This window comes from Macaca nemestrina, chromosome 14, assembly GCF_043159975.1.
Source record: "Macaca nemestrina isolate mMacNem1 chromosome 14, mMacNem.hap1, whole genome shotgun sequence".
NCBI lineage: Eukaryota > Metazoa > Chordata > Mammalia > Primates > Cercopithecidae > Macaca > Macaca nemestrina.
The window spans coordinates 109,726,578-110,003,356 of NC_092138.1; the positions used below are offsets into that span (position 1 = coordinate 109,726,578).

Below are 276,779 nucleotides of genomic sequence, written 5' to 3' on the forward strand. Positions count from 1 at the left end.
TAGCTATCGGATGCTGCCTGAAGGTAAGTCTCGTGCTATTTCCAGTATCTCGGCGCCTTGGTTTTTACATCGGAAAATGGAGATTAAAAATAATGCCCATAGGTATGAGCTAAGAGGAATATAAACAAAACAAAACAAAAAGCAATGCCCAATGATTGGAGGATTTGATGAGATGATGCCCGTGAGGTGCTTGGCACGGAGTTTGACACAAGAACTCAGTGTTGGTGGATGCACGGATGCAGGTGCCCAGCGAGAGGGAGGTATTGTGGGTGGATTAATCCTGGCTTCGCTGCGGCTGGGAGTGGGCGCTGCTAGTAAGAGATCTCGCCTCCAAGCTCTTTCCGTGGGCAGGGAAAAAACGGAAGCTCCAAGAAAGAGGAAAGACAGGACCCGAGCGGGGTTTCAGGCAGATGGAGCGCGTCGGTAGCCTGTGGCCAGGGATCGCAGCAAGGAGGGGAAAGAGGAGGCCTGGGTACCCCGCGCCCCGAGCGCGCGCGGCGCGTGAGGTGAGGGGGAGGGCGCGGCTCCGCACCAGCCAGCCGCCGCCTCGCGCCCAGCCGCATCTCGGGGGGCGGGGCTGAGTCCCCGGGCCGCAGTGCGATTGGCGGAGGCGAGTGGGTGACGCCGACGGCCGGAGCGAGGCCCCGCCCCCGGCTTGCCCCGCCCCCGCGCGCGCCGGCGGCCGGGCAGCCTCGCTCTGGCTCGCGCCGCGCCCCCGCGCCCAGTCCGCGCGTCAGTCGGTCCCTAGCGCGGCTGCGGGGTGGAGAGCTGCGACCGGCCCAGCGCGCCCACCTGAGGAGGCGGCGGGGTCCGCAGGCGTCGCGGGAGGAGGAGATCGGAGCCGGGAGACTCGCGCAGCGCCATGGCCCCCATTGGCCTCAAAGCTGTGGTTGGAGAGAGTAAGTGGAGCCGGGGTCCTTCCAGCAGGCGGGGACTGCGGCTCTCGAGGAGCCCCGCGCGGCCCCTGCCCGCAGCGCCCAGGCCTCCAAGCGGGCTGCCCGCCCTGCGCCCCCGACCCGAGGCTCCTGGCCCGCGGGGTCCCGTTATTCAGGCGCCGCCCGCGCTAGAGGAAGGCTTCCCCCGCTCTCCCCTCCCTCACTTCACATTTCACCCAAACCCTCCCCCTGCAGCCCGCCCTCCTCCCTTCCCATCCTCCTTCCTCGCCGTCCCTGTCTTCCCTTTTCCCTGCATCCTCCTTCCCCTCCATCCCTCCCTCCCGCTCTTCCCTTCACCCTCATTTCTCTACCCTCGCCCCATCCTTCCCCCTTCCCCCACCCCTACCCTACCTAACCCCACCTCTCTCCATCCCGCCTCTCCCCATCCCACCCCCTTCCCCCTCTGTCACCCCCAACACGCGTCCCTCTCCTTCATCTCGCCTCTACCCCCTGCAGCCCGTCATCCTGCCCCGCACCCCCATCTTCACCCCCGTTACCTTCCCCTCAGTCCCCTCTCCCCTTCCTCGTCTTTATTCCCTGAGCGCCCAGACTCCGCTCCCGTTTCCTGCAGTCCCTCCTCCTCCCCACCCTCCTGGGTGAGTCGTGACGGGCGAGATCCCGGCCTGCGTCCTCCTCCCCCGCCCCGGGCCGCGCCGCGGTCCCTGCCTGCGGGACCCACCTGGGAGACTGGGCCGTCCCCGGCCTGGGGAGGAGACGCCTGTTTTCCGGAGGCTGAGAGCTCTGCTGGGCCGGGGCCACCTCACTCCTCCCCTTCCCGGGGCTTGGCTTCCAGGGTGGGGACTTATCAGGGTCCTGAAACCCTGAAACCACTCGGGAGATGAGGAGAGCTTCGGTGTCCGCCGCCCAGCGCCGCAGTCTGCAATCTCCCTGCTTGCGGGGCTCGGCCCTGCAGTAGCCGAACGTTTCAGGAGCTCAGACCACGGTGGCAGGGAGGAAATGGTTGTTTATGGGTTTGGATGAAAGGCACCACATGAATGGATTTTTTAAAATGGGTGGCGGCGAATGGTGGCCGCAGCGGAGCGAGGGCTGATGGTGGGTGACATTTACAAAACGGCGTCCTCAGTAGTAAATCAGATTGGTGATATGTGTGGAAAAACAGTCCCTTGTCAATAATTTGTCCATTTCTTTATAGCAAAAAAATGTGTAAGGATTGCTGTGGCTTTTGCTGTCTCTTTGGGGATTAAGTGAAGATTAAAACTGGGCTTTTCTCTGTAGGAGAGGATAAGAAAGGAAAAAGAATAAAATGGTGGAAATTTAGTTTCCTTTCCAATGATTCTCTCCTATCATAGCGCTCGCTGTCTGTGGAATGCTTTTGGCCATGTAGTGTTCTTGTTGAGCACCATAGCTGTTTTATCTCCCCTCCCCATTCTTTTCATTGATATATAGAAAATACTCCTACTGAGAAATCTCGTTGTAAAACCTTACCTCACCTATTACATCAGAAGAAAATTGTTATAAAAACTGAGCCCCAAATAAAACGAAATTTTTAAAGGTGCTCATCATAACACCTGCGTTGTACCCATGCAGTACAGATTCTGATACTTGTTCTCAGGTGTTTAGGGCTACGAGGACCCATAGGGATCCTCTAATGTCAACATCTCCTTTTACCCATGAGTAAGAAATGGAGACTTGGAGCAGTTAAGTGACTTGACACAATCAGTGTTAATTTTGTAAAACTTGGTGGGCATTTCCTTGTAACATTAGTAAAAAATAACTTAATTATTCTGTATATATATTTTCTTTCCAATATCCTTTTAAAGGGTAGTGAAATATGGAATAGAATCTTACAGGTTGTATTCTTTAAAATGTTATATTTGTACTTTGGGAGGCTGAAATGAGAGGATTGCTTAAGCCCAGGAATTCAAGATCAGCCTGGGTAACATAGTGAGACCCCATCTCTGTAAATATAAACGTAAAATAAAATGGTATATTTGAACGCTACACATTGAAGATAAAATCCCCAAGTGTTATAGAAATCAAGTTTTTGCATCATTTTGCCGGAACCCTTGTTTATGCAAGTGGCTCCATAATTCCCCTCCCCCACCTTTAATTAGAAGCAAGCATAAAGGTAAAAAAAAATTAATATGCAGCATGGTCAGAATTTACTTTCCAAAATAAAGCAAACCCATTGTACACAAAGATAACAAAGCAATTTTACATGAAATTGGTGAATATGGCTAGGCGCAGTGGCTCATGCCTGGATCTCAGGACTTTGGGAGCCTGAGGTGTGCAGGTCACCTGAGGTCAGGAGTTCGAGACCAGCCTGACCAACACAGTGAAACCCTGTCTCTACTAAAAATAAAAAATTAACTGGGTGTGGTGGCAGGTGCCTGTAATTCCAGCTACTCAGGAGGCTGAACCCTCGCTTGAACCTGGGAGGCAGAGGTTGCAGTGAGTCGAGATCGTGCCATTGTATGCCAGCATGGTGACAGAGCAAGACTCCATCTCAAAAAAAAAAAAAAGAAAAAAGAAAATAATTGGGGATTATGTTAATAGAGTTCTATTCCTATAACAATTAGGTATAAATTTTGGGGAAAAAAAAGTTGAAATCCTTTGTCAGTGATGCAGGTTAATTCTGGCTTCTAATTTTGGATGGGGTTTCTAGACTTGCCCTTTTCTCTAAAAGAGGCTGAGGCAGGAGAATTGCTTGAACCGGGAGGCAGAGGTTGCAGTGAGCTGAGATTGCGCCACTGCACTCCAGTCTGGGCTACAAGAGCCAAACTCTGTGTCAAAAAAAAAAAAAGGAACCTATTATACAATAAAAAAAAAAATTGACGATCAAGTAGAGCTTGTTTCAGAAACACAATAGTTCAATCTTAGAATGACATTAAGAAATGAAAATTTTAAAACTATATAATCTTTTCAGTAGCAACTGAAAAACAAGTTAATCTGCTTTTAAAAACAAAGCAAAAACTCTTAGTAATCCAGAAGTAAAAGGAGTAGTTTAAATGTCCCTGTAGAGAAACCTCTCACCTCCCCAATCCCATCAGGCCTCCCTGTACTCACCGTTTTCTGGACCATTCATTTGTAATTCCTATCACAATTGAAATTAATAAATGATTTGTACTAATTGTAAGACCATAAGTTCGCTGGGGGCAAGAACTAGTATCTAGCACAGTGCTGTCACAACAAACTCTAGCAATAAGTCTGATAGGAAATTAGCAAGACCTTCATAAATGGAGAAGAATGCTATGTTGCTTTATGGAAGAATATTAAAAAAATCAGTTGTTGCTAAATTAACCTATACATTTAATAAAATTCCTACAGAAGTCCTAACATTCATCTGGAATGGTAAAAGCTAAGCTAAGAGAAGCTAAGAAATTTTTGAAAAAAAAGAAAATGGGAATTTTCACCTACCAGATTCAAAACATACTGTGAAGCTACGGTTACCAAAACATTGTAGCACTTCCAAATGAAGGGGGAAAATGAAAAGATCAATGACATAGAACAAGAAGTCTAGAGTAGGTCGGGACGAGAATCCCGTATATGGCAAAGGTGGCATTTTAAGTCAGTGAGCAAAGGAAAGAAAACTCAACATATGATATTCAGGCAGTTGGCTACATTTTGGTGGGGAAAATAAATTTACTTCTATATTTCACATGTTCACAAAAATAAGTCCCATAGGGATTAAATAAATAAAATGATAAAGGTAGTAGACCATAACAGATGTACGTTTCCTTATATTATTGTGCAGTAGCTTTCTAAACATTATTAGAAAACATTAAGGAAAAGACTGACAGATATGACTACACTTCTATTCAGTAAAAACACCAAAAAGCAATATAAAAGACCAATAAGCTTGAAAAGCATCTACAGCATATAACAAAGGACCAATATCTATTTATCTATCTATCTGTAAAGAGCTTTCTTAAATGTTAAAAAAAAAAAAAAAAAAACTAAATAAAAATAGACAAAAGACATCAGTTAGTTATCTATTGCTGCATAACAAATTATACCAAAACTTAGCAGCTTAAAACAATGGTCATTTATTGTCTCAGACATCCCTGAGGGTCAGGATCTGGGAGGAGAGCAACCTGGCTGGGAGGTTGTGGCTCAGGGCCCCTCCGGAGGTTAAATCAATGGGCTGTAGCTATCTCAAGACCAGACCAGCACTGAAGAATCCACCTCCAATGGCACTCCTGTTGTTGGCAGGCCTCAGTTATCCAGCAGGCTGTTGGCCGGATACCTCAGTTATTTGCCACAGGGGCTTCGCCTGGGGCAGCTCACAGCATGGCCAGCTGGCTTCCTCCAGAGCCAGCCACCCAAAAGAGATGGAGACCTGGAGACCGCAGTTGCTATAACCTAATTTAGAAGGGCCATCATCACTTTTACCATACCCTATCCACACAGACCAACCCTGGCACAAGGTGGGAGGGGACTATACAAGCGCATGAATACCAGGAACCAGGGACCACTGGAGGCCATCCTGGGGGCTCTCTTACCCCAGAATGAAAACGAGCTTCAGAACTGGGCTAGGACACAGTAGGAAAGCGGGGAGGAGAGCAAGACCAGCAACCAGATGCCTTCACTTTACACACTTCTGTATTATTTGATTTTCTTCTCTAAAATTTATAGTGTGTTCTAGTTTTATAATGTAAAAATTAAAGGTTTTAAAAATATTTTTTATTAACAGGAAAGCAGAGAATGCATCTCTGGTTCTGGCTCAGTACCACCAAGTTCCCCAGCTTGTGCCAGGCTCTAGTCATGACAAGAATGACTACCTACTGAGAACCTATGATGTGCCAGGCACTGTCCTAGTCACTTAAGTATACTATTCCTTTTTTTTTTTTTTTTTTTTGTGAGACAGAGTCTCACTCTGTTGCCCAGGCTGGAGTACAGTGGTGCGATCTTGGCTTGTTGCAACCTCCGCCTACCGGGTTCAAACAATTCTCCTGCCTCAGCCTCATGAGTAGCTGTGACTATAGGCGCACACTGCCACTCTCGGCTAATTTTTTGTATTTTAGTAGGGGCGGGGTTTCATCTTGTTGCCCAGACTGGTCTTGAACTCCTGAGCTCAGTCAGTCTGCCTGCCTCGGCCTCCCAAAGTGCTGGGATTACAGGCGTGAGCCACCGCGCCCGGCCAAATATACTATTCTTAATGCTAAATGTCCTAAGTTGGCCGGGTGCGGTGGCTCAAGCCTGTAATCCCAGCACTTTGGGAGGCCGAGATGGGCGGATCACGAGGTCAGGAGCTCGAGACCATCCTGGCTAACAGATGAAACCCCGTATCTACTAAAAAAATACAAAAAGCTAGCCTGGCGAGGTGGCGGGCGCCTGTAGTCCCAGCTACTCGGAAGGCTGAGGCAGGAGAATTGTGTAAACCCAGGAGGCGGAGCTTGCAGTCAGCTGAGATCCGGCCACTGCACTCCAGCCTGGGCGACAGAGCGAGACTCCGTCTCAAAAAAAAAAAAAAAAAAAAAAGTCCTAAGTAGATATAAACTATCCCCATTTTAGAGATGAGGAAATTGAGGTACAGATAAAGTCACATAACAGTGCACACAAGTGGTAAGGCTGGAATTCAAACTCAGGCTTCTCTGGCTCCAAAAGGCTGAGCTCTTCATTAGACCAGTCCACTTTGCCCCTCGATGCCCCTTGTAACCCACTAGAAGGGTGGGTAGGAGGAAGGCCATCAATCCTGGAGCACCAGGGAGACACACAAAAGGCCCAGACTCTGGGACTGAAGAATTGCAGCTGACAAAAATAGCTATAAACGTTCCTGTCCATTTGGGTTCATTATGGGTTAGTATTAGAACAAGGGGGACATCCTAATGTTCCAGGCAAGCAGAAACTCTCTGCTTCAGACCATGTACTTTCTAATAATGTAACTAGCCAAAGCTAGTCATAAAAATTCTGAATCACGGGTCAAGAAACACATTTTCTCATCATCCCCTCTATAGCCACCCCTCCAACATTTTCCCCGATGATTGAATTCTAAGGTTCCCTTGCCCCTGCTTTTCTCTGCCAGGGGATGAAGTGAGTAGAAGGGGCCTTTGTCTAAGGACTGCGGCTCCTCCTATCCTCTCACCGTACTCAGCAGCCCAAGAAGTGAGTTCAGTCATCATCCACCTAGCTCTTTTAGGGCCAAATTGTAAGTGGAAAGCAGGAGAGATCAGAGGTGTCAGACCCAGCCTATGAAAGACAGATATTCCTCTTTCCTCAATGTCCCTCACTAATCCCCAGCCCCCCCCCCCAAATAAATACACGGGCAAAGAAATCTTTGAAAGTTGCACTTTCCAAGTCAATTCAGTCTCTCTTATGAAGTGGCTTCAGTATTTATCAGGTTATAGATTATGATCAATTGGTCTGAACTTTGAATCTAAATCTAAAAATTACTGCTTTGCTTAGAATAAAAACTGTAATAAAAACTAAATCTATTGATCACTTATTAGGTGCCAGACACTGTCCTAGGCACATCGTATGTTGTCATTTAATCCTCCCAATGATCCCATGAGTTACACTCATTAGTCTTCTTCTACTCTGAGAAAACGGAGGCTAGAGAGTTTAGGATGATTCCCCAGGGTTATCAGTTTGTTGTTATAATGTTTGTATGTATGCATTTATTTATTTTGAGACAGAGTATCGCTCTGTCTCCCAGGCTGGAGTGCAGTGGCGCCATCTCGGCTCACTGCAACAACCTCTGCCTCCCGGGTTCAAGTGATTTTCCTGCCTCTGCCTGCTGAGTAGCTGGGATTACAGGTGTGTACCACCATGCCTGGCTAATTTTTGTGTATATATATATATGTATATATATATATTTTAGAGGGGGTTTCGCCATGTTGGCGAGGCTAGTCTTGACCTCCTGACATCAAATGATCCACCCACCTTGGCCTCCCAAGGTGCTGGAATTACAGACGTGAGCCACCACTCCAGCCCTGTTATAATGTTTTAATAAGTAGCATTTATTTCGCATCAACAAGTGCCAAATACCAAACTAAGTGCTTTGTGTATGCTAACTCATTGAATGTCTATAGTTACCCTGTGAGGGAGGTGTATTTCTTGCACTTTGTGGATGAGAACATTGAAGTCAGAGGTGAAGAATGTGCTCTAAGTCCCACAGATGAGAAGAGGCAGATGCAGGATTTGGACCCTGGTGGTTTGGCTGGAGCATCAGTCTTAACCTTGACACCTGTCTTCTCACATTTGTGTTCTGGTTCACAGGCTGCAGAGCCTGTACTTTTTTTTTTTTTTTTTCCAGAGATAGGTCTCTGTCGCCCAGGCTGGAGCACAGTGGTGCAATCATAGCTCACTGCAACTTCAACCTCCTGGGCTCAAGCGATCCTCTTGTCTCAGCATCCCAAGTAGCTGGGACTACAGGCACGCACCATCATGCTTAGTTAATTAAAAACAAATTTTTTTTTTTTTTTTAAGATGGAATATTGCTCTGTCACCAGGCTAGAGTGCGTGGTGCGATCTTGGCAACCTCCGCCTCCCGGGTTCAAGTGATCCCCCTGCCTCAGCCTCCTGAGTAAATGGGACTACAGGCGTGTGCCACCACACCCAGCTAATTTTTTGTATATTTAGTAGAGACAGGGTTTCACCATGTTGGCCAGGCTGGTCTCGATCTCTTGACCTCGTGATCCACCTGTCTTGGCCTCCAAAAGTGCTGGGATTACAGTCATGAGCCACCGCACCTGGCTAATTTTTTAAAAAATTTTTAGTAGGAATGAGGACTCACTATGTTGCCCAGGCTTGTCTCGAACTCCTGAGCTCAAGTGACCCTCCCACTTCACCCTCCCAAAGTGCTAAGATTACATAAAGCCTGTATTCTTAACCTCTGTTCCTTGATTTTTGATACTTGAAAATGTTTTTTTCCCTAAATTTTTCCAAAAATGTACAGGATCTAAGTGGCAGTCAGGTCCTCTGGATTCTGTTCCGAGTTCTGCCCCTGACTCATGGGTGACACTGGGTAAGTCACAGCTCTGCCAACAAGACACTGAAACTTGCACTTTCCCTCTACTAATGATTTAATGTACTGCAAATCCTGCTTGACCTTAAGTACTAGAGAAATTTGACTTGTAAAAAGAGATAACTTAGGCCAGGCTCACGCCTATAATTCCAGCATTTTGGGAGGCCAAGGCGGGAGGTTCACTTGAGCCCAGGAGTTCAAAACCAGCCTGGGCAAAATAGTGAGACCTCGTCTATACAAAAAATTTAGAAATTAGCCTGCCAGGCGCGGTGGCTCATGCCTGTAATCCCAGCACTTTGGGAGGCCGTGGTGGGTGGATCACCTGAGGTCAGGAGTTCGAGACCAGCCTAGCTGATGTGGTGAAACCCCGTCTCTACTAATAATACAAAAATTAGCGGGGTGTGGTGGCACACATCTGTAATCCCAGCTACTTGGGAGGCTGAGGCAGGAGGATTGCTTGAACCCAGGAGGCAGAGGTTGCAGTGAACCGAGATAGTACCACTGCACTCCAGCCTGGGCAACAGAATGAGACTCTTGTCTCAAAAAAAAAAAAAAAAAAATTAGCCAGGCATAGCGTCCCCCATCTGTAGTCCCAGCTACTCAGGAGGATTGCTTGAGCCCAGGAAGTCAAGGCTGCAGTGAGCCAAGATCGCCCTATTGCACTCTAGCCTGGGAGACGGAGTGAGACCCCGTTTTTTTGTTTTTTGTTTTTTAAAGTGGTAACGTTAGGCTGGGCGCAGTGGCTCATGTCTGTAATCCCAACACTTTGGGAGGCCGAGGCAGGTGGATCACCTTAGGTCAGGAGTTCAAGACCAACCTGGCCGACATGGTGACTCTACTAATAATACAAAAATTAGCTGGCCGTAGTGGCACACACCTGTAATCCCAGCTACTCGGGAGGTTGAGGCAGGAGAATTGCTTCAACCCAGGATGGGGAGATGGCAGTGAGCCGAGATCGTACCATTGCACTCCATCCTGGGTGACAAGAGAGAAACTCCATCTAAAAATAAAAGTAAAAAAAATGTTAACTAGTTTGGCAGTGCCTCAAAAATTACACATAGAGGGCCAGGCACGGTGGCCCATGCCTGTAATCCCAGCACTTTGGGAGACTGAGGCAGGCAAATCACCTGAGGTCAGGAGTTCGAGACCAGCCTGACCAACATGGAGAAACCCCATCTCTACTAAAAATACAAAATATTAGCCGGGTGCGGTGGTGCATGCCTGTAATCCCAGTTACCCGGGAGGCTGAGGCAGGAGAATCGCTTGAACCCGGGAGTTGGAGGTTGCATTGAGCCAAGGTTGTGCGATTGCACTCCAGCCTGGGTGACAAGAGCAAAACTCCATCTCAAAAAAAAAAAGGAAAGAAAACATGACGCTAAGTGAAAGAAGCCAGGTACAAAGGCCACGTACTGGATGCTCCCATTTATATGAAGTGTTCAGAGTTGGCAAACCCAGAGACAGAAGGTAGGTTAGTGGTTGCCAGGGGCTGGGGGAGGGCAGAATGGGTCCCATTTATATGAAGTATTCAGAGTTGGCAAACCCACAGACAGAAGGTAGATTAGTGGTTGCCAGGGGCTGGGGGAGGGCAGAATGGGTAGTGATCGCTAATAGGTACGGGGCTTCTTGTTGGGTGATGAAAGTATTCTGACCAGCTACAGGGAGCCAAGATCATGCCACTGCACTCCATCCTGAATGACAGAGCAAGACCCTGTCTCAAAAAAGTAAGTTACATAAAATGGCAAAGCGTATGTGAATTACATCTGAATAGTAAGTTTTTAGATGTTTTTAAAAAAGAGAGCAAGCTAACTTGAAAGGTAAGCTATTAGCCCAGTTGACACCTTTGTCCTGAACTTTCCCTGGAGTATCGCTTAAATGTACATCATCAAGGAAGTCCTTTTAAAAGAGGGTCAGTTTAAAACATTTACATTGAGAAAGAGAACTTCAATATTTAATTGCACAGCCTGGGTCTCCAGGGAGGAGGGTGCTTAAATATGAGCATTTGTTTTACTTCAAAGTTAAATACAATTCTGTGGGTGACCTGTCCATGTCACAGTTTCTCCATGCAACTGTGAGACAGTTTAGGGGAAAAAAAAATCATCACTATCTGATAACAGATTTACTAGGAATTTTTTTTTTTTTTTTTCCCGATACAGAGTCTCACTCTTTCACCTAGACTGGAGTACAGTGGCAAAATCATGGTTCACTGCAGCCTCGACCTCCTGGGCTCAGGTGATCCTCCCATTTCAGCCTCTCAAGCAGCTGGGACTATAGGCGCACACCATCACACCTAGCTAATTTTTGTATTTTTTTAAGAGATGGGGTCTTGCTGTGTTGCCCAGACTAGTTCAAACTCCTGGGCTCAAGGGATCCTCCTGCCTCAGCCTCCCGAAGTGCTGGGATTACAGGTGTGAGACACCATGCCTGGCCTGTTATCTTAGGAAAATATCCTAGATGTGGTTTTGGAAGAAAAAAAAAACCAATTTTCCTAGGAACTATATAGGAAGGTAGAATAGGTATAAAAGCAAAGGTGAGACTGACTGAGTGCAGTGGCTCACACCTGTAATCCCAGCACTTTGGGAGGCTGAGACAGGTGGATCATCTGAGGTTGGGAGATCGAGACCATCCTGGCCAACATGGTGAAACCCTGTCTCTACTAAAAATACAAAAATTAGCTGGGTGTGGTGGTGCGTGCCTGTAGCCCCAGCTACTCAGGAGGCTTAGGTAGAGAATCACTTGAACCCGGGAGGTGGATGTTGCATGGAGTCAAGACTGCAGCACTGCAGTCCAGCCTGGGTGACAGAGCAAGACTCTGTCTCAAAAAAAAGCAAAAACAAAAACAAACAAACAAACAAAAACTAAAAGCAAAAGTGATTTTAAAATACAAAATACTCGTCCAAACAGATGTTGCTGTTACACAGGAGTAAAACCTTGGTGACTTGGGTTGTGCCAGCATTGCTTTCTTGGCTGCTGAGTTATGGGAATATCCAGTGGGTCCCAGGAAAAAGAACCCCGCAGCAGGGAGATGAGGGGCTTAAGGCAGCGACTACATACCAACAAGTATGGAAGACTTTCACTATTTTAGTATCAGCCAAGCTGGTGTGTACCACCAGGATATCAGCTTTGGGTTCAAAAACACATAATGTTGAGAAATTTGGGAAAGACCTGTAACGGTCTGGGACCTGAGAAGATGTTATACGTGTGCAATTTAATTCCACAGCTATTTGTTGCCTGCCTGCCATCTGTAATAAACTAGTCTAGGCACCATGAGGAATGGCAAAAGGAACCAGACATAATCCCTGCCTTCAAGGAACTTATGACTTATAATTTAACAAGGAAGCAAAACTTTTGACCAGGTATGGTAGCTCACGCCTGTAATCCCAGCACTTTGGGAGGCCAAGGTGGGCAGACTGTTTGAGTCCAGGAGTTTGGAACCAGCCTGGGCAACATGGCAAAACCCCGTCTTTGCAAAAAAAAAAAAAAAAAAAAAAAATTAGCCAGGCGTGGTGGTGCACACCAGCGGTCCCAGCTACTCGGGAGGCTGAGGTGGGAGAATTGCTTGAGCCTGGGAGGTGGAGGTTGCAGTGAGCCTAGGATGTACCACTGTACAGCCTGGGTGACAAGAGCAAGACTCTGTGTCACACACACACACACACACACACACACACACAAAACCAAAAAAAAAAAACCTTTTAACAAATAACTATAACAGGCCAGGCATGGTGGCTCACGCTTGTAATCCCAGCACTTTGGAAGGCCAAGGCGAGTGGATCACTTGAGGTCAGGAGTTCAAGACCAGCCTGACCAACATGGTGAAACCCCATCTCTACTAAAAATACAAAAATTAGCAGGGCGTGGTGGCACATGCCTGTAATCCCAGCTACTCCTGTGGCTGAGACATGGGAATTGCTTGAACCCAGGAGGCAGAGGTTGCAGTGAGCTGAGATGGCACCACTGCATTCCAGCCTGGGCAACAGAACGAGACTTTGTCTCAAAAAAATAAAAATAAAAAACAAAAAAAGACCTATAACCAAATGCAGAATGCAGAAAGTACCTTAATAAATAACTGAATGGTGTTAAAAGAGTTAAAGGATACATGTATTTTATTTTTTTTGAGACAGTCTTGTTCTGTCGCCCAGGCTGGAGTGCAGTGGCATGATCTTGGCTCACTGCAGTCTCTGCCTCCCATGTTCGAGCAATTCTGCCTCAGCCTCCTGAGTAGCTGGGACTACAGGCGCCCGCCACCACACCCAGCTAATTTTTTGTATTTTTAGTAGAGACGGGGTTTCACCATGTTAGCCAGGATGGTCTCAATCTCCTGACCTCATGATCTGCCCTCCTTGGCCTCCCAGAGTGCTGGGATTACAGACATTAGCCACCATGCCCCGTCAAAATCAGTTTCTTCTATATTGTGTGTAGTTATTCTAATTTCTTGAATAAAATGCTGGAATAATTTATTAATTTTGTTTTGTTTTCTACTAAAAGCATCTGAGGATATGAATTTTCATCTGAATACAGCTTTGGTTGAATCCCATAGATTTTTTCCCCTGCTCCATAGTTTTTGTTTTTATTTTTGTTTATTTATTTTTCAGACGAAGTCTCTTTCTGTCGCCCAGGCCAGAGTGCAGTGGCGTGATCTCAGCTTACTGCAACTCCACCTTCTGGGTTCAAGTGATTCTCCTGCTTCAGCCTCCCAAGTAGCTGGGTTCAAGCGATTCTCCTGCCTCAGCTTCCTGAGTAGCTGGGGTTACAGGCATGCACCACCATGCCCGGCTAATTTTTGTATTTTTAGTAGAGACGGGGTTTCACCGTGTCGGTCAGGCTAGTCTCGAACTCCTAACATCAAGTGATCCACCCGCCTCCACTTCCCAAAGTGCTAGGATTATAGGTGTGAGCCACTGTGCCCAGCCCTGCTTCATAATTTTTAATATCTAATATTAAAAATAACAAATTAGGAAAAAAAGAAATGGCAAGATTATTGGATTTTATTATTTTAGAGACAAGGTCTCAGTCTGTCACCCAGGCTGGAGTACAGTGGCATGATCCATAGTTCACTGCAACCTTGGCCTTCTGGGCTCAAGCCCCCTGAGTAGCTGGGACTATATTTGTGTGCCACTGTGCCTGGCTATTGCCATTTACTTTGTGGATGTCACTCTTATAACCGGTGACAAGTAGTTTAAATTGGGGCAAAATTTCCCTAAGAGGTGGTTTGGGACTCAGGTATCATCATCAAATGTAAGAGAGCACATATCTGCCTCTAGTATCCAAAAAGGGCTTACTGAACGTGCAGTGAAAGCTTTTCCCCCTGGCTTTTTTGGCACACAGCATCTCTGAGACAAACAGGTGCTTGACAGCTAATGAAATATCTTTAGTGGAGTGATCAGGCCAAATTTTATAGTTATCACTGGCAATGTAACAGCCATAAATCTTGAGCCCTAGTCCTGTGCTTGCCTATACAGGAAGTGCTTTGGGAATCCCTAGTATGATCCTCTTTAATTGCCTCAATTAGTTGCTTCTCTGTGAGGCTTATTGCAAGAGCTAAAGTTAGAGTGAGGTGACTGAGACTGTTTTCCTTTCAGCAGGTATGAGGTTTACTTACCTTTTTCCATGTCTTTTTTCTTTTCTTTTCTTTTTTTGGGGGGTGGGGGGTGTTGGTGGGAGATAAGGTCTGGCTCTATCTCCCAGGCTGGAGTGCAGTGGCAAAATCACAGCTCACTGCAGCTTTGATCTCCTGGGCTCAAGTGATTCTAGCTGGGACTACAGGTGTGTGCAACCACACCTGGCTGATTTTTGTATTTCCTGTAGAGAAAATACATTTTGCCCAGGCTAATTTTGGACTCTTGGGCTCGAGCAATCCGCCCACCTCGGCCTCCCAAAGTGCTGAGATCACAGGCATGAGAGCCACCATGCCTGACCTTTTTTTTTTTTTTTTTTTTTTTTGATGTGGAGTCTCACTCTGTCACTCAGGCTGGAGTACAGTAGCATAACCTTGGCTCACTGCAGCCTCAACCTCCCAGGCTCAAGCCATCCTCCAACCTCAGCCTCCCAAGTAGTTGGGACTACAGGCATGCATCACCATGCCTGGTTGATTTTTTTTTTTAATTTTTATATTTTTTGTAGAGTTGGGGTTTCACCATTTCACCCAGGATGGTCTTGAACTTCCAAGCTCAAGCAGCATGCCCGCCTCCGCCTCTCAAAGTGCTGGGATTATAGGCATGCGCCACAGCACCCGCCTTGATCTTTAAACTTTTTTCTTTTCAACATCCACCCATCTCTTTCACTTTGTTTTATTTATTTATTTTGAGATAGAGTCTCGCTCTGTCACCCAGGCTGTAGTGCAGTGAAGCGATCTCAGCTCACTGTAACCTCCACCTCTGGGGTTCAAGTGATTTTCCTGCCTCAGCCTTCTGAGTAGCTGGGATTACAGGCGCCCACCACCTACTATCCAAAAAGAGCGCATTGAATGTGCAGCAAAACACCTCGCTGATTTTTGTATTTTCAGTAGGGACGGTGTTTCGCCATGTTGGCCAGACTGGTCTCAAACTCCTGATCTCAAATGATCCTCCTGCCTTGGTCTCCCAAAGTGCTGGGATTATAGGTGTTAGCCACCACGCCCAGCCTCTACCTTTCGCTAATGTCTACTAATTATTTAGTCTAAGAGCAAACCTTATTGGAAGTGAATGAGATATTAAGTATTTATTACAGTAGGAAAACCTGTTTTATTCTTGGAAAGAAAAAAATTTAGAAGGAGATAAGGAAAAGTGGAGAAAAACAAACAAAATTAAAAAAAAAAAATCTTTGGAGCCGGGCTGTGTGAATTCAAATTCATACAGATTTGAATCTGAGTCTCCAGTAGCGACCCCTTATTTGGTGCTCTTCTGAGATGTTCAAGAACTCCAGGACCGTAAATTATAGTCTGTTTTCATTTCAGCATGGCTCAGTAGGGTCTGGGATCAACTGTTTTCATTCATCCAACCAATATTTGTGCCGTCTCTCTGTGTGCCAGAAGCTGTGCTACACAGGCGGCAGATATAGTCGTGTTTAAGTAGACCGGGTCCTTGTGGGATTTAGACAGGCAGTGGTGATGCAGCAGGAATGTGCCCTGACAGGGCAATATAGGTGATGCTGAGCATGTGGGAAGCACCCAGCAAGACCTGGGCATGAGCAGGGCAGAGTGAGACCTGCAGGATGATGAGTTAGCCAGGCAGGAGATGGAGTCCGTGGGGCCTTCGGGAGAGGAAGGTCTAAGTTTGGCAAGAAAATGAGACAGACTCTGGCGGCCTGGAGCTGTGGGGAGTGTGTGGAGAGCAGTCGGGGAGGTGCCAGGGCGTGCTTAGCCTTGGTAAGGTCGTTTATCTTTATTCCAGCAGCTGTGGGAAGCTACTGAAGGTTTTGAGTCCGGGAGAGGCATGGTTAGAAGTGAGTTCAGAATGCTGTCTGGTTGCTGTGTACAGAGTGGGCGGGAGACAGTGAGAGGGAGGAGGCTGTGGTGCTGGTCCTGGGTGGGGATGTAATGGCGAGGATGGTGATTTATGCCAGGGAGAGAGCAGCAGGGTGGGGAGGGGGACCCCAACTTGAAGGCATCTTTGGGTGCTGAAGGGTCAGGTCATGGTGATGGCTGTGCCGGAAGAGGAGAGGAGGAGTCAGAAATGAGTCCCTTTTTCTGGCTTGGGCGGCTGGTTGGAAGGTCATGCTGTGCACTGAGATGAGAGGCTGAGAAACAGGTTTGTGGGGGAAGATAAGGTTTTGTAGGCACAGGCTGCAGGTCCTGTGGACCACTTAGGGGGGATGCTAACAGGCAGCAGGCAGACATGCTTGACGTTGGCAGTCACCCAGTGCCAGAGTGTGGGCAGGTCAGATGTACAGGAGAGTGAGAGAAGGGGGCAGAGGTCCCACCCCGCGGGACACTGGCATTTACAGAACAGGTACAGGAAAAGCAGCCAGCAGGCCCGAGAGTCTGAGGGGGAAGGCGAGGCTCACAGCAATGTCTATGATTTTGTGACTCGTGGGACCCAACCTCAAATTGAGCAAGTGCAAGCTGAGCCAGCCACCAGGAGGCTCCAGTTTAGGAACAGCCCCCACTCTCTAGGCTGGGAGGCTTGGCCGCTGGAAACTTCTCCGGAGTTTTCCTGTCTGTGGTGTTGCCCCTGTGTTTTAGACAACACTTGCCTGTGTTAACTTCATTGCTCAGGATTGTTTTGAGGAGGAAATGAGGAAATGGTTATAGTTAGTCAACGTGCAAAACTCTGAGCATTTGGACTTTATGCTGTGGTAAAATGGCATCAGATTGACTGAGTGTGGTGGCTCATGCCTGTAATCCCAGTACTTTGGGAGGCCGAGGTGGGTGGATCGCTTGAGCCCAGGAGTTCAAGACCAGCCTGAGCAATGTGGCGAGACCCTGTCTCTACCAAAAAATAAAAATAAATAAAAATTAAAAAGTACAAAAACTAGCCAGGCATGGTGGCACATGCCTATAGTCCCAGCTACTCAGGAGGCTGAGGTGGGAGGATCACTTGAGCCAAGGAGGTCAAGGTTGCAGTGAGCCATGACACACCACTGCACTCCATCTTGGGGGACAGAGCAAGACCCTGTCTGCTATGGTTTTGTTCTGTGTCCCCACCCAAATCACACCTTGAATTGTAATTCCCCTAATCCCCACATGTCAAGGACAAGACCAGGTAGAGGTAATTGAATCATGGAGGCAGTTTCCCTCACACTAATCTCAGGTAATGAGTGAGTCCAAAGGTTTTATAAGCGTCTTGCATTTTTCCTGCTGGCACTCATTCTGTCTCCTGCTGCCCTGTGAAGAGGTGCCTTCTGCCATGATTGTAAGTTTCCTGAGGCCTCACTAGCCATGCGGAACTATGAGTCAATGAAACCTCTTTTCTTTATCAATTACCCAGTCTCAGGTATTTCTTTTTTTTTTTTTTTTTTTTGAGACGGAGTCTCGCGCTGTCACCCAGGCTGGAGTGCAGTGGCCGGATCTCAGCTCACTGCAAGCTCCGCCTCCCGGGTTCACGCCATTCTCCTGCCTCCACCTCCCGAGTAGCTGGGACTACAGGCGTCCGCCACCTCGGCCGGCTAGTTTTTTGTATTTTTTAGTAGAGACGGGGTTTCACCGTGTTAACCAGGATGGTCTCGATCTCCTGACCTCGTGATCCGCCCGTCTCGGCCTCCCAAAGTGCTGGGATTACAGGCTTGAGCCACCGCGCCCGGCCCAGTCTCAGGTATTTCTTAATAGCAGCGTAAGAATAGACTAATATACCATTTCAAAAATAATAATAATAAAAAGATGGCATCAAATTGTAGAATCTTGGTTCTGGAAAGGATCTTAGAAGCATCTAGTCCAGACCATGACCCAGAGTAGGAAATCAGATTGCACTAGTCTATTAGCTTGATCACATTGGCCAATTTTTTTCTTCTCTGTAGCTGTTGGGGATACAGTATTACCTTCATGTTCCACACCAGTGTAGAGTCGCAATGGCAAGTATAAGCCATGAGGAGTGTGTGGAGGCAGAAAGGCTACTTACTCTATGCTTAGATGTGGCTCAGGACTCTAGTTGGTTCTAATCCAGTCGCAGATGAGCCTCATGAGCCTCCTTTATGGCAGTAGAAGCCTTCATTCTGGCAGCCAAGGGAGGAGAAAGGAAGAACATTTAGGCTTAAATGGTTTTTGGAACCCCCATACTGGGTATGACAAGGTGAACCAAACTCCCTGATCTCTTCTGTCAGTTTCTTCTGAGCATTGGTGTGGCCAGGATAGCATTGGAGAGGAGGCCCCCTGCCCAGTCTCTGGACACATTGGTATTGATGGTTCCAGTTGCTAAGGACTTGAGGAAAACAAAACACTGGTGGTGAGCAAGAGTCACCCTCAGCTCTGGGAGGATTTCACACTATAGGCTTTAAACAATAGACTCCAGTGAGGCAGAGCCCTTAAAAATCACTTAATCTGCAGACCTCCTTGTATTGTGGGTCAAAGTGCTGCTTCAGGATTTTAGGATGAGGCTATCGTGTGGCTACTGAGAATGTTTTCCAGTTTGCTTTCCCTTAGATAATCTTAGGGTGGATTACCTGGGGGGCGACACTGGCTCATTCCTCTATAATCACTAATTGACTAGCAAGAAGATCCCTTAAAAAAAGTCACGAGGCCAGGTGCTCACACCTGTAATCCCAGTGCTTTGGGAGGCCAAAGTGGGCAGATCACCTGAGGCCAGGAGTTCAAGACCAGCCTGGCCAACATGTTGAAATCCTGTCACTAGTAAAAATACAAAAAATTAGCCAGGTGTGATGGTGGGCACCTGTAATCCCAGCTACTCAGGAGGCTGAGGCACGGGAATAGCTTGAACCCAGGAGGCGGAGGTTGCAGTGAGCTGAGACTGCAACACTACACTCCAGCCTGGGCGACAGACTGAGACCCTGTCTCAATACAGAAACAAAAACAAACTGATTGGGAGCTCTCACCTTGTGGATGGGCCTGATCTGGATGGGCTGTTTGTTGGGGAACCCCCAGTGTCAGCATGTTTAGATTTTTCTTCCTGGTCTCTGATTCCCCAGAGAGGTCTCCTTTTGTCTGCTGTCTGGGAGATAAAGGTCTGGCTACCAGAATTCTGGGAACTGACTGGATGAGGTGGGCTGACAGTGGCTTCTCAACAAGCGTTATGCCCCTCCCATTCTTTTAAGTTCCAGAGGCACCTGGAACTGGTGCTGCCAGTTCCTGAAACTTCTGAGGATTCTGCTGTGTACATTTGGTTGGTTTTCACTGCTCCCTATTGCTGAATTAGGAGTCCTCTTTCATGGACCTGCTAAGTCAGTTACCACACATCTATTGTAGAAAATAAGACAACAGACTCAGAATGTAAAAACACAACTTTATCTTTTGTAAGAACTGCATTCCAGGAAGGAAGGAGGGGAGTAGCCACCAGCCAGAGACTGGGGACCACCACACCCCAGTTTCTTTCTTTCTTTTTTTGAGACGGAGTTTCGCTCTTGTTGCCCAGGCTGGAGTGCAATGGCACGATCTTGGCTCACTGCAACCTCTGCCTCCCAGGTTCAAGCGATTCTCCTGCCTCAGACTCGCAAGTAGCTGGAATTACAGGCATGCGTCACCATGCATGGCTAATATTTGTAATTTTAATAGAGACGGGGTTTCTCCATGTTGGTCAGGCTAGCCTCGAACTCTCGGCCTCAGGTGATTTTCCTGCCTCGGCCTCCCAAAGTGCTGGGATTATAGGCATGAGCCACTGTGCCCAGCCCCAAGTTTCTTAACATAGCAGAGCCTCTGGCTCTTTTGGCCACTTCTTTTTCTTTCTCACTGAGACGAAGTAGAGTCTCCTAAGAGAAAGAGTTTTGGAACGCCACAAATCCAGGAATTTAATGCTGAACTAGCCTTCAGCTCACTTTGAAGCAGGAACTATAGATGAGGCCTAAGGTCATGCCTTCAGACTGGATACACCCTCCCGGAGCCGGGAGGCATCCCGACCCTCACGGACCCAGGAGACATCCTCACCGGAGCAACCTTTGGTACAGAACTTTTAACTAAATTACACAGTGTAGAGAGACAAGCTTCGGTCATTTCTCCACCACCCACTCAGCCCCTGGCAGAAGGCAGGCAGCACAGACCTTCATCCCGACACACAAGGGGAATATTCAAATCTTGCCTTAGGGGCACAGGGAAGGGAGTCAGAGACTGCCCTGCCTGTGATTTTGATACAAGTAGATAGATGATCTGAGAGAACAGCCTCTGGTCTAGATGATTTCAGTGGAAAGGAAGAAGAAAGATCATGTGGAAACTTTGTAAATGTTCTACGAGAAGAAAAGACAAGTGTAGCATATCGGTAAAGAAGACCAGCACAGACAAAACCATTCATCATTCTAACATAAAATGATCAACCAAGAGCTCAAATGTGATGTAATGTGAGATAACAGAATGAGGTGGAAAATGGGCTAGCAGGGGAATTCAAAAACAGCAAATCATGGCATTGCAGAATGAATAAACCAATTTTATACCGTAAGAAGCAGAATCTTCACTATAAAATATGGAAATTGCTTGAGAAATCGCACAGCCTGCATATTCATGAGCATTAGCGCACCCTGTGTTTCTTTTGGATTTTTCGCGGCTTCTCTTCCTGGAGCTCCACCTCCTTCCTGTGCTCGATCTTTGGCCCCAACCCCAAAAGGATGTTTTCTTTTCCTGGTATCTCACTGTAGCCAGTTCCACAGGTTGGGGAAAGGAAGCAGCCCTCCTAACACTGGCCCTTTGTGTGTGTGGATGGGTGGGTGGGGCATTTCCTGCCTTCTGGAAGCTTCCCTGGGGCTTTTGTCTTACATGGGTTTGACATCTATAGCACGGCTGAACTGAGGGTTCCAGAGGGAGTGTGAGCTTATGGCCTTGTCATGTTGCGCGGGACTAAACATTTCCTAATATCTCAGATCTGTAGACCTGAAGCAGGCTCAATCTTAGAGCAGAACAGATTGGGCTGGTCAGAATCTGGGACTTGAAAATAAGACAGAGCTGAACATGGTGACACGTACCTGTAGTCCCAGCTACTCAGGAGGCTGAAGCAGGGGGATTGCTTGAGCCTAGGAATTTGAGGCCAGCCTGGGCAACATGGTGAGACTCATTTCAAAAAAGAAAAGAATAAGATGATTGTCACCACCATTGTCATGGATAAATCATGTGATCTCTCCTGGATTCGGTTTCTTTATCAGATAGGCTGCATCCGAATTTCTCAGTCTTGGCACTGTTGACATTTTGGGCCAGATGAGCTTGTGCCTTGTGGGATGTTTAGCAACATTACTCACCTCTAGTTGTAGATTCCCATAGCATCCCCTAGTTATGACAATAAAAAATGTATCCAGACAATGCTGACTTTCCCCCTGGGGGGGCAAAATCACTCCCTGTTGAGAACCACTGGACTAGGTGATTTTTTTTTTCTTTTTTTTTTTGAGATGGGGTTCTGCTCTTGTTGCCCAGGCAGGCTGGAGTGCAATGGCGTGACCTCGGCTCATTGCAACCTCCACGTCCCTGATTCAAGTGATTCTCCTGCCTTAGCCTCCTGAGTAGCTGGGATTACAGGCACATACCACTATGCCCGGCTAATTTTTTGTATTTTTAGTAGAGACAGGGTTTCACCATGTTGGCCAGGCTGGTCTCGAACTCCTGACCTCAGGTGATCCACCCACCTCAGCCTCCCAAAGTGCTGGGATTACAGGTGTGAGCCACTGTACTGGGCCCCACTGGACTAGGTGATCTTATGTCTCCCGTCTGCTGCTGGGTTTCTGGGATTGTATGAAACACTCCGTTCTTTTCCTCTCTCTCTAGTTTTAGACTCATCTTTAAGTCCTTAGGGAAACTCCCATTCAAGCCAAGAGATGTGATTTGGAGCCATTAAATGCTGCATCTACCAATTTAAGATGCTGGCCACATCTTGGGTTCCTGCCAAGATCAAGATACATATTCTGGGTTTCTGCAGTTGAAGGAGGAATTCCTGCGGCCATCGTAGAGTCTGTAGTAGGAGCATAAGCTTTTTTCAGAGACACAGATGTGGCGGGGCGCAGTGGCTCACGCCTGTAATCCCAGCACTTTGGGAGGCTGAGGCGGGTGGATCATCTGAGGTCAGGAGTTCAAGACCAGCATGACCAATATGGAGAAACCCCATCTCTACTAAAAATAGAAAAATTAGCTGGGCTTGGTGGCAGATGCCTGTAATCCCAGTTACTTGGGAGGGTGAGACAGGAGAATTGCTTGAACCTGGGAGGCGGAGGTTGCAGTGAGCCGAGATGGTGCCACTGCACTCCAGCCTGGGCAACAGAGTGAGACTCTGTCTCAAACAAACAAACAAAAAAACAGGGACAGATGCAGGTTGACAGGCCAAGTGGGCATTAAGAGATGGGGTCTGCTGCTGTTGGTAATGTATAAGGGCAATGTCTTTTCTTTCTTTTGTGTTTCTTGTTTTTCCCTGGTCAGCTGTAGTCATGTATCTTTTTTTTTGAAATGAAGCCTCACTCTGTTGCCCAGGCTGGAGTGTAATGGCACAATCTCGGCTCGCTGCAACCTCCGCCTCCTGGGTTAAAGTGATTCTCCTGTCTCAGCCTCCTGAGTAGCTAGGACTACAGGCGTGCACCACCATACCCAGCTAATTTTTTGTATTTTTAGTAGAGATGGGGTTTCACCATGTTGGCCAGGCTGGTCTTGAACTCTTGACCTCAAGTGATCCGCCCGCCTCGGCTTCCCAAAGTCCTGGGATTACAGATGTGAGCCATAGTGCCTGGCCCAGGCTTCCCAAATAACTGAATGCTAGTATCACTGTGGTATATAAAAATGGTCCTCATTTTCCAGTCCTTTCTTTTAAAGGTGTCCTTACATAGCAGAGCTTTATATGGTGACAGTAGTGTTTGCTTCCCTGGAAGGTTACTGTTTCACAATTTTTGTCTTTCTTTGGTCTTTTTGGTTCAAAATATCAACATAACTCAATAGTATTGATGATAATAAGCTGTTGATTTTAAGAAGATATGAATTATTTGGTTTCCATTTTTGATTGATTTTTCCATTTGTGTGTATTTTGTAACTTCACAGCTCCTTTTATCCAAAGGAACATTGTGTCAGGCAACATAAGGAAGAAATAATTTCCCTTTAGAACTGAGGGGAGGTGACTGCTGCCTCTAACATATACCTAGGAACTCCTATTTCTCATCTCCACTAGCCCCTGTTTGAGATTTTTTTTTTTTTTTTTTTTTTTTGGAGATGGAGTTTCACTCTTGTTGCCGAGGCTGGAGTACAGTGGCACGATCTCAGCTCACTGCAACCTCCGCCTCCCAGGTTCAGGTGATTCTTCTGCCTCAGCCTTCCAAGTAGCTGGGATTACAGGCACGAGCTACCATGCCCGGCTAATTTTGTATTTTTTTAGTAGAAATGGGGTTTTACCATGCTGGTCAGGCTGGTCTCAAACTCCTGACCTCAGGTGATCTATCTGCCTCGGCCTCCTAAAGTGCTGGGATTACAGGCGTGAGCCACTGCGCCTGGCTGAGGTTTTTTTTTTTTTTAATTGAGACAGAGTTTCACTCTTGTTACCCAGGCTGGAGTGCAATGGCATGATCTCAGCTCACCACAACTTTCACCTCCCGGGTTCAAGTGATTCTCCTGCCTCAGCCTCCTGAGTAGCTGGGATTACAGGCATGTGCCACCACGCTCGGCTAATTTTTTGTATTTTTAGTAGAGACAGGGTTTCTCCATGTTGATGAGACTGGTCTTGAACCCCCGACCTTAGGTAATCCACCCACCTCTGCCTCCCAAAGTGCTGGGATTACAGGCATGAGCTACTACTCCTGGCTGTGGCTGAGATTTTTGTTTTTTACTAATCACTTCAAAGGTTCATGACGCTTTGCTTAGAGATTTTCTTTTTTTTTTTTTTTTTTTTTGAGACGGAGTCTCGCTCTGTCGCCCAGGCTGGAGTGCAGTGGCCGGATCTCAGCTCACTGCAAGCTCCACCTCCCGGGTTCACGCCATTCTCCTGCCTCAGCCTCCCGAGTAGCTGGGACTACAGGCGCCCACAACCGCGCCCGGCTAATTTTTTGTATTTTTAGTAGAGACGGGGTTTCACCGTGGTCTCGATCTCCTGACCTTGTGATCCGCCCGCCTCGGCCTCCCAAAGTGCTGGGATTACAGGCGTGAGCCACCGCGCCCGGCCTGCTTAGAGATTTTCTAGCTCCTTCACTTTTTGGCTCCAAACCTTATGAAACAGGGATATAAGATAAAAAATGAGACTCTCCCTTAAAAGAGAAAGTAAACAGTCATTTCTGTAACCCTACCCAGTATCTTTATGGGTCCGAGGTTAGGATTTGGTTTCTCGGATACTAGGCATTTATCATCAGGCACTCTCCCGGATATTGGCAGTAAACTAGGTTTTGTATGTTACAGCGTTGGACATTTGAGTCTTATGCAATCTTTGGGTGTGCTCAGTAGGCCGATGTAATCAAATCATTGTTAACCCGTCTCTACACGTTTTAAAGCTTGTGACAACTCCAAACAATTAGCCCTTACCCTTTTTTCTCACTACCCATTATCCAAAAATCAAACCTAAATAGGAATGTTCTCAGACTATAACCAGGCTAATTAGTTGTCATTCAACAGGGAGTGATACCCAGTGCTTGCCCTAAGGCTGACAATTTGAGATCTCTATTTTGGTCTCTCCCACTTCCCACAAATACAATTTAGATATAAAATTATAGTAAATTATTCTAGATAACAAACTGTTGATAGAGTTACTGTCTTCAAATGAAGGCGCTATGGAACAATTTTATATTAAGCATAACTGCATTTGTTTTGTTTTTGTTTTTGTTTTTAAAAAAATTTTTTTAGAGACAGGGTCTTGCTTTGTTGCCCAGACTCGTCTCTAACTCCTGGCTTCAAGCGATCCTCCCACTTTGGCTTCCTAAAGTGTTGGGATTACAACCATTGTGCCCAGCCAGTTTTTTGAGTTTGAATTTTAAATTTTTATCTAAAACTCTCTAATGATTTTAGAAACAGCTTTATTGATATAATTCACATACCATACCATTCACCCATTTAAAGTGTACAATTCAATGGCTTTTAGTCTATTAATAGAACAGTGTGTCCATCATTACAATCAATTTTAGAACATTTTCAATTACCCCAGAAGGAAACTCCATATTCCTTATATGTCACCCCTAAACCCCCATTTCTCCTGCCTAGGCAACTACTAATCTCCTTTCAATTTCTATGGCTGTGCCTGTTCTGGACATTGCATCTAAATGGCGTTACACAATATGTGGTCCTTTATGACTGCCTTCTTTTTTTTTTTTTTTTTTTTTTGAGTCAGGAGTCTCGCTCTGTCACCCAGGCTGGAGTGCAGTGGTGCAGTCTCGGTTCACTGCAAGCTCCGCCTTCCGGATTCATGCCATTCTCCTGCCTCAGCCTCCCGAGTAGCTGGGACTATAGGTTCCCGCCACCATGCCTGGCTACTTTTTGTATTTTTAGTAGAGACAGGGTTTCACCATGTTAGTCAGGATGGTCTCGATCTCCTGACCTCATGATCTGCCTGCCTCGGCCTCCCAAAGTGCTGGGATTACAGGCGTGAGCCATCGCGCCCGACCATTACTGTCTTCTTTTACTTAGTGTGTTTTAAAGGTTCTTTGGTCTGACGACATTTATTGTACTTCACTCCTTTTTATGACTGAATAATATTCCATTGTATACTGTACTTATCCATTCACCCGTCAGTGGGCGTTTGAGTTGTTTCCACTTTTTGGTTATTATGAATAATGCTGCTAGGAACATTCATAAACAAGTCTTTGTGTAGACATAAGTTATTTATTTATTTGTTTTTTTGAAACGGAGTCTCGCTCTGTCACCCGGGCTGGAGTGCAGTGGTGCAATCTTGGCTAACTGCAAGCTCCGCCTCCCAGGTTCTCGCCATTCTCCTGCCTCAGTCTCCCGAGTAGCTGGGACTACAGACGCCTGCCATCACGCCTGGCTAATTTTTTTGTATTTTTAGTAGAGATGGGGTTTCACTGTGTTAGCCAGGATGGTCTGTATCTCCTGACCTCATGATCTGCCCGTCTCAGCCTCCCAAAGTGCTGGGAATACAAGCATGAGCCACTCCGCCTAGCCTATTTATTTATTTTTAACATTTATTTATTATTATTTTTTGAGGCAGGGTCTCACTCTGTTGCCCAGGCTGGAGTGCAGTGGTACTATCTCGGCTCATTGCAACCTCTGCCCTCCGGGTTCAAGCAATTCTCTTACCTCAGTGCCCCGAGTAGCTCAGATTACAGGTGCATGCCACCACACTTGGCTAATTTTTTTATTTTAAGTAGAGACAGGGTTTCACCATGTTGGCCAGGCCGGTCTTGAACTCTTGATCTTAGGTGACCTACCTGCCTCAGCCTCCCAAAGTGATGGGATTACAAGCATGAGCCACCACACCCAGCCAACATACGTTTTAATGTCCTTAGGATATGTATCTAGGAATAGAATTGCTGGATCTCTATGTTTGGTTATTTGAGGAACTGCCAGCCTGTTTTCCACAGGAGCTGTACCATTTTATATTCTCACCAGCAGTGCATGAGGGTCCAGTAACATTTTATCTTACTGTGCTGAAGGTGTAATGCCTTCTTTCTCAGACTGGACTGTAAATTCTTTAAGGTAAAGACATTAATTTATATATTGTTTGTATCCTCTATAGGCTGCAAGTGGTTAGTGCATTTTATTGTGCAATTGCTAGATACTTTATTTCTCTGAGCCTCAGTGTTTTACTTTGTAAAATGAAGGTGATATAATTCTTAACCTCTGAGGACTGCTGGGAGCTTTAAATGAGATGATATATGTAAAACACATAAGGAACTATCTCCCATATAGTCAACCTTCAATACATTTCAGATATTGCTATTATTATGGGCATTTTTTTTTTTTTTTTTTTGGTTATTGAGAGTAAATTAATGATTGAGTTTTTTCTTTATTTTGAGAAGGAGTCTTGCTTTGTTGCCCAGATTGGAGTGCAGTGGTGCAATCTTGGCTTGCTGCAACTTCCGCCTCCCAGGTTCAAGCAATTTTCCTGCCTCAGCCTCCCTAGTAGCTGGGATTACAGGCACCTGCCACCAAACCTGGCTAATTTTTGTATTTTTAGTAGATACGGGGTTTTACCATGTTGGCCAGGCTGGTCTTGAGCTCCTGGCCTCAAGTGACCTGCCCGCCTCAGCCTCCCAAAGTACTGGGATTACAGGCGTGAGCCACTGTGCCCAGCTGAGTTTTTTCTTTTTCTTTTCTTATTTTTTTTTAATTGAGACGGAGTCTCACTCTGTCATCCAGGCTGGAGTACAATGGCATGATCTAGGCTCACTGCAACCTCCACCTCCCGGGTTCAAGTGATTCTCTTGCCTCAGCCTCCCTAGTAGCTGGGACTACAGGCATGCACCACCATGCCTAGCTAATTTTTGTATTTTTAGTAGAGACAGGTTTTCACCATGCTGGCCAGGCTGGTCTCGAACTCCTGACCTTGTGATCCGCCTGCCTCGGCCTCTCAAAGTGCTGGGATTACAGGTGTGAGCCACTGCGCCCGGCCAGGTTTTTTCTTTAATAAGAGCTTTGAAAAATATTTTGGCTAAGGTTGTAATAAATATCTCAATCAGACACTGGTTAAAAAATTAGCAATAGGGGAATTATCAGATGGTGGACCTTCTTCCAAGCCCCCAGCAAGTTCATTAAACTGTCAAATTTCCTTTGAGCACTCTCTGAGGCGATGATGTTTATTTCTTCGTGTTTATAGGCTGTCTCTCCCTTCCACACCAGAGTGTAGGCATTTTGTTTAGCTTGCTCATCATGGTCTTTCTGATGCCTAGAAGGATGTCTGCCACATAGCAGGTGTTCAATAAATATTGTGGAATAGATGTGAAAAATGTATGCAGAGAAAAAATAGGAAGACAGGAAACATATTACAAACCCCATGGAGGAACAATAAATCACTAGATTCTTCCTTACTGGGAAGGTAGAAATATTATTTAAAATAGGTGATAATGGGGCCAGTGATAACCAACAGGGTTAAGTACTGTTGTAAACACTGAGCTAAATGCTGTACAGGCAGTCACTTATTTAATCCTCATGATACCCCTATGAGACATTAGTGGTCCTTCCCATTTTACAGATGGAGAAACTGACATACAGAGATTTAATAACTTGCCCAATGGCACAGCTAATGAGTGGAGAAGCAGGGATTTGAACTTTAACCATCTGGCTCCAAAACCCATTTGAATCCCTTTGCTTTACTCTATCAAGGTGATCATAGCAATATGGCACAGCAAAGGACAGCTGGGTTCAGTGTCAGAGTCTAGCCCATGCTAGCGCCAAAGAGACGACATGTGCAGTGGGAAGAACATGCGGATGGGGTCCAGAGAATAGTTTCTGCTCATGCTAGAGTGACCAGTTAGTGGCTTACCCACTGCAGATGGCTGGCTTCTGCAGGGAGCATCTCAGTCCCCAAATTGGGACCTGGGACCTGGGACCTGGGACGTGGCCTTAGCTGATCTCTAAGGTTCTTTCCAACATTAAAGTTTTCAAGCCCCAAAGAAGAATCGTTGAAAATTACTTCGCCGGCCAGGCGCGGTGGCTCAAGCCTGTAATCCCAGCACTTTGGGAGGCCGAGACGGGCGGATCATGAGGTCAGGAGATCGAGACCATCCTGGCTAACAAGGTGAAACCCCATCTCTACTAAAAATACAAAAAATTAGCCGGGTGTGGTGGCAGGCGCCTGTAGTCCCAGCTACTCGGGAGGCTGAGGCAGGAGAATGGCGTGAACCCGGGAGCTGGAGCTTGCAGTGAGCTGAGATCGCGCCACTGCACTCCAGCCTGGGCCACAGAGCCAGACTCGGTCTCAAAAAGAAAAAAAAAAAAAAAAAAAGAAAGAAAATTACTTCGCCTCCCCAGGCCACAAGGTGACATAGATAAAAAAATTTTACTCACCTCCTGTGTTAGTGTTTATGTTTACAATAAAGTCCTCACTAATTTGATTGGAATAAGTCATTAGGCCTCCAAGTAGAGACTGTCTTATGAATACATTTAAGGAGATTTGTGCAAATTATTGTATGTTCATACTATGGAATGCTATCTAGTTTAAAAGCATGTGGTAGGTCTGTGTGAAATGATACAAGAGAAAGTCTATAATATATTGAGTAGAAAATATAATTGCAGAACAATTTATGTATGTGTAATATCCCAAAGAGCTGTGTACATGTGCATACCTCCCTACACCTGGGTGTATGTGCCTAGGAAAGGATCTAGCACACCTGAAACCGTTAGTGGTTGTTTTCCTTGCAAGAGTAGGGGTAGGGAGGGAAATTTCACCGTGTATTTATATATCGTTTGATTTTTTTTTTTTTTTACAAGAATGTGCTACTTTCATATTATTAAGAACTACATAGGCTGGGGGCGGTGGCTCATACCTGTAATCCCAGCACTTTGGGAGGCTGAGGTGGGCAGATCACCTGAGGTCGGGAGTTTGAGACCAGCCTGAGCATCATGGAGAAACCCCTTCTCTACTAAAAATACAAAATTAGCTGGGTATGGTGGCACATGCCTGTAATCCCAGCTACTCAGGAGGCTGAGGCAGGAGAATCACTTGAACCTGGGAGGTGGAGGTTGCAGTGAGTGCCATTGCATTCCAGCCTGGGCAGTGAAACTCCATCTCAAAAAAAAAAAAAAAAAAAGGAACTACGTAAAGGCAAAAGGTTAAAGTGGTTTATAATTAGGTTACCAATAGTGTTTGTATAAATGATATTTCCAAGAAAGGAATCTTGAGAGTACTTGGAAGGCTTGTTCTCAAGTATTTGCGCCATTTCCTGCAATCTTGTTGAACATTAACTTATTCCACCTGGGAAGATGCAGTTGTTTATCAAGGAGACCCTTCAGCCCCGCACAAGGCATTCAAAAAAACTTGGTTGCTGTCTTTGCTGTCAGGAAAGAGGAACAGACTACCCAGATGTGTTGTTCCAGAGCAGAATTTCTAGCAGCAGAGTGAACCTTTGGGGGCTGAGTCCCAGCCCAGTGTAAACTGGTGAAGAGTGAGCCCTCTTCCTATAATCTGGTTATTGCTGCTGTTTGAAAAGTCCTCTTGACTTTTATGTATGTATGTATGTATGTATGTATTTATTTATTTGAGATGGAGTTTCGCTCTTATTGCCCAGGCTGGAGTGCAATGGCGCGATCTCCGCTCACCGCAACCTCCACCTCCCAGGTTCAAGCAATTCTCCTGCCTCAGCCTCCCGAGTAGCTGGGATTACAGGCATGCACCACCACGCCTGGCTAATTTTGTATTTTTAGTAGAGACGGGGTTTCTCCATTTTGAGGCTGGTCTCGAACCCCTGACCTCAGGTGATCCGCCCGCCTTGGCCTCCCAAAGTGCTGAGATTACAGACATGAGCCACCGCGCCCAGCCATGTATTTATTTTTTATCTGCTGCCTTACTAAATATTGTAATGTTGCTAATCATTTTGATTTCTGCAGATATTTATCAATATTACCAATGTTGTAACTCATTTTATTTGCTCATCTGACTGAATTTTTGGATACATGTTAAATAATAACAATTTTAAAACACAGACCTGCATGCCCTGTTGTGACTAAAACGCCTTTGGCTTTCTGTGGGCCTCTGCTTGTGCTTGAGCATTAACTCACAGATAGCCAGGGGCCACTCTCTGCCCTCTCAGAAGGGAACAGAGGTCCTTATGTTCAACTTTATATTTTCTTTCTTTCTTTCTTTTTCCTTTCTTTCCTTTCTTTCCTTTCTTTCCCTCCCTTCCTCCCTCCCTTCCTCCCTCCCTTCCTCCTTTCCTGCCTTCCTGCCTTCCTGCTTTCCTGCCTTCCTGCCTTCCTGCCTTCCTGCCTTCCGTCCTTCCTATTTGAGACAGGGTCTCACTCTGTTGCCCAGGCTGGAGTGGTACAGCAGCATGATCTTGGCTTGCTATAGTCTCTGCCTTTCAGGCTCAAAGGGACCCTCCCACCTCAGCCTCCTGAGTATTTGGGACTACAGGCGTGAGCTACCATACCCAGATAATTTTTGTATTTTTTCTAGAGATGGGGTTTTGCCATGTTGCCCGGGCCAAACTTTATATTTTCATTTAGGATTTGTATACGTTGGTGTGATAGTGCCAGTATTCCAAAAATGTTTTCACATGTTTATTGCAGATCAGAGAAGTTTTGAAATTTTTGGTGAAATATCCATGTAGTTTGCTATCTGAATATCTTTATGCTTATTTAAAAACTATTTTAAACATTTGTTTCCTTTTTTTTTTTTTTTTGTCTTGAGACGGAGTCTCACTCTGTTGCCCAGTCTGGAGTGCAGTGCCTTGATCTCAGCTCACTGCAAACTCCACCTCCCAAGTTCAAGCGATTCTCCTGCCTCAGCCTTCTGAGTAGCTGGGGTTACAGTCACCCACTACCACGCCTGGCTAATTTTTGTATTTTTAGTAAAGACGAGGTTTCACCATGTTGGCCAGGCTGGTCTCAAACTTCTGACCTCAAGTGATCTGCCCACCTCAGCCTCCCAAAGTGCTGGGATTACAGGCATGAGCCACTGTGCCCGGCCACAGTTGTTTTCTTAAGGATTTTTACATTATGTTAAAAATCTTGATTGGTGGAAGTTATATTTCATAATTTTCTTCTTTCTCTGTATGAATAATATGCTTTTATAGTGATGTCACAAGAGGTGCTTTTTGCAGAGTGCCTCATATGTGGCACTGGACTAAGTAAGCATTTTATCTCAATCTTCACAACAGGCTACTAGAGTATTATAATTTTAATTTTGCAGATGAGAAAACTGAAACTTAAAATGTTTTAAACTTGGCAAGGTGTGGTAGCTCAGTAACTCAAGCCTGTAATCCCAGCACTTTGGGAGGCTGAGGCAGGTGGATCACCTGAGGTCAGGAGTTTGAAGGCAGCCCTGCCAGCATGGCGAAAACCCATCTCTACAAAAAACACAAAAATTAGTTGGGTGTGGTGGTGCGTGCCTGTAGTCCCAGCTACTAGGGAGGCTGTGGCAGGAGAATCACTTGAACCCGGGAGGCAGAGGTTGCAGTGAGCCGAGATCTTGCCATTGCACTCCAGCCTGGATGATAGAGGGAGACCTCTTCTCAAAAACAAAAGTGCCAAGGTCACACAGCCAGCAAATGCCTGAACCTGGATGTCAGCCCTGGTCTAACTTTAGCGCTTCCTTGGGCATTTTTGGGGTGACTTCTGCTTGAGCAGCCAGCATTACCCCCTCAGACCCCAGGAGTTCAGTCAAGAAGATGCCTTTTAGAAGAACGTCTACTGTTGAGCCAGAATAACTCCGGAAATTCCCTGTACTCTGGACTGGTAAAAAGAGGTGGGGAGTTGTGGGCTGAGGTTGGACTCTCTTAGTGGCGTCAGCAGCATGAAGGCAACTTCTCCCAACCTGGGGAAAGTAGATCCCAGTGCCTCTGTCCTGGGCAGTGTGGTGCTCTGGGGCTACTGTGTGGAATCTTGGAATCACCTGTGGTGTTGAGGACTTTGGCTTCTCTTCTCCTAAGCTTCTGACTCGTCTAATATTAGTCATGCTACTTCAGGTGTTTGCATGTGCCCTGGGCTCAGGGCATCGGGCATCTGGCATGTGTCACTTGGAGGGCAGTTGTGAGTCCCTCCTAGGCTGTGAGGGTGGGGCTTCATAGGGAGCTGCAAGCCTTGCGCAGTCCTTTTAGCGATCCCTGGAGCCTGTATTTTGGGACTCCAATTGAAATATTGGGTGCATTTGAAGATGTCCCAGATCATCTTAGACCACCGGTCATTTTTCTCAGGACATGGCAGAGATTTGTCAAGGTCGGGAGTCACCCAGGACCTAGAGGATGTGGTTGAGAAGGAACCTGCTTTCTTACTCATTTGGTCATGAGGGAAGCAGAGTCCACTAGGGTCTTCAGTATTATGGAGAAATTGAAGCTGCCCCAGTCTTTTGAACACATCTCTGTAGACTAGATGGGTGGTGGAGCAGGCATTTGGCTATAGATACACGTGGTTTGGTATGCGGAAGTAAGACCTCCTGGCTGGACCCACTTCAGAAGACTTCATTGTTTCTCTCCACATGAAGAGGACTTAGGAAGGAGATGAAATGCGATTGCCCGGGATTGTGAGGAGGTAGCCCAAGCTACTTGATTCTTAATGCTAAACCGAGCTCTAATCCTTGTTTCCTTTTCGGTATTGGATTAGAAAAATGTAGGGCAGGATTAGAATCAGCTGTTAACAATACCCAGGACAAATATATGCCCTGAGAACTTTGGAAAGGAAATAATTTCCTAGGAACGGTGGCAGCTGCAGCGGTAATTTATGTGTGTCTTCTAACACTTGTAGTACTTGGTTTTAGTTTTTGATTGTATCTCTGCCTTTCCCTATCAAAAGGTGACTTAATTTTTTTCAGTGAATTTATATTAATTTTTAGTGGCAAGAAAATACATTCATCCTCAATAATATAATACATTCAAATAGAGAGTGAAATATACTGTTTTCTGCTGTCATTGTGGCAAAGATTAATATAAGTAAACCTCAAGATATTTTATCAGTTAGTATGTTAATTTGGAGAGCCACATAGTACTGGTGAGGGTGGGAGATATACTTTTGGAAAGTAATTCAGCAGAATTTATCAGGAGGCCAGAACATGTAGATGTTTTACCAATTTATTCCATACTCAGAAAGCTACCCTAATGGAATAATTTGTGCTAAGAAAAGCCCTGGCCACAAAGATGTTCACTGACACATTATTTTGAGAGCATTTTTCTTATGCAGAAAGCTTGGGACAACATTGGAAGGCACAAATTGGCAAGTAAAGATTAATTATAACTTTATTGCACAAAAATAAGCTTTTGGTATGAGTTTTTCTAATTTTCCTATGCATATCTGCTTTAAAAATAGTTGTAGCATGCTTTTTCCCCCTTAGCCATATATTTTGAGCATTTTCTTCCTCTTTTGTACTCATATATGAAAACTCTAACCTTAGTTGAAACTGGCCTTTCTTGCACCTGGACAGCCGAACATTATTGGGAAAAACCATTATTAAGCTGCCTGGTTTAACTTTAAATTCACGGTCATGACTGTCAAATTAGTCCTTAGTACTGTCTGTAAATGCTAAAACATTTCCATAGTAAATTGGCTTTCCCAGTCTCTGGGAAGATATGTGATACCTTCTTTCTTCAAAGCTTCCATATATAACACCCCTTCCCCACTCAGCCAATGACTTCATCTCCAACAAGGAAACCCCTCACCTCTGCCACCGTGTCTTCAAGCCCATCTGCGGCTTTCCTCTCCTTCACACAGGATGCCTCCTGTCCCAGGTCAGGCTTTCCTCTTGTGTCTCAGCTCCAACTCCTTCCTCTTCTTCAGAGACTTCAGTCTTCCATTGCTCCATCCTCTCTCCTGCATCGTCAGTCTCCCCTTCCCTTTTGACTTATTGCCAGCATCACTAAAAATGCTATAATCTTTCGCATCTTTAAAAACAAACAAATCTTACCCTTGCATCCAAGTGTTTGTCTACCCTGTTAGTTTTCATGCCTTTTCTCTGCTACCTTTTAAAGCAAAATTTCTTTTTTTTTTTTTTTTTGGTCACCCAGGCTGGAGTGCAGTGGTGTGATCTCAGCTCACTGCAACCTCCACCTCCCAGGTTCAGGCGATTCTCCTGCCTCAGCCTCCTTAGTAGCTGGGACTACAGGCACGCGGCACCACACCTGGCTAATTTTTTTTTTTTTTTTTTTTTGAGACAAAGTCTTGCTCTGTCACCAGGCTAGAGTGCAATGGCAAGAATTGGCTCACTGCAACCTCTGCCTCCCAGGTTCAAGTGATTCTGCTGCCTCTGCCTCCCAAGTAGCTGGGACTACAGGCCTACTACCTAAGTTTTGTATTTTTGGTAGAGACAGGGTCTCACCATGTTGGTCAGGCTGGTCTCGAACTCCTGACCTCGTGATCCACCTGCCTTGGCCTCCCAAAGTGCTGGGATTATAGGTATGAGCCACCACGCCCAGCCAAAGCAAAACTTCTTAAGAGTTGTTGTCTGTCTTGTCTTCATCCTCTCCCATTTTAGTCTGGCTTCATTCTTACCATTTCTCTGAAATGCTTGTCAAGGTCCACAAAGACCGTGTCTGTCCATCTCACTGCTCCTGTCAGAGTCATTTTCTGCAGCCTTCCCTCCTGCCTCTATTTGATAAGTCCCCAGTGTTTCACTGCAGCTGAGGCTGTGCTTCCAAGCCAAAGAGCTAACTCTAGCTACCTATTTAGCATCTTCCCTTGAATGTGTCTAGACATCTCAATCTTAAAACAACTAAAATAGAACTCCTGATGTTCTCCTACAGACCAGTTCTCCTCCCTCTAAAACTCTCTGAATGTCTCTACATCACTTTCTTGTCTTAAACCAAAAATCTGGGCGTTAGCTGTGTTTCTTTTCTTTTCTGCCACATCCAGTGTATCAGCTAGCCTTGTTGGTTTTACCTCCACAGTGTATATCCAATCTACCCACTTCTCACCATCTCCTCTGCCACTGTCATGCCTGGACTGTTGGATAGGCCTCCTGACTCCACTCCCTGCTTCCGTTCTTGCCCGCTGCTGCTTATCTCTCTGTAGCACATTAGGTCACATCCTTACCTTCCATGACTTTCCAATGCCTTTCATATAAAATCATACTCCTTACCAAAGACTATGAGACTCTGTATGATCTGGCCTCCAACCTCAGTGTATATCATCTTCAGTTCCCAGAAAATGTCAATCTCATTTTCCTTTTTCCACAAGATTTTGTGCTGTTCCTTCTCCTTTTCCTAGTTCTTGACTGATGTCTTTCTTGTCAGGTCCAACTTGCTTAGAGTGGCCTTGCCTGACCCCCTATTTAAGTAGGCTGCCCACACCCTTTTTAAAAATCATAGCACCTTATTGGCCGGGCGCGGTGGCTCTCGCCTGTAATCCCAGCACTTTGGGAGGCCCAGGCGGGCAGATCACGAGGTCAGGAGATCGAGACCATCCTGGCTAACACGGTGAAACCCTGTCTCTACTAAAAATACAAAAAATTAGCTGGGCGTGGTGGGAGGTGCCTGTAGTCCCAGCTACTTGGGAGGCTGGGGCAGGAGAATGGCGTGAACCCAGGCGGCGTAGCTTGCGGTGAGCAGAGATTGCACTACTGCACTCCACCCTGGGCGACAGAGCGAGACTCCGTCTCAAAAAAAAAAAAAAATCATAGCACCTTATTTATTTACTTTGGAGCACTTATGAGAAGATGCAATTGCTCTTTTCAGTTAGTGACTGCCTCCTTCCCTAGAGCAGCAGCTCCACAGGAGCTGAGCAGCATAGTATCTTGTTCATTCCCAGGGCTTAGCACAATGGCTGGCAAGTAGCGGTTACTCAACAAAGGCCTATTGAGTGAAAGTCTGAATGAATGAGTACGTATTTTTTTCCCATATTATTACTTCCAATGGGTTCATGGTATTCCATTGTACAAATGTAACCTAATTAACTTAACCACTGCCCTATTATGGATATATTGGTTTCCAGTTTTTCACTACGCTGAAACATGTGAAGTAGTCTAAATGGCTATTGGGAATATTGTTGACCATGGACAGATTATGCAGGCATTAAAATCCTAGTAAGCATTTTTATTAAAATGGGTGAAATGAGTACATTAAGTGAAAAAAGCATAATATAAAATTATATATATATATATATATATATATATATATATATATATCTACAGCATTTTTTTTTTTGAGTCAGAGTCTCTGTCACCTAGACTGGAGTGCAGTGGGGTGATCTTGGGTTACTGCAACTTTGCCTCTAGCTCAAGCAGTCCCACTGCCTCAGCCTCCTGAGTAGCTAGGACTACAGGTGTACGCCACCATGACTGGCTAAATTTTGTACTTTTTGTAGAGATGGGATTTCACCATGTTGTCCAACCTGGTCTTGGACTCCTGGGCTCAAGTGATTTGCCTGCCTTGGCCTCCCAAAGTGCTGGGATTACAAGCATAAGCCACCACACCTGGCCAACATGATCTTAACTATGTAAAAGTGCATAGAAAAAACTAGTATGAAATAAACTAAAATGTTAATTATGCATTTCAAGTTGACATGATTACAGATAATTCTTCTTTTCGATTTTTTTTTTTTTTTTTTTGAGACGAAGTCTCACTCTGTCATCCATGCTGGAGTGCAGTGGCTGGATCTCGGCTCACTGCAACCTCCGCCTCCTGGGTACAAGCGATTCTCGTGCCTCAGCCTGCTGAGTATCTGGGATTACAGGTGCGCACCACCACGTCTGGCTAATTTTTTTGTATTTTTAGTTGAGACAGGGTTTCACCATGTTGGCCAGGCTGGTCTTGAACTCCTGACCTTAGGTGATACTCCCCCATCAGCCTCCCAAAGTGCTGGGATTACATGCGTGAGCCACCGCACCCTGCCTGATTGTTTTTTTTTTTTTCTCCTAATCTGTTTTATTTTAAGATGGAATCTCGCTCTGTCACCAGGTTGGAGTGCAGTGGCATGATCTTGGCTCATTGCAACCTCTGACTCCCTAGTTCAAGTGACTCTCCTGCCTCAGCCTCCCAAGTAGCTGGGATTACAGGCCTACACCACCAGGCACAGCTAATTTTTGTGTTTTTAGTAGAGACGAGGTTTCACCATATTGGTCAGGCTGGTCTCGAACTCCTGACCTCAGGTGATCCACCCACCTCGGCCTCCCACCATGCTGGGATTACAGGTGTGAGCCACTGTACCTGGCTGGAATTTTTTCTTTATGCTTTTCTGTGTTTTCCAAGTTTATTGCTCTGTGTGTGTGTGTGTGTGTGTGTGTGTGTGTGTGTGTGTGTTTACTATGATTCAGTGATTACTGAAGATAGTCAAAAGCAGATTTAGGAACCATTAAGCCCTAGATAATTGTCTAACTGTTTGAAGCATACGTGCTGACAACAGCTCTTGCCCTTCAGGTTGCTCTGGGCGTGTGTTACTCGGGTTTACAGAGTAGCAAGAGTGGACTTTCCTATAGAGCCTCCACAGCTGGTCGGGGTGTGTGTGGGGAGGGGGTGTGTGTGTGTGTGTGGTGTTCTAGGTAATGGGGCTTATCAAAATGGTGATTTGGGAATGAGAGTGCTCTGGAGATGTGCTCAGGGTTGGGAAGGCTTCACAACTGCTCCTCACATCTGTTTTTAGAGCTTGAGGGGGGCTCATGCGGCCTGAGGCATTGTCACCGCCTTTTACCCACTTAACTTTAGGTAGCGGTTCTCAAATCCGAGCCCTTTTGGGGGTTCATGAGGTCAAAACTATCTTCATACTAAGACCAAGATGTGGTTTACCTTTTCATTTTCGTTCTCTCACGGGGCACGGCGAAGTTTCCCAGATGTTATACATTTCAGGACATACTGGCTGCAGAAGCAGATAGGAGAATCCAGAAGTAGACAGGAGAATGTCTGTGAGGCCAGACATTAAGAAGGGTTGCAGAAATGTAAAACAATGCCAGCCGTCTCCCTAAAAATGTTTTATTATGACAAATATATTTATTTTTCATTAAAATGCTATTTATGTTAACATACAAGTTTATTATCATCTTAAATGAATTAATATTGTTAAAAATTTCTCAGTTTAATTTCCGATACGATAATTAAGAGTATAAAGAAGTTATGAGACCAAAAAGTTTGAAAACCACTGAATTAAGGAGACTGGAAGATAACTTTTTTTTTTTTTTTTTTAAATTTTTGAGACGGAGTCTTGCTTTGTCGCCCAGGCTGGAGTGCAATGGTGCGATCTCGGCTCACTGCAACCTCTGCCTCCCAGGCACAAGCCATTCTCCTGCCTCAGCCTCCCGAGTAGCTGGGATTACAGGCATATGCCACCACGCCTGGCTAATTTTTGTATTTTTAGTAGCGACAGGATTTCCCCCATGTTGGCCAGGCTGGTCTCGAACTCCTGACCTCGGGTGATCCGAAGTGCTGTCTTGTTCATCACTGAATCCCTAGCACCAATTACAGGTGTGAGCCACCGTGCCCAGCTGAGAACTATTTTTATGGTGGGTTGATTATGGCTCAGTAAACCAGTTGGTGAATTGCATGATTCAGAAACACAAAGCCTAAGGTGTGTAGAAGTCTTTGATATTACATTAATTCCCTCTCTCTCTTTTTCTCTTTCTCTTTTTTTAGAGATTATGCACGATGTGATAAAGAAGGTTAAGAAGAAGGGGGAATGGAAGGTGAGTAGAAAGTACAGTTAATGGGCTTAAGGTGAGTTCACATGGAAAAATCAGAAGGTGATGGAGTTGGAGGAAAGTTGTAGGCAGGAATGAAGGCTTTTGCTGTCCAGAGAGTACAGAATGCTCCTGGATTGGAGAAAGGTGATCTGCTCTGCCTCACATTTCATATGGTCTTGGTTAAGAGGTCTGTGTGTCATAGAGCTTATCTTAAAGGCCACCTTGTCAGGCAGTTAGCAGTGCCTGACTCTTTTGTTCAAACAAAACATTACCTGGAACCCATTAGGTAAAGCAGAAGAAGGTATAATTCTGCTGGCTCTGGGAGAGGAAGAAGAGGCCTTCTTGCCCCTTTGTGGCCCTAAAGCATCTCCATGGAGTCCATGCACAGTTTGGGCTCAAAGCCCTCGTCTGGTCTATCCTCATTGAACTGTAACTGCATAAGACAAAAATAGTAAGCTCGTTTATTCATATAACATTGAGAGCAGTGCTGGAAACTATAGTGTACTTGAAAGAAGTATTTAAACCAATCAAACTGAGAGTGGGCCGGGTTCCTGGAGTGGGTGGTACAGGAGTGGCACCTGCTGCCCCCTATGCATGAAGTCAGCATTTTAAGGACTACTTGGTTGTCTGAGGTTGAGAATTATACTGGCCAGAAGAGTGTGCAGTTTTACTTGATTTTTTTGCATGTTGCTGAAGGATTTATACCAACCAAGAAAGCCCTTAAGTTTTCCTGCAGTCAAAAGCCCATGCAGTTTCAAGTGCATTGGGCCTAGGAACAACAGAGCTGATTAGTATGGGAGGATTTTGAAGTCTCACCAGGGGCCTTTGTTTTAACCATCACATCTGTCCTCACCACCCACAAGGGGAGGCCATCCGATGGGAACTCTTTTTTTTTTTTTTTTGAGACGGAGTCCCGCTCTGTCGCCCAGGCTGGAGTGCAGTGGCCAGATCTCCACTCACTGCAAGCTGCGCCTCCCGGGTTCACGCCATTCTCCTGCCTCAGCCTCCCGTGTAGCTGGGACTATAGGTGCCCGCCACCGCGCCCAGCTAATTTTTGTATTTTTAGTAGAGATGGCGTTTCACTCTGTTAGCCAGGATGGTCTCGATCTCCTGACCTCGTGATCCGCCCATCTCGGCCTCCCAAAGTGCTGGGATTACAGGCGTGAGCCACCGCGCCAGGCCCGATGGGAACTCTTTAGCATTCCTTTCTCTCTTACCCTTCCCATCAGTGACGGGCTTGTAGACATGTGAATTTTAAACCAATCTTGAGGAAGCTGCCTTGTATAATAAAAACTAATTGGCCCTTGTACTGCAGCAGAAAGCTTTCTCATCCACACTATCTGCCCTGATGTGTCTACCTCCTATTGCCTCCTTCTCAGTTTATAGCATTACAAAAAGGGAGGAGAAATAGCCTTGTTTTAACTGCCAGCTTCTTCTCCACTGTGGGCTGAATGAAGATAAGAAAAGTTAGCTGAAGAGTTGCAGGTCTGAAGCTTTTGGGCCAGGACTGGAGCATTCTTGTTCTTCTAGCCTAGGCTGAGGTACACTCTGTCCCAGCTGACATGTGTGTTAGTGGCACAGTTCTGATGATGCCTTTCATTAAGTCCCCACGTGCCAGACCCCATGTGCAGGCGGTAGTGTTCACTCTCCCCTTAAACACAAGTGTATGCCCTGAAAAAGTACTCACTAATATGATTATCCCTGAATGTTGGAGCTGTAGATGATATTTTCCTTTATTTGTTTATTTATTTTTGAGACAGAGTCTTGCTGTTGCCCAGGCTGGAGTGCAATGGCGTGATCTCGGCTCCCTGCAACCTCCGCTTCCTGGGTTCAAACGATTCCCCTGCCTCAGCCTCTCAAGTAGCTGGGATTACAGGTGTGAGACACCACACCTGGCTAATGTTTGTATTTTTGTAGAGACGGGGTTTCACCATCCTGGCCAGGCTGGTCTCGAACTCCTGACCTCAAGTGATCCACTCACCTCGGCCTCCCAAAATGTTGGGATTACAGACATGAGCCACCATGCCCGACTGATTTTTTTTCCTTTTTAAAATGGGTATTTACTTTATTATGGGAAATAGAAACTTTTTTTTTAAGTTTATAAATTAGGTCAGTGAGAGGAAACTCTAACTCCAACAGTTAGGGTATGGGAGGTACAAGCGAGCATGTATCCCCTTGGGCTTCTGGTCCATAGGAAATAGGGTTTCTTCTGTACTCTGCACTTCTGGAGCCCCTTTTGGAGTCTAACGCGGTAAGCTGAGCGAGAACCACAGCAGATGCCATGCAGCCAATATGCCGTTCTCTTTCCTTGCAGGTGCTGGTGGTGGATCAGTTAAGCATGAGGATGCTGTCCTCCTGCTGCAAGATGACAGACATCATGACCGAGGGCATAACAAGTGAGCATGCTCTCTGTGCTTGAGCAGTACTGGAGCCTTCTCTCTGTGGCAGGCTTAGCTCTTTCCTATTCATTATTATCTCCTTTGATTTTAGATTCTTCCAGCAACCTGTGTGCTAAGACCAGAAGCTCCTGAGAGGCCCAAGGCTATCTTGTTCATTACTGAATCCCTAGCACCAAACCCAGGGCTAGATGCTCATTCAATGTCTGTTAAAGGAATGCCAAAAGAAAGGTTAAATCAAGAAAGAAAAGCCAACCCACCCAAAATAAAAAAGTTCCGAGCAGGCACTTAACAAAAGACGAAATCCAAATGGCCAATCAATCTATGAAAATTGTCCACCGTCATTGGTGGTCAGGGAAATGCAATTCAAACCAGAGTGTGAGATGCCGATATAGATTCAAAATATTAGAATATTTAATCTCTGAGAGTGCCAGGTGACGGTGGGGAGGTAGGAAAATGGAAACTCCTATGTGATGGAATGTCTGCCCCTTTGAAGAGCACTTGGCAGTGTCTAGTAAAGTTGAAGGTAGGTAGGCCGGGCACGGTGGCTCAAGCCTGTAATCCCAGCACTTTGGGAGGCCGAGACGGGCGGATCATGAGGTCAGGAGATCAAGACCATCCTGGCTAATACAGTGAAACCCCGTCTCTACTACAAAATACAAAAAAAAAAAACTAGCCGGGCAAGGTGGCGGGCGCCTGTAGTTCCAGCTACTCGGGAGGCTGAGGCAGGAGAATGGTGTAAACCCGGGAGGCGGAGCTTGCAGTGAGCTGAGATCCGGCCACTGCACTCCAGCCTGGGCGGCATAGCGAGACTTCGTCTCAAAAAAAAAAAAAAAAGTTGAAGGTAGGCATGTCCCGTGAGCCAGCAAGTCTGTGGTCAGGTGTGTGTCCTAGACAACCTCAGGTATGTGTGCCTAGGAAACATGTGCAGGAATACATGTGCAGTGTTGCTCATAGGTGCCCCAAGTGGAAAACAACCAAAACATACATCAAGTGTAGAATGGTTAAGTCAGTTGCGGTGCAATTACACAGCAGAACACTCTACAGGGATGAAAATGGGCGAGCCCCGAGCGCTCACAGTAACATGAATGCATCTGATAAACACAACGGTGAGCAAAGACAGCAAGACACGCAAGACCACTGATAGTGAGCCTTCATTCCACAGAGTTCAGACCGCAGAGCTCAGCTGTGTTGTTTTAAAATGCAGATGTAGGGGGTAAAACCTCAAGAGAAGAGTTCACCATTCAAAGGAGGATAATGATTCTGTTTGCAGGGAAGAGAGGAAATGGTGTTGACAGAGGGGAATGTGAGCTGGAGCCAGGGCACTTATGTGGTGCTGATTGGGTTGGGTTTTGTTTGTTAACTGGGGTGGTGCTTATTTAGACATTTGCCTTATAGTTATTTGTATGTTTATGTTTTGTTCACGCTTTGGAATGTGTGCTATAACTTTTGGTAAATAACAAGGAGTACGATTGCTGGATCACATGATGAGTGTGTTTAGATTTGTAAGATACTGTCAAACCAGTTTTCAAAGTGGCTGACCATTTTGCATTCCCAGCAATAGTGAATGAGAATTCCTGTTGCTCCACATCCTTACCAGCATTTGGAGTTGTCAGTGTTCTGGATTTTGAGCATTCTACTAGCTGTGTAGTGGTACAGTATCATTGTTTTAATTTGCATTTCCCTGATGACCTAGGATATGGAGCATCTTTTCACATGCTTATTTGCCATCTGTATATTGTTTTTTGGTGCAGTGTCTGTAAGGTCTTTGGCCCATTTTTTAATTGGGTTGTTTTCTTATTGTTGAATTTTAAAGGATCTTCGTATATTTTGGATAACAGTTCTTTATCAGATGTATCTTTTGGAAATATTTGCCCTCAGTCTGTGACTTGTCTTTTCATTCTCTTGATGGCATCTTTCACAGAGCAGTAATTTTTAATTTTAATGAAGTCCAGCTTATCAATTCTTTTTTTCATGGATTGTCACTTTGGTGTCATATCTAAAAAGTCATTGCAAAATCCAAGGCCACCTAGCTTTTCTTTTATGTAATCCTCTAGGAGTTTTATAATTTTGCATTTTACATTTAGGTCTGTGATCCATTTTGAGTCAACATTTCTAAAGGGCATAAGACATGTGTCTGTATTCATTTTGGTTGCACATGGATGTGATTCCTTCATTTTTAAACAACAGATCCAGTGTATGTATCAGCAGAAGCATAGTCCTGTAAATGGCATACACAGTTTTTTGTTTTGTTTTGTTTTGTTTTTTTGAGACCTAGTCTTGCTGTCTCCCAGGCTGGAGGGCAATGGTGCAGTCTTATCTCACCACAACCTCTGCCTCCTGGGTTCAAGCGATTCTCCTGCCTCAGCTTCCCAAGTAGCTGGGATTACAGGCACCTGCCACTGTGCCCAGCTAATTTTTGTATTTTTAGTAGAGACAGGGTTTCACCATTTTGGCAGGCTTGTCTCAAACTCCTGACCTTAAGTGATCCACCTGCTTTGGCCTCCCAAAGTGGTGGGATTACAGGTGTGAGCCACCGCACCTGGCACATATACACAATTTTTGATGTGACTTTTATGTCATTTAGTGATCTAAGTCAGTGTGTTTTTTGTTTGTTTTTGAGACAGAATCTCACTCTGTTGCCCAGGATGGAGTATAGTGGTGCAATCTTGGCTCACTGCAAACTCCGCCTCTGGGATCAGGCAATTCTCATGCCTGAGCCTCCTGAGTAGCTGGGATTACAAGCAGGCACCAGCACACCCAACTATATATATACACACATACATATATATATATATATATATATATATATATATATTTTTTTTTTTTTTTTTAGTAGAGACAGGGTTTCACCATGTTGGCCAAACTGGTCTTCAACTCCTGGCCTCAAGTTTTCTGCTCACCTTGGCCTCCCAAAGTGCTGGGATTACAGGTGTGAGCTACCGTGCCCTGCCCCAAGTCACTTTTAAGACTAGGCTTGCCCCTATTTTGAGCTTACGATGTTATTTTCTTCATTGAATTTTTGAAACTATTTTTTTCGTCTATCAAAGCAAAAACAAACAAAACAACCCACAAAAGTAAAGGGGAAAAACACCAAATGGAGCTAACAAGGATCTAAGAAAAGAGCAGTAACCCCCTGTCCTCCCATCTCCCATCCTCGGGGTCCATTATCCCAGAGACAGCCGCCTCGCTCTTCATTCTGGTCATCTTTTTGATTTTTCTACATAAATGTTTGTTCTATTATCTCTCGATTCATTAATTGACTTCCTGTGGGAGACGGGGATTCAGAGCGCTCCACTATACACAGACTCTCTCCTACCCCCAAAAGTGGTTTTTAAAAAATATCCTGCGGCCGGGCATGGTGGCTCAAGCCTGTAATCCCAGCACTTTGGGAGGCCGAGACAGGTGGATCACGAGGTCAGGAGATCGAGACCATCCTGGCTAACACGGTGAAACCCTGTCTCTACTAAAAAATACAAAAAACTAGCTGGGCGAGGTGGCGGGCGCCTGTAGTCCCAGCTAATCGGGAGGCTGAGGCCGGAGAATGGTGTGAACCCAGGAGGCGGAGCTTGCAGTGAGCTGAGATCTGGCCACTGCACTCCAGCCTGGGCGACAGAGTGAGACTCTGTCTCCAAAAAAAAAAAAAAATGTCCTTACGGCCGGGCGCAGTGGCTCACGCCTGTAATCCCAGCACTTTGGGAGGTGGAGGCAGGCGGCTCACAAGGTCAGGAATTTGAGACCAGCCTGTCCAACTTAGTGAAACCCCATCTCTACTAAAAATACAAAAATTAGCCAAGCGTGGTGGCATGTGCCTGTAGTCCCAGCTACTCAGGAAGCTGAGGCCAGAGAATCACTTGAACCTGGGAGGTGGAGGTTGCAGTGAGCTGAGATCGTGCCCCTGAACTCCAGCCTGGACAACAGAGCAAGACCGTCTCAAAAAGAAAAAAAGAAAAAAGTGTTCTTACTTAGCAAAATTTAAAAGTTAGCAACCCTATGTTGAAGCTCTGAAATATTTTGGGGGCAAGTATTAGTGGCCTAGTAAATTAAAAAATCTATAACCACTGGTAAAGTAGATGTTTGGGGATTTTGGTATTAATTTGAACATTATTTGGGGTGAAAGTCTTTAAATGTTCCAAGTCTTTATAAATGTTACAATCCTTTAAAGTGGTGCTTTTATCTACTTAAATCATCTGCACAGGAAGAATGGCACCTGTGTAATTGCCTTGCTCCCTCCATGCCAGAAGACAGTAGATAACACATTTTAAACCTTACCAGGTGATTGGTAAGATTCTCCCAAAAGCTCTTCTTTCCCGGTGAAGTCACTGACATAACTGTAGAGGAAACAAGCAAACCAAAGCCCATGGTTTGTTTTAACCAAATAGAATGTTTAATCTTTGCACTATTGAAGGAAGCAATCTTGTATAGAGGATGTGGTTGGAATGCCTTCATTTGATATGCAGAGGAGAGCAATGAAACTATCCAGCTGTTGGTAAATAAACCCAACATGGAAATTCTAAAGGAATTGGGATTATCTAGGGCAGACGAGACAAAGCGGAAGAAGAGGCAGAGGACCCATTCTTGACAGAATTAGATAGCATTTTCCATTTTCTCTCAGAACAGATCAATGAATTTACTTAAACTGAAATAGGAAGTGAGAACTATCTAGTGTGATACGATTTCAGATTTTCCTTTGTTGTTGTTTTTGTTTTTGAGATGGAGTCTCACTCTGTCACTCAGGCTGGAGTGCAGTGATCTTGGCTCACTGCAACCTCCACCTCCTATGTTCAAGCAATTCTCCCACCTCAGCCTCCTGAGTGATTGGAATTATAGGCACATTCCAACATGCCTGGCTAATTTTTGTAGTTTTTTAGTAGAGATGAGGTTTCACCATGTTGGCCAGGCTAGTCATGAACTCCAGACCTCAAGTGATATGCCCCCCTCAGCCTTCCAAAGTGCTGGGATTACAGGCATGAGCCACCATACCCAGCCTGGATTTCAGATTCTAACATCTTGGGCATGTTGAGACCATGGAATTCACTCCCAAGGAATGTGGTAACTTTAAGGAATGGGTGAATGATTGTTCCCCCCCCCCGCCACTGTAGATATTTATCTGCAACAGTCTGAAGGTAGCCTGTCTATATTGCTTCTGGTTTTATGGTCACCCATCATGTTTTCTTATTCACTGTGGGTTGTTTTGTTGTCTAGTTGTGGAAGATATCAACAAGCGCAGAGAGCCACTCCCCAGCCTGGAGGCTGTGTATCTCATCACTCCATCCGAGAAGGTAAACCTTCCACCAGAGGAGGACCCTGGCTAAGGTTAGATGGACTGGCTTGGGATTTATGTGGCACAGACTGTCTGACATTTCTAGGTTAAGCACGCATTTAACACACTGCTCTGTTTAAGCATGCAATCCACAGTGGGGTGGGGCGGAGGGTGGTGTTTATGCAGTGAGAAGTGATGTATTAAGCGTTCTTAAACACAGCAGCTGTGCAGAAAACCAGAGCCTGTGTTCCATGGCCCTGCATCATTCTAGTTTTCCCCCTGGCACTCCCTCTTCAGGTAGGACCCACTCTGTCTAATTAGCAGTCCATCTCCAGACTTTGGTATTTTATGCTTTCATTTTATTTTATCAATATCCAGTTACTGTTCAGATTTACCTGTCTTATAATTTTGGAGGTTACTTCAAATCACCTTCCAAACAAGGTCCAACTCCTTGCTTCTGGGTAATAGTTGTCTTAGGCAGATTTTGTTTTGTTTTGTCATTTTTGTTTTGTTTTTTGAGACGGAGTCTAACTCTGTTGCCCAGGCTGGAGTGCAGTGGCACAATCTCAGCTCACTGCAACTTCCACCTCCCGGGTTCAAGATTCTCCTGCTTCACCCTGCTGAGTAGCTGGGATTACAGGCGCCCCCCTGCCACACCCAGCTAATTTTTGTATTTTTAGTAGAGGCGGGGTTTCGCCATGTTGGCCAGGCTGGTCTCAAACTCCTGACCTCAAGTGATCCACCTGTCTCAGTCTCCCAAAGTGCTGGGATTACAAGCGTGAGCCACCACGCTCAGCCTTTTTTTTTTTTGAGCCAGGTCTCATCCATCACCCAGGCTGGAGTGCAGTGGTGTGGTCAGAGTTCACTACAGCCCCGACCTCTGGGGCTTAAGTGATCCTCCCACCTCAGCCTCCCAAATAGCTGGGACTGCAGGCACACGCCACCATGCCCAGCTAATTTTTGGTAGAGATGGGGGTCTTGCTGTGTTGCCCAGGCTAGTGGCAAACTCCTGAGCTCAAGCAATCCACCTGCCTTGGCCTCCCAAAGTGTTGGGATTACAGGCGTGAGCCACCACGCCAGCCTTAGGTGTTTTAGGCTATATAAATTTCCTCCAATTTCCACACTTTCTTTCCACTTTGAAAACTGGCCTACATATGAGTTTCTACAGATACAAGTAAATTGCCAAAAGGTCATCAATGTGAATCTCCTGGAAGGTTTCTGCCCAGTTTCCTTTTGTTGTGGGTGTCTTCCTAACAACTAATTACATGGCTCCAAAGAACTGATACAGTCATTCCAGAATGAGCTAAGAAGGCCTTTGTTCATCTAAACTCTGAAATAATACTAATTTTAAGTCCTCAGGACTTGGTTGTGGCCAAACATGAGTGTTAGAATTATGCATCAAAAATCTCCTGATTTTGTGCAAGTGTCTTGAAGCCATTGGATTTAACTCAGTTCAGATACAGGTCCCATTTGGCTCTAGAATTGGATTCAGGTCCCTCTTTTCTCCCCCTGTCCACAGTCCGTCCACTCTCTCATCAGTGACTTTAAGGACCCGCCGACTGCTAAATACCGGGCCGCACACGTCTTCTTCACTGACTGTGAGTACAACCGAGAGCTGTCCCCAGTCCCATCAGGCAGGTTAGCATTTCTGCACAGCTGGGCTGAGCCAAAACTAAGGCAGGTCAAGAGGGAAGAAATGGGTTGTTACCATGCTTGTCCCAATCTGCTAGTTTCTCTTCAGAAGATAAATTGCATAAGAGACAAAAATAAGTGCACCAAATACAAACCCACTAGATCATGCAGTCCTTCCTGCTGAAAAATAGCACACAAGCACCTCTTCTCAGGACTGACAGGCTTGGTGCTGAGAATGACCTTCCTGAGGCTTGGCATTTCATTATGTAGACTTCCAGTCAGCACTGTATGCTGTAGTAGGTTTCCATCAATTTTTCAATTACAAAGATATTCCAATCCAGTAGTCTTTGTATTAAATAGAACCTGCGTCATTACCGTGGAATTAGTTTTCTTATGTTGTGGGGATTTTATGCTCAGATTCTGGCAGAGATGCAGAGGGAGATGAATTGACCTGGATAGCTACAGAGTATAAAACAGTAAGAATTCACCCAGAGATCTTCTCTCTAGGGATAAACTCCCATGGCACTCACCACTGAGAAAGTGGAAAGGATATAGTAGAAGAATGATTTTAGCCAGGTGTGGTGGCTCACACCTGTAATCCCAGCACTTTGGGAGGCTGAGGTGGGTGGATCACCTGAGGTGAGGAGTTCAAGATCAGCCTGGCCAACATGGTGAAACCCTGTCTCTACAAAAATACAAAAATTAGCTGGACATGATGGCAGGTGCCTATAATCCCAACTACTCAGGAGGCTGAGGTGGGAGAATTGCTTGAACCCGGGAAGTAGAGGTTGCAGTGAGCAAGATCACGCCATTGCACTCCAGCCTGGGTGACAGAGTGAGACTCCATCTCAAAAAAAAAAAAAAAAAAAGGCCGGGCGCGGTGGCTCAAGCCTGTAATCCCAGCACTTTGGGAGGCCGAGATGGGCGGATCACGAGGTCAGGAGATCGAGACCATCCTGGCTAACACCGTGAAACCCCGTCTCTACTAAAAATACAAAAAACTAGCCGGGCGAGGTGGCGGGCGCCTGTAGTCCCAGCTACTCCGGAGGCTGCGGCAGGAGAATTGCCTAAACCCGGGAGGCGGAGCTTGCAGTGAGCTGAGATCCGGCCACTGCACTCCAGCCCGGGCTACAGAGCAAGACTCCGTCTCAAAAAAAAAAAAAAAATCCTGATAAAATGAAGAGCCCACTGTACGTGTGCAGCTATTAAATGAACCAGCAAATGGACAGGAAAGCCAACTAACTGTCTTTTGTCATGCTTGCAGCTTGTCCAGATGCCCTGTTTAATGAACTGGTAAAATCTCGAGCAGCCAAAGTCATCAAAACTCTGACGGAAATCAATATTGCATTTCTCCCATACGAATCCCAGGTGAGCCTGAGTAGGGGGTGGGAAGGAAATCTGCATCCTCTCTTATTCTGAGAGGGTGGGGTGGGACCTACTAAAGAGTGGGGGAGGGAAGGTACCATGCTCTGAATTGCCAAATAACAGGTTATAAGTGAATGTTTACTGAATGGAAATAGTATTCCATAGGGCCTGCCCCCTGCCCTCATCTTACTCTCCAGTTGTTTCTGACTTTGCATCAGCCTTGTGCCTTTCTTTGTGTGCATTTCATCCTTGCTCTCAGTGCTCACTCTTGTCGGCTGACTCCTTGAATAACCACAGAGTAGCCAATCAGAAACAAGCTTGGAAGGAGAGCGAGGGAGGGGAGCAGAAGCATCCCATCTGCTGCGAAGGAGACTGTTTTTTAGGTAGAGATAACCTCAGTTTGTCATGTGCTGAAAGAGCAGATGGCAGCCTTCGTCATTAGCCGTTAACACTTCAAGTGCCAAATGCCAAGCCCATAAAGTGCTCCCTTGGAAACAAACAAAATTATTAAACAAATAAAGGTGAAGCTGATTGTGAGAGAACAGACACAACTTGTCTTGGTATTTTAAGAGTTGTTAAAATGTCTTTTCTTACCAAACAAGGAAACAAAAACCACAGGACTTTGATGCATTTTATGGAGCTAAAAGATGATTGTGGCATATTGGATCTTTACAGATCAGCTTCGAGACACCAGAGAGTGACCTATTCTCAGAGAAAGAGAGATGCATAAGATGTAGTGTGAACATTTGAAAACAGGCTTCCTTCTCACTTGGCCTAAAGCCTGTCACCTGCTTGGGGAAAGGAATTTTTTTTTTCTTTTGTGTGTTCCGTCCCTATGTGGACAGAACAAAATCCAGCTTTAGCATATTCAACAATATTATATTTCAGAAATTTTGATAAAGTAATAAACTCTTTTTATATACCATTTTTAAAGGTTAAGGTAGTTTATATAAATGAGAATTTAAGAGAATACTGATAATGGAAGACTCAGTCATTTAAGAGAGAATCTTCAACTTCTAGCACACTCCAAAAAAAAAGAAATGGAAAAAGAAAAGACAAATATGGCCGGGCATGGTGGCTCACGCCTGTAATCCCAGCACTTTGGGAGGCCGAGATGGGTGGATCATGAGGTCAGGAGATCGAGACCATTCTGTCTAACACAGTGAAACTCTATCTCTACTAAAAATACAAAAAAATTAGCTGGGCGTGGTGGCGGATGCCTGTAGTCCCAGCTACTTGGGAGGCTGAGGCAGGAGAATGGTGTGAACCTGGGAAGCAGAGGTTGCAATGAGCTGAGATCAGGCCACTGTACTCTAGCCTGGGCAACAGAGCGAGACTCCATCTCAGAAAAAAAAGAAAGAAAGAAAGAAAGAAAAGACAAATACTCAGAACATACTACTGAAGATAAGGTATTATTAAATCCATAAATAGCTCCTTTATTTGCCCGCAGTCACACACAGTATCTGGCTTGTCTCTTATTTATTGAAACTAAGCTTACAATTTCCAGTGTAGTCTCACACTAACCCCTTCTGCTCTCCTCCTGGCCTTGTCACTGTTCTCCAGGCACCCGAGACACACACCTGCCCGAGGTCCTTGGCACTACCTGTTCCCTGCATGTGGAAGTCCCCTGCTGGTGATAAACATCCCACCTTCAAGCCCTTGCTCAGACGTCACCTTCTCAGCGAGTCCTGGTGTCCTCCCTGTCCAGCCCTCCTAGACATCCTCCCCTGCTCTGATATTTTCTCATATTCTTGCCAGTTTCTCAGGACCACACAATTCACTTTTCATTATGTTTATTGCCTGCTTTCTCCTACTAGATTGCAAACTCCTTGAGGACAGGGATATTTTGGCCACTAATAGTTCCCAAGTCTTTAGCACATGGGCACGTGGTAGGCACCCAGCACATATTTGTGGAAGAAACAGGAACATATTCTATAGACTCACTGCCAGGGTCGGAGAATACTCCGATAGTTCGCAATATGTATTAATACTTTTTCTCCTCCCCAGGTCTATTCCTTGGACTCTGCTGACTCTTTCCAAAGCTTCTATAGTCCCCACAAGGCTCAGATGAAGAATCCTATACTGGAGCGCCTGGCAGAGCAGATCGCGACCCTGTGTGCCACCCTGAAGGAGTACCCGGCTGTGCGGTATCGGGGGTAAGACAGCGCACCTTTCTGCCAGAGTGGCATCCTGTGTGTCCCCCAAGCGAGGAGCTGGCCTGGACTCCTCCTCCGGCCTTAAGGTTCCTCTGACAGTTGTCTCAAGAAGATCAGGATTTGAGCATCTCTCACTTAAAATTATTCTTCCAATGGTTTTGTTATCTTCTAAATGCTATAGCAAAATATAATAATACATGCAGAAAAAAGCACAAATCAACTATTGAATAACGAAAATGTGAACCTCTATGTAATTGCAACTCAGGCTGCCTACCATTTTTAATGTCTTTCTAATCTTTAAAGACAAATACTATCTTTACTAAAGATGTTTCAGAGTAAGATAAAACACAGAGTAATTCTCCAAAGGACATGTTCCTCAGATTTTATAAAGCCACGCATTCCTCACTTGCTTGCTGTGTGCTGAGTGCTGGGGCACCTGAAGCTGAAGACCCGGCCCATGATCAGGGAGAATGGGTGGGATTGCCTTCCAGCGCGGGTGTGTGTGAGAGATGCACCCCTGCAGGCTCGACCCTGCGAGACAGAACACACCAAGTGCTGGGGGCAACCACAGCAGGGAGAGGGCCCTTTGAGCCAAGGGTGAAGCCAGTCTGCAGACCACAGGTGACAATAGGCTCATGAGGAGAGAGGGGCCAGCATTTTGTGTGTACAGTTGGCTCTTGCATTTGGTATGAACAAAAACTTGGAGTTGGGAAAACGTGGGGCACATTTGGGGAAGACGGGTAGTCTAGCACAGTGTATGTGTAGGGCAGTGGCATGGGATGAAGCCAATTCTGGAGGTCTCAGATGTCAGGTTTGGGATTATGTCCTTCAGTGGTTATCACTGGAAACCTATAGGGGATTTGGACAGGGGGGTGACCACAGCACTCTGGGAAAGTGAAGGCTGGAATATGAGCAGGAGTCAGGGCAAGGAAAAACCAGAAGGGGTGGCTAAACAGGAGGCCACTGCAGAAGGAACAAAGGGCCTGGTCTTGGAGTGATGGGAATGGGGTGGACAGGTAAGGACAGAATCTGAGAGGGTGCAGAGGTAGACTCGTAACTGCCAGCGGGTTAGGAGTAGGGCAGGAAGGGCTTAGGCTGCCAAGGCATTGTGCTGGGTTAACCAAGAACTTGGTGTTGCCACGGATCATGGGTTCACCCATCCTGTGACCTCATTGTCTGCTGGAAGTTGTGGCCATAGAAAAACACCTCGTGGTTGGTGTCCCAGTGCCTGGCTTCCCTCCACTGTTAGTACTCATGACAAAGCCGGCTGGCAGTTAAGAAATGGGACCTAGGTGGCGTCTCCTGACTGACCAGCAGGAGCTCAGGCTGGTAGCAGGGCTGCTGCAGTGCTGACGCTGGCCAGGAGGCAGGCAGCCACCGGCCCAGCATCAGGTCAGGTGGGGGCCAGGGAGTGCCATCAGACCCAACCATGGGGAAAGGTTCAAAGGTTCTCACATTGTTCTGGCCATGCCAGCTGAAATGTCACTCTCCAACAAACAAAACAATACAAGACCCAAGAGAATGTGAACTGAGGGAAGTGAGAATCACGGGAGTCAGGCTGGGGGCCTGATCGTGGCAAAAGGTTGACTGACTGGTCAGGGCCCCCAGTGGAAGTGCGGTGGTTTATCTGAAGCTGCTTGGAAAGATGTACGTTTCCACTTAGATAATTCTGGAAAAAAAGCAATAAGAAAATCACTTATTTATGGTCCAGGCACTGAGCTAAGTGTTTTATTTTGCTTTTCCTTTCTAATTATACTCTCATTGTAAAAACAACAATACAGATGATGCTCACATCTCCCCTAACCCCCTGCACTGCTTGACTTCCTTTCCCGGGGGCGATGGTGCTGGGTGCTTCATGCTCTGTCACTCCTCCTTTGTCAGGGAATACAAGGACAATGCCCTGCTGGCTCAGCTAATCCAGGACAAGCTTGATGCCTATAAAGCTGATGACCCAACAATGGGGGAGGTAAGTCTGGCTTGGACCACATTGTTTTCTTACCAAGGACCGCAGTGTTTGTGTGGCAGTCCCAGAGACAGCTTGGTTCTGTTGCCACAGAGTGTATGTCAGTGCTGCTTTTCCCGGGGACTGGCCTCCAGCGAAATGCCCGAAGCCCCTGGGGCAGGGCGATCTACATGTGTTCAGCGTGGCCAGGGTGACCAACTTGTTCTGTTTGCCAGGGCTTTCCTGATTGCAGCTCTGAATGGCCCACGTCCTGGAAAACCCACAGAAGCACAATAGCAAACCAGAAAACCAACACTGACACGCTCTTCAGAGCTCATTCAGCATTCCCTCGTTTTTACACATGCTCTGTGTACAGTCTTGTGCAGTTTTACACATGGATAGATTCATGTAACCATCTTACAATCAAGATACAGAGCTGTTTCCTCACCACCTTGATTTTAAAACTGAAAGTCCCAGGTCCTGGGAACCCGCTCAGTCCCGGGCGCACTGGAGGGTGGTTGCCCCATTTGTAGTTGAACTTGGGCAGCACGCTCCTACAGAAACTCACTTCGGCTCCTAGCATTTCATATCTGCCTCTAAGTGCGCTTGCTATGAAATGGAAACACTGGAGTCTTTTAGGGTGTTTTTGGTGATCTTGTCCAGTGGTAGACTTCTGTGCTGCGTTAATAGCTTTGCACCTCAGAGTTTGCTTCCTGCTGCCCTCCTTTGCAAGAGGGGTTCACTAGGTGGAGAAGCCGGAGTTGGCTGAGTAGCTTGTGAAGCATCTCCCTGTTTTCCCCCAGGGCCCAGACAAGGCACGCTCCCAGCTTCTGATCCTGGATCGAGGCTTTGACCCCAGCTCCCCTGTGCTCCACGAACTGACTTTTCAGGCTATGAGTTATGATCTGCTGCCTATCGAAAATGATGTATACAAGTAAGTATAGTGTTACAGACCCCAGAGCTCTGCACATGAACCAAAAATATGTCTAGAAAAAGAACGGGGTTTTTTGTTTGTTTTGAGACGGAGTCTCGCTCTATCGCCCAGGCGGGAGTGCAGTGGTGTGATTTCGGCTCACTGCAACCTCTGCCTCCTGGGTTCATGCAATTCTCCTGCCTCAGCCTCCCAAGTAGCTGGGGTTACAGGTGTGTGTCACCATGCCCAGCTAATTTTTTGTATTTTTTTTAGTAGGGATGGGATTTCACTGTGCTGGTCAGGGTGGTCTTGAACTCCTGACCTCGTGATCAGCCTGCCTCAGCCTCCCAAAGTGCTGAGATTACAGGCATGAGCTACCACACCTGGCAGAAAAAGAGCGTTTTTTGTTTTTTTTTTTTTAAGACGAAGTCTTGCCCTGTCACCCAGGCTGGAGTACATTGGCACAATCTCAGCTCACTGCAACCTCTGCCTCCCAGGTTCAAGCAATTCTCCTGACTCAGCCTCCTAAGTAGCTGGGATTACAGGTGTGCGCCACCACGTCTGGCTAATTTTTTGTATCTTTAGTAGAGATGGGGTTTCACCATGTTGGCCAGCCTGGTCTCGAACTCCTGACTTCATGATCTGCCTGCCTCAGCTTCCCAAAGTGCTGGGATTACAGGTGTGAGCCACTGTGCCCAACAAAAGAGTGTTTTTAACCCTAGGAAAAATGGTTCATTGATACAGCCTTGCAAATTAGCCTGTAAGTTTTTCTCTGAGTTCCACAGATCCACATGGCATTTCTAGGCAGGAACTCATGACCTGTCCTCTTTTTGGGGAGGACAAGCACTTTAGGTCTTCGTTTCCCGGCTCACATCACCTAAGGTCATAGCCTACTTGGATATGTTAATATGTTGATTTTGTGTTTATGTGTGTATCTCATTCAGAGTTGAAATTTTTATTTTCTGTTGTACTGGTTCTGCCTCTCTGGAGGCAGAGTTGAAACTTCTTGTTTATAGATCCTGAAATATGGTGATGATGAAATATATCAACAGAAGTTTCGTACTGAACTTTCCTTACAGAGAAGCTGTTTTCTTCATTTATAAAAAACATTTTTCTTGGTAACAATCATCAGAAATTTAGTTTCTAAAAACCAGTTTTTCCTTTTATGGAACCACACTGCATGAGAAACAGACTGTATGAGAACAGACATTGTTCTCATGGCATTTAATAGCACCCATCATAAAGAGAGTGGTTTCAAAATGAAGATTCCAAAAATATGAGTGAATCTCGGTTCTCCCTGTTGGTAGCTATAATTTGTGCTTCCTCCAGCTGTTTGCGATTTCCCATGTGATGGGTGCCGAGGGCCCATTGCAGGCAGCTGCTGGAAGCTATTTAGGCACCACACATTGAGGATGACATCCCAGTGCCTTTCCAGAGGGACAGATACGATCTTTACCTTTCCCCTATAAATAACTAAACTCATGTATGACCTGACTTCATGCCCTGGACAGGCAGCTCAGGTGGAGCTTGTATCAGCTGACCCAGAAGATTTTAAGACAGAGTTTCAAGTTGGTTGACTTTGAATAGAGCTTTGAGTCTCTCCTACCCAAGGAATTGCAGCCCGGGTCAGTGCTGCCACAGCAGGCCTGACTGACACGTCCAATGTTCGGGACTTGCTGTGACGGCACTTGTGAACATCTGACAGCTGAGGGTGGCGAGCTGTAAGCTGAAGAGGGTTCGATGACTGTTGTGGAGACAGTGCGCTCCAGCTGAGTCCCGTCTCCATTCTAGGTACGAGACAAGCGGCATTGGGGAGGCACGGGTGAAGGAGGTGCTCCTGGACGAGGACGACGACCTGTGGATAGCACTGCGCCACAAGCACATCGCAGAGGTGTCCCAGTAAGAGCCCCCTACCCCCTTCTCCAGCGAGGCGCCTTTCCCCAGCTGCTGTTGATGATGTGCTCACTCTGGGCACCTCGTGGGGGCTCATCCTTGTGTGAATTCGTTTCCTTGGCAGAGTCATCAACATGCTAACCCATAATGATAAATCCCTTCTGTTCTCTGAGCTTGAGCTACTCCGACTTTGTGAAGTTAGAAAATCAATTTTGTATTAGGGCTGCTTTTAGGATTCTTGGAAAACATATGTAGCTCTCTCAGAAAAATGCATTACAAACATTAAAAATTTAAAGCTAGTTCATTCCGTTGAAAGACCCAAACACCACAGTATACAATTGGACTTTCTTTTTTATAGCTGCTATATTCAACCTTCCCTGTTTTACCTACAGTTCCTGAGCAATAGCTGATGTCTCCTTACTAAACTGTATCCAGCTCTGAAAATGTTTCAGAATGTTTCTAATATTTAAACATTGTTGTAAGACCTTTAAACCGTAGATAATGATTCTGCTTTTTCAGAAAGACACATTCTGCTACCCTGAGTTAGCGATATATTCAGGAAATTTCCCAGGAAGAGTGAGAAAATAATACAGCCTTGGATGGTTCTGTTGTTTAGAGAAGAGGTCTCTAAACTTTTTTGATCACTCAGCTTAAAAAGATATTAACCCATGGCCCGGCATGGTGGCTCACACCTGTAATCCCAGCACTTTGGGAGGCCGAGGCAGGTGGATCACCTGAGGTCAGGAATTCGAGACCAGCCTGGCCAACATGGTGAAACCCCATCTCTACTAAAAATACAAAAATTAGCTGAGTGTGGTGGCGTGTGCCTATAGTCCCAGCTACTTGGGAGGCTGAGGCAGGAGAATCACTTGAACCTGGGATGCAGAGGTTGCAATGAGCCAAGATTTCGCCATTGCACTCCAGCCTGGACAAAAGAGCAAAACTCCGACTCAAAAAATAAAAAAGATATTAATCCACATTTCAGTAAATTAAATGTATTTATGAATTTAAAGTATGCTTTATTGTACTAATGTGTGTATTTATAACATATATATATGTTTGTATATTTTTCAAACATGAATTATGTTTCACTATTTATATTCCAACATAAATTTGAAAAGAATGAGGTAAAATAAACACAGATATTCTAATATTTTCTTCTCTTTTCTCCTTGAATAATCTGGTACACCCCACTCTGGAGATCACTGGTTTCAAATATTAATTAGAAAAGCTACGTGTCTCTCTTCTCTCTTAGAAAATAACTTCTTTTCTTTTCTTTTTTTGTTCTTTTTTTTTAAGACCAAGCCTTGCTCTGTCACCCAGGCTGGAGTGCAGTGGCACAGTCTCAGCTCACTGCCACCTCTGCCTTCTGGGTTCAAGCAATTCTCATGCCTTAGCCTTCCAAGTAGCTGGGATTACAGAAGTGTGCCACATGGCCGGGTGCGGTGGGTCACGCTTGTAATCCCAGCACTTTGGGAGGCCAAGACGGGCGGATCACGAGGTCAGGAGATCGAGACCACCCTGGCTAACATGGTGAAACCCTGTCTCTACTAAAAATACAAAAATTAGCCAGGCGAGGTGGCGGGCGCCTGTAGTCCCAGCTACACGGGAGGCTGAGGCGGGAGAATGGCATGAACCCGGGAGGCGGAGCTTGTAGTGAGTGGAGATTGCGCCACTGCACTACTGCCTGGGCGACAGAGCTAGACGCCGTTTCAAAAAAAAAAAAAAAAAAAGTGTGCCATCATGCCCAGCTAATTTCTGTATTTTTAGTAGAGACAGAGTTTCACCATGTTGACCAGGCTGGTCTCGAACTCCCAACCTCAGGTGATCTGCCCGCGTTGGCCTCCCAAAGTGCTGGGATTACAGGTGTGAGCCACCACGCCTGGCAAAAAGTAACTTTAAATGCATACCTTACTGGCAGGAAAACCACTTTAGGATTACCACATACTCCTAAAGGAAAAAATTGCATGACTCCTATAGCATCCATAGCAAGGCCTATGGTGTTGCTGTGAAACTTAGCTGCCTCCTTTTATTTTCCAGGGAAGTCACCCGGTCTCTGAAAGATTTTTCTTCTAGCAAGAGAATGAATACTGGAGAGAAGGTAAACCCATGCCATCGCTCAAATGCCCAGTAAATTAGTCCCTGCTTTCTCTCTAAGAGCAGGGAAGTTGCCTCCTCTGAATAGGACTAGTGGGTTAGAAAGGTCATATCCCTTTTTTCGTTTACATCATTTTGCCTTATTTTTATTTTGTTATTATTATTATTATTATTATTGACAGAGTCTTGCTCTGTTTCCCAGGCTGAGGTGCAGTGGCAGGATCTTGGCTCACTGCAACCTCCGCATTTTGGGTTCAAGCAATTCTCCTGCCTCAGCCTCTTGAGTAGCTGGGATTACAGGCATGCAACACCACGCCTGGCTAATTTTTTTGTATTTTTAGTAGAGATGGGGTTTCACCATCTTGGCCAGGCTGGTTTTGTACTCTTGACCTCAAGCGATCCACCCACCTCAGTGCTAGGTGGGTGTGAGCCAAAGTGCTAGGATTACAGGTGTGAGCCACCGCGCCCAGCCATTTTTACACTTAAGATACAGATCTAGGCTGGGCGTGGTGGCTCATGCCTGTAATCCCAGCACTTTGGGAGGCCAAGGCAGGTGGATCACAAGGTCAGGAGTTCGAGGTCAGCCTGGCCAACATGGTGAAACCCCGTCTCTACTAAGAATACAAAAAATATCTGGGTATGGTGGTGGGCACCTGTAATCCCAGCTACTTGAGAGGCTGAGGCAGGAGAATTGCTTCAACCCGGGAGGTGGAGGTTGCAGTGAGCCAAGATTACGTCATTGCACTCCAGCCTGGGTGACAGAGTGAGACTCTGTCAAAAAAAAAAAAAAAAGATACAGATCCAGAACCCCTAGATTTCGATATTTACAGAGAACTGCTTTTTGTTACTCTGAGGGTTAATATTTACTGTTTTGGATCATGCTTCATTTTAAGCCAGAAGAACAAACTGCGAGACCTTTTTTTAACTTGGAGTGAAATTATAATTTATGGCCGGGCGCGGTGGCTCACGCCTGTAATCCCAGCACTTTGGGAGGCGGAGGTGGGCGGATCACAAGATCAGGAGATTGAGACCATCCTGGCTAACACGGTGAAACCCTGTCTCTACTAAAAATACAAAAATTAGCCGGGTGTGGTGACGGGCACCTTGTAGTCCCAGCTACTTGGGAGGCTGAGGCAGGAGAATGGCATGAAGCCAGGAGGCAGAGCTTACAGTGAGCCAAGATTGCGCCACTGCACTCCAGCCTGGGTGACAGAGCAAGACTCCTTCTAACAAAAAAAAAAAAAAATTAGAATTTATAACCTACCTTACCTGAGCCTCTCCATATCCTGCCTGTTTATCAGAGGTGGCGCACCTTTCTTAGTCAAGGGAAGTGGAATTACCAAAATGCAACTCTGGTTGTATTACTCCCTTGCTTAAAACCATTTAGGGACTTCCTGTTCCCCTTAGAATAACTCCCATCTGCAACACACACACACACACACACACACACCCCTTCCAAAGCCCAGATCATGAGCCCCACAGGCCTCTCTCTGCTCTCATCTCTGCCCCTGTCCTTCTTGCCCTGCCTTCCTGCTCCAGCCATGCCAGGGTCCTCTTGCCTCAGACCTGGCCAGGTTCTTTGGCTCAAGCATCATTTCCTCAGGGAAACCCTCCCGGGTCCCCTACCTAGACTAGGCAGACGTCTGTGCCATGTGCACCCACACTACCTGGTGAGTCCCCTCGAAGGGCCCTGATCTCTGCAGTGCTTTATCTGGCTCCTCTCCTGGATGCTCTGATTCTCCATGAATCAGAGATTCTTTTTTTTACTTTTGTCCTTGTATCTCCAGCACCTAATAGTTCCTGGTATATAGTAGTAATTCAGTAAATTTTTGTGGGGTAAATGGATGGGATTAGATGGCCTACACAGTTAGAAAGCACACAGACCCATCTTGCCCCTCAGGTGCAGATTCCCACCCTCTCTGACCTCCCTGTTCTCCTGTCCATGCAGCCACAGTCTTTCTGCCAGGAGAAAGTGCAAACTTGATGCTAAGGCTGCTTGAGCTGAGGATGAAGAAAAGCAATGAATAGAAAGATTTTTTTCCTTACCAAGAATTAGTTCTCAACAGCTTTCTAGTTCAATAAGCATAGAATAAAATGTAACTTCTAGAGACTTCAGAGTTCAGTTCCCAACCTGTAAGGCAATCATATTTGGATCGAAAAAATTTTTGAGCCAGAGGCCTGGAAATCTAAACACACATGATCTTGTGTTTCACAGATTCATTTTGAGGGTCACGGAGAGTGCACTTGGGAACCCTAGTGAGGGCGGCTGTCCTGTCCTGTGCCCGCCAGCCTTGCAAAGCCTCCTGACATCAGGGCCATTAGAGTGACAGCATATGCTTTCCTTTCCCTTACAGACCACCATGCGGGACCTGTCCCAGATGCTGAAGAAGATGCCTCAGTACCAGAAAGAGCTCAGCAAGGTATGGCAGCCCCGAATCATCTGTTTGAATCATTGAGTAGAAACAACCGCAAAAAGACTTCTCAAAGCCCTACTACTCTAATTGATCTATGGAAAATCACAGATTTTGAGTCATCTTCAATTTTTATTAGAAAAGAAAATGAAAGGCTGGGATAGGCACCTTATTTCCTGTCACTTTCTTTTCCCCTCTTTATGTTTTCCGTCCTATTCCCCTGCTGTTGGCAGGAGGCCTCAGTTCACCACATGAGCCTCTCCACAGGGCTGCTTGAGCATCCTCCCAACAGGGCCACTGACTTTCCCCAGAGTGAGCCGTGTGAGAGAGAGAGTGCTAGGAGGAAGTCACAATACCTTTTCTGTCCTGATCCTGGATGCCATGCATTATCACTTTCTCCACATTGCTTATTAGAAGCAAGCTACTAAATCCAGCCTACAGTTAAGGAGGGAATGAAGCTCTGCCTCCTGAAAGGAGGAGTATCAAAGAATTTGTGGATGCATTGTAGTAATAAAACCATCACTGGCTGGGCATGGTGGCTCATGCCTGTAATCCCAGCACTTGGGGAGACTGAGGTGGGCGGATCACCTGAGGTCAGGAGTTTGAGATCAGCCTGGTCAACATGGTGAAACCCCATATCTACTATAAGGACAAAAACTAGCCGGGTTTGGTGGCACATGCCTGTAATCCTAGCTACTCGGGAGGCTGAGGCAGGAGAATCATTTGAACCCAGGAGGCAAAGGTTGCAGTGAGCCGAGATTGCACCACCGCACTCCAGCCTGAGCAACAGATGAGACTCTGTTTCAAAAAAAAAAAAAAAAAACCATGGTGCCACCTGCCCTCATAAAGGAGTTCTCCTTCCTCTTAACTCTTCGAATGTGGTTTGTCCCTCTCTTTTGACATGTAACATTTTCTACTTTGTAATGATTGTGTACCCGCTTGTACACACGTTTTACCTCCTTTCTGAGGCTAGAGACTCCTTGGTGCCCAGCGGTGTTTTATACATAGTAGGTGCTCAGTAGATGTTGCATGCATCCGTGATTAGTCCCTTGGTCACAAACTGTTGTGCTTTTTCCTAGTACTCCACCCACCTGCACCTTGCTGAGGACTGTATGAAGCATTACCAAGGCACCGTAGACAAACTCTGCCGAGTGGAGCAGGTAGGACTCTCCTCCTTCTGCCATGGCAAGTTTTTGCCAGGTCCATTTACCCAGCAGAATTTTAACATCTGACCTTGAACATCCTGCAGAATCATAGGAAATAGAGACGGGAAGGCCTGCTAGATCGTACTGTCTCAACTCTGGAGCCAGTGCGGTTGCACTGTCCATGGTAGGGACTAGATTGGTCTGGAATGCTGTGCCGTTTGGATTTTGCATGCCTATTTTGAAAGGCTCTATTTTCCCTGGAATGACTGAAGAAAGATGTGTGGGGTTCTGAGCCCTACGTTGACAGGGCTGGCAGAATTTTATATTCTGAATGTATTCTACCCTTGCCATGGCCAGGCCAGCTTTGGAGACCTTGAGCCTGACAGAGGGTAGAGCAGTAGCAGTCAGAAATTTGCTAGGATTGTAAATTGAGAATTTGGGATTTGAGTTCTGTCTCTGTCACTGATTATTTGATGTATCTGTTTCTTTGTGTTTCGTTTTTCTAATCTGCAAAAGGGAAATCAGTGCTGACATTTTTCAAGGTTGTCTTGTGGAGTCACTAATCCTGGCTTAGATTCATCCTAATTCTTTAAGTGTTGCACATTATAAAACCATCGTTCAACTTCTAAGCGAAGAAAGTTAAAAGATTCTGAAGCCGGCTGGGCGCGGTGGCTCACGCCTGTAATCCCAGCACTTTGGGAGGCTGAGAGGGGTGGATCAGAAGGTCAGTAGTTCAAGACCAGCTTGGGTAACACAGTGAAACTCCATCTCTACTAAAAATACAAAAATTAGTCGGGCGTGGTAATGAGTGCCTATAATCCCAGCGACTTGGGGGGCTGAGGCAGGAGAATTGCTTGAACCAGGAGGTGGAGGTTGCAGTGAGCAGAAATTGCGCCACTGCACTCCAGCCTGGGCAACAGAACGAGACTCCGTCTCAAAAATAATAATAAGATTCCGAAGCCTCAGCTTGGCCTCTTTTCATGGAAGAAAAAAATTCAGGATCTCAGTGTGAAGCTAAGATTTCAATCCTCTGGTTTGATGTGACAGGCTCAGCTTAGGATTGTAAGCCCTGTCCTGTATCATTGAATATTTTATAAGGGGAAGCAGCCCTGCTAAAATCCATCAATTTTACAGGGGATTATAGCAAACACAAGGTGTCCTCTCAAATAGAACCTGACCATCTAGAAAATAGGTCATACCTAAATCAGTAAAAATGCAATTTGGGATTAATTTTGGAAGTTTACAAATTTTCAGAAGTGATCAAAAGTATGGTTGAAGTAGTTGCATTATTAAAATCATGCCCTGCTAGTCAAATGTCTGTTGAGGCTGGTGGTAGGACTGAAAGGTGAAGGGGCCTGTGAGAGGTGTCCTGCCTTCCTGGGACACAGACTGGAGACAGACTATGAACTCGAGATCAGAATTTGTATGGACTCTTGGGGTCTTGAGAGAAAAAAGGAGAGCCTTCAGGCAACCTCCTGAGAGCCACAAAGGAAGCTGCAGCTGAGTCCTGGTTGGCTGAGACCAGCGTGCTGCCTTCTCTGGCTCTGAGTCTCACCTGCATCATGAAGTAGGGTCAGAAGCTTGTGTTCACTTCACTCTTTCATTTCTAGTTTTTTCAGCTCTTATCTTTCCCTTCATCTCCTGGGGTTTGGATTTGCCGGTTTGGGGGCTCTTTTTTTTCCCTTTCTCACACGTGGAACATGGTAGAAAGATTAAAAACAGGTTAAAACCCTGGAGCAGTTCAAACTCAAAAAGCATGTGCTTCAATGAGAGGGGAAGCAGAGTGGAAAGAATCTGCCCATGCGGAGGCATCCTAAAATCCCAGCACTTTTCATGGGGGGGAAGCACATCCCTTTAAGCCCTGCTCCCTCACAGGGCCTTGTACCTCTAGAGGGCCTACCAAGATTTAGTCTTTTTTTTTTTTCTTTTTTTTTTTTTATGAGCCAGGGTCTTGCTCTGTCACCCGGGCTAGAGTACAGTGGTGCAATCATAGCTCACTGCAGCCTTGAACTCCTGGGCTCAAGCAATCCTCCTGCCTCAGCCTCCTGAGTAGCTGGGACTACAGGCATGCGCCACCATGCCTGGCTAATTTTTTTTATTTTTGGTAGAGATGAGGTCTCCACTGTGTTGCCCAGGCTGGTCTCAAAACTCCTGGGCTCAAAAGATCCTCCCACCTCAGCCTTCCAAAGTGCTGAGATTACAGGCATGAGCTACCACCCCCAGCCAGGATTGAATCTTTATCTGAGAAGCTGGCACAAGTACGCTGGCACTCACCTACAGTGAACAGCCTACTTTAAAACAAGATGGGAAATCACTGTGGTTTCTGTCGGGCAAGTGGCACTCAGGGCTTTTATCCACCCTCACTGATGCTGTGGGAGACAGTGCTGATCACACTCCTGCTAACTACAGTGCATGATGAGAATAGAAGCACCTGTTTTAAGACCTTCCCCAACCAAGCTGGCAGTTCTAGACATTTGTGGATCCTGAATTTCCTAAGAGCTACCATCCCTCCACACTGTCACCAGAGAGATGGGGCCAACGAGATATGTTTTCCATAGGACCTGGCCATGGGCACAGATGCAGAGGGAGAGAAGATCAAGGACCCTATGCGAGCCATCGTCCCCATTCTGCTGGACGCCAATGTCAGCACTTACGACAAAATCCGCATCATCCTTCTCTACATCTTTTTGAAGAATGGTAGGGCTGTGGGACCTAGAGAAAGGCACAGGCCCTGTCTTGGGGAAACTGAGACAGCTGAGAAAGAGGAAACAAAGTAGAGAAGTCATTTAAAAGATACGGACTGGGGAAGGGAAAGAAGATCCCGGGGGCCCTTCTTGTTTGGGGAAATACAGTGTAGTCAGATCATTGCAGCTAGAGGCTGAATGTTCCCCGGTCATTGTAAAGTTAATAAATGGTGTGGAGTAGATGGAAGACGACAGGGCTGGGGAGGGAAGGAAAGCTGCTTGGCCTCGTGGCCAGTTTACCAGAGCTCTGCCCACCAGGTATTTTTAACTTGCATCACATTGGTAATCTCTGCCTTTAAAAACTGACTTTTACCCAGTTCAATCACAGTTGCCCAGGAATGTCCATTGTACAGAAGATAGATAATAAAACTCTCGTCCAGTTTGACTTGATTCAGGGTGCGGGTGGGCAGGGGTTGCTGAGAAGCCAGGGGGCAGATGGAAACACAGACTGTGAGGAGCAGCTGCTGATGGTCCTCACTCAGGCAGAGTGGCTGGAGGGGAATCGGGATCCTCATGTTGTCCTCACCGACAGTGAAGCTGATGAGTTAGAGGAGCAATGTCCACTAACGCTGAGGGGAGAAGGGCCACCATCCAGCCTGTCCCATTGGGTGCATGGGGGCTGTGTGTGGTGATCGGGTGTCTTGTGCCCTCAGGCATCACAGAGGAAAACCTGAACAAACTGATCCAGCACGCCCAGATTCCCCCAGAGGACAGTGAGATCATCACCAACATGGCTCACCTCGGTGTGCCCATCGTCACCGATGTAAGAGGCCAGCTCAGGTTCTGCAGGGAGGCGGGAGGGGAGCTGGCAGATCTGTCTGCTTCTGCTCTCTGACTGACGTACAGCATCCTCTGATACACACTCGTACGTCAAGAGAGAGAGAGACACGGAATCAGAGGATAAAGGTGTAAAGCTATATATAAACTAGAGGCACAAAGCCAAGAACTAGACCTGAACAGCAGTGAGTCATTCACAGACGTGAAAGCTGAGCTGTCTTGGAACCAAACCATAACAGGGTCCCCGCCGTTTTATCTGTCTTGTCTCAGGGTCCGTCTGGCCTCACCTTTGGACAGCTTAGCCTCAGCGTCCCCTGTGAAGATGAGAATATGATGCTTAGAGCTAGCAGTTTGGCCACCTTTGAGTCTACTGCACTGGGTTGGTTCAGAGCCAAGTTAGGGCAGGTTATCTGGGAGGCCTGGACCATGTGATGTGCTCTAGAAGAGGTGGGGTGAAGCCTCCAGGACCCTTGCAGAGGACTCTGCCATGAGCCTCGTATGTCGCAGCCCCACTGTGTGCTTGTCTTCTATAGGCACAGCACTAACAAAGCTAGGGTTGCAAATATTCTCCCTCTGGAATCTTATAGACAAAACTGTTCCAGTGCCACCAGACCATAGCCCTGTAACTAGCAGCAGTTTGGCATTTTTAAACCCTTGCTCACAAGAGGGATCAAAATGAGAATGGAGACATGCATTCATTCAGTACAGCCGTGCTGCCGAAATCCAGTACGGCATGCTCCAAGTAGTATGCCCTCCTCTAACACGCAGCAAACTACTTTTTTAACTGCCTGGAGTTTGTTGTTTTTTTTTTTTTCTAATGGCACTTACATACTTGACCTATGTTTGCCATTTTTTATGACTTTTTTTTTTTTTTTTTTGAGAGAGAGTCTTACTCTGTCGCCCAGGCTAGAGTACAGTGATGAGATCTAGGCTCACTGCAACTTCTGCCTCCCAGGTTCAAACAATTCTCCTGCTTTGGCCTCCTGAGTAGCTGGGATTACAGGTGCACACCACCATGCCTGGCTAATTTTTGTATTTTTAGTATAGACAGGGTTTCGCCGTGTTGGCCAGGCTGGTCTTGAACTCCTGACCTCAGGTGATCCGCCCACCTCAGCCTCCCAAAGTGCTGGGATTACAGGTGTGAGCCACCACACCCGGCCTTTTTATTACTTTAAAGAACAAGTTTGCTCCAGGTTCCCAAAAGGGCACATTTTGGGCTATTCCAAGGAAAACCATGCCCCCCATTACTCTTTGCCACTGCTGCCTCTGGGGTCCTTCAGAGAATTTCTAGAGAGTAGCAGAGGTCACCTAGGGCCCAAGTGGCCCTGACTCAGGTTCTCACCTGGTGTGTGTGTGCATGCAGTCCACGCTGCGTCGCCGGAGCAAGCCGGAGCGGAAGGAGCGCATCAGCGAGCAGACCTACCAGCTCTCACGGTGGACTCCTATTATCAAGGACATCATGGAGGTCAGTGCTGGGGCGTGGGGAGGAAGAACCAGGCCCAGGGCCCTTGGATTGTCGGCCTGGATGCTTCCAGCTTCACCTGCTGCGAGGTGCCACTGACTTCACGGGTGCTGCCTCCACTTGAGGATTCCCATCCAGGCCTCCTTCAGCCCTCGTGGCGCCCCTTGCCCTGCGGGTTTATGAAGAGCTGATAGACTGTTAAGCACAGCCCCAGATCTATTTGTCGTTATGTCTTGGAGGACTCAGCTCCTATAACAGAGACCCCTCTAGGGTGCCGCATCCAGAGTGGCCCAGGTGCCTCTCAAAGGTCAGATGAGTGACATCATATCTCCACACAGGTGGCTCAGCACACCTCCCCAGTGCAGCCCTGCCTGCCCTGCCCTGCCCTGCCCGCCCTCCTCCTGTTGTTCCCTACCTGAGCCTCCACACACAGCAAATCAGACTCTGCTCCTCTGGCCAAAGCAGCCCCTTGCCTGGCATGTTCTCACCCTTCCACTTCCCTTCCCAGATCCTGCTTTCCATCAAAGCCCCTCTTGAATCTCACCATTTCCATCTGCTGCCCCATCTGTCTGAGCACTCAGCACACGGAGGCCTCCCCTGGACTCCTTAGTGCACATGTGCCACTCGGTGCCTCGGGTCGCCTTTTCGTTTGTTGGTCCTGTCCCCTCAGCTGCTGTGTCATCTGCACAGAGCCTCTAGTGCAGCAGGTGTTTTTGCAGTTGTTGTCTCTGCTAAAGAGACATGTTGGGCTGCCAGGTGTATAAGGTGGTGGCCACCACCATAGCTCTGTGGGGTCACTCCCTTCTCTCCTTGTAGTGGGAAGAGACCCTGCATAGAATCCCGCACCACTAGATCTTTCCAACTTGATTGGTGAACAAAACTAGGGTCTAGAGAATGAAGGAGTTTTTCTCGGGATCCCTTAGTTAATTCCTGGCAGCCCAGGTGTTCCTATTGAATTGTACATTAATATAAATGTATTTTAAATATATAGAGTGAGTCAGCTCCCATTTTTAAAATCCACAAATTAAAAGGATGGGTGAACATGAAATATCTAGAAACCTATTATATCTCTTTGCTTGTTGGGATAGCCAACCCCTCTGTCTCATTCCCTCCTTTGTTCTCTGCTCCCTTTTGCTCCCCCTCCTCTCCAATCCCCTAAAGAGACATGTGTAGGCTTCATGTGGGAGCTGTAAGGAAGAGTGTGGATTTCTAGGCAGCAGGAGGTAGATGGTGAGAGTCCACCCACCAGATAATTAGACACTTGGAAAACGGAGTGGGTAAGACTCCTTTGTGCAGGAGAGACTGCTTGTGCCTGGTTTCTACAAGGCTGATGGCAAGTATCAGGAATTTATTGGACAGAATGCATCATTTATAAAACCTCACATAGATTATGAAAGTGAATAAACTGGAAGAGAAGCAAGAAAAAACTTCTCTTAAAAAGCAGGCTATCTCAGCGTCCAGACAGTTACAAAGCATCTGGTCTAACCGAGCCCTGTGCTAGGCACCTCTGGCCGCAGGGAAGGGAGCTCTGGTTGCTGCAAACCTGTCCATGGCTTTGCCAAGTGACATGTTCTCCAGATCATCTGGCCTTGGTTCCCGTCAGCACTTTTCAGACAGATGGCAAACTAATATCTGTCTCTTTTCCTTCTAGGACACTATTGAGGACAAACTTGACACCAAGCACTACCCTTATATCTCTACCCGATCCTCTGCCTCCTTCAGTACGACTGCCGTCAGGTAGGTGAAAATCCCTGAGCAAGGACAGAGCGGGGCCAGCTCTGGTTGGATGTCAGCTCTGCAGCAGTCCCACTGTGTGGCTATGTGATCTGCCAGAACCCTCTCGCTGCTGCTCCCCACAGCTGCAGCGTGGGCCAGGTCCGCACAGTGGCCCCACGGCCCTTCCCCCTCCAGCATCCTGTTCCTCTCTGATTCATCCCTCACACCTCCCTCCCTTACTCCGCATCAGCCGTGCCAGCTTCCTCGCACTTCTCGAACAGTCAGGCCCACGTCTGCCCCAGGACCACTGCACTTGCTTTTCCCTCTGCCTGAAATTATCTGTCCCCAGATATATCTGCATGGGTTGGGCATGGTAGCTCACACCTGTAATCCCAGAACTTTGGGAGGCCAAGGCGGTTGAATCACTTGAGGTCAGGTATTTGAGACCAGCCTGGCTAACATGGTGAAGCCCCATCTCTACTAAAAATACAAAAATTAGCTGGGCATGGTGACTCACGCCTGTAGTCCCAGCTACTCAGGAGGCTGAGGTAGGAGAATTGCTTAAACCCGAGAGGCGGAGGTTGCAGTGAGCCAAGATTGCATCACTGCACTCCAGTCTGGGTGACAGAACAAGACTCCGTCTCAAGCAGACAAACAAAAGATATGTCTGCATGGCTTGCCGCTTATCTCCTTTGGTCTTTAATCAAGTGTTACCTTCTCCAATCTTGCCTCACCACCGTGTTTAAAATTGCAGCGCATCAGCGTTCACAGCTTTACTCCTGTGGTCCAAGTGTGGAGCAGCCCACATGTCCCCCAACTGACGAGTGGGTACCACACGTGGTCTCTGCACACAGTGGCTCCTGAGAACAGTGAGGGCTGAGCACGCACTCGGGATGGTAGAGTTATCAGCTTGAGAGGGCAACCCTGGCACTGCAGCTGTGCCACTCCTGGCACCCCAGGATGTACACGTCTCTGTCCCTCCTCTCCTGCTTTCCCCGCCTGTCTTCTCTCTTGCGTCTCCTCTCTCTGTGTTCACTTTTGGCCTCAGCTGGGCCAGAGGCCTGTGGCGGCCTCTGTGTTATTGTGCAGCCCTTCTCATGGCAGCAGAGGCAAAACGAAAATTGCCAAACATGGCATAAAATATAAAATCCCCAGTAGCGCCACAATCAGGCTGGGTGATGAGAACAGGATGTCAAATGATTGCACAAGGAACAAAAGTGACCGTGAGATTCTCTGTTGGCCCAAACGGTGCCCCAGGCTTCTTCCTGGTTTGGAAAGTGACTGTAAGGCTGTCATGAGTCAGGAAGAAAGGTGATGCATTGCAGTGGCCAGAAAGGACTTGCTCCTTTCATCTCATTTTTCTCATTTTCTTAACCTGGGAACAACCCATTTGTTCCTATTTCTCAGTCAAAGGTAAAGGCTATTGAAGGAAACCCAGGGACAGAGGGAGGCCCCTCTGGGAGCAGCCCCACCACTGAAGCACTCTTCTTGCCTGGCTTCACCGCGATTTCCAGAAAGCAGCTCAGGGATGGAGAAGCCTCCCCAGTGGTGCCCGGACAGGGTTCCAGGGCTTCCCTGTGCTTGGCCCTATAGCACCGAGCTCTTCATCAGACCAGGATTTGGGCTCACTTCCTTCTCCCTACCTCCCCATTCAAGGACGACCTTTTGGTCAAGGCCTGTGTCTCCTTGGGATGTGGTACTGGGGAGGCCCTCACTCAGTACATGTTTTCAGGGGATCTGTGTGCCAGCCTGAAGGCGGCTCTTAGACTGTCATCACTGCGCACTGACAGCAGAGTGTCCCAGGCAAGCTCAGAGGCATGCACGACTTGGGGTAGACGTCTGCATGAGCCTGTAGCAGGGGGATGCTACTGAACTTGACCCAGCAAAATGTCAGAGCTGAACTGATCCTGTCTGTCGCCTGCATGTTTCTAAGAGTGACAAGGTCACAGCAGCACAGGCGTTCATAGTGACTCTTCTCCTGGGAACCAGACCACTTGAAAATTGCATTGCAGTGAAATTCAGCCAACACTCACTAAGCGTCTACTCTGTTTGGAGCACAAGTGTACAGACCTAATATGTAAACAAACCACTGGGGTATGAAGCACTAGATGCCGTGAGTGCAGATAAACTGACTGATATACTGCACTCTCTCTCTCTCTCTTTCTCTCTCTCACTCTCACTCTCCCTCCCTCCCTCTCTCTCTCTCTCTCTCTCTCTCTCTCTCTCTCTCTCAGCGCCCGCTATGGGCACTGGCATAAGAACAAGGCCCCAGGCGAGTACCGCAGTGGCCCCCGCCTCATCATTTTCATCCTTGGGGGCGTGAGCCTGAATGAGATGCGCTGCGCCTACGAGGTGACCCAGGCCAACGGAAAGTGGGAGGTGCTGATAGGTGAGTGGCCATGCTTCCAGCGGAAGGCGCCGCCGCATCGCACCTCAACTCCATTCCACGCTTTGGTGTCGCGTTCTGTCATAGACTCCCTTGACCCACAAAGCTTAGTCTCTGTGGACAGCAGAAGCTGGGGGCCAAGGGCTCCCTCCTTGGTCTGCCCTGCTGCGTCTCTCAGTGGAAGGCAGCCTCATGAGGTAAGAAGTGCCTGATCGCAGCGTCTGGCAGACTCAGGCTCAGGTTCCTGCTCTGCAAACTGCAAGTAGGGGACCTTGAGCAAGTGGCTGGAGCTCTCCAACCATTTTTTTACTCAACAAAATGGGATCAGTAATACTCACAGCATGGAACTAGGCCCAAGATGAGGTCTGTCAGTTTCCTGGCATTGGCCTCATACCCAGGCAGAAATGGGCAGTGAATGGCAGTCAATCGCTGCCCTCTTCACTTGTCAGGTGGAGATGGACAGACAGCTGTGAGCAGGTGCTGCCTGAAACTACTGCCTGACCATTGGACTCTGCTCAGGGCTACCCCAGCCACCTCCAACCACTTTCTAGCTCTGCCATGCCCTTTCTCGTATTTCCTGTTCGTTTTCCAAAAGAGAGGAAGCGACTCGTAGGAGCTGACTTAACGCAGCAGGAGCTTTTTCTCCCTTCTCTTGCCTTTGGGGGCTTCTATGATGTTTAGGGCTGGAAGAAGATGAATGAGCTAAGAAAAGTCTTGCTTTCTCCAGATGCCTCCCTTTTTGTCCTGTTTTGCCCTTAACAAAATGGAGGGAACCCACCAGCCTGGGGGGCCCTCTCAACACTGGCAAGAAGCTGTCATGTTCACTACCCTGGCTGGGCTCTGTTCTCAGTGGAAACAGGCTCATGCTGAGCAAGAAGAGGCCAAGGCTCTTGGCCTCCATTTGGAAAGGGGTGTGCTCTGCACCCGGTGGGGAATTATACTCTCCAGGGCCAAGGATGGCTTCTCAGGCCACTTACACATGAACTGCTACAGGGAGAGGCCCAGAGCTGCCCCAGCTGGGAGGCATCGCTGACCTTCTGCCACAGGTGCCCACCACTGGTCTTAATCCCAGGCACAGTCATTATCTCAATAACAAGTGGCGGTTTTATACTTCCAATTTGGGGTGAGCAAGTCACAGCACCCCCGCAAGGTATCCAAGTGAGCAGACTCCGTGGACCAGTCCACATGGCTGTTCCTGGGTTTTTCAAGATGGATCTGGGGCTGTCAGCCGCGTCTCTGAGAGCACAATCCAGTGGGGAGACTGTACCTCCCCGCCACAGCCCTCCAGCTTCCCGTGTCAGGTCACCAGCTCTCCACATAACTGTTTCTCCCTCCCGTTGTGTAGCCCCGGTGAGAAAGCCCTCTGCTCCCTGCTTGCATATGTGTTGCATGAATGTAGGGAGTAATTCTGGAGCTCAAACACAGCTTTTCTGGACAGAAGCTGTCACAGCCAGGCTTTGGGTGTAAATCTTCCCCTTCATCTTTAGACCTGACTTGAGGTTCCATATATTGGGAGGTGGGAACCTGGGGGTATGAAGTTGCCCATGAAGATTCATGGAGGGGCCTCGCACAGACAGCTGACGTCCGCTGTGTTGCCTCCCCTGCTTTGTGCATGCCAGCCGCCTTGCTGCCGTGTGTGTGTGCGCGCTTGTGTGTGTGCGCGCTTGTGTGTGTGTATGCATGCACGCATGTGTGTGTCTGGCTTTCTCATACCTCATTGACTGCATAAAATGTAGGCCTAAGTTGGCATGTTCCTGTGACGTACCTTTGTTCAAGCAGTCAGCTGGCCTCTGTTCTCCCACAGGTTCTACTCACATTCTCACTCCCACCAAATTTCTCATGGACCTGAGACACCCCGACTTCAGGGAGTCCTCTAGGGTATCTTTTGAGGATCAGGCTCCAACAATGGAGTGAGAGCCAAAGAAACAAAGTAAAAGCAGCTTATTACAGAAAAGAAACTCTTCCACTCTGAAGGGCTTTCTTTGATTATTCCGTCACTCTTTTTCTTTATTTCTTCCTTTTTAGTTTATTATTTATTTGATTTTGTTTCAACAAGAAAATGCTTGCAGTTCTCAACACCGATTGAAAATGTGTCCAGTGCTGCCCTCACAGCCCTGCCATGAACCCTCCGGGCTCCGACCTGCTGGCTCACTCATGCCTTGGGTTCCACACTGCTCAGTCAGACGCCTGCAGGCCGCTGGGTGGAAACCAAAAATGATAATGACTGCTGTGAACAGTTGTCAGAGAGGGAGCTGGAATTCTGGGGGATGCCTGAGGCACAGTGCCCAAGCCTGCTTGTCTGGGATGAATTTGTGGCCCCCACAAGGAATTTAAAGTGTCCTGATTTTGCTGGGTGTGGGGGTCTGAGAGCGAGGCCAGTGGACATTTGGGGAACACCTTGTCCAGGAAGGCAGGTGGTGGTGGAGATGGCTGGTCATGAGGGAAGCTTGGCAGGGAACACAGAATAGACCCAGGTCAGTGGCAGCTGGACAGATGGTGTGAATACCTTTTTCCTAGGACAGGTACTTCTCAAGGAATAAGTGATAAGGAGTAGTTGGGTCACAAGCCGCCGTCTCCTTGGGGAGCTCCAATCGTTAGTGGGAAGAGCTTTTGTTTCATGTTCCTCTGCAGGAAACAGCACTTAACAGTCATTTGCTCTTTTAGTAATTACTTTTAATTCTGTGCATCTTTTCAAGAGTTGAGTAGTCATACCCCTCTCTCTCCCACTGAAGTCCCTTGGTAAGGTCCGAGAGCCTTTCAGTAGAAATGTATTCTTTTTTTTTTTTTTTTTTAAAGATGGGGTCTTGCTGTGTTGCCCATGCTGGAGTGCAGTGGCTCTTCACAGGTGTGATCACAACACACTGCAGCCTCAAACTCCTGGCCTCAAGAGATCCTCCTGTCTCCACCTCCCGAGTAGCTGGGACCATAGGCCCACACTGCTGTGCCCAGCATAAACCTATTATTAATGCTCTGTGTGGTTTTAGAGAGTGTATTCTGTCTCCTACCAAGCTTGTTACCCAGAACCTGTTGTCTGCTTAGTAGACTATCCAAATTTTATTTTATTTATTATTATTATTATTATTATTTTGAGGTGGAGTTTCGCTCTCGTTGCCCAGGCTAGAGTGCAATGGCGCCATCTCGGCTCACCACAACCTCCACCTCCTGGTTTCAACCGATTCTCCTGCCTTAGCCTCCTGAGTAGCTGGGATTGCAGGCATGTGCCACCACCCCCGGCTAATTTTTTTTTGTATTTTTAGTAGAGACGGGGTTTCTCCATGTTGGTCAGGCTGGTCTCGAATTCCCAACCTCAGGTGATCTGCCTGCCTCAGCCTCCCAAAGTGCTGGGATTATAGGCATGAGTCACCGTGCACGGCTGACTATCCAAATTTTGATCTTCAAAATTGTCCTCATTCCCTCCTCTCTTTCCATCCTTCAGAGATTATGGGAACCTCCTGTGTGTTTAAATGGCAGGCTTCCATCATCACATTGGTGACTCTTTAGCTTGTTATACATTCTGTCATGAGGCCATATTTTGTGTACCTGACTTTGTGTATATTATTGACAATGGACCCTTGAAAAGCCCCTTCACCTGAGCTGAGATGTGGCTCAGTGAGTCACAGAGCTTGAGTCCCCTGTGAGCAGTGGAGAGAGACCTGGACTCAGAGCCAGGAGGACTGGCCTCTACCCCAGCTCCTCCATGGGCACCTGTATGGCTGTAGGAAGATACCCTCGCTCTCTCGGCCATAGCATAGGAGCAGAGGGAAGCTGGATCGCAGTGCCCCCAGGCATGCAGGACCTCTGACATTCTGTACATTCAGTGATTACGATTTGTGCCTCAAACCATGCAGTCCTGCCCACTCTCTCACTCTCTGGTGAGCCTCAGGGGAATGGCCCGTCAGAACCTTGGCTGGGTGGCATCAGCAGCTGCTTGTGTATGTAGGGAAAATGATGCTTCCTCCTAAAGGTAGGAACAGGCTACGCTGCTTATCTCCTCCTCTCTCCCTTCCTTGACATGAACGTCAGGGCAGCAGTGTGCTAAGGAACTGAAAGTAGGTGGGAAAGCAGAAAGTGGACCTGGTTATAGCCCTGGGCTATAGCTCCCATCCTGCCTGGGCTGGCCCTCCCTATAAAGCAAGGCCAGAATGGGGTGAATAAAAGCCATTCTTTAAAAAAAAAAAAAAAAATCATTCCTTAGAAGTACCTTGATAGGTTGTAAATCAGAGACATCTGGTTCTGTGTGCAGACTGCAGGTAGGTGGATGGATTTGCTGCAGTATGTATTTTAAGACTTCTAGAAAGACAAATGTTCAGTCGAGTCTGCAGCAATACCAGACCACTTGCGGCATCTGAAAGAATCACAGGCTCAAACTGCAAAAGCTCCTGCTAGGATGAGTTCTGGGCTTCCCTGCTTCAGAACAAGCTTCTCCTTTGCAGACTATTTTCCTTTGCGTTATATTTGATCAGCACAGGAGGTCTCAGCTGCCATCAAAACAAAGAGAAAGTAAACAGACTCCGTATATCCCTGGCTTCTGAAATCATTTGCTGAGTGGTGTTGGGTTTTAGAGCATTCAGTTAAGCAAGGCACAGAGCCCTAATACCAGTGAGGTCAGAAAGCAGATTAAGGTCTGACTTGCCCTCTTCTGTTGTGATCGGCCAGGTGACCAAAGTGCAGGACAGTGCAGACCGTCAGAAAACCTGAGTGTCCTAAAGACCAGTATTGTGACAGCATATCTTTTGTGTCTTTTTTCTTTCTTTTGAGTCAGGGTTTCACTCTGTTACCCAGGCTGGAGTGCAGTGGCATGATTTCAGCTCACTGCAGCCTGGACCTCCTGGATTCAAGCGATCCTTCCACCTCAGCCTACCTAGTAGCTGGGACCACAGGCATGCGCCACCACGCCCGGCTAATTTTTTTGTATTTTTGGTAGAGGCTGGGTTTCACCATGTTGCCCCAGGCTGGTCTTGAACTCCTGAGCTCAAGTTATCCTCCAGCCTTGGCCTACCAGTTGCTGGGATTACAGGCATGAGCCACTGCGCCTGGCCCAACATACCTTTTAAGAGAGGATGAGTTTTCCTGCAGCAAATGAGAGGTTCCTAGCAGACACCGTGCCTGGGCGATGGGGCCACACCCTCTCTTTCCGGCTCCTCTCCCTCCTGTAGCTGAGGCTGGCTCCCCCGAGGTCAGGGTTAACCAACAACTCTCGCTAAATCCTCACCAATCCCTCCACGTTGTCTAAGAAATGGAATCTTTTGATTAGATTTTCACCTCTCTGCTCTGGTTGGTTTATGATAAAAGTACTCTTCACTGGGGAGTACCCAAGAGATTGTCAGAAGCAAATGAGGGAGAGCTGAAGACTGGATCAGATCTTTGTAGTACATGGGGGCCACCTGGGAGAAAGTTTGAGGGTTTTTATATTGATTATTTTGCTTCATTCCACATTGGGATCAGGTACGTTTCATTTGTCTTTGGGACTCAGATTTGAATCTGAATTCAGGCCCACCTATTTCCTGGCTGCTATTTAAGCATCCACCTGCCCATCCCCTCCCCTCCCCTCCCCTCCCAGGGGTCCTGAGAATCAAGAGTCTGGAGGCACTGCTTCTCCTGTCTATGCCACCCACCCTGAGCAAGCACCTGACTGCTCTGGCCTTCATGTGTCCCATGTGTAGGATGAGAGGGGAGGGCCGGATCCCAGTTTTCCAAACCTGGCTGATGATCATACTCACCTGGGCTGCTCTTAAACGTACACGTTTTCTGGTGCCACCCTGCATATTCTGAGTCAGTAGGTCTGCTTCAGCCAAACTCAAGAATGATTGGACCAGCTAGCCTGCAAGAACACTTTCGGTTTTCAGATTCTGTCCGCATAGAAAGAAGGATTTTGTCCCATCAGAGCTTGCTGTGTCTGGCCCACAGCTTTGAAAACATGTACACAGTCATGTGGATGGGCGTCAATTTAGTTTTTAGAGACCACTGTTTACATTTCATAATCTTCCAGTTATAGGGACTAAATAGGACCCTCAAAGCAATAGAGCCCACTTGCGGCTCTATTCTGGAAAACCAATATGGTCAGTCATCTGTGGATTCAAAATGAGAACGTGTGCAAAATGTGGATTATGGACTCACTCAGCTTAATTTGCAGTGTTTATAGTGGTGAGAAGCTTGACCAATTTATTAAAACAACACGGACGATTGAGTGTGAAGAACTGGCTTTCTGACGGTCAGCATTTACACCAGCTAGTCTGGTTCCCTTGAGGAAACTACACGGGTGAAGTCCTAGGCCCATGCCTGTTGCCGAGGCTTCACTGATTGTCTCCAGTACTCAGTCCTAGAATTGTTCTTCAGTCAAGACTGGGAGCAGTGAATGGTCAGTGATTAGATAATATGAGAGACTTCTAGTGCATGAATTCCCTAACCTCTGTCTGGTCTCCCCCAAATCCCAGATTGACATATCAGCAGAGACAGGGAGGACTTGGGAATCAGCATCTGATCAGAGGAACTCCTTCAGATGCAGCCTCTAAGATGAGTCTGCCCTGTTATTTCCTGGAGTCATTTGGATGGCTAAGGAGGGCCTCGGGGACGTTTTCTCTGGCACATGCGCTCCTTGCTGTTGCCTTTAACGAGGAAGCTCCCAAGCGAATCCCCACACTCTGCAGGACAGGCCGTCTTTCAGCATTTGGACACGTGGGCTACATGGAGTTGCAATTTGGAGGCCCCCCATCCTGGCAATGGTTCACTCTTCAGAGTCTGGGGCAAGCCTTGTAATGTGCGTCCTTTCTCCTCATTTGTACATCAGCCTTTGGCCTCTTTTAGGACAAGCAGGAGGAGTGGTAAGGTCACAGAAATGAGTGGACTTCAGGGGAAAGGAGTGCTATAAAGAAGCCCAGGGACACACTCCTGAAACCTGCATCACATTTGCTGAAGGAGCCTCGGGTCTGCAGAATAATGAGTCAGCTTTCCAGCACAGGGCCCCTGCAGGCCGCAGGCACAGGGCGTCCATCTGAGGACAAGTTCCTTGCTCAGCCAGGAGTGGGCAGCTGGGGCCTGAACTGCAGAGAAAGGGATGTTGGAAGAACAGAGAGGGCTTTCCAAGTTTCTGCTAGTCTGGAGTGACCAGGAAGGGCTGCAGTTCCAGCAGTCTTGGGTCAGCTGAGCGAGTAGTCAGTGGTCAAATGCATAGGGACCCTGGTATTGGAGTCATGCCCAATGAGCCAGCCAAAGCCTTCTTTTGCCTGCCCTTGAGGTGGAAATCTGGCATCCAGTGGTTTCTGCTCCCCTGCTCCCATGAAGGCCCATTCCTTTGCCACGTCTCCAGGGAGGCACATTTTCAAGTACGGGTCTCTTTTGTTCCGTTCTTCTCTCCCACCAGGACCTTTCTTTGAAGCGCACTGCTGCATGCGTGCGGGCCTCATGCTCACCCACACACCACCCCGGTCACCTCTCTTCTGTTTAAGTCCATGTCCAAACCACACGACCCATGCATCTTTTTTTACTGCACTTACTAGATCTCTCTCTCTCTCCTTATGAAAAAGACTTTCATTTATTTTTATTTTTATTTTTGCAGTAGAAGTATATCTAATTCCATTAGCTTAAATTTTTGCAAGCATTTCTAATCTCTTACAATACGCGGTCTCTGCAAGGTAAGGCCTCAGGTCCCCTGGCCCTTTCCCTCTCACACCTGAGGTCCCACCCACCAGGGCAGTACCAACTGGCTGGCTCCCAGAGGTCAGTGGATTCTCCCAGGGGGCTTTGCCTGTCAGCATCCTCTCCCAGGCACCATGCTTTCCACACATGGTCCCCCTACCAACTCTGGCCCCATTTTCAACCTTTCCCCCTTGCCATGTTTGGAATTTCTCTCCCGGCTTCACTTGGAGTTTAAGAGTGAATTAGAAATGCAGCTGCCCATCACCTGCAGATGGCTCTGCACCCTGATGGCGAGGCGGCTCGTTCCTTGGTGCAGCCTGGGACCCTGCCTGAGCCAGAGGATGTGTTTTGTTTATCCACAGCCCCCGAATATCTCCCAGGCCTATTGCAACGGGACCCCAACCCCAACCCCCGCTCCCCTCCCTGCTTCCACTAGACCCAGACGAGGGTGGGGGAGGGGGGTGGGTGCAGATCTGGCAGTCGAGAAGCGCAGGAAAGGAAAAGTGTTAGAAACCAGAACTGGCAAGCTCACTGTCTTCTCTGCCTCCTCCAGGATCCACGCACATCCTCACCCCACAGAAACTGCTGGACACGCTGAAGAAACTGAATAAAACAGATGAAGAAATAAGCAGTTAAAAAAATAAGTCGCCCCTCCAAACACGCCCCATCCCACAGCGGTCCACAGCGTCCCACCACCGCCCGCCTCAGTTCTTTGCGTCCGTTGCCTCCCCAGCCCTGCACGCCCTGGCCGGCACTGTTGCCGCTGCGTTCTCGTGTTCAGTGATGCCCTCTTCTTGTTTGAAACAAAAGAAAATAATGCATTGTGTTTTTTTAAAAGAGTATCTTACATATGTATCCGGAAAGGAGAAGTTCATGTGCAGTTGGTGTGCAGCAGGAGAAGTTTCTGGACTGTTAGGATGAATGGACGCCTCCTCCCCGTTATTTAAGATTTGTGACCTTGTACATAACCCTGGGTGACATGTGCACATTGCTTGGGTATGGAACGGTAGAAATTTGGGTGTTTTTAAAACCTTGTTTGGGGTTGTTCCTGTCCTCGTTGAGAATCATAGAGATGTCTGTGTTCTTGGAGTATTTCACACTGAGGACTAATCTGTTATCTTCATTCCAGTCTCTACCCCTCAGGGCCTGCTCTCATCCAAATAACCTGGGAGGTGACAATCGGGACATCTCAGGAGGTCCGAGGTGGAACAGACCTCTTTGCCTTTCCCAGTGTCTCAGGCCCCCAGTGGTGTGGCTGTGGGTGGAGGCTGGGGTGTCTGCACGAAGCCAGGCCAGCGTCTTCCTCCACAGCCCGTAACTGCCTCCTCCCCGGCCTGTGTCCACAGTGCGGGGATCCTGAGGGAAGTCCTCCAGTCTAAGTCACAGTGCCCCGACAGGTGAGAAGCAAACTCCCGCTGGGAGCCTCCATCTCTTTGGAAAAACAGTCCGGAGCCTGTGGCCCAGGCCCTTCTGTCCCCAGGCATCACCCCAACAGCTCATTTTCCCTAGTCAGCCTTCGTTCAAGGGTCAGGAATGAACCAGAACAGATGGGTTCTGGAGGTGCCTGAACAGAGGGCTGGGGCTGTGGAGAAGGTTCTTGGCCCATTGGATTCACACAGACCCTGTACCCTCTCGGCAAGAATCTTCAGTCAGATTATCCTCAGTTTCAGATACTTCATAATACCTTATTTTGTGTCGTGTGGGGTCATACATCATCGTGTTTGTAAGAGAAGATGGTCATTTTATTCTCTGTATAAAACTTAGCTCTAAAGCAGAAACTAAAGCAGCAAATGCAGGAAAGGCTGTCTCGCCATCCTCAAGGCTCAGCAGCTCTCATTCTCCAGTGGTGAGCACACCATTTGTCCTGCTGCTGTTGTGAAATATAACAGTGGAAGTCACAAAAATGTCCCCTGCCCAGCCCCCTCGCCGCCCTTGACCTCCTGCAAGCCATGTGTGTATTACTCGTCTAGTGATGTCCTCGCAAAGTGCTGTACACGAGCTCGGCGCCGCCTCCACCTCCCTTTCAGAGCCTGCCCCCCGCCCTCTCCGCTCGCTGCATTGTGGTGTTCTCTTCTCAAGGCTTTGAAATCTCCCCTTGCACTGAGATTAGTCGTCAGATCTCTCCCCGTCTCCCTCCCAACTTATACGACCTGATTTCCTTAGGACAGAACCGCAGGCACCTGCTCCGGGTGTCGTACTCCCGCTGCTTGTTCTGTCCCCTCCCTCGGGCCAAACAGTGCTCATGCTTCAGGACCTTGTTTGTCAAAGATGTTGGTTTCCCTTTCTCTGTTATTTATATGAAAATAATTTATCAAAAGGATATTTTAAAAAAGCTAGTCTGTCTTGAAACTTGTTTACCCTAAAATTATCAGAATCTCAGTGTTTGAAAGTATTGAAGCACAAACATATATCATCTCTGTACCATTCTGTACTAAAGCACTTGAGTCTAATAAATAAAGAAATCAGCACCCCTTCCCGGTATCCAGGGGCCTGTAGTCTGGCTTTCCTTTGGGCAACAGAAGGAGAAAGCTTTTACAGTGGTTCGTCACAGAGGAGGCGGCCACCCCGAGCTGTGGCATGGTCAAGTCAGGTCCCCATGGCTTGCATTAAATCTGTAGCTGCCTCGCATTGGGGACTAGCCATGGAACTTGTCTTGGGCCTCTAGCTGCAACAGGACGCTGCCTAGAGATGAGGCCATTCTTCCATCGCGTTTCTCCTTATCTAGAATGCCTGCCTCCCTCCTTCCCTCCCTCCCTCCCTCCCTCCTTCCCTCCCTTCCTTCCTTCCTTCCTTGTTGGAATTACAGGCACCCACCACCGTGTCCAGCTAATTTTTGTATTTTTAGTAGACATGGGGTTTTGCCATGTTGGTCAGGCTGGTCTTGAACTCCTGACCTCAGGTGATCTGCCCGCCTCAGCCTTAGAATGCTTTTCTAATGCAGACACTGCGGGGCTCCATCTTTGCAGATGCTCCCTCTCCAATCATGTGGTGCCTGTGTATTTAGGGCACGCAGTGAGGTCACTGCACCAGCATTACGCCTCTCCTCTGCTCCTGCTGCTGCACTGCCCACCCTACGTGTACAATGAACTTCTCTCCAGGATGGAAGCTGGTGCGTGTCCTGCTTGTCTTGGAACCTGCTCATGACCTGAGAAGACTGTGATGAGGTGGGCCCAGCTCTCAGCGTGGACCCTAGGTGAGGGTTGAGGCCACAGAGGAAACTCGCTAGAATGCTGGGCGCAGGGGAGTGAGACCCTTTGTAGGGACTTCTGTCTCTACCTCTTTTTCCCCATCATTCTCGTTCTGATCCTGATCTCCTTTACGGCACTGAGAAAGCTACCAACTCGACGGCAGTGGGTGGAATTTGCACCACCATAGCCTGCTATAGTCTGGTGAGACATGTCTCAAACGGAGGTAACAACCATTGACTGACCATGCCAGGCCCGTCACATACTTGCCTGTTAGGCAGATCCTCTCCCATTCTACAGACGAGGAAGCTGAGGCTCAGAGAGATGCAGAAATTCAGAAAGCTCACTCCCCTGACACCCATTGTCTTGTTGTTGTTTTGAGACTGGGTCTCACTCCCTTGCCCAGGCTGGAGTGCAGTAGCCCAATCACGGCTCATTGCAGCCTTGACCTCCCGAGCTCAGGTGATCCTCCCACCTCAGCCTCTCGAGTAACTGAAACCACAGAACCACAGGCACGTGCCACCATGCCCAGCTAATTTTTGTATTTTTCTGGAGAGACAAAGAGTCTTATTGTGTTGCCCAGGCTGGTCTTGAACTCCTAGGCTCAAACGATTGGCCTGCCTCAGCCTCCCAAACTGCTGGGATTACAGGTGTGAGCCACTGGGGCCCCCGTTATCTTTATCATTAGTTAGTTCACCAGCAAACAGGTTTTGGAACGAGATCCAAGATTGGAATTTTAAAAATTCTAAATTGTTCTAAGCCAAATTTACATTGAAGCAAAAGCAGCACTGTTTGCTGCTTCCTGGGATCATCTGTCCCTCCAAGCTCATGGGAGTGGTTTTCTAGTATCTCCCTGGTTGTTTCTGAAGTCTTCTGTCCCAGCTTTCGTCACCTCTGTCCATTCCACCCCTTCACTGCCACCCAAGAGCAAATGAGTGTGGTCCTTTAGGTTCTGGGCCAAAGCCCTGGTCCTTCTGTTACCAGCAGAGATGGAACCCACAGGCTAAAAAGTCTCCAATGGTGTTAAATATCCCTGGAGGAGCAGGGAGCTCCAAAACAACCCAAAGCACCAACTGAGCCATTCTAAAGCCACGCCTGTGAGCTGCAGCCAGGCACTGTGCCTTTCCGGAGGCCCTGGTCCAGGCTGTGGGGCTCAGCAGAGACTGCCAGGGGCCCGTACACCCGCCTCGGAATGACACCAGGCATTTGTTCCTGAGGAAGCAGAAGGCCAGAGTGGTTAGGCGCACAGACTTTAGCATCAGCACACCTGGGTTAAATCCACCCTTGGCCTCTTTCCACATGATCCTGACAGGTGACTCTGTTCCCTCCTGTACTGCCCGTGGAGGCGGGAAGCTGAGCCCAGCTCCCAGGAAACAGTGAGGGCTCAGCCATTGATGATGATGATGGTGATGATGAGTCCAAGCCAAGCCTGGGGAGAAAAGAATAAATAGTCTCATAAATTTAAAAAAGCCCAATGCTCATCAACAAGAGAACAGATAAACTGTATATTCACCCAGTGGTGAGTTTAAGGCAGTTAAAAATGCATGACACACAGTTGCATATATCCACATGAATAGATCTCAGACACTTGACAGTGAGTGAAAAGAGCACAGCATGGGAGGATACAGACAGGATGGTGCATTTATATAAAGCTTCAATGTTGCAGGCTGAAAGAGTGAGGGTCGTGATGAACTCAGTATCCTGGAGCCTATATGAGTAAACAGCAAACTGTTCTCATAAATGCAGAATGTTGGCAAACTGACAAACTGCGTCTGCCGCCCAGAAGGAATGCAGAGGGCAGTCATGCCCTAAGCACAGTTTTCTTGTGATTAGGTGCATCTGAAGCCTGTTAGCAATAATGTGAACCTGTGATCAATTAAGCAGCTGACCAGTCATTACCTCCTCCTCCCTGCTCTTTCTACCCCGTAAATACGAAGGGCTGTAGAAGCTCAGAGCTGCTGCTTTTGCTCACTAGCAGGGAGCCTTCTTCCCCCGACCACTTCTTTAAAACAGTTTAAGTTTTCATTTCTGCGTTCATCCTCCTTCATTCAGTCCCATAGTAACCATGGCAAACCACAGCACTTCAGAACCTCATAAAAAGCACCCTATATTGCTTGTGGATACATATGTTGTAAATGTGTGAAAACACATGTGGAAATAACAAATACCGAAGTCAGGATAGTGACTGGCCAGGGGGAAGGGATGGTTATTATTGTTGTCTTATATCCTCAATTTCAAATGAGCCACGGGCTTAAAAGCGCTTCACTGAATTATAAAAAAAAAAGTATTAATACAATCATTCTGACTGTGGTTATACATTAAGGCCAGGCACAGTGGCTCATACCTGTAATCCCAACACTTTGGGAGGCTGAGGAGGGCGAATCACTTGAGCCCGGGAGTTTGAGACCAGCCTGGACAACATGGTGAAATCCTGTCTCTACAAAAAATTAAAAAATGACCCTGACATGGTGGCATGTGCCTGTAGTCCCAGTTACTCAGGAGGCTGAGGTGGGAGGATCACCTGAGCCCAGGAGTTCAAGGCTGCAGTGAGTTGTGATTGTGCCACTGCACTCCAGCTGGGACAACAGCAAGACCCTGTCTCTAAATAAATAAATAATACATGGCACTTATTATGTGCCAGGCACTGAGTGCTTTATATGTGACTTGCTGAATCTTCTCAACAACTCTACAAGTTAGGTGCCATTATCAGCCCTACTTACATATGGGGAAGCAAAACCACACAGAGACAAAGCAACTTGGCTAGGGCCCTCCAGTTAGTACATGGCAAAGACTAGATTTAAACACAGCCGTCTGACTACAGAGCCCTCCACTATCAGAAAAACATTATCAGCTGGGTGCGGTGGCTCAGGCCTGTTAATCCCAGCACTTTGGGAGGCCGAGGAGGGTGGATCACTTGAGGTCAGGAGTTCAAAACCAGCCTGGCCAACATGGTGAAACCCCGTCTCTACTAAAAATACAAAAAAAAATTAGCCGGGCGCGGTGGCTCAAGCCTGTAATCCCAGCACTTTGGGAGGCCGAGACGGGTGGATCACGAGGTCAGGAGATCGAGACCATCCTGGCTAACACGGTGAAACCCCGTCTCTACTAAAAAATACAAAAAACTAGCCGGGCGAGCTGGCGGGCGCCTGTAGTCCCAGCTACTCAGGAGGCTGAGGCAGGAGAATGGCGTGAACCTGGGAGGCGGAGCTTGCAGTGAGCTGAGATCCGGCCACTGCACTCCAGCCTGGGTGACAGAGCAAGACTCCGTCTCAAAAAAAAAAAAAAAAAATATTAGCTGGGCATGGTGGTGGACACCTGTAATCCCAGCTACTTGGGAAGCTGACGCAGGAGAATCACTTGACCCCGGGAGGCAGAGGTTGCAGTGAACCAAGACTGTGCCATTGCACTCCAGCCTGGGGAACAGAGCGAGACTCCATTGCAAAAAAGAAAGAAAACAGTCTCGGTATAAGCAGACAGTGGGATTCCAGTGTGAATACAGAGTGTGAGTCTGTATAGGCTGGAACAAATGACTCGTGAAGGATGATTTTACACAAGCAACAAAAAAGAAGAAAAAGAATGGAAATAAAGTGGTACAATAAAAATTGGATTTTCCTGGGCCAGTGAGTTATACCTGCCTAGTCCCCTGTGCATTACCTGTTATAAAAGAACATTGTCAAAGAGTGGATGAACACACTGAAATATTTTAGTTATTTCAGTTATTTCAATCAAATATTTCCATCAATTTCAAATGAAGCACAGTAACCTAGTCCATAAGCCAAGCACATTTTTCCAGACCAAGCACTAAAGAATACATTCTAGAATGAAATTGATGTATTCCATTGCTAAAGGTTGGGAAGAAACCCAAACTACAGAGACAGTGATCTGAGTTAACGCTCCTTGGAGTACAAAGTGGCACCAACTGTTGCCAAGAAGCTTGTAAAAGCAGCTACTGCTGGCCGGGTGTAGTGGCTCATGCCTGTAATTCCAGCACTCTGGGAGGTTGAGGTGGGCGGATCACCTGAGGTCAGGAGCTCAAGACCAGCCTGGCCAACATGGTGAAACCCCCATCTCTACAAAAAATATGACCTCCAGCATCCTTTGAGCAGATGACACTGTTGGCTGGTGGGGAGTGTCCGTGGCAGACTATGTAGAAGGATGCTGTCAACACTTGTGGTCCCTCTTACAACTGGGTTGAATGGTGTGAAGCAGGATTTGAGTCTCCTCCTGGTGGGAGCGCTGCCTCTTTATGAAGGGGAAGTGCTCAGATAGTGCTTGCTCTGTTTATCATTAAAATCGCGTGCTCGGATGACACCAAAAGCACAGACAAAACAAGAATAGGTAAATTGTTCTACTTCAAAATTTAAAACTACAATCAAAGGACACAATCTGCATGGTGAAAAAGGCAGTCTCAGAGTATGAAAAACTGTTTGCAAATCACATATCTGATAAGGGGCTAATATCCAGATCCAAGAACTCCTATACTCAACAACAAAAAACAATCTGACTTAAAAATGGGCAGAAGTTGGGCATGGTGGCGTGCACCTGTAGTCCTAACTACTCGGGAGGCTGAGGGGGCAGGATGGTTTGAGCCCAGGAGTTTGAGACCAGCCCAAGCAACACAGCAAGACCCCGAATCTATTTAAAAATAAATGAAATCGCCGGGCGCGGTGGCTCAAGCCTGTAATCCCAGCACTTTGGGAGGCCGAGACGGGTGGATCACGAGGTCAGGAGATCAAGACCATCCTGGCTAACACGGTGAAACCCCGTCTCTACTAAAAAATACAAAAAACTAGCCGGGCAAGGTGGCGGGCGCCTGTAGTCCCAGCTACTCGGGAGGCTGAGGCAGGAGAATGGCGTAAACCCAGGAGGCGGAGCTTGCAGTGAGCTGAGATCCGGCCACTGCACTCCAGCCTGGGCGACAGAGCCAGACTCCGTCTCCAAAATAAATAAATAAATAAATGAAATCAAAACCAGAAAAAAATGGGCAAAGGATTTGAATAGCCATTTCTCTAAATAAATTATACAAATGGCAAATAAACACACAAAAAGATGCTCAACTTCACTAATCATTAGGGAAACGCAAGTCAAAACCACAATGAAATACTACCTCATACCTATTAGAATGGCTACTAGAAAAAGAAAAAACAGGCTGGGCACGGTGGCTCATGTCTGTAATCCCACACTTTGAGAGGCCAAGGAGAGCAGATTGCGTAAGCCCAGGAGTTCACGGCCAGCCTGGACAACATAGTGAGACCTCATCTCTACAAAAAAAGTAAAAGAGCCAGGCGCAGTGGCTCACGCCTGTAATCCTAGCACTTTGGGAGGCCGAGGCGGGAGGATCACGAGGTCTGGAGATCGAGACCATCCTGGCTAACACGGTGAAACCCCGTCTCTACTAAAAATACAGAAAATTAGCCGGGCGTTGTGGCAGGCGCCCATAGTCCCAGCTACTTGGGAGGCTGAGGCAGGAGAATGGCGTGAACCTAGGAGGAGGAGCTTGCAGTGAGCCGAGATCGTGCCACTGCACTCCAGCCTGGGCGGCAGAGCGAGACTGTCTCCAAAAAAAAAAAAAAAAAAAAAAAAGTAAAAGAAAAATTAGCCAGTCATGGTGGCACATGCCTGTAACCCCAACTACTTGGGAGGCTCGCTTGAGCCCGGGAGATCAAGGCTGCAGTGAGCCATGATTGCACCACAGCACTCCAGCCTGCGCAACAGAGACCCTGTCTCAAAAAATAAAAACGGGTGGGGCAAATTCCTACCTATTCTCTCTGAAGCACGTGTGCCCCTCCCTATGGATATAGAATCCCTGGATCTAGTGGGTAATGGTATGGGGATCCACTACCTTCTCTGTTTCTAAGAAAAAACGACAAAAAAAGAAGGGATGGGTTAAAGGTCCTGAATTAGCCGCCCCTGGAGCTGTCCCTGTCCCAGCAGCGGCTTCCCACAAGACCAACTTTTTTTTTTTTTTTCTTTTTCTTTTTTTGAGACGGAGTCTCACCCAGGCTATAGTGCAGTGGTGTGATCTCGGCTCACTGCAACCTCTACCTCCCGGGTTCAAGCGATCCTCCTTCCTTAGCCTCCGGAGTAGCTGGGACTACAGGCTAATTTTTGTATTTTTAGTAGAGATGGGGTTTCACCATGTTTGCCAGGCTGGTCTCGAACTCATGACCTAAAGTCATCCGCCCGCCTCGGCCTCCCAAAGTGCTGGCATTATAGGTGTGAACCACCGCGCCCGGCCAAGGACAACTTCTTGGTGTTCCACAGAAGCCAAAATGCCCGGGGAACGCCCGGCGCTGCGGCAAGGGTGGGACTCCACCCGGAGCTGCCGCGAGGGCGCCTTCTGCCCCGCCGCCGGCGCTCCCCTCAACCAACGCGGAAACGACACTCTAGGCCGAGACACTGTGAGCAAGGAAAAGGCCGCCACCCGACACCGGTCACGCGGCGGATCAGACGCGGCCTCGGGACTGAGCTTGGGGAGGCCGGGCTTCCGGGGCTAGTGAGCGTCTGCTAGCCGGGATGTTTAGGGATTGGTCGTCTCTGGCCCTGGAGGCGGGGTTCCTGGAGTAAGACGGTTGCCGATTGGCTGGCTTTCCCAGGCGGGGTTGTGAAGTGTTGGTCATTCTGTCTGGGTGCTGGGTTAGGCAGTAGGAATACTAAAATTGGAACCAATGACACGCAGATTGGTGAAGCGTTCCATATTTTGTCCATGTGATACCCTAAAGTAGGATGAAAGACTGTGCTGAGCAAAATAAAATGGGCTATCAGGGGGAAAAAAAAGAACTGGTTCTGGGAGTTAGCTGTTACCAGAAAAGTCTCTTCCTAGGAGAACAGGCACTGTTAATTCTGTGTTTATTGCATAATGGTTACCAGATGGGCTATGGAGTTGAGCTTGGGATTTGACTCCTGACTTCCCTGTGTGACCTGGAGAAGTTACTTAACCTCAATTTTCACATCAACATAATGGGAATAATATAAGTGCCTCCAGAGACCGAGGCGGGCGGATCACTTGAGGCCAGAAGTTCGAGGCTGGCCTTGCCAACATGGTGAAGCCCCGTCTCTACTAAAAATACAAACACTAGCCGGTTGTGGTGCACTCCAGCCTGGGCAGCAGAGCAAGACTGTCTCAAAAAAATAATAAAGTCAAATAAAAATAAAGCAACTTGGAACCTGCACTTCTGCTGCTGATCAGATAATGCACTGCTCCTTCTCCGGTCTAGGAAGCTTATGTGTTAGGGTGTCTCTCTGTCCCCCTCTTGCCTGCTCCCTCCTTCTCTCAGCTGCAGCTTCTCTGGCCTTCATTAAACTTGAGTTATTTTTCTTGCCTTAGGGCCTGCGCTGTCTTTCCACCTCCCACCCACACCCCTTATGGGCAGCATCTCCTCCTCCAAGCCTAGCGCCTCCATGATGGGGGCTCTTCCTGGCTCCTCCTCGTGCTTTTGGAGCTCTCTGTACCTTTCCTCTGTCGACTAAAAATGAAATCAGCCCTTCACCGACTGAATGGAGCCCCTCTTGGCTAAGGAACCCCAGAAAAACCTTAAAAACAGTTCCCGGCCATGATGAGATGGGGGGTCAGACATGCCTCATGAGGCCCCTCCGTCTTACAGTTTAGAAACAACTGACCAGCATTCACGTTAAAATAGAAATCATAAGACTGGCAGAACAGACTCTTTATGGCAATACAGTGTCAAATTATAAACAGGACCTCGGGCCATGGCAGGTGAGGGTTAAGTCACACACTCCACACTTGCCACAAGCTTTTCTTTTTCTCTAGCAGCTAAACAAGCTCTAGATGGCCTGGAGATAAGCAATATTAAAACAATTACAATTCGCCCAGCTCCCAGAGGCTGAGGGACTGACCACCTGTTCCACCAGCCGTAACTACAGCTTTCATTGGACAAAAGGCTGATCTCAGCAACTTTCTCCAGATAAGACCATGGACTGGCTCTGGCCAGTTTACAGCGATTGTGCACTTGCATGGCCTCATTTTCTGAAAAGTCCTTTTGACGAATAGAGCCTAATTATAATATATTTAAATGTCAAGTCTCCACCCCAAAGTAAACATGGGTCGAATGGTACATGCATGTTTGTTTGATATGCATGTGTTGAACTACCTTCATGAATATTCATAGCCCCTCCTACAATCTGCTGAATATGTACGTTTGGCCAACCCATTCAGCATCAAGCTCCTACCCCAACCTCTCCTCCTATCTGTCTCTGGTCTTGGCTGGAGGCACGCTTCCCAGCCTGTGGGATGACCACCTTGCAGGCTGTAACCTCCTCTAAAGGAGTCTCCTCTCCTTTCCCAAATTTATAAATCATGTGATTTTTTTCAAGTTAACATATCATAGTACCAAATCACAGGTGTAATTCTGCTACTTGTGTTCACATCTGATTGACATCTTCCCCAACACACAGAGGGCCATTCACTTTAATAAGGGCATAGGAGCAGGGATCTATTCGTTGAATAAAGAAAGGGAATGAATGAATGAATCAATTAATCAATGAATGAAGGCACTTAATCAAGACTCAGCTGTTTGCCAGACAGGCTCCAGTCCAAGGATCGGGAGTACTTGACCGGCTGAAGAAAGTGCTCTTCCTCTCAGAGCTGATGAACCTGAACGTTTCAGTCATTTTCCTGCTAAAGTGCCCAGTCTACTTGAAATCTTTAAAAATTGGCGTGTTTGGGCCGGGCGCGGTGGCTCACGCCTGTAATCCCAGCACTTTGGGAGGCCGAGATGGTCAGATCACCTGAGGCCAGGAGTTCAAGACCAGCCTGACCAACATGGAGAAATACCGTCTCTACTAAAAATACAAAATTAGCCAGGTGTGGTGGCACGTGCCTATAATCCCAGCTACTCGGGAGGCTGAGGCAGGAGAATTGCTTGAACCTGGTAGGCAGAGGTTGCAGTGAGCCAAGATCGCACCATTGCACTCCAGCCTGGGCAACAAGAGTGAAACTCCATCTCAAAAAAAAAAAAAAAAAAATTGGCATGTTTGGCTAGGCATGGCGGCTCATGCCTGTAATCTCATGACACTTTGAGAAGCCGAGGCAGGAGGATCACGGGAGCCCAGGAGTTGGAGACCAGACTGGGCAACACAAGGAGACCCCCATCTCTAAAAAAAATTTTTTTTTTAAATAGCCAGAGGTAGGCCAGGCGCGCTGGCTCATGCCTGTAATCCCAGCACTTTGGGAGGCTGAGGCGGGAGGATCATGAGGTCAGGAGATCAAGACCATCCTGGCTAACACAGTGAAACCCTGTCTCTACTAAAAATACAAAAAATTAGCCGTGCGTAGTGGTGGGCGCCTGTAGTCCCAGCTACTCGGGAGGCTGAGGCAGGAGAATGGCGTGAACCCAGGAGGTGCAGCTTGCAGTGAGCCAAGATTGCACCACTGCACTCCAGGCTGGGCAACAGAGCAAGACTCTGTCTCAAAAAAAAAAAAAAAAAAGCCGGAGGTGGTGCATGCACCTGTAATCCCAGCTACCAGGGATGGAGGTGGGAATGGGGAATCACTTGAGCCCAGGAGATCAAGGCTGCAGTGAACTGTGGTTGTGCCACTGCACTCCACCCTGGGAGATAGAGTGAGACCCTGTCTCAAAAAACAAATAAACAATAAAAACTGGCGTGTTTGTGTCATCTAAATTGACAAATCATCATCATGATTATTGTCACCACAACCATTTGTTGTGAACTCATCAGGTGCCAGGTGCTGGGCTTTTGACATGAGCCTGTGACATTGTGACATGCTTTGCCAACATTCGTCATTATTTGTCTTTTTCTTTTTCTTTCTTGAGACAGTGTCTTGCTCTGTCACCCAGGCTGGAGTGCAGTGGCACCATCTCAGCTCACTGCAACCTCTGCCTCCTGGATTCAAACGATTCTCCTGCCTCAGCCTCCCAAGTAGCTGGGACTACAGACATGTGCCACCACGCCTGGCTAATTTTTTTTGTATTTTTAGTAGAGACAGGGTTTTGCCATGTCGGCCAGACTGGTCTCAAACTCCTGACCTCAGGTGATCCACCCGCCTCGGCCTCCCAAAGTGCTGGGATGACAGGCGTGAGCTGCTGCGTCCAGCTGAAAGTCACTTTGAAACAACCAATCCACTTTTTGTTCTGTTTCTGCTTTTGTCAGCCTCCGCTATCACACCAACCTCCTCTGTTCAGCTCATCGGGACACTCATTCTATTGCCCAATTCTAGAATAACAAATAAAAGCCCATTCAGCCTAGGTGCTGTGGCTGAGATGATGCCACTGCACTCCAGCCTGGGTGACAGAGCAAGACTCAGAGAAGAAAGAAAAGAGAAGAGAAAGAAAAGAGAAGAGAAAGAAGAAGAGAAGAGAAAGAAGAAGAGAAGAGAAGAGAAGAGAAGAGAAGAGAAGAGAAGAGAAGAGAAGAGAAGAGAAGAGAAGAGAAGAGAAGAGAAGAGAAGAGAGGAGAGGAGGGGAGGGGAGGGGAGGGGAGGGGAGGGGAGGGGAGGGGAGGGGAGGGGAGGGGAGGGGAGGGGAGGGGAGGGGAGGAAAGAGAAAGAGAAAGAAAGAAGGGAAGGAGAGAAAGAGAGAGAGAAGAGAGAGAGGAGAGAGAGAGAGAAAGAGAGAGGGAAAGAGAGAGAAAGAGAGAGGGAAAGAGAAAGAGAAAGAAAGTGTCAATTACGATATTTAAACTGATCGGTTGTAATTCTGTCAGCCTTTAGACATGGATTTTTCGAAGCTGTGACCGGAAGTCAAATCCCCTCGGCAGAGTGACAGAGCTCTTTGTTCTCTTCCCCTGCCTCTTCCCCCAGAGCAAAAACCCACGCGCCATGGCGCCCAAACTGGGGGAGGGACCTACTTTTCCTAAGTCACACCCTGCTCTATAAGTGGGTGCCAGGGGGTGGCAGCCACTGATATTCTCAGCTGGTCTCGCCCCGCCTGGTGTGAAAAAGCCTCCATCCTATGAGCTAGCTGGAGTTGGGCCAGCAGGGCCCAAGCGCTCTCAACCTGCGGCACCTGGAGAAGAGCGTCCACGCTGCAGGTGGGCCTTGTGGGAAAGTTCTCCCTGCTGCACCTGCTTGCGATAGAGATTCTGCAACACAGGGATGGGCAGGGAGGGGTGGGGTGCTGCGTAAAAAAAGGCCAGCAGCCTTCCCCTCCCACAGCGAAATGAAGAGCCAGACTAGGGGCTGGGAGAAGAGCCTGTCTTTTTGACCACACCTGCCTAGAGTATAACACCCCAGGTAAAACTTCCACGACACAGAGCTGGGGGGTCAGGGGGAGAAATGGTGTTTTTCTAACACCAAGTATTTGTTACTTTCACACCAATGATCTGATACCAGCTGGGTGTCCAACATGTGAGAGTAAGTAAAATTTAAAAGCTGGCCGGGTGCAGTGGATCATGCCTGTAATCCCAGCACTCTGGGAGGCCAAGGTGGGCAGATCACTTGAGGTCAGGAGTTTGAGACCACCCTGGGCAACATGATGAAACTCCATCTCCACCAAAAAATTTTTAAAAATTAGCCAGGTATGGTGGTGCATGTGTGTAGTCCCCAGCTACTTGGGAGGCTGAGGCAGGAGAATCGCTTGAACCCAGGAGGCAGAGGTTACGAGCCGAGACCGTACCACTGCACTCCAGCTTGGGCAACAGAACGAGACTCTGTCTCAAAAAACAAAAAAAAAAAAGAAAAGAAAAAAATGTAAAAGCTGTTGGAACCCCAAAACCGCTTTAAGCCTTGAGAGAGATGTGATTGTGATGTGGGTCACAGAGCCTGTTCTGCAGATCTGCCTCTTAGACTAGAGCTTAACCCTCTTCCCCATTGTTCCCGTTCTGTAAATGACGAGGAAAGACCAGAGACCGGAACTCCCCTCCCCATCACTGACCTTGTTGTAAATTAACTACCTCCTTTATTGCCCTGTACCTAACTCAGACCAGATGGTGGTATGAACAGAGACCCTGTGGCACGATCATAACTCACTGCAGCCTCGAACTCCCAGGCTCAAACAATCCTCCCACCTCAGCCTCCTGAGTAACTGGGACTACAGGCGTATGCCACCATGCCTGTTTTATTTTTTTAGAGATGGGGGTCTTGCTATATTGCCCAGGCTGGTCTTGAACTCCTGGCCTTAAGTGATCCTCCCACCTTGGCCTCTGAAAGTGCTGGGATTATAGGCATGAACCAGTGCACCTGGCCAAGGGCATGTTTAATGATGCCTGGCCTCCCTGCCTCCCTAGGGCCTAGGTTTCTTCTCTCCAAAGCCTCCCAGAGGTGACAGTGCCCCAGGTCACTGTCCACTGTCCTTGGCCGGTGCTGCAGTCTGCATGGCTTTGTGCACTGCCTGCCTCCCCTCAGAAGATCCAGCTCCTGCGGGGCTGCTGACTTTGTGTCTCACAGCTCCAGCAGCTCTGGGCCCATCCGTCTCAGTCCCCAGGAGACTACGGAAGGCAGCTGCAGAAACGATAATGAGACAGTGCCCCTGTTGGCAAGTAGCGGCCTAGGGTCCAAAGTAGGGAGCTTTGGGGAGAGTCTCCAAGCGAGCTCCAGGAAGTGCTCTCCCTCCAACCCGCAGCGTCCCCTCCCTGCCTCCACCAGGAAGGCTGGCCGAGAAGTTCAGCTCATCCCTCTTGCCACGTGGTGCTGACGAAGGCGAGGAGGGCAGGTGTCCAAGCTGACACCCTCTGTGGGTTCCAGGCTGCCCGAGGGGCCGTGGGTCCCCATCAGGCTGGGAATTCAGAGCTAACCCCTGCGATGGGCCTGGGGAAAAGAGAATAGAAATGGGGGAGGCACAGGGAGGCCCCCAGTCAGCTGGGAGCACCGTGGGAATTTTTGCCCACCTAGGCTCTGCAGGAGCAGCTGTTCAGGTGGGGGAGGGGGCAATGTCCAGCAGGAGCAAGGGCATCGCGTTGGGCTGGAAGGGCACTGGGCCAGGCCTCCCCTCCTCTCCCCCCAAGGCCTGGGCAGCCAGAGCTCCCTCACTGCGGTGAGTGCACTCAGGCTGAGGCCTGTGCAGAAGCGTGGGGGTCTCTTCCCTCTGCCAGTCACATTTTTACCCTCCCAGGGCTGCCCTGCCTGCAGGGAACAGGCACCCTGGGAAGGGCAGACCACCACAGGTGGGGTCCAGGGGTGCTGGAAATTCCAGGAGCTGCCTGCCTATCACACAAAGTGGGCGGGAGCTTCATGGGCCAGCACTCACTAAGTGCCCCCAGCATCCCTGGACCGTATCCCTGCGCAGGGAACTGTTACAACTTTACAGATGAGATCTTGCGAGCTCTTTCACAGAGCAAGGTTCAGGCCATTGGCCCAAGGACTCACTGGAGGTCAGACAGAGCCCAAATGTGAGCCCAGTTTTTTCCAACCAATCACTTCTCTGACCTTTCTCATCGCCAATAGTAAAAACGCCCCCACCTCCCTGTGCTTCTGACCCCTCACCGTGCCCCCAAGTTCTCCTCATCCCCCCGCCCCACCCCAAGGGTCCTACAACTCGTGAGATCTAGTCGCTCCAAGAAACCATATTTGCTGAAATGCCACTGCCATTCCCCTTGGCTACTGTCAGAGTTTTTCAGGGTGGTGCTACAGCCATCTCTTGCTAAGTGCCAAGCACTGGGACGACAGGGATGGAAAGGACCTGCCCACTGCCCCAGGGAGTGAGTGCCTGGGCTGGTGAGGAACACAGGCAGGCACACAGGCATGGCTGGCTGAGATCGGGGCTGGGGATGGAGCTCATAGAGGCACCCAGCTGCCGGCCAGGGCCCCATCAGTTGGACCCCCTACCGCACCCACGCCAGGACACTGTCACCCCAGGCCAAAGCTGCAGAACAGGCTTTGTGTGCCCGAGGTTAGTGTCTGATCAGCACAAAGGACAGGATGGCGATTTCCAGGGCCCTGACCCACATGAACATTCCCCATGGCGCTTATTTCCACGTGGGGGAAAGAGGGGTGTCCCCAGAAGCCCAAAAAGTTGCCTGGGAGCCAGGCATCCTGCCTGCCGTGGCCTGGGACTCCTGGGCCCTCAGTGATGCATCTGCCTTGGAGTGGGACCTGGTACTGGCGCCCAGCAGGAACAGGGCAGGGTCCCTTTAAGCCCAGCCTCACTCCCTCGGCCTGTTGCTATGTACGGGACCAGCTTCCTTAGCAACCACCTGGCCTCTTCCTGGGGCTTGGAGCCCTGGTTGCCATCAGCCATGGCTCCCAAAAAGAGTGTGAGCAAGGCAGGCAAGGAGCTTGAAGTCAAGAAGAAGAAAGGCAGCAAGAAGGAGCCGGTGGTGGCCGTGGAGCCGCCTCTGGCCAAGGAGACGAAGGAGTTCTACCACATCCAGATCCGAGACCTGGAGGACCGGCTGGCCCGGTATGTGGGCTGGCAGGCAGGAGTCTGGTGCCCTGGGTCAGAAGCCCATGCCCAGGTGGTCCCTGTGTGGATTTGGCCAAGGGGCCCTAGGCCTGTGTTCTGACCTCCCCTGGGATGTCCAGACCCCATCCCGTTTCCTTATTTCCTCATACGTACCTTTGGGAGGTTTCAAGATTTTAAGGGTAAATGGATTTCCCCACCTTCCAGCTCCTAGAACCCTGGGTCCACGATGCTAACTCGTGGCCCCGCCCCAGGCAATCCCCACTTCCCCCTGCCTCACTCCTGCCCCGTGGGATCACAGGCTTTACGAAAGGGTAGAAACAGCCCTCTGGCGGGCGGGTGGACCCCCTGGTCCCACTTCCACTGACTCACCCAGCACATGAGCCCAGTTGTTTCTCCATGCTGGGCCTCAGTTTCCCCAAATGTAAGTGGGGAAGGTTGATTCCCCCTCCATGGATGTGACATTCTATTCTAGAGCCAGTTTTGTGTGTGACATGGTGGTGGGGGGAGATCCTCTAACTCTTCATTCAGAGCCATGTTCACCTGCCCATCATTTTCTTATGTTACAACCAGTTTCCTCCCAGTTGTGAGGCACCAGCCCCAGTCTCAGGGTGACCTTAAAAGACAAACCAGTAGGTGGCAGCTCTTCCCCAGGTGACTGATGCTGTGGGTAACCACAGCTAATGCTGAGTCCCTCATGGTGCCAGGCAGGCCACATACTGGTGCCCACTGAGTCCTCATAGCAGTCTTACTAGAGAGGTCAGATGTCATTCCCATTGCACAGATGGGGAAGACTGAGGCTCAGAGAAGGGAAGTCACCCCCAGGAAGAGGAGGCACCAGGATGGGAGCCCTGGCCTCCTGACTCCCCTATGCAAGACTTCTTCCTCAGCCCACACCCCTGAAATGCTCTGTGTGCAGTCACTATTTGAAAGATGTTGGTCAACTAAATTGTGACGCAAAACAACTTTCCAGGCCAGGCACGGTGGCTCACGCCTGTGATCCCACCACTTTGGGAGGCCAAGGTGGGCAGATCACCAGGTCAGGAGTTCGAGACCAACCTGACCGACATGGTGAAGCCCCATCTCTACTAAAAATACAAAAATTAGCCAGGCATGGTGGCGTGCGCCTGTAATACCAGCTACTCAGGAGGCTGAGGCAGGAGAATCACTTGAACCCGGGAGGCGGAGGTTGCAGTGAACCGAGATTGTGCCACTGCACTCCAACTTGGGTGACAGATCAAGACTCCGTCTCAAAAAATAAATAAATAAATAAATAAATAAATGTTAAAAAAAAAAAAACTTTCCAAGTAACTTCGGTTATTCTATTGAAAACCAGTAAACTGGTTATGTAATGCTGATTAAAATTAACATACTTCCCTTGAAGTTCACAAACTTCCCTTGAGCTGAGACATCAGGTAGAATGTATTCAAGGCAAATGTATTTAACAGAGTTATTGGGTGCTTACTATTTGCCAAGCTGTCTGCCAGGCCCTGAGAATACAGAGGTGGAGGAGAGGGACATGTTCTTAGGTTTTGACCACCCAGTGGGACAAGGGCCAACTTACAGGAGAGCACCAAAGAGAGGGTCACAAATACGGCTCAGGGCCAAGAAGGGTCCACTGAGAAGAAAACACCAGGGTTACTGGATGGAAAAAGGTAAGGGAGATGCCAGGTACAAAGACTTGGGATTGGAAAGTGTGGAAGAGTTATGGAGGGATGCAGAGCTGGCTGACTGCAGCAGGCATTGTGGCTAAGAGCCTTGATTCTGGGGGTCAGACTGACTCAGGTTCAAGTCCTGGCTTTGCCACTTACAAACTCAGAGTTCCTTTATCCTTCTGAGCCTCAGTTTCCTCATCTGTCCAGTAGGTATAAAATCATCATAGTATCTACATTCTTATAGGTTGTTGTAACGATTTAACAAACACACTGCACGCCTGCTATGTGCCAGGCACAGGTGTTGGGGACATACTTGTGAACATAACAAGGCTCTGCCCTCATGGAGTTTGCATTCTAGTGATGTAATGAAAATAACATGCTAAGCACAGGCATTGGCTGCGGTCATGACTGTTGGATCAGGGGGCATAGTGGGAGATGAGGCTGGATTCTGATCACAAGGAATCTCAAAAGCCCCTTTGCAGGACAGGGGGTCCAGGAGAGTGGGCCCAGCTGCAACGGAGGCCTGGCTTGCCCAGCCTGACCCCTGGACCACGGCCCCGCCCCCGCCCCCGCCCCAGGTACCAGCGGAAGTGGGATGAGCTGGCTGTGCAGGAGAAGCTGTTCCGCCAGGAGTTCGAGCAGCTGGCCAATAACAAGAAGGAGATTGTGGCCTTCCTCAAGCGCACGCTCAACCAGCAGGTGGATGAGATCACAGACCTCAACGAGCAGCTCCAGAACTTGCAGCTAGCCAAGGAGATGGAGAAGGATGCCTTTGAGGCGCAGCTAGCCCAGGTGCGCCATGAGTTCCAGGAGACCAAGGACCAGCTCACCACGGAGAACATCATCCTTGGTGAGGAGGGGACTGGCTGGCAAGCCTGCAGCACACATCCCAGCTCTATCACTGACCCTGTTTCTCACCTGGGAAACAGGGATAATAGCCACGTGCTGCTTGGCACGCACTGTCTTTCTTAATTGTCCCAGCAATCCTGCGAAGCTGGAAACATCCCCCAACCAGTTTGTAGACAAGGAAGCACCTCAAAAGGTGAAGTGTCGTGACCAAGGTCCCCCAGTTGGCAAGGGTTTGAGGCTCAAATGTCAGACGGCATTAGAACCTAGCCCAGAGAATATATACAGTCCAGCTGCCGGTTGGGCGTGGTGGCCTACGCCTGTAAACCCTGTGCTTTAGGAGGCCAAGGCAGGAGGACTGCTTGAGCGCAGGAGCTAGAGACAAGCCTAGGCAACATAGCAAGACTCCATCTCTACCAAAAAAAAAAAAATACAAAAATTAGCCAGGTGTGGTGGTGCACGTATGTAGTCCCAGCTACTTGGGAGGCTGAGGTGGGAGGATCTCTTGAGCCTGGGAGGTTGAGGCTGCAGTGAGCTGTGATTGTGCCACTGCACTCTAGCCTGAGTGACAGAGTAAGATTCTGTTTTAAAAAAAAAAAAAAATACAGTTGTTGTTGTCAGTCACTTTCATGAGAGTATCAAGGAAGGCTTCCTGAAGGAGGTGGAACCTGAACAAAACTTCCTAAGATTCATGGAGGGGTGGAGGGAGGGCAACCCAGATGAAGGCAGTAAAGGTGACAGGGCCACGAAGTGTAGGTGGGGGATGGTAGACCTGCCCCACTGAGACCGCACAGGGCACACAGGAAGGGACAGGGACCTAAGGGCCATCTTTAAGGTCCTCGCCAGGCCCTGTCCTCTGAGGCAGCCCCTTATTGGGCCTTGTGCCCTGTGACGGCCAGGGGGGAAGCTGGCAGCCCTGGAGGAGTTCCGGCTGCAGAAAGAGGAGGTCACGGACAAGTTTACGTTGCTGGAGGAGCAGGTGCGGAAGCAGGAGAATGAGTTCAGGGACTATGCGTACAACCTGGAGAAGAAGTCGGTGCTGGACAAGGACAGGTGGGCAAGCGGGGCACCCTTTGGGGCCTTTGGAGCCTTCATCCCTGGGACCACGAACATCCTAGTCTTCAGGCCCCAGCTTCTAACTGGGGCGTTAGATGGGGTAACTGACCCCTGCCCCCACAACCTGCTACTCCTTGGAATCCCAGCTGGTGATTATGAAGGGGTGGGAGAAAGGGAATAAGCTCCCAACTGCAGTCCTCACGCTGGCATTGGAGACTTCCTTTTGCCACGTACTGGGATTAAATCATGTTTACTTAATAGGGGAAGAGTACAGTGAAATGGTACCAATTACAAAGGTCCAGAGGATCTACAGGGAAAGCCTCCTGCCTATAGCCCCAACCCTCCCTGGGAGAGAGTATGCTGGTGTTTAACAGCCCTAGGTGTTCTGGGAACCTCACAGAGGAAAGGGTGTGCCCAGGGCTTGTGCCCGCTCTGTCTGACCCCTTCTCTCCCACCTTTCTGGCCAGACTGAGGAAAGAAATCATCCAACGCGTGAACCTCGTGGCCAGTGAGTTCCACAAGGTGACCACGAACCGGATGTGGGAGACAACGAAGCGGGCCATCAAAGAGAACAACGGCATTACCCTGCAGATGGCCAGGGTCTCCCAGCAAGGCATGAAGCTGCTGCAGGAGAATGAGCAGCTCAAGGGAAGCCAGGGCAATCTGTGCAAACAGCTGGAGCTGCTGGAGAACACCCAGAAGGTCATGGCCAGGCACAAAAGAGGCCACCAGAAGGTACGCCTGCAGGCCTCAGTACAGGGCATTTGGCATACAAGGCAGGAGGCCGCCCTGGGGGCCCTGCAGGGAAAGTCAAGTCAGGAGGGAGGGAGGCAGCAGAGAGAGGACTGGGCCTCCTGTGGGGGCTGCAGGGCGCTGGGCCTAGCTCTGGATTGTATTTACTTAAAACCCCCATAACTTATGGAAGCAGAGCCCAGTCCTGGAGAGCTCACTGGTCACTCTGCACGGGGGAGCAGGGGAGGCCTGGCTGTGTCCGCAACTCGGGGACAGGGCTGGCTGAGGGCATGGCCACCTGTCCGCACCCGCAGATTATCCTCATGCTGACCAAGAAATGCCAGGAGCAGCAGCAGGACACCAAGGAGGCCGAGGAGCTGCGCCTCCTGCTGAGCCAGTTGGAGCAGAGATCCCTGCAGCTGCAGGTGGACAACCAGGCACTGAAGTGCGTATGGCCCGTGGAGGGGTGGGTGGTGGGTGGCGGGTGAAGGCTGGGGCCAAGCTCCGACCCAGCTCTTTCTGATCTCACGACCCAGGCTTCCCCTCTCTAGAGGAGCCTGCCAGACAGGCTGAGGACTTGGGGCTGGATGGGGGCCCCTCTGGGCTTGGAGAGAAATGGCAGGGCCCCTGGCCCCAGGTGGCGCCAGTCCTGGGGAAGGGGGAAGGCTGTTGACTCATCCCAGTTGGGGTCCAGGAGCCAGAGAGACCAGCTGAGCTTGCAGCTGGGGCAGCAGCAGGGGGATCTGCAGCGGCTACAGCAGGAACTGGCTAATGAGCAGAAGGTTCGGGCCAGCCTGGAGGCGGCCCTGGTCCAGGCCACCTCCTTCCTCCAGAACATTCTGCAGGTGAGCAGAAGGGAGGGAGGGAGGGCGCAAGGGGGCGGGGGAGTGAGCCCAAGATGTAAGCTGCTTGCAGAGAAGAGGCTGCCTCAGGATCAGAGGCCCCTCTTTTCCCTGAGAGCCTCCTGGAAAGTCTGTCCTTCGCTGATTCTGGCCTTCAAAGATCCCTCCAAGGTCTTAAAGGAGCTGGATTCCTTCTCTGAGGCTCTGAAAGGTCTCAGGCCTCAGTCTTCCCGACTGGAGAATGGGTATCCCACCAGGGAAAACTTCGTGGAAACGGGGCAATGAGGTTGGAGGTTCCTGGAGGAGGGTGGGTACTGGGGCCACTGTGGGCCTGCTGCCACCCCACCCTCACCAACAGATGCACCCCGATGAAGAGGACAGCGACTTCGACGTGACATTCCAGCTATGGCACAAGGAGATGCTACAGCAACTGCTGGTCATGCTCAGCGCCACTGTGGTCCCGAGACCCCAGAAGGCTGTCTGTCCCCACCCGGAGTCACAGTCCCATGGCCCACCCAAGGAGAGGTGAACAAGTGGCCCTGTGTGGCCTCAGAGGCGGTCATAGAGAGCAGGGCAAAGGCATGCAGCCATGGGGACAGTGCTCGGCTCACCCTGGGCCAGAAACCTGGCTCGTGGAAGGCTCTGTGACCCTTGGTCCCCTCCCCACAGCCGGCCCAGCAACCAGCTGCCCAGGACTGGGTCTCTGCTGCCGCAGCTCTCTGACATCACCCACTACCAGCCGGGGGATCTAGGCCTGGTACCTCGCCAGGCCCACATCCCACCCAACCCCCAGGACCTCAGGCTGCTGTCATATATCACCCGTGTGGGGACCTTCCGGGCACATAGCAGCCCTGAGGTGAGGGTGCTAGGGGCCCCAGTTAGCCAGTCCTGGGAGCAAACTGAGGCTCTGCCAGGCCACAGCTGTGTGGTCCTGGGGATGTAACCAGACCTCTCTGACCCTTCCCATCTGTAAAATGGGCTGAAGAAAGGGGTGGCCAAGCCTCAGTGGGCCAAGGCATGCCCACACATGCCCTGGGAGGGGGGTTGGCTGGACCCTGTTGTTCCCCCCGACCAGCAGAGCGGGATCCCCCTGAAGAGGCCTCAGCTTCCAAGCTAGCATCTTTTTTTTTTTTTTTTTTTTTCTTTTTGAGACGGAGTCTCACTCTGTCACCCAGGCTGGAATGCAGTGCCGCAATCTCAGCTCATGGCAGTCTCAGCTCATGGCAACCTCTGCCTCCCGGGTTCAAGTGATTCTCCTGCCTCAGCCTCCCGAGTAGCTGGGATTACAGGCGTGCGCCACCACGCCCGGCTAATTTTTGTATTTTTAGTAGAGATGGGGTTTCACCATGTTGGCCAGGCTGGTCTCGAACTCCTGAGGTCAAGCAATCCCCCAGCTTCGGCCTCCTAAAGTGCTGGGATTACAGGCGTGAGCCACTGCGCCAGGCCTCCAAGCCAGCATCTTTAATCTTACAGATACGTGCCCCTGCTTCTCTAAAAAGGCTCAAAACGTTTAGTCTTCCTGAAGTTCCCCTACGTTCCAAATAGGACACAGAGAGAAGAACCTACTTCAGAAATGGACTGGTCCAGTCACAGTCACCCCCACTTTAATCCGCAGGCAGCCTGGAACAGTCTAGAGGACAGTTGTATAAAAAGTAGATACCAAGGCTGGCATGGCAGCTCTGTGGCCCTGGCTGGGTTGGTGGGTACTACAGTCAGACGGGCAGCCATGGCCACTGGTGTCACGGCCCCAATGAGGGCCCCTGGCTTCGCTCACGAATGTGGTCCAAGATCAGGTCGGTGGCTCGATCCAGCAACAGAGGCAGCAGCTCCTGCTCAGCAGGGGAGAAGCAGCCCAGCACATGGGCCTGTACCGCCTCAGGGTGTGTCGGGCGCCCGATGCCCACCCGCAGCCTTGGCATTGCCTGTGGGAGAGCCAGAGAGGCCCAGGAAGCTTTGGCGAGGTGCTGGGGGACCCCTGGCCCACCCGACCCAGTTGCACAACAAAAGGTTAGACTCACATTGGAGTTGAGGCAGCTAATGCAGGAACGGACTCCATTGTGGCCCCTTCAAGGGATATGGGAGGGGCAGTTAGTGCCTCCCTGGGGCAATGTCCTTCCACCCCTCCCTGCCCCGGCTGGGTCAGAGCAGCCCATTTCCTGTGGAGACTGGGTCAGCAGCCCTACTCCACCCCAACTGGGAGGCCTGAAGCCCTATCCCAACCCTGACCATCTCAGGACCTCACCTGGCACTGCCCCCCAGCTTCAGAGCCAGTCTCCCCAGGGGCTTGTCCAGCTCATCATGCACCAGGTACACTTCCTCGGCAGTCAGCCCAAACAGCTCCGCTTAGCACAGGGAAACGGCAGCCCTGGTTACTGCCCATCTGCCCAGAGGGTCACTGTCCAGACTCCCACGATAAGGGGCCACAACTAATCAATCCCACTTCACATATAAAGAAACGGAGGCCCCCACAAGTACCCAAGGCCATGCAGCAACTGGAGCTCAACAGGTACTCGGGGGTGAACCCGCGGATCTGTCACAGCCAGTCCCGCTCTGGCCCCTGCACTCCCACCCTCACCCCCCACCCCCTCGGCCGGCCCGCCCGTCCCTGGCGCGCTCAACTCACCAGCCCGGGCCACGCTGCGCCCGTTGGCGTTCATAAGCCGCCGTGGCCGGAGCAGGACCAGCTGGGCATCCCCCAGCGGGGCCAGGGCGAGGTCGGCGGCACAGTGCCGGTCGCGCGTCCAACTCTCCGCCACACCCAGCCGCCGCGCCAGCTGCCCCAACACCGCCATGCCTACGCTGTGTCGCGTGCCAGGCAGTCCGGGATTCCCCAGGCCAGCCACCTGCGGGCGGCACCAGGGAAACTGAGGCCCAACAACTCTCGCCACCCCCGACCTCACAGCGTCCCGTGGGCTCCAAAGCAGAGGAGCGGAAACGCAGAGCAACGCTGCAGTGGGGAAGGGGCGCGAAGAAAGGGCCCAGAAACCCGACCCCCGAGAACACCAGAAGGTTGGGCAGGCAGGGCGCCCTAGTGCAGGAACGGAGCTTCTGGAAGTTTGGAGCCCGTCGAGCACCGGACCCACCAGTTAAGAAAACATAGCAGCAATTTGGGGGCACTCGGCTTCCGGGACATAATGGCTGAACTGAAGCTAGGGACCGGGAGCCCCTACGTCGCCGCCCCACGCCACTCACCATCCACCGCTTCCCCGGGGGCCGAGGCTCCAAAACGCATCGGCTCATGGCTCGACTCAGCCACTGTCCGGCGCCCAAAAAGCCGCGCGGCCTCATGCTGCCCCCATTCCCGGCCCGGACACCACCCCCTGACGTCATCACCCCGCAGCAGCCAATCGCGTTGCCATTTGTTTGGCGTCGACCGCCAACGTCCAATCCGAGCCGGGCTGCATGGCCGCCATGCTTCTGAGGGGCGGAAGCGGCGAGGTGGTGGCAGAGTCCGGGAGCCCAGGCGCCTTCAGTGGCGCGGCGTCACTGTGTTCCTGCGGGGTTTGTGTGGGACGCTTGGAGCTCTTGCTTGACCTTCGGTTGGGAGGCGGAACCCTTGTTATGCTCCCGGCTATGGCCCTGCCTCGCGGCGAAAATCTGGCAAGTCCTTTCCCCGATGTAGGCCTCAACCTCCCCAGCTAATAAAAGTTTTCTACCTCCCTCCGGCTCAAAAAGCTTGGTTCCCGGGGGCGGGGCTAGAGGGGCGGGGCCCGTGGGCGTCCTGGTGATGGTGCCTAGCAACGTCAGGGCCGGGGCCGCGAGGTAGTTGGCAGAGGCCTCGGGGTCCTCCTGGAAGGGGCCTCATGACAGATTCGGACGAGGTGCGGGCTGGGGAGAAGACTAACGCAAAGGCAGAGGGCCAGGCGGAGAGACCGAGGCTGGGTTCGCAGGAAAGGGTGAAGGCCGGGAGGGGCAGGGGCAGCAGTCCGACTCAGGGAAGGCCCTGGCCACCATGCCAAGAACCAGGGATGTGAGAGATCCTTGTAAGGCTCGGCGGCTGCTTGGACAGAGGTTTCTGGCTTGGGTAGCTGGTGGGGAAGGTGACCTCACCAAGATGGGAGAGCCTGGGGCAGAAGTCAGGTGAGGTGCTCAGTGTGGCCTGCTGGAGTGAGGGTCCTGAAGGGTACCCAAGGGGCTGTAGGACCCCCAAGGCCTGAGACTTGGGACCGGGCCTGAGCTGGAGACATCAGAGCTTGGGGTGTCAGTAGCCGGAAGTGGGAGCTGGGAAGGCCTAGGGGGGAGAGCAGATGGTGTTGTAAGTGTGAGGACCCTGATCCCTGACCTTGACCACAGGAGAGGGAGAAGGGCAGGACTGGAGAGGGACAGGTTGGCGCGGCCCTAAGAGGAATGGAACTGGGAGTGCCACCGGACCCCCGAGTGGGAGTGCCTCCTTCCAGGCCTCATTTCTGCCTCTCCTCCCTCCCTGCAGAATGCTGGCGAGTGTGTCAGTGGGTGGGGGTCATCTCGGGGGCCTACTGCAGCTTACTGTCCTTCGGTTCTAGGATGCCCTGAAGGTTGACCAGGGCCCCTCACAGGACATCCCAAAGCCATGGGTGATTCCAGCCCCCAAAGGGATCCTGCAGCACATCTTTGGAACCAGCCAGGTGTTCCAAAGCATCTGTGACGTAAAGCCAAAGGTCACGGGGTTAACGGTGCCCCTCAAAGTCAGGGAGTAGTGAGTGACTACCTTGCTTTGGGGTCCCAGGTTCCTGCCTGACACAGCCATTCCCATACCATGCAGCTTTGAGCCACTTACTCTGTTCGGGCCTCAGTGAACTCAACTGTCTAATGGGGCTCTTCTACCTCAGTGGAAATGAGGCTGATGGCCTGGCTGGACTCCAGGAACACCAGCCTGCCCTCCCTGGGCTTCTGTCTACTCCTCCTGCCTCTCTACCCAGCTCCCTTGCCTCCCACAACCCCCACCCCAGCCCTATGCTCTGGGCTGGTCCACAGTCAGGGCCACCCCTCTGCCTGTCCCCACTTTCTCCACAGCTACTCCAGAGGCCAGCAGTGCTTGGAGCAGGCAGACTGGGAGACAGCTGTGCTGTTCTTCTCCCGCGCGCTCCACCTGGACCCACAGCTGGTGAGAGGCAGACCTGGGTGGGCACAGGCAGTTGCTGGAACACGCTTCCTCCCTCCCTGTTGCACCTGCCAGATCCCTCCTCTCAGGGCCACCAAGTCGCTGATGGGAATTGGGTGTCAACGCTCGGCGGGGGCGGAGACTTTCCCCTACCCTCCAGGGGCAGATGGTGGGGAGGATCCAGCAGCCTGGGTCCCCTCACCCTTAGGTGGACTTCTACGCTTTGCGGGCCGAGGCCTACCTCCAGCTCTGTGACTTCTCCTCGGCTGCCCAGAACCTGCGAAGGGCCTACTCCTTACAGCAGGACAACTGCAAGCACCTGGAGCGCCTCACCTTTGTGCTCTACCTACAGGTGCCTGGGGCTGCCCGGGCCCATGCAGGGCATGCACCTCACATCACTGGCTTTCCCTCCAGGGGCTCTCCTGGCTCCTGGGCCCAGCTCCGTCTCCTTGGATTCCTCCTTGTCCCTGTGTCTGGGTCCCTACCTGCTGCCCCTCTCACCTCCAAGGCTGGTTTACTGCCAAGGTTGAATCAAGTTTGGCAGCACTGTCCATTCGGGTTTCTGCCATAATGACAGTGTCCAATATGCTACCCATCAGCCACGTGGAACTGTTGAGCCCTTGACATGTGGCAAGTGTGACTAAAGAATTGAATTTTATATCTTATTTTTATTTTATTATTATTGTTGTTTTTGAGACGGAGTCTCGCTCTGTCGCTCAGGCTGGAGTGCAGTGGCACGATCTCGGCTCACTGCAACCTCTGCCTCCCGGGTTCAAGCAATTCTCCTGCCTCAGCCTCCTGAGTAGCTGGGACTACAGGCACATGCCACCATGCCTGTCTAATTTTTTGTATTTTAGTAGAGACGGGGTTTCACTTTGTTGCCCAGGCTGGTCTCAAACTCCTGGGCTCAGGCAATCTGCCCGCCTCGGCCTCCCAAAGTGCTAGGATTACAAATGTGAGCCACTATGCCCAGCCTCTTATTTTTATTTTAATTAATTTAAATGTGTATAGCCACACAAAGCAGTGGCTATTGTCTTGGATGGGATGGCACAGATCTAGAGTCCAGAGGCTCTAAGCACTAAAAAGCTCACAGTGACCCCCAAGTGTATTTCAAAGGAAAAACAGTATTAAACTATAAAACACCAACAAAGGCCGGGCGCGGTGGCTCAAGCCTGTAATCCCAGCACTTTGGGAGGCCGAGACGGGCGGATCACAAGGTCAGGAGTTCGAGACCATCCTGGCTAACACGGTGAAACCCCGTCTCTACTAAAAAATACAAAAAACTAGCCGGGCGAGGTGGTGGGCGCCTGTAGTCCCGGCTACTCGGGAGGCTGAGGCAGGAGAATGGCGTAAAAACCCGGGAGGCGGAGCTTGCAGTGAGCTGAGATCCGGCCACTGCACTCTACCCTGGGTGACATAGCGAGACTCCGTCTCAAAAAAAAAAAAAAAAAAAAAAAAAACACCAACAAAGTGTTCCTTTTTTCCATTTTGATAATCTTGTTGTCTTTTTTTTTTTTTTGAGACGGAGTCTTGCTCTGTTTCTGAGGCTAGAGCGCAGTGGTGCAATCTCAGCTCACAACCTCCACCTCCCTTATTCAAATGATTCTCGTGCCTCAGCCTCCCGAGTAGCTAGGATTACAGATGTGCATCACCATGCTTGGCTAATTTTTGTACTTTTAATAGAGATGGGTTTTCGCCATGTTGGCCAGGCTGGTCTCCAACTCCTGACCTCAAGTGATCTGCCCGCCTCGGCTTCCCAAAGTGCTGGGATGACAGGTGTGAGCCAGTGCGCCTGGGCTTGATGTCTTTTGTTTATGTCAAAATATATTCAGTTCTTGGCCAGTCTGGGAGGCCGAGTAGGGCGGATCATGAGATCAAGAGTTTGAGACCAGCCTGGCCAACATGGTGAAACCCCGTCTCTACTAAAAATACAAAAATTAGCTAGGCGTAGCACACGCCTGTAATCCCAGCTACTTGGGAGGCTGAGACAGGAGAATCTCTTGAAACCAGAAGGCAGAGGTTGGGATGAGCCGAGATCGTACCACTGTACTCCAGCCTGGGTGACAGAACAGGACACTGTCTCAAAAAAAAAAAAAAAAAAAAAAAATCTCTTCTTAAAAAGAAACATTTGGGGCCCTCAGACCATGTGCTGAATCTGTTGCGGGCCCGTGTCCTGCACGGCCACTTCCTGTGTGCCCTTATGCAAGTCACTCCGCCTCTCTGAGCCTCAGTTCCTTTATCTATAAGAGAAGCATGCTAGTGCCAGTGAGAAAACAAGTTGAAGTTCTTAGCACAGGGCTCAGCACCCAGGGCCCAGGGTCAGGCTACAGCATGTTCATGTTAGTTCTGTTGGTCTCTTCTGCCATCCGAGATTCTGTTTTTTGTTCGTTTGTTTGTTTTTTTGTTTGTTTTGAGATGGAGTCTCGCTCTGTCGCCCAGGCTGGAGGGCTGTGGCATGATCTCGGCTCACTGCAACCTCTGGTTCCCGGGTCCAAGCGATTCTCGTGCCTCAGCCTCCTGAGTAGCTGGGATTACAGGCATGCACTAACATGCCTAGCTGATTTTTGTATTTTTAGTAGAGACAGGGTTTCACCATGTTGGCCAGGCTGGCCTCAAACTCCTGGCCTCAAGTGATCCACCTGCCTCAGCCTCTCAGAGGGCTGGGATGGGATAACAGGCGTGAGCCACCGTGTCTGGCCCAGCCATCTGAGTTTTCTCCATTTCTCTTTGTTCCTGAATCTCTGTATTCCTGTCTCTTGCCAAGTGTGTATCTCTCACCAACTCTTGCTGTCTTTCCCCAGATCTGTATCTCTCTCCATCTCTGTCTCTGTGTCTCTGCCTCTTCAAGTCTCTCCCAGATCTAAAAGGCTCTATCCTTGTCTCTTGTATCTCTCCCTCCTGCCTCAGGGCTTTCGGCTGCCAACCAGGGGGTGCAGCAGGGCTGGGGTGGCAAGCAGAATTGACTGTCCCCTGTGTCCCCAGGGGCAATGCCTTTTTGAGCAGTGTGCCTTCCTGGATGCCCTGAATGTCTTCTCACATGCTGCCGAGCTCCAGCCTGAGAAAGCGTGCTTCCGTTACCGATGGTGAGTGCCCTTGCTGGACCCTTCTCCCAGCAGCGGCTTCCTGACGCCCCACCCGGGAACCAGAGCACTCTGTTCCCTCTGCCCTCAGCATGGCCTGTCTCCTGGCCCTCAAGCAGCATCCGGCCTGCCTCTCACTCATCACCGAGGAGCTGAAGCAGGACACCACCAACGCCGACGTCTACATCCTCCGGGCCAGACTCTACAACTTTCTCCAGAAGGTACAGTGGAGAAGGCGGGCAGGGGCGTGCCTCCCAACCTGGTGGTCATCAGTGTGCCCCAAGATTACAGGAGGAGGCAAGGCTATCAGCTAGCCCAGAAGCCCCATCCCACAGTGCCGTGGGTGCTGTCCTCCCTGGGAAGAGACCCACACTGGCCTGGACCACTCAGCTACCACTTCAGGTCCTTGTTCCATTGTTGCTCAGCCCTGGCTCTGTGCCAGGCCTGTGCTGCACCCCAAGGGAAGCAAAAGATGAGAGATTCATATCATCCCTGTCCGGACGGAGCTCGCAGCCTGGGGGAGGTATCCCTGGGCAGATGAGTACACTACAAAGGATTTAGCCACGATCCTGTGAAGCCACACACGGGGACACCCAGGGCACCTAACATGAGTTAGCCCTTCTCCCTTCCCCTTCCTCCTTCTTCCCTTCCTCCCTCCTCCCTCCTCCCTTCCCCCTTCCTCCCTCCTCCCTCGTCCATTCCTCTCTCTTCTCTTCCTCCCTCCTCCCTTCCTCCCTCCTCCCTCCTCCCTTCCTCCTTCCTCCCTCCTCCCTTTCTCCCTCCTCCCTTCCTTCCGCCTTCCTGCCTTCTGCCTTCCTCCCTTCCCCCCTCCTCCCTTCCTCCCTTCCCCCTCCCTTCCTCCCTCCTCCATTCCTCCCTCCTCCCTCCTCCCTTCCCCCTTCCTCCCTTTCTCCCTCCTCCATTCCTCCCTCCTCCCTTCCTCCCTCCTCCCTTTCTCCCTCCTCCCTCCTCCATTCCTCCCTCCTCCCTTCCTCCCTCCTCCCTTTCTCCCTCCTCCCTTCCTTCCTTCCCCCTTTCTCCCTTCTACCTTCCTCCCTTCCCCCCTCCTCCCTTCCTCCCTTCCCCTTCCTCCCTTCCCCCTTCTTCCTTTTCTCCTCTCCTTCCTTCTCCTCTTCCTCTCGCTTCCTTTCTTTTTTCCTGTTTGCCTCAATGAATCACCCCTACCCCTGACCACCCGCACAACCTGGGCTGGGCACAGGGACAGACAGTACAGGGAACAGCTTGGGAGCAAGAGAAACTTGGGGTCACAAGGGAGGAGGTGGAGGGGGTGCTGGGCACCAAGGAGAGGAGGGCAGGGATGAGAAGTCTCCCCAGAGGCAGTGGGAGCCTTCATCAGGTGTCCCCAGGGCAGGGAGCTTTAGGAAGATCATTCTGGTATCCGCAAGGAGTGTGGGTCGGAGGGGAGGCCTGGAGGCAGGAGCCTGAGAAGGAGGCTGGGCGCCACTGCAGAGTTGGGTGAGGCTGAGGGAAAGGTGGTCATGAGGGCAGCAAGGAGGGGCAAGTCCCACAGCCCTTCAGAAGGCAGGGCTGGAGTCTGGCTTGGGGGTGGGCTTGAAGGAAACAGAAGGATCCAGAAGGGTTCTGGCTTGGCCTGGGTGGATGGGGAGCTGGGAAACTAGGATGGGGAGGAGCAGGTGGGCGGGGTGGGGTGGGTTCATCTCATTCTCCAGGTGGGGACATCCTGGGGGCGGCTGAAATGCCAGCCTGCATTGCAGGAGGGAGCGCAGTCCACCCTGGCAGCTCCTCCCTGTGCCTTGGGGCTGGGCTGTAGCGTCCCACAGGCGATTCAGTGGCATGAGACTAGTAATTTGTTTTGTTTTGTTTTGTTTTGTTTTGTTGAGACAGAGTCTCACTCTGTCACCCAGGCTGGAGTGCAGTGGTGAGATCTCAGCTCACCACAACCTCTGCTGGGAGGTTCAAGCGATTCTCACACCTCAGCCTCCTGAGTAACTGGGATTACAGGCGCCTGCCCAGCTAATTTCTGTATTTTTAGGAAAGGCAGGGTTTCGCCAGGTGATTCCCCCTGCCTCAGCCTCCCCAAGTGCTGGGATTACAGGTGTGAGCCACCGCGCCTAGCTGAGAACTAGTAATTGATAATTATTGGTGACTGTTGCGATTTTAGCCCCTCACATGTGTAGGCGTGTTCTCAGCACTTTGCCCCTGTTTAACTGTGAGGCTGCAGCAACCCTTTGGGATAGAGACACACTGTCCTCTTTTCACAGAGGATGAGCCACCCCCAGGTGACTTGCCCAAGGTCACACAGCCTGTTCCCAGTGGCACTGCCTGGAGCCCAAGGCTGCCTACTCCAAAGCCCTGCCCCTAGCTACTGCCATTTCCCTCCCTCCCTCCACCCATGCCTGCCGTCCACTACACCCCGTTCGCCTGCCAGCCAGTCACCCCGCAGGGAACAGGGTGGTGTTGAACTGTCTGTTGCTGGGCTGAGCTTCGCCTTCCTCACCCACCCCTCCTCCCGGTGGAAGGGACTTGCTGGGGGAGGTTTCCGCTGTACCCAGACCAGAATCTGGGCTTGGCCAGAGTGGTCTTGGGCTCAAAGGTCAGGGAGGGGAAGAGGGAGTGCAGGGGAGGGGAGGGAGGACACAACTGTCACAGTCAGGAGGTCACACGCTCCCCACACCTTGAGTGGGCTTCACAGAGGCCTGACAAGGAGGCAGCATCTGCAGAAACCACTGGGGTGGACCTGGCTCACGTGAGGTCACATCTGCAAAGGGCCAGCTGGCATGGGGCTTGGGATGGAATTTCCCCATGATGCTCCTTGTGTCCTTCAAGAGGTAGAAAGGGGCTGGGCATGGTGGCTCAACCCTGTAATCCTGGCACTTTGGGAGGCCAAGGTGGGTGGATCACCTAAGGTCAGGAGTTCGAGACCAGCCTGGCCAACATAGTGAAACCCCATCTCTACTGGAAAAAAAAAAAAAAAATTAGCCAGGTGTGATGGCACGCACCTGTAGTCCCAGCTACTCGCGAGGCTGACGCGGGAAAATCTGTTGAACCTGGGAGGCAGAGGTTGCAGTGAGCCAAGACCACACCAATTGCACTCCAGCCTGGGTGACAGAGTGAGACTCCATCTCAAAAAAAAAAAAAAAAAGCAGAAAAGGGTGGGACGTGGGGGGCATGGAGGAGGCATGGTGTGATGCCACCCTGCTGAAGAAAGGCCTCTAGGTCCCATGGCTCAGTTGACCTGTGCCCCTGATGCCACCCCTGGCCTCCTGCAGCCCCACCTCTGCTACCGGGATCTGCACGGCGCCTTGCTGTTGAATCCCAAGCATCCCCAGGCCAGGATGCTGCTCCAGAAGATGGTGGCCCAGGCCCAGCAGGCGCGCCAAGACGCGGGGATCCTGGCCGTGCAGGGCAGGCTGCAGCACGCACTGCAGCGCATCAACTGTGCCATCGAGAACAACCCTCTGGACCCCAGTCTCTTCCTCTTCCGGTACTGCATGGGAAGGTGCTGGCCTTGGGTCCCAGGCCCTGCCCAGCCACAGACTTTCCGTGTGGTTTAAGGAGAGTCCCTGACCCTCTCTAGGCCTCAGTTTCCCCAGCTAGCCTCTAACAGTCTTTCCCTACTTCCTACTGGGTTAAGGCAGTACAGAGGTGGTCTCTTACAGCTGGAAGAGGGATGGCAACAAATGTCCCAGTTACCCCAGGAATCCTAGAGCCCCAGCCTGCTAAGCAGTTCACACTGGGCGCTGAGCCCAGCGTAGGCTTGAGTCTGGTCCCCAGGAACTTACCACATCCTGCTGCATTTCGGAGGGAGCGCCGCTGCCCTGGCAGGAGTGACTCCGGGCGGTTGTCCACCCAGTCAACCTCTCGCTATGCCAAGGGGCTGGGCTCAGTCTCCCACAAGTGATTCAGTGACATGAGAGGCCACTGTGATTTCGTGCCAATTAACCTCTCCAAACAGCGGTGGCAAAACACCTGTTTCTTGTACAAAATGTTTTAATGTAGAGACTGGCATACACCTGGCTCCCAAAAAGAAAGAGGGAGGGCATTTTTGCAAAAAATAAAATGATCAGTGCCTAGTGGGTTATCTGAGTAGCAGTCCAGAGCTGGCCCCATGGGACAAACCTAACAAATGAGGTGGGGATGGCCACTGCCTCCATGGGTCAGGAGGTCTGGCCACTCACCAGTCGGTGGGGGTGCACTGGCCCTCACGTCCCTCCTGCCGTCTGCCACACCGTCCCTCACAGGGGCACCATGTACCGACGGCTTCAGGAGTTTGATGGAGCAGTGGAGGACTTCCTGAAGGTGCTGGACATGGTGACCGAGGACCAGGAGGACATGGTGCGGCAGGCGCAGCGCCAGCTGTTGCTTACCTACAACGACTTTGCCGTGCACTGCTACAGGCAGGGTGCCTACCAGGAGGGCGTGCTGCTGCTGAACAAGGCCCTCCGGGACGAGCAGCAGGAGAAAGGGCTCTACATCAACCGAGGCGGTGCGCAGCGACCGGGGCGTTGGGGAGGGGATGCGGGGAGCCTCACCATCTTTAAGGCCCCCACTGGGCACTTGAGACCCCTGCGGGGGAAGGAGGAAGGGAGAGAGGAAGGAAGCGAGGGAAGAGGAAATGTAATAGTCTCAGTATCCCAGGAACACACTCTGGGAAATGGTACCTTAGACAGACTGGTTCCAGACTCCTTAAAATGCTCAAACAGGCGGCTGGGGAACAGTGCCCAGACGCCCAGAAAACTAGAGGGGACGGGGACCGTGACCGCCGATGGGGGTTATCAGCCACCAGTTTCAGGCCCTGGCCCCGGGGCTGGAGCCGACTGGGCTGGGCCTCCCAGGCACTGGGAGTTGCGGGTGCACTCACCCCCGCCTCCGGACCCTAGATTGCTTCTTCCAGCTGGGCAACCTGGCCTTTGCCGAGGCAGACTACCAGCAGGCGCTGGCGCTGAGCCCGCAGGACGAGGGCGCCAACACGCGCATGGGCCTGCTGCAGGAGAAGATGGGGTTCTGCGAGCAGAAGCACAGGTGCATGGGCTCCGGCCCCCACAGTGGGTGGGGCAGGCCCTAGGGCGGGGTGGGCAGGAAGCCAACTGCTGGGATCCCTGGGTCAATCAAGTTGCTTCTCTCAGGCCGGGCGCGGTGGCTCAAGCCTGTAATCCCAGCACTTTGGGAGGCCGAGACGGGCGGATCACAAGGTCAGGAGATCGAGACCATCCTGGCTAACACGGTGAAACCCCCATCTCTACTAAAAATACAAAAAACTAGCCGGGCGAGGTGGCGGGCGCCTGTAGTCCCAGCTACTCCGGAGGCTGAGGCAGGAGAATGGCGTGAACCCGGGAGGCGGAGCTTGCAGTGAGCTGAGAGCCGGCCACTGCACTCCAGCCTGGGCGACAGAGCGAGACTCCGTCTCAAAAAAAAAAAAAAAGTTGCTTCTCTCCCCAGGGCATGGGCGCAGTCGTTCTCCCCTGTAATCCCCACACTTTGTGAGGCCGAGGCCTAGGCAGGTGGATTGCCCGAGGTTGGGAGTTTTGAGACCAATCTGGCCAATATGGTGAAACCCCATCTCTATTAAAAATACAAAAAAAATTAGCTGGGTGTGGTGGCATGCACCTGTAATCCCAGCTAGTTGGGAGGCTGAGGCGGGGGAATCCCTTGAGCCAGGGAGGCGGAGCTTGCAGTGAGCCAAGATTGTGCCACTGCACTCCAGCCTGGGCGACAGAGCAAGACTCCATCCCCACGCCCGCCCTCCCTCCCCCCAAAAAAAAGCTCCTCTCCCAGTTATGCTTCCTTTTTTTTTTTTTTAAACGGAGTCTCGCTCTGTCACCCAGGCTGGAGTGCAATTGCACAATCTCAGCTCACTGCAACCTCCACCTCCTGGGTTCAAGCAATTCTCCTGCCTCAGCTTCCCAAGTAGCTGGGATTACAGGCGCCTGCCACCACACCCAGCTAATTTTTGTATTTTTAGTAGAGACGGGGTTTCACCATCCTGGCCAGGCTGGTCTCAAACTCCCCACCTCAGGTGATCGGCCTCCCAAAGTGCTGGGATTACAGGCGTGAGCCACCGCGCCCTCCCTATGCTGGTTTTCTTTGTAATATTTTTACTACTCAATAACTTGGAACTTAATCATAGTCAAATTAATATTTTCATTTTAGCTCATGGGTTTATGGCATTCTCAGAAAGGCCTTCCCTACCCCAAGATCATAAAAATATTCATTGATGGTGGAGTTTCACACTGGCATCTAAGTGTTGGCTCCATCAGGGACGTCGCTGGTGGAGAGAGAGGAGAGGGGCGTGGTGGGGGGAGCAGACCCAGCCTGGTTTCCGTCTAACTCCTCAGTGGGGCCCAGAAGCCATCCTTTTCCCCACAGATGGCCGAGCTCATGGCAGCTCGGAATCCACTGTGTCCTGCAGGCAGTTCCAGAAGGCAGAGGACCACTTCTCCACGGCCATCCGGCACAACCCCCAGAAGGCCCAGTACTACCTGTACCGGGCCAAGAGCCGGCAGCTGCTGCAGAACATTTTTGGGGCACGCCAGGATGTGGCCACTGTCCTGCTCCTCAACCCCAAGCAACCAAAGGTAGGTTCCTGCCACATCAGGAGTGTAGGCTCCGGAGTCATGCCTGGTGCATAAAGATACTCCTCGGCCCCCAAAGAAATCTGGTTTGATAACAATCATAAGGCCAGGCATGGTGGCTCACGCCTGTAATCCCAGCACTTTGGGAGCCAGAGGCAGGTGGATCACCTGAGGTCAGGAGTTTGAGACCCACCCAGCCATCATGGTGAAACCCCATCTCTACTAAAAATACAAAAATTAGCCAGGTGTGGTGGTGCACGGTTATAATTACAGCTACTCAGGAGGCTGAGTCATGAGAATTGCTTCAACCCAGGAGGCAGAGGTTGCAGGGAGGCAGAGGTAGCAGTGAGCCAAGATTGTGCCACAGCACTCCAGCCTGGGCGATAGAGTGAGACTCTGTCTCAAAAAACAAAACAAAACAAACAAGCAAACAAAAAACATTGCAAAACTCTTCCTTCTTCAGTCTTGGGAAGGGCCAAATCTGGCTCTGCGGGATCAGGGCAGCATCAGGCTGTGTGCCCGCTGCTCTGGCCCTCACCTGGCTCTGGTCACCCCCTTTCATGGCAGCTGTCCCTGCTGATGACCAACCTCTTCCCGGGCATGTCTGTGGAGGAGGTGCTTAGCACCCAGATAGCCCACCTGGCCAGGCTGCAGCTGGAACGGATGGTGGAGGGCAGCCTGCAGGCTGGAGGCCCACAAGGCATTGTGGGGTAAGCCCTGGAGCAGGGGGTACAGGCCAGGGCTGGGGAATGGCTGTGGCTCTAGGCTCCTCTGGCTCCAACTGCATGCCAGGGCCATTGTCTAGTCCTTGGAGAGACCAGCATGGGCCAGGGAGACTGACAATGCCCGGGGGACATTGTTTGGCAGGATGCTTAAGCAGTGGGAGTTGGAGCGCCAGAAGGCCTTGGCCCTGCAGCGCTCATGGAAGCAGGGGGAGCCTTTGATTGAGACCTCCGAGAAGCTGCAGGCCACCCCTGAGATTCCGCAGGTAGAACCGGGAAGCTCAGAGGGACAGGCTGAGGCCCCCAAGGAGGAGGAAGAGAAGGAGGAGGAGGAACAGAAGGAGGAGGAGGAAGAGAAGGAGGAGGAGAAAAAAGAGGTAAGTGGAACACATGCCAGGGCCCGAAGCCCTTGGGGTCTGGGGCAGAGCGTACCCCAGTCCAGGGCTGAAGGACGCAGGCCAGTGGAGTCTGGCTTCCAGGCCTGGCTCTGCACTCCCTCAGTTGTGTGATGGGCTGGGGACATCTTGCTATGAGATGGGGATGGTACCAACAAGGGGTGCTCCTGAGGGAGGGTATGTGGGGATGTGGGCCCTCACAGAGAGGAGTCACACCCCTGCTCATGGTCACTGTCACGAGTTCTACTGTATGCACTAGCCACTTGCCACTTGTGCCAGAATTTTTTGTTTTTGAGACGGAGTCTTGCTCTGTCACCCAGGCTGGAGTAGAGTGGCATGATCTCGGCTCACTGCAACCTCCACCTCCTGGGTTCAGGCAATTCTCATGCCTTAGCCTCCCAGGTAGCTGGGATTAACAGGTGTGTGCCACCACACCTGGCTAGTTTTTTGTATTTTTAGTATTTTTATCAGACTTAAGCGATCTGCACGCCTGGGCCTCCCAAAGTGCTGGGATTACAGGCATGAGCCACTGCGCCCGGCCCCCAGAATTTTCTTAATTCTTAAATTTGTTTCTGAAAACCTCTTATTGAATGTAACATAAATATAGGAAAGTGCACAAATCCTAAGTGCCAGTTTGATGAATTTTCACAACTGCATGACACCCATGATATCATTATCCAGATCGAGAAAGAACCCTTTCCCAGCTCCCAGAAGCCCACTGGGGCCCCCTTCGAGGCCCCTCCCGTAGCCCACCCTACCTACAAGGCTGTCCTGATTGCTAACGCCAAACATGAGTTTTTGTCTTTTCGTCACATAAATGGACAGCATGGTGAGCGTCACTCACGCTGCAGCAGGTGGCAGCAGCCTGCTCCCTGTCTCTGGTGCTGCAGAATATTCCGTCCTTGACAATCCCACAGCGTGTTTCTCTGTTTTACTGCTGGTAGACATCAAGTACACTAATGTTCAAAGGAAACTTTACACAATTGAAGTACAGGAATACCAGCATCCCTTGCCATCAATAGAAAATGTGGCCGGGCGCGGTGGCTCATGCCTGTAATCCCAGCACTTTGGGTGGCCAAGATGGACAGATCGCTTGAGCCCAGGAGTTCAAGACTAGCCTGGGCAACATGGCAAAACCCTTGTCTCTACAAGAAAATACAAAAATTAGCCAGGCATGGTGATGTGTGCCTATAGTCCCAGCTACTTGGGAGGCTGAGGCAAGAGGATCTCTTGAGCCCCAGAGTCACTTGAGGCTGCGGTGAGCCATAATCATAGCACTGCATTCCAGCCTAGGTGAGAGAGCAAGACCTTGTCTAAAGAAGAAAAGAGGAAAGAAAACGCTAGCTCTTCAGTTTTCTCTTTTTTTTTTTTTTTTGAGACGGAGTCTCACTCTGTCTCACAGGCTGGAGTGCAGTGGTGCAATCTTGGCTCACTGCAAGCTCCACCTCCCAGGTTCACGCCATTCTCCTGCCCAAGCCTTCCAAGTAGCTGGGACTACAGGTACCCGCCACCACGCCCAGCTAATTTTTTGTATTTTTAGTAGAGACAGGGTTTCACCGCATTAGCCAGATGGTCTTGATCTCCTGACCTCGAGATCCACCCGCCTCGGCCTCCCAAAGTGCTGGGATTACAGGCGTGAGCCATCGCGCCCAGCAGCTCTTCAGTTTTCTAGCTCATGTTAGAATGAATATTAAAGTACACACCTTCCCTCTGTGTGCCCCCCGAAGTCAGAGGCTCCCTCCCCCAGGGAGATGTTGGGCTGAAGTGGATGGAGCCCAGAGCACAACTCCCAGCTGGCGCCTGGAGCACTATGGTGCACCTCGCTGTCTGCAGCTGTGAATGTGGGCAGAGACCTGCAGCCTAGGTAGGGTCTGGCTGTGGTGGCCAGCAGACCTGGATTCAAACTCGGCCTCTCTGCTCCTTGGCTGAGTGGCCCTGGGCAGGTTGCTTATGGGCTCTGAGCCTTAGTTTCCTGGTCGGTGAAATGGTCATTAGCAGCTCTCCCCATCCCTCCGTCCCCACTTGTATTGGGAGAATGGAAGGGGGTAAAGCCTAGAGAAGCACCTCAAGTCCTCCCTAAGCATTCCCCAGGGCACAGCCCTTTATAATTTATAGAAGCCTGTCCCACGCCTGAACTAATTTTCATTTTGCAGTTGAAAAAGCCAAGGCGCTAGCAGCCCCTTCAACACAACCGTCCTCATGGCACCATATGCCTGTCCAGCCTGGCCGCCCCGTTCCTGCCAGGCTTAGCCTCTGTGTGTCCCCACCCCACCCTAACCTGGCACCTTGAAGGACCTCCGAGCTCAGGAGAATGACCACCGAGCGGCCCAGGGCTGCTGGCCTTCTAGAGGCGCAGCTGCGTGGGCCTCCTGCCATCTGAACTACAAAGCCTGTTTCTTGCCATAGGAGAAGAAACCAAAGCTCACACCTAGCAAGGTGGCGTCCCTGTCCGAGAGCTACCTCGACCAGACCTCTTTAGCCTCCAGCATGAGCTGTAAGTCCCTGGGGCTCCCGCCAGGCCTCAGGAAGCTAAGGCAGCAGGGTGGTCAAAGGTCAGGGGTCGAAGACCGCTGGCCTAGGTGTGAGTTTGGCTCTGCTGCTGACAGCTGGGTGGCGTGGGGCGAGTGGCTCTACAGCGGGAGTAACACTCTTGCTGGGCCTGCCGAGGACTCAGCGGGCAGTGCCCAACACGGGCAGGGAGGCCGAGGCTTGCTCCAGGCCCTTCATGATAGCTGCTACTCTGCTCCCATCCCCTCCCAGCCCTGTCCCTGAAAAAAGCCCACAAACCTTGTGCATGGCCAGGAGGCTTTTAGCCCCAGTTCCGTGGGGCCCCAGCCTGGAGGAGACAGAAGTGAAGAACGGGGAGGCTGCTCCTCAGAGGCCCCGGGGCGGGTGTGCGCAGTCCTCGGTGGGGAGGGGAGTGGCAGGGCCCAGGCCCCTTCTTCATTTCGTGCATCCAGCAAACCCACCGAGTGTCCTGGGCCAGGCCTGTGCTCAACACTGGGCACAGGGATGACTGGCATAGTCCTTGCCCTGGGACATGAGCTCTAAGCTCCAACAGGAAGAAGGCTCCCAGGTGACCCGACAGCCAGGAGACAGGGCAGACACAGTGCAGGGGAAGCTGGGGCTGTGGGTGCATTTAGCGCCTTTTAGTGGGGACAAGAATGGAAGGGCAGGAGGGTGCTAGGCAGGGGGATGCAGGGGCTCTGCTGGGGCTGTCTGCTGCAACAGGAGCAGAGGGTAGGGGCAGCCACAGAGCAGAGGCCTGGGACTGGGAGAAGGGGGCTCTTAGGCATCTCCCCCATCTCACAGCCCCACCCCTCAGGGTCTGGGGCGCTGGGGGGCTGGGCGGGGATGATCTGCAGGTCTTTCCCTTTGGCAATGTGAAGCCTCAGGGCCACAGGCCAGTATGAAATTGGGAAGCCCCTTTTCCCGGAGCTGTCCAGGGCAGGTGCGGCAGGCCTGATGGGTGCTCTTGGCACACCCTTCCCAGTCAGGACCACATGCACCTCAGAGACTGAGACGTCGGCTATCTGCCAGGAATACAGGAGCACCTCAGCCACCGCCATGACATTCTCTGACTCATCACTGCTGAAGACGCAATCCTCAGACTCTGGGAACAATAGGGAGGCATTGAGCCATGGTCCCAGAAAAATCAAGGACATCCAGGGCCAGAGGCAGAGCCTTAGCAAGACCCAGGCCACCCAGAGCCAGAGGCAGAACTTCAGCAAGACCAAGGCCGCCATACACAGGAGGAACTCCAGCAAGACCAAGGCCACCCAGGGCCAAGGGCGGCGCTCCAGCAAGACTGAGGCCACTCAGGGCCAGAGGCAGAGCTCCAGCGAGATTGAGACCTCCCAGGGCCCAAGGCAGGAGCCCAGCAAGACCAAGACCACCCGGAGCCCAAGGCAGAGGCCCCGAAAGGTCAAGGCTGCTCGTGGCCGGAGCTGGAGACCCAGCAAGCTTGATGCCACCCAGGGCCGAAGCAGGGGACTGCTCCGAAGTTCCACCAAGACTGAGGCTTTCTATGACTCAAACTGGAGCCTCAGCAAGACTGAGGATGTTCAAGGCCAGGGCCAGAGAACCAGCAAGGCTGAGGCTGCCCAGGGCAAGAGCCGGGGCATGAGCTCAACTTCCAGCAAGGCTGAGTCCACCTGGGGACCCAGCCCGAGTGTCAGCAAAACTGAGGTTGGTCAGGACCTCACCTACTACGAAGCTCTCTGAAGGGACCATCTAGCCCCTCACTTCTTGCTGGGGAGGGGAGCAGTTCTACTCACCCCCCAGCACTGGCACTGAGCCAGCTGCCTCCTTCCAGAGCAATTAAAAGTCTTAGCAAACAGTCCTCTGGTCCCATAGCTGAGTTTATTATACTTGTTCTCTTCTTTTACAAAATTAAAAACTTCTAAAACCAGGCCCAAGTGGCAACTTGAGTCCCTCCATTTATAGAAACTGAGAAGGCTCCACCTGGCTTGATGAAACGGACACAGGGGGTGGGGTGGAGGGGAGGGGGCATGGTGCCCGACCAAGGAGGCAAGGGGCAAGGGTGGCAGACTGAGGAGGGAGCGCCGCCACGAGCCACAGTCCCTGAGTTATAATTCACAGTAAGAAGGCTCAGGCTGCAGGGCGAGGTCAAGGCTCAGTGAGGTTCTGGGGTGACCAGGGGTTTCCCTGGGGAAGGTGGCCAGGGCCAAGATGCTCTTGAGCCAGGTTAGAGGCCAGGGCCCTTCCCAGCCATCTGTCCCGTGGCCCAGCCGCCACTCCCTTCATCTCACTTGGTGCGCTGGGTTCCTGTGACAGAGGCCCCAGGCCTTTCCTGCATGGCCTGGCCATTAGAGGGGCCAAGGATACCACCCGGGGAGTCAGAGAAAGAAGGAGATTCGAGAGGCCACGGTCTTGCAACCATTGGAGGAGAAGAGCTGCTCGTCCTCAGGGAAGAAGGTGGTGCTGTCCAGCACAGCCTGGACAACCTCATCCCTCGGCTCCAGGCCCAGCTGGGCCAGCTCGTTGAGCACGCAGTGCCGGACGTGGTGCCGCTGCAGTGGGAGGAAGGGCACCACTGCGTCTAGGAGGCGCTCTTCCATGATGCCCGAGTGTGAGAAGCCATCTGCAGGAAGGGCAGGTGGGGAGGGGGCCTTGTGCTTCACAAGAGGGGAGAAGCTGGCCCCCAACCCCCAGGGGCAGGACGGAAGATGCTGGCCTCAGTCCCCTCAGCCGCCTTCTGGGTGTAGGACTCAGGGCCTGTAAGGCTGACCCAAGGTCACAGAGCTGGGAGTGCCAAAGCCGGGCTCAGAACTAGCAGGTCAGTGGGCAAAGCATGAGACCCCGGGAAAGCCTGGCCCCTGGGCGTGGGGTGAAGCCGCCTGGGGGGCGCTGCTGAGCCAGACTCACGGTGTGGGTTATCCAGCACGGCGCGGGAGATGACTGGCTCCAGCTCCTGCAGGAGGATCTCCTCGCGGTCCCGGCGGCTGCGCCACGCCTCCAGTGCCACCTGGTTGATCTGCTCACCACCCGTGTTGCTAAAACCATGGGGGACCCAGGCTGAGACTCAGACAAGGACTAGCGCAGGGCAGGATTGGACCCTCGCCTCCCCGCTGCCACCTGACAGGAGCACAGCCCGGTGCAGGGAGGAGCCAACCCCACTGAAAACGCTCCACTTCCCCCTCCATGGTGTCCATATCCACGGCCCCTGCAATTCACCTACACATGCCATGTACTTTACAGTTTACAAAACGCTTTTGGGTCCCTCAACTGACTTTCCCTCACTAAACTTCCAGGAAGATATCGGGGCATCATTATTGGCCCCGCTGTTCAGAAGCAGAGACAGAGGCTCAGAGAGGCGGAGCCATGCTGCCTGAGGAAACGCAGCAAGGATTCTGAGAGCTGGGACTAAAGGACAAGAACTCTGTTCCTGTTTTCCCCAGGCCTGTGTCCTCCTCACCACAAAAGAGGGAAAAGTTCTCGACCTGGCAAGGCTTCCACAAGGAAGTGGTGATCAAAAAGACTGAGCCCAGAATGGGCTGAGAGTGTCCAAAGGGAATCAACCAGGCGGAATGACAGTGTCATCTCTGAGAGGGTGGGGGGCACTGGGAAAGCCCAGCTAAGTCCACGGGGAATTGGATTCTGCTGGGAGCACAGGCCAAGGCTGCAGAGCTGAACCTCTGTGAAGTGGCCCCCCACCGTGCCCGCTGCAAAGCCGGGCCCCACCTGATGAAGATGAAGATGGCTTTGCGATAGTTGGTCCCATATACAACCCAGGAGGAGCCCAGGAAAGGCCGCAGGACTTCCATCAGGCCTGGGGGCATCTTGTCCATCTCATCGAAGAGGAAGAGGGAGCGGCCGCAGGCAGTGAGGTTCCCTTGGACCCAGCTCTTAAGATCCTTCTGTAGGGGAGAGACAGGGAGTTCCAGGGGGGGGCTGGAGAAACTCCCCCAACCCCAGACCTCTTCCCAAACCAAAAACTAACCTCCTTTCTAGGGAGATGTGGTCTCCCAGAGAGCACCAACCTCTTAGTGAGACTGATGGTGAAACTGTATCCCAGAGAGGGGCAGAGACTCGCCCAAAGCCACACAGCCGGTCAGCAGCAGAACAGGGACTCAAACCCAAGCCTCCCACTTCCCTGTTCAGGGCTCCTTGCATGACACCTGCTGCTTTCTATAAAAGAGGAAGGCTCGGCCGGGCGCGGTGGCTCAAGCCTGTAATCCCAGCACTTTGGGAGGCCGAGGCGGGTGGATCACGAGGTCAGGAGATCGAGACTATCCTGGCTAACATGGTGAAACGCCGTCTCTACTAAAAATACAAAAAACTAGCCGGGCGTGGTGGCGGGCGCCTGTAGTCTCAGCTACTTGGGAGGCTGAGGCGGGAGAATGGCGTGAACCCGGGAGGCGGAGCTTGCAGTGAGCCGAGATCACGCCACTGCACTCCAGCCTGGGAGACACAGCGAGACTCCGTCTCAAAAAAAAAAAAAATTAAAAACAAATAAAAAAATAAAATAAAAAAGAGGAAGGCTCCTTCCTGCTCCCTGAAACTACACAGCAGTGTTGACAGCTGAAACTGATCAGCCTGGAGGATACCTTGCAATCAACAACAGTAGTAGTAAGAGCCAGTATTTCCCGATGCTTACTCTGAGCCACAAATTGGGGGGATTTCCAGCAAGACAACAGTGCAGATTATCTGACAAACATAGGTGCTCCATAAATAATATCTGCAATGATATAATCTCATGTCCCTCACAACAACCCTGGCAGGTAGGTACTGCCAGGTTCCTTACTGCCCCAAGGAATCAAAGTACTCCCTGCCAGGTAGAATGGCACCTTCCCAAGTTCTGTGCAGGATGGGTCCTGAGCGCTGGGGCTGCAGCAGCTGTGTGGCCTGGAGCAGGTGACTCCCCTGTCTGGGCTCAGGACTTACTCCCTAGGGTGGCACCCCATGGTGAGGAGAACAGTGGTCAAGGACGCATCCAGCCTACCTTGTAGCGCTCGACGTGGCTGGGGTGGGGGAAGTGGATGACGGGAGAAAAGTGGTGCACGCGTGGGCTGCGGAGGCCGCCCTGGAAGAGGTAGTGCGCCAGCAGGGAGCTGACATAGGATTTGCCGGTGCCGGTCCAGCCGTGCAGAGAGAGGACCAGCGGCTTGGTGGGGGCAGGGTCGCGCACAAAGGCCTTCAGCGCCTTCACCACCAGCGCCTTGGCCAGATGCTGGCCGGCCAGGTGCTGAGCGAGGTCACACTCCAGACCTAGGGCCACAGGAGGATGGTGAAGACACATCCCACCAAGGCAGAGGTTCAAGGGGAACGTCATGTCTGGACTCCTGTGTCCTTACGTTTGTCCAAGCTGTCTATGCACATGGCACGGGGACCTTGGGGTCTGTGGCGGAAAAGAGCCACCTTCGGGCCTGATTCAGCTCGGCAGCGCCCCCACCAGGCGGTCATCTAGATTGCACTCAACCCTAAATGCGAGCTGTCAACGAGGTCAGCCCCGGCCCCGGCCATCCCCAAGGCGCTCTTCTCCCTTGACGGCCAGGCCATTCCGGGGAGGCCCAAGATCTCCCCCAAAGGGCTCTGCTGGCTGAGGCCTCTCTCCAGGTTGGCAGGGCCTCCTGGACCTCAACGGGTACCCTCCACCCTCGCAAGTCTGCCGGCCCCGCCCCCGGGTCCCACCCTCTGAGTCCTCAGCGGCTCAGGCCGGGGCCAGCAGGGCTCCCAGCGCGCCCGCGTCCGCCCGCCCCTCGCTCCGGGCTCCCTGGCGCCTCACCCGGCAAGTCGGGCCGGAAGTCGCATTCGCAAAAGGCGCCCAAGTTGCAGCGCAGGGAAGCCAGGTCCCAGGCGGCGGCCGCGGCCGAGACCAGCCCGAACAGCCCGAGGAGCGAGCCCCAGGGCCGGCAGCTGCGCGTCACAGCCGCCATCCGGGTGAGGCCCGAGCTCGGTGTGGAGCAGCCAACTGCCTCGCCCGGGAACTGCAACTCCCGGCGTGCAGCGCTCCGCAGCAGCCACGCCCATCGCCTACAACTCCCGACACCCCTCTCCCCGTCTCCAAGGCAGGCCCCGTCTTTTCGCAGCAGGACCAGAAGGTGGCCTCCAGGGGGAACCCGCGAACCGTCCAATCCGGGACGGCGGGCCGCGTTTCCATGGCCACGGTAACTAGGGGACCATCGTAGTAACTCAAAGAATAAATAAAGGATTATGACCACAAAGGGCGACGTAACAATTACAGCAAAAACTTGTGCGGAACCTTACACCTTGCAGAGCGCCTTTCCCATGCTCTTTTTTTCTTTTATGTGACAAAAGTGCCCTTGCTAACAGTTTTTGGTGAGCACTTACTCTGTGCCATTAGTGCTAAATGTCTATATAACTTATAATATGGTAATAGTATCTGCTATCCAGAGAAATGGTGGTGTTTCAATGAGATAAAGGCACACAAATTGTTTGGCTCTGAAAGTGATCAATAAATGATTATCAACATTCCGTTGTGTATGAAACAGGACTTTCCCTCACCTAGCAGCAACTGTGGCCAAATGCTTGGCATCAGTTCTAGGAGATGGGTTTTGTTGTTGTCCTCATGTTAATAAGGAGGCATTTGGGACCGAAGAGGTTAAGCCTTTTACTCAATGTCACACAGCTGGTAAACAATAGAACTAAACCCAAGTCTGGCTGCTGCCAGAGCCCTAGTGCGCGGTTGCATGTTATCAGCCTCTCTTGGTCAAAAGATTCAGAAGGCAAAGGACTCCAGACGTTTGAGGTTCAGCGCACAGGCTTCCCAGGCCTCCAGCTTGGCCTGGATTCGTTTTGATCCCTGTTGCCCACCTCCCCCACCCACTGGAGTAAGGGAACCAAGACAACAGCCTTCATGGCCCACCTCAAAGACCCTGTCCCTACCAACCTCAACACAGTCACACACACACACACACACACACACACACACACACACACACACACACACACCCCCCCCCAAGGCTTCGGGGGCCAAATATCAAAGCCTGAAAAGAAAGAAGTAGTTGGGGCGGGTGCGGTGGCTCATGCCAATAATCCCAGCACTTTGGGAGGCCGAGGCGGACGAATCAACATGGCGAAACCCCGTCTCTACTAAAAATACAAAAATTAGCCGGGCGTGGTAGCAGGCGCCTGTAATCCTGGCTACTCTGGAGGCTGAGGTGGGAGAATCACTTTAACCCGGGAGGCGGAGGTTACAGTGACATAAGTGAAACTCCGTCTCAGAAAGAAAAAGAAAAAAAACAAAAAGGGAAGGGAAGGAAAGGAGGAAGGAAGGAAGGAAGGAAGGAAGGAAGGAGAGAGAAAAGAAAGAGAGAAAGAAAGAAAAAAGAAAAGAAAAGAAAAAGAAAATGAGTAGTTTCCACTATCAAGGAGAAAAAAGGAGAGAAGTCTGGGTCCGGGAAGCCAGGTGGAGCCTTTCCCGCTCTGCTGCTGTGACCCGGGAAAAGTCCCTTCTCCTTTCAGGTATCAGTCTTCCAGAGGGGAGTTGGGATCATAGATTTCAATAAGCCCTTCCACCCCAGTTCCTCGGATTTTTGGTTGTGCATTTGTGGGAACTGTTGCCATGGCATCCCGGGGCAGGGCAAGCGGTAGGAGCACTGGGTTGGAATTAGCTGTTTATCTCTCCCACTGGTCTGTGAGCTCCCAGAGAGCAAGGACTGGGTTTTCTTTTTTTTTTTTTTTTTTGAGACGGAGTCTCGCTCTGCCGCCCAGGCTGGAGTGCAGTGGCCGGATCTCGGCTCACTGCAAGCTCCGCCTCCCGGGTTCACGCCATTCTCCTGCCTCAGCCTCCCGAGTAGCTGGGACTACAGGCGCCCGCCACCTCGCCCGGCTAGTTTTTTGTATTTTTTAGTAGAGACGGGGTTTCACCGTGTTAGCCAGGATGGTCTCGATCTCCTGACCTCGTGATCCACCCGTCTCGGCCTCCCAAAGTGCTGGGATTACAGGCTTGAGCCACCGCGCCCGGCCAAGGACTGGGTTTTCATACTTGCTGTAACCCTGGCTCCTGGCACAATCTGGACTGTTGCAGGTGCTGAAGAAGTATTTGTTGTGAAGTCCTGATTAGGGAAAATGAGTCATGCTGATAGGACCAGGGGAAAGCAAAAAGAGAAAGCAGATAAGCTCAAAGTCAGCCTTTTTTTTTTTTTTTTTTTGAGACAGAGTCTCGCTCTGTCACCCGGGCTGGAGTGCAGTGATGCGATCTTGGCTCACTGTCAGCTGCATCTCCTGGGTTCATGCCATTCTCCTGCCTCAGCCTCCCAAGTAGCTGGGACTACAGGCGTCCACCACCACACCCAGCTAATTTTTTGTATTTTTAGTAGAGACGAGGTTTCACCACGTTAGCCAGGATGGTCTCAATATCCTGACCTCGTGATCCGCCCACCTCGGCCTCCCAAAGTGCTGGGATTACAGGCGTGAGCCACCGCGCCCAGCCAGATGTCTGCCTTCTCGATGGTTCAGGTCACACAGCCCTCCTGTGCCCAACTTCTCACCAGACACCTGTAGGTTAGCCCACTGCAACCTTGGTGTACTGCGGAAAGCCCTGCTGAGCACACAGCGGAAACACCATCCCGTAAAAACTCACAGCAAGGCTTTGTCTCTTCACAGTCAGCTCCTCTTCTGCTGACCTGCCCATCGCTACCTTGCAATGCATTTTCATGCTTTCTCTAATAAATCTGCCTTTCTTTACCTACAACTGTCTTGGTAAATTCTTCTTACTCCCATGCCACTGGCCCCAGATACTCGCCACTCACTCACAACATTTGTTGAACGTTCTACCTTTCACCTGAGACAAGGTGCTTCCTTCTACCCCAGGAGCCCGAGAGACAGAATAAAGAGTCATAAAAGTTTATTATATGAAAGAAATAACATGGCTTCTGTACATCTATTTACAGAACACAGAGACTTATTTACAGTGAGACGGAGGCCTTGGTGTGGGTGAGGGACAGACGGAGAGTGAGGAGGCGTGAGCAGCCTGCCTCCCGTGGCTCAAAAACAGGGAACCCCAGCAGGAAGGGGAGCAGCAAAAGCTGGTGGGGGAACCGGCGTTCCTGTTCTTCCTCAACGGAGACCTGGTGAGCGTGTAGCAGGTGGGATGGAACCCAGGGTCCACGCAGGACCCTGGAGGTGCAAGGGAGATGCTTGAGTTGAACCCAGAACATTCTCGGGTTGATCACAGTGTCCTTGGGGTGCTCTGGGGAAAGGTTTGTGCCCCCTCTGCCCCTGACGCTGTCCGCAGCTGCAGAGGGGAAACGTCCCTGGGATCACAGCTCGCTGGAGCGGACGGCAGGCTCCAGCTTGTGGGACAGGGCAGTGAGGACCTTGTCGAACTTCTCATAGCGCCGGGCCTGACTGCTGCTGGCACCCTGACTGCCCCAGAGGAGGCGCATCTGGAACTCCGTGCTGAATACCTCCAGGAGCTCCGGCCGGGCCTGGAACCCTGCAGTGTTGGGGCACAGGGTCAGGCCAGAGGCTGGGGTTCCTGTCCAGAGCCCTGGCATTCTTCAGGGCCCCCCCTGTTAGGGACCTCCCCTCAACTCCTCCAGGGATCCAACAAGGTTTGTGAATCAACATGACCCTGTAGTTTAGCATCTTTGTCCTGTTATTTGCAGCGTATAATTTAAAAATGACTAGACCATAAAATACTAATCTTAAATATGTTTGCAGATTTTTGGTGATTTTTTTCTTTTTTCATATTTTTCTGTTAAGTTCCAAATTCTTTCCTAAGAAACACACATAAATTTTAGGCCAGGCGCGGTGGCTCACACCTGTAATCCCAGTACTTTGGGAGGCTGAGGCAGGCGGATCACCTGAGGTCGGGAGTTCAAGACCAGCCTGGCCAACATGGTGGAACCCCGCCTCTACTAAAAGTACAAAAAATTAGCCAGGTATGGTGGCCCACGCCTGCAATTGCAGTTACTCGGGAGGCTGAGGCAGGAGATTCCCTTGAACCTGGAAGGCGGAGGTTGCAGTGAGCTGAGATTGTGCCACTGCACTCCAGCGTGGGCGACAGTGTAAGACTCCATCTCAAAAAGAAAAGAAAAGAAAAGAAAAGAGGCCAGGCGCGGTGGCTCAAGCCTGTAATTCCAGCACTTTGGGAGGCCGAGACGGGCGGATCACGAGGTCAGGAGATCGAGACCATCCTGGCTAACCCGGTGAAACCCCGTCTCTACTAAAAAATACAAAAAAACTAGCCGGGCGAGGTGGCAGGCACCTGTAGTCCCAGCTACTTGGGAGGCTGAGGCAGGAGAATGGTGTGAAACTGGGAGGCGGAGCTTGCAGTGAGCTGAGATCCGGCCACTGCACTCCAGCCCGGGTGACAGAGCAAGACTCCGTCTCAAAAAAAAAAAAAAAGAAAAGAAAAGAAAAGACATAAGAGGAAGGGGTCAGGGAGACAGGGCAGGACAGAGGAGTGCAGAAATGTGAATGGATGCCTTGGAGGAAAGGGAAACAGTGAGGCAGGTGGAGGGAGGCCCAGGCCTGCAAGCCCCCGAAGATGCCACCCGCCACTCACCCTGCAGCTTGACCTCAGCATTGGTGTTGTACAGGCCTCCGTGGTGTGCCACTGTCCGGGCAGCCTCCAGGTGGGCCAGCACCACCTCCACGCCATGCTCCGTGCTGCCCCAGGGCTCAGGGCCCTCGGGTGGGGCCGAGTCACACTCCAGCAGGGTGATGAGGGGCAGCACATGAGGAAACGTGGTGTTGCTCAGCGGCGGGCCTTCTGCAGGGAGAAAGGCAGCAGGCCCTTAGAGATCCTGTAGTGCCCACCATCCACTGCAGTCCCGGAAGCCGAGGTGCAGGAGGGAACCGGCCTGGCTGAGGTCCCAGAGATCCTCAAGGGCTTCTGACTCCTGGGACAAACCCTTCCTTTCGGATTCCCCCAACTGAACCCACAGCAGCCCTGGCCCAGCCTGGATGTGAACAAGGCTGACACAGCTGCCAGCAGGGACAGTGAGCTCAGGGAAAGTAGCTTGCACAGAGTTCAGCCAGGCTCTCATCCCTGTCCATGCTGGGACCCCAGGGAGGGCTGCAACCTGTCCAAGGTCACACAACAAGAAAGTACCTTTGCCCTCGTTGAGGCTCTTGAGAAAAGGCTTGAGCTTCTTCTCGTACAGGATGGCACCCTCCGTGTGTCGCTGCCGCAGGGCCACCCATGTCTGCTCCAGTCGAGAAATCTGGGGAGGCCAAACTGTGAGAGACCAGCCAGGCAGAGGGCCTGCAGCGGCCACCCTGCTGCCCTGCTGAGTGGACACCCAGATGTGGGATCAGTATTATTATTATGGCCATCCTTCGTGTACTAGGGACAGTGATGACTGCTTTTCATGTCTACCATGAAGCTCTCACAAAACCCATTTTACAGATTAGGGGACTAAGACTCAAGAGAGGGGAATGACTTGCCCAAGGTGATTCTAAAAGAAAGTGGCAGAGCTGGGAGCTGAACCCAGGACACTGCCTCTGGGACCTTGTTGTTCTTATTTATTTATTTATTTATTTATTTATTTGAGATGGAGTCTCGTTCTGTCACCCAGGCTGGAGTGCAGTGGCGCAATCTCGGCTCACTGCAACCTCCACCTCCTGGGTTCATGCGATTCTCCTGCCTCAGCCTCCTGAGTAGCTGAGACTACAGACATGCATCACCACATCCGGCTAATTTTTCTGTATTTTTAGTAGAGACGGGTGTCACCATGTTGCTCAGACTGGTCTCGAACTCCTGACCTCAGGTGATCTGTCCTCCCTCCTCAGCCTCCCAAAGTGCTGGAATTACCGGCATAAGCCACCGCGTCTGGCCATTGTTCTTATTTATTAGGCATAGGAGAGGCAGGCTCAGCTGTGAAGTCAGCTAGACCTGGTTCAAGTCCTAATTCTTTCAGCCTCTGAGCGTGTGACCTTAGGCAAGGACTACTCTGTCTCAAACAGTCCATTTGTAAAATGTGGACGCTGAAGGCACCTACTTCATGAGAAGGTTCTGAGGAATCAGTGCTGGTTAAGTACTTAGTATACTACCTAGCCTATAGGAAATACTCACTAAATGGTTACTACTTTATTCTTATTCTTTTTATTATTTTTTTTTTTTTGAGACAGAGTCTCACTCTGTTGCCCAGGGTGGACTGCAGAAGTGTGATCTCGGCTCACTGAAACCTCCGCCTCCCTGGTTCAAGCGATTCCCCTACCTCAGCCTCCTGAGCAGCTGGGATTACAGGCGCGCACCACCACGCCCGGCTAATTTTTTGTACTTTTTAGTAGAAACGGGGTTTCACCATATTGGCCAGGCTGGTCTTGAACTCCTGACCTCGTGTTCCGCCCACTTCAGCCTCCCAAAGTGCTGGGATTATAGGCATGAGCCACGGCGCCCGGCCTATTCTTATTCTTTTTTTTTTTTTTTTGAGACGGAGTCTCACTGTGTCTCCCAGGCTGGAGTGCAGTGGCCTGATCTCGGCTCACTGCAAGCTCCGCCTCCCGGGTTCACGCCATTCTCCCGCCTCAGCCTCCCAAGTAGCTGAGACTACAGGCGCCCGCCACCACGCCCGGCTAGTTTTTTTTTTTGTATTTTTAGTAGATACGGGGTTTCACCATGTTAGCCAGCATAGTCTCGATCTCCTGACCTCGTGATCCACCCGCCTCGGCCTCCCAAAGTGCTGGGATTACAGGCTTGAGCCACCGCGCCCGGCCTATTCTTATTCTTTAAACTCATATAATGCTCCTCATTCGTTTTATTTTACAAGCGAGGAAACTGAGGCCCAGAGAAGGGGAAGAACTTGCTGTGGGTGCACTTGCAGAACTCAGTTCTCCCGGGTACTCTCACCAATGGTGCCTAGAAACTCCAAAGCTCCTCCTGACTCCATACACAGCCATCCCAAAGGCACCCCAGGGCTCTTCCAGACAGTCTACCGGATGCCGGCTCTGCGCGGCTCTCAGTACCTGGGCCATGTCCAGGGCACCCATGACCGCCGCGAAGCTGAACATGTTGCCCATAGTCCCCCGCAGCTCTGCCGCCAGCTGAATGGTCTTGTGCAGCAGTGCTGCCCGCTCCTCCGCAGAGCCAGTGCAGCCCAGGATGTCCACGGCCAGCATGATGGACATGGTGTGGAACCTGTCAGAGCGGCGGGGTAAGAGGCGGCGGGCTCAGGGGCAGGGGTGAGGGGTGCGGGCCTGGGGCGCTGCCTGTGGTTGGGCCGGGAGGGGCGGAGGGCGGAGCCAACGTGAGAGGTTGTAACTGTCAATGGGATAAGGGGGCGGGGCCAGAGCGTGGCAAACAAGGCCCCAGGCTTCTGATTGGTCAGCATAAGTCAGGGGCGGGGCCAGAGCTGTGGGTGAACAGGGAGATGCGTCACGCAGAGCAGTTTGGTTGTTTTTGTTTGTTTGTTTTTTGAGACGGAGTCTCGCTCGTCGCCCAGTCTGGAGTGCAATGGCTCGATCCCGGCTAACTGCAACCTCCGCTTCCTGGGCTTAAACGATTCTCCTGCCTCAGCCTCAAGAGTAGCTGGGATTACAGACGCGCGCCACCACGCCCTGTTAATTTTTAGTACAGACAGGGTTTCGCCATGTTGGCCAGGCTGGTCTCGAACTCCTGACCTCAGGTGATCCGCCCGCCTCGGCCTCCCAAAATGCTGGGATTACAGGCTTGAGCCACCGCGCCCGGCCACGCAAAGCAGTTTTAAGAATGAACAAGGAGGACCCCGAGCTGATAGGCGAGGCCGGGCTGATGGTCAAGGGGATGATTGGTCAAGGGGATGCGAAAGGAAGGCGAATGCGGAGATACAGGATTCAGTCTTTGGGAAATCAGCTTGCTTACAGCGGGTTATCAGGGGCTGCGATTGGTCAATGGGATGGGAGGCGTGGCCAGAGCCCTGGGAGCCGAGCTGAGGCTGTGATTGGCCAACCTGCCCCGTACAGCGGGGAGTGCGGTAGCCGGGGGTTCCCCGAGAGTCCCCGGGTGCCGGCGCTGTCTCACCTTTCCAGCAGGTCTAGGCGTAGTTGCCGGCCATGGGGGAGGGTGAGCAGTTCCATGCCCCAGCGGACTCCCATTAGGGTCTGCATCTCCTTGGTAACGCCCAGTATCCTAGCAACCTGCAAAGACGCCCAGAGGGCTGATTAATATCCTGTCAGGGCTGGCCCCAGCCATCTGGGAGTCAGAGAGCTTTATCTAAGTGGGTAGCCTGGTTGGAAGGCGGAGTTTGAATTCCAGCTCCACCGCTAACCCTCTGATATGGAGCAAGTGACTCTGCCTTTCTCAACGAGCCTCAGTTTCCCCATCTGTGAAGTGAGAATGCCCAGAGGTGCCTGGCATATTATTCAGTTAAGGTTGGCCAGGTGGGGTGGCTCACGCCTGTAATGCCAGCACTTTGGGAGGCTGACGTGGGCAGATCGCCTGAGATCAGGAGTTCGTGACCAGCCTGGCCAACATGGCGAAACCCCATCTCTACCAAAAATTCAAAAATTAGCCGGGTACAGTGGCGTGTGCCTGTAGTCCAGCTACTCGGGAGGCTGGGGCAGGAGAATCGCTTGAACCCAGGAGGCAGAGGTTGCAGTGAGCCGAGATCACACCACTGCACTTCCAGCCTGGGTGACAGAATGAGACTCCATCTCAAAAAATAAAAATAAAATAAATAAATAAATAATTCTTCAGTTAAGGTTAAGAGCCGGATACTTGTCCATTGCAGAGGGAAACCTGAAGCCCGGGCAGGGAATGGGCTTGCCCAAGGTCACACACTGGGCCTAGAACCTGGGTCCTCCCTGCCACCCTGGACTCTTCATGGAGCAACATCTCTGCCTTGACTCTTTTCTTGCTTCCCGCGCTCTGAGACCAGTATAACCTGATGATCAATTTCTCCCAAGAAAGGAGAAACTGAGGCACAGAGAGAACTGGGGTCTTCAGGTGTTCAATGATTCAACACAGCTAAGGCCCGGGCATTGACAACTTATGGGCCGAGGAGGTAATGATTTCTGCTTATTTGTCCACTAGAGGGGGTGGGGGCGGAGAGTCAGGCCTTTTCTAGTCCCAGGACAAGCTGGCTAACCCTCAAGAGGCTCTATGGCACACTACAGAAGTGTCCCCAAGTGCCTCAGGGAGCCAGAGACCACTGGGTTTCAGGTCTGCCCAGTTGTAGCCAAACTGACATCTGGAGGAAGCAAGGATATCGTGTGTGTGTGTGTGTGTGTGTGTGTGTGTGTGTGTGTGTGTGGTGTGTGTGTGTGTTTTGAATAGTGTCGTTCTGTTGCCCAGGCTGGAGTGCACTGGTGCGATCTCGGCTCACTGCAACCTCTACCTCCCAGGTTCAAGTGATTCTCCTGCCTCAGCCTTCCGAGTAGCTGGGATTACAGGTGCCCACGACACCTAGCTAATTTTTGTATTTTTAGTAGAGATGGGGTTTCCCATGTTGGCCTGGCTGGTCTTGAACTCCTCACCTCAGGTGATCCGCCCGCCTCGGCCTCCTGAAGCGCTGGGATTCAGGCATGAGCAACCACCCCCGGCCTTATGTGCTTTTTAAAAGGAGAAACTGGAGGCCCAGTGAGGCTAAATGACCAGCCCAGAGTCACACAGCAGGCAAAGGACAGCCATGGAGCTAGAATCCAGGCCCACCTGTTGTACTTGGGGAATCTGGAAGCCAGTTTCTCATTGCCCTGCCCCATAGAACAGAGATGCTCCCTCCACCCCAGTGCACAGCCAACACCTACCAGGCAGTCCACCTTGGTGACATGCCGGGCCAGTGTCCGGGCATCCACCTCTGCCAGCAGCTCCTTGACCTTGCGCAGAAGGCCCACCTCCAGCGGTCGGTTATCCCTGGGGATCAGTAGTGACTGGAAGGTGGCCGGGTTGAAGGAAGAAGTGACTTCCACGATGGGGACGGTGAAGGTCTTGCCCCAGTCCTCCTCGGGGGCCCCATTTTCTGACAGTTCCTTTAGCTTCTCCCCATAGCTCCTGGCCTGCCGGCTGGAGGCCTCAGCTGCTGCCCACTCTCGGCTGCCACGCACGGGAGGCTGGAGCTGGCAGTAGTGGCCAGAGTCCGGGTCACTGTAGCTGCTGAGTGACGGTGAGGGGGAGGTCTTGCAGAGGGTGTGGGAGGGGCTGGTGTGGGGGCCCTTGTCTGACTCCCCATGGGTCTTTGGGGCACTTCCGGGACACAGCTGGGGCTCACTGGAACGGCGGGTGACAGGGGAGGCAGGCAGTGCTGTGGCAGAAGGGGCTGCAGGGGCGGCATGGACACGGGTTACTGCAGAAAGAGAGAGAGGTCCCCTTATAGCAGCTCCCCACCAAAGTGAGATTCCCGCACCCCTTCCCAAAGAGCAGGCTCCCTCACTCCTTGTAGGGAGTACAGAGGTGATGTCCCCACCTCCCTGCATCACCAGAGACCAGGGCCAGCTGACTCTGGCAAGCTGACCAGCCCAGGTGATGCTCTGAAATCACCAGGACCTAGGAGTTTGCATGGCCCCACCCTGAGGCTGCTGCAGCCTTGGGGACCCACTGCTTGGAGGAGCTTCAGTGATCCAGGGAAGCTGAGTATCTGCTGGAGTTTCTTGTGCCACACGCGATTGTTTCTCAACGAGTTAGCAATAATTATTTCCTTTTTTTTTTTTTTTTTTGAGTCAGTGTCTCGTTCTGTCACCCAGGCTGAAGTGCAGTGGCGCCATCTAGGCTCACTGCAACCTCCACCTCCTGGGTTTAAGCAATTCTTCAATTCTTGACCCTCAGCCTCCTGAATAGCTGGGATTACAGTCATGTGCCACAACGCCCAGCTAATTTTTTTTTTTTTTTGAGTCAGAGTCTCGCTGTGTTGCCTAGGCTGGAGTGCAATGGCACAATCTCAGCTCATTGCAACCCCCGCCTCCCAGGTTCAAGCAGTTCTTGTGCCTCAGCCTCCAGAGTAGCTGGGATTACAGGTGTGTGGTGCCACCGCGCCCGGCCTGAATTAGCAATAATGATTTGTTGCTATACATTGTGTGCCCAGGAGCTGGCAACATGCTGGAGACATAACCACGGTAAAACCATCATCAAACCTCAAAGACGATATTTACTGAGCTCTTAGTGCCTGCAAGACCCTTCTTTGTGCCTCAGTCTATTTAACCCTTTCAATGTCCTATGAAGTAAGTACTTTTATAATCCTCATTCTACAGATGAGAAAAGTGAAGCTCAGAGAGGTGCACTGACCTGCCCAAGGTCACCGAGCCAGCAAGCAGTACAGCCAGGATTTAAGTCTTGACATCTGGGCTGCTTTACTATACCAGATTGCTTAGAAATTGTCCAATAAGTCATTCTGGCAAGGAATTTTAGGTTTTATACTCAGGGGTATTGCTTTGAAATCAAGTTTGTAGTTATGACAAAGTTGGTGGCTCTGTGTTTAGGGAAGGATTTGTGACAACTGATAAAGACAGCAAGACTTCAATGGAATGCCACCCTAGGCAAAAGTTCCTCCCAGCCGGGCGCGGTGGCTCAAGCCTGTAATCCCAGCACTTTGGGAGGCCGAGGCAGGCGGATCACAAGGTCAGGAGATCGAGACCACAGTGAAACCCCGTCTCTACTAAAAATACAAAAAATTAGCCGGGCGCGGTGGCGGGCGCCTGTAGTCCTAGCTACTCAGGAGGCTGAGGCAGGAGAATGGCGTGAACCCAGGAGGTGGAGCTTGCAGTGAGCCGAGATCGCGCCACTGCACTCCAGCCTGGGCAACAGCGTGAGACTCCGTCTCAAAAAAAAAAAAAAAAAAAAAAAAAAAAAAAGTTCCTCCTAAGACATCCCCCTCTCATGACACTTGGCCTGCCACGTGGACAATATGGCCTGTTGAAAACATCCTTTTCATTTTTTTCCAGAAATGACCTATTGGAATGTTTCTTTTTTTTTTTTTTTTTTTTGAGACGGAGTCTGGCTCTGTCGTCCAGGCTGGAGTGCAGTGGCGCGATCTCAGCTCACTGCAAGCTCCGCCTCCCGGGTTCACGCCATTTTCCTGCCTCAGCCTCCCGAGTAGCTGGGACTACAGGCGCCGCCACCTCGCCCGGCTAGTTTTTTGTATTTTTAGTAGAGATGGGGTTTCACCGTGTTAGCCAGGATGGTCTCGATCCCCTGACCTCGTGATCAGCCCGCCTCGGCCTCCCAAAGTGCTGGGATTACAGGCGTGAGCCACAGAAGTTTTTTTTGTTTGTTTGTTTTGTTTTGTTTTGTTTTGTTTTTTGAGACAGAGTCTCACTGTCAGCCAGGCTGGAGTGCAGTGGCACGATCTCGGCTCACTGCAACCTCTGCCTCCCGGGTTCAAGCGATTCTCCTGCATCGGCCTCCTAAGTAGCTGGGATTACAGGTGTGCGCCACCATGCTTGGCTAATTTTTTATATTTTCAGTAGAGGTGGGGTTTCACCGTGTTGGCCAGGCTGGTCTTGAACTCCTGACCTCAAGTGATCTGCCCTCCTCGGCCTCCCAAAGTGCTGGGATTATAGGCGTGAGCCACCACGCCTGGCCGGAATGTTTCTAACATAGAAACTTTCTTCATATTTATAAGAAAGCACAGTGTAAGCTGGGCGCGGTGGCTCAAGCCTGTAATCCCAGCACTTTGGGAGGCCGAGATGGGCGGATCACGAGGTCAGGAGATCGAGACCATCTTGGCTAACACGGTGAAACCCCGTCTCTACTGAAAAATACAAAAAACTAGCCGGGCGAGGTGGCGGGCGCCTGTAGTCCCAGCTCCTCGGGAGGCTGAGGCAGGAGAATGGCGTAAACCCGGGAGGCGGAGCTTGCAGTGAGCTGAGATCCGGCCACTGCACTCCAGCCCGGGCGACAGAGTGAGACTCCGTCTCAAAAAAAAAAAAAAAAAGCACAGTGTTCTGTACTTTCCACTTAATTTTGCTGTGAACCTAAAACTGCTCTAAAAAATAAAGTCTATGGAGAAAAATAGAGGCCGGGCGTAGTGGCTCATGACTGTAATCCCAGCATTTTGGGAGGTCGAGGTGGGCAGATCACCTGAGGTCAGGAGTTCGAGACCAGCCTGGCCAACATGGTGAAACCCTGTTTCTACTAAAAACACAAAAATTAGCTGGGCGTGGTGGCACACGCCTCTAATCCCAGCACTGTGGGAAGCCGAGGCAGGTGGATCACCTGAGGTCAGGAGTTCGAGACCACTCTGGCCAACATGGCGAAACCCCGTCTCTACTAAAAATACAAAAATTAGCCAGGTGTGGTGGCGGACACCTGTAATCCCAGCTACTCGGGAGACTGAGGCAGGAGAATCACTTGAACCCAGGAGACGGAGGTTGCAGTGAGCCAAGATCCCGCCACTGCACTCCAGCCTGGGCAACAGGAGCAAAACTGCCTCGAAAATAAATAAATAAATAAATAGTTGCTAAATAAACAATCCATGGATACATCTTATATGTTGATATCAACAGTTCTGCTAGCAGGTTTCCAGCGTCAATTATTGCTCTTAGTAAAGGTCTCGCCTCAGAAAAGAGGCGGAAACATACATAACCACACATAGGTTACAAAAGTCTTCAACAACAGGTTCCCTCCACCTGCTCCACCCCCTCTGCGGGCCATACCAGTGCTGTAGGCAGGGGAGCTAGGGCTCTCAGAGATGGGCGACATGGGTGAGTGCAGGTCCGGGATCTGGTCCATGCTGAGGGCACAGCTGCGGATGGAGTCCCGAGGGCGGGGCAGCGACGTACTGTGGAGCAGATACCATCATGGGCAGGGAGCCCAGAAGTCAGGGGCCTCAGCCTGCCTCTGGGACCCCCCCACCTCTTCACCTTGAACTTCTTTTTCTTTTTTTTTTTTTTTTTTTTGAGACAGAGTCTCGCTTAGTCGCCCAGGCTGGAGTGCAGTGGCGCGATCTCGGCTCACTGCAAGCTCCGCCTCCCGGGTTCACGCCATTCTCCTGCCTCAGCCTCCCGAGTAGCTGGGACTACAGGCGCCCGCCGCCTCGCCCGGCTAATTTTTTGCATTTTTAGTAGAGACGGGGTTTCACCGCGTTAGCCAGGATGGTCTCGATCTCCTGACCTCGTGATCCGCCCGTCTCGGCCTCCCAAAGTGCTGGGATTACAGGCGTGAGCCACCGCGCCCGGCCACACCTTGAACTTCAGAGGCAGAGAAGGCTTGGAGATTATCAAATCCAACCTCCCGACTGATAGGTACAAAAAAACCTGAAGCCCAGAGGAGGGAGGGGACATAGGGAGTCAGGAGCAGAGCTAGGAACCCTGGTGGCGAGCACGCCTGGTTTCTTCCCTCTTTTTTTGGAGATGGAGTCTCACTCTGTCGCCCGGGCTAGAGTGCCATGGCGTGATTTCAGCTCACTGCAACTGCTGAACCCACCTCCCGGATTCAAGACATTCTCCTGCTTCAGCCTCCAAGTAGCTGGGATTACAGGTGCCCGCCACCAAGCCTGGCTAATTTTTTGTATTTTTAGTAGAGATGGAGTTTCACCATGTTGGCCAGGCTTGTCTTGAACTTCTGACCTCAGGTGATCCGCCCACCTCATCCTCCCAAAGTGCTGGGATTACAGGCACGAGCCACTGTGCTTGGCCATCAGCCCAGTTCCTAGTCGGTATCCTCCGCATGACCCTGCTCTCCTCCATTCCTACCCAGCTTCCCCTCCCACGAAGCCTAGAGCAGCCTGAGGATGAGGCTTGGGGGCACCCAGCTGAGCCAACACTTCTCACGCTCCTCTGTTCCTCTCCTTGCCTGAGGAGGAGGGGATGGGAAAGGAGGTACAGGCCAGAATTCAACACCCCACGAGTGCCTTTGTGCAAATTAGTCGACTACAACCATTCTCTGGGCAGACACGGCTCCTCACTAGTGCCCTTAGCTTGATAAGCAGAATCTTTCCTCCGACCTGGAGAACGGTCTGGGGAGAGGGGCTAGCAGGAAGAGTGGGGAGCCTTAGGAAGTAGGCCCACCATCCTGACCTCTCCTCACTGCTCCCAACTATGCTCAGGATGCCTCAGGCACACATGGTCTGTGGATCCTGGCACCATTATGTTTACTGGCTCCAAACCACAGGCCAAGTGGCTGCTGCCCACAGGGTATCCATTCATCAATTCCTTGACTGGGAGCACCCAACCCAGCCCCCGGGAGATGGGGCCTCAAGGGCCTATCCAAGTGCTGGTGGCACAGGACAGCCGATCTCTGCAAATAGCCAGGGAAGCTACAGAAACTTGGGGCACAGACTGCAGAGTCTACAGACCTGGGTTCGAATCTTGATCCTACCCACTCTCTAGCAAGCAGCTTCCCCCCTTTAAGCCTATGTCCTCATCTACAAATTGGGTGTATGGGCAGGACCCACCTCCCAGGAGGAAGTGGGCGTTGATGAGATTGGCCACGTACAGCACTTAACACTTAGTAGGATCTCAGGAACCAGCAGCTGCTGTGGCTTTTCCTGGCATCCAGGGCCTGGTTTTAGCCCCAGAGACAACCAGGTGTAATTAAAATTTGCTGAGAACATCCCATTCCCTGTGCAGTGATTTCCATGCTGTAAAGCCCTCTGCTCGGATGCCCACCTTGGCCTAGCTGTGTAGGATGAAGGGGTGGCATCAGGTGGCAGGGACCAGGCCCTTCTCTGGTTCAGGACTCAGGGCTCCCCTGGCATAGGGAGGGCTGCTTGAATGAAAGCCTTTATAGGTAGGAACATGGAGATAATAAAGGAGAGGTGACAGGGTCAAGGGCACATGGCCAGCAAGTGGCAGAGCTGGGACTGCCACTTGGGTCTGACTCCCTGCAACTCCTTCGTTCCGTACATCCACACAGTATGGCCCAACCTTCCTCCCATTCCTCCCTGCACACAGAGGCTCCAGGAGGGGAATTTCATCCCATTTCAGTGTGCCTGGCCCTTCCCTTTCTCACTAGCCCTCTCATTACCCACATCCCCATTTGACAAATGGGGCCCTGGCTGACCTGGTGGGGCAGCCATCGCTGCGGGTGACCTTGTCCGCAGTGAGCCCGTCGGTCATGGTGACGCTGCGCCGCTTCATGTGGCTGCCCTTGGGGCCTGAGGGGCTGACAGGGCTGGCGGGCTTGCTACTCCCCTGTCCCAGGCCATAGCTGGCCTCGAGGTAGCGCAGTGGGAAGGTGCGGTTCACCGGGCAGTAGATGATGGCACCACTCTGCTCTGACACAGCCTTGCGGCTGCCCACATGATAGCGCACGAGGGCGGGCACATGGTCGAAGCTCTCCTGCTCAAACAGGTACTGGATGTGTGTGTAGCTCTCGCCTGCCTTCACCACCACCTTGTTGATCTTGAAGTGCAAGGCCTGGTTGCGCCAGCGGCACGTGAGCACATAGTCGCCCAGGCTGGTGAGCGAGTCCCGGATGAGGAAGTCGCCATTGCGTTGTACCAAGGTCTCTGAGACCTGCAGAAGGCATGGTTAGGCTGGAGTAGGACAGGGCCAGAAGAGGGTCAGACCCAGGATCTGGGGGACAGAGCAACTCAGGATTAGGGGGGACAGCAAGCCCAGACCCAGGGTATAGAGGACCCAGTGAACAGAAACATCTGACATCTGAGAGCTGGGATGCAATGACCCAGGTTCAGAGGGGGCACCTCAGGCAGAGGCCCTGGGTCTGCAGCACAGAGGCTCAGGAATGGGAGGACCTAACACCTTGGAATGGGAGGCACAGAGGCCCCGGGTCTGGAGGAGTGAGAATGGCTGATCTGAGACCCAGGTCTCAGACCCATCCCTTCTCAGGGTTCTGGTTGGGCAGAGTGAATTCCTAATCCTCATTCTTCCAACCTCTCAGTGCTCTGGCATGCCTCTGGCCCTTGCACCCTCAAGCTGCTTTTTTGTCCTGGAACACCGTTCCTGCCTTGTCCATCTGATGTACTTCAGATGTTTATTTATTATTTATTTATTTTTATTTATTATTATTATTATTATTTGAGATGGAGTCTCGCTGTGTTGCCCAGGCTGGAGTGCAGTGGCGCAATCTTGGCTCACTGCAAGCTCCGCCTCCCGGGTCCATGCCATTCTCCTGCCTCAGCCTCCCGAGTAGCTGGGACTACAGGTGTCCACCACCATGCCCGGCTAATTTTTTGTATTTTTAGTAGAGATGGGGTTTCACTGTGTTAGCCAGGATGGTCTTGATCTCCTGACCTTGTGATCCACCTGCCTTGGCCTCCCAAAGTGCTGGGATTACAGGCGTGAGCCACCACACCCGTCCTTATTATTGTTATTGAGATAGAGTCTCACTCTGTCACCCAAGCTGCAGTGTGGTGGCACAATCTCCACTCACTGCAACCTCCGCCTCCCAGGTTCAAGTGATTCTCCTGCCTCAGCCTCCTGAGTAGCTGGCTTACAGGTGCGTGCCACCACACCTGGCTAATTTTCATTTTTTTTAGTAGAGACAAGGTTTCACCATGTGGGCCAGGCTGGTCTCAAACTCCTGACCTCAGGTGATCTGCCCACCTCAGCCTCCTAAAGTGCTGAGATTACAGGCGTGAGCCATCACACCTGGCCCCACCTGGTGAACTCCTATCTATCTCACAAAGGCCTCCATCCTCAGTGTCCCCTCCTCAGGACTTGCCCATATTCATACTAGGCACTCTATTCTTGCACTTCTTCCACTAGGCTCTGACTGTCAGCCCCCTACCCTGGGCCATTAGCCATCAAAAGAAGCCACCACCTCTTCTACCTCTGCAGCCTTGGTGCTTAGCACAGGTCCTGGCAAAGTTGGTGTTTGACAAAGATTATAGCATGAATGAAAGAAGGAACAAGTGATCTATAAACTTAAGTCTGTGGCTTATAAAGTCACCTCAGCCAAGAAACTCAACTTTGCCAAAACTAAGTAGCCCAAAGATTGGTACTCACTAAGCAAGCATACAAAAGGCAGATATATAGACCAGACAATAACAGTAACAATAATAAGAACAAAGGGCCGAGGCGGGCGGATCACAAGGTCAGGAGATCGAGACCACGGTGAAACCCCGTCTCTACTAAAAATACAAAAAATTAGCCGGGCGCGGTTGTGGGCGCCTGTAGTCCCAGCTACTCGGGAGGCTGAGGCAGGAGAATGGCGTGAACCCGGGAGGCGGAGCTTGCAGTGAGCCGAGATCGCGCCACTGCACTCCAGCCTGGGCGACAGAGCGAGACTCCGTCTCAAAAAAAAAAAAAAAAAAAAAAAAAAAAAAAAAAAAAAGAACAAAGGCCAACATTCATGGTGTCAAGCATCATGTTAAACATTTTACCTGCATTATTTCATTTAATTTTCACAAGAACCCTTTGCAGTAGATACTGAGGCTTGGAGAGGTGAAGCAACTTCTTCAAGGTCACAGTCAGTAAAGGGCAGAGCTAGACCTCATCCCAGTCCATTCTGATTGAACCCATCAAGCAATAGGACAGAGCCTCCCAGGTGGCTGCAACCAGGGCTGGGGCTGCCCAAGGCAGTGGGTAGGAGGGTCCGGGGTTGAAGTTCCAGCTGGGGGCCTGCTCACCTCTCGGGGGATGCGGCCATGGTACCAGGCATGGCTGCGGAGATCCGTGCTACTGAGTTTGAGCTCCTCCTCCAATTCCTTGTGGAGTTTCTCTGGCGATGAGTCCAGGATGTACTTCTCCTTGGAGAACTGGGTAGGAGACAGCAAGAGTTGGCATCCAACTTAAAGCCCCCTTCTTCCTTCCCTCCCAGCTTCATTCTACCATGGATGAACTCCTCCTATCCTGGGACTCTGGGAACACTAAGGCACAGGTGCCAGAAAGGTCCTTTACCTTGGGTCCCAGAAAGAGTAAAGAAATCTCAATTCCTTCAACCAAACAATGCCAACTGCATTCCAGGCCCTGTGCTATATGCCAGAGGTGGATGCGGTGACACATAAACCAAGCCTGGCCCTCAAGGCAGTGCCTAGGCTGAGGAGAGGCAAAAGCAATGGGAGCCTCTGAGTAGAGGGCGGTCAGCACCATAGCGCTGGACAGCGGCAAAGAGCCAGGTGGCTTCTACAAGCAGGATTAAGCCTGGGCAAGGCAGAGGCGTCTGGGAAGCCTTCCTGGAGGAGAGGGCAGTAAGAAAACACTCATTATGCACCAACGGCACCAAACTGATCTTGAAGTGTTGGAGGGGGATTTCTACAGATGAATCTTGGAGGTAGGGCAGCAGGTAACTGCAGGAAAAGCTATGAGCAAAAACCACAGAGCTGGTTGGACAAGGATACATTCTGGGATGGCACATTCTACAATGCAAGGGTGGGGAAGAGACTATAAACAGGGACACGGGGACCCCACACAGACATCTGCATTTCCCCTTACAATTTCCAAAGCCATTTCTCCCTTGCAATCCCCAGCAATCCTCACCAGATGAGGAGGCCATGGCCCAGCAGGGAAGCCCAAGGCCCCTGAAGGAGATAATGCCCAGTACTCCACCCTCCCACCTGGCCCAGAACCTCCTGGTTTCTTGATCACTGTGGCCTGAAGTTGGAGGCTGATGGATCTCAGGGGCCCTAAGGGCAGAGGAAGGGAAGCCCCTAATGCCAGGTGTACACCCACCAGAGCCCAGTCCAATCCTGGCTGTGCCATGTGAGCTCTCTGGGCCTCAATTTCTTCCTCATTAAAATGGGTACAGTGACAGAACCTGCCTCACCTCACTGTGAAGATGAAAAGAGACAGCACTCCAGAGTACTACTGGCACACAGACAGCCTCATCACTGCACGGACATGGGACGGTTCTTCCTCTCCTTCCCCCAACTCCAGGCCCCAAAGATGCCTACTCCAAGACAGACAGACCCCAGCACTGGCCAGAAGGCAAGATCGATGAGGGAGGGCAGTAAAGGGCCTTCATCCCAGGTGAGTCTCTCCCTGGGGCCCCTCGCTCCCCAGAGTCCAAGGGTCCTCCAGTTCGCTCCCTGCCTCCTCAGACCATCCACAGATTTTGCCTCCTAATTCTATGACTACATCTCTTAGCCCTCTGCTCCCATACTGCCTGGGTTTACCCCAGTCTGCATTGCTCCCAAGACACCATGATTCCCAGTGTCAGAGATATCTAGAATCTCTGACTCCATTCAACATTGACTAAGTCCTTATCCTGGTCCTGTCCCAGGGGTGAGGACCCAAGGTGGCCCCTGCCCTGGGGGAGGCCTTGCAAACACTGACAATCAATTCCCGGTCTCCCGAATGTCTCGAGATGCACAGACAGAGATGGTGCACCACCAAACTAGTCAGGGGGCAGAGTCAGGGATCACTTCCCAGAAAAGGTGACATTTCTGCTGAGGTCTGAAGAAGGACTGGGTGAACCAAGCAAAAGCACCAGGGTGGAGAGGGCAGGTGGACAGGTGGGCAGGAAAGAGCTTCTGGACAGAGAGCAGCAAAGTCAGGGCCCTATGGGCAGAGCCAAGGGGAGGGAGGGGAGATGAATGAGAAGCTTCCAAGGGGCTGTGGGGGCAGGGGCAGGTGTGGCAGGTGTCTTAGTGAGCTGGGGATTAGCCGGAGGCCACAGCACAGCCATGGAAGGGTTTGGAAGTGTTGGAGCAGGTTTAGACCACTTGGGGAGAGCAGTCTAGGGTTTTCTAGGCAGTGGCAGGGCAGATAAGGTGTGGGGAGAAGGAGTAGGGAAAGGGGAGTTTAGATGGACATTGATTCATGCGGGGGAGCAGGGCGGAGGGGTCCGAGAGGACTCCCGGCCCAGATCCTAGAAGGATGATGGGACACGCTGAGTGGGCAAGGTTGGGGCAGGAGCAGCTTGGCGGTGGGCCCATGAAAATCTGGACCTTGAGGAACCTGCAGGACTCTGGGGACAGATGGTGGGAGTGGGTGGTTTTGCACAGGTGCTCAGGAGAAAGGCCTGGGGGTGGGAATTCTGCACATCCTCCAGCCGTGGTAGAAACCGACACTCCCGAAGGGCAGAGGCCCAGGGCTGAGCTAGGACCCCGGCCTTCTCAGACACCTACACTTCCCCAAGGGGTCCCCTACTTCTGGGGGTCCCTGTTCTCTCTCCCTCTCACTCTGCGGTGCTCACACCAGCCTAGTCCTCTTTCCTTATATCACATCAAACCCTGGGAAGGGAAGAGTGGGCGTCACAGGGAAAAAGGGACCCAAGATCTCAGCCTTTTGGCGTCCTCCTTGACAAAGGGCATGCAATTGAGACCTTCCCCCAGTTTCAGCTGGAGCCCGAGGGACGCGGGCAAAGGAGGGAGGAGGCTGGATGTTGAAGAACCCGCCCCAAGGCCGCCACTGTGTGACCTTGAGCCAGTCACTTCCCCTCTCTGGGCCTGAGAAGACTCATCCGTTAAAGGGGGCTGGGAGACTGGGCTCCCCTTTTCCAGCTTAATCACTGGTCACGGAGAGTCTGGGGGGACCAACTTGGTCCTCCCACACACCTGAGGGTGAGGAATCCTAGGGTCCCTGTGCCTTGATCTCACATCGACCTGGGGGCCCCCAGCTCCCTAGAGTTGGGGGTGCTGGAGTGCGAATGCAGCATCCCTGCGCTCGGCGCTCTGCTATTGGCCAGAGATGATCTCACCGCCTCCTGGCCTGCGCGCGCCTGATTGGCCGGTGCGGGGATGCTCCGCTCCGCAGCCGGCGGGGCCGTCCTTCAGGCGGGCTCAGCGAGCGTGTGTGAGCCTGGGGGAGCGAAGAGCCAACGCGCCTGGCATCTCCCAGGGGGCTCAGGGAGCAGGAGCGCGGAGACCCCCGGACAGGGTCTTAACCCCTTCCCGCCAGCCCGAGCCCAGCATCCCCTCCAGCTCACCTCGGAGTCCCAACCCCAAGCAAAGCCATCCCCAAAGGATGCTCCGCAGAGAGGCGGGGTCCGGGTCCTCCCCTCCACCCCCTTCCGTTTAACCCTCTCACCGCCGCGGCGCCGTCCTGCACTGCCCGGCCAGCCGGGCTGGGAGAGACCTGAGCCCCAGGCATGTCCAAGCACACCTAGAGGGCGGGAGAGTGGCGGGTGCTCTGGCCCCAACCCTGGCACCCGAAGCATCACCCGCATTTCCTGCTCCTCACTCAGCCTTCAGATCCCAGCCCAGCGCCCCCGGTACAATGGGGAGCCAGGGTGCCCAGGTCAGCCGCAAGGGCCAGCGTGCCAGGCGGAGGACCGGCAGGGTGCCGGGGACCCCATCTCCCGGTACCCCCTGCCCCAGCTCTCTCCCTCCTGCAGAGAAGGCAGAAACGGACCGGCATCCACCGCAGCCCGGAGTCCCAGGAGTGGCCGCCGAACCCTCACCCCGCGGAGCGCCTGGGCGCCCAGAGGTGAGGCTGGGGCGACCCCGCCCCCTCCCCTGACCGGCCCGGCTGGGCCCGACCCTGCTGGGCGGGCGCCGCAGGACTGCAGCTCCCCAGCTGTCTCTAGGGCCCCGGGCGGAGCGGCCGGGGTCCCAACCCGGCGCGCATGGCGGGGGCCGAGCCGCCCCCTCACCTGCACCTGCACGAAGGAGCCGCGGTAGAAGCAGCAGGCGGCTGCCGACAGGGCACTCCACAGGCTGCACCGCTCGGTCATGGTGGGGCCGGGCTGCCGAGGCCGGGACGGTGTGGGGGGGCGGTGGCTGGCGGGGCAGGGGCGCAGGGACCAACCGGCTGGGCACCGGCTGCGCGTGCCTCTCAGCGGCGCGATTACCTCATCGCCTTGTCGGGGGAGGAGCGGGGAGGCGGGGCGGGGAGACCCCACCCTCCAGCCGGTCAGGGGAGGGGAGGGGGCCATTGTTCCTCCCTCTGCCCGCCCCCCGCTCCCAGCCCCTCGCCCCCCGCCCTCCAGTCCCGCGCGCTCGAGCTGCCTGGAGCTGCGGGCGCGGAGCAGAGGACCTGCCAAGGAGGGTATTACCCGGGGCAGCGGGATCGGGTGGGGACCCATGGACCAGCGAAGGGAGGTTCCTGCCTCCTCCACTCGCCGCACCTCTAACAGACCGGGAGCGGGCAGAGACTTTGAATTAAATCATATCTAAAACTGGAAAAATCCCTGTATGTGGTCGACCAAATTCTTTGTGGCCTCAGGAAATCTCCCAGAGTCCAGGATTTCTCACCCCTGGTTTGGAATCAGGGACTCTGCTGGGAATCGCGGATGTTCACTGATAAGACTCTGGGGGTGCAGAGAGCCAGTAAAGCCCAGTGGTTAGAGGGGCAGCCTGGGTTCAACTGTCCCCTAACTACTGGTGCGCCCACTCCCACCAGCCCCTTCCCTGGGATCTACGACTTACTTGTGGAAAATGCACCTGTCAAACGCAGCTAAAGCCTACATAGAACTCTTGTAAGCTTTTGCTGAGCTGGTGCATGTAAGTTGCCAGGCATGAAATAAACGCTCAATAAGTGCACGCTATTATTTTCAAGCTTCCTGTCTTAGAAACTGGACTTTTTGGCCCGGCATGGTGGCTCACGCCTGTAATCCCAGCACCCTGGGAGGCCAGGGCAAGTGGATCACTTGAGGCCAGGAGTTCGAGACCAGTCTGGCCAGCATGGTGAAATTCTTTATTAAAAACACAAAAAAATTAGCCGGGTGTGGTGGCACATGCCTGTAATCCCAGCTACTCAGGAGGCTGAGGCATGAGAATCGCTTGAACCCAGGAGGCAGAGGTTGCAGTGAGGTGAGATTGTACCACTGCACTCCAGCCTGGGTGATGGAGCAAGACTCTGTCTCAAAAAGAAAAAGAAACTGGACTTTTTGTCCCAGAACCACATACTCTTCAATGCAAAGGGAGCCATTGCTGATTCCCCATCAGTCAGGCCTCAGGTCTAAATCCTTCTGACAGACTGTGTGACCGCAGGTGGGTGAGTCCACCTCTCTGAGCCTCAGTTTGTTTGTTTGTTTTCTGTAAATACATCTGAAGCTCTGGACAAGCAGCCTGGAATTTTATGGTCTTGGAATTTAAGAATCCTTTCCTTAGAATCAAAGGATACACAAAACAGTTCTGGAAGCTGACTCCTCAAAGATGAGTATCTCAAGGTAGGAGGGGGCTTTTGGTTTTGTTTTTTTGAGACAGAGTTTTGTTCTTGTTGCCCAGGCTGGAGTGGAATGGAGTGATCTCGGCTCACTGCAATTTCGGCTGCCCAGGCTCAAGCAATTCTCATGCCTCAGCTTCCCGAGTAGCTGGGATTACAGGTGTGCGCCACTATGCTTGGTTAATTTTTTTTTCTTTTCGTAGAGATGGGGTTTCACCATGTTGGCCAGGCTGGTCTTGAACTCTTGACCTCAAGTGATCCGCCCGCCTCAGCCTCCCAAAGTGCTGGTATTACAGGCATGAGCCACCATGCCCAGCCTAAGAGGGGGCTTTTGGAACCCAACTATTGATTCCTTTTAACCCTCATTTGACTTTTTTTTTTTTTTTTTTTTTTTTTTTTAAAGAGGCAGGGTATCCCTCTGTAGGCCAGGCTGGAGCACAGTGGCGTAATCACAGCATTGACCTCCTGGGCTCAAGCAATTCTCTTGCCTCAGCCTCCCAAGTAGCTTAGCTGGAACTACAGGTGCGCACCACCACACTCAGCTAATTTTCTTTTTTTTCAAGACACAGTCTCACTCTGTCACCCAGGTTGGAGTGCAGTGGCTCAATCTCTGCTCACTGCAGCCTCTGCCTCCTGGGTTCAAGTGATTCTCATGCCTCAGCCACCCAAGTAGTTCCTAGTAGCTGGGATTACAGGCATGCACCACCATACCCAGATTACTATTATTATTATTTTTTTTTTTTTTTGAGATGGAGTCTCGCTCTGTCTCTCAGGCTGGAGTGCAGTGGCACGATCTCCACTCACTGCCAGCTCCGTCGCCTCCCAGGTTCACGCCATTCTCCTGCCTCAGCCTCCCAAGAAGCTGGGACTACAGGTGCCCACCACCACGCAGGGCTAATTTTTTTGGTATTTTTAGTAGAGATGGGGTTTCACCGTGTTCACCAGGATGGTCTCAATCTCCTGACCTTGTGATGTGCCTACCTCGGCCTCCCAAAGTGCTGGGATTACAGGCGTGAGCCACCGCGCCCGGCCACTATTATTATTATTATTATTATTATTATTATTATTTTGAGATGAAATCTCACTCCATTGCCCAGACTGGAGTGCAGTGGCAAGATCTCAGCTCACTGCAACCTCCAATTCCCAGATTCAAGCAATTCTGCTGCCTCATTCTCCTGAGTAGCTGGGATTACAATAGTGCACCTGGATATCTTTTTTATATCTTTTTTTAGTAGAGATGGGGTTTCACCGTGTTAGCCAGGATGGTCTCGATCTCCTGACCTCATGATCCACCCGCCTCGGCCTCCCAAAGTGCTGGGATTACAGGCGTGAGCCACGGTGGCCGGTCAATTTTTTGTATTTTTAGTAGCGGGGTTTCACTATCTTGGCTAGGCTGGTCTCAAACTCGTGGCCTCAAGTGATTCGCCGGCCTTGGCCTCCCAATTCCAAGGCCCAAGTCCCCCAAAGTGCTGGTATTACAGGTGTAAGCCACCTCACCTGGCCTTCCCAGCTAATTTTTATATATTTTTTGTAGAGACAGGATCTTGCTAAGTTGCCCAGGCTGGTCTCGAACTCCTTGCCTTAAATGACCCTCCCACCTCGGCCTCCCAACTGCTGGGATTACAGGCATGAGCCACTGCGCCCAGAACCTCATCTGAGTCTTGAAACTAAAATTAACATTCCTTTGACTTTGTCCTTTGGGAGACTGTTTAATCAGTTCTACTGAGTAGATATTACTTATTTTACAATGTTTAAAACAAAACAAAGAAAAAAAAACCCTACTTTTTTTTTTTTTTTTTTTTTTTTTGAGACGGAGTCTTGCTCTGTCACCCAGGCTGGAGTGCAGTGGCCGGATCTCAGCTCACTGCAAGCTCCGCCTCCCGGGTTTACGCCATTCTCCTGCCTCAGCCTCCCGAGTAGCTGGGACTACAGGCGCCCGCCACCTCGCCCGGCTATTTTTTTGTATTTTTTTAGTAGAGACGGGGTTTCACCGTGTTAGCCGGGATCGTCTCTCGATCTCCTGACCTCGTGATCCGCCCATCTCGGCCTCCCAAAGTGCTGGGATTACAGGCTTGAGCCACCGCGCCCGGCCAAAACCCTACATTTTTAACCCCTAAAAATAAACTATAGGAAAAAATATAAAGCTAACATTCTTCACAGGGATCTCACCACCTTACAGGCACCTGGGGTCTGCGGGATGCTGAAATATGCCCCCTGCATTCCACCCACTGCCTTTGGTGTTAGTTTTCCCCAGGTCCTCCCTCCCACAGTGGCATAAGGGTTCTGGAACTTCTGCTAGACTTGCTCCTACCCTAGACTCTGTTTCTGGGCTCACGCAGTTTACTTTCTGACTTTGTCCACACTCCTGCCTCTGCCGGGACAACTCTCCTACCCATCTCTGCTTAACTTTGTCTCCTTTCTAGCATTTCTTTTTTTTTTTTTTTTTTTTTTTTTTTTTTTTTTTTTTTTGAGACAGAGTCTCGCTCTGTCACCCAGGCTGGAGTGCAGTGGCCAGATCTCAGCTCACTGCAAGCTCCGCCTCCCGGGTTCCCGCCATTCTCCTGCCTCAGCCTCCCGAGTAGCTGGGACCACAGGCGCCGCCACCTCGCCCGGCTAATTTTTTGTGTTTTTAGTAGAGACGGGGTTTCGCCGTGTTAGCCAGGATGGTCTCGATCTCCTGACCTAGTGATCCGCCCGTCTCGGCCTCCCAAAGTGCTGGGATTACAGGCTTGAGCCACCGCGCCCGGCCTCTAGCATTTCACTCATGGAGAGATCTCAGTGAATGTTCCCAGTCAACTGCAATGGCCTGGCTCCAATGCCTCCTCCTCCAGAAAGCTTTCCTTGATCTCCAGCTCCCCAGCTGAAAGTCATCCCCCACGTCTGGAGCTCCCACAGCTTCTGGTGATGGTGAGGGGGCAGCAAGCTGAGGACTTCCCACGCTGCTCCATTACTAGTCACTTACATAGAGTTGTGCAGGTAGCATCTCAGGGTGATGAAATGTCCCTGTGGTGAGGAGCTAGGCCAGCCCACGCTGTTCCAGGCCTAGGTCCCCCACTCATGGCCATGGGCTCCCTGAAGCCATAGCAACCCTGGGTTGGAGGCACCCTTGTTACCATTTCACATAGTCAAACACAGGCTCAGGGAGGCGATGCCACACCCAAAGCCAGTGGCAAGTAAGTGGCAGATCTCAGACTAAAATTTGTTTTTTAGTTTTGTGGGGTTTTTTATATCAGCCTACATCATGCTTTTTTTTTTTCTTTTTTGAGATTGAGTCTTGCTCAGTCGCCTAGGCTAGAGTACAGTGGTACTATCTCGAGTCACTGCAACCTCTGCCTCCTGGGTTCAAGGAAATTTCCTGCCTCAGCCTCCCCAGTAGCTGGGATTACAGGCATGTGCCACCACGTCTGGCTGATTTTTGTATTTCTAGTAGAGACGGGATTTCGCCATGTTGGCCAGCCTGGTCCCAAACTGCTGACCTCAGGTGATCTGCCCGCCTCGGCCTCCCAAAGTGCTGGGATTACAGGCATGAGCCACTGCGCCTAGCCTGAGCCACTGCGCCTGGCACATCTTGCTTTGAAGGGACTAAAATTTGGATCTGCTAGGCGTGGTCACTCATGTTTGTATTCCCAGCACTTTGGGAGACTGAGGCAGGAAGATCACTTGAGGCCAGGCATTTGAGACCAGCCTGGGCAACATAGTGAGACCCCATCTGTAAAAAAAATTTTTTTTTTTGGCTGGGCGTGGTGGCTCACGCCTGTAATCCCAGCACTTTAGGAGGCCAAGGCAGGCAGATCATGAGGTCAGTAGATCAAGACCATCCTGGCTAACACGGTGAAACTCCGTCTCTACTAAAAATACAAAAAATTAGCTGGGTGTGGTGGCAGGTGCCTGTAGTCCCAGCTACTCGGGAGGCTGAGGCAGGAGAATGGTGTGAACCTGGGAGGTAGAGCTTGCAGTGAGCCGAGATCGCGCCACCGTGCTCCAGCCTGGGCGACAGAGTGAGACTCCATCTCTTTAAATTAGCAGTGGCACACACATGTAGTCCCAGGGACTTAGGAGGCTAAGGTGGGAGGATTGCTTGAGCCCAGGAGCACAAGGCTGCAGTGAGAGACAGAGAGATCCCATCTCTTAAAAAATAATAATAAAAATAAAAGTTGGATCTGACGGATTGCAAAAATCAAGCGCAAAGCACTGTATGATTCTTCCGTGGGTCCCACCTGGACCAGGAGCCCTTTGAATTCAGGGCCTGGTGCTCCTTGCCCTCTGCCTATTCTCAGTACTCGGCACAGGGCCTTGCTCAGGGTAGGGGCTCCTGGGGGTAGAAGGCCAAGGGCTTTGGCTATAGTCCTGGCATCAAACTCGGGGTGTAATCCCAGTTCTTCCTCATAATATCAGGTTGGTGTAAAAGTAACTGTGGTTTTCACCATTAAAAGTATGCGGGGTAGGGGGCTAGGGGAGGGAGAGCATTAAGAAAAATACCTAATGTAGATCATGGCTTGATGGGTGCAGCCAACCACCATGGCACGTGTATACCTATGTAACAAACCTGCATGTTCTGCACATGAACATGTTACCCCAGAACTTACAGTATAAAAAAAAAAAGAAAAAAAAAAAAGTAATGTGACCCAGGGCAAGTCACTGCACTTCTCTGGACCTCAAGTTTCCCATCCGTAAATGGGCACAAGAAGGCTCTCCCTACCCAGTGATGAGGGACAGAATCAAAGATCTCTCATGTAAAGAATGCCTCTCCTCCAGGGTCTAGCAGCCAGCACAGGGTCTGCACACAGTAGGCACTCAATATGTTATTTATGATTATGATTATTACTATCATTGTTTTTTTGTTTTTTGTTTTTTTTTTTTTTTTGAGACGGAGTCTCGCTGTGTCGCCCAGGCTGGAGTGCAGTGGCCGGATCTCAGCTCACTGCAAGCTCTGCCTCCCGGGTTTTTACGCCATTCTCCTGCCTCAGCCTCCCGAGTAGCCGGGACTACAGGCGCCCGCCACCTCGCCCGGCTAGTTTTTTGTATTTTTTTTAGTAGAGACGGGGTTTCACCGTGTTAGCCAGGATGGTCTCGAACTCCTGACCTCGTGATCCGCCCGTCTCGGCCTCCCAAAGTGCTGGGATTACAGGCTTGAGCCACCGCGCCCGGCTATCATTGTTATTTCAAAACTGCATTTGCTTTTTTTTTCCCAGGCTGGGGTGCAGTGGCGCAATCTCAGCTCACTACAACCTCTGCCTCCTGGGTTCAAGCAATTCTCCTGCCTCAGTTTCCTGAGTAGCTGAGGATTACAGGCACGCACCACCATATCTGGCTAATTTTTTGTATTTTTAGTAGACAAAGGGTTTCATCATGCTGGCCAGACTGGTCCTGAGCTCCTGACCTCAGGTGATCCACCCACCTTGGCCTCCCAAAGTGCTGGGATTACAAGCATGAGCCACCGTGCTCTGCCAAAACTGCATTTCCGTGTTCCCAGTGCCCAGGATAAATTAAGCTTTGGATAAATCTGAGCTGTGCCCATTATCTGTGCTAAAGAACTGAGTCATCCTCTCCTGCTCCCTGCTCCCAGAGACAGCACACAGTAGGTGCACAAAGATTGGGTGGGATTGGAAGGCTGCATCCTCTGCACAGAGACACTGTTGGGGACCCATCCAGCTGGCAAGTGGGTGGGGTCAGATGATATCAAATACTGGGATGCCCTGAGTTTGGGGCCAGGAGAGAATAATGGCTGGTGTAGGAAGAAGGTGCGGAGAATGAAACTGGATCCAAATGCTGCCTCGACTCCGAGAACCTCCCCACCCGGGGAATACACAGTGAGGTCTGGCTCCTAACAAGGCTTGAGGAAGGGCTCTGCCCACCCGTAATGGAACAGGCTCTGAGACCTTCAGTGTCCTCTGACCAACCCCTGGCCCAGCCCCTCCTACCTTCACATAGTCGCCGCCAGCCTCCGGCTCTCCAGCAGCCCTGGAAGGAGAGGAGACAAGTGAGCATCCCCAGCCCTGCTTGGCTCCCCAGATGCCAGTCTCTTGCCTGCCTGCCTGGGGCCAGCACCTGGCCCTTGGGACCCCAGCAGGCTCACCCTGAAGGCAGGAGGGGGCACTACTTATCAGCTGGCCTGGCTCCTCCACTCTCCAGCTGTGCACCCCTAAGCAAGTCCCTTCACCTCTCTGAGCCTGCATTTCGTATCTGTAAATCAGGAATAATGACAGTCTCTGCCTAATGACTTTGAATGGAGGACTCAGGGCTTAGTGAACGTTACCTGCTTATTATGGAGCCTGCTTCCCGAACCACTGTCTTCACTGGACTACGGACACTATGCTTCCCTGGTTTTCTTCTTCTTCTCTCTGCCTTACCCACCCCCTCCTCCCACCCCACCCCCTCCTCCCACCCCACCCCCTCCTCCCACCCCACCCCCATCATCCCTGACTCTAAACCCTGGAGGGCCCCAGGCTGGGGATCAGCCCCTGTCCTCCTACCCTGCGCTCACTTCCTAGGGTAGAGTGACCTAGTCACGGCCACTGCCAAGCACACTGCGGAGCCACTGCCGGTGCTAGAGGGCTGCGGAATTGATTCCGCCCCCAGAGTGGAGAGCCTGGAGCGACCAGAGGCCAGAGGTGGCTATTTTTCCTTCCTGCTTCCTGAGGGCCACCATGAACCACTCCCCCCAACTGCACTGCCTTAAATGCTACCCCTACCCTCAGGCAGCCTGGACCTGCCCCTCCATCCCCAGACTTGGAAACCCAACTACCTCCTGGACGCCTCCCCTTGGATATCTGAAGGCTATCTCCAACTTGTTGTATCCAAAGCAGAACTGTGGCTCCACCCCGCCCCCTCCCCATCTTCCCCAGCTCAGCTGATGTCAGTTTCCTCTTTCCTGCCACTTTGGCCAAAAACCATATGGTCCTTTGTGCCCCTTCTCTTCCATTCAGCTCCACACCCAGTCCAGCAGGAAATCCTGCCGCTCCACCGTCAGAATCTTCTCCGCATGTCCACCCCGTCCCCACAGTGGGGCCACCCTCGTGTCTCCGGTGGAGCAGAGGAGCCTTCCCTCGGGCTCCATGTCCACTCTCACCCACAGTCAGCTTCTGCCCTGAGACCAGAAGGCGCCCAAGCTTACAACCTAAGCAGATCATGGCACACACACCGTCCTCAGCCTTTCACCGGCTCCCATCTCTAGAAGAACACAATCTAAACTCCTCACTGTGGCCGTGCAATTTATCATCCAAACCAGAACTTTTCTTCCTTTTTTTTTTTTTTTTTTTTGAGACGGAGTCTGGCTCTGTGGCCCAGGCTGGAGTGCAGTGGTGCGATCTCGGCTCACTGCAAGCTCCGCCTCCCAGGTTCACGCCATTCTCCTGCCTCAGCCTCCCGAGTAGCTGGGACTACAGGCGCCCACAACCGCGCCCGGCTAATTTTTTTATATTTTTAGTAGAGACGGGGTTTCACCGTGGTCTCGATCTCCTGACCTTGTGATCCGCCCGCCTCGGCCTCCCAAAGTGCTGGGATTACAGGCGTGAGCCACCGCGCCCGGCCACTTTTCTTCCTTTGCAAGAATAAAGAGGGTACCATGATTATGCCAGAAAAACAGGCAAAAATTGGCTCATCTGTTCCCTAACCCACAAGGTCCTGTGTGGCCTGCTGGTACCCAACAGCCACCCCGCCACCTCTCCAGCCTGTCTCCCTTGCACCTCCTGTCCCTTATTCTGCCTCTGCCCCACCCTCCTTGGCAACTTGTTCCGGCCACAGGGCCTTCGCTCTTGCTGTTCCCTCTGCGTGGAATGCTCTTCCCCAAGGGCTTCATGAAGCTTGTCCCTCCTCCCTCTTTATTCAGGGCTTTGCTTAATGTCACCTCTTTGGAGAAGCCTTCCCTGACCTCCCCACCTCGAATAGTCCCTCGTTTCTTCACCCTGTGTTCCCAATCCTACTTTATTTTCAATTTTTGCAATTTCTGCCTGAAATGGCCACTTTATATTTAATTGCTGACTTAATTATCTGATGCCCTTATGAAAGTGTTGACTTTGTCTAATTCACCATTGAGACCCAGTCCCCAACATAGTGCCTGCAGGAGCTCAAGAAATATTGCTTAAAGAAAAATTAGCCGGGTGTGGCAGCGAACGCCTGTAATCCCGGTTACTTGGGACGCTGAGGCAAGAGAATCACTTGAACCCAAGAAGAAGAGGTTGAAAGAAAGCAATATTGCTTAAAGGGATGCATGAATAGTAAACAGTCAATGTTAATTGTTAATCGCTGTCATCATTAATTTTGTTAGGTTGGGCCCAGGTTTTCTGGCTAAGAAAGGCCTCAGCCTTCCCATCTGCAAAATGGGGAGGGGAGGTCAAATATTGGACCACCTCCTCAAATACAGGAGCTTCATATTAAAAAAAAAAAAAAAGGAAGCCGAGATAAAAAATAAAATTGAGGGTTCCCCCAATCCTAAGGCCAAAAGCTCCTCCTCCTTGAGACGTTGTCTGATAGCCCTCCCTGTTCTAACATTCTAGGATTCTTCATCGCTAATCTTCCCTCCTAGAAAGCCCTAGCTGGTATCCAACCACAGTTCCTCAAGCTACAGCCCAGCAACAGTAGGCTTTTGGGCTCTCTGTCCAGCAGCAGTGGAGTGAGCTACAGTAGGGACCCCTCCCCCATCCACCTCCGCCCACTCTTCCCGGGTGAGGCATCCCATCCCAACATTTCCTGCTATTCAGGCCCGGAAATCCTCCCACTGCTGGGAACAAATCGGCCAGGACACTGGATCAACCCAGCGCTTCCTCCTGCTTCCTGTACTTCCCCTCGGGCTCTGGAACAGGGGTAGAGCCTTGGAGACAGGGTGCCTGCACAAGAGATCAGGCCTGACTAGGGTGGCCAGAGCCTATAGGGGTGCTTAGGGCAGAGGCCCAGGTCAGGGAAGCTGAGGCTCTGGGGCCACTCTTCCACCCCATGGCCTCACCATAGGGTGGCGCTACAACACTCTGACATGTCCAAGACACAATGACCATGCCCAGTTACGATCTGCTACCATCACTTGCCTGGACTATCACCACCACCTCCCCCTGGCCTCCCTGCCTCCATCTGTGTCCCTGCGACCTATTCTCCCCGCACAGCAGCCACAGCAGTACTGTTCAAATGCAAGTCAGATCACAGCTTTCCTCTGCTCCAACCCACTTGCGTGGCCCCCAGCTTCACTTACAGTAAGAGCCAAGGTCTTGGAAACAGCCTTGCACACTGACCTCATGGCCCATGACATTCCTCCTCACCCGCGCTGCTCCATCTCCCCCGCCCCACCTCAGGGTCTTTGCACTTCCTATTCCCGCTGCCTGGAATATTTTCCTCCAGACATCCCCTGGGTTCCCTCCCTCATGCTCTTGGCTGTTGTTGTTGTTGTTGAGACGGAGTCTCACTCCATCGCCCAGGCTAGAGTGCAGTGGCGCGATCTTGGCTGACTGCAACCTCCGCCTCCCGTGTCCAAGCAATTCTCCTGCCTCAGCCTCCCAAGTAGGTGGGATTACAGGTGACCACCACCACGCCGGGCTAATTTTTTGTATTTTTAGCAGAGACGGGGTTTCGCCATGTTGGCCAGGTTGGTCTTGAACTCCTGATCTCAGGTGACCTGCCTGCCTCAGCCTCCCAAAAAGTGCTGGGATTACAGGCATGAGCCACCATGCCTGGCCCTTCAGTTCTTCTTTTTTTTTTTTTTTTTGAGACAGAGTCTCGCTCTATCGTTTAGGCTGGGATGCAGTGGTGAGATCATGGCCACCATAGCCTCGACCTCCTGGCTGGAGTGATCCTCCCATCTCAGCCTCCCAAAGTGTTGGGATTACAGGTGTGAGCGACCACACCCAGTCCCTCCTTCAGTTCTTCACTAAAATGTCCCCTTCTCAGCAAGGCCTTCTGGCCACCCTTTCTGAAAGTGTGATCTTCCCCAACTCCCACATTCCCTTCCCTGCTTAATTTTGCCCTGACCCCTCATCTGACTTAGCACACATTTCCTCTCATGTAATGACTAGCTCCTCTCACTACAATGTCAGCCCCACGAGGACAAGGGTTTATGTTTCTGTCTAGACAATGTTAGGAACCATCAGGAACTTAGTAAATATATTTTTTTGAATGAATGAATGAATGAGTAAATGAGTGTCACAGCAGCCCCCTGCAGCCCTGAGGACAAAGTCTAGTCCTCCTGGCTGGGCCATCTGTGACCCAGCCTCTGCTGGTCAAATCCCTTCTCTCTCTTCTCCCTTCCTTGCACTCTGGTCTTCTCAAATTTCCTCCAAAGAGCTCGACCCCCTGCAGCCTCAGGGCCTTTGTACGTGCTGTTCCCTCTGCCTGGAATGTCCTCTCTCCCTTTTGGCTAGGGTTGGTCATTCCTACGCAGCCTTCAGAGTTCAGTTTGCTTGGGGATTTCTAGAAAACTCTCCCTCCCACTGTAATGATCAAATCCAGGAATCAAAGCATCCATTTGTAAAACTCAGCTCCACTAATTAATTCCTTTATTCCTCATTTTACAAACCTAAAAGAGACTTCTCCTGCCGTATTAGTGGTGAAATCAATTAATAATAGTGACAATTGAGCTAAATCAGTCCCATTAATCATCAGCATTAATTATTTAAATAACCAACCTCTTTCACTGCCTGTATTAACTGATTTGTTCTGATAACTGATACCACTTACTGCATATATTAGCTTAATTAATTGGATTAATGAGCAGTAATTAAAGCCCATTATCCTTCTTTTCCCCCAATGCATGTTTAAATCTAAGCTTTACCTTCAGGGCCTTTATCCTGGGCCAGAAGGAAGGGTGACGTTCCCCGAGAGGCCCTGTAGGAGAAGGGGTGGGGAGAGGCTGCCGTCCTGCCCCACCCTGGCCCTCTTTCATGATGGTGGCCTGGTCCTTTGCAGAGGCCTGTCTGCTCTCTGTCCCTGTCTGTTCCCTTGGGCCTTGAGGCCTGGACATATGTCCTCAAGTGGAGACCTCCCCAAGCTCTGCCACCTGCCTCTCAGCTTTTCCCCCGCCCCCGATCCCTGGCTCCCTGCCTTCCCTCTCTGAAGCCCAACTTCCTCATCTGTAAAGTGGGCACAGTATAACTACCTCCCCAGAAGGGCATGAGAAGGAGGGGTGCAAGTTCCCTGGCCCATGTGGGGTTCCTCTTGCTGTCCCAGCCTCTATCCACGAAGATCGGCCACCCTCCCACCCTGCCCCTCCTGGGGGGCTGGGCTGAAGTTGCTTTCCTCCCTTTTTTTTTTTTTTTTTGAGATGGAGTCTTGCTTTGTTGCCCAGGAGTGCAGTGTCATGATCTCGGCTCACTGCAACTTCCGCCTCCCGGGTTCAAGTGATTCTCTTGCCTCAGCCTCCTAAGTAGCTGAGACTACAAGTGCGTGCCACCACGCCCGGCCAGTTTTTGTATTTTTAGTAGAGATGGGGTTTCACCACATTGGCCGGGCTCATCTTGAACTCCTGACCTCAGGTGATCCACCTGCCTTGGCCTCCCAAAGTGCTGGGGTTACAGGCGTGAGCCCTGTGCCCAGCCTCTTTCCTTCCTTCATGCCCATCTTCACTCCTTCCTTCATGCCCATCTTCACTCACCCACTGCAGAGAAGCAACAGGCACCTGCCTGCTCTGAGCTTCTCAGTCCTTAAAGGCCCTGGGCAAAGAGAGCTGGGTGGAAAGCCCCATCTCGCCCAGGATACCAGCCATGGGGCCTGTGGGATTCCCTGCCAGGATGATTCTTGGCTTTAGTCCTGCCCCACTCCCCAAGATGGGCCACTATTGTGTCCAGCACATCCTGCTCCCTCTCCACCGTCTGGAGCCCTCAGTCTTCCTGAGCAGGCTGGGGTGTCCAGCAGGAGCTCAGGACGGGCGACAGCCCTGTGAGGAGAAGGCCATACTTCCCAGGGCAGAGCTGAGGATGCTGGGCCCTGAGAGCTGCCACCCGAGTCTCAAAACCTGCCAAAGAAGAGAGTGAAAACAAAAGGCATCTACCGAGCGCTGGTGGCTGATGGAATGCCTGTGATCTCGAAGCCCCATTTTACAGCGGAGAAAACTGAAGTTTGTAACTTGACCCAGGGCATGCAGCTGCTCAGACTAGAACCAGTTGGCCTGATGTCTAATTCTCTGCTCTGTTCCTTACATGGGTGGACCCCCCCCTCCCAGATATTGGGAGCCATTTTTGGGTGGAGAGGAGGAGAAGCTAGAGAGGGAAGGCAAAGAAACAGACAAACAAAAAAATAACATTTCAACCAGAGCCCAGAACCAATGTCAGGAAGAGGAAATGGGGTGGAGCCTGAGCGGGCCCTCAGCTGAGAGGTAGGAAGTGGCGTGGCTCTGGGCAAGTCCCTCTCATCGGGCCTCAGTTTCCCCTTCTACAGCATGAGTAGCTCCTGTTTACTGGTACTTACTTGGGCCAAGCCCAGAATAAATGCTTTACCTGACATATCCCATCCTCACAGTGACTCTATGAAGCAGCTGCTGTCATTGTCCCCAATTTACTGATGGGGAAACTAAGGCTCAGAGAGGAAAAGGGACTTGCTCAAAGTCACACAGTCAGTGGGCCTCTGAGCTACTGCTGTACCTGACCCCTATCCTCCCCAGCCCTCACCCCACACAGGTCCAGCAGCCTGCAACAGGGTCCCCTGAGGGTTTGGGGGGATGTGGATCCAGCTAGGGATCGGGGGAACAGCCCATCCTTCCCAAACCAGCCCAGTTCCCACAGCCCAAGGCGTCCGGGGGTCTCAAGGACTGTGAGAAAGTCTCCACAGGAAATGAGAGCCAGGAGCAGCTGGGCCCCTTCGGAAGACAAGGACCAGCCTCCCAGAGCCTGAAGAGGCTGCACAGACGGGGCCCACCACGACCCCCTCCCCTGGTGGGTAATCGCTACCAGATGCCCGGCAGCTGACGTCACCCTGCAGGGCCGAGAGGGTCGTGGGACTCTGGGGAGAGTTGGGAATTCTTGGACCAGAATCAACATTCCAAAAGGAAATGGGGTGGGGGGTGGGGGAGTATCCTGGCCTGTTTTCAGTGCCTGGCACCAGGTCTGTGGCAGGGGCAACACAGGGTACCCCTGGTTCTCAAGTCTCCGTTTCCTTCCAAACAGCCCCTTGGGAGTGAGGGTCGGAGCTTGGATCTTCAGGTGGGAGGCAAAGGACACTCAGATGAGGCACTAAAAAGCGACACAGAACAGCAATCAGATTATCCTAAAAGTTCAAGGCTGCCACAAGCTATGATCGAGCCACTGCACTCCAGCCTAGGCAACAGAATGAGACCCTGTCTCAAAAAAATATCAAACACAGAAAAGATCCTCCTAAAAAAAGGTCTTTTAGAAACATAAGTCATAGTGGGATCTGTCGCTGTTCAAGGCCAGCAATGGCTCCCGTTTTGCTCAGAGCCAAAGCCAGGTCCTCGCTGGGCCCTTCCAGGCCCTATGTTATCTGTGCTCATTTCCATCCCAGCCTCCCAGACCACCCCTCCCTGTCCTCCCCACCTTGCTCTGCCCCAGCCACACTGGTCTCTGCTGTTCCCCAAATATGCCGCCTCAGGGCCTTTATACTTGCTGTTCCCTGGGCCTGGTGTGCTCCTTCCCAGACAGCAAGAGGGTCTGTCCCTTCGTCTCCTTTGTTCAAATGTCACTTCCTCACTGAGCCTTTCTTTCTGGTTAACCTTCTTAAATTGGCACCGCCAGCCACTCCCTCCTTTCGCCAACCAATTCTAGAGCGGATTTTAAATTTTCTCGATAAGTCTTTTCTCTTCTAGTCAACCACAGAACTCATTTATCTTGTCTATCATCTGTCTCCCCTGCCCTGGAATGGGGACTCCCTGAGGGCAGGGTTTTGTCTGCCATGCTCACCGCTATCTCCCAGAACCTAGAACAGTGTCTGAGGCATAGCTGTACCTCAGTCAATATGAAAATGAATATCATTCCAACTCAACTGACTGCATCACCTCAAGCAAGTTATTAGCCTCACAAAAATCTCAATGTCTTCATCTGCAAAATGGGTTCCTTTCCAGGGGGTCATGGGAAGTCATTTGAAATAATGGTAGAAAAAGCTGGCTGGGTGCGGTGGCTCACGCCTGTAATCCCAGCATTTTGGGAGGCAGAGGCGGGCAGATCACCTGAGGTCAGGAGTTCGAGATCAGCCTGACCAACATGGAGAAACTCCGTCTCTACTAAAAATACAAAAAAAAAAAAAAAAAAAAAATTAGCCAGGCGTGGTGGCACATGCCTGTAATCCCAGCTACTCAGGAGGCTGAGGCAGGAGAAATGCTTGAACCCAGGAGGCGGAGGTTGCAGAGAGCCGAGATCACGCCATTGCACTCCAGCCTGGACAACAAGAGTGAAACTCCATCTCAAAAAAATAAATAAATAAATAAATAAAAGAAAAGAAAAAGCTTTGAGATCTTTACTTGCAGGAGGGGAAATGTGACCTAGTGGTGAAGAGCTTGGGCTTAGGAGCTAGTCAGGCCTGGGATCAAAGAGTCAGGCCTGACACCCAATTTCTCTGTGACCCCAGGAGAGTCCCTTCCCCTCTCTGAGCCTCAGTCTCCTCACTGGCAAAATGGAACAAGTAGAGGCTCCCACCTCACAGGCCCCATGAGCTAGACAACAGGTGCTCGCTTGCTGTCAGCTGGTGATCATGCCTGGCAGGACCCTCGCCTGACAATTCCAGTGTGGGTGGGCATGGGGTAGGGAGTGCTGGGGCTTCCTGTCCTTCTCCAGGCTTCTGCTTCCTCCTCTGTAAGATGGATTGAAGAGCGAGGGTGCCTCTCTGGGACCTGCAGAAGACTGAGGGTCCTTGGGAGGTAGGCTAGGCTGGTGCTTTCTTTTTTTTTGAGGGGGGGCTAAAGGTCCCTCCTCCCTCCTTCCTCTTCATCCCCATGATCTCACCAGGGAACAGGACACCAGGAAACCCCTGCAGCCTCACCTTTTCCCCTTCCTTCCTCCTGCTCCAGGTGCACCCTGCCTCCCCAGGGGTGGGGGAGGGACAGTCTCCCCAGCTTAGGCCTGGGACAGCCTCCTCTAGACATTCAGGAACAGGGCCCCCGAACTTGCTCACTAGCAATTCCCTAATGTCCTCCTCCCCAAACTGGATGGATCCTCCGAGACCATCTCAGGCCCATCTGAACCACTGGGGAGACTGAGGACCAGAGTGGGGCAGGGCTAATCTGAGATCTCACGGACCAGACTGCTCCCCCAACTCCAGGGCACAGGGCTGAGGTTCAGGGACTTCTGGAAGGAATGTTCAACCGTGAGCCACCAGTGCAGATGGAGCACTGGGTCCCGGGGCACCAGAAGGGGGCTCAATCTGGTCTGCTAACCCCATCCTCCTTGGGACACTCCAGATGCTGGAGGGCAAGAGTCTCTCCATTTCCTTGGTCAGCTCCTGGCTAAGCATGATGCCAGAAGCACTGCTAGGCCCACCAGGGCTCTGTCCACAGAGCAAGAAGGCTTGGGCTGGGTCCTGGACTTGCCATTCTCAGCGGCCCTAGCCCTGCTGGAGAGGGATGTGTTGCCCAGGTGTTAAAAGCACGGGCCAGGAAGCTGGGATTAAACCCTGATTCTGACGCTCACCGGCTGTGTCAAACGCGGCAGGCAAGTCTTTCTTTCCTCATCTATAAAATGGGGGTGATAATAGTACCTCTCTCCTGGAGCTGTTGTGTAGAGTAGATAAGCAGATGCCTGACCTGCGGTGATAAAATTACACCCAAAGAAAGCTGGCTTAGAAAAGTCCCTGATGCTAACCCCACCCCCAAATTTGTCAGTTGCCCCAGGGGTGCAGATTTCCTCCTTCGACCTCTCCTGCTCCCCGCTGGCCCTCCTCAGGCCCAGCTCGGTCACTCACCCTCGGGACCCCAGCGCGGGGCACCTTCGGCCCACAGCAGTCATGCTTCCCCCGCTGTCGCCGCCTGCAGCCCGGGGACCTCCTAAGCTCAGCGGCTCCCGCCTTTCTCAGGCCACGGGGCTGGGGAGTTCAGTGCCGGATTCCGGGGGCGGAGACTGACCTGTAGACCACGCCCCCCAGACACGCCCCTGCGCTCCTTGCCTGGCCCGGCTCCACCGCCTACTCCACAGGCAGGGAAGGACGCTCCCCGCCTCGGACACGGCCCTCCGCCTCGGACACGGCCCTCCGCCTCCGGTCTCGCTCCGCCTCCGGTCTCGCTCCGCCCCCTCCCCATCAGTCCGTGTTGGGAAGGCCGCGCCCCCTAGCACACCCCTCCGCCTCGCCCGCCAGGCACCGAAGCTCGCTTCCCCAACAGCTCTCCGCGCAGCCAGGGTTAGGCCACGCCCCTATACACGCCCTCAACTCCGCCTCTCCTCGCCCCACCCCGGCCCGCCCCGCTCCCGCGAAACTCGGCTTCCCTGAGTGGGAGGAGTCAGGCCTCTGGTGCAGTCTCATACATTGGGGTGCCTTAGAACGCCCCAGGACCCATCATCCAGCCCTCTCCCCTACATACAATCCTTGGTCCTCTACTCCCGAATGAGGGCGAATGTAGGAGGGGATGGCAGAAGGCAGCCAGAGATGGTGGAAAAACATGAGTTCTATTAATCGTAAATATAGCGTTCCCATTTACTGAGTGCAGCATGCCAGCCACTGTGTTGAGATTTTACAGGTATGTTATTCTTGAATCCTCACCACAACCCGACCAGGTAGGCGCTATTGTTATGTTCATTTATCAGATGAGAAACTGAGGCTCCAAGAGAGGAGCAGATTTGTCCACTCATGCAGCCAGTAAGAGGCAGAATCTGGACTGGATTCATTCTACCCCTTTACATGGTCCTCTTCGCTGATCAGGGGTCTAGGCAATTACAGCTCAGAGACAGAGGCTGTGCTTGGTGTCTCAGCAAAAAGCTGCTCAAGAAAGTTACCAGAAAAAGAAAGAAAGAAAGAGAGAGAGAGAGAGAGAGAGAGAGAGAGAGAGAAAGAAAGAAAGAAAGAGAGGTCCCAGAATTGGCCCTACAATTACTTTTGCTCAGCTGGCTTTTGATTTATTTATTTTTTTTTTGCGTTGGAGTCTCGCTCTGTCACCCAGGCTGGAGTGCAATGGCGCGATCTTGGCTCACTGCAACCTCTGCCTCCCAGGTTCAAGCAATTCTCCTGCCTCAGCTTCCCCAGTAGCTGGGATTACAGGTGTGCGCCACCACGCCCGGCTAATTTTTGTATTTTTAGTAGAGATAGGGTTACACCATGTTGGTCGGGCTGGTCTCTTTGGCCAGACTGGTCTCAAACTCCTGACCTCGTGATCCGCCTATCTCGGCCACCCAAAGTGTTGGGATTACAGGCGTGAGCCACTGTGCCTGGCCAGCTGACTTTTTTTCTTTATTTCGACAGGCACATGTGACTGGTGTGGTTGATACAAAGGTTCTAAGGATTGAAAAGTTGGGGACACCTTTGGCTGGGATTGAGGGGTCTCCCGGGATGTGAAAGACATGGCCCTAGGGTTGAGAAGGTGGTGAGTCCAATGTGGTACATAAGTGTGCAGCCTCTGGAGGCAAGCAGATTCTGCTCAAATCCCAGCTCTGTGTAACCTTGGTTGAGTCTCAGTTTCCCAATCTGTAAATGGGGCTAATAATTGAATCTTTTTTTTTTTTTTTCCGAGAGTGAGTCTTGCTCTGTCGCCGAGTCTGGAGCACAGTGGCATGATCTCAGCTCACTGCAACCTCCACCTCCCGAGTTCAAGCAATTCTCATGCCTCCACCTCCTGAGTAACTGGGATTACAGGCACATGCCACCACGCCCTGCTAGTTTTTGTTTTTTTTTTTTTTTTTTTTTTTTGAGACGGAGTCTCGCTGTGTCTCCCAGGCTGGAGTGCAGTGGCCGGATCTCAGCTCACTGCAAGCTCCGCCTCCCGGGTTCACGCCATTCTCCCGCCTCAGCCTCCCAAGTAGCTGGGACTACAGGCGCCCGCCACCACGCCTGGCTAGTTTTTTTTTTTTTTGTATTTTTAGTAGAGACGGGGTTTCACCATGTTAGCCAGGATAGTCTCGATCTCCTGACCTCGTGATCCACCCGCCTCGGCCTCCCAAAGTGCTGGGATTACAGGCTTGAGCCACCGCGCCCGGCCTAGTTTTTGTATTTTTAGTAGAGATGGGGTTTCACCATATTGGCCAGGCTGGTGTCAAACTCCTAGCCTCTCAAAATACTGGGATTACAGGCATGAGCCACCGCACCCAGCCTTAATGACTGAATCTTCTACTGAGTTTTCAGGGAGATATTTGTTCTGATACCCAGTAAAAATGCTTACTAAATGGGAGCTATTGTCCTATTATCACAATTTGTATTTTTGCATGAACTCAACTCACCCTATAACCAAACTAAGCTAACAAATCAAATGGTTTTCTAGACTAGGTGGAGGTATTGTCCAGCAGAACTAATGGTGACGATTTGGGTGAGGGGGTTCAGGGCAGGGATCTAGTGACTGGGTTTAGGATCCATCCAGCAGCTGAGGGCCCATGCTAGAGGCTGACTGGGGCTTTGGAGGCAGGGGGGTCTCGGTTCACATGCTGGCTTTGTCATTAGCAAATGTGCACCCTGACTGAGGCAGATGACATTACCATGTGAATCTCAGCTTCCTCATCTGTCCTATGGAAACGGTAACAGTCTCGCCTTGCCAGTTTTATTTTGCTAATTACAAGTAAAGGGCTTATCACAGTGCCTGGTCTACAGTAAGCACCTGGTCAATGTGTAGGTTTTTTTCTTTTTAACCCAGATGTGTACTGGGTTTAAAAGAAGCCCAGGCGTGGTGGCTCATGCCTGTAATCCCAGCACTTTGGGAGGCCAAGGCGGGCAGATCACCTGAGGTCAGGAGTTCGAGGCCAGCCTGGCCAACATGGTGAAACCGTCTCTACTAAAAATACAAAAATTAGCCGGGCGTGGTGACTGGCGCCTGTAGTCCCAGCTACTCAGGGGGCTGAGGCAGGAGAATCGTTTGAACCCGGGAGGCAGAGGTTGCAGTGAGCCAGGATCATACCACTGCACTCCAGCCTGAGAGACAGAGCAACACTCTGTGTCAAAAAGAAAAAAAGAAAAGAAAAGAAAAACCAGAAGCCATGCCTGCAGGTCTCAACCAGTCCCTAGGCACCTACCTTTCTGAGTGCACGTCCCTGGGAGGTCTCTCCTCTTCTGTGTCTCCTGTGGGGACCTCGGGCTTTCTGATGGGGTCTACCTCCACTGCTGAAGGGTTGGGTTCCACTGCTGGGATGTCCTCTAGAGGGCCATTGGCCTTCACCATCACCTCCTTGGCTGCCTCCAAGCCTGGGGGGTCGGGTACACCTCGGGGTACCAGGTTGGGCTTGGGACCCACCTCCTGGGCCTGCTGGACAGCCTGTGAGTTCTGTGCTTTCTTGATGCTGGGGCGAGGCATGGTGCCCATGTGGCTGTACATGTCACTGGAGCGGGCATAGGCTGGGGGACTCTTGGGCACCATCACCATGTCATCCTGCGTGGCTTCAAAGATGTCAGGCTCCAAATGGGACTGCCTACTGATGGGAGCTAAGGATCGTCTCAGAGTGAAGGACCGAGGGAGGTTGGAGAGACTCCCAAAGCCCTTGAACTTGAAGAACTCTAGCAGAGGGGAAGGGAAGGAAAAGAAGGCAATGACAATGTCAACATCAGTAATAATAATGAACAATTCCTGCAGTTTCACTCGGTGAGGGGCTAAAGAGGGCTGGGGGCTTCCTGGATACCCCTTCTAATTGTTAACACACCCCTGGAAGTGGTATAAGATGGGAGCTTTGGGATCACATAGTCCTGGACTTGAATTCCTGCTCTTTCACATCCTAGCTGTGTGACCTTAGGCAAGTCACTTGACCTCTCTGAGCTGAACCTCATTCTCCACATCAGTAAAATAGAGATTCCAACACCTACCTCCTAGGGCAATGTGAGAATTAAATAAAAGCTTAGGCCAGGCATGGTGGCTCACGCCTGTAATCCCAGCACTTTGGGAGGCTGATGCGGGTGGATCACCTGAGGTCAGGAGTTCGAGACCAGCCTGGACAACATAGCAAGACCCTGTCTCTACAAAAAATAAAAAAGTCGGCCGGGCGCGGTGGCTCACGCCTGTAATCCCAGCACTTTGGGAGGCCGAGGCGGGCGGATCACAAGGTCAGAAGATCGAGACCACGGTGAAACCCCGTCTCTACTAAAAATACAAAAAATTAGCCGGGCGCGGTTGTGGGCGCCTGTAGTCCCAGCTACTCGGGAGGCTGAGGCAGGAGAATGGCGTGAACCCGGGAGGCGGAGCTTGCAGTGAGCCGAGATCGCGCCACTGCACTCCAGCCTGGGCGACAGAGCGAGACTCCGTCTCAAAAAAAAAAAAAATTAAAAAAAATAAAATAAAATAAAAAAGAAAGGCTGGGTGCCGTGTTTCACGCCTGTGATCCCGGCACTTTGGGAGGCTGAGGCAGGTGGATCACCTGAGGTCAGGAGTTTGAGACCAGCCCGGTCAACATGGTGAAACCCTGTCTGTACTAAAAATACAAAAGTTAGCCAGGCATGGTGGTACATGTCTGTAATCCCAGCTACTTGGGAGGCTGAGGCAGGATAATTGCCTGAACCCTGAAGGTGGAGGTTGCAGTGAGCCGAGATTGCACCATTGCACTCCAACCTGGGTGACAAGAGTGAGACTCCATCTCTAAATAAATAAATAAATAAATAAAGTTAGCTGGATGTGCTGGTGTGTGCCTGTAATCCCAGCTAGTTGGGAGGCTGAGGCAGGAGGATGGCTTAAGCCCAGGAGTTCAAGATTGCCGTGCACTATGATGGCACCACTGCACTCCAGTCTGGGCGACAGAGCAAGAACCTGTCTCTAATAGTAATAATTATTTATGTATTTATTATTTTTTCTTTTGAGACAGGGTCTCGCTCTGTCACCCAGGCTGGAGTGCAGTGGTGCAATCTTGGCTCACTGCAACCTCCACTTCCTGGGTTAAAGCGATTCTCCTGCCTCAGCCTCCCGAGTAGCTGGGATTACAGGCACGTGCCACCACGCCCGGCTGATTTTTGTACTTTTAGTAGAGACAGGGTTTCACCATGTTGGCCAGGCTGGTCTCAAACTCCTGACCTCAAGGGATCCACCCACCTCAGCCTCCAAAAGTGTTGGGATTACAGGGGTGAGCCACCGCGCCCGGCCACTGATAATAATAATTTTAAAATTTCTGAAAATGATTCTGCATCTGCAAACATGTGCTGCAAGAATTCTCAGCATAACTCGGTGACACAGTTTAATTCCCATTTTCCAGATGTGAAAATTGAGATTGAGAGCAGTGTAATGAACTGAGGTCACGCTGCTGGTAGGTGGAGCAGGTATTTGTGTTTTGTGCTCGTATCGGGGGTTGGGGCGTGTTCCAGCCAGCCTCTGTGCACCTGGGGTGGGGGTAGAATGAGGAGGGGGTTGTTGCGAGCCTAAGGGTCGCACTGTCTGTGGTTCTCTCCTTCCTGTCAGCTGAGCCCAGCTCCAGACTCAAGAGGAACGGCTGGGGTGATACCATCTCCTGGTTTCCACAGGGGTGCATGTGAGTTCCCTACCCCTGCCCTCAGCTGTGGGACTGCCCCTTCTCACAGCCACCACCAACTGACTTCCCCATAGCCCCCAGATGAGCAAAAAGGAAAAACTCTAGCATTTTCCACGTCCTCAGCATCCTCCACCTCCTCAGCTGCTCACACCCGCGCTGGGATGCAGGTAGGATGCCCCCAGTTGACAAGGGAGGAAACTGAGGTCCAGGGATGGGGAGGGACTCCCCCAGGGTCACACAGCAAGGCCACGGCTGAGCCTGGACACAGACTAAGCCTGGCACAGCTGGGTCAGTGCTCAGGGGTTTGTGTCCCAGCCCTGCTGGCCCCATTTGGTTATTGCCTTGGTCTCCCGAGAAACGTGGTCGCAAATGTGGCCGCTCTGCCCTTCCGCTGCATGCGGTGGGGGTGGAAATTGCATCAGTGGCCAGAGGGAGGACCCCCAACCACCTTCTTTCTCAGCATCATTGGTTTTGCCTCCTGGGCACCAGGCGTTTGGAGGAGATAGTGGGGGCCGGGAGGGAAACTGAGGCCCAGAGTCCAGGGTCTGGGATTGGGCCCTGCTCAATAGCCAGTGTGACCTCAGGCAAGTCTCCGGGCCTCAGCATTGCCCTCTGGGAAATGCAGTCATAATCGCTGCCCTTTACACCACCTGTCCCCCACCCTGGTGGGGTCAGATCAAAGGAATCAGGAGACAGAAAAAGTTTGCTGGGACTGGGAAGGACAGACACAGGAAAACACAGCAGTGGGCCAGTGTGGCCCCTCACCCTGGAGCCTGGTTCTAGTAGCTCTGGGCTCTTTCCCTACCCAAATGTCGGCTCCCAGCCTCACTGCTGTTGGGAATGTGGGACAGCATCCCAGGACACCCCCATCCCCCTGCTGCCCCAGTAACTGCCCACCTGGGATCCCATGACACCCCCATCCCCCTACCTGGGATCCCATGACACCCTCATTCCCCTGCCACCCCAGTAACTCCCCACCTGGGATCCTATAACACCCCCATCCCCCTGCCGCCCCAGTAACTCCCCACCTGGGATTCCATGACACCTCCATCCCCCTGCGCCCCAGTAACTCCCCACCTGGGATCCCATGTGAGCCCAGGCCTGTGGGCAGGCGATGGAGTGTGCGAAGGCCTCCCCTGCCCAGCTGCAAGGTCAGAGACAGCCAGAGACACAGTGGACTGCAGAGATCGAGAGACACGGTGGGGAGACAAAGAGACAGAGACAAGAGAAGCACAGAGATGGAGAACGAAGTCAATGAGTCAGAGAGAGAGAGAGAGATGCTGGGCCAGAATGACAGCTAGAAAGCCACGGGGACGCCCAGAGGCAGAGACGTCTGCAGAGACACAGTGATGGACAAAGAGAAAGAGAAACAAGGCTGGAAATAGGAGGATCGCTTGAGCCCAGGAGATAGAGACCAGCCTGGGCAACAAAGTGAGACCCCACCCCGGACTCTACAAAAAAAACAAAAAAATCCATTTTATTGTTTACTTATTTTTTTATATTTACTGATTTTTTGAGATGCAGTCTTGCTGTGTCGCCCAGGTTGGAGTGCAGTGGTGCAATCTCACTGCAATCTCCACCTCCCGGGTTCAAGCGTTTCTTCTGCCTCAACCTCTTGAGTAGCTGGGATTACAGGTGCTTGCCACCACACCCAGCTAATTTTTTGTATTTTTAGTAGAGATGGGTTTCACCACATTGGCCAGGCTGGTCTCGAACTCCTGACCTCAGGTGATCCCCCGTCCTCGGCCTCCCAAAGTGCTGGGATTACAGGCGTGAGCCACCACCGCACCCAGCCAAAAAAAAAAAAAGTTAAATTGTGCCTGGAGTCCTAACTACTTGCCTAGCTACTTAAGAGGCTGAGGTGGGAGGATCACTTGAGCCTGGGAGGTCAAGACTGCAGTGAGCCGAGATTGTGCCACTGCACCCCAGCCTGGGTGACAGAGACACTGGCGTCCAAAGGTAAAAAACAAAAAAAGTAAAACAGTGAGAGAGAGAGAAACGGAAATGAAGACAGTGATGAAGAAATAGATGCAGAGAGAGGCCCAGAGGACAGCCAGGGATGGAGGACCGTGAAGACGGCACCCCGCACTCACTGAACTTTTTGCTGGTCTTCTTGGTCCCCTCTGTCATCTTGGCAAGTCGTGTGAAGCCCTTGGCCAGCTTGCGAGTGGCCGCTCAAGGCTCTGGACATCAAAGTTGAGGTGCCTCTCCCACCTCCCCTTCCCCTTTCTCTCACTCGCTTCCTCTGTGTATTTTTAAACCAGTGAAACTCCCACAGCTCCACCCTCCCCACCCTCTCCGCAGGGGGCGGGGGCTGGGGCCTCTCCTAGCCCCAGCCTCTGTGAGCCGCCTCCTTGGCCTCAGCAGCAGGGGCAGGGGGCAGACCGCAAGCCCGTGGGACCTGGAAGGTCTAAGGAGCAGGCCGCAGGCTCTGGGAACAGAGCCCAGTGGGCTGGGGGCCGCTGGGGACCTGCCAACAGCTGTCAGGGGGCCTGGCCGTCGGGCTGGGAAGGTGAGGGGAGTCAGGCCTGTGTGCAGGGCAGTTGCTTCTCAGCCTCTCTACCCAGGAGAGGGACTGGCAGCCGCAGATTGGAGAGAGCTGTGATCAGGCCTGTGGACTCTGGGCCACCCAGACCCAAGTTCCACCCTTGGCTGGCCATTTTGCCATGGTGTGATGTCCTCCCTGTGAACCGGGGGTACTTGCGGTGCTCACTTCACCAGCTTCAGCCGTTGGTGTAGGGCCTGGCACAGAATCGGTGCCTACCAAAGCACAGTCACCGCTTTCCAAGCTATCAGGGAGATGTCATCATGTGGTCCACTGTACCCACTGGACAGAGATGGTGAAACCGAGGCACAGAGAGGCAGAGGGATTCCCCCACGTAACACAGCTGGTTGCTGGCCCAGACTGGGTCACAACTCTCCCTTCTAGGCCCCTTAACCCATGGGCTGGTGCCTTTCCACACTACAAACTTACCGTGTGTGCAGGCTCAGGTGGGCAGACCAAGATGAGGAAATGCAACCTCCCCTCCATGGTCATTCTGAACATCTGCAAAGGGTGTCAGCAGCTGCTGGGGCTTGGGGCGGGGCCCAAGACCCAGGGCTTCCAATCCCAGCTACTTCCACCTCCGAAGCTTCAGTCACCTGATTTCTAGAATGGGGAGAAGTGGGAGGTATGCAGCCAACCTGCAGGGGTTTTGGCATTTTATCTTGGACCCCAGGATGGCAACCCGGGCTGTGAGAGGAGTCCACTGCCATCTGATAGGGCACTTCCTGCATCCTCCATTAACAGTAACAGCCCCAGGGCGGGCATGGTGGCTCACACCTACCATCCCAGCATCTTGGGAGGCGGAGGCGGGTGGATCACCTGAGGTCAGGGGTTCGAGCACAGCCTGGCCAACATAGTGAAATCTCGTCTCTATTAAAAATACATTTTAAAAAATTAGCTGGGTGTGGTGGTGCGCACCTGTATCCCCAGCTACTTGGGAGGCTGAGGCAGGAGAATTGCTTGAACCAGGGAGGCAAAAGTTGCAGTGAGCCAAGATCGCACCACTGCACCCCAGCCTGGTGACAGAGGGAGACACTATCTCAAAAAAAAAAAAAAAAAAAAAAAAAAGGCCAGGCGCAGTGGCTTGCACCTGTGATCCCAGCACTTTGGGAGGCCCAGGTGGGTGGATCACGAGGTCAGGGGTTCGAGACCAGCCTGATCAACATAGTGAAACCCTGTCTGTGCTAAAAATACAAAAATTAGCTGGGCATGGTGGCGGGCGCCTGTAATCCCAGCTACTTGGGAGGCTGAGGCAGGAGAATTGCTTGAACCAGAGAGGCAGAGGTTGCAGTGAGCCGAGATCGTGCCACTGCACTCCAGTCTGGGTGACAGAGCAAGACTCCGTCTCAAAACACACACACAAAAAAGCAGAGGCAGACAATGGACAGACCAACAACCAAGTGTCCTAACTCCCCGGCTGGTATCCCCTAGCGGAAGATAGAAGGTAAGTCCCCAGCTTCTCTCCTGGGAGGGGGTTGCAGTGTGACTTGGGTTAGCTGCCAAGGCTATGCTGCTTCCTGGCCAGGCCTGCTCCTGACTTGCTATGTGATCCCGCACAAGACACTTTGCCTCTCTGGGCCACAGTTTCCTCATCCGTGAAATGCACCCACCGCAGCCCCCACTTCCTTGGGTTGTTGGGAGGGTGAGAGAGGCAGACGCAGGTCCAGCCTCCGCGAGCCCTGGCTGTGGTTGCTGAGAGATAGGCACAGATAAGGGGCAGATTGGCACAGGACAGGGAATCCTGACAGGCATGCACAAGGCATGAGACCTGGGAATCCCAACCACAGAGATGCTGTGTTGCTGCGGCAGAGGCACCTCGTCAGTGCTGGGGCCCGTCTGCTCTTGGCCCGGGCGCCAGGGCAGTTTCTGGCACCCCTCGGAGAATGAATAGGGCTCAGTGTGGTGGCTCCGCTGAGCTCAGAGCCCCCTTTGTGCTGCCTGGAGTGGCCGTTAGGAGTGCAGCCGAGGACCTGCCGGCGGGTGGCTGTCCTGCGGTAGCTCTTCAGCTTGCCCTGCCCTGAACATCCCTGAGTGCTTTCCGACCTCCAGGCCTTTTGCTCAGGCTGGCCCCACCCGCCTCAGGCTTTTACCTCCTTGGACTCCCTCCAGGTTGACTTGAGGCTATAGGGCCCTAGGATCCCTGAATTCATTTCTTTCTTTCTTTCTTTTTTGACAGAGTCTTTAAAAAACTACAGACAGAAACTTAAAAAAATAAAAGGTCTGGCCGGGCGCGGTGGCTCACGCCTGTAATCCCAGCACTTTGGGAGGCCGAGTCAGGCGGATCACGAGGTCAGGAGATTGAGATCATCCTGGCTAACACAGTGAAACCCCGTCTCTACTAAAAATACAAAAAAAATTAGCGGGACGTGGTGGCGGGCGCCTGTAGTCCCAGCTATTGGGAAGGCTGAGGCAGGAGAATGGCGTGAACCCGGGAGGTGGAGCTGGCCGTGAACCAAGATCGCGCCACTGCACTCCAGCCTGAGGGACAGAGCGAGACTCCATCTCAATTAAAAAAAAAAAGAAGCTCCAGGCTAGAGTTCAGTGGTGCTATCTTAGCACCACAACCTCCGCCTTCTGGGTTTAAGGAATTCTCCTGCCTCGACCTCCCTAGTAGCTGAGATTACAGGCATGCCCCACCATGCCCGGCTATTTATTTATTTATTTATTTTTTAGTAGAGGCGGGGTTTCACTATGTTGGTCAGGCTGGTCTCGAACCCCTGATCTCAGGTGATCCTCCAGCCTCAGCCTCCCAAAGTGTTGGGATTCCAGGCGTGAGCCATGGCACCCAGCCCCCTGCTCTCACTTCTGTCCCCTATCCTTGCCCCTCTTCCTCAGTCTGTGACTCAAGCAGGGACAGTGTGGTGGGGGCCTATGGAGAGGACAGAGAAGACAGGCTCACGGACAGGGCAGGTACCATGAAGAGTTGGAGACCTTAAACTTCATCGTCAAAGGCATCAGACCCATGCAATTCTGGATTCAATCCCCACCTCCATGACCTTGGGCAAGTCATGTCACCTCTCTGAGCCTCTCTCTTTTTTTTCCCCCATCAGTAAAACAGAATATAACATCCCTTACGTGATCTCATGGCAGTGAAATAAAATATTTATAGCAAGGGTATAATTTTGATTTAATTCACTTGTGTCCTTATTTGCATATTCCAAACAGACCTGAAGCCTTCTGAGAGAGGCCAGGGCCCCTTCCATATAAGGACTGGATCATGCTTCCCCCTCAGCTGATCTGACACTGGGGACAGTGTGGGCTGATGGCAAATGACCCTGGGCTTTAAGAGTAAAGAGACCTGGCTTTGAATCCCAGCTTCATAGCTTCCTGACTATGGAGCCTGGGGCAGGCCACACCAATCTGGGCCTCAATTTCCCCTTTTGTAACTTGGGTCTAGTAATAGCAACCTCCTAATAGGGGTGCTGGAGAGTTTCAGGGAGACAACGTAAGTCAGCCCCAGGCCAGGCACTGAGTCAGTTCCTGGCTAGTGTGGGCAGAACTTCTGTGATCGATTGATTGATTGGAAACGGAGTTTCGCTCTTGTTGCCCCGGCTGGAGTGCAGTCACCCAATCTCAGCTCACTGCAACTTCCCCGTCCTGGGCTCAAGTGATTCTCTTGCCTTTGGCCTCCTGGGTAGCTGGGATCACAGGTGCCACCATGCCCGGTTCATTTTCTTTTCTGTATTTTTATTAGAGACAGGGTTTGGCCGGGCGCGGTGGCTCACGCCTGTAATCCCAGCACTTTGGGAGGCCGAGGCGGGCGGATCACAAGGTCAGGAGATCGAGACCACGGTGAAACCCCGTCTCTACTAAAAATATAAAAAAAAAAATTAGCCGGGCGCGGTGGCGGGCGCCTGTAGTCCCAGCTACTCAGGAGGCTGAGGCAGGAGAATGGCGTAAACCCAGGAGGCGGAGCTTGCAGTGAGCCGAGATCGCGCCACTGCACTCCAGCCTGGGCGACAGAGCAAGACTCCGTCTCAAAAAAAAAAAAAAAAAAAAAAAAAAAAAAAGAGAGACAGGGTTTCATCGTGTTGGCCAGATTGGTCTTGAACTCTTGACCTCAGGTGATCCACCTGCCTCAGCCTCCCAAAGTGTAGGGATTACAGGCGTGAGCTACCACACCTAGCCAATTTTTTTTTTTTAATTTTTTTTTTTTTTTGTTTTTTTTGTTTTTTTTTTGAGACGGAGTCTCGCTCTGTCGCCCAGCCCAGGCTGGAGTGCAGTGGCGCGATCTCGGCTCACTGCAAGCTCCGCCTCCCGGGTTCACGCCATTCTCCTGCCTCAGCCTCCCGAGTAGCTGGGACTACAGGCGCCCACAACCGCGCCCGGCTAATTTTTTGTATTTTTAGTAGAGACGGGGTTTCACCGTGGTCTCGATCTCCTGACCTTGTGATCCGCCCGCCTCGGCCTCCCAAAGTGCTGGGATTACAGGCGTGAGCCACCGCGCCCGGCCTTTTTTAATTTTTTTGAGATGGAGTCTCACTCTGATGCCCAGACTGGAGTGCAGTGGCACAATCCTGGCTCACTGCAACTCCCACCTCCCAGGTTCGAGTGATTCTCCTGCCTCAGCCTCCTGAGTAGCTGGGATTACAGGTGCGTGCCATCACACCCAGCTAATTTTCCTATTTTTAGTGGAGACAGGGTTTTACCATGTTGGCCAGGCTGGTCTCGAACTCCTGACCTCAGGTGATTCACCTGCCTCCTCCTCCAAAAGTGGTGGGATTACAGGTGTGAGCCTTTCGGAGGAGGAGGCAACTTTCGTGATTTTAGAGGGCTGTGGGTATCACATGGCTGTTCTCTGTCCTGTACCCCTGCTATGCAGTTGAGCCACTGTCTCTTCAGATGCACCAGCAACCAAGAGCAGCCCATTTCATGACTCCATCTTCTCCTTCCCTCCCATGCTTCCTGTCTGTCTCTGCTCAGAGGAAAACAGGGGATCCAGGCTGGGGTCAGACAGCTGTCCAGCTCCTCCCTTTACTGTGCTGCCCTCACCTTCTCTGTTAAATGGCAGCAGGACCAGCAGCTCTCTCAGGGCAGACATCTACCAAGGACTGGCCACATGCCCAGCCCAGCCTTGCCAGTTTAGCCGATCCCTGGGAAGCAGGAAACGTTTCCAGTGAGAAATCACTCGTTTCTTCTTACTTGTGCCTGGGTTTTGCTAGCTTGGTGATCTGGGGCCCCGGACCTGGGCAGCCTGGGTAGCCTTGTGACAGGCATCTGGTCTTTCCTGCCTCTCTTGCCTGCCTGCATCCTACAGTGGGGACTGAGGCCCTGAGGCCCCAAGGGGAAGTGACAGGCGGATGTTGGGGTTCAGACCAGGGATGGTGGGGTGTAGGTGACAACTCCACCGGAACTTCTGCTAGGGCCTCTGCCCACAGGATGTGACTTAGGGAGGGCTCATGGGAAACAGCAGGCCCTGGCTTGAGCTGTAGTCGGATAGTGGAGGCCACACAAACCCACCATAGATCCCGACCCACTGCGCTACTGCTCAGACCAGTGGTGCTGTGCCCCAGCAATGCCGTGGCTCCACCCCTAGGCCACATGGGCAGGGCCCTGAGATGGGGAAGTGCTGGGGTTTGTGCCAGACTGACCTGGTTCAAATACCAGTACGGTCACTGACCAGCTGTTTGACCCAGGCCAAGTGATGTCACCTGTGAGTCTCAGGATCCTGATGTGTACGATGGAGGTGACAACAGTACCCATATGGTTGAGTGGCAACCGAGATAATTCTTATAAAGTGGTAAGTAGGTAAGTAGGGCTGGGACCATTTATTTTCCATCAATAAATTGTCATTACTAAAATTTTTATGGTTTCCCTCCTTATCCTCCCCACCTCCAATTTATTTATTTATTTATTTATTTTTTTTGAGACGGAGTCTCGCTCTGTCGCCCAGGCTGGAGTGCAGTGGTGCGATCTCGGCTCACTGCAAGCTCTGCCTTCCGGGTTCACGCCATTCTCCTGCCTCAGCCTCCCCAGTAGCTGAGACTACAGGCGCCCGCCACCTCGCCTGGCTAGTTTTTTGTATTTTTTAGTAGAGACGGGTTTTCACCGTGTTAGCCAGGATGGTCTCAATCTCCTGACCTCGTGATCCACCCGTCTCGGCCTCCCAAAGTGCTGGGATTACAGGCTTGAGCCACCACGCCCGGCCCCCACCTCCAATTTAGCTAACAGCCTCCTGCTTCTAATAGTGTACCCATGAACCTGACCCTACTTCTCTCCCTGCCTAAACCCCTCTCTGGTTCTACACTACTCTCAGGAGGAGAGGCTCCTTCCTCCTCAGCCTGACTTTCCAGCCCCTCCCTGGTAATGCCCTTACCCAGAACAGGACCTCTTGTGACATCAAGGTCATCAAAGCCATTCCAGCCTCCTCCTAGGAGGCTTTGAGGCTAAGCAGTGTGGGGTGAGAGCTGGGAGCCACCCCGAGGGTTTTTTTTTGAGACGGAGTCTCACTCTGTCACCAGGCTGGAGTGCAGTGGCAAGACCTCGGCTTACTGCAACCTCCACCTCCTGGGTTCAGGCGATTCTCCTGCTTCAGCCTCCTGAGTAGCTGGGACTACAGGCACCCAACACCACGCCCGGCTAAGTTTTGTATTTTTAGTAGAGATGGGGTTTCAACATATTGGCCAGGCTGGTCTCGAACTCCTGACCTTGTGATCTGCCTGCCTCGGCCTCCCAAAGTGCTGGGATTACAGGCGTGAGCCACCGCACCCACCCCAAGGGCTTCTTGCAGGAAGAGAGGGCATCCAGAGTCTAGGGGAGTGTGGAATCAGGGGAGAACCGCCCTGAACGCAGGAAGGCTTAGGGAGACAGTAGAGAGATTTCATGGCCACAGCCTGGGAGTGTGAACTGGAAAGAGCTTCCAATGTCACATTCAGGTTCTTCGGGGACAGAGAGGCCAGACTGGGGGGCCAGGTCTCAGGATCCACCCGCAGAGGGCTGGAGAGGAGGGGGCAGATTGAAGCGGGGCAAAGGAGGCAGAAAAGACGGCTTTGCCGGAGGCTGTCCTTGGGCAGAGCTGGAGGGGGAATCTGGGGGCCGCTGGAGCCAGGAAGATGCAGGCGAAGGGATGGGCGCGATGGGGGAGGGAGATGGGGGGGTGAGTGGTGAGCTCCCGCCTGCATAAGGACAGCAAGCCTCCCCAGTGCTCTCCTCCTGGCCCAACCACGGATAGCCTGAGTCAAGAGAATCCCCTTCACAGTCAGACACCCAGCTTCGGGTCCCAGCTTTGTCGCCGTGTGACCTTGGGCAAATGACCTCACCTCTGAGCCTCAATGTCCTCTTCTGCAAAATGGGTTAGTGATCCTGACTATGGGTCTGTTGATTCAGGATTCGGCGGGAACGCCCAGCACTTCCTGAGCACACAAAGAATGCTGAGAAAATGGTAGCTGTTTTTTGCGATTATTGACCCGGGGCCTGATCAGCTCTGGCGCGACTCGGCGAAGGCGCGAGTCCTGCGGGTCCCATCCCTGCCTCCTGGAGAGCCAGGCTCCAGCGATAGAAGGCCCGGGCGTTGCTTGCTCGTCGCCTCCAGTGCCGCCGCGCCCCCTGGCGGCCGTCGGTTGCCATGTCAACGGAGGGTGGCGGGGACCTGGGGAGGCGGAGGCGGGGGCCGTTTTCTCCTCCCAGGGCCGGAGGACGCTCCCTCCGCGCCTCCCGCCTTCGCCTCTTGGGGGGGCACTCCGAGCCGGGGAGGAAGGGGCTCTCCGCGGCAGCCGGCATGTGGGGGTAAACTGAGGCACGCGGCTGGGCGCCCGCAGCCAGGTGCCGAGCGCGGGGCCCCACCTCCGAAGGCGGAGGAGGGGCCGCGGGCGGTGACGCGCCGAGGGCGGCCGGCGGACAGCGAGCGGGCGGGCGGGCGGGCGGTGGCGGCGGCGGCAGGTGCGGCCGCGGAGGGTGGGAGGGAGGAGGGCGGGGGCGGGCGGAGGAGGAGGGGAAGGCGAGGCCGGGCACCTCCCCCTTTATAACGCGCCCCCTCCCGGGCTCTCGGGCCGTCTCCTAGTCGGCTCTTCCCGTCTCGCCCCCTCGCCCGGCCGCCCCGGGCCCGGGCCCGGCCAGGGAGCCCCCAGGCCGCGGCTCGGGGGCTGCCCCCCCGCCCGCCGCCCCGCGCAGCCCGGCGGAGGCGGCGCCGTCGGAGGAGGAGGAGCAGGGCACTGCGGCTGGCCCCGGATCGGGCGCCAGAGCGGCAGCAGCTTCGGCAGCAGCGGCGGCCCGGGCCCATGCAGCGGGACGCGCCACCCCGAGCCCCAGCTCCGGCGCCCCGGCTCCCCGCGCCCCCGATCGGGGCCGCCGCCAGTAGTGGCGGCGGCGGAGGCGGGGGCAGCGGCGGCGGCGGAGGCGCCTCTGCAGCTCCGGCTCCCCCTGGCCTCTCGGGAACTACAAGTCCCAGGGGGCCTGGCGGCGGGCGGCGGGCGGAAGAGGCGGGGTCGGCGCCGCGAGGCCGGAAGTGGCCGTGGAGGCGGAAGTGGCGCGGCCGCGGAGGGGCCTGGAGCGCGGCGGCGGCGGGACCCGGAGCGGGAGCGGCAGCAGCAGCGGCTGGGGGCGGCGGCGGCGCGTTGGAGGCGGCCATGGCAAAGCAGTACGACTCGGTGGAGTGCCCCTTTTGTGATGAAGTTTCCAAATACGAGAAGCTCGCCAAGATCGGCCAAGGCACCTTCGGGTAAGGCTGGGCCCCTCGGGGCCGGGAGCCGTGGGCCTGCACCCCTAGGGCGGACGTCGGGATGCCCCGGGCCCCGCCCGAGTTGGTAGAGAAACCGTCTGTCCCCGGGCTTGCCCACTGGTCTTTAGGCCGCGCCGCACCCCGCCCCGGCCTGAAGGAGCCGGCTGGTGGGGAGGAGCCTGAGGCCGGTGGTGGGGGCGGGGAGGGGCTGCAGAGAGGCGCCCGTGAGGGGAACGGGATCTCTCCAAGAGACGCCCAAGTGAGGAGAAGGCACTGAGAGAAGGAAGCAGAGGCTCCGAACGAGACAGGGTGCCGGGTGGCGGGGTAGCCGCGTGCCCTGGGTACTTACCCCAGCCCCGCCCGGGAATCTTTTTGCTGCTGCCCCTCCTCCTGTAGTGGGGGAGGGGCGGGCTCTGCGGAAATCGCCTGGTGAGCTCTCGGGTCTCCCTTTCCGCCTGCAGGGAGGTGTTTAAGGCCAGGCACCGCAAGACCGGCCAGAAGGTGGCTCTGAAGAAGGTGCTGATGGAAAACGAGAAGGAGGGGGTGAGTACGGATCGGGCGTGCGGGCCAGCCGTCTAACTGCCCAGGACCCCGGGTCGGTTTTCCACCCTGCTGCTTCTAGGAGTCTCAGGTTGAGATTTAATTTTTTTCGTAGTAGTTCAGAAATTTCCAGGGAATTTGGCCTCCACCCTAAAACTAAATGCTTCATTCTTAGGCAGTTATGGGTGAGACCGGGAGGGGGAGTTGATGCATGCATCGTGTGCACTTTAGTTCACGAAGTTAGGAAGCCTTTAAACACCTTTTTTTAGTGTTAAATTTTGCTTAATGTTAAAGAAAGATACATATGCATGCAAATTTTTGAAAAGTGACTAATAGTCAGTTATTTAATGTGTTTAAAAGGAGCGGTCCCTCCACCCCATCTTAGCTCAAGTACAACTTCCCATAAACTTTCCTTTTCCTGATGTGCTTTAGCGAGGACAGTTTTGAATCGTCATGTTTGTTGCCAACGAAACAGCCATAGAGCTGAAGTTTGAAGGCTGAAACCGCCGAGCATTTAGTGGCTAATAGCAAAGTATTGCTGTTTCAGTTTGTTGTCTCAAATCATCTCCTTGAAGTGTGCATGCTCCTACTATATCCATTTTACAGGCAGAGCTTCTGAGACAGCTGGTTTCAGAGCCCATGATCTTCCTCTGTCTCCCAACTTGCTTCTCAATATAGACCCCAGGGCTGGGCTCTGTACTGCGCTCACTCTTGACCACTTTCCCCTCTCTCCCACCCAGTTCCCCATTACCGCCTTGCGGGAGATCAAGATCCTTCAACTTCTAAAACATGAGAATGTGGTCAACTTGATTGAGATTTGTCGAACCAAAGGTAAGTTGTTTGGATCTTATGAGGAGATGACACTTGTAGCCTAAGGTTTTGTTCGTAAAGTTGGAACTAGACCCACCTAAACTGCCTCCTCTTAACTCAGATGGACCCATGGTGACTGCTTTCTCTGGTCCTCTTTCATCGTAGCTGGTGCTTCCTCGGGGTCTGCCCTGGCCCAGAAGAGGCACTCAGAAAATATTTGACCAGTGAAGGAAGGAACAGACAGATGCTCTGGAGGGCTTGGGTGCCCATGGGTTGGAGCAGGAAGAAAGAAACTGGTTGTGGGGAAGTGTGTTGGGTGTGGCTTTCTTGACTTTTTCTTCCTTGTATTCCTGCCTCAGCTTCACCCTATAACCGCTGCAAGGGCAGTATATACCTGGTGTTCGACTTCTGCGAGCATGACCTTGCTGGGCTGTTGAGCAATGTTTTGGTCAAGTTCACGCTGTCTGAGATCAAGAGGGTGATGCAGATGCTCCTTAACGGCCTCTACTACATCCACAGGAACAAGGTGGGGGCGAGAGCTGGGAGGAGGACCCAGGCTTGGGCTGGCCTTGGCTCCCACTCCCGGGTGGATATCACTGAAGGAGCCACTCTTGCCCTTCTTGCAGATCCTGCATAGGGACATGAAGGCTGCTAACGTGCTTATCACTCGTGACGGGGTCCTGAAGCTGGCAGACTTTGGGCTGGCCCGGGCCTTCAGCCTGGCTAAGAACAGCCAGCCCAACCGCTACACCAACCGTGTGGTGACACTCTGGTACCGGCCCCCGGAGCTGTTGCTCGGTGAGGACTCCCGAGCGGGCCGAGGGGGGTGAGGGCCAGGCATCTACCTGGCCCCCGCCCCCCCACTGCCAGGGCTTCTTGAGCTGCCGGCCCTGGGGCATTGAGTCTCAGGAGGCCTCCGGGCTCAAGGGGCCCTCCTGGTGCGCTCTTCTTCCCAGGGGAGCGGGACTACGGCCCCCCCATTGACCTGTGGGGTGCTGGGTGCATCATGGCAGAGATGTGGACCCGCAGCCCCATCATGCAGGGCAACACGGAGCAGCACCAACTCGCCCTCATCAGTCAGCTCTGCGGCTCCATCACCCCTGAGGTACGGGGTCCCGGTCCCCCGGCAGAGGAGTGGGGAGTGGAATGGAAGGAGCGCTCCTCTCTGGAAGGGAGGCTGGTTTGGTGACAGGGCCTGCCCTTGAGAGCCACACAGGCTATGCGCCAGTCTCGGTTCCATCAGCCATTCTGTGGCCTTGGGCAGAACAACTGAGTCAGCGCTGGGTTTCTCTTCTGTGAACCAGAAATGTGACGTATATCAGGGTTGGGCCTGGCACGTGGTATGTGCCAATCTGTGGCGGGCACTGCTTCTCTTGGGAGGGGTCGAGTTCTCTCTCCAGTAGTAGTTTGGGAGTCTCGAAGTGGAGCAGGTATTTTAGTCCTTTTAGGCCTTAACAAAGGGATAAGCCACGTACCTCCTGGCCGGACTTCATCCTCTCTCAACGCCCCCTCCCTCCCAGGTGTGGCCAAATGTGGACAACTATGAGCTGTATGAAAAGCTGGAGCTGGTCAAGGGCCAGAAGCGGAAGGTGAAGGACAGGCTGAAGGCCTATGTGCGTGACCCGTACGCACTGGACCTCATCGATAAGCTGCTGGTGCTGGACCCTGCCCAGCGCATCGACAGCGACGATGCCCTCAACCATGACTTCTTCTGGTCCGACCCCATGCCCTCTGACCTCAAGGGCATGCTCTCCACCCACCTGACGTCCATGTTCGAGTACCTGGCACCACCGCGCCGGAAGGGCAGCCAGATCACCCAGCAGTCCACCAACCAGAGTCGCAATCCCGCCACCACCAACCAGACGGAGTTTGAGCGTGTCTTCTGAGGGCCGGCGCTTGCCACTAGGGCTCTTACATTTTTTTCTTCTGCTATGTGACTTGCATCGTGGAGACGGTGGGGCATTTGAGTTCATATCTCTCATGCATATTTTATTTAATGCCCACCTTGGGCTCTGGGAGCAGCCCGCTGAGTAGACTGGAGTGGAGCATTTGCTGAAAGGCCAGGAGGGTATTGGGGCTGTCCTGTCCTCGCTGGCTTTCTGGATGGTGCCCAGAGGGTTTCCATGGGGTAGGAGGAGGGGATCTCCCACCAGTGACTTTTTCTAAGAGCTCCCAGCATGGTGGAAGAGGGGACAGTTCCCTCACCCACCCACAATCCTATTCTCGGTCTGAGAACCCTGCGTGGGGACAGGGCTGGCCTCAGGAATGGGCTGTTTTTGGCCTAACCCTCAGAAGCACTGGGGCTGGCACAAACTCTTGGTTTCTTTAGCAGGAGACTTTATCGTGTTTCTTTTGGTTCCATTGTTTGGAGACATTCCTGGGCACAGTTTGGTCCGTTAGAATTAAAAGGTTTTTTTTTCTTTTTTTTTCTTTTTTTTTTTTCTCCAGGAGTTGATGTGTGTTTTGTTCTGCGCACATGCCACCAACTCTTCCCCCACAGTCAGCAGGTTGGGCCTGACCATTGGGACTTGATTGTGAAGTCACTGGAGGTCTTGACTCTTTTATCTCAGTTCCTGTTCTCTTACATAATTGCAAAGGACCTTTGTCTGTTTTTCCTCTTGGGTGCCTTCCAGAACGCATCTCATGTCCCTGGTGAGGGAATTGGCGAGGACCTGCTGCGAGCTGCTGTGGCTGCAGTGGTGACCCAGCTGGGCAGATCACTGGAGTGACAATTTGATCTGTCACCTGAGAAGGATGGTCCCTCAGGCTGCTGGGTAGAGGGCGTGGGGCAGGCCGGAGAAAGTGTGCAGAGGGTGGAGGGATCACAGGGGTCTTGGAAGGTGGCAATAGTTTGAACAGGGGTGGGGAGTGTGTGGGAGAAAAATACAGGCTGAAGGTAGAATACCTGGGACCCTCTGAGGAGCGGAACATTCTGGCGGGCATGTTTTCTGTGAGCCTGAAGTTGGGAAGAGACATTCTGGAGGTCAATTTCCTACATCCTCTTACGGGCAGAGACCTTGAAGTGGGGCCAGGAAGGAAGGTTGGCAAAACCTTTGACCTGAACTGTCCATTTACAGAAACTGACCCAGACCACAACACAAAAGGCCAGTGAAAGAAAAAAATTTTTTTTTTTTTTTTTTGAGACAGAGTCTCACTCAGTTGCCCAGGCTGAAGTGCAGTGGCGTGATCTCGGCTCACTGCAACTTCTGCCTCCCGGGTTCAAGCGATTCTCCTGCCTCAGCCTCCTGAGTAGCTGGGACTACAGGCACCCACCACCACGCCCAGTTAATTTTTGTATTTTTAGTAGAGATGGGGTTTTGCCATCTTGGCCAGGCTGGTCTCGACTCCTGACCTCAAGTGATCCGCCCACCTCAGCCTCCCAAAGTGCTGGGATTACAGGTGTGAGCCAGCACGTCCAGCCAAGGAAAAAATTCCTGATTGGTGTATTTGTTTTCCTGAGACTGCTATAACTAATTGCTACAAGCATGCTAGCTTAAAGTAACACGTTTATTCTGTTCCAAAGTTATTGGTGGCAGGGTCGGCTCCTTCGGGAGGATCTGAGGGAGAGAGAATCCTTACTGAGACTCCTGGTGACTGCTGGCAGTCCTTGCATCCCTTAGGCTTGTAGATGTGTCGCTCCGGTCTCTGCCTGTGTTCACATGGCATTCTTCCCTCTGTGTCTTTTTTTTTTTTTTTTTTTTTTGAGGTGGAGTTTCGCTCTTGTTGCCCAGGCTGGAGTGCAATGGCATGATCTTGGCTCACTGCAACCTCCACCTCCTGGGTTCAAGCAATTCGCCTGCCTCAGCCTCCCTAGTAGGTGAGATTACAGGCGCCTGCCACCATGCCTGGCTAATTTTTGTATTTTTAGTAGAGACAGGGTTTCACCATGTTGGCCAGGCTGGTCTTGAACTCCTGACCTCAGGTGATCCACCTGCCTCAGCCTCCCCAAGTGCTGGGATTATAGGCATGAGTCACCACGCCCGGCCTATGTGTCTGTCATATGTGGACACCAGTCTGAATTTAGGGGCCACCTTGACCCAGTGTGACCTCATCTTAACCGATTACATCTGCAAAGACCCTCTTTCCAAATAAGGTCATATTCTGAGGTTTGGAGAGGACATGAATTCAGGGGGCACACTTCAACCCAGTATAACTAGTAGTCAAATCCAAATCGGCTGGGCGCAGTGGCTCACGCCTATAATCCCAGCCCTTTGGGAGGCCGAGGCGGGCAGGTCACGAGGTCAGGAGTTCAAGACCAGCCTGACCAAAATTGTGAAACCCCATCTCTACTAAAAATACAAAACTTAGCTGGGTGTGCGCCTATAGTCCGAGCTATGTGGGAGGCTGAGGCAGGAGAATTGCTGGAACCCAGGCGAGGAGGCACAGGTTGCAGTGAGGCAAGATCGAACCACTGTACTCTAGCCTGGGTAACACAGCGAGACTGTGTCTCAAAAAAAAAAAAAATTAGCTGGGCATGGTGGTGCATCCCTGTAGTCCCAGCTACTCAGGAGGCTGAGGCAGGAGAATCACTTGAACTAAGGAGGCGGAGGTTACAGTGAGCTGAGATTTTGCCACTGCATTCCAGCCTGGCGACAGAGCGAGACTCTGTCTCAAAAAAAAAAAAAAAAATCCAAATCAGGGCTGGGTGCAGTGACTCAGGCCTGTAAACCGCAACATTGGGAGGCTGAGGTGGATACCTGAGGACAGGAGTTTGAGACCAGCCTGGCCAATATGGCAAAACCCCATCTCTACTAAAAGTAAAAAAATTAGCTGGGTCTGGTGGCACCTGCCTGTAATCCCAGCTACTTGGGAGGCAGAGGTGGGAGAATCGCTTGAACCCAGGAGGCAGAGAGAGGTTGCAGTGAGCTGAGATGGCACCACTGCTTGCCAGCCTGGGTGACAGAGCGAGACTTATCAAAAAAAAAGAAAAATCCAAATTAAAGCTATTGTGAGGTGTCCTGACAGCAGTCAGTAGGAATTGAGTGGGAAAACTCACAGGGCTGGCCTAACTGTATTTTCTTTGAAGGATAAGAAGCTTCTCTAAAAGGTTCATATTCTGTGACTCAGCAATTCCACTTACAGGAATTTTTTAAGAGCAATTACACAATGATAGTCTTTATGTCATTGAACCCTCACTGCAATTTTTCTGGTCTCATTCATTCATTGAGCATACTTACTAGGTGCGTCTTCCAAGGGCCGTGCTGTTCGGGACTTAATACAGCTGGAAACGGTGGCCCACCCCCACCCCAGTGGAGCTCGCCTTCCAGTAGGTCCAAACTGGTTTGATTGAGTTCCATGGAAAACAATAAAATGGGGTAAGGGGAAGAGTCGGGGGTAGCTGAGGGGTCAGCGTGACGTGGAAGCAGAAATCGAGGCTTTTTGGGGCGGGGGTGTGGGTACAAGTGCCCAGGGCTGGGAAGCCTTTGGGGAGCTTTGTACAGAGTGTGTGGTTCTTTATGTTTCGGTGTTTCCTCATAGTTGGTTAACTAATACATTTGTTATGCAATTAAGCCATCTTTTCATTTTTAAACATTTTTAAAAACATATCTTTTAGAGATGGGGTCTTGCTTTGTTGCCTAGGCTGGTCTCCAGCTCCTCAGCTCAAGGGATCCTCCCACCTTGGCCTCCCAAAGTGCTGGGATTACTGGTGTGAGCCACTGTGCCCAGCCAATTAAGCTACATTTTAAAACAACCAAGACAGGCGCCAAACCCTGGAGCTGCTGACCGGAGCTCGTCCTCACCCCCTTCCCCAGTCTACCCCAGGGAGGAACAGGGACTGGCCAGTCAGGCGAGGGTTCTCTAGCTTTGGCCTCAAGCTCCGGTGTGACATGGGTGCTGTTTCCACCTGTGGAGGGAGGTATGTGGACTGGAATAAAGGCTCCCAGAGGGCAGGGCCCTGTGGGGCTTTTACCATGTTTCTGGCACCTAGATAGCACCTGGCACGTGTGAGTCTCTGGGATACAGTGGAGCAAGTGCAGTGAACACATGGCCAAGGAGGCTGTGCAGATGGGAAAGGCCTTCACCAGCTCATGGGGATGAACTCGGGATGTCACCCTGCAGGGGGACTGAATTCTGTGTCCTGGCCTTTTGTTTAAGAGCCTGGAGTCAATCCTGGTGTTTTTTTTTTTTTTTTTTTAAAGGAAAAATGGTTTTATTCATTTGTACTTAAACCAGCTAAGGAAGTACTGATGTCATTATAATGCAGCAAATACAAGACCTTTTTCCACAAATATTAGCATAAACATCAAAATAGGGACTATAGTAAAACAGCCAAAAAGGGCTGAGAGAATCAAGTATGTTACAACTTAACCCTTCACCTCAATAGAATTATTTTTTTATTATTATCATTATTATTATTATTATTTTTTTTTTTTGAGATAGAGTTTCACTTTTATTGCCCAGGCTGGAGTGCAATGGAACCATCTCGGCTCACTACAACCTCCGCCTCCCGGAATTCAGGCTATTCTGCCTCAGCCTTTCTGAGTAGCTGGGATTACAGGCATACGCCACCACGCCTGGCTAATTTTGTATTTTTAGTAGAGACAGGGTTTCTCCATGTTGGTCAGTCTGGTCTCAAACTTTGGACCTCAGATGATCCACCCGCCTCGGCCTCCCAAAGTGTTGGGATTACAGGCGTGAGCCACCGCGCCCTGCCTATTATTACTTTTGAGATGGAGTCTCTCTCTCACCCAGACTGGAGTGCAGTGGCGCAATCTTGACTCTGCAAGCTCTGCCTCCCGGGTTCACACCATTCTGCCTCAGCCTCCCGAGTGGCTGGGACTACAGGCGCCTGCCACCATGGCAGGCTATTTTGAATTTTTTTGAGACGGAGTCTCGCTCTGTCCCCCAGGCTGGAGTGCAGTGGCGCCATCTCAGCTCGCTGCAAGCTCTGCCTCCCGGGTTCATGCCATTCTCCTGCCTCAGCCTCCCGAGTAGCTGGGACTACAGGCACCCGCCACCTCGCCCGGCTAGTTTTGTGCATTGTTTTTAGTAGAGACGGAGTTTCATCGGGTTAGCCAGGATGGTCTCGATCTCCTGACCTCGTGATCCGCCCGCCTCGGCCTCCCAAAGTGCTGGGATTACAGGCTTGAGCCACCGCGCCCAGCCTATTTTGTATTTTTGATAGAGACGGGGTTTCACCGTGTTAGCCAGCATGGTCTCGATTTCTTGACCTTGTGATCTGCCCACCTCAGCCTCCTGAAGTGCTGGGATTATAGGCGTGAGCTACCGCGTCTGGCTTATTTTTTTAAGACAGACTCTGGCTCTGTTGCCCAGGCTGGATCACAGTGGCTCGATCTTGGCTCACTACAACCTCCTCCTCCTGGGGTCAAGCGATTTTCTGCCTCAGCCTCCCGAATGGCTGGGATTAAGGACGCCTGCCACCACTCCTGGCTACCTGGCTTCTTTTTGCCCAAGTGATTTGCTGAAACAGAGCCTCTTCCTCCAGCAGACTTGGACTCTTAAGCGTGTCCCGTGTCCACCCTGTCCTTTGTGTACTCCTCTCCCTGGCCAGGATCTCACGCTGGCAGGGCAAGGGCAAAACGGGCCCTAACTGTAAGGTGGGTGGGCTGGGATAAGGAGGCCTGGAGGAGGCCAGATAAAGCCAGCCCCAAGGTCTGGAAGCCCTCCCAAGCATAGCCCCCTCGCCTCCCATCTGCCTGCCTGCCTGCGTGCTTACCTTTAACCTCTACCTAGTTGTTATTTAACTCACGGTGAGGTTCTGACCAGTCCCACGCTCCACTCCAGAAACCCGCTAGGGAAGCTAAGTCCCTGGGCTGATCCTAGGATGAGGGCAGGAACCTATCAGGTAAAACCTTTCTCCCTGTACACTGGAGAGACCAGAACCTCTTCCCCCAGTCCCATCAGGGGAGGGGAGGCCTTGGCATCTCCCCAAATCACGTTCTCTGGGTCAACGAGCCTCACAACTCCAGCTAAATCCTGGGTAGAGGTGGCTTGGCAGAGATGCCCACACGTGTGTGTCACTTCGTGCCCTACCCAGAAGGGGAGCAGGAGACCAAGGGATGAGAGGTGCCAGGTCCCTGGCTGCCTCCTTGCCAGTGGCTGAGAAGTTCTGGTGGGAAGGAACCATGGAGGGCCCATCCAGACAACCTTCCTCAGCTAAAACTGCCTCCTTCCAGGTAGGAGAAGCCGGCGACCAGGAAGGTGGCCTTTCCTTTCTACGCCTCCGTTTCTTGGGGGTGATGCTGCCAGCCCCTCACAGGGCTAACCTCAGCACCCAGCATGCTTAAAGAGTGAGAACAAATTGAAAAAAAATTCTACGTTTTTTCCCTCTGAAAATTGGTAAGACGGCCGGGCGCGGTGTCTCATGCCTGTAATCCCAGCACTTGGGGAGGCCGAGGTGGGTGGATCATGAAGTCGGGAGTTCGAGACCAGCCTGGCTAAGATGACGAAGCCCTGCCTCCACTAAAAATACAAAAATCAGCCAGGCGCGATGGTGGGCACCTGTAGTCCCAGTTACTTGGGAGGCTGAGGCAGGAGAATCACTTGAACCTGGGAGGCAGAGGTTGCGGTGAGCCGAGATCACGCCACTGCACTCCAGCCTGGGTGACAGAGCAAGGCTCCGTCTCTGAAAAAAAAAGCTGGGCATGGTGGCGCATGTCTGTAATTCCAACTACTATGGAGGCTGAGGCAGGAGAATCTCTTGAACCTGGAATGTGGAGGTTGCAGTGAGCTGAGATCGGGTCTCTGCACTCCAGCCTGGGCAACAGAGTGAGACTCTCAAAAAAAAAAAAAAAAAATCCTCACTCTCTTAAAGAGGAGACTGAGGGTCAGACAGGATCAGAGAGGGAAATGTCTTGCCCATGGTCACACAGCAGTTCGACAGCAGAGAAGGCCAGGGTGACCAGACAGGTGGTGGTGAGGTGCAAGGACCAACATTAAAGTCAGTAATCTGGGTTTAAGTGGGCTCTGGCACGTCCCTGTGCCTGCTGTATCACTCTGGGTGAGTTGATTAACCTCTCTGAACTTTCATTTTTCCACCTGTAAAATAGGGATCATCTGTAATTCACACAATTTTCATGAGATTTCAGGTGCCAAATACAGGGATAAGTGCTTAATAAATGTTTGTTTTGAGGTAGTGTCTTACTCTGTCTCTCTGTCACCCAGGCTGTAGTGCAGTGTCGCCATCTCGGCTCACCTCCCTGGTTCAAGGGATTCTCCTGCCTCAGCCTCCCAAGTAGTGGGGCTACTGGAGTGTGTCACCACACCCAGCTAATTTTTGTAATTTTAGTAGAGATGGGATTTCACCGTTGTGGCCAGGCTGTTCTGAAACTCCTGGCCTCAAGCGATTGCACCACCGTGGCTTCCCAAAGTGCTGGGATTGTAGGCGTGAGCCACTGCTCCCAGCCTAGTGCTTACTTAATAAATGTTAACAAAAAACAACCCACCCCAAAAAGGGAAAGAGGACAAAAACAAGGCAAGGGTGTTTCAGCAGAGGCAAACATCACAAGCAAAAGCTTGCAGGTAGGAGAAGCCAAGGCCAATGGCTGAAGTCCTTGCCAGCTGGCAGGGACTCTGCCCTGTAAGTGGGGGATGAGTCCAGAGGTAGGCAGGGACCAGGCCACAGTGAACTTGTGGGTGTTATTAATCCTGAGTGTGTGACGGGGCAGGAGAGAGTGTAGTATCCCAGGCAGATCTGAGGCCCCAGCTCTCTCTGTCTCTCTCAGCCTCAGCCTGCCACTCTGCAGTGGTTACCCTCTGACCTGATCGGGGTTTGTAAATCTGTATATTCCTTTGTGAATTTCTTTGCTGCCCTCTCACCCCCGGGTCTGGGTGCTCTGTGAGCAGTACCTTGTCTTCTGTTCTCTACAGTGACCCCAGCATCTAGCCCAGGGTCTGGCAGAGATAATTTCTTCCCAATGAGTAAGTGAATGAAGGACATCGTTTCCCTGTGGGAAGGTGGGGGTTAAGGCAGAGTTCCTCAGTCTGCTCCTACCCCAGCCCCTCCTTCCCTCCACACGCACCTGCAGATCTGCCCACGTGAGTGTGCACCGGCCCACTTACTGGTTCCCCTGCCCCGTTTGTTTTCTCTCCAACAATGGCTGTGTTTCTGTTGTTGTTCCTGGAAAGAGAGAACGCAATGCCTTCGTGAGCACCAAAAGGCCAACGGCAGTTCCCTCTCCAGCTGCGTGATGAAGATCCCTTTGATTTTTCCCTTTATACTTTCTTCTAGTTCCTTCTATAAATATTTGTGGCTTTTCAAATAAAAAGCCACAAAGGAGGTGAGTGGGCTGTAAAAGAAACAAAACAGCTCTTTTTTTTTTTTTTTTTTGAGACAGAGTCTTACTCTGTTGCCCAGGCTGAAGTACAGTGGTGTCATCTGGACTCATTGCAACCTCTGCCTCCCAGGTTTAAGCGATTCCCCTGCCTCAGACTCCCTAGTAGCTAGGATTACTGGCACACACCACCACGCCTGGCTAATTTTTGTATTTTTAGTACAGATGGGGTTTCACCATGCTGGTCAGGCTGGTCTTGAACTCCTCACCTCATGATCCACCCGCCTCGGCCTCCTAAAGAGCTGGGATTGCAGGTGTGAGCCACCACGCCCGGCCAGCTTTTTTTTTTTTTTTTTTTTTTTTTTTGAGGTGGAGTCTTGCTGTCCCTCACACTGGAGTGCAGTGGCGCGATCTTGGCTCACTGCGGCTTCCACCTCCCAGGTTCAAACGATTCTTCTGCCTCAGCCTCCCAAGTAACTGGGATTGCAGGCAGGTGCCACCACACCTAGCTAACTTTTGTATTTTTAGTAGAGACAGGGTTTCACCATGTTGACTGATGTTGAACGTGAGGTGATCCACCGCCTCAGCCTCCCAAAGTACTGTGATTACTTACAGGCATGAGCCACCATGCCCGGCCACAGACGACTGTTAAACCCAAAAAAGTGCTCAGCCTTCTTCACGATAAAATAAATGTAAATGATAACTACTCAGAGAATCCATTTTTCCACCTTACATTTGGCAAGGATCAAAGCTGGCTGTGTTGCTGAAGATGTGAGGAAATCCTGGCTCATGCACTGCTGAAGTAGGAGAAACTTGAATCCTTCTGGGGGACAACGTGGCCATGTGTATAAAAATGTCAGCTGGGTGCGGTGGCTCACACCTGTAATCCCAGCACTTCGGGAGGCCAAGGTGGGTGGATCACCAGGTCAGGAGTTCAAGATCAGCCTGCCCAACAGGGTGAAACCCTGTCTCTACTAAAAATGCAAAAATTAGCCAGGCGTGCTGACGCACACCTGTAATAACTACTCGAGAGGCTGAGGCAGGAGAATTGCTTGAACCTGGGAGGCGGAGGTTGCAGTGAGCCGAGATCGCACCACTGCACTTTGGCCTGGGCGATAGAGTGAGACTCCGTCTCCGGAAAAAAAAAAAAAAAAAGTCAAGTGCAGGTCACCTTTGACCCAGCAATTGCACTTCTTGGAATTTGTCCATGAGATATGCCACACAAGGAAGAAATGATGAAGGTAAAATGTTACCCACTGTAGCTTGGGTAAACTGTTATCCATTACTTGTGATAGCACAATACTGGAAACAACCCAAATGTCCATCAGTAGGCAACAGGCTGAGTACACAGTAGTATTTCCACACCATGGAGTACTACACACAGCTTCAAAACAAATTCGCCAACGGAATGGCCCTTATGTACTGACACAGCCCAGAATAGGGCCCTGGTTTAAAAAGGACATGGTGAAAGTACAAAGCAGGCTTGCCTTGCAGTCTGCTGCTATCTGTGAGTATAAAAGGGAAATCAATATATATTTGTATTTGCTAGTAAATACCTATCTCTGGAAAGGTGACAAGAAACTGGTAACATTGACTGCTTCGAGGAGGGAAGATTAGGGTGCTGGAATCTGGGCTCCCAGAGAGGGAGGCTTTTTACTGTACACCGTTTTGACCCTTTAACTATTTGTTGTTTTTTGTTTGTTTTGAGACAGAGTCTTGCTCTTTCACCCAGGCTGGAATGCAGTGATGCAGTCTCGTCTCACTGCAATCTCCGCTTCCCAGGTTCAAGTGATTCTTGTGCCTCAGCCTCCCAAGTAGCTGGGATTACAGGCGTGCATCACCAAGCTTGGCTACTTTTTGCATTTTTAGTAAAGACAGGGTTTCGTCATGTTGCCCGGGTTGGTCTCGAACTCCTGACCTCAAGTGATCCACCCGCCTTGGCCTCCCAAAGTGCTGGGAATGGCCGCGCCCAGCCAGTCTTTGAACTATTTGAATGATATATTATCCAAAAAAATATTAGAATTTTAGGCCGGGCGCGGTGGCTCACGCCTGTAATCCCAGCACTTTGGGAGGCCGAGGCGGGCGGATCACAAGGTCAGGAGATCGAGACCACGGTGAAACCCCGTCTCTACTAAAAATACAAAAAATTAGCCGGGCGCGGTTGTGGGCGCCTGTAGTCCCAGCTACTCAGGAGGCTGAGGCAGGAGAATGGCGTAAACCCAGGAGGCGGAGCTTGCAGTGAGCCGAGATCGCGCCACTGCACTCCAGCCTGGGCGACAGAGCGAGACTCCGTCTCAAAAAAAAAAAAAAAAAAAAAAAAAAAAAAAAATTAGAATTTTAAAAGAAAACATAAGAAAAAGTGTTTTTTTCACCAATGTGGACAAGCTTTCCACCTTACACTGGAGGAGGGAGTCCAGCTCTGAGATCTCATTCTTGGAGGAATGGCTTAGAGCACCTATGCCACCTCTTACAGATGAGTCCACTGAGGCCACCAATAGTAGATCTGGAAAAAATACTTGCCCTACAGAGGACAGAAACTGAGAGATAATATGAGTACTACACAAAGTGCCTTTTGTTAAAAAAATGTTTTAAGCATTTGATTTATTTATTTAAAAAGATGGGGGTCTCACTACGTCACCCAGGCTGGAGTACAGTGGTGCTATCATAGCTCACTGCAGCCTCGAACTCCTGGGCTCAAATTATCCATCTTGACTGGGCGCAGTAGCTCACGCCTGTAATCCCAGCACTTAGGGAGGGCAAGGCGGGTGATCACCTGAGGTCAGGAGTTTCAGACCAGTCTGCCCAACATGGTGAAACCCCATCTCTACTAAAAATACAAAAATTAGCTGGGGATGGTGGCAGGCGCCTGTATTCCCAGCTACTCGGGAAGCTGAGGCAGGAGAATTGCTTGAACCCAGGAGGCAGATGTTGCAGTGAGCCGAGATTGCACCACTGCACTTCACCCTGGGCAACAGAGTGAGACTCTGTCTCAAAAAAAAAAAAAAAAAAAAAAAATCCTCCTGCCTCAGCCTCCAAATAACTGGGACTAGAGATGTGCACCAGCATGCCCAGCAATTTTTGCTTTTTGAAGAGAAGGGGGTTTCACCATGTTGCCTAGGCTGATCTAGAACTCTAGGCTTCCAACAGTCTTCCTGCCTCAGTCTCCCAAAGTGCTAGGATTACAGGTGGGAGCCACTGCGTGCAGCCCACAAAGGCCTATTATAACTGACATGAAGAAGCTCATCAGACATTAGAAAAATGGGCCAAGGATGGGTTAGGCAGTTCACTGAAATAAATGCATGGGAAGATGCTCAAGTTCACTGCAGCTGGGGAATGAGAAACACTGAGATGGTTCTCTGCACCCTGTGGTCTGGGGACATCCTGGGAGAGGGGTGCCTCCTTCACACACAGCTGCTGGGATGCCAAGACTACAGCAGCATTGGGGAAAAGGATTGCAAACATCCCTGGAGCCAACCCGACCCCTCCATGCAATTCAACTCACAGAAATTAATCCCTTCGATGTAAACGCATATCCATAGCAGCAAAACACTGAAGGCAGAATGAATGCCTTTCCATAGGTGAATCCAGGATGCTCCCGGGAAGGCCACACGGCCATTAAAGACACCGAATTAGCCGTGCCCCTGGGGAGACAGGGAAGGAGGTGCAGAGGCTAAGAATAAGGACTCTGGGGCCAGACGTCAAATCTTGGTTTTGTGACTTGAGCATATGCTTTTACTCCTTTGGGCCTATATGATAATATTAGTACCTATTTCATGGGTTTGTGATGAAGATTAAATGAGCAACTGTGTCAGAAGTGTTTACAGCAGTGTCTGAATCTGGAGACGTACTAAAAGTGTTTGTGAAGGGCTGGGTATGGTGGCTCAAGCCTGTAATCCCAGCACTTTGGGAGGCCGATGTGGGTGGATCACCTGAGGTCAGGAGTTCAAGACCAGCCGGGCCAACATGGCGAAATTCCATCTCTACTAAAAATACAAAAATTAGCCGGGTGTGATGGCACGCACCTGTAGTCCCAGCTACTTGGGAGGTTGAGGCAGGAGAATTGCTTGAACCTGGGAGGCGGAGGTTGCAGTGAGCCAAGATGGCGCCACTGCACTCCAGCCTGGGTGACAGAGCAAGACTCCATCTAAAAAAAAAAAAAAAAAGTGTTTTCTCCATCTGAAAAAAAAAAAAAAGTTAAGTAAATGTCTTAGAAAATAATAAGCTTGTCATTGAGTAAGAAAGTTAAGTTGCAGCCAGGCATGGTGACTCATGCCCGTGACCCCAGCACTTTGGTAGGCCCAGGTGAGAGGACTGCTTGAGGGCAGGAGTTTAAGGCTGCATTGAGCTATGATTGTACCACTGCACTCCAACTTGAGTTATAGATTGGGACCCTGTCTCTAAAAATAAAAATTTTTGAAAAGCTAAGATGCAAAAAACATTGTCACCTGCATTGGCAAGACCCTATAGATGTCTAGGTGTGTCTGGTTTCATAAGCATAGAAAACTGTGGGACATATAGTTGTCAACAGGATTGCCAGAGGAGGAACTGTTTGTGTGTGTATGGGGGGAGGGGGAAGGGAGTAAGCAAAATAAAAATATTTAAAGCCTCATGATTTATTTTTTTCCAAGACAAAGTCTTGCTCTGTCACCCAGGCTGGAGTGCAGTGGTGTGATCTCAGCTCACTGCAACCTCCACTTCCCAGGTTCAAGCAAGTCTCCTGCCTCAACCTCCCCAGTAGCTGGGATTACAGGCACCTGCTACTACACCCGGCTAATTTTTGTATTTTTAGTCGACATGGTGTTTCACCATCTTGGCCAGGCTGGTCTCGAACTCCTCACCTCATGATCTGCCCACTGTGGACTCCCAAAGTGCTGGCATTACAGATGTGAGCCACTGCGTCCAGTCTCTTGATTATGTTTATGCAGTTATTAAACTATATGCATGCATATGTATAGAGAAAGTTTCAATGACTAAAAATAAGGAACCCAAGAGAGGGAAGAAATTCTCTATCTCCCACGGGGCCAGGGTCGGGACACTCCAGCAGTGTGTGAAGAGCAGAAGTCCAGCCAATGACAGACTCTTCCCAAAACATCACTTGCTTATTTCGAAATCAAACAATTTCTCATAAATATTTTCTCCCAACGCTGGGAAGAGGGAGAGGGGAAGGAGGTACGGAAACTCCAACGGTCATGTGAAGGACTGCCTTTTATCAGACTGATTATCCGCAGTGGGTTGTTTGCAGCTTCCTCCTCCCTCCCGGGTTCTGGGTCTCAGCTGTCAAAAGGATTTCACTATGCAACTTTCTCATGCTAGCAGGTGGGGCCAAGAAGCTAATAGATGGGAGAAAGCTCTGAAAACTTCAGGACGACAAATAGGTATCCTCCTCACTCACAGAAAAGAAGGATTACTGCCCCACCATCCCCTGGTGGCCCTCGAATCCATTCTCTAAACAGCAGCAGCTGTTTAGAGGTGTCTCAGGTGTCCGCAGCTCTGTCATCCTATCCCTGTTCGGAGCAGAGACTGAGGGCTGCTGACCCGGACCGGCTATTTTGGGACGTGCTGCGGGGTCCTTGGGAGGATGGTGACAAAAGGAGTGCGTGCCCGCTAAGGGAGGGGACGCCCCGGAGCGTGCCACTCATAAACATGGTCCCGAGGCCTGCCCCTCACCAGGATGGTGCACTCGGGAGGCGCGGCTTTTTAGTGGCGCACGAGGGCTGCTCGGGGGAGTTTAGGGCGGTGCTGATAGATGGCAGGTGGGGCGGTGCTGCGCTGATTGGCGGGGGGCGGGGTGAGGCGGCGCTGCGCTGATTGGCGGGGGGCGGGGCGGGGCGGGGCGTCTCCCGCCCGGGCCTAGCGCGCTGCCGAGGTCGCCGGGGCTATGTCGCGGGCGCGGAACCACCTGCGCGCCGCTCTATTCCTGGCAGCGGCGTCTGCGCGCGGCGTAACGACCCAGGTCGCGGCGCAGCGGGGCTTGAGCGCGTGGCCGGTGCCGCAGGAGCCCAGCATGGAGTACCAGGTATCAGGCGGGCCTGCGGGCCGGGGCGCGACGACACGTGGGCCTGCGCTGAGCCACAGAACATCCGGGCTCCGCTAGCCGAGAGGGTACCGGGAGCCCTGGACTGGGGGACTCGGGAGGCGGAACATCCTGGAGCCTGGGGGTGGGGACAGGGACCAGGAAGTTGGGCCCGGGTCTGGGAATTCGGAGACTCTAGCGACCCTGCCCCGGGTTGGAGAGTGGGAAGGGTCGCTGGAGCTAGGATCCAGAAGCCCAGAGGCTCAGCGGTGGTGCTGGAGTTCCAGTGATCCCGGAGTCTGAACCGGCAGTGGGAGTGGGGAAAGAGGGGAGGGAAAAGACTCAGGAATTCAGGCTTGAAAGATCCAGGAGTATTGATCTGGGGGTGGGGTGTCCAGGATTCAGAAGACTGGGGATCCAAGTGCCTGGAATTGGGGGACAGGCAGGAATCAGGGGTAGTGGAGGGCCCCAGAACCTGGAAAACCGAAAATGTCCGCGGGCGCTGTGTCAAGAGCCAGTTGCCCTAGACCAGAACCTGATGCCAATCAAACGGGTGGCACTGGTTTGATGAAGGTGGGGCCTCCAGCCAGCCTTGAGGTCCTGAGGGTGGGAGGCACGGAATATGAGGCCTAAGGGGAAGGAAATAGCACCCCCACTCCCACTTCCATTGTGAACCCTCCTGAAGCAGTACCTACCTGCCTTCCTGGCTGAGTGACCCCCGGCACACCCCTCCTCCCTCTCAGTTGCTCTTCTGTGGGTTGGAATGTGGAACCCCAGAGTCATGAAGTTGGGATAGAGCTTCGGGGAACTCCAGAATTAAAATACCCCAACCTTCTGTAGTTCTGACCCCGCCCTGGCAGGGAGCAATATAGCAATGGACCCCACTGGAGAGAATGAGGGCAAAGGCCCAGGAGTAAAGTCGGGGGAGCCTGGGCAGGAAGGAAGGCTAGCCCGTTAGTCATGCCATCTTCTTTGTGTGGCACTCCCTGGGTGGGGCTGAATTGCCCTAGGCTCCCCTATTTGCCAGAGCTGGAAAGATGCCATACTCTCTGTTGCTTAACCTACAGGCTAAGTAACGGGGCTGGCACGGCAGGGAGGCCTGGTACTGGCCTTGTTGCCCTGGCTTGGCCACTGGTCTGCTGGGTGTCTCTGTGCCTATGGACCCTGAGTGAGCCTTAACCTGCCACCTGGGCACTGTGGTTGCCAGGATGCCGTGCGCATGCTTAATACCCTGCAGACCAATGCCGGCTACCTGGAGCAGGTGAAGCGCCAGCGGGGTGACCCCCAGACACAGCTGGAAGCCATGGAACTGTACCTGGCACGGAGTGGGCTGCAGGTAAGGTAGAGAGAGCCAGTGACCACCTCCCACCCCCATTAGTGATTCCCATAGCTGAGGTGGGGACCTTGTCTGTCTGTCCCAGGTGGAGGACTTGGACCGGCTGAACATCATCCACGTCACTGGGACAAAGGGGAAGGTGAGGGGCAGGACCCAGGGGTATGGGGTCTATTAAGTGGCTGGTGGGGTAGAGCCTGCCCAGACAATCCCTTTTCTTTCAAGGGCTCCACTTGTGCCTTCACAGAATGTATCCTCCGAAGCTATGGCCTGAAAACGGGATTCTTTAGGTACTGGGTTGTGGAGGGATGTGGTGTCTCTGTCCCAATGGACCCTGGGGGGCTATGGAACCAGCCAGTGCTTCAGGACCAGGGTCACCCCCAGGAGGTCAGCTACATGTCTCTCTGCCCAATGTTTATTCATTCAATAAACATGCAGTGCACATACCATACTGTCCCATGTTTATGGCAACCTTTAATTTTTTTTTTTTTTTTTTTTTTTTTTTTTGAGACTGAGTCTCACTCTATCGCCCAGACTGGAGTACAATGGCGCGATCTTGGCTCACTGCAACCCCCACCTGCCGGGTTCAAGCAATTCTCCTGCTTTGGTCTCCCGAGTAGCTTGGATTACAGGCGCCCACCACCACACCAGGCTAATTTTTATATTTTTAGTAGAGATGGGGTTTCACTATGTTGGCCAGGCTGTTCTTGAACTCCTGACCTCAAGTGATCCGCCCACCTCGGCCTCCTAAAGTGCTGGGATTACAGGTGTGAGCCACTGTGCCTGGCCTTAATTTTCATAACAAAAAAAAAAAATTGGAAAAGGGGCAACAACTTTAATGTATAAACTAAATATGTAGCAGGAGGCTGGGTGTAGTGGCTCACACCTATAATCCCAGCACTCTGGGCGGCTGATGTGGGAGGATCACCTGAGCCCGGGGAGGTCAAGGCTGCAGTTAGCGGTGATCACGCCATTGCACTTCAGCCTGGGCGACAGAGCAAGACACTGTCTTTAAAAAAAAAAAAAATACATGACTGGAATAGTCAGATGGTCAGAGGTCTCTTTAATAACTTAAAGTACAAGTTGGGTGTGTTGGCTCACAACGGTAATCCTAGCACTTTGGGAGGCCAAGGTGGGAGGATCACTGGAGCTCAGGAGTTTGAGACCAGCCTGGGCAACATAGGGAGACTTCATCTCTATTTAAAAAAAAAAAAGAAAAACAAAAACAAAAAAATGCCGGGCGCGGTGGCTCACGCCTGTAATCCCAGCACTTTGGGAGGCCGAGGCGGGTGGATCACCTGAGGTCGGGAGTTCAGCCTGACCAACATGGAGAAACCCCGTCTCTACTAAAAATACAAAATTAGCCGGGCGTGGTGGCAAATGCCTGTAATCCCAGCTACTACGGAGGCTGAGGTAGGAGAATTGCTTGAACCTGGGAGGCGGAGGTTGCCATGAGCTGAGATGGCGCCATTGCAGTCCAGCCCGGGCAACAAGAGTGAAACTCCATCTCAAAAAAAAAAAAAAAAAGTAAAGTCCTTATATAACTTTAAAATCACATAGAGATATTTATCAATTAGTACATCTTTAGAGTAAGGAGAAAATTGCCTTGCAAGGGCTTAAATGATAAGGGTGGCTTGTGCCATCCATGTTAAAGTCTCCCAGGCGGGCTGCAGATAGGAGCCCTTCTGCTCAACCAGTCTCTGCTGTGGCTTTCCCCAGGAGACAGCGCCCCCTCTTGGTCTCACTTGTCTAGACTTACACAAGAGGATGGCCAGGTAGAACCAGGATCACTCTTCCTGTGTCACGCATGTCTCCTAAGCCCATCACCAGGAACTTCTGAAATCAGCTGCCTAAGGTCATTTCAAGCCAATATGTTTTCCCTAAACAGTTCTTGTTCAAATAAAGAGATGGAGAGGAGGACTTACTACCTGAGTGTCTTTGAGGATTGAAACATAAGGCACCAACCTGTCTTCTAAAATCATTTTTTGGGCCAGGCGCAGTGGCTCATGCCTGTAATCCCAGCACTTTGGGAGGCCCAGGCGGGCAAATCACTTGAGGCCAGGAGTTCAAGACCAGCCTGGCTAACATGGCATTAACCCTGTCTCTACTAAAAATACAAAAATCAGCAAGGCGTGGTGGTGTGCACCTGTAGTCTCAGCTACTTGGGAGGCCGAGGCATGAGAATCACTTGAACCCGAGAGGTGGAAGTTTCAGTGAGCCAAGATTGTGCCACTGCACTCCAGCCTGGGTGACAGGGCAAGACCCTGTCTCAAAAATAAAGAAAAATAAATAAGTAAAAATAAAAACTACAGTCATTTTGGGGATAAAAACCCTAGCCTTCACCTTGGGCCCATGTGGCCTTGAGGGCCAGCCCAGGGCTGCAGCTTGAACGTTGCTCGTGGGCTTTGTCTCTGAGAGCTGTGAGACAGATGGCATTGTGGGACAGATGTCAGCAGAGTGACTGGTATGGGACCATTGGATGTGCGAGACCAGCCTGGGTGAGGGTCCAAAGGAGGAGGAGCTGTCTTAGTTGAGACCAGTGTGGTTAATAGGGTGAGCCAGGTGCAGAGACCTGGAGATAGAAGAGGGGGAGGACTGGGGGGGCTACAGATAGTCCGGGGGGATGGGGTACCAGGAACAAACCGAGGGACACAGGAGAGGCGAGGCACCGAGGCCAGTGGCCTCAGCCCCTGCAGGGTGGGGGAAGGCCAGGATGCTCGGGAAGGGAGTCCTGACGACCCCAGCTGTCCCGGCAGCTCTCCCCACCTGGTGCAGGTTCGGGAGCGGATCCGCATCAATGGGCAGCCCATCAGTCCCGAGCTCTTCACCAAGTACTTCTGGCGCCTCTACCACCGGCTGGAGGAGACCAAGGTGCCCCATGCAAGAGGGCTGGCGGGTGGGTGGGGTTGGGGGTGCTACATGTTCCAGCACCCCATGTCCCCAGAGGAGGGGCTGCAGGGGCTCTGGGCCCTGACATGTCCCTGTGCCACAGGATGGCAGCTGTGTTTCCATGCCCCCCTACTTCCGCTTCCTGACACTCATGGCCTTCCACGTCTTCCTCCAAGAGAAGGTGTGTGCCCTCTCCCTAGAACCCTGCATCTGAGGCCTTGGGAACAGGAACCTCAGCAAGCCTGGGGGCTCCCTGCTTCCATGTGGCCTCTGGGCACCCTCATACCCCCTGCCATGCCCTCTGGTCTTTGGCAGGTGGACCTGGCAGTGGTGGAGGTGGGCATTGGCGGGGCTTATGACTGCACCAACATCATCAGGTGAGCACAGTTGCTTGGGGCGAGGAGCGGCAGCCAGGAGCACAGCCTCACCTGCCGCCTGGTGGCTCGGCAGGGCCTCATGGCCTTTTCCTCCTCTGCAGGAAGCCTGTGGTGTGCGGCGTCTCTTCTCTTGGCATCGACCACACCAGCCTCCTGGGGGACACGGTGGAGAAGATTGCATGGCAGAAAGGGGGCATCTTTAAGGTGACCAGGCAGATTGGGGGACGGGAGAGACATGGAAGGCCTGGGCGTCTGCATTCTCATCCTGGCTTCACTGTGTGACTGGAACAAGTTGAGTCTCCTGTCCAGACTGTTTCCCCATTGAAACATGAGGGATGGCTGGGCATGGTGGCTTATATGCTTGCAATCCCAGCACTTTGGGAGGTTGAGGCAGGAGGATCACCTGAGGTCAGGAGTTTGAGACCAGCCTAACCAATATGGTGAAACTCCGTCTCTACTAAAAATACAAAAATTAGCCAGGTGTGGTGGTGTACGCCTGTAGTTCCAGCTACTGGGGAGACTGAGGCAGGAGAATCGCTCGAACCCGGGAGGCAGACGTTGTAGTGAGCCGAGATTGTGCCATTGCACTTCAGCCTGGGTGACAGAGTGAGACTTCCTCTCAAAAAACAGAAATGAAGAAACATGAGGGATGAGAGCCAGTGGTAGCCCAGACCCAGGGATGTGGGGGCCAGAGATAGCAGTGTGGAGGACGCTAGGTAGCCCCTTCTCTCTCCTTGTTCCCTCCACAGCAAGGCGTCCCTGCCTTCACTGTGCTCCAACCTGAAGGTCCCCTGGCAGTGCTGAGGGACCGAGCCCAGCAGATCTCAGTAAGTCTGATTGGAATGGGGGCAGCGGCAGGGTGGGCGTGTGTCCCTCCTGTTTGAGGAGGCACTGCATCCTCTGGGGCCTCAGTCTGCTCATCTGTGCAGTGAGGAAGCTGCCGGGCCAGTTGGAACACATCTCAGTTCTGGGAGCAGGGCTTGGTGGCTGGGGGAGGGGAGAGATGGGAGGGCTGATGTGGTCAGGGAGGGCCTCTGCTGACACGCCCCTGCCTGTCTCCCCCAGTGTCCTCTCTACCTGTGTCCGACGCTGGAGGCCCTGGAGGAAGGGGGGCCGCCGCTGGCCCTGGGCCTGGACGGGGAGCACCAGCGGTCCAATGCCGCCTTGGCCTTGCAACTGGCCCACTGCTGGCTGCAGCGGCAGGACCACCATGGTGAGCGGCGGGCAGCTGAGTGGGCAGGCAGGTCGGTGGCACCTGTGGAGCCTGCCTAGGAGGGTCCTGGGCACACTTGGTTTCACACACCCCGCAGGTGCTGGGGAGGTGAAAGCATCCAGGCCGGGGCTCCTGTGGCAGCTGCCCCTGGCACCCGTGTTCCAGCCCACATCCCACATGCGGCTCGGTGAGTTGGACCTTCCTGCCCAGCTGGGACCACTGCGTGTGTCTGTGCCCCTTCAGATGTTTTTTTCTTTTTTTTTTGGTTTTCTGTTTGGGAGATAGAGACAATCTGAAGTGGTGCTTAAGAGAAAGGATTCAGCAAACCTCCCTGACCTTGAGCTCATGAACTCTTTCTGAGCCTGTCTTCTCATCTGCCAAACTGGATGATGATAGGAGCCACTGCCAAGGGCTGTGGTGGGGATTCGCTGAGGTGACATCACTAAGGTGCTGAGTGCAGGGCCTGGCCAATGTGGGATAAAGTGCCAGCCAGTGGAAGCTGCTATCACTGTCACTATCATTGTTATCAGACCCTGAGGTTCTGGAGGACGGTGATCCAGTCATCTGCTTCTTGCCTCCCCCAAAGCTTTCAGCACCCAGCGGGTGCTCATGCTTTTAAGCCCCTGCAGCAAATAGTGGGCCCACTGTGTGCCACGCCTGTTGTCAGGGGCAAGTGACAAGGTCCTGGAGACAGGCCGACCTCGCATCACATCCCGGCCCCAGCTAAGGGCTCTCGCGCTGCCAAACGGGAATCATACATGATAGCAGACCCTTTCAGAGTTGCCTGAAAGATTCCACCAGATGAGGCAGCCGAAAAGGCCGAGCCATTGACTGGTGCTAGTAAGAAGTTCCTGGGCTGCCGGGGTCCTCAGAGTGTTGAGAGCGGGCGCAGCCTGCAGGGGAGACTGGCCTCAGCAGTGTGTGTGCGGAGTTGAGGACGGGGATGGGAGACAACCTGGAGGACTGCCTTGCTGCCCTACCCCAGGGCTTCGGAACACGGAGTGGCTGGGGCGGACACAGGTGCTGCGGCGCGGGCCCCTTACCTGGTACCTGGACGGCGCGCACACCCCCAGCAGCGTGCAGGCCTGCGTGCGCTGGTTCCGCCAGGCGCTGCAGGGCCGAGAGAGGCCGAGCGGGTGAGGGGCAGGGATGGGGGTGGGGCCTGGGCGGGCTCACTGGAAGTGGCGGGATCTTGGGGAAGGGCGGGGCGGGCCCACGGGGAGGGGCGGGGTCGTGGGGAAGGGCGGGGACGGGATTGGGAGAATGGGCGGCGCCCTCTGACCCAGCTCCTCGCCCCTGCAGCAGTGGGCCCGAGGTTCGAGTCTTGCTCTTCAATGCTACCGGGGACCGGGACCCGGCGGCCTTGCTGAAACTGCTGCAGGTGAGGGGCCGACTTGCGGGTGGGCGGCAGGCAGTCCTGAAGCCCTGGGTCTGACGGTGTGACCCTGGGGGGTGCCAGTCGCCACTCTGAGTTGTATTGAGGATTAGATGTGACGAGGTGCATATGCTGGTTCCGCCAGGTGCCGCAGGGCCGCGGGGAGTCCAGTCATAGGTCATTACTCATTTCCCCGCGTGTCTAGACTCAAGTCCAGGCTTACGAGGAGGGCCATGTCGTGGCTAAAGGCGTAGACTCTGGACTCACTTGTCATGCCCCTTTGGCACTAGCATATCACCCTGGACTGGGCGAGAGGTGGCATTTCCCTGAGCCTCACTTTGCCTCTCCATAAAACTGGGTTGCTGCTAAGGGTACCTGCTTCTCGAGTTTGGTTGAAGGAGTCACTGGGCCTTTCTCTGCTTGGGGAAACTGAGGCTGCCCAAGCTGTCAGGGCTGAAGTGGCCCCTAGGTATCATCTCCCATTTCACAGACCAGGAGGCTGAGGCTGTATCCAGAACCGCTCCCATTTACCCACAGTCTTTTTCCAGCCTGGATTTGGGGTCTCCTCACTATCTGAGTGACCTTCAGCAAGTCCTCTTGACCTGTGGCCTCGGTTCCCCCATCTGTACAGTAGGCTGGGGCTTCGCTGCTCAGGCCACAGGCCAGGCAAGGTATACTGAGGCAGATGGGGGCAGGGTGCTGAAGTACCTTGGCTGGGTTTATACAGCGTCATTCTAGTTGTCAGGGAGGCTGCATCTCCAGATGTGGGCTCAGGGGGTCATGTGGAAGTCGGCGGACATCCTTTCCGGGGTCTGACACCAGGTCTTTCCCTTGGCCTTCTAGCCGTGCCAGTTTGACTATGCCGTCTTCTGCCCCAACCTGACAGAGGTGTCATCCACAGGCAATGCAGGTGAGATGTAACAGGCATGGCCCCTGGGGATGGGCAGGGGTCCCTGAGGTAGGCAGTGGGGGCTTCCAGACTGGAGGTTTGGGGTAGAAAATAAATTTGTTTTACTGTATAAGCACACTTTAGTGTACTTATACTCTTTTATACACCAAAGTATACTTTATTTAATTTTATTTTTAAAAATTTTTGCCCAGGCGCGGTGGCTCATGCCTGTAATCCCAGTACTTTGGGAGGCCGAGGTGGGCGGATCACGAGGTCAGGAGATCGAGACCATCCTGGCTAACACAGTGAAACCTTGTCTTTACTAAAAAATAAATACAAAAAATTAGCCAGGCGTGGTGGCGGGTGCCGGTAGTCCCAGCCACTTGGGAGGCTGAGGCAGGAGAATGGTGTGAACCCAGGAGGCGGAGCTGGCAGTGAACCAAGATCACGCCACTGCACTCTAGCCTGGGCAACAGAGCGAGACTCCGTCTCAAAAAAAATTTTTTTAATTTAATTTTTTTTTTTTTTTTTTTTTTTTTTTTGAGACAGAGTCTCGCTTTGTGGTCCAGGCTGGAGTGCAGTGGCCGGATCTCAGCTCACTGCAAGCTCCGCCTCCCGGGTTTACGCCATTCTCCTGCCTCAGCCTCCCGAGTAGCTGGGACTACAGGCACCCGCCACCTCGCCCGGCTAGTTTTTTGTATTTTTTAGTAGAGACGGGGTTTCACCGTGTTAGCCAGGATGGTCTCGATCTCCTGACCTCGTGATCCGCCCGTCTCGGCCTCCCAAAGTGCTGGGATTACAGGCTTGAGCCACCGCGCCCGGCCGGAATCTGCATTTTTAACCAGCAGCCCCAGAAATGCCCACTTGGTGATGGTCCCCAGCTGGATTTCCATTTTATAGATGGAGACAATGAGGCCAGGGTGGGGAAATGATACCTAGTGAGCAAAAGCTGTAGAGCCAGAGTGTCTGGCTCTGCCTCTCGTGACCTTAGGCAAGTCACTGAACCTGCCTGAGCTGCAGTTTCTTCATTGTGTCCATGGAGAAGACCATGAGCCGAGACTGCTGGCCTGATGATGTAAAGGGCTTGGTGCTAAACAGGTGCTCACGGTGCACCAGCCCCTTTCTCCACCCCTGTCCCTTACTCCCTCTCCTCTTCGCTGACATGCCTGTCTCTGTGCTCCACAGACCAACAGAACTTCACGGTGACACTGGACCAGGTTCTGCTCCGCTGCCTGGAACACCAGCAGCACTGGAACCACCTGGACGAAGAGCAGGCCAGCCCAGACCTCTGGAGCGCCCCCAGCCCAGAGCCTGCTGGGCCCACATCCCTACTGCTGGCGCCCCACCCACCCCACACCTGCAGCGCCAGCTCCCTCGTCTTCAGCTGTATTTCACATGCCTTGCAATGGATCAGCCAAGGCCGAGACCCTGTCTTCCAGCCACCCACTCCCCCAAAGGGCCTCCTCACCCACCCTGTGGCTCACAGTGGGGCCAGTGTACTCCATGAGGCTGCTGCCATCCATGTGCTGGTCACTGGCAGCCTGCACCTGGTGGGTGGTGTCCTGAAGCTGCTGGAGCCTGCACTGTCCCAGTAGCTGAGGCCCGGGGTTGGAGGTGGGAGCCTCCCACACCTGCCTGCGTTCTCCCCATGAACTTACATACTAGGTGCCTTTTGTTTTCTGCTTTCCTGGTTCTGTCTAGACTGGCCTAGGGATCAGGGCTCTGGGATGGGAGTCCAGGAGAGGATGTCCTCTTTTCTAAGGCTCTGTGCCTTGGTCTCTCCTTCCTCCTGGCCGAGATAGCGAGGGGCTCCCTGGGTCTCTCACTGTTGCAGTGGCCTGGCCGTTCAGCCTGTTTCCCCCCCATACCCTGCCTGCCTCCTGGCTCAGGCCCAGCGTATTGTGTGCACTGCCTGGCCAGGCCCTGGGTCCTGCCATGTGCTGGGTGGTAGATTTCCTCCTCCCAGTGCCTTCTGGGAAGGGAGAAGGCCTCTGCCTGGGACACCCTAGGACAGTGGGTGGCTGGAGTGAATTAAAGCCTTTAACTTTGTTTTTTAAAGAAATGGCAAAGCCTTCGACTGACCCTTGACCCCCTGCTCCCTCAGCGGAGAGAGGGGCTGCTGGTGATCAGGGACCTGTGCGGTGTAGAGGAAGCCTGGCCGTGTGGCCTGGGACAAGTCCCTCCGTCCCTGTGCGCCACAGGTGGCCTGTGAGATGAGAAGACCGGACTGACGCCTGTTGACCATATGCCAGGCAGTGCTTTCTGCAGACCCCCTTGCAGAGACCTGGTGATGGAGAATTATACCCATTTGACAGACGAGGGAACTGTTGCTGGCTTCAAGAAGCCATGGGGGCCAGATACGGTGGCTCACGCCTGTAATCCCAGCACTTTGGGAGGCTGAGGCGGGCGGATCACGAGGTCAAGAGATGGAGACCATCTTGGCCAACATGGTGAAACCCTGTCTACTAAAAATACAAAAATTAGCCGGGCATGGTGGCGCACACCTGTAGTCCCAGCTACTCGGGAGGCTGAGGCAGGAGAATTGCTTGAACTCGGGAGGCAGAGGTTGCAGCGAGCCGAGATAGCGCCACTGTACTCCAGCCTGGGCGACAGAGTAAGACTCCGTCTCAAAAAAAAAAAAGCCATGGGACCTGCCTACAGTCACAGGCCAACAAGTGGCAGGTCCAGGATTTGAACTCAGAGCAGTCGAGGGCCTGTGTTCAGAACCCCAGAGTGGGAGTGTGGATGGGGCCTCCTGGTGTTTGCTTTCTTGCAGCCGAGACCCTGGGGTGTGCTGCCGAGGGGCTGAGTGGCAGAGGGGAACTGGCTGAATCAAAACCTGTGCCCTGGCTTCTGCTACTGTTCAGGATGCCGCCCCTGCCACCAGGCCAGCCCAGTGGGGGCCAAGGACAAGAGCAGCCCTGTCCTGTGCCCTTACCCCACCCTGGCGTTGAATGTCACTGCCCTTCTCCCAGCCCAGCCCATCACTGGTTTCATGGTCTGATTTATTGGTGAATACACAGGGGCGGGCCCAGGACAAGCAGCTTGGCTACTCCCCCTCTGCTGGCTGCCCGACCGGCAGAGGGGGCTCCATGTGGCAGGAGCTAGGCTCCCAACGCCCACTGTTCTTGCCACCCTCTGGGCTCCCAGGCTGGGCTCTGCTAGGCTCCTGTCTCCCCCGCCAGTTAGGCAAGTCCAGGTGTGGAGGCCGAAGGGATAGATCCAGGTGGCTCTAGGCTGGGCCCTCTTCCGTTCCTCAGGGGGAGGTGCTGTCAGCCTGGCTGGGCTGGCCTGGATCTGCTTCAAGTTCTCCCCTCCTGCCCAGCTCAGTTCACCAGTGCTGGATCCAGGTTCAAATGACAGGGGCTTGGGGTTTTACAACAGTGTGGCAAATGGTCTCTCTCCGCGGCCCTGGGCAGCCATATCCCAGACCCACTGGGTTGAAGGTTCTGTGGGGTGGGGTGGAGGGACCCCAAGGTGTTCCAAGGCATTGGCCCCACTGGCAGCAGGCGTCTGAGAGGGAGGTGGGAAGGGCGGGCACGGAGAGCAGGCTCCATCCTGGGTCGAGTGGAGGACTGGCTCCCAGGGTGAGTTCACAGCGGTGCTCCCGGCTGGCGGCTGCTCAGTCTTTCCTGCTGGGCAAGCGTGGGGGGCCGGGGCTACGCCATGCTGCTGGTGGAGCAGGGGGTGCTCTGGGTGCTCCCGATGCTGTGGTTGGTGCTGCTGCTCTCTGAGGAGGCCGGGGCAGCCACTGCCACCACGGGCTCCCGCTTGCCGGGGGAACCTGGGAGCAGGGGCGGAGGTCAGGGTCCCGGCCAGGGCTCCTCAATCCCTCAGAGGCTTCACTGGGCTCCCCCGGGTGGGTGGAGGGGCCCGGCATGCTCACTGTGGGGGCCTGGGGTACTCACGCGTGTGCGAGTAGATGTACCAGAGTGCGGCGGTGAGCAGGGCCCCGATGAGGAAGGCACCAAAGGTGATGCCCAGCACGGCGGGCAGGACGAGGCCTTTGCTTGTGCAACCTAGAGAGGGCCGGCGCCATCAGCACTGCCGCCTCTGCCCCTGCCCCATCCCCTACCCTGTTGTGCTGGCCTGCGTGGGCTTTGGTGCCAGCCCTGCTCACCCTTGGACCCTTGACTTCTCTGAACCTCAGTCTCCTCTTGTAGCAAACGGGCTCATCACAGCCGGGCCTGGCATTGAGCCATGGTTGCTAGAATTATCCACCTAGAGGGCCCAGCCAGGCCTTTTGGGTCATGCCTCTGCCCCTCAAGGCTGATGGAGATGTGTTTTCAGGGAGGATGGATGGGGTAATATGAGGAAACTGAGGCTCAGGCGTGCAGAGCCTGCCCCACCTGCTGCGTGGCCTTAGGTCAGCCCTGCCCCTCTCCGAAGCCTTTAGCAGGTAGACAACGGGTGAGAGCAGCTCCAAGCACCCTGCAGCTCTGCTCTTTGATTGCTCCAAGCCTCATTCCCTCCACATTCCTGACTCCTGTGTGACTACAGGCCAGGCAGTCTTCCCTTGAGCCTCTGATGTCCAATTCTGTGTCATGGGGTTATCAGCCCTGCCTTCTTGGTCCTGGGCTGGGAGTGGAGGCTCCATCCTGACCTGGATGTGGTGGCAGAGAGGTAGGTGCCCCCATCCCTCACCCCTGCCTCTGCCGCCAGTGTCGGGACTCTTCTGCCTAGTATGGGCCTGGGGTGAACTGATGGAGAGGCTAGAGGGAGCATCCTGCAGGGAGAGGCCTCAAGGAAGGCAAGGCCAGCACCCCCACCCCAAAGGGCCTCTGTCCCACCCAGGAGGCTCCATCCTCCCAGCAACGGTGGGGATGGAGTGGAGCCGTGAGTAGGGGCAGAGGCCTAGACTCCCACGCCACAGGATGGTCCCAGGCAAGGGCTCTCCATCTGCAAAGTGCAGGCTCTGGCCCCTGTTCTAGGCTGCTGTGACTCTGGGAAGCCCTCCTCCTGCCCCTTCTGGGCCGCTTTCTCTGGGATCCCCCTTGCCATGTGCTATGTGCTATGTGCCCAGGCCGTTTCTCAGGGCTGCCCGCTGTGCCCTACTGTGACCTCAGCCACTAGAACAAACCCGAGAGACCTGGAGGGAGCTCACCAGACAGGTCAGGGCTGATGACGTTCAAGCGCGTGAAGACAGTCCTACGGACTTCCTGGAGGAGGAAGAGAGAGCAGTATGTGGCACAGCCTTTGGGAGGCGGCTTCCAGGTTTACTCCCTGGCTCTGTGACCCCAGCCCACTCTAGAGCCTTGGCTTAGAATCCCATCTCCACCGCTTCGTAGCTGGATGCCTCTGGGTGAGTCCTGGAAGATCTGTGCTGTGGGAGGGTGCCTAGTGGACAATCCCTGGCTGCTGCTGACATGTTTCCTGTGAGTTCCTGGAGGGCTTGATGCCTGGGAGCACTGTGCGAGCACTATGCGTCCCTCACCCTCGTGAACACTTTGGAGCTATGAGCCAGGTCAGCCCAGAGCCCCAGGCTCACTGTGGCTGGAGGGAGAGGCCCACTTAGGTGAGCCTCGAAGGCTTCCCTAGCTTCATATGACCAGAGAAGTTTGTAATCCTGGAGGCCTGTCTGTGTAAGGGCCTGGGGGTGACTCTGGGGGTATCCAGGACAGATTGCCTGAGAGTGGGGGTCACCAGATGGTGAAGTGTTGTGACTGGCAAATACAGAAAGCCAGGAGTGTGTGTCCTTTGTCTGCCTCTTCCCTCGGGTCTCCTGTTCTTTGAGATTACACTGGTGACCATACTACATGGATGTGTGGGTGGCTAGATTCCTGGGTGGGATGGTGGGATGGTGGGAAGATGGTGGATGCCTGGCTGGGATGGCAGGTGGGTGGGTGGGTGGATGGATGGATGGATGGACGGACGGGTGAATAAGTGGAAGGATAGATGATGGATAGATGGACAGTTGCAGCTGCATAGTCTGGCAGCTGCATAGTCTGGCAGCTGCATAGTCTGCCAGTGCCCAAGACATGGCAATCCCACCAGAAAGCTCTCGGGTGGCAGAAAGTGCTGCTGGCAGCCAGACTGCCAGGTGACATGCCTGACTAAGGCTCTGCCCCTCACCAGCTGGCCCCACATCCCTGTGGGCTGCCATGTCCTTTCCTGCAAACCACAGACCTAGAAGCTCCCACTTGAAGCTGGGGCCGGCCCAGGCTCCACTCACCTGGTCTTGGGACCCGGTCTTGGGACGCAGTGCTATAGTGCAGCTGAGGGTGCCGGTTTTGGGTATGGGTACTGTGTAGAAGTGGAGGAGGAAGCTGAAGCGCGGGTTACCCTCGGGGCTTGGGGACAGCAGGCTCACACAGTTGCCCTTGGCCGCCCGGCCCTGGATGAGTTCCATGGTGCCTCCCTCAGGCCCCAAGTCCAGGTGGCAGCTGTCTAGCTGGAGCAGGAACTCGGGGATGGATGGGGACACTCTGACCTGCATGGGTAGGTAGGGCCACGAGGCATGGGCAGCTGCTCTTCACCCCACCCCACCTGCTGCCTTGAAATATCGGCTAGAATGAAGAGTTCCCACCCCTGAGTCCTCACGGTGGAAGGAAAGGCATGGACCTGTCTGGGTCAGAGGAGGAGGACAGGGCCACATCCTTGTCAGCATCCCTGAGCAATGCCTTCTCTGTCTCCCTCTCCCACGCACCCAGGCCGTCTCCCTCCTGACTCTGGGATTCTCATCTCCTCTGGAGTCATGGTGGGAAAAAAGGCAGAGAGGAAGTTGCAGGAGCTGGGAGGCCCGAGGGGTGACAGGCATGCCAGGTACCTGCACAAAGCTCTGCTGCCCCGGCTCGATGGTGTTGGAGGCCTGGAGGAAGTGTGGGCTGAGGTAGAGGCCCAGCTGGAAAGAGAGGCTGTCCATGTTGAGGCAGTGCACCTTTTTCTGGGGGAGGACGGGAGGGAGACTTGGTCAGTCCGGCGGCACCAGCCAGGAGGGCGAGGGGTGTGGGGAGGAACAGACGTCATGGCCCTGTGGAGTTGCCTGACTCATCTTTTTTTTTTTTTTTTTTTGAGACAGAGTCTCACTCTGTGGTCCAGGCTGGAGTACAGTGGCCGGATCTCAGCTCACTGCAAGCTCCGCCTCCCAGGTTCATGCCATTCTCCTGCCTCAGCCTCCCAAGTAGCTGGGACTACAGGCGCCCACCACCTCGCCTGGCTAGATTTTTGTATTTTTTAGTAGAGACAGGGTTTCACCGTGTTAGCCTGGATGGTCTCGATCTCCTGACCTCGTGATCCACCCATTTCGGCCTCCCAAAGTGCTGGGATTACAGGCTTGAGCCACCACGCCCGGCCCTTTTTTTTTTTTTTAACTAATATTTATCAAGGAGGCAGCAGTTGCCAGGCTGTGTGAAGAGCTTCCACACGGCACCTCACTGGCTGCCCAGAGGCACCCTTTGGCGCAGAGTCCTTTCTTAGGCCACCTTTGGGCCCAGAAAACTAAAGTGACTTGCCCAAGGCCACACAGCCAGTATGTGCTAAGACCTCTGACTTGAGAGACTGAGAGCGTCACCCTCAGCAGTCCTGCTCCGCTCATACAGAACGGGAGACCGATGCCAGACACATGGCTTGCCAGGAGTTTCCTGAAGCCTACTCCCTCCCAAGCCAGGAAGAGGCCCCGGCCCAGCAGCAGCCCCTGGGCCAGGTGGGTTAGCACGTGACTGTCCATCTTACCCGCTGTGGTGATGAGCTCGACAGGATATTGACCACCACCTGCGAGGACAAAGCCAGGGAGCTGGTCAGAGCCAGAAAGGACCCCAGAGGGTATCCCACCCAATACACCCATTTTGCAGATGGGGAGACTGAGCCAACCAGTGGCCAAGCTTGTCTTATGTTCTGAGCCTCTGCACCCTGCTCTCCCAAACACACCTCCGCCCTGGGGGATCAGGGAGGCACTTGAGGGGGCACCAACCAGGCTGGTCCTGATACCTTTCTGGCCCCAGCTCTTACCTCATTGCTGATCATATTCGCCGTCACTTCCATGCCACAGCTGGAGTAAGCGCTGTGCAGGACAAACTGGTCACCCCTGTCCTCGGCCTGACAGCTGGGGTCCCAGAGGGTCAGGCCCATGATGGTGCACTTCAAATGCTGGGTTGGGAGAGAGGGGCACCGTCAGGAGGCACTGGGGTCTCTGTGGCCTGCCACACCCCAGCACCAAGGACTGACCACAACCCAGGGCTCCCAAGTCACAGCCATTCCCCTGCCCTGCTCCCTCTTCATTTTTGTTAGATGTCATCATCCTACACCACTTAAAATTTCTTTTTTTTTTTTTTTTTTTTTTGAGACGGAGTCTCACTCTTGTTGCCCAGGCTGGAGTGCAGTGGCTTGATCTTGGCTCACTGCAACCTCCACCTCCTGGGTTCAAGCGATTCTCTTGCCTTGGCCTCCTGAGTTGCTGGGATTACAGGCGCGTGCCACCATGCCCAGCTAATTTTTTGTATTTTTAGTAGATAGGATTTCACCATGTTGGCCAGGCTGGTCTCGAACTCCTGACCTCAGGTGATCCACCTGCCTCAACTTCCCAGTGCAGGGATTACAGGCGTGAGCCACCGTACCCGGCCATTTTTTGTATTTTTAGTAGAGACGAGGTTTCACCATGCTGGCCAGGCTGGTCTTGAACTCCGGACCTCAGGCAATCCACCCACCTTGGCCTCCCAAAGTGCTGGGATTACAGGTGTGAGCCACCATGCCTGGCCCACTTAAGACTTCTTGAACTTGCACACTTTTGCACTAAGCCTTGTCCTAAGCAATAATAGCTGTTGGATCACAAATTTTCTTCTTCTTTTTTTTTTTTTTTTTTTTTGAGACGGAGTCTTGCCCTGTCGCCTAGGCTGGAGTGCAGTGGCGCGATCTCGGCTCACTGCAAGCTCTGCCTCCCGGGGTCACGCCATTCTCCTGTCTCAGCCTCCCGAGTAGCTGGGACTACAGGCGCGTGCCACCACGCCCGGCTAATTTTTTGTATTTTTAGTAGAGACGGGGTTTCACCGTGTTAGCCAGGATGGTCTCAATCTCCTGACCTCATGAGCCGCCCGCCTTGGCCTCCGAAAGTGCTGGGATTACAGGCGTGAGCCACCACACCCGGCCACATTTTCTTATATCTATCAAAATAAATATAGAACTATTAAAATTAAAAAATATTCCTTCAAGTTCCACATATAATTATCACTCACAGCCCCAAGGGCATACAAACCCTACAAGCACAGTCCAGTCTCAGGCCTGGGGTAGGCAAAGTGTTCCTGTAAAGAGCCAGATAGTAAATACTGTCATGCAGTGCCGGACAATGTTTTGGTCGGCGATGGACTGTGTATATGATGGTGGTCCCTGGTTCCACAAAATTATAATGAAGCTGAAAAATTTCTATTGCCTAGTGTTTGTGGTGATGCTGATGTAAGCAAACTTATTGCACTGCCAGTCATATAAAAGTCTAGCACAGGCCGGGCGTGGTGGCTCACACCTGTAATCCCAGCACTTTGGGAGGCGGAGGCGGGCAGATCACGTGAGGCCAGAAGTTCGAGACCTGCCTGGCCAACACAGTGAAACCTGACTCTACTAAAATTATAAAAATTAGCTGGGTGTGGTGGCACACGCCCATAGTCCTAGCTACTGGGAAGGCTGAAGCACAAGAATTGCTTGAATCGAGGAGGAGGCTGCAGTAAGCCAAGATCGCATCACTGCACTCCAGCCTGGGTGATGGAGCAAGACCTTGTCTCTAAAACAAGAAAAAGAAGGCCGGGTGCAGTGGCTCACGCCTGTAATCCCAGCACTTTGGGAGGCTGAAGTAGGCAGATCACCTGAGGTGAGAAGTTCGAGACCAGCCTGGCCATTATGGTGAAACCCTGTTTCTACTAAAAATACAAAAAAGTAGCCAGGCTACTGGCCAGGCACGTGACTCACACTAGTAAGCCCAGCACTTTAGGAGGCCGAGGTGGGCAGATCACAAGGTCAGGAGTTCGAGACCAGCCTGGCCAACATAGTGAAACCCTGTCTCTGCTAAAAAATACAAAAAATAAGCCAAGTGTGGTGATGGGTGCCTGTAATCTCAGCTAGCTACTCGGGAGGCTGAGGCAGGAGAATCGCTTGAACCCGGGAGGAGGGGGTTGCAGTGAGCCAAGATTGTGCCACTGCACTCCAGCCCGGTCAACAGTGTGAGACTGTCTAAAAAAAAAAAAAAAAAAAAGTAGCCAGGCGTGGTAGTATTCCCAACTACTTGGGAGGCTGAGGCAGGAGAATCACTTGAACCCGGGAGGTGGAGGTTACAGTAAGCCAAGACGGCACCACTGAACTCCAGCCTGGGCGACAAAGCAAGTCTCCCACTCAAAAAAAAAAAAAAAAAAAAAGGAGAGAAAGAAAAGAAAAACCACTGTAGCCAAAATTGAAAGAACAGCAGCAAATCAAGGGAAGTGGTGGCCAAAGGGGCAACCTTTTTTTCTTTTTTTTTTTTTTTTGAGACAGAGTCTCGCTCTGCTGCCCAGGCTGGAGTGCAGTGGCGTGATCTCGGCTCACTGCAAGCTCCACCTCCTGGGTTTACGCTATTCTCCTGCCTCAGCCTCCCGAGTAGCTTGGGACTCCAGGTGCCCGCCACCACGCCTGGCTAATTTTTTGTATTTTTAGTAGAGATGGGGTTTCACCGTGTTAGTCAAGATGGTCTCGTTCTCCTGACCTCATGATCCGTCCACCTCGGCCTCCCAAAGTGCTGGGATTACAGGCGTGAGCCACTGCGCCCGGCCCCCCTTTTTTTTTTCTTTAAAACTTATAAAAATCATCAAGAAAAATACCAAAGCCTCAGTGATAAAGAGACTGAGGTCCTCATCACTCACATGGAGCCATGCCCACACTCACTACTACCCAGAGAATTATAACTAAACAAGAATGGAATGAGATGTGCCACTTCCCACAATGGCAAAGGTTTTTCTTTTCTTTTTTTGAATTACAGTCTGGAGAGAGCGAAGAGGTTGAGCTGCTCTCGTAAATCAGCAGTGAAAATTCAAATCATCTTTGGGAAAGTGGGTTGGCAACATGTATTGAAACTTCATTCCTTTTGACCCAGTAATTCCACTAGGAAATCTATCCTAAGAAAATAATCCTATATAAAGAAATGTTTCATGTACAATGACATTTTTTGCATATTTATAATACTGCAGAATTGGAAACAACCTAAATGTGTAACAAGGGAAGAGGAGTTAATAATAGCATGTCAATATGATGGAATAACATGTACTTATTAAACATATTAGGTACAGGTGTCAAAGCTCTAAAAATACATTAAGTGAAATAGCAAAAGACAAATGAACACATCCCTTATGATTATATCAATATAAGAAATACACAGACAAAACACTCCAGGAAGCACACCAAAATGTTGGCAGCCATTGTCGTTGGGTCAGAAGGTTAAGATTTTCTACTTTTCACATTTTTTTTAAAGCATGTTTTTTGTTTGTTTGTTTGTTTGTTTGAAATGGAGTCTCGCCCTGTCGCCCAGGGTGGAGTGCAGTGGCGCAATCTCAGCTCGCTGCAATTTCCCTCTTCTGGGTTCAAGCGATTCTCCTGCCTCAGCCTCCCACGTAGCTGGGACTACAGGCATGCACCACCATGCCCGGCTAATTTTTTCTATTTTAGTAGAGACGGGGTTTCACTGTGTTGCCCAGGCTGGTCTCGAACTCCTGAACTCCGGTAATCTGCCTGCCTCGGCCTCCCAAAGTGCTAGGGTCGCAGGCGTGAGCCACTGTGCCTGGCCAGCATGTGTTATTTTATTTTATTTTATTTTGAGACGGAGTCTCGCTCTTTCACCCAGGCTGGAGTGCAGTGGCGCTATCTTGGCTCACTGTAAGCTCTGCCTCCCAGGTTCAGGCCATTCTCCTGCCTCAGCCTCCCGAGTAGCTGGGACTACAGGCATCTGCCACCATGCCTGGCTAATTTTTTGTATTTACCGTGTGTTATTTTTATAACAAATATATTTGTCAACCAGGCAAAGATAACATTGTGTAGGGTTTGTTTTTTTTTTTTTTTCCCCAAGACAGAGTCTCATTCTGTTGCTCAGGCTGGAGTGTAGTGGTGTGATCTTGGCTCACTGCAGCCTCTATCTCCTGGGTTCAAGCGGTTCTTGTGCCTCAGCCTCCCGAGCAGCTGGGACTACAGGTATGTTCCATCACCCCTGGCTAATTTTTGTATTTTAGTAAAGACAAGGTTTCACCATGTTGGCCAGGCTGGTCTCGAACTCCTGACCTCAAGTGATCCGCCCAACTTGGCCTCCCAAAGTGCTGAGATTACAGGCGTGAACCACCCTGCCCGGCCTGTGTAGGCATTCTGCTAAGCGACCACCCAGCTCAGGGAGCATTTAGGATTAATAATGACAACTACCTAGTGCTGGCATTATTTACTAAGCACTTACTATGTACCACATCTGACTGTGCCACGTGATCGGCCTGTCAGACCTCCTTTAATTCTCACCATGTGGTAGGTACCATTGTCAATCCCATTATACAAGTGGGAAAACAAAGGCTTGCAGAGGGATGTTACTTGCCCCCCTGCCTGGGCTAGGACCCCAAGAGTCTTGGGCTAGGGTAGGAACCAGATGTCCATGTCATCCTGAGCCAGAGGGGCAGGAGTTCCCTTACCGCAACAAGCTCTTTCTTTAGTACCAGGGTCATGGCGTCATTGGCACACTTTGTCTGGATCAGGGACATGAGCAGCTCTGGGCTGCAAGTGTCCTTGGGAGGAGTGGTCTGGATCGGTGCGGGTGAGGTCTGCAGCCTACCACCTGTGGGGAAGCAGAGGCAGGCCAGGCGGATGGTCACTGGGTGCCTGCACCAGGCTCTTTTTTTTTTTTTTTTGAGACGGAGTTTTGCTCTGTTACCCAGGCTGGAGTGCAGTGGCACGATCTCGATCTCGGCTCACTGCAACCTCCGCGTCCTGGTTTCAAGTGACTCTCAGGCTGTTCTGATTAGCTACTCCCATTGTTCCCCCATGCAGATGAGAAAAATGAGGCTGAGAGAGGCTAATGTACCTTGCCCAAGCTCACACAGAGGGGCTTCACCAACAGTGTGGCCACTGATCCAAGGGAGAGGAAGGGAAGGGAGGGGCAGGGGGAGGGTGCTCACCACAGCTAGGGGCATGAAGTGAGACAACGCTGGCCAGCGGTAGCTCCACGAAGGATGCCACAACACTGGCATTGAGCATCCGGGCCTCCCCCAGCAGGCCTTGGGGTGTGTCTGGGAGCTTGAAGCCACGAATGTTTTTCTCTGGAAAGATCTTGAAGGAGTATTCTCCAGTGGTCTAATGGTGGGGAGAGAGGCAGAGCAGGGGACCATGGACACAGTCTGTGCCACAGCAGGCTAGCCAGGGTTATGCCAGGCCTCGGTCCTGCTGTGTCCCCACTCCTGCTGTGTCCTCTGCCTGACCCCTTGCTTCACCTATGGACATAGGTGATTTGTCCTTCAACTCAGCTCAGGGGTTCACCTCTCCAGGAAACGTCCCTGATCCAGAGGTTGGGAGTTTGGGTTTTATGTCCCGGGAGCTGCGCAAAACTCACCCAGATCTGCATGTTGTGGTTGGCGTCGATGAGCCAGGACACGTAGGGGGGACCCTGCAGGATGAGGACGGCATCGGGATCCCCAGACGCGCAGCTCAGTTCCACCTTCACCGTCACCGTCCGGGGCCTGCGGGGAGACAGATGCGGATGGAACGCTGAAGCGGACAGGCCAGGCGGGGAGCGAGACCTGGCGTCGGATGGGCGGCGGCTGCACTCTTACCTGGCCAGGTATGGGTCTATGGGATAGAGATGGGAATGGGGCCAGGCTTGTGCCTAAAGGGGAGGGGCTCATAGGGGGCGGGGCCTAGAGTAGGAGAATGGCTGTGGTCTCACGGGGCTGCGGCGGGGCTGGGGCTGGGACCCGGGAGGGGCTTCATAAGGGACGGGGTGGGGGTGGGGGGACGGGGGGGGTACGGGGGGGCGTGGGGAGGGGGGTAGTCGTCTCTCGGGGGTGGGGCCTAGTGTCGGGGTGGGGAGAGACCCTTACCCGGCCGAGTGGCCCGGCAGGACCCTCAGGATGTGCGCCTCCTTGTGGCCGGCCACACCTTCCAAGCGGCAGCCCCGGACCAAGGCTGGGATACGCGGCCGCCACTCGAGCGTGCGGCCCATGTCCTGGCTGGCTTCCAGCATGCAGAAGGACAGTGAGCCCTGGGCTGCGGAGACACGCGCACCTCAGTGCCTTCCCCCAGCAGCCCTGCACCTAACAGAGCCTCACCCTCACCCACAGCCAAAGGTAGCGGTGGTGGGGCAGGCAGGACGGTGCTGCAGAGGTGGAGAGGCGTCAGAGGACCCAGGTTGGAACATCCCTTCCACACTTACCTGCCAAGTGACCCTCTGCAAGTCCCCGAGCCTCCGTTTCATCTGTCAACACAGGGTTAACATAAGGGATGAGCCCATGACACATGTTAGGGTGCAGCCCCGAAACCACCCAACAAGACCTGAAATGATAGATTTATCTGTGTACATGTACATGTTTATTGTCACCTCCCTCATCACAGTATCAGCTCTAGGAGGGCAGGGCCTGAGTGTGTCCCCCACAGTGTCCCCAAGTGCCTAGCATAATAGGGCTTTGGCACACAGTAGATGCACAGTAAATCATGAAAATGCCGGGGTTTTTTAGGTCAAAAACTGGCATTTCACATGTTTCGATTTGATATTTGGTGAAGGAGCCATCACTGTCTCAAGGCAGCACTGGTTTGCGGCATGTGACCTGTGGCACTTTGTGTCCCCTCTTGCACTCCTGGTGTCCAAGTCTGAGGCGTGGGCCAGAGGAGCTCAGATTCCTCTTGAGCAGTGTCATGAGCCCAGAGAGGTTGCTGGGGAAACTGACCTTGGCCCAGTCGGAGGAGGACGCTCTGGGGGTCATCCAGCTCGGCAGCAGAGGCGATGGGGCCCCTCTCAGCTGCCCACTCGAGGATCTGCGTCTTGGGGAAGGATGGCAGCTCTGTGGTGTTGACTCCCGGGGGCTCTTGGAAGGTGACCAGGTTGGGATTCTGGGGAGGCATGTGGAGGCTCAGAATGCTGTTCCTGGCCCCGTGTCCCCTCTACCCCACGTAGGAGGTCAGGAAGTAATTTGTGGAGTCAGCCCATTGGCTGAGAGAAAGACGCCAGAGCTGAGAATGCTGTCTAGTGGATCTGCAGTCAGCCCAGAACCCCCCCCAGCAGTCAGATCAGCCCCTTCTCCCTTCCATACCTGGGGGGCCGGATGAACACACCACCTTGTTCATCCACCTGTCCAAACATCACCCACCCCTCCAGAGCTGTTCTCATTCAACCCACATCTACACCATCATGCAGCTGTCTCTCCCTACACCCCGAGGCTCTGGATCTCCCTACACTTGGAGGGTCCACAGGGGACAACGTCTACCTTGCCCATCATTGCACAGTGCTTGACACATAATAGGCACTGAGAAATATTTGTCTGACTCTGGGCCCTGGGCCCATCACAGGATCCTGACATGCCAGCCTCACCCTGACACCCGGCCTGTGGTGAGTGCTTCCTGCTTATGGGAAGAAAGGGAGAAAGGGAGGAAAGAAGAAAGGGATGGATGAATGAATAGATGAATTAAAGACAGATATCAGTGGTCCCTGCCCTAGGGGATATTACCATTCAGAAACTACACATGCATCAAGTCATTTGAAGCAATAGAAGACAGAATTTTATTTAATAAGAAACAAAGGAGCCAGACAGATCTCCCGGTTGGACAGGGATGGGGAATCTGGGTGGCTCCAGCATCTCACTGCCTATCCTGCCAGTGCCCCTGAAGAGATGGGGGCCGGGGGTGAGGAGGAAAGCAGACAGGGAAGACTTCCTGGAGGAGTGACTCTGGAAAGCTGAAGGATTCAGAGGAAGCTGTTGGGACCACTGACTGAGCTCCTTCGTGTACAGTCTCCAGAGCCAGGGCCATTGAGCTGAATGAAGCAGCAGCAGCAGAAGGGCAAAAGGACTTCAGGTTGGATTTAACAATATTTTTGGCCGGGCGCGGTGGCTCAAGCCTGTAATCCCAGCACTTTGGGAGGCCGAGACGGGCGGATCATGAGGTCAGGAGATCGAGACCATCCTGGCTAACACAGTGAAAACCCGTCTCCACTAAAAATACAGAAACTTAGCCAGGCGAGGTGGCAGGCGCCTGTAGTCCCAGCTACTCGGGAGGCTGAGGCAGGAGAATGGCGTAAACCCAGGAGGTGGAGCTTGCAGTGAGCTGAGATCCGGCCACTGCACTCCAGCCTGGGTGACAGAGCGAGACTCCGTCTCAAAAAAAAAAAAAAAAAAAAAAAATTTAATTGTTATTTTTTAGAAACGAGGGTCTCACTATGTTTCCCAGGTTGGTCTCTAACTTCTGGCCTCAAGAGACCCTCCTGGCCAGGCACAGTGGCTCATGCCTATAATCTCAGCACTTTGGGAGGCCGAGGTGGGTGGATCCCCTGAGGTCAGGAGTTTGAGACCAGCCTAGCCAACATAGTATGAAACCCTGTCTCTACTAAAAATACAAAAAATTAGCCAGGCGTGGTGGCCGGTGCCTGTAATCCCAGCTATTCGGGAGGCTGAGGCAGGAGAATTGCTTGAACCCAGGAGGCGAAGGTTGCAGTGAGGCGAGATCGGGCCATTGCACTCCAGCCTGGGCAACAAGAGTGAAACTCTGTCTCAAAAAAAAGGAGACCCTCCTGCCTCAGCTTCCCAAAGTGTTGGGATTACAGACATGAGCCAGGTCGCCCGGCCCAAGCTAGATATTGAGGACTGCCAGATGGCAACAGTAGAGAAGACACCCTAGAATGACCCATCTAGAAGGAAGCAGATACCTTCTCTGCAGGAATTCAACAAGGGGGGAAAGTGATGGGCACCTTGCGTGAGGAACCCAGCCCGCGGAATGGGAAAGGGCTGGGACACTGGCTTTACATAGCTGGGTTGGGAAAGGGATCTGATCCTTGAGTCATCCTCTGTAAAATGGGGATAGAGCAGGGCTTGACGTCTGTTGGTCGCCTGGCACTGGGTCTGGCACCAAGGCCGCGCCTTGGCCTCTTTGTCCCCTTTGGCCACGGGCCCCAGGGAGCCCGCTCGGGAAGCTGCACGGCCCCAGGAGGAAGGCGGCGTGGCCGAGGCTAGAGCCGGCGGCTGCTGCGACCTTCCAGCTGACGGGCGCGTTTCATTCCTGCCTCACCCTGGGCGGCACGGACTCAGATCAGGAATGGGGAGGATCCATGACAAAGGCCACGCCCCCTCTGGGACCTCGATTCCTCTTCTGGGCGCCGAGGGATGGGCTGCAAGGAGTCAAATCCTCTTGGCCCTGGTGGTTGGATTTGGCCCCCTCCCTCCTAGGACTTTCACATGCTGGCTTGGTCGTGTCTGACTGTCTCTGTGCTGTCCCTGTCACCAGTCTAGAAGCTTCTCCCCTGTCCCCCACGCCCAACTTTGCTCAAGCCTGCCTCCTTCCCCCAGTGGGTATGTTTCTTTTTCTGCCTCTCTCCCCTTTGCTATCTTTGCTCTCCCCCGGGCTCTCCCCTTCCTGCCCTCTGTTTTCTCTCTTGTAAACAACAGCTGCTCACATCTGGGGCCCACCTCCCAGACATTCCACGTGGAGGAGGCAGTGCTGGCAAGCCACCCCACCTCCTCCAGCCCTGACCCCTGGCAGTGGTCCCAGCTCCCTGGCCTCCTGTCTCTGGTGGATGTCTCTAACACTTGCTAAAACTTGAGGCTTTTGGTTGTTTGTTTTTAACTTTTTTCCCAAATCCACAGCTGACCCGAAAACTTGAGTTTTTAAAAAAATATTTTTTTTTCTCCAAAATAGGCCAAATCCATTTAAAGCAACTCTTGAATACTCAACAAAGTGTAAAGAACCAAATAAATGTTTTTCCTAATCCCACTTCCCAGCCATAACCACTGTTAACACATTGTTAGGTTTTCTTTTTTTTTTTTTTTTTTTTTTGAGACGGAGTCTCGCTCTGTCGCCCAGGCTGGAGTGCAGTGGCCGGATCTCAGCTCACTGCAAGCTCCGCCTCCTGGGTTTACGCCATTCTCCTGCCTCAGCCTCCCGAGTGGCTAGGACTACAGCTGCCCGCCACCTTGCCCGGCTAGTTTTTTGTATTTTTTAGTAGAGACAGGGTTTCACCATGTTGGCCAGGATGGTCTCGATCTCCTGACCTCGTGATCCGCCCGTCTCGGCCTCCCAAAGTGCTGGGATTACAGGCTTGAACCACCTCACCCGGCCTCATTGTTAGGTTTTCTCCTGGCTCTTTTCCTCTGTCTTTAAATATTTTCAAATATATGTCACGTAACTTTTTCAAAGACAATGAAAAGATTATCTTATAAAATGCTGAGTTCAGTTGTCCCACTGGACAGAGAGGCAAACTGAGACTATGCAGAGGACCAGAGTTGGCCAGGGCTGCACATCAGCCTGACTCCCACCTCTTGGTCTAGACTCTTTACTGTAGTCCTGCTGCCCTCTGGGTTCTCTCTGGTAAAGATCATTGGATTCACCAGGCAGGACCCTGGTGAATAATGTCAGGATGAAAGGGAGAAGCAGGGCCGGGCCGCTAGGGTGGGAGACCCTGGCCCACAGAGATAGACAGCAGGGACCTCCCATGGCCAGAGCCTCAGCCTGGGGTTGGTGGGAACACACTCACGTAGGCCAAGTGCAGTGGGATTCCCAGGGCCTGGAGCTGCAGGAAAACATTGCTGTTTACACTGAGGACCAGAAGCACCTCTCGGGGCTGGGTGCCATTTTGCTTGGATGCCTGGAGAGTCAGCTCCAGCTGTGACAGGTCCTGGGGAACACAGAGGGGAGACGCACACAGACCAGTTAGATTTGCATAGGTTGTGTCACCCAGATAGGCAGTGATGACTTGGGTGCTTCCACTCCAATCTCCCTGCCTGCTCTGTCCACCCTCGCCTCCCAGTGCCTGGGGTAGTGCCTGGCCCTCTGGCCATCCTTAGGGAATTCACACTAAACAAATGAAGGAGGTAAGCCCAGCAAATCTGAAGAGAGGAAAAAAATTAGGCTGGGCACAGTGGCTCACGCCTGTAATCCCAGCACTTTGGGAGGCTGAGGCGGGTGGATCACCTGAGGCGGGTGGATCTCGAACTCAGGAGTTCGAGACCAGCCTGTCCAACAAGGTGAAACCCCGTTTTACTAAAAATACAAAAAATTAGCCAGGTGTGGTGGTGGACGCCTGTAATTCCAGCTACTTGGGAGGCTGAGGCAGGAGAATCTCTTGAACCCAGGAGGTGGAGGTTGCAGTGAGCCAAGAATGCGCCATTACACTCCAGCCTGGGCAACAAGAGTAAAGCTCTGTCTCAAAAAAAAAAAAAAAAAAAAAAAAGGATGAGCCTGAACTTCATCCATCAAGGATCAAGGTTTATTATTTCTTTTCTTTTTTTTTTTTTGAGATGGAGTCTCCCTGTCACCAGGCTGGAGTGCAGTGACAGAATCTTGGCTCACTGCAACCTCTGCCTCCTGAGTTCAAGTGATCCTCCTGCCTCAGCTTCCCAAGTAGCTAGGACTACAGGTGCATGCCAACACACCCAGATAATTTTGGTAGTTTTAGTAGAGATGGGGTTTCACCATTTTGGCCAGGCTGGTCTCGATCTCTTGACCTCGTGATCCACCCGCCTCAGCCTCCCAAAGTGCTAGGATTATAGGCATGAGCCACCGTGCCTGGTAAGATTTATTATTTCTACTGAGCACCTATTGTGTACTGGGCCTTAGGGAGTGTCCTGTGTGTGGAGGCAGCGATCCCCCGCCCCGTCATCCCCACCAACTCTCCTGCTGTCCCTGAGTGACAGCTCTGCTTCCAGCCCACATGAGACAGTCACAGTTGCTCTCCCAGTTTGCAGTATTCCTGCTTGTCTTACCATTTTAAAGTACTAAAATCCTGGGGCGTTGTTTTTGGTATAATGCCATTATTTTGATATAAGAATGTGAAGTTGAAATCATTTATGTCTTGAGACGTACCTACTGCATTAACATTTTTAATTGTTCAATGGTGTATACATTTAGAATGTTTTTATAACAACAACAACAACAACAACAATACCTACCTACCATGTAAATAGGGCCTATTAAATCCCAGGACTGCTCTAAGTGCTTTACACATTAACTCATTTAATCCTTGCAACAAACTTAAGAGGTAAATATCGTTTTTTTTTGTTTGTTTTTTTGTTTGTTTTTTTTGAGACAGAGTCTTACTGTGTTGCCCAGTCTGGAGTGCAGGGGTGCTATCTCGGCTCACTGCAAACTCTGCCTCCCAGGTTCACGCCATTCTCCTGCCTCAGCCTCCCGAGTAGCTGGGACTACAGGCGCCCGCCACCACACCTGGCTACCTTTTCGTATTTTTAGTAGAGACGGGGTTTCACCGTGTTAGCCAGGTTGGTCTCGATCTCCTGACCTCGTGATCCACTCGCCTCGGCCTCCCAAACTGCTGGGATTACAGGCGTGAGCCACTGTGCCCAGCCTTTTTTTTTTTTTTTTTTTTTTAAGAGACAGAGTCGGCCGGGCGCGGTGGCTCAAGCCTGTAATCCCAGCACTTTGGGAAGCCAAGACGGGCGGATCACGAGGTCAGGAGATCAAGACTATCCTGGCTAACATGGTGAAACCCCGTCTCTACTAAAAAATACAAAAAACTAGCCGCGCGAGGTGGCGGGCACCTGTAGTCCCAGCTACTCGGGAGGCTGAGGCGGGAGAATGGCGTAAACCCGGGAGGCGGAGCTTGCAGTGAGCTGAGATCCGGCCACTGCACTCCAGCCTGGGCGACAGAGAGAGACTCTGTCTCAAAAAAAAAAAAAAAAAAAAAAAAAAAGGAGACAGAGTCTCCCTCTGTTGCCCAGGTTGGAGTGCAGTGACACGATCTCGGTCCACTGCAACCTCTGCCTCCTGGGTTCAAGCCATTCTCCTGCCTCAGCCTCCCGAGTAGCTGGGATTACAGGCACCTGCTACTACACCGGCTAATTTTTGTATTTTTACTAGAGATGGAGTTTTACCATGTTGGCCAGGCTGGCTTTTATTTATTTTTTCTTTGAGGTGGAGGCTCGCTCTGTCACCCAGGCTGGAGTGCAGTGGCGCAATCTTGGCTCACTGCAACCTCTGCCTCCTGGGTTCAAGTGATTCTCCTGCCTCAGCCTCCCGAGTAGCTGGGACTACAGGCACCAGCTACCATGCCTGGCTAATTTTTGTATTTTTAGTAGAGACAGGGTTTCACCATGTTGGTCAGGCTGGTCTCGAACTCTGACCTTGTGACCCACCTGCCTCAGCCTCCCAAAGTGCTGGGATTATAGGCATGAACCACCCCGCCCGACTTTTTTTTTTTTTTTTTTTTTTTCTTGAGACAGGGTCTTGCTCTGTCACCCAGGATGGAATGCAGTGGCACAATCTCGGCTCACTACAACCTGAGGTTCAAGCAATTCTCCTGCCTCAGCCTCCTGAGTAGGTAGGACTACAGGTGTGTGCCACCACACCAGATTAATTCCTTTTTTTTTTTTTTTTGAGACGGAGTCTTGCTTTGTTGCCCAGACTGGAGTGCAGTGGTGCAATCTTGGCTCACCACAAGCTCTGCCTTCTGGGTTCATGCCATTCTCCTGCCTCAGCCTCCTGAGTAGCTGGGACTACAGGCATGCACCACCACGCCTGGCTAATTTTTTTTTTTTTTTGTATTTTTAGTAGAGACGGGGTTTCACCGTGTTAGCCAGGATGGTCTCGATCTCCTGACCTCGTGATCCGCCCGCCTCAGCCTCCCAAAGTGCCGGGATTACAGGCATGAGCCAATGTGCCCGGCTGATTTATTTTTATTTTTTTAGTAGAGACAGGGTTTCACTATGTTGGCCAGGCTGGCTTTTCTTTGTTTTTTGAGACAGGGTCTTGCTCTGCTGTCCAGGCTGAAGTGCAGTAGTGCAGTCATGGCTCACTGCAGCCTCAACCTCCTAGGCTCAAGCAATTCTCCCACCTCGGCTTCCCAAAGTACCGGAATTACAGGCATGAGCTACCATTCTTTTTTTTTTTTTTGAGACAGAGTCTTGCTCTGTTGCCCAGGCTGGAGTGCAATGGCACAACTTTGGCTCACTGCAACCTCTGCCTCCTGGGTCAAGCAATTCTCCTGCCTCAGTGTCCTGAGTAGCTGGGACTACAGGTGAGTGCCACCATGGCTGGCTAATTTTTGTATTTTTAGTAGAGATGGGGTTTCAGCATGTTCGCCAGACTGGTCTTAAATTCTTGACCTCAAATGATCTGCCCACCTCGGCCTCCCAAAGTGCTGGAATTACAGGCATGAGCCACTGCGCCCGGCCACCATTATTTTCACTTACAGATGAGGGAACCAAAGCCCTGAGAGGTGAAGTCATTTGCCTTTGATGACACAGGAAGTCAGCCAGGGGCTGGGATTGGTGCGGAGACAGGCCTGTGCTCTCACGTTTTTCTTTTCTTTTTTTTTTTTTTTTGAGATGGAGTTTCACTCTTCCTGCCCAGGCTGGAGTGCAATGGTGCGATCCCAGCTCACTGCAACCTCCACCTCCTGGGTTCAAGTGATTCTCTTGCCTCAGCCTCCCAAGGAGCTGGGACTACAGGTGCATGCCACCACGCCCAGCTAATTTTTGTATTTTTAGTAAAGATGGGGTTTCGCCATGTTGGCCAGGATGGGCTCAAACTCCTGACCTCAGGTGATCCGCCCGCCTTGGCCTCCCAAAGTGCTAGGATTATAGGCATGAGCCACCGCACCCAACCACTCTCACATTTTTCTACACATTTTTGTGTAGTACATCCTTCCCTAGCACATTTTTCTACACCTTATTCCCAAGAAGAAAAAGAACACAGCGATCCACAAGGCAGTGTCTATTGAAAGAATGACCTCAAAGGCTTTCTGAACTAGTGGCATGTGAACAGGTGAGTGCTGAGACTAAGACAGGAAGGCCGGGAGTGGTGGCTCACGCCTGTAATCCCAGCACTTTGGGAGGCTGAGGTGGGCGGATCACCTGAGTTTGGGAGTTCAAGACCAGCCTGACCAACATGGAGAAACCCCGTCTCTACTAAAAATACTAAATTAGCCGGGTGTGGTGGCACACGCCTGTAATCCCAGCTACTCGGGAGGCTGAGGTAGGAGAATCGCTTGAACCCCAGGAGGTGCAGGTTGCATCGAGACAAGATTGCGCCATTGAACTCCAGCCTGGGCAACAAGAGTGAAACTCCGCCTAAAAAAAAAAAAAAGACAGGTAAGCCTCAGAAGCTCTTGTGAGTACAAGGACAAAGACAAATGTAGTTTGCTGAAACACAGACTCCCAGTGCTCTCATACAAAAGCTGCCAGTCTAAAAGATGATTCAAAAGCTCTCTTCAAAGTTATGAAAAAGGGGAAGGATATTTCAAGATGAAGACACCAGTGGAAAGTTTTGAGATTTAACTTCTAATCATCTTGTCATTTCCCCAACGGACGTCACAAAGCCAGAGACAGTGTTTCAGTCACTGGAAAAATCTGCCCAGAAATATTTCTGTTACTCAATAATGATACCATCATTACTCTTTGCTTTTAAGTTTCCTCTTTAAAACACAAAAAGAACAAATAATAGTCTTTCATTTTCAATGTGTCACAAATATTTTGTTTCTTTTTTTAAGGCTCGTCTGCAGCAGAAAGTAGAAACCCCGTCTCTACTAAAAATACAAGTGAAGCAGTGAGAGTGGAGAAGGAACAAAGCAATTTGTAATTGGTTATGATCAATTACTTGTAAACACTCACAAAAATTTTTTTTCATTTTAGTTGCCATTTAGTTTTTTTTTATTTATTATTATTTTTTGAGATGGAGTCTTGCTCTGTTGCCATGCTGGAGTGCAATGGCACAATCTCAGCTCACTGCACCCTCCACCTCCTGGGGTTCAGTGATTCTCCTGCCTCAGCCACGGGAGGAGCTGGGACTACAGGCGTGCACCACCATGCCCAGCTAATTTTTGTATTTTTTATTTTTTTTTGAGATGGAGTCTTGCTCTGTCGCCCAGGCTAAAGTGCAGCGATCTCCGCTTACGGCAACCTCCACCTCCTGGGTTCAAGCGATTCTCCTGCCTCAGACTCCTGAGTAACTGGGATTACGGGCGCTCGCCACTGCACCCGGCTAGTTTTTGTATTTTTAGTAGAGACGGGGTTTCTTCATCTTGGCCAGGCTGGTCTCAAACTCCTGACCTCATGATCCATGCGCCTCGGTCTCCCAAAGTGCTGGGATTACAGGCATGTGCCACCGTGCCCAGCCTAATTTTTGTATTTTTAGTGGAGAAGGGGTTTCACCCTTTTGGCCAGGATGGTCTTAATCTCTTGACCTGTGATCTGCCTGCCTCAGCCTCCCAAAGTGCTGGGATTATAGGCATGAGCCACTGCGCCCACTTAGGTTAGTTATTTTTAAATAATTATTTTATGCTAATTTATGGAATAAGATATGTTTCAAATTTATGTTTGTATAAGTTCATGTTTTGATTAATGTTTTCTAGTGGATTTATAACTTTTGGTTTTCCAAATATATTGTTTCATCAGCTTTGAATATATATATATTATACATATTATATATATAATTCTTTTTCTTTTCTTTTAAGACAGGGTCTCCCTCTGTTGCCCAGGCTGGAGTGCAGTGGCATGATTGCTCACTGCAACTTCTGCCTCTCAGGATCAAGTGATCCTCCTGCCGTAGCCTCCTAAATAGCTGGGACTACAGGCATACACCAGTACGCCTGGCTAATTTTTGTATTTTTTGTAGAGATGGGGTTTCACTATGTTGCCCAGGCTGGTGTTGAACTCCTGGACTCAAACGATCCACCCACCTCGGCCTCCCAAAGTGCTGGGATTACAGGTGTGAGCCACCATGCCTGACAGTTTTTTAAAATATTATGCTTTCTTGGCCAGGCACAGTGGCTCATGCCTGTAATCCCAGCACGCTGGGAGGCGGAGGCGGGTAGATCACGAGGTCAGGAGATGGAGACCATCCTGGCTAACACAGTGAAACCTTGTTTCTACTAAAAAAATACAAAAAAAAATTAGCCGTGTGTGGTGATGGGTGCCTGTAGTCCCAGCTACTCAGGAGGCTGAGGCAGGAGAATGGTGTGAACCAGGGAGGCAGAGCTTGCAGTGAGCCGAGATGGCGCCATTGCACTCCAGCCTGGGCAACCGAGTGAGACTCCATCTCAAAAAAAAAAAGCAAAAAATTATGCTTTCTAAAGACTTAAAAGTTGAATACTGGATTTAATACTGTATTTTAATAAAATATGAAATACATATCTACATGTCCGAAATGACATTTTGTTCCAGGATTGTGATCACACACACAGACACACACACACACACACACACACACACACAAAAGATAGAAAAGAAAAGAAAAAAGAAGCAAAGCTAGGCTTGGTGGCTCATGCAAGTAATGCCAGTATTTTGAGAGGCAGGAGGATCGCTTGATGCCATGAGTGTGAGACCAGCCTGGGCCACGTAGTGACACCCTGTCTTCAGAAAAAATAAAAAAAAGAAGCAGGATTGTGATCATTCCTGGAAATTCATGGGAGCAATGTGATAGCCATCCGTGTGGTGTCGGGAAAGGCACTGGCACAACTGAGCTGCCAGCATTGCTGAGAATGAACCCGCCCCAGCCTCTTTACCCTGATGGGATGCATACTTGAACAATCGAATATGGTTTGGACACCTCTGTGTGTATACCAAAACCGCTCAACTGTACACTTTACATGGGTGAATTTTATCTTAATAAAGCTATTTAAAAAACAGCAGAATATCTTGAATTGCTGATACTGAATTCCTGCAAAATAATTTCTCATGGGTGCCCAGCCTGTGCTGTGGATGGGCGTGAGCTATGAGGGAAGCAGGCACCAATATTCTCCCATTTTGCAGATACAGCATGGAAGCTGCTGGGGGCTGGGCACGGTGTCTCACACCTGTAATCCCAGCACTTTGGGAGGCTGAGGCAGGTGGATCACTTGAGGTCAGGAGTTCGAGACCAGCCTAGCCAACATGGTGAAATCCAGTCTCTACTAAAAATACAAAAATTAGCCGGGTGTGGTGACGGGCACCTGCAGTCCCAGCTACTTGGGAGGCTGAGGCAGGAGAATCACTCGAACCCAGGAGGCGGAGGTTGTTGTGAACCAAGATCGTGTGACTGCACTCCAGCCTGGGTGACAGAGCAAGACTCTGTCCCACTCCCCCACCCCCCCACAAAAAAAGAAGCTGCTGCTGGGGAGTGACTGAGTCAGGAGCCCAGCGCACGTCATCCTGGTGCCAGAATGGGGCCTGCATTCCCTGGACCATGTCCTCTCTCTCCACTGCACCTCTCTGCCAGATTGCCCTACGGTCCATTGTTGTGCGGCCCCACCTGCTTGTCCCCACCTGGAGGAAAGAACTGCAATGCTCACATGATGAAGAGATGGGCCCCCAGCAGGAGACAGCACAGCCTATGGTGGATGAGGACATCCATCCACCATCCCATGGTGACACCCACAGGCCAAGCGTGCTGCAGGAGTCAGGGTGCAGTCTGATGGCCAAGCCTTGAGTGGGGAGGAAGGAGCCCCGTGGCCATCCAGTCCTGCTGCTGCTCCGCCACTGTCCCTGTTCCTCTATGCCTCAGTTTTCCTCATCTGTGAAATGGGGGTAGGACAGGGATGGGAACCAATACCAGGTGGGGCTATGGATAAAGGAAATGAAAAAAAGGGAAGTGCAGGTCACAGCCTGGTCATGCTGGGTGTGAGGGTGACGGGGAGGCCGAAACTTCGGGATGTTTGTCGGGACACTCAGCTCTCATCCCAGAGCTCACGAACCAAAGCTACCACTCAGTTGTCACTGAGTCCTTCCCTGCAGGCTTGAGGGCAGGTAGGAGGTGGGGGCCTTGAGTCACATGGCAAGTGGGTATGGGGAAACTCAGGGGGGCTGGAAAGCTGGGTGCTCAGGTTCTCTGAGCTGCAGGGCCAAGCTGAAAGCCAGCTGGTTACCAGAAAAACCCAGTCAGGGTTTCTACAGCAAACATTTCCCTCCCCACGGCCCTGACTCACTGCCATGGCCACTCACACGCACACTGACTTCCCCCTTCTCTCCCGGCCGGGGGCCCCAGAGGCAAAGAACGATGGCGCCAGCCTTGCCCCCAACCCCAAGCTCCTAGCCTTCCTCATGGGACCCTGGGAATTCCGCAGTCTGGCCAGCCCCTCACCCCCAGCCCAGCCAGCCTGCACCTACCCGGTCCCCTCCCTGAGCGGGTGGGCGGGAGACCTTGTTTCTATTTTTGTGCCAATGTCCCACAGATGCCATTGTTGCCCAGCAGTTGGTGGCGGGAAGGGGGGATTTCGATGAGGAGGCCCTGAGTGCTAGTAGCCACTTATAGAAAGTCGCTTCCAGCAATTCTTCTAGGAGTGGAGCCTCAGGGCTGCCTGCAGCCCCCACCCTCCCAGGGCCAGACCAGAGGCGGTCAGATTGGAGCCAGCCATCCCTCTGTCCACCTCAGAAAACTCAGATGATCCTACAGGCAGGGTGGCAGGGGAAGGGATCAAAGCCAGACAGACCTGAATTCAGATGGGAGCTCCGTCATTAGCCTATGACCTTGGACAGTCACCATGCCTCTCTAGGCCTCAGTTTCCTGATTTGGAAAATGGTATTCCCGCTTCATAGACTTAGGAGGTTTCAGTGCGATTCTGCCTGCAAAGTAGGTTGTCCAGTACCCAGCTAAACATGTGGGAGTAGTTTGGCTTTTTTTTTTTTTTTTTTTTTTTGAGACAGAGTCTTGCTCTGTCAGCCAAGCTGGAGTGCAGTGGCACGATCTCGGCTCACTGCAACCTCCGCCTCCTGGGTTCAAGTAATTCTCCTGGTTTAGCCTCCTGAGTAGCTGGGACTACAGGCACCCGCCACCATGCCCGGCTAATTTTTGTATTTTTAGTAGAGACGGCCAGGCTGGTCTCGAACTCCCGACCTCAAATGTTCCACCCATCTCGGCCTCCCAAAGTGCTGAGATTACAGGCGTACGTCACCACGCCTGGCCTGGCTGGCTTTTTAATCCCACTGATTCTCCCCTTGCACAGTCATCCATGGAGAGCCATCCATGGTTTAGGGGCTGGGAAGCATGGGTCCAGTTAGAGGTGGGCTGCAGCTAGTGAGAACTACAAATCTCTCAGCCATGCCTCGCTATGGCATCCTATCTCTGAGCCTCAGCCTCCCCATCTGTGCAGGGAGGAGTTGAGCTCAGTGATGTTCTAGAATTGTGTGGCCCCTAGATCCCAGGCTGCCTCCTGGGGGTCCCAGCATTTTACATCTAGGAGTCCTGGTCTCCAGCCAGATGGCCACAGAATGGGTTTTCAGAATCCCCTGGAGAAATATGCTTCTTCCTCAGCTGAGGGGGCCCCTGGTACCTCCAGTCCTTCTGGTGGTCAGCCCACGTATCCTCACCTCTCCAACTCATTTGCCTGTCTGAGAGGCCGGCACTGGGCCCAGCCTGGGGCTTCTGTGTTCTCAAAGCAGGACAGAAAAAGCATAACTCTGTCCTCAGGAGCTTGGCAGAGAATAAACCAACACGTCCAAACCACCAGACATAAACAGCAAGGGACACCATCAGCCCCCTTGGGGATAGCTAATCACCAAATGCTTATAAGAACGTACAGTTTTCTGGCTGGGCGCGGTGGCTCAAGCCTGTAATCCCAGCACTTTGGGAGGCCGAGACGGGCGGATCACGAGGTCAGGAGATCGAGACCATCCTGGCTAACACGGTGAAACCCCGTCTCTACTAAAAAATACAAAAAACTAGCCAGGCGAGGTGGCGGGCGCCTGTAGTCCCAGCTACTCGGGAGGCTGAGGCAGGAGAATGGCGTGAACCCGGGAGGCGAAGCTTGCAGTGAGCCAAGATCTGGCCACTGCACTCCAGCCTGGGTGACAGAGCAAGACTCTGTCTCAAAAAAAAAAAAAAAAAAAAAAGAGTGTACAGTTTTCCTTCCTTTCTTTCATCTTCTCTCCCTTCCCCCCTCCTTTCTCTTATCCATCCATCTTCTCATCCATCCACCCATCCATCCATCATCCATCCATCCATCCATCCATCCATCCACCCACCCATCCACCCACCCACCCATCCACCCATCCATCCATCCTCCCATCCATCCATCTATCCATCCATCCATCCATCCTCCCATCCATCCATCCATCCATCCATCCATCCATCCATCCATCCATCCATCCTCCCATCCATCTATCCTCTCATCCATCCATCCATCCATCCATCCATCCTCCCATCCATCCATCCATCCATCCATCCTCTTATGCATCCATCCATCCATCCATCCATCCTCTCACTCATCCATCCATCCATCCTCCCATCCATCCATCCATCCTCTTATGCATCCATCCATCCATCCATCCTCTCACTCATCCATCCATCCTCTCATCCATCCATCCATCCTCTCATTCATCCATCTATCTATCCATCCATCTTCTCATCCATCCATCCATCCATCCATCCATCCATCCTCTCATCCATCCATCCATCCATCCATCCATCCATCCATCCATCCATCCAACAGATATTGATTCTTGGGCTGACTCCAAGCTTAACACCAAGGATGCAGCAGTAAGAGGGCAGGCACAATCCCTGCTCAGCCCATCTGATCCCCTCAACCCGCAATCCTGCCCCTTCAGCAAGCCTGCCTCTAATATTTGCGAGGCCTGAGACAAGAATACAAATGGCAGCCTCTGGTCCCAGTCCTTTCTCCTTTTCATCACTGTGGTTCTGACAGCCCAGCAAGGGTGTTCATGTGTCCACATGTGGACATCTCAGCCCAGATACCCAAACTCCACCATGCCTGCCTCCCCAAGTAGCCAACTCAACCATCCTTCAGGTCTGGGGGAGCTCACGTAGCCATGCAGTGCTCCTCTGGAGGATGGAACAGGAAAGATCCCTGCAGCCCTGAGAGAAGGCTCAAAGCCATTTGGGATTCTGGGGTCCTGGGTACCCAGAGCATCATCTAGAAGGGAGGGGTACAGGTTTCAGAGGGGTACATCCCTTTGGCCCCACAGATTCCCCACCCTGGGAGAGGGCTGCCATTGGCAGAGGGCCAGAGGGAAACTGCTTCCCCTGAGCCCAGGCAGGGGTCCCCTTTGCCCAAGTCTGAGGGCTGTGCTACCTTCCATGGCCTCCCACAGCCTCCCAGGACAGTCTGGGGGAGCTAAGGTCCCTCCCGGCTCTCTCTCTGCCTGAGTGGCCTTGCCTGCCCCTCTGGTCAACAGTGAGTCAGTGCTGGGCCCTGCAGGCTCTGTCTGTTCAGGGGTGGGTGGGGTCTCAGCTGCCCCAAGTTTGCCCAGGAGCCGGTGAATCAGTGCTGACCCAGCTCTGCCCTGGCCTGGCTGCCTGTGCGTTTGTTAGGAGGACAGCAGATCGGCCCAGACAGCCTGACGGGAATTGCTGAGACACCAGGCTGGTTTCCTGTCTCCGAGGGTCAGGATGTGACCCTGGGCCCCCTCCCGGAATCCAGGCTCCGGCCTGCCCTTCAGGGACCCAGCGAGATCCAGCCCCTGCCCAGCGGGGCTGTCTGCAGACCTGACCGGCACACGCACTGAGCGGCACTTCCCCAAGGCTCTCGGCTGCCACCGCCCATCTAGCACCCACCCACAGGAAATCTGAGGATTCTGAGGGATGGATGGGAAAGCCACTTCTCTGTGCCAGGAATCGAAGAAGCCGGCCATAGGTCAGGAGGGATTGCGCTGGCTGCTAAGAGCCACCACCCCCACTACCACGGCCAGCCCCATGCCTCTAGGCCTTTGCTATGCACTGGCTTCTGCCTGGAATGCCCTCTACCCTGCTATTGGGCTAGATACCAGCGGCCTTTTCCCTAATGCCCCTCCCTCCTCTACCTTCAGTGCTCATCACCCCATCACCCGCGGCCCCCTGAAGCTCCACTTGCTGATCCCACCACTCAGTACCAGAGCTGCTGATGCCACCTGTGCCTCCCTGGCTCTACCTTCTCTCTGCATCATCCACACAGGCTGGGCACAGAGTGGGCACCTGGTGAGGGCTGCGCAAGGGGGGACTGTGAGCTCTAGACCCCACTCTTAGGGGATGCCTGGGGAGGAAGGTGCCTCCCAGGGAAACCACAGGTTCCTTGGTGGTCACAGCAGTAGGGGCTGGCGGGATCATGGGCACAACCCTCAGGGCAGGGAGACAAGAAGCACCAGGAGGAGGAAGGCCCAGCTCTGTGAGACTGGACCTCAGCTTGCCCTGCTGAAAATGAATTCACAGCCCTGCCCCACTGATCTTTTTTTTTTTTTTTTTTTTTTTTTTTTTTTTTTTTTTTTGAGACAGGGTCTCGCTCTGTCACTCAGGCTGGAGTGCAGTGGCGCGAACTTGGCTCACTGCAACCTCCGCCTCCCAGATTCAAGTGATTCTCTTGCCTCAGCCTTCCTAGTAGCTGGGATTACAGGCACCTGCCACCACACCTGGCTAATTTTTGTATTTTTCGTAGAGATGGGGTTTCACCATGTTGGCCAGGCTAGTCTCAGACTCCTAACCTCAAGTGATCTGCCTGCCTCAGCCTCCCAAAGTGCTGGGATGGGATTACAGGCATGAGCCACCATGCCTGGCCTGCCCCATTGATCTTGTAGCAATAACCATTGAGGTTCAAATTATTCAACTGATGCAAAGACGTTCTGTAAACGGTAACAGCCCTGGCAAAATGAGGATGTTTGCAGGTGAGAAATGGAGCCCAGAGAGAAATAATAATAACAATAACCGTAGCCACCATACGTTGAGCAGTCGCTCTGGGCAGGTCCGGCGCTTGGTGTTTTGCTTGCACCATCCCGCCGGATTCTTACAACACCCCTGGGAGGTAGGTGCTGTTAATGAATGGTTCCAGGTTTCCCATGGGAAAATCAAAGCTTAGAGGTGGCCCAAGGTAATGTGGCTCTCAGAGGTGGAGTCGCAGTTCAATTGGAGGGCTGTCTGGCTCCAGAACCTGTGTTCTCAATCCCTGCATCAACGTCACACAGCAGTGCACATATTTGTGCACGCATGCATGCATTCAGTCACACATTATTTGGGGCCGGACGCAGTGGCTCATGCCTGTAATCCCTGCACTCTGGGAGGCCGATGCGGGCGGATCATTTGAGGTCAGGAGTTCAAAACTAGCCTCTCCAACATGGTGAAACCCCGTCTCTACTAAAAATACAAAAATTAGCTGGGTGTGGTGGCGGACGCCTGTAATCCCAGCTACTTGGGAGTCTGAGGCAAAAACAAACAAACAAAAACAACAAAAAACCAACAAACAAAAAGAGTGATTTGGTGTAAGCCAGGTCCCTGGACCAGATTCTGCTACTCTGTGTTCTCAGGCGAGCTCCTGAGTCCAAGAAAGGTGTATCTACCAGCGAGTGGGGAGAAGGACCACCCTCGGCACACCAGATGCTATGCGAGGTGCTGGCCAGGGACAGATCCAGGACTGAACCCTGGGTTTCCTGGACCCCAGATATGTCTACCACTTCCTCAAATGAACATCCCTCAAAGCCCTGAAGCTTGTAGCCTGGCTCCTTGAATTAAAAGGTGGAAGCTCACTGGAGCAAGTTCCCTAGAAGACGCAGAGGCTGACGGGAAGATTTTGTTGTCATGAACTGAGGGATTCTTGGAATATGGCATGAGTCACAGTGGCCCCCTGCCGTGTCCCTAAAATCCCTCCAAGAACTGTCATTGCTCACAGGATAAAGATAAACTTCTTAATATGGCGACAAGCCTTTGCCATCTCCCCTGTCCTGCTGGGGAACCTCTAGCTCCTGCCACCTGATGACCCCAGACAGAGCCTGCTCCCTCTGACTCTGCATTCACTCTATTCTGTACTCTTCCACACCACCTCCTTCCTTGGTGAGCTCCTGGACATCCATGACGTTGCTTCTTCCAGGCCCAAGTCTCCTTAGCTTCTAAGATCAGATGAGATCAGGTGTGTTCAGGATGGTGTGGCCATAACAAGCCCTGCCTAATCCTGTAGCAGCTGGGGTACCCTGGCCCCATGCCCCCTGAGAATGCACCAGTCCCCTGGATCTTGGCTGGCTATCTACAAACCTGTCTACACGCCTGTCTCCCATAGACCTGGACACCTGCCTAGGGGCCCTCCTCTCACCCTGGCCCCGTATTGAACAATTCGGTTGGGGGATCCCAGTCACCCAGAGGAGGCACAGGGACCTGAACGTTAAAACAAACAACGTGAACTAACAGAGGCAGTCCTATTTTGAATATCATTACCAAATTTGAAAAAAAATGACAATGCCTATGAAAACCACACAAAGTGTGTTTGGCACTATCTATGATTTGGAAATTATCAAAGCCCACAGTCCTCGTGGAGGGCAGGGCGGTAGGGAGCAGGGTCCCCCGATATTGGTGGTCTGAGCACTTTCTTATCACTGCACAAATGCAGGGCAACTTAACAGTTTTGGGGGCAGACTGGCCATAAGTTTACCCGGAGCTGACACAGCGAAGTTGTTATCAGGACCTAAGGCCACACCAACCAGGTGTAACCTCCAGTCCAACCAGGCCAGAAGCCACGTGAATACTGAGATCCACCTGGGGAACCAAGTGGCAGGCTGGCTCTGGCATCCCCAGGGATCTAGTGTGAACTCTGGCCCTGGGCATGTCACTCCACTGCTCTCAGCCAGCCTCAGTTTCCTTCTCCAAGAAGTGGGGATAATAACAGACCCTGGCAGATGAGCCTCGGGAGGCTTAATACATGTGAGATGCTTAATTCCTGGCGTAGAGTTGGCCCTAGCACCATCTCTAGCACATAGTGCTTAACAAAGATGTTATTATTATTAAGGACAAACATATCAGACAAACTGATGGTGGGCTGGGGGGGGGTCTCCTGGGGAGAATCGTCTCCAGGCCGCAGCAGCCTTTGGATCTCTGAGGGTCACAGATGTTCAATAGGGGACATTCCAGGGAGAAAGATCTGGGCTCAACTGAGAAGCACTTTTCTTTTTCTTTTTCTTTTTTTTTTGAGACAAGGTCTCACTCTGTCACCCAGGCTTGAGTGCGGTGGTGCAATGTCGGCTCACTGCAACCTCCGCCTCCTGGGTTCAAGTGATTCTCCTGCCTCAGCCTCCCAAGTAGAGCTGGGATTACAGGCACATGCCACCATGCCTAGCTAATTTTTGTATTTTTATTTATTTATTTATTTATTTTTATTTTTATTTTTTTGAGACAGAGTCTCACTCTGTCACCAGGCTGGAGTGCAGTGGCACAATCTCAGCTCACTGCAACCTCCAACTCCCTGGTTCAAGCAATTCTCCTGCCTCAGCCTCCCGAGTAGCTGGGATTGCAGGCACACACCACCACGCCCAGCTAATTTTTGTATTTTTAGTAGAGACGGGGTTTCACCATGTGGGCCAGGATGGTCTCGATCTCCTGACGTCGTGATCCACCTGCCTCGGCCTCCCAAAGTGCTGGGATTACAGGCGTGAGCCACCACGGCTGGCCCAAGAAGCACTTTTCAAAGTCTGAGCTCCCTAGAGAGAAGCTGCGTGCGTCCTCTAAGATTCCGTGAGGTCTCCACCATCGGAGGTGCATAAACGAGACTCGCTTGATGCCCCCACCCATCTGGCTCTTCTCTACTCAGCTCTTCCCACCTGAGTCTTGTGGTGGCACCCACAAGATTGCCCTGATCCAGACCCTGCCCCTAGAAATGGCACCTCTTATGGGCCCTTTGAGATGCCCACATCACTCTTTTGGCAGGGGGCCTAATGAGGACTCAGCCACTGCCCCAGGGACGCCACAAGGAAGGCACCCCTCACCCCTTCTGCCTTGGAGCTTCCTCTGAGCCCGCACCCGACCCTGCCATGGGACACTCACCCTTGGGAACTCCAGGAAGAGAACATGGACTTCAAGGATGGCATTGGGCGCCTGAGCCACGCAGCCCTTCGAGACCTGGCTAGTGGTATATGTCACCTTGCCCCTCTCGGGGTCCACAGGCTGAAGGTCACAATGGACTGTTTCTGCAAGACCTGTTGGAGAAATCCAGAAAGAGGCTAGGTGAGAATAAGGTGATGGCAATGACTCCTACTTTCCAAACTTCTCCTAGGGACTTGACATGAGCTAAGGGCTTTCCTGCACCATCACAGCCACCTTACGAGGTGGATATCATTATATTTATTCCATGGATTGAAAAACCAAGGCTTGGAGAGGAAATATCTCCTGCCCAAGGTCAGTGTTACTACGTAAAGGATTGATGAATAAAAGGACACCCAGCTAAATTCAAATTTCAGATAAACAATGAGTAAATTTTTTGAAGTATTAGTATATTGCAAATATTGCACAGAACATACTTATACTAAATTTTCATTGTTTATCTGAAATTCAGATTTCACTGGGCCTCATATATATGTGTATATATACACACATATATACATATATAGATATACATATATAGATATATACATATATACAGATATATACACAGATATACATATATACATATATAGATATATACAGATATATGCATATATATACATATATACATATACAGATATATATACACATATACAGATATACATATATACATATACAGATATACATATATAAATACACACATATATATTTTTTGAGATGGAGTTTTGCTCTTGTTGCCCAGGCTGGAGTGCAATGGTGTGATCTCAGCTCACTGCAGCCTCCGCCTCCTGGGTTCAAACGATTCTCCTGCCTCAGCCTCCCAAGTAACTGGGGTTACAGGCATGCACCACCACACCTGGCTAATTTTGTATTTTTAGTAGAGACAGGGTTTCTCCATGTTGGTCAGGCTAGTCTCGAACTCCTGACCTCAGGTGATCCGCCCGCTTCGGCCTCCCAAAGTGCTGGGATTACAGGCGTGAGCCACCATGCCCAGCCAGTCTCCTATATTTTTATTTATTTTTTAAAATTATTTTTCATTTTTTATTTTTTATTTTTTTAGACAGAGTTTTGCTCTTGTTGCCCAGGCTGGAGTGCAATGGCATGGTCTCAGCTCACTGCAACCTCTGCCTTCCAGGTTCAAGTGATTCTCCAGCCTCAGCCTCTTGAGTAGCTGGGATTACAGGCGTGCGCCACCACGCCCGGCTAATTTTTTGTATTTTTAGTAGAGATGGGACTTCTTCATGTTGGTCAGGCTCATCTCGAACTCCCGACCTCAGGTGATCCGCCTGTCTTGGCCTCCTAAAGTGCTGGGATTACAGGCATGAGCCACTGCACCTGGCCTATTTTTTATTTTTATTTGACAGACTCTGCTCTGTTGCTCAGGCTGGAGTGCAGTGGCGAAATCATAGCTCGCTGCAGCCTTGACCTCCCAGGCTCAAGTGATTCTCCCACCTCAGCCTCCTGAGTAGCTGGAACTACAGGCATGCACCACCACACCCAGCTAATTTTTTCATTTTTGTAGAGATGAGGTTTCACCATGTTGCTCAGGCTGTATTGAACTCCTGGACTCAAGGGATCCTATCACCTTGGCCTCCCAAAGCGTTGGGATTACAGGCATGAGCCACCACACACGGCTTATTTTTATTCGATGTATCTGGCAACCCTATGGTAAGGCAGGAGCTGAGATCAGGAGACAAAGCTTCCTCTCTTGTGCCTCAAGGTGGTGGGAGGAATGGTCTGAAGGGGTTGAGAGTTCCCTAGCCCCAAGGGACAGGGCGAGCTGAGAAGGCGGCCCAGGTTTGGAGGGAGGCTGCCGGAGCAGGCCGCAGAGCCCGGAAACACAGGTCCTGAGGGAAAGGAATGGAATTTCACCCGGACCCAGCAGGGTCGGAAAAGGAAATGAGGTTCCTACACCTCGTCCTGAGGAATGTGCCGGAGGAAGGGGGCTCCGGAGGAGGGAAGGAGGACAGAAGGGGAGACTGTTTGGAAGTTTGTGTCTCCATCTTGTCGCGCTCACTTCCTGTTTTCTTGGAGATCAAAGATGGGCACGGAGAGACTGGCCTCATATCCAGCCAAGGCCGGCTCGGAGGAGGGGGCAGGGAGGCTTCTTCTGAATCCTGGGCTGTCTGGAGCCTCACCAGCCTCCATCCTCACCTTCCCACAGCACGCTGGGCTCTGGGCCCCAGAAGTCAGCAAAGGACGTGAGATAGCTGCCCCTTGCCATGGCAACGCCATTCCCAGCTCTGTCTTGGGAAGGAGAAGATCTGGATGAGGACCTCTGAAGGCCACGGGGGCCCGGGCCTTATATGTCCTCTCTCTGGCCCTATCCTACATGTCCCAGGGACTCTGGAGTGCCTGGACATAGTGGCATTTTGGTTTAAAACAAGCTCCCCTGGCCGGGCGCGGTGGCTCAAGCCTGTAATCCCAGCACTTTGGGAGGCCGAGACGGGCGGATCACGAGGTCAGGAGATCGAAACCATCCTGGCTAACACGGTGAAACCCCATCTCTATTAAGAAATACAAAAAACTAGCCGGGCGAGGTGGCAGGCGCCTGTAGTCCCAGCTACTCGGGAGGCTGAGGCAGGAGAATGGCGTGAACCCGGGAGGCGGAGCTTGCAGTGAGCTGAGATCTGGCCACTGCACTCCAGCCTGGGCGAGAGCGAGACTCCGTCTCAAAAAAAAAAAAAAAAAAAAAACAAGCTCCCTGGAGCCAGGATGACCTGGTCTGCCCCTCAGGCCCAGTGCTTACCAGCTATGTGGCTTTGGTGGGTCATTCCACCCCGTGGGGCTTCAATGCCTGGTCTGTAAAATGACAACAAACAGAGCCTACATGATCCACAGAGATGGTTGGGAGGACTCCCTGAGACTGCGTACATGGCAATTCTTATTGAAATTTCTATTTATTTATTTTTCAGACAAGGTTGCCCTCTGTCTCCTAGGCTAGAGTGCAGTGGTGTGATCACAGCTCACTACAGCCTTGAGCTCCTGGGTTCCAGCGATCCTCCTGCCTCAGCTTCCCTAGTCGTTGGGACTACAGTTGTGCGCCACCACGCCTGACTAATTTTTTAAATTTGCAGTAGAGACTGGGTCTCGCTATGTTGCTCAGGCTGGTGTCAAACTCCTGAGCTCAAGCAATCCTCTCACCTTAGCCTCCCAAAGTGCTAGGATTACAGGTGTGAGCCACCACATGTGAGCCAGCATGCCTGGCCGGCAGCTCTCTTAATTACAGTTATTTTACTGACTTCAGTCACTGTAGAATTGACTGGTCTAAGGGGTGGGGTGGGGTGTAGTGGCAGGATGGGGTGGCCTCCAGGTGACGGTCCTTCTGGATGGAGAGGTCACTGGGGTCTCTCTTACCCCAACAAAATCAAGGGCCAGTACCATCTCCTGTCTCCAGCCCCTCTGACCCACCAGCCCTCATGTTCTCCCCACCCTCTCCTTTTGTCATCAGTGAGCACAGGTTCCTTGGTTCTTACCTAGTTTAAACCCCTCCTACTCAGATGGGGAGACTGAGGCCTGGAGGGGCGGGACAGGTCAAGTCTCACAGGACGTGGCTGACCAGGCCGGGCCGGGGACCCACGTCTCCCGACATGACCCAGTGTCTGGCCTGCAGATTATCGCAGCGGCTCCCTCCTTCCCTTTGGGACTTTCCCTGCCCCCTCCCCAGACTTCCAGGAACCCCAGTTCCTCCCGGATTGCTGGGGCCGCCTGGGGCCGCCTCCTCCATGCCGTCAGCCAGCGGGAGAGGCCACAGGCCTGGCCATTATGTAATGATCAGATAACAGGCCTGGCGGGGAGATCAGATAAGAGGTCCATTTATTTTGGGGCCTTTTCGAATCCTGGCCGCCCCCACCCCGCAGACGAGAATGGGGAGACAGGAGGGAGTGTGACGCCTGGGCCTGTCTCCCGGAGCCTGAGGCGGGCCCAGACCAAGTTGAAAACAATCCCCTGGCACCAAGGGAAACGCCAGGGCCTCCCGGGACTGGGTCAGAGGAGGAGCCGCTGGGGGCCTGGGTGACTGGAGCCCCAAGTGAGAGACCCAGGAGCCACCTCCCACCACTGTCCCCTCTCCACCCTCGCCACCCACGTGCACACAGCACCTCCCAGACTTTCCAAACGGCTACCTCCAGCACCTTGGAGGATGATCAAGAAAAACAGCTCTGGAGCCAGATGGCCTGGGTCAAATCCCAGCTCTGCCTCTTAAAATGCTGGTCACCTTGAGCAGAAGCCTAACCTCTCTGAGCCTCAGTTTCCCCATTTGCAGGCCACCAATAATCGCTGCAGATGCTCCCATCATGCTTACCGGGAGCCTAGGTAGCATTTCAAGGCTTTACACAAGTGAACTCATTTGATCCTCACAGCAGCCTTATGAGGTAGGCAACTGCTATTATTACACCCATGCACACTCGAGGAAACTGAAGACCAGGGCGGTTCAAGAATGTGCCCGAGGTGACCCGGCTACTAAGTGTCAGGGCCTGGATTTAAACCCAGACAGTCTGGCTCCAGCAAGCAGCAGGCATTCGCAGGCTGTGTGTGTCAGTTTGATGGGGTAACCCCTGTCAAGTGCCTGGTACTGAGTAGGTGCCCCAGACACAGAAGCTGTCAATATTGTTTCATCACACCAGGACAGATACTTTTCTTCCCCCCTGCACCGCCACTGCCCCTGCTTTTTTTGTTTTTTTCTGAAATAGAGTCTCACTCTGTCACCCAGGCCAGAGTACAGTGTCTCGATCTCGTCTCACTATAACCTCTCCGTCCCAGGTTCAAGCAATTCTCATGCCTCAGCCTCCTGAGTAACTATAGGTGGACCACCACACTCAGCTAATTTTTATATTTTTGTAGAAATGGGTTTCGCCATATTGCCCAGGCTGGTCTCAAACTCCTGGGCTCAAGCGATCCACCTGTCTCGGCCTCCCAAGGAAGATACTTTTCAACAAGGGTCTTTTTTGCTGTAAGGCCTGCCCCATCTTGTTCAGTACCTCCTGGCCACTCTTTACCCTTTTTAGGTCCGATTACAGCCTCCCAGGTTTCCCAGCATCCAGCCCAGCCACTGTCCCCAGCCACCAGGAGGTCTCAGCATGCCTTGGCCCCGGACTCCCCCATGGTTCCACCATGCCTGCAGGGTCAAGTTCCTGCACTGCAGCCTACAGTAGAGATGAAAAGCACAGCGATTTGACAGATGCCAAAGGTTCAGGTCCTGATTCTTCCACCCGCCCACTGCCTTTCCATCCTCAGTATTCTCATCTGTAACATGGGGATGAAGGTCATCATAACAGCTTCCTATGGAGTCGGCAAGCAGGCCAGTAAATTACCCCTGCACAGCACTAGGCCAGCTCCTGAGAAGTGGGGGTTGCTCAGGAACTGGTGACAACTGTCACAATTATTTATGCCCAGTCAGGGGAGATGTGGGCTCTTCCCCTAAACACACCTCGCTTCCTACCCCTGCCATGCCCTTTCCCAGATCAACGCTCATCCTTTGTTTGACCATCTGGCCTTTTTCTTTTTTTTTTTGGAGAGTCGGGGTCTTGTTCTGTTGCCCAGGCTGGAGTGCAGTGGTGCAATCATAGCTCACTGTAGCCGCCACCTCTTGGCCTCAAGCAATCCTCTGCCTCAGCCTCCCGAGCACTTACCGGTATGAGTCATTATGCCCGACTCAGTTTTAAAAATGTTTGTGGAGAAAGAGTCTCACTATGTTGCCCAGGCTGGTCTTGAACGCCTGGCTTCAAGTGATCCTCCCACCTTAGCCTCCCAAAACATTGGGATTACAGGCATGAGCCACCATGCCCAGCCCCTAGCCAACTTCTATTCATCCTTTAAAACCCTGTCCTGAAAATCTCATTGAAGCCGGTCCCTCCTTCCTTAGGTGCATCTGTCCTTGGATGTCCTTGGAGACCCATACATGCCCAGGTGTGCTGTTTTGATTTGCCAGTGTGTCTGCACTCCCAGCAGACAGTGAGTTTCTCCAGGACAAGGAGAGTCCACACCATTCCATGTTCCAATCACTTAGTCCAGGGTTCAGAGCAAACATCCATTTCCACTGTTGGATACAGTGAGTTCTAGATTTCTCTTCAGAGAATCAGTATGTCAGTATGTTCAGTTCTTTGTCCCCCATTTTAAAGTTTAACTTCCTCGTAGTTTCAGTAAACAACCTTTTCCACCAGTTTTAATCAGTAGTTCACATCTGTTCCCCTGGTCACCTGCTCCGTCCTGACTCATCCTGGTCATCTGCTTTGACCTCACCCCTGGTCACCTGCTTTGACCTAAGTCACCTTTAGTGACCTGTTCCAAACCATCCTTCCTGCCAAACTACTCACCCCGCCACTCTGGCTCATACCCTTGCTCTCTCTAAAATAGCCAATTGGAATTAGCTTAGACTGTGAGGTCCAACCTTAGCCAATAGGGGAATGATGCAGCAGTAGGGGCTACCTGCATCAGGAATAAGAACCCCTTTCCCTCCCTTGTTCAGGTGTGCTCTCGCCATTACTCCATTCTTGAGTCGCACCCTTGTATAGAAGTAAAAATTGCCTTGCTGAAAAATGAAATTTATGTTTGAGTGCTATTTCTTTGCGGCACTGAGGAACAAGCATTTTGTTTCTAACACCACAAACATCCATTTGTGGAACTGGCTGGTCAGGGCTGCCTCTGACCTGCTGGGTGACCCACATCAAGTCCCCCCACCATTCTGGGACTCTGCTTCCCCATGGCTAGTGGGTAGGGAAGAGGGAGGGGTGGATAGGACATATTCTAAGTTCTACTGGGGGTCTGACAGTCTGAGGTTTCACCTAAGGATGAAGGCAGGAAGAGACGGCAGGGCATAGATGGGGCTGCTGAAGGTAAAGGCAGGGTCCCAGGGGTTGTGCCCCGGATGGGAGGGCTGTTATGGGGGCCAGGGAGAAGGTTCAGTGCCTGCGGGGAGAAGATCAGGCAACAGGAAGATCCTCATCCTCTCCACTGTGGCAGCACACTGCAGTGATTAGGCCCAGGGCTCATGCCCCAGCGGCTAATTTCAGGGCAGTGTTACTTGGGTAAATTCTGTCACCTGACTGGGTTATACGAGTGCCTCAGTCTCCCCATCTGTCAAATGGGAGAGAAAGAGTGTCTCCTTTGTAGGGATTTTGCAAGCATTAAGTCTGATAGTACACATACTTAGAGCAATGTCTAGCATACTGTAAGTGCTGAATAAATGTCAGTTGTTATACCAACTCTTTACCCCATCTCCACCCCTGCCACAGGGGTTGAAGCCAGCTGAGCCCTAGATGAGGGTCCCCTTCAGCCTCCAAGGCTGGTGCCCCAAAGCCTGGGCTGGAACTAGGAAGCGGGGTCCCAGAGCCAGGGTAAACAGTTCTCCAGGTCTCCAGCATCCAGGCCACAAAAGTTGTGGGGAAAAGAAGCTGAATTTGGAAGCAGACAGCCTGGAGTTGAAATTTGCACCTGTCATTTGTCCCAAGCCTCAATTTTCTCATCTGTAAACTGGGGATACAGGCCAGGAGGAGCTGGCCCTCTGCCTGACACGCTGGGGACAGAGGGGAGGTGGCTGCCTCACTGTTGCTCAGATCCACCTCCAGCCCTGGGGCAAACGAATGGGTCTGTCACCAGAGGGCCCAGCACCAACCCGTCTGTGACCACAAGCAAGTCACTCTGTTCCTCTGGGTCACATCTATCTGGCTGAGGTGAGGGAGAATCCTAATAGTCACATTCCCCATGTCTTGGGGAGCCCACCCTCTCCTAGTTCACATGGCTCCTGCTCCAGCCTCCTTTTCCTCCCAGCAAATGGGAACGCAGCCTCTAAGAGATGGGCGTTTGAGGTCTCAGCCTTGCACCACTGACCCTTCTGCAGCGAGTCCCAGACCCCGACACAGACAGCCAGCAGCATGGGGACTTCAAGTCCTCCAGCAAAGGATCCTCCACACCCACGAACACTCTTCAATCCCAGTCGCCCAGCACGGGCCACGAGCCCCTGCAACCCTGCTGCCGGGACGCAATCCACATGAAATAATCCAAAATACAGGAAAAGGCGCACGTACCAAAACTGTGCATGGCGGTGGTATTTATAACTAGAACAAAGGAGAAACCACCTAAATATTTAACAATAAGGGATCTGCTAAGCAAACAGTGACAGGTTGATGGGACAGAATATTCCAGAACTGCAAGAGGATGGTCATGGAGTTCACAGGACAACATGGAGACCTGGTTCGAAAGAAGTAGACCAAAGACTCCCGAAATGTGGACCCCACTGGATTAAAAGTAGCTTAAAAAGTCAAAAAAAAAAAAAAAAAAAAAAAAAAAACTAGTAAGCCATCTACCACTGTACTAACAGTACCTGTATCAATAAAGGAGTTCTGAGGTAATGTTTTCCCTTTTCTCTATTTTTTTTTTTTTTTTTTTAGGGGCAGGCTGAGGCAGCTATATGGTTAATTTTAATTGCTTTAAAAAAATCTCTACATGTTTGTTCTTTTCTTTTCTTTTTGTTTTTTTGATACAAAGTCTCACTCTATCATCCAGGCTGGAGTGCAGTAGCTTGATCTCAGCTCACTGCAACCTCCACCTCCCAGGGTTAAGCGATTCTCCTGCCTCAGCCTCTCAAGTAGCTGGGATTACGGGCACCCACCATCACGCCTGGCTAATTTTTGTATTTTAAGTAGAGACAGGGTTTTGCCATGTTGGTCAGGCTGGTCTTGAACTCCTGACCTCAGGTGATCCACCCTCCTCAGCTTCCCAAAGTGCTGGGGTTACAGGCGTGAGCCACTGCACCTGGACTGCTTATTCTTAAAACAAAACAAAAGAAAACAAAAAAAACCCCAACATGACAGGAAAGTGTGTCTTAGAAAGTCAAAGTCCCAGCCAGACACAGTGGCTCACACCTGTAATCCCAGCACTTTGGGAGGCTGAGGTGGGTGGATCACGAGGTCAGGAGTTCGAGACCAGCCTGGCCAACATGGCAAAACCCCCTGTCTACTAAAAATACAAAAATTAGCCGAGTGTGGTGGCCGGCACTTGTAATCCCAGTTACTCAGGAGGATGAGGCAGGAGAATCGCTTGAACCCGGGAGGCGGAGGTTGCAGTGAGCCTAGATTGTGCCATTGCACTGCAGCCTGGGTGACAAGAGCAAGACTCCATCTCAAAAACATGTTAAAAAGACAGTGAAAGTCCCATAGAGAAAACCCCAGGCCACAGAACAGTGAGAGTGGGTTAAATAGAAAATTCTATTCCAGAATTTTCTCTATTGCATATTGTACATTATTACTATTTTAATGTTGCCGAAATGGAATTATTGTTGTTTGGGCACCTAACAGTGTGTCCCTGACATCCATCCATGGCAGTGTTCATATAGCTCTGTCTTCTTGGTGCCTATTGCATGATACTCCATGGTAATTTATTAAGAGTCTCTGCTCATGGACATTTAGATCATTTCCAGTTACTGGATTTTTGTTACAGGTACCCATGGACCACACATCTTTACAGAGTTGGACGAGTAACTCTAGAAGGCTGACTTCTGAAGGTTGATTTGTGAGGGTAACAAGTTACACGCAAGGTACAGTTTTAGGAGATTCTTCCAAGTGGTGGCCCCAAATTCTAGACCCATTTCTAGGATGTCGGGGTCACTCCTACCCCCAGCCCCGGCATGGAGATCTGGGTTCCAGGCCCTGGTCCCAGGCTCCCCTCTGCCTTCCATGGGCCTCAGCTTCCCAGACCATAAATGAGTTGGGTTGATGGTCTGTTGTATCTTTGAGCCTGTGACCCCTGGTGCACTGGGACCAGCTCCTACCTGTTCATAGAAGCAGACTGAGACATTTCCAGGAGTTTCTCCAACTGGCTGTTACATAGCTATTACTATATATTTTTAAAAGAGCACGAATGTCCAAACGCATTTCTTCCTAATCGTTTTACACCCCTGACTGTCATCTCTGCTCTCGATGTGATCTGCGCCTGCAGAGACTCTGGAGAACCAACTGCCAGGTGCACTGGGCACTGATTCCCATCCACAAGCTTGGTGAGTTGGTGGCTTGAAGTCAGCCAGGTGGGAGTACTTAAACGCTGTGGAAATCCACAAACGCTACAGACCGAGCCCCCCACCCTGTTGTTAATTATTTACCAGCACACCACTGCCTTTGATCCTTAAGGCCCTAAATGTCTGCATGCACCTTTCTGTAATGACCAAGAGGAAGAGAGTGTTACTGCAGCGAGCAATGCGTGGGAGGGAGATCTTGGAGCTTAGGTAGGGGCTTCGTCTTAGCCGTGTGAACTTGGCAGGTTAGAGCCTCCATTTTCTCTTCTGTAAAATGGGGACGATGACGGCAGCCATCTTGCAGGGTCGTTGTGAGCCGCATTAAGAAGGTTTGCCCTATCACACCTTGCTAGGAGCAAACATTTAGGGAGCCTCAGGCTAGGAGTCAAATCCCTGCTAAGTCACTTAATATGTCTGAGACTCAGTTTCCTATCAGTCAGGTGGTGGGCAGAGCTTTCGAGACCTAGAATGAGGGACTCTAAAATGCCGTCAGGTGGGGACGGGGGGAGACGGTGGCTGCCCCACCGCTGTTTTCCTTCCCCTTCCTCCCCACACTCGCAGGTCGCTTCTGCCCCTCTTCCCCCAGATCCATCAGAAAGCCCCTGGATGCGCAGGTGGGTCAAAGGATTGTCCACAGGACCGGCCAGTGGCTTGAGGTGGCCGAGGGATAGGGAGTGGGACGTGGGGCTGGGGGTCCCTGGCTCCTCACGGCCCCTCCTCTTGTCAGTTTCAGAAAGCAGCACAGGCCATGACCCCTTGGAAGAGCCCCCCAGGCTGAGGAGCCCCCACAGAATCCCTAACCTGGCCGGCACCCACTCCTGCACCCTTCCTGGAGATCGGGGAGGTGGGAGGGAGGCAGAGCAGGGCCCTGCAGCCTTGGCCTGTTCGGTTTTAGGAGCTACTCAAAGGCCCTGGGGAAGGTGAGCTGGAGGAACTTAAAAATAAAACAACACAGAAGGGGCCAGTCTGTCAGAGCCCTCTCTGCAATGATCCCTCACCACCAACCTTCTCGGCAGCTGAGAGGGAAGTCTGTTGTCATCCCCGCTTTGCTCAGAGGCCCGAAGGCAGTCCCCCAAGATCACACCACAAGGAAGTGCCTATGTGACATTTGAACCCAGAGCCAGTGCTCAGAACCCAGGCTATGGGCCCTCCTTCCCATCCATTCCTCCCGGGGAAACTCAAGGCCCAGAGAGGGCAGGAAACTCTCCTGTGGCTGCACAGCATTCTAGGACCTAGGCTTCCCGGGGAGTAATGGAACACAGCTGGGTGAGCAGACGCCAGAGACCAGGGTTGAAGTGAAAGAGTCAGCCCAGTTTGCCCGAGGCTTTCCAACACTGAAAGTCCTGTATAATCGTTTAGTTCCAGCAAACTGGGAGGGTCGGTGACCCTCCAAAGCCCCATGGATGACTCCGCTGGGCGTGAGCTCAGGATACAGGAAGGAGGCCGGGAATACTTGGGGCCTGGTCTGTGCACCAGAGGCCGAGTCTCCCCACCCCGGGTCCCTGGACACCTACTTGTGGGGCTGAGGCTGCAGCCGGCCAGCAGCAGGGCAACAGCCAGAGGGAGCGCGCCGCGGTCCATGCCGTCCACGCGGGGTCCTGTGCGCTGGGCCTTATCCGGTGTCCAGAGGCAGGGCTGCGGGTGGGCGCCGGGGCCGGCGTGGGCTTGCGCGGGGACCCGAGGGGAGCAGGCGGCCGGAGCGACGGCGTCCCTGCTCCAGCCTTCTGGGGTGGCGGCCGAGGGGTCAGGAGAAGTGGACACAGGGACGCGGGGCTGGGCTGGGGTTGCTGTCCGAAGGATGGGCGGGGAGGGGTGCTGGGCTCCAGTGGATGGCAGTGACGGCAGCAGTCCTGGCCCCAGGGCGCAGATGAAGGCTGTGGTCTGACCGGCAGCAGGGAGCTCCCGGCTCATCCAGCCCGGCCCAGGGAGGCAGGAAATGCGCTTCCTTAGAGAAGGGGCTGGGCCAGGCCGCCTGCCAACCGGGTAGAGGAAGTGCCACGGGCTTTGTCACTGGGTGGGGGGCCCTGGGATGGGGGGAGGCAGTGGGGTGGGAGGGCCCAGGCTCTAGGCTTGTCTCCCCAAGCACCCCACCCTCCCATCCCACCCTCTCCAAGGCCGGCGGGTGGGGACGCATCAGGCAGCCCCACAGATGAAAACAATCACCCTAACAGCCCACCGAGCGGGCCTTTCACGGGGCTGGGCTTGGCTAAAGTAGTTCCTGTGGAATTTGTGACCCCCTGAGCTCAATGATCCCATTTTGCAGATGAGGAAACAGAGATCCGATGTGTTGAGATCACTGGTTCAAGAAGAGGGTAGCGCTGGGATCCTGCCCACCTCCACCACCTCATGTCTTGTCAGGCACCAAACCCGGCCTACTAAGTGCAATTGACATGGGGCTGCCTAGCAGGCGGGAAAACTGTGGCACAGCAAGGTGGCTACGGCTGGGGTCTCTGGGCTCAGAGTAGCTGCCCAGGGTCACACACTTCATATCTGACCCCTTCCTGGGTGGAAAATCCTTCATGGACAAAACACAGCTCCAGGCCAGGTGCAATGGCTCAAGCCTATAATCGCAGCACTTTGAGAGGCCAAGGCAGGTGGATCACTTGAGGTCAGGGGTTCAAGACCAGCCTGACCAACATGGTGAAAACCTGTCTCTACTAAAAATACAAAAATTAGCCGGGCATGGTGACATGCGCCTGTAGTCCCAGCTACTTGGGAGGCTGAGGCTAGAGAATCACTTGAATCCAGGAGGCAGAGGTTGCAGTGAGCCGAGATCAGGCCACTGCACTCCTGCCTGGATGATGGAGTGAGACTCGGTCTCAAAAAAAGAAAAAAGAAGAAAACTCCAAATGATGGGGACTTTAATGGCACTTCTGAAGTCACACGGCCCTGGGTTCAAATCCTACTCTGCTTGCTCGAGCCATGAGACCTTGGACAAAGCCCCTCAATTCTCAGCGCCCCCTGCTTGCAAAGTGGGGCACGATGCCTTCCTGGCTAAGTCATTACAAGATTTCTGAGGGTGAGGGCGCTCCAGCACCGAGCCCTGGGACATACGGGAGATGCCTCCCCATCAGTGCTCCCGGAGCTGGGTGACAGTCCCCAAACTGTCCCATGTTCATTCTGCAAACAGTAAGCGCACCTACTATGTGCCCACCATGGTGCTACTCAGAGGTAGCACCCAGGGCCAGGCCCATGGAAGCTCAGAGAAGGAAGCCTGGGCCACCTGGAGGGGCTGGCATTTAAGCCTGCCATTTGAAAGACGGGGTGAGTTGGGGGTGGGGAGAAGAAGGGGTGAGGAGGATATGCCAGGCAGGGGTGCCAGGCTAAGCAAAGGCACGGAAGCAGGAAGCAGTCGGACCACCGTGAGACCAGCAGGGGTGTGGTGGGGACAGGAAGCTGGAGAGGCAGGGTCTGGCCCTGCATTGGGAGGGCCTCGAATGCCAGGACTTTGTCCTTAGGGCCACTGGGCATCATGGAGAGTTCTCGAGCAGAAGGACGCTGGCAGAGCTGGGCTTTGAGAGAGCAAATCTTTGTGTGTGCTGGCAGGACCCACGGTGAGATGGAGCCAGAAGGTTCTTCTCCCTGGATCTACCTGCCCTGGGTCACAGGTGGAGAAACTGAGGCCCAGGGAGGGAGGAGAAGGCTGGAGCCCTGGGTGCCTCTGGAGGGAGGATGTCGGTCCGGGGTCTGAGGCCTGGCGTCTCCGTGCTTATTGGCCAGCCCCGGTGACAAGAGTAGGCCGTGCGTATGTCTCTGCAGGAGCTGTCACAGGGGCTGGGAGGGTTGGTGTGGCTCTTTGGGTGGGGATTAGGGATAGTTTTGCTCACCCAGTCTTGTGGCTGCCTGGCCAGTTTGCAGCCAAGCATGGCTGTGAGGTCAAGGGAGCGCATCCTCTCCCGGGGGGGCCACCCTGAGAGGGGCATCTCCTCTGCTTTTTCCTGTAACTCTGGAGACGAGGCCATGGGCACCGTGACGCAAAGGGTGGCTCGGTGGGGTTTCAGGGGTAGCTCTGAGGTTTCCCCAGGCCCCAGACCAACATCTGTGCCCCAGGGACAGTTAATCCAGCTCTAGGGGCTGAGCACGCTCTCTGCACCAGGGCCCGCCCTAGGCGTTCACCTTATCAGCTCTGAACCCCCACAGCCACCCCGGGAGGTGGGTACAGTTATACCCCCACTTTACAGAGGAGGAACCCCAGCTGGAGGGTGGTGACCCCAGGGCTGCCTGGCTCCAAGCTCACCTCCTTCCCTGCCACCACCCCTTGAGCTGAATTTGGAGTGAGGGGTAGGTGTGGCAGGAGCTGTGGGTATCTCAGGGTGTTGGGGGCATCTGGGGCAGTGACAGGGACCCCACAGGAGGCTCTTCCCAAACCTCCCTCCCTCCCCTTCCCTCCACGCTGCACGGTCTATCCCCATCCACGTTGTAAACAAGACCCAATGGATTCTCTAGAAAGCAGGAGAGACTCCAGGTGGACTCCAGGAAGAACTGGGGCCCTGATTCCAGACACCTCATGGAGGAAGGAAGAGATTGGGACCACCGTGGGTGGGGGGTGAAGCGGAGATCACCTCTGGCTCCCACAGCACCCTGACCTTCCCCGTCACACCCAAGCATGTGTGCAGCCATTTGCACGTGTCTCTCTACTCGACTAGAAGCCACACGAGGAAAGAGACTTTGGGCCGGGCGCGGTGGCTCAAGCCTGTAATCCCAGCACTTTGGGAGGCTGAGACGGGCGGATCACGAGGTCAGGAGTTCGAGACCATCCTGGCTAACACGGTGAAACCCCGTCTCTACTAAAAAATACAAAAAACTAGCCGGGCGAGGTGGCGGGCGCCTGTAGTCCTGGCTACTCGGGAGGCTGAGGCAGGAGAATGGCGTAAAAACCCGGGAGGCGGAGCTTGCAGTGAGCTGAGATCCGGCCACTGCACTCCAGCCTGGGCGACACAGCGAGACTCCGTCTCAAAAAAAAAAAAAAAAAAAAGAAAGAGACTTTGACACCCTTTGCACTGCTGTGTCCCTAGCACAGAGCCCAGGGCCTTTTGGCTCTTGAAATAGATTTGCTGAAAGCATGAGGGACCCTAGAAGACAAGGGGTGGGAGTCATGGAGGCCCAGAGAGGTGGTCCTTGTCGTTGGTTCCCAGGAGAAAAGGCCAGTCCTGGAGTGGGTCTCCTGCCCCAGGAAGCCCCATGGCCACATGGCCTCACAGCTGGGCACAGGCATTGGGGTAGCTGTCTTCCATGTCCGTCAGCTGCACTCTCCCTCCTGTGGGACACATCCACTTCCCCACCACCCCCCACCCCTGCAGAGATCAGAGGAGGCAGGAGGAGGAGGGTCCATCTTCCAGCCCCTTCCCTGCAGGGCCAATGCATACTGGTGGCCTCCCTCCACTGAAGGCCATGGTCCTGTTGGGGACCCCCTCCACACAGTCCTGCCCGGCTGTGGACTCGGCTCCTCCCCTGGCCTCTTCAGGCTGAGAGTGGTCACAGCCCACGCCGCTGCCAGCCCTGGGGTTCTGCACCATCCCTTGGGGCTTCCCTATACCCCAACCACACCTGTGTAAACAGACCCTTCATCAAACTCTCCTCTAATGATCCTACTGGAACGTGCCATCTGTTTCCTGCCGGGATTCTGGCTGATACGGATGTGTTCAGGTACTGTCTGTCCACACGCCCGAGAGACGCATGGCTGATGGCCAGGTCCCTGTGCCTGGACCCCACAGAGGGCAGATGCACACTTTCTGCTCCTTCTTCCTCCTGGCTGGCCAGGAAGGCCAGGACTGCAGGAAAGGACGGAGCACGTCCACCCTGGCCACTGGCCACTGAAGGAATTTCAGGCGGCCCCCAGGGACCCACCAGGCGGCTGACCGTCTCCAGCACCGGCCCGGAGCCAGAGGCTGTTGATAACAGCAGGGCTAGACCCATAGGGTGGAGCAGGGTGCCCAGGCTCTGCCCCACACTGGCCAGGTGGCCTCAGGCAAGATCTTTGTTTGTTTGTTTGTTTGAGACAGAGTCTCGCTCTGTCACCCTGGCTGGAGTACAGTGGCACGATCTTGGCTCACTGCAACCTCCGCTTCCTGGGTTCAAGCGATTTTCCTGTCTCAGCCTCCCGAGTAGCTGGGAACATGTACCATCACACCCGGCTAATTTTTGTACTTTTAGTAGAAATGGGATTTCACCATTTGCCCAGGCTGGTCTTGAACTCCTGACGTCAAGTGATCCACCCGCCTTAGCCTCCCAAAGTGCTGGGATTACAGGCGTGAGCCACTGCACCCGGCCAGATCTTTCCACTTTCTGAGCCTCCATTTCTTCATCTGCACAAGGGGAGGGCAGTCTGCTGGTCTGGAGGAGTTCAAAGGGCAAGACAAGAATTGGAATCGCGCCACTATCCACGAGCTTGCCTGGCCCTGTGCCAAGTGCCACTTGACAGCCACTTCAGTGGCTGAGGCTGTCATGTTGGCATTTTACAATGGAAGAAACTGAGGCTCAGGTTTGCAAGGCCACAGGGCTGGGAAGAGGCAGAGGATAATTGAAATCCAGGCTTCTTTCCCTTGGCTTCCAGAACATTCTGTCCTGGCTTTCCTCCCACCTCCCTGGTCACCTTATCTGTCTCCTCCCTGGTTCCTCCTTGTTCCCCCAGGGTTGGTCCCTGGCCCCTTCCTTCTCTGTTTACCCTCACTCCCAAGCCAGGTTTTCTCAAACCTTTGTGACCCTGGCGTCACGTCCCGGCACAGACCCTGGGACTCAGACTCAAATAATGGAAACAAGCGTTTTGTGGTCCTATAGATAGATTTGCGGCTATGATGCCCTCCCATAACCCCCAGCCTGTTGAATTTTCTTTCACTACTCGTCACAAGCTTATCTGTTGGTTTCGTTACCCACCAACCATGGCCCAGTCTTGGCCATAAAATATAATGCCCTAGACTGTTTCTACTCAAAGTGTGGTCTTAGTTTCTTCTGGAAGCTTCTTATAAATGCAGATTTGAGCCAGGCTTAGTGGCTCAAGCCTACAGTCCCAGCTACTCAGGAGGCTGAGGCAGGAGGATTGCTTGAGCCCAGGAGTTCAAGGCTGCGGTGAGCTGTGATCACTGCATTCCGGCCTGGGTGACAGAGCAAGACCTTGTCTCTAAAAAATAAAAAAGGAAGGGCCGTGTGTGGTGGCTCATGCCTGTAATCCCAGCACTTTGGGAGGCTGAGGTGGGTGGATCACATGAGGTCAGGAGTTTGAGACCAGACTGGCCAACATGGCGAAACCCTGTCTCAACTAAAAATGCAAAAATTAGCCAGATGTGGTGGTAGGCACCTGTAATCCCAGCTACTTGGGAAGCTGAGACAGGAGAATCTCTTGAACCCAGGAGGTGGAGGTTGCAGTGAACTGAGATTGCACCTCTGTACTCCAACCTGGGTGACAGAGCAAGACTCTGTCTCAAATAAATAATAAAAATAAAAAATAAAAAAATTTAATAAAAAGAAATGCAAGGGTTGGGTACGGTGGCTCACGCCTGTAATCCAGCACTTTGGGAAGCTGAGGTGGGTGGATCACATGAGGTCAGGAGTTTGAGACCAGACAGGCCAACATAGCGAAACCCCGTCTCAACTAAAAATGCAAAAATTAGCCAGGTGTGGTGGTGTGCACCTGTAATCCCATCTACTTGGGAAGCTGAGACAGGAGAATCTCTTGAACCCAGGAGGTGGAGGTTGCAGTGAACTGATATTGCACCACTGTACTCCAACCTGGGTGACAGAGCGAGACTCTGTCTCAAATAATAAAAATAAAAAATAAAAAAATTTTAATAAAAAGAAATGCAAGGATTGAGCACAGTGACTCACGCCTGTAATCCAGCACTTTGGGAGACCGAGGCAGGTGGATCACCTGAGGTCAGGAGCTCGAGACCAGCATGGCCAACATGGTGAAACCCTGTCTCTAATAAAAATACAAAAATTAGGTGTGGCGGTGCATGCCTGTAATCCCAGCTACTCATGAGGCTGAGGCAGGAGAATCGCTTGAACCCAGGAGGCGGAGGTTGATCTCAGTGAGCCTAGATCACGCCACTGCACTCCAGCCTGGGCAACAGAGCAAAACTCCATCTCAAAAAAAAAAGAAAAAAGAAAAAGAAATGCAAACTCTTAGGTCCTGTCCCAGACCTGCTGGATCCGAACCTGCGTTTTCACAAGATCCCCATGGGAATTGTGTGCACGTCAACGTTTGAGAAGGCCTGTTCCAGGCAACCTTGTCCAGACAACAGCTTTAAATACCATCTAGATATGAAGGGCTCCCGACTGTATGTCTCCAGCCAGAACTCCCCATGTCTCCAGGGCCCTGGATGTCTAACTCGTATCTCAGACTCCACACATTGAAAACTGGGCTCTGTTCTTTCTCTGCAAACTGCTCCTGCCTCAGTCTTTCCGTCTCAGACCTTGACCTCCTCCCACGGCACAAGCTTTGGGGTTGACCTTGGTTCTTTCTCTCATGCCCTCCTCCAAGTCACAGCAAATCTGGCAGGCCCTCCCTCAGATTCCCAGGGACTGTGGAATATGGCTGCTTCTCACCACCCACAGCCACCTCCCTCTTGGAATGTCACAGCCCCCAGTCCGTGCACTGAACCCACCTTGCTTCCAACTTGTCCCCAGCCTTTTCCCTGCTATCAAGGGAGCTTGAGTCCAATTCCATCCTGGCTCTGCTCAGCACCCTCCATTGGCCATCGTCTCCCTCAGAGTCAAAGCCAAAGCCCCTCCGGCCAATGAGGTTTTCTCTCTGTCCCCTCTTCAGCCTCCCCTTCTGCTCACCTCCACCCCACTCCACTCCAGCTCCTTGCTCTTTCTCAAATGTGCCAAGCACATGCGCACCCCAGGGCCTTTGCACCTGCTATTACTGCTCCCTGAAACACTCTTCCCCTAGGTCACCACAGGGCTCGCTCCCTTATCCCTGATCAAATGTCACACGGCCAGCGACGTCTTCGCTGAGCAGCACATTTAAAACAGCCCTCTCCGCCCACTAGCAATGGGCCCCTGTGGCACCATCTGACACTAGATATTGTTTTTTTGTTTGTTTGTTTTGTTTTGTTTTTCGAGACAGAGTCTCGATCTGTCGCCCAGGCTGGAATGCCGTGGCGCGATCTCAGCTCACTGCAAGCTCCGCCTCCCGGGTTCACGCCATTCTCCTGCCTCAGCCTCCCGAGTAGCTGGGACTACAGGCGCCCGCCACCACGCCCGGCTAATTTTTTTGTATTTTTAGTAGAGACGGGGTGTCACCGTGGTCTCGATCTCCTGACCTCGTGATCCACCCGCCTCGGCCTCCCAAAGTGCTGGGATTACAGGCATGAGCCACCGCGCCAGGCCTGTTTGTTTGTTTTGAGACAGAGTCTTGCTCTTTTGCCCAGGCTGGAGTGCAGTGGCGTGATCTGGGCTCACTGCAACCTCTGCCTCTCAGCGGATTCTCCTGCCTCAGCCTTCAGAGTAGCTGGGACTACAGGTGCACACCACCACACCTGGCTATTTTTGTATTTTTAGTAGAGACGGGTTTTCACCATGTTGGCCAGGCTGGTCTCGAACTCTTGAGCTCAAGTGATGCACCAGCCTCGGCCTCCCAAAGTGCTGAGATTACAGGCGTGAGCCACCGCACCCGGCTGACACACTATATGTTGTTGATTGATTTGTCTTCCTTTCCAGAACAGAAGTTCTACGAGGACTGGGGTTCTGCCTTGTTTGCTGCTGAATCTCCATCACTAGGAACAGTGCCTGGCCTGCTAGGTGCTGAAGAAGCTTGTCAATCAATGAGTGGGTTGGGCCACTGAACTACACGGCTCAAGGTCTCATGGGCGATGATTTGAGTCCCCAGGGTATGGGTGTTGGGGGCATTCTGAGCCCAGGGACAGGGTCTCTGAAGAGGAGGAATGACTTCCCAAGAGTAGGGTCTGGTCACATCCCGCCAGACCCTACCCTGTTCTAGAAGAGCAGAGTCCCTTAAAGTCACCCTCTCTTTCCCCAAGGAAGGGGCCCTGGGAGCTGGAGCCTCCAAATCCTAGGTAAAATTGGCCTTCCTGATGAAAGCCCCCCACCCCCAGAGCTAAAGAACCCATAAAAACTCCCTAGGAGACAGAGGATTCCACCGGACCAGGATTCTAGAACCTCTGAGTTGTAAGGGCTCTGAGCTCATAGAAAGAGAAACGGAGGCCCAAGAGGGAAAGAGACTCACCCAGCACTCCCAGTGTTGCGTTTACAGGCGTGAGCCACCGAGCCTGGCTTATTGTTATTTCAGTGTGTATTCCCCCCATGGCAATCCAGGCAGGAGCCCACGCAATAGAACCCCTGGGCATAGGGAGAAGGTCTCGACCTCTGCCCCTGCTGCTGTGCTACCTGGGGCCAACCACACAGCCTCTCTGGGCCCACTTCCCTAGCGAGGGAGCCCTGTGCGCACAGGCTGCACGTGTCCAGTAGGGCTCCTGGCCCCCACTCCTCTAAAGCCCCCCCTCGCGGAGTCGCCAGGCCTTCCTGTTTACTCGAGGCCCCTAGAGCGGCTGGGAGGCGACAGCCTTGGCCTCCTCTGCTCCCCACTTCCTTCCTCTCCCACTTCAGCGCCTCCGGCCCAAGCCCTCAGGGCCCTCGAGGCCAAGACCTGGGGGCTCAGTCTTTGTGGGGGCGGTGGGGGGGCATCCGAGGCCACTACCCAGCGAGTCCCACCCCGGAGCACCCAGGTTATAGAGGCTCGAATCCCACTGGCTGTCAGAATGTTCCAGCACCTTGGGACAAGCCACTGCCTGGAGTGTCCTTAGAGATAAGAAGAGTGTGACAGCATTGACGTTATCCAACCCAACACCACACCCAACTCTCAGTCCACCAGCGGGGGTGAGCACTCACTGACCCTGCAGGGTCCTCTCCTCCTCCACACTCCTCCCTGAGCTCCTGCCTCCACAGGACCCCCTCTGGCCCTGCCTCCACCAAGCAGGATCTCCCGAAGCTGCTCACGGTGTCGGCCGTAGACCAGCAGCCTGTGCGTCACCACCCAACCTGGACCTGCTGAATCAGAATCAGCTTTTTCACAAGACCCCCACCCCAGGATATTCGTGCGTGCACCAAAGCTGGAAGCGCTGCAGATCTGACCTTCCTGTCTGGTTTAAAAACCCTTCACGAGCCTCACCTATTACGTATTTTTGTCCCAAAGGTTTAACCTGAATCTACGAAGACTTTACAATTAACTTCCAGTTCACAGAAATGTTGAAGGATAAAGGAGCAAGTTAAACAACACCATAAGGGCCGGGCGCGGTGGCTCAAGCCTGTAATCCCAGCACTTTGGGAGGCCGAGATGGGCGGATCACGAGGCCAGGAGTTCGAGACCATCCTGGCTAACACGGTGAAACCCCGTCTCTACTAAAAAATACAAAAAACTAGCCGGGTGAGGTGGTGGGCGCCTGTAGTCCCGGCTACTCGGGAGGCTGAGGCAGGAGAATGGCGTAAAAACCCGGGAGGCGGAGCTTGCAGTGAGCTGAGATCCGGCCACTGCACTCCACCCTGGGCGACATAGCGAGACTCCGTCTCAAAAAAAAAAAAAAAAAAAAAAAACAAAAAACAACAACAACAAAAAAAACACCACCATAAGGAAGGACAGGGAATGTAGAAGGAGGAATTCTCTGCAGAACAACTGGTTCCTTCACAGCAAGACGGGGAGAGTGGTCCCAGATTAAAAGAGATCTTGGCTGAGCTCAATGACTCATGCCTGTAATCCCAGCACTTTGGGAGGCCGAGGCAGGCAGATCACCTGAGGCCAGGACTTTGAGAGCAGCCTGGACAACATGATGAAATGCCGTCTCTACTGAAAATACAGAAATTAGTCAGGTGTGGTGGCGCCTGTCTGTAATCCCAGCTACTTGGGATGCTGAGGCACAAGAATCACTTGAGCCTGGTAGGTGGAGCTTTCAGTGAGCCGAAATTACACCACTGCACTCCAGCCTGGGCAACAAAGCGAGACTGTCTCAACAGAAATATAAATAAATAATAAATAAATAAATGAGATCTGATGAACATCACAACCAAATGCGATGTGCAGTCCTGGATTGCATGCAAGTTTCAACAAACCAGCTATAAGACACATTTTGGAGACACTGGGGAACATTGCACACGGGCTGAATGTTAGCTATTATGACACTGTGTGTGAGAGTGGCGGGAGTGTGAATTTAGTGTTATTGAAACTCTGAGTTGTGGTTATTTAGGAAAATGTTCTTATTTTTGGTCATACTTTATTTTATTTTTATTTATTTATTTTTTGAGATAGCGTCTCACTCTGTTGCCCAGGCTGGAATGCAGTGGAGTGCCCGGCCTTTGGTCATACTTTAGGGGTAAATTTTTCTCATATTTGTAATTTACTTAAAATATTTTGGCAAGGTCAGGCATGGTGGCTCACACCTGTAATCCCAGCACTTTGGGAGGCTGAGGCAGGGAGATCACCTGAGGTCAGGAGTTTGAGACCAGGCTGGCCAACATGGTGAAACCCTGTCTCTACCACAAATACAACAACAACAACTGGCTGGACGTGGTGGTGTGTGCCTGTGGTCCCAGCTACTCGGGAGGCTGAGGTGGGAGGTCCGAGAGGCAGAGGTTGCAGTGAGCTGAGACCACCTGAGGTCAGGAGTTTGAGACCAGCCTGGCCAACATGGTGAAACCCTGCTTAGCTGGGCATGGCAGTTCACACTTATAATCCCAGCTACTCGGGAGGCTGAGGTGGGAGGATTGTTCGAACCCAGGAGGCAGAGGTTGCAGTGAGCTGAGATTGCACCACTGCACTACAGCCTGGGTGACAGAGTAAGACTCTTGCAAAAAACCAACCAACCAACCAACCAAAAAACACCTCTTTCTTAGCCTCTCATTGCCCTTGTGAGAAAAGCCTGATGCGTGTGTCAGCATTTGAAACCTCGTGAGTCTGGTTCGTACACTGCGAGCCTTGTCTCTTGCTACCGCGACCCCGCTAGCCTGCGTTACAGCCCCCCTCTGCAGTCTCAGCTCTCCCCACACCCACAGGTCCTTTCCACCTCTGTGGCTCTGCAGAGCTATCCCCTCTGCCCTTCCTTGCCCTCTGTCTTGTGGTGAACTCCCAGGTGTCTTCAGGGCCCTGCCCCAGAACTCTGGCTCAAGGAACCTCCCACCAATAAGTTTCCTCTGAGCTTGGTGCACTCAGCTGCTCAGAACTGGTCTTGGTTGAGTGGGTCTGATGGGATGTTGCGAACAGAGGCCTCTCCTCGTGCCGGGAGCCATATCGCAGCAGGTCAGGGGCCTCTGAGCCTCTGTCTTGCTGGCACGGCAGGTGCTCCAGCAATGTTTGCAGAACGAGCAAACATGCATGAAAGAAATTCCCAAAGGAAGGTTTGCGGTGGCAAGGACGGTGTGGCGGTTCCCAGGGCTTTAAAGCTTTTTGTGGTTCCAAGTTTTCAGCAAAGAGGACATCTGTATCTAGACAGACAGATGAGAGAGGGAGAGAGATGATAGGTAGGTATTGTTTACGTGGATAAAGTGATTCTGTGGTGAATCGTTTGACAATTTGAATCAGCTTAGGTTTCACAAACTGGGACTCACCCGGATGAATGAAGCTGTGATCAAAATAAAGATTAGGTAGATCGTAAAGAACTGGGACCCACCCACCAAACCACCTCCTTATCTGTATTACTTTGTCTTCATCCTGAGACAGAATGGATGTCTGAGACAGTGTGTGTGCGTGTAAGAGTGAATGTGAGTGGTTTATGTGTGCACGTGTGTGTGGTGTGTGCACTGCGTGACTGTGTGAGTGTGCAAATGTGTGTGAGTGGTTTGTGTGTGCACGTGTGTGAATGTGGGCATGTAAATGTGTGTGTGCGTGCCAGTGTGTTTGTGTGTGGGAGTGGGAGTGCAAGTGTGTGGGTCAGTGTGTGTGTGAGTGGGTGACTGTGTGTAAATGTATGTGGATGTGTATGAGTGGTTTGCGTACACATGCGTGTAAATGTGTGTGAATGTGAGTGTGCATGCATGTGTGCATGTGTGTGTGAGTGCAAATGTGTGGGTCAGTGTGTATGTGTGAGTGCGTGTGTGTGCGTGTGAGTGTGAGTGCGAGTGCGTGAATCCGGTTTGACAGATGCAGGACCCAGGACCTGGAACCTGCTGCAGCCCTGTGTGCCCCACGCTGCCAATGCAGAAGACTGAGGACCAGCAGCAGAGGCCTCCACACAGCCCCTGCCACCCAGAACCCCCTTGGGACAGGATGGCTCCCCCTACATGCCTGTCTTCTGCTACCTCTGCTGAACTCCTGTTTATTTCTTTTATGTTCTTCTTTCAATAGATTCACCTTTTATAACTTAAAATCGTTTATTTTAAGGGAAACTTTAAATAACCAATGGAAATGAAAAACCAGCCCCACTTGCCATGACCAGCCCCAACTGTTCGGATTTCATTCGGGCAGGCGTGGCCCACAGAGGCTCTCTTGGCTTTAAAGGGAGCCCAGCTTGGGCCACATCAGGTGTTAAGGACACATGAGCACCAAATTGAGCCTTTCTCAGTGATGAGGTCAAAAAATGAAAGAGCACAGGAAGGGTTCTCCCCAGGGGATTCTGGGGTGTCCCCAAGTCATCTGGGGCCCTGCACGCTTCGGGCCAGGCTGCTCTGGTCGGTCCATGGCCGTGGCAATGGACAGCATACACTCCTCACTCAGTGTGTTCTCATCTTGACCTTGAGGTGGAGGCGAGGGGGACATTGAGTCCGTTTTAGAATTGCAAACGCTCAGAGCGGGTGGGCTGTGTCCAGGGCAACACAGGGGGAAGTCCTTCAGGTCTCACCCTGACCATGATTCCCCTAATTTCTTTTTTTTTTTTTTTTTGAGACGGAGTCTCGCTCTGTCACCCAGGTTGGAGTGCAGTGGTGCAATCTTGGCTCACTGCAACCTCCACCTCTCGGGTTCAAGCAATTCTCCTGCCTCAGCCTCACGAGTAGCTGGGACTACAGGCGTGCGCCAACATGCCCAGCTAATTTTTGTATTTTTAGTAGATAAGGGGTTTCGCCATGTTGGCCAGGCTGCTCTCGAACTCCTGACCTCAGGTGATCCTCCTGCCTCAGCTGCCCAAAGTGCTAGGATTACAGGCGTGAGCCACCTCGTCGGGCCTCCCCCATTCAATTTCAGTAACATGACTCCCCACCCACCCATGCCACTGAGATGCCCTTTTCAGAACCTCTGAGCCTCTTGCACCAAGGAAGCCAATGCACTGCCCACTGGGCCGGCTGGCGTGGGCTGCCCCCACTGCCCAGGAAGCCCCACTCAGCCCATGACCTTGCTGCCTGTGCAGTCCAGGCCCCGGCAAGGGCCAGGCATGGAACATAAGCTCAGAGCGATGGGGGTCAGGGCCAAGGCCACAGAGCAAGATGCAGAGGAGCCCAGGATGGCATCAGCTGTGCCTGAACATGAGCCCCTCAGAGCAGGGGCCCTGCCACTCAGCACCAGGTCCTCAGGCCAGAAATGCCCTGTGCGAGGAAGGGCCTTGGGCCTCCCACCAGAGCTAGAGGAGGGGTGGCTGGCCAAGAGAGGCTGAGGAGGAACGGAGGGTGAGGGGCTGGGGACTCCCGGCCACGTGGGCACAAGCACATGAATCAACTCCGACTGGAAGCAGAGAAAAGCAGTAAAACCAAATGTCCTTAGAAATTCCTTTAGTGCTCAGCTGTCCATGAAAACAGGATAAGTGGCTTCCTCCGTCTGTGCTCAGCCGGGCAGGGTGGAGTTGCTGTGCTCAGGCCAGGAGGACCTCGAATCAGGACAGGGGTGGGGCGGGGCTCTGAGCTGGGGAAGTGGCTCCAGCGTTGCTACTTCAGGGCGTCCAGGTGGGTGCAGACCTGGGAGAAGACACTGTCCACGGAGCCCTCGGCGTTGACCTGTGGGGAGATGAGCCGTGAGGGCTGAGTCACCAGGTGGAGCCGGGTGGGCCTCACCGTGGCAGGTCCCAGAGGCCAGGCCTGCCTCCCCGAGCCCAACCTAATTGACGGCAGCCTCTCATTGAACCAGTGGGGAAACCAAGGCCTGGAGAGAGGGGCTGGCCTAAGGCCACACAGCGAGCTGAGGCTGAACCACATAGGAACCCGTTTTTCCCGGAGCTCCCCCTGGGCCCACGGGGCCCACCTTGCGCACAATGCCACGTTTCTCATAGAAGGCGATGACGGGTTCTGTGGCCTTGTAATAGGTCTCCAGCCGCTTTTTGATGGTCTCCTCATTGTCATCCACGCGCCCGCTGGTCTCTCCACGTTTCAGGAGCCGCTGGGTCATGGTCTCGGGGCCTGCGTCCACATACAGCAGCAGTGTGGGCTGTCCGATCTGCAGGTGGGCACCATGTGACAGGGACCCCATTCCTGCCCCCTAGGGCCATCTCCTCCCCATCTTCCCATCTATGAGGCCCCAACAGATACCCCCTCAGACCCTCAATCCCTTCCCCAAGGGAGCCTGAAAGACCTTCCTAAAGCCAATCTTTCCTGCCACTCCCCTGCTCAAACCTCTGCCATGGCTCCCCAGTGCCCTCAGGAGAAAGTCCACACTCCTTGCCAGACTCAGAGAGCCTGACTCTCTCTGTTCTAGGCTCTCATCCACCTCCTTCCGTGCCAGACCTGTGCCCATGCTGTTCCCTCCGCTGGGAGCCCTCTCCCCCAAGCCTGATCCTAACTCGCCTTCACCTCAGTACCAAGCGTCAGGTTTTAGCTCAAAGCTCACTTCTTCAGGTCAGTCTTTCTGATGTCACCCCCTGCCCCCCAGTACTCCCAGCCTCTTGGAACGGCCTCTCCCAGTGCCTTTATCTTTCCTTAAGCAGGTCTCCCAAGGGCCCCTGAGGGCAGGGAGGCACCTGTCTCACAATTTTGGGGTCCTTTGACAAAGGAACAAGGGATGAGGGAAAGGGGTGAGTGGCTGCTGAGTTCTGGGGGGTTCTGAGCAATCTCACTGTCATTGGAACGTCATGTCATCCATGGGACGCCTTGGAAAGGCAAGAGGAATAAGGCTCTGCAGCCCCTGCCTCGCTCAATCCGACCACCACAGCTGCCTGCCTGGGAGGGCACAGCCACCCCAGAGTCACCCGTGACTGCCACAGCTTTAGGAATGGGATTGGGACCTTCAAGCCCTGCCTCCTGCTTCCAACTGCCTGGGCCAGCCCCCAAGGCCTTCTGCGCACCTTTGGCCCTGGGCCCCTGTCAAGGCCTTGGGGCGCTGCCTCTCAGGTCAGGCTGTTTCATGCCTCTTTCCAGCTGTGTGACCAAGAGGCTTGCCCAAGGCCACACAGCTGGAAAGAGGCGAGAAGCAGCCTGACCTCTGGCGTCAGACTGACCTGGACCCAGGCTCACCCCTGCCTTCGTCCAGCTGTGTGACCTGGAGCAAGCCCTTTGTCCTCGCCTGTGGTACCCATCCTGACGCTCATCCCTAGCTCCTGCGTAGTTAAGGATGCGGGGTGACAGCATCAGCTGCCTTCAGGGAGGACAGCTCCTCCTGTCCAGTGACTCCGCACCACCCAGCAGCTGCTTCTGTCTTACAGATTGCCATGGGGGCAAAGGCGGGCCTGGACCCAGCAGTCTGACCTTGACTTCAAGGCCACCTGCCCCTCATCATCATCCATCAGCTACTGAGCTCCTCCAGGGCACAGGCTCACATCTCTGGTTCATCTGGGTCTCCAGAACCAAGCACAGTAGGCTCTTTCTACACCCCCGGCAGAGGTGGCAAATCTGGGAGAGCCAGCTCAGCCTCTGGGCTTGAGATTCTGGCTGTGGGGCCTCAGTCTCCCGGTCAGGACAATGGGCATTTAGCCTGAGGAGCCCACACCGGGCACTGCCAGTCTCCAGAAAAGCTCTGGGTGTGAACCGGCCACACTTCCAGGCTGATTCTCCCTCCTTTGGTGAAGCCCTGACGCCCCCTGGTGTCCAGAGCCAAGAAGACCAGCTGCCTGGACCCCTGGAGGCCATAGCAGGCCTGGGCCCAGGGCTGAGCCTGAGCCTGCCGCCCTCAGCGGCACCTACAATAGCTCTGGGAGGGTGGGGACTTTTTTTTTTTTTTTTTTTTGAGACGGAGTCGTTCAGGCTTGAGTGCAGTGGTGTGATGTTGGCTTACTGCAACCTCCGTCAACCGGGTTCAAGCGATTCTCGTGTCTCAGCCTCCTGAGTAGCTGGGATTACAGGCACCCGCCACCACACCTAGCTAATTTTTGTATTTTTAGTACATGAGGTTTCACCATGTTGGCCAGGCTGGTGTTGAACTCCTGACCTCAAGTGATCCGCCCTCCTTGGCCTCCCAAAGTGCTAGGATTTCAGGCGTGAGCCACCGAGCCCGGACGACTTTCATGAACTCTATTTTCTAGATGTGGCCCTGAGGGTCACAGGTGAGACCACACAGCTGGTACGTGTGAGCCAGGCCAGGACATCCTTCAGCACTGTGGCACCTGACACAGCGTCGGGGTGAAGTCTGAAGGAATCCAGGTAACCCCCATTTCAGACAGGGAAGGTGAGGGGCAGAGTAGGGTAGATACTTTCCTGAGGTCGTGCAGCCATTCAGAGGTCAGAAAATATGGCCTCCTACCCCCAGATAAGGCTGGAAGCTACGGAAGCCCAGAAGGCCCCACGGAGACGGGGCATGGGAATGGGGCATGGGGATGGGAGTCTTATCCTGCCCTAGGCCACTGGGATGCTGGTTAGGCTCCCCGCAGCCCTTGCTGACCTCTCCCTCCTAGGCCCTTGCAGTCCCATCTGTTTCTCCCATACAGCCTTGTGACACCGAGGTAAAGGTGTATGTGTGTGCACAGGGCCATGTGTGCGAGCATGTGTGCATCCCTGCATATGTGTGCTGCATCTGTGTCATGTATGTAGAGGAGTGCGGTATCCACTGCTGTGTGTGTGCACGCATGCACATGCCCGGCCTTGTGTGTATGAACTTGCGGGCTTTGTGCACGTGTGTGTGCAAGTGTCCACGTGTGTGTGTGTGTGTGAGGTGTCTCGCCCTGGGAAAGGTGTGTCTGCAGGGTGCCCGTGCTAGGAAGCTCAGGGCTATCATTTTCCAGGCCTGCTCTTTCCAGCCAGGCTCCTCATGAGCCCTGGAAGGAGACCGAGGTCCCTTCATGGCATTTGCAGCCTCCAGCCAGGCTGGAACATCCCTTGTCGCCCTGCCCGCATATTCTGTTCTCCCCACACTGGCCTTGCCTTTCCAGCCCTGCCAATGCTGTTCCCTGCCCTTCTGTGTGTTTATGGGGAGCCAAGCCCCACATTTGAAGGGCACATCCTGTCCAGTCCGCACACTGCCCCTTAAGGCAGCTGTGACCTGGTCCCCCCATTCCCTGCATTTTGCAGATGGGAAAACTAAGTTTCAGGATGGCCCAAGATCTCAAGCCGTTGAGCTGGAATCTGAGCCCAGGTTTGGGAGCTCCCCTGCCTGGCACTTCCCCTTCTACACATTTTCTTCTGCCCTTCCAGGAAGTCTTCCTGGTTTTCCTCCTCACCCACACTCCACGCATCAGCCTCTGCTCAGAACTCTGACCTGCATCGCAGCCCCCGCAGGCCCGCCCACGGTGATGGGAATCTCATCCTGCCCCAGCCCACCAGGATCCCCACTTGGGTCAGTGCCTTACCCGTCGCTCAAACTCTTCTCCTTGCTGCACCTCCCGCGGGTAGCCATCGATCAGGAAGCCTTTGGAGGTATCGACTTTGGCCACCATGGCATCCCGGAGCATGTCCAACACTGTTTCCTGGGGCACAGCAAATGAGGAAGGGGCCATGAGCCTCTGCTCCAGCTGGTCCTGCCACCTGAAATGCCCTCTCCCCTACACAAATGTCCCAAACAAGCCTCCCCCTCCAGGAAGCCTCCTCGGAATTGTGGGGACCTGGACTGAGTGAATGAATGATGCATTCACTAGACAGTATTCACTGAGCCCCTCCTTCCAGCCAGGTGCTGTCCTGGGTCCCGAGGACGTGGCCATGGGACAATCAGACCTTCCCTGCCTTGGGAAGCTCAGGGGCTGGTGAGGAGACACACACATTCCACAGATATTTCTCCATTTCCAAGCATGGCACAGGTTGTACGGGAAGAGAAGTGGGGCTTCTGGAGTAGAAAATTGGGGGGTCTTAGGCCAAATCTGGGGAGTTAGGGAAGTCTGAAAGCTGAAGAGGAAAGAATATTCCAGGCAAGAAAGAGTATGGCTGGTTTGAGGGGACAGAGGCCAGGGTGACTGGAGGATGGAGGGCAGGGGGAGAGTGGGGGGCAGGACAGAGTCCTGCACGGTCTTGGGAGCTTCTGGAAGGAACTTTCTGTCCAGGGCAATGGGGAACTACAGAAGGGTTTGGAGCCGGGGTGGTTACGATCAGCTTTGCCTGTGTGTCGTGGGCTTTGCTGCTGGTGGGACACCCAGTCAGGGCTACCGTCGTCCCCTGCCCCTCTCCCCACCAGGGCCCACTCACCAGCGGAACCAGCTGTCCCTTCTCCATGATTTCCGACAGCTTCTTGCCCCTGGCCGAGCCTGAGCTGACTTCGGCCCGCAGGAGGTCCCCGGTGGAGAGGTGGGTGTAGCCATACTTCTGCACGATCTTCTCACACTGGGTGCCCTTCCCCGAGCCAGGCCCGCCTGCAAACGCCCGCCCATTCACAAACCCCAAGACACAGGGTCCCAGGAGGGACAGGGGCTGCCAGGGTCTCCCGGCGAGGGAGGGGCAGAGCCCAGGGTGCAGCCCCAGGCCCGGGCTCCCTCCAGCGCCTCCCTCCAGCAAGAAGACCCTTGCCGCACCATCCGCCTGCCCGCAACTCACCCACCACAAAGATGATCTTGGTTTTCTTCAGCTTCTCTGTGGGAGAGAAAAGGGGAGCAGGGCTCAGTCACTCGCTGGACCCACAGCCAGAGGCACCTCTGGAGTCCCAGGCCTGTGCTGGGCCCCAGGCGGAGGGACAGACACCGCTGGCGCTCCTGTCAGGGAGGCAGACAAGTTACAGCCCAGAGTGAGCAGGGATGTGAGTAAACTCAGAGCCTGGGAGAGGTCTGGGAAGGGAGGGCGCCCCAGGCAGCCAGACGGGCGGAGGCAAAGGCCTAGAGGCTAAGTACTCTCCGCGCAGCCAGTGGGCTGGGCCGCCAACCCTCATGGCGCCTCCCTGTGGGTGGCTGGACCCCAGGGGCCGGTCACCTCTGGCCCTCAGATCGTCTTCTCTGCGGGGGTCACTCGAGGAGCAGCAGCCCATGGTCCTGTCCTGCCGTGTCTCCCGTGTCCCCTGCCCTTCCCCTCTCAGGCCCTGGGCTGGCCCATCACCCGCCTCCCCTGGCAGTGCCAACATGGGCTTAGCAACCACAACATATGTTGCCATGGAGATGGTTGCCGGGGTGGAGGGCTGTGGTGGGCACGTAGAACTCTTGCCCAGAGAGGGTGGTGAGCTTGGCTCCAACCTCTGTCTCATCCCGCCTGCTGTTAGATCCCAGCAAGGCCACAGCCCCACCGGGCAGAGGGAAACTGAGCTCGAGAGAGGCAGGGCCTGCTCAAGGGATGCCAGAACCCAAACCGGAACCCAGGCTCCTCCCCTGGGCTCTCAGGCTCCCCACTTCCCAGGGAAATAGAGGACCTGGCTGTATCCTACCCTGCTGTGTGACTTAGGAAAGGCCTGTCCCTCTCTGGTTCTCTGCCCCTTCCAGTGAGGGTGGGCCTTGAGGCTGGGTGGGCCTTGAGGAGGTGGGCTGGGTGGCTCCCAGGGGCCCTCCCAGCCACGAGGCTGGAGCCCTATAGGAGCTGTCAAGAACAGCTCCTCCCGCGGGCTCCTGTCCCAGGGGTGGGGAGGCCACAGCCCTGTGGCTGTTGATGTTTGGAGCTCAGGCAGCAGCAGCAGCAGGCCCGCCGAGCGTCTTTAAGAGCTGCCCAGGCCAAGGCACAGTGCCAGGGACTGGACGGATGGTGCTGCCAGCAGCTGCGGGCGGGCCCGTTCTGGACTCTCTGCCCGCCCGTGTCTCCCTCTAAGTCCCAGCCCATAGGAGCCAGGAGAGTCCAAGACTTCCTCAAGGCCCACCCTCACTGGATGATAGGGAAACTGAGTCCCCGAGAGGTATAGGGACTTGTCTTGTCCTCATTAGACCTGCTGTTGTGTGTATCTGTGGCCTCTCCACGGGGCAGGGTCTCAGCTCTATAAATCCAGCATAGAGGGTGTGTGCTGGGGCCCTCAGGAGCCTTGGGGAGGTCTCATCACTTCTAAAATTAATATTGGAGCTGGCACCAGAGGAAGATCCTGGAGGCTCCCAGCCAGGCCCCCTCTGGCAGCCCCAGAACCTTCTCCAACCCCTCCCAGAATGTCTCCCTGAGAGTGCACCCCCTTAACAGTCAGGCACACTGAGGCCCAGGCAATGGGCAAAAGGAGAGGAGGCTCATACCTTCCATCCTGCCGAGGTCCCGGGAGCCGTGTCAATGCTCTGCAAGACAAGGGCACAGGCTGGGCTGGGGAGGGATTTTCCTCCTCACCCTGACTCACCTTCTGCTAAGCCACACCCAAGGCAACCGGTGTGTGCCAGGCCCGACACGCAGTCTGAGGGCAGAGGGGGCTGCCGGTGGCAGGGAAGGCCCAGGACCTTCCCTGAGAAAGTCACCTTGGGAAAGTGACCTTGGAAAAATCACCTTTCCTCTCCGGCCTCCCTGGCTTCACCTGTCACAGAAGGGCAGTAGCCCCTCCCATCTACCTGGGTTCCCACTGGAGGGGCTGGGACGGTAAGGATGGCACCGAGGGACATAAACAGCGGCCACACAGCTGCAGAGCTGCTCCCCTCTAAACTCTCAGAAAACAGGGCGCGAGGCCAGCGTCTGCTCAGATGCCTTGACAACGCTCCCCAGGGCCGGAGGGAAGCTGCCAGGAGGCGGGAGGTGGCCAGAAACTATGTGTGTCTGGGATGAGGTTTGGATGGGGATCCTCTAACGGACACAGAGGCCTGAGGTGGAGGAATCTACAGGAGCCACTCGCATGAACACAGCCCTTATAGTTGTCAAAATGTCCCAGGCCCTTCACGTCTACAGGTCCAGCACCCAGCCCCACGCATGGTCCCTGCACCCCCATCCTTTGAGGCTTTACTGCCCCCACCTTGGCCTCAGCCTGCCCATGAGCCCGATCACATCTGCGACCCCAGCCTGTGCTGCCACAACCCCAGGACCTCCCCCACCTCACCCCCCCATCTCAGAATCGCCCCCTGGACACCTTTGGCCTCCACTTCTTCGCTCCCACCCACCAGCCCTCCCCAAGGCCACTCACGACCACCACAGCCACACTTCCCTCCAGCCTTGACCTCCAGCCAGCAACCCCACCCACACTGGGACCTCCA

At 52.2% G+C, this 276,779-nt stretch overlaps 11 protein-coding genes across 38 annotated transcripts in view; 6 read left to right on the top strand and 5 right to left on the bottom strand.

Moving 5' to 3' along the window:
* The first annotated feature begins 724 nt into the window (after window positions 1–724).
* LOC105463950 (syntaxin binding protein 1) lies at window positions 725–81,988 on the top strand. 2 transcript variants are annotated; one of them, XM_011711438.2, is made up of 20 exons: window positions 725–899; window positions 39,529–39,578; window positions 41,890–41,971; window positions 47,177–47,253; window positions 48,754–48,832; window positions 50,131–50,234; window positions 52,239–52,387; window positions 54,269–54,353; window positions 55,133–55,263; window positions 57,034–57,141; window positions 59,176–59,236; window positions 61,587–61,652; window positions 62,723–62,803; window positions 65,347–65,485; window positions 66,186–66,295; window positions 67,673–67,774; window positions 69,423–69,508; window positions 71,722–71,876; window positions 73,678–73,803; window positions 80,062–81,988. In XM_011711438.2, the coding sequence occupies exons 1-19, from the start codon at window positions 863–865 to the stop codon at window positions 73,785–73,787; spliced, it is 1,812 nt and encodes a 603-aa protein (XP_011709740.1). In that variant the 5' UTR covers window positions 725–862; the 3' UTR covers window positions 73,788–73,803; window positions 80,062–81,988. The 2 variants fall into 2 exon arrangements, with proteins under 2 accessions (XP_011709740.1, XP_011709741.1); XM_011711439.2 differs by lacking the exon at window positions 73,678–73,803 and having other exon boundaries at window positions 726–899.
* Window positions 81,989–82,293: 305 nt separating this feature from the next.
* On the bottom strand, window positions 82,294–105,469 carry LOC105463953 (peptidyl-tRNA hydrolase 1 homolog). Of its 4 annotated transcripts, XM_011711447.3 has the most exons (5): window positions 105,332–105,469; window positions 104,763–104,982; window positions 104,382–104,481; window positions 104,158–104,203; window positions 103,727–104,061 (listed from the first exon to the last, which is right to left on the bottom strand). In XM_011711447.3, exons 1-5 carry the CDS (start codon window positions 105,467–105,469, stop codon window positions 103,879–103,881), a joined length of 687 nt encoding a protein of 228 aa, XP_011709749.1. In that variant the 3' UTR covers window positions 103,727–103,878. The 4 variants fall into 4 exon arrangements, with proteins under 4 accessions (XP_070934471.1, XP_011709749.1, XP_024643177.1 ...); XM_024787409.2 differs by lacking the exon at window positions 104,382–104,481; XM_024787410.2 differs by lacking the exon at window positions 104,158–104,203.
* Window positions 96,788–103,803, top strand: LOC105463954 (cilia and flagella associated protein 157). The gene is made up of 9 exons (XM_011711448.3): window positions 96,788–97,008; window positions 99,242–99,513; window positions 100,409–100,562; window positions 101,033–101,300; window positions 101,612–101,742; window positions 101,992–102,142; window positions 102,498–102,664; window positions 102,809–102,995; window positions 103,613–103,803. Exons 1-9 carry the CDS (start codon window positions 96,845–96,847, stop codon window positions 103,682–103,684), a joined length of 1,566 nt encoding a protein of 521 aa, XP_011709750.2. The 5' UTR covers window positions 96,788–96,844; the 3' UTR covers window positions 103,685–103,803.
* Window positions 105,470–105,541: 72 nt separating the features above from the next.
* Window positions 105,542–122,207, top strand: LOC105463952 (tetratricopeptide repeat domain 16). Of its 7 annotated transcripts, none has more exons than XM_071078358.1 (14): window positions 105,542–105,739; window positions 106,642–106,814; window positions 107,132–107,222; window positions 107,428–107,571; window positions 110,127–110,302; window positions 110,391–110,520; window positions 113,551–113,765; window positions 114,523–114,767; window positions 115,162–115,303; window positions 116,691–116,856; window positions 117,421–117,563; window positions 117,721–117,952; window positions 120,377–120,464; window positions 121,464–122,207. In XM_071078358.1, exons 1-14 carry the CDS (start codon window positions 105,542–105,544, stop codon window positions 122,192–122,194), a joined length of 2,874 nt encoding a protein of 957 aa, XP_070934459.1. In that variant the 3' UTR covers window positions 122,195–122,207. The 7 variants fall into 7 exon arrangements, with proteins under 7 accessions (XP_070934459.1, XP_011709746.3, XP_070934461.1 ...); XM_011711444.3 differs by having other exon boundaries at window positions 110,202–110,302; XM_071078359.1 differs by lacking the exon at window positions 105,542–105,739 and adding an exon at window positions 105,880–105,960.
* A 106-nt stretch (window positions 122,208–122,313) lies between these two features.
* On the bottom strand, window positions 122,314–126,776 carry LOC105463951 (torsin family 2 member A). 4 transcript variants are annotated; one of them, XM_071078369.1, is made up of 6 exons: window positions 126,219–126,762; window positions 125,436–125,701; window positions 125,091–125,171; window positions 124,175–124,350; window positions 123,359–123,486; window positions 122,314–123,074 (listed from the first exon to the last, which is right to left on the bottom strand). In XM_071078369.1, the coding sequence occupies exons 1-6, from the start codon at window positions 126,367–126,369 to the stop codon at window positions 122,830–122,832; spliced, it is 1,047 nt and encodes a 348-aa protein (XP_070934470.1). In that variant the 5' UTR covers window positions 126,370–126,762; the 3' UTR covers window positions 122,314–122,829. The 4 variants fall into 4 exon arrangements, with proteins under 4 accessions (XP_070934470.1, XP_011709742.1, XP_011709744.1 ...); XM_011711440.3 differs by lacking the exon at window positions 125,091–125,171 and having other exon boundaries at window positions 126,219–126,749; XM_011711442.3 differs by lacking the exons at window positions 123,359–123,486; window positions 125,091–125,171 and having other exon boundaries at window positions 126,219–126,776.
* A 2,509-nt stretch (window positions 126,777–129,285) lies between these two features.
* LOC105463955 (SH2 domain containing 3C) lies at window positions 129,286–174,881 on the bottom strand. 8 transcript variants are annotated; one of them, XM_011711450.3, is made up of 12 exons: window positions 174,731–174,881; window positions 169,330–169,807; window positions 156,187–156,226; window positions 144,847–144,975; window positions 142,317–142,771; window positions 139,970–140,094; window positions 136,130–136,665; window positions 134,406–134,521; window positions 133,373–133,544; window positions 131,517–131,628; window positions 130,968–131,174; window positions 129,286–129,893 (listed from the first exon to the last, which is right to left on the bottom strand). In XM_011711450.3, the coding sequence occupies exons 2-12, from the start codon at window positions 169,674–169,676 to the stop codon at window positions 129,718–129,720; spliced, it is 2,415 nt and encodes an 804-aa protein (XP_011709752.2). In that variant the 5' UTR covers window positions 169,677–169,807; window positions 174,731–174,881; the 3' UTR covers window positions 129,286–129,717. The 8 variants fall into 8 exon arrangements, with proteins under 8 accessions (XP_011709752.2, XP_011709751.2, XP_011709755.1 ...); XM_011711449.3 differs by lacking the exon at window positions 174,731–174,881 and adding an exon at window positions 173,850–174,165; XM_011711453.3 differs by lacking the exons at window positions 169,330–169,807; window positions 174,731–174,881 and adding an exon at window positions 166,088–166,353.
* Window positions 174,882–182,517: 7,636 nt separating this feature from the next.
* Window positions 182,518–186,732, top strand: LOC105463957 (cyclin dependent kinase 9). Its single transcript, XM_011711458.3, has 7 exons — window positions 182,518–182,957; window positions 183,419–183,500; window positions 184,238–184,328; window positions 184,667–184,833; window positions 184,934–185,105; window positions 185,264–185,412; window positions 185,828–186,732. Exons 1-7 carry the CDS (start codon window positions 182,518–182,520, stop codon window positions 186,191–186,193), a joined length of 1,467 nt encoding a protein of 488 aa, XP_011709760.2. The 3' UTR covers window positions 186,194–186,732.
* Window positions 186,733–186,876: 144 nt separating this feature from the next.
* On the top strand, window positions 186,877–210,693 carry LOC105463958 (folylpolyglutamate synthase). Of its 3 annotated transcripts, none has more exons than XM_011711460.2 (15): window positions 186,877–192,445; window positions 201,763–201,891; window positions 201,977–202,030; window positions 202,114–202,178; window positions 204,645–204,759; window positions 204,881–204,958; window positions 205,093–205,154; window positions 205,256–205,358; window positions 205,904–205,981; window positions 206,220–206,367; window positions 206,465–206,554; window positions 207,353–207,503; window positions 207,670–207,748; window positions 208,586–208,652; window positions 209,817–210,693. In XM_011711460.2, the coding sequence occupies exons 1-15, from the start codon at window positions 192,329–192,331 to the stop codon at window positions 210,224–210,226; spliced, it is 1,746 nt and encodes a 581-aa protein (XP_011709762.1). In that variant the 5' UTR covers window positions 186,877–192,328; the 3' UTR covers window positions 210,227–210,693. The 3 variants fall into 3 exon arrangements, with proteins under 3 accessions (XP_011709762.1, XP_070934468.1, XP_011709761.1); XM_011711459.2 differs by lacking the exon at window positions 186,877–192,445 and adding an exon at window positions 200,384–200,558; XM_071078367.1 differs by lacking the exons at window positions 186,877–192,445; window positions 204,881–204,958 and adding an exon at window positions 200,383–200,558.
* A 926-nt stretch (window positions 210,694–211,619) lies between these two features.
* LOC105463960 (endoglin) lies at window positions 211,620–255,423 on the bottom strand. The gene is made up of 16 exons (XM_011711462.2): window positions 255,012–255,423; window positions 243,456–243,607; window positions 227,278–227,418; window positions 223,487–223,649; window positions 222,976–223,017; window positions 222,644–222,809; window positions 222,157–222,283; window positions 221,726–221,900; window positions 221,243–221,385; window positions 216,579–216,716; window positions 216,303–216,341; window positions 215,398–215,514; window positions 214,804–215,061; window positions 213,736–213,790; window positions 212,540–212,650; window positions 211,620–212,415 (listed from the first exon to the last, which is right to left on the bottom strand). Exons 1-16 carry the CDS (start codon window positions 255,406–255,408, stop codon window positions 212,291–212,293), a joined length of 2,349 nt encoding a protein of 782 aa, XP_011709764.1. The 5' UTR covers window positions 255,409–255,423; the 3' UTR covers window positions 211,620–212,290.
* On the top strand, window positions 212,648–214,447 carry LOC105463959 (uncharacterized). The gene is given in 3 exon segments (XM_011711461.3): window positions 212,648–213,541; window positions 213,543–213,632; window positions 213,634–214,447. Coding segments are annotated over 3 exon segments (576 nt in total). The 5' UTR covers window positions 212,648–213,175; the 3' UTR covers window positions 213,754–214,447.
* Window positions 255,424–269,125: 13,702 nt separating the features above from the next.
* The window catches only part of LOC105463961 (adenylate kinase 1), an 18,210-nt gene continuing 10,556 nt past the window's right edge, over window positions 269,126–276,779 (bottom strand). For 2 of the 6 annotated variants that reach the window (XM_011711466.2, XM_011711464.2), the window contains exons 2-7: window positions 275,844–275,882; window positions 274,249–274,284; window positions 273,904–274,067; window positions 273,078–273,194; window positions 269,609–269,800; window positions 269,126–269,364 (exon numbers count right to left, since the gene is read on the bottom strand). In XM_011711466.2, the coding sequence (XP_011709768.1) occupies window positions 269,296–269,364; window positions 269,609–269,800; window positions 273,078–273,194; window positions 273,904–274,067; window positions 274,249–274,284; window positions 275,844–275,850 (585 nt within the window). In that variant the 5' untranslated portion in view covers window positions 275,851–275,882 and the 3' untranslated portion in view covers window positions 269,126–269,295. The other 4 variants (XM_011711465.3, XM_071078379.1, XM_071078378.1 and 1 more) reach the window with 4 other exon arrangements.

What these genes read in the sequence shown, in the direction of transcription:
- LOC105463955 (XM_011711449.3), bottom strand. Translation starts at nt 173,886, where the DNA reads ATGACAGAGGGGACCAAGAAGACCAGCAAAAAGTTCA. An exon ending in AGCGATGGCTGCCCCACCAG is followed by an intron (nt 140,095 to 142,316) that starts GTCAGCCAGGGC and finishes TCTGCTCCACAG; the next exon opens with TACGTCGCTGCCCCGCCCTC. An exon ending in GTGCCCTGGACATGGCCCAG is followed by an intron (nt 131,629 to 133,372) that starts GTACTGAGAGCC and finishes TGGCCTCCCCAG; the next exon opens with ATTTCTCGACTGGAGCAGAC.
- LOC105463954 (XM_011711448.3), top strand. Translation starts at nt 96,845, where the DNA reads ATGGCTCCCAAAAAGAGTGTGAGCAAGGCAGGCAAGGAGCTTGAAGTC. An exon ending in TCCTCCAGAACATTCTGCAG is followed by an intron (nt 102,143 to 102,497) that starts GTGAGCAGAAGG and finishes CCTCACCAACAG; the next exon opens with ATGCACCCCGATGAAGAGGA. An exon ending in GGGCACATAGCAGCCCTGAG is followed by an intron (nt 102,996 to 103,612) that starts GTGAGGGTGCTA and finishes TTAATCTTACAG; the next exon opens with ATACGTGCCCCTGCTTCTCT.
- LOC105463951 (XM_071078369.1), bottom strand. Translation starts at nt 126,369, where the DNA reads ATGGCGGCTGTGACGCGCAGCTGCCGGCCCTGGGGCTCGCTCCTCGGG. An exon ending in CCCCCAATTTGTGGCTCAGA is followed by an intron (nt 124,351 to 125,090) that starts GTAAGCATCGGG and finishes TCTCCCCTACAG; the next exon opens with AAGGATCTTAAGAGCTGGGT. An exon ending in GCCATCTTCATCTTCATCAG is followed by an intron (nt 123,487 to 124,174) that starts GTGGGGCCCGGC and finishes CCATGGTTTTAG; the next exon opens with CAACACGGGTGGTGAGCAGA.
- LOC105463950 (XM_011711438.2), top strand. Translation starts at nt 863, where the DNA reads ATGGCCCCCATTGGCCTCAAAGCTGTGGTTGGAGAGA. An exon ending in CAAAGCTGTGGTTGGAGAGA is followed by an intron (nt 900 to 39,528) that starts GTAAGTGGAGCC and finishes CTCTTTTTTTAG; the next exon opens with AGATTATGCACGATGTGATA. An exon ending in TTCAGTACGACTGCCGTCAG is followed by an intron (nt 69,509 to 71,721) that starts GTAGGTGAAAAT and finishes TCTCTCTCTCAG; the next exon opens with CGCCCGCTATGGGCACTGGC.
- LOC105463960 (XM_011711462.2), bottom strand. Translation starts at nt 255,408, where the DNA reads ATGAGCCGGGAGCTCCCTGCTGCCGGTCAGACCACAGCCTTCATCTGC. An exon ending in CCTCCTCCGACTGGGCCAAG is followed by an intron (nt 223,018 to 223,486) that starts GTCAGTTTCCCC and finishes CTGTGTTGACAG; the next exon opens with ATGAAACGGAGGCTCGGGGA. An exon ending in TGCAGAGGGTCACTTGGCAG is followed by an intron (nt 222,810 to 222,975) that starts GTAAGTGTGGAA and finishes GTGTCTCCGCAG; the next exon opens with CCCAGGGCTCACTGTCCTTC.
- LOC105463952 (XM_071078358.1), top strand. Translation starts at nt 105,542, where the DNA reads ATGGCCGCCATGCTTCTGAGGGGCGGAAGCGGCGAGGTGGTGGCAGAG. An exon ending in TGCCTCGCGGCGAAAATCTG is followed by an intron (nt 105,740 to 106,641) that starts GCAAGTCCTTTC and finishes CTTCGGTTCTAG; the next exon opens with GATGCCCTGAAGGTTGACCA. An exon ending in GCGTGCTTCCGTTACCGATG is followed by an intron (nt 110,303 to 110,390) that starts GTGAGTGCCCTT and finishes CTCTGCCCTCAG; the next exon opens with CATGGCCTGTCTCCTGGCCC.
- LOC105463957 (XM_011711458.3), top strand. Translation starts at nt 182,518, where the DNA reads ATGCAGCGGGACGCGCCACCCCGAGCCCCAGCTCCGGCGCCCCGGCTC. An exon ending in ATCGGCCAAGGCACCTTCGG is followed by an intron (nt 182,958 to 183,418) that starts GTAAGGCTGGGC and finishes TTCCGCCTGCAG; the next exon opens with GGAGGTGTTTAAGGCCAGGC. An exon ending in GCGGCTCCATCACCCCTGAG is followed by an intron (nt 185,413 to 185,827) that starts GTACGGGGTCCC and finishes CCTCCCTCCCAG; the next exon opens with GTGTGGCCAAATGTGGACAA.
- LOC105463958 (XM_011711459.2), top strand. Translation starts at nt 200,421, where the DNA reads ATGTCGCGGGCGCGGAACCACCTGCGCGCCGCTCTATTCCTGGCAGCG. An exon ending in ACCGGCTGGAGGAGACCAAG is followed by an intron (nt 204,760 to 204,880) that starts GTGCCCCATGCA and finishes CCTGTGCCACAG; the next exon opens with GATGGCAGCTGTGTTTCCAT. An exon ending in GCAGCGGCAGGACCACCATG is followed by an intron (nt 206,368 to 206,464) that starts GTGAGCGGCGGG and finishes CACACCCCGCAG; the next exon opens with GTGCTGGGGAGGTGAAAGCA.
- LOC105463953 (XM_071078370.1), bottom strand. Translation starts at nt 105,469, where the DNA reads ATGACGTCAGGGGGTGGTGTCCGGGCCGGGAATGGGGGCAGCATGAGG. An exon ending in CCCCGGGGAAGCGGTGGATG is followed by an intron (nt 104,983 to 105,331) that starts GTGAGTGGCGTG and finishes TGCCGCCCGCAG; the next exon opens with GTGGCTGGCCTGGGGAATCC. An exon ending in GCGCAGCGTGGCCCGGGCTG is followed by an intron (nt 84,123 to 104,762) that starts GTGAGTTGAGCG and finishes TTTTCTCCCCAG; the next exon opens with GCTTGGCTTGGACTCATCAT.